Source organism: Pinus tabuliformis, chromosome 8, assembly GCF_031772625.1.
Source record: "Pinus tabuliformis cultivar Carrire ecotype Pingquan chromosome 8, CPIR1, whole genome shotgun sequence".
Lineage (NCBI taxonomy): Eukaryota > Viridiplantae > Streptophyta > Pinopsida > Pinales > Pinaceae > Pinus > Pinus tabuliformis.
Window position 1 is genome coordinate 1,802,352,933 of NC_142294.1, and position 288,358 is coordinate 1,802,641,290.

The 288,358-nt window shown below is 39.0% G+C and overlaps 2 protein-coding genes across 2 annotated transcripts; both read left to right on the plus strand.

The window, feature by feature from the left end:
- Positions 1-70,902: 70,902 nt before the first annotated feature.
- On the plus strand, positions 70,903-73,059 carry LOC149243436 (uncharacterized). The gene has a single exon (XM_089367807.1). The coding sequence runs from the start codon at positions 71,068-71,070 to the stop codon at positions 72,778-72,780; it is 1,713 nt and encodes a 570-aa protein (XP_089223933.1). The 5' UTR covers positions 70,903-71,067; the 3' UTR covers positions 72,781-73,059.
- Positions 73,060-168,184: 95,125 nt separating this feature from the next.
- Positions 168,185-170,192, plus strand: LOC149243437 (uncharacterized). Its single transcript, XM_089367808.1, has one exon. The coding sequence runs from the start codon at positions 168,261-168,263 to the stop codon at positions 169,971-169,973; it is 1,713 nt and encodes a 570-aa protein (XP_089223934.1). The 5' UTR covers positions 168,185-168,260; the 3' UTR covers positions 169,974-170,192.
- The last annotated feature ends 118,166 nt before the right edge of the window (positions 170,193-288,358 follow it).

Consider the following 288,358-nt stretch of genomic DNA (forward strand, 5'->3'; position numbering starts at 1 on the left):
AGATGATCTCTGATGCTGAGAAGATGGAGATATTATGATCTTCGATGATCACGGAGGAAGGGTTGCGGAAGATGGATGAGTGATCTGGGGTGAAGATGTGGGTGGCTGACTTCGCGGTGAGGGAGTTGAAATGGGCGAGGTAGATGAAAGAGTCTCTCTGTCAGACTCTGGAAGTGCTTTCCTTGCTCTTTTCCTAGTGGGGAGAGGGATTTCAGTTGGCTGGATGCCAAACTTTTCACTCTTCAATCTGGTCAGGGGATGAGCAGGATTGTACTGGGAAGTCACGCTACCTTTAGATTTATCAGACCTCTGAGTAAAAATAGAGAATCCCTGGAGTTTACGAATCAAAGTTTGAAGTTCAGGGGGATCAATGATAAGTTGGTCTGATATATTAGGGTGTGTAGCAGTGGTGGATGCCCGAGCGACTTCTAGCTCTGAGTTTAATCGTACCGGAGAAGTCGGGGGAGTTGGTGAGGGTGATTTGCTCTCAGAATGGTATTTAGATTTTGATTTATGCGCCATTCATAGCTCGTGCCCTCCTTCTAGCGCCAAATATGTTGAGGGCCCCGAAATCGGGTCAACAACAAGGGGGATACCCACCCGGTCCGGAACCTGGTTGGCGGCTCCTTGCCCGTTTGGAGTAGCGGGTCCGACTGGGGGTAATGGGACCAGTTTCCCAATGTGAGGGGTGTGTGTGTGTGTAGAGTTTGATGGTATTGATCTAGGGGTATTTTAAGCTAATTTAATTCTAACTTCTAAACTAACTCTATGCTATTGTAATCTAATGAAAAACAATACATCTAATCTACGCTAACCCGGGGTATTTTTCTTCTATTATGCGATCTAAAAAGATTTCGAACAATAGCTGGTAATAAAGATCATTCAACTATCATAAGAATAGAAATCCATTAAGATAAACCATTCTGCATAAAAAGTTAGGCAAAACAGTTGTGAACAGCATATCGCATAATTAGTTATTCATATGTCAAGCACAAATAAATGACTCCACCGTACAGAAGTGCCAAATGGTAATACACACATTCATACATTAACATATAAAGAACTCAGCTGCATATCACTTTAGGAATATAAGCAGAAATTAATCAAGAGATAAAAGTACCATTTATGACTGATTTCACTAATAAACTTCAAGCAATAATGATTTATTTCTACTTGTTCTAATATCTGCTAAGAGTACAGAAGTGCAACATCAGTAACAGACATTAAAATGCAAACATAAATAAATCTCGATCCATCCATTCATCAAAAACCCCCTCTGAGGGTGCAAAAGTGCATGTTCTGAGGACAAGTTTTTTGACAGATTTCCGGACCCCTCTCCAAATGCCATGAGAAGGGTTAAATACTACTAACTAATTAATCTTAATTACACAAATTTAGGGAACGGCTTCAAATGACCGCCCTTTTACTAAAAGCAAATTTATTTCTAAAAATCAAATCTAATTTCTAACCGTTTCTGTATCTGCTCCTTAGTGCTGTAAGCAATGCAACGTTTGCCTGGGAAGAGTCGGCTGGCTGTCTTCTTCTTTCGTTTGAGTGATAAAAGTGGAAACAACAAGAGCTGGCACCTCTTTCTGACAGACTAGAAGATATTTTCGAAAACCTTTCTCTAGCTGGGTGTATTCGCTGTGCGTATACTTAGTACAACCCAGGTTCCTTTCGAACTGATTTTGCTGTTGCTATTTCGGTTTCCGGTCGTGCGAATGAATCAATGAGTTAGGAGTCGCGTTGTCTGGACAATCCCCTGTATCGAGAATTGCTTCCGTTCTTTGTTCCAGGCTTTTCTGGAGCGTCCTCCTTCTTTTGCATTTCTCTTTTTGCTTTACCCAGTCTGAGCTTCAAGATCTTTTGCAAACACGCTGCTTTTGTGCGCCTTTGACTCTGAGTCTTAGATAGTCTATTTTCATCAGCGCCTGTTGGGTGATACTCTGGAATCCGCGGTCCTGCTGCATGCGGCATCCATTTGCGGAGGCATCTTCTCTCTGTTACCCCATTGGCGCTTTCCTCTTTTCCTTAGATGTTTCCTGCATATAGATTTATATCAGTTACATGTCTTGCAGTTTACGCAAAGAAGAAGAGAAATGACGAAAAGATTGACATGAAAGCATTAAGTTCTAATGAATGCGTAATTCTGACACTCATGATTTGACTCTTCGTAAAACGCGATACAATCATTCTTGGATACTCAAGCATGCGATCATTAATTTCCCTTAAGGTGCGCGCTCAATTTTGGGTTTACCATTTATGTCGGAGAATTCTTGCGATGAGTCCTTTCTGCGATTGGAATCGCAATATCGAGGACTGCGATGTCATTAAGTGTTATCGCAAATTGCCAATATCGCAGATTGCAGATCGTTGATATCGCAAATCGCAGATTTTCATTCAGTTACTTATGCTGTTTCAAGCGACGTTGCGATATGCGACGTCGCATATCGGCGATCGGCGATTCCTTAAGATTTTCTTTTTTAAGAGCGCTTTGAATGTATGCGACGCGATGAACTTCGCGTCACTTCTTCGTAGCTTGTTTTTTGCGCTTAGGAAATGCTTCACTCTCTCTTTGCGATGCGATCAAGCCTTAGGGAGTCTAAAACACAAAAACTTTAACAAAAATATTTTTTGGATTTTTTATTTAGGGTCCCCCCTTTGCTTGGTGTTATTGCTAATATCAAACAAAAAGGGGGGGGTTGTTGGTGACCACAAAAATGGCGATTCACTGTGAAGAACCAGTTATCTCTGCTTTTCTATTGCATTTTCACTTCCAAAACAGAAAAATTTTCGTATGTCTAAATTTTGTTATGGACAGATAGAGTATATTACCCCTTATCCTGTCAATGATATTTCGTCACAACCTTTTTATTCCGATTGTCTGCTTCCTCTGGGTTAGTTCTTGAATTCATACCAGACATTACTCGGTCCTTTTTAAAGATAAAATAAGGTCTTCTCTGCGTACTGGCTTTCTAAAATATGCTCATTTGTCGTAGGTAGAGCCTCTGCTGCCCGCAAGCGTCCATAGCCTCGACAGGGTTACCATGTTATCCAACAATGATCCTTTTTCCTGCTTGAGGTTATTTACAACATTTCAGAGAAAAATCCTTTTGACACTTTTTCTTTTTTTTATTCTCTAAAGAACAATGTCTTGGTTTGGTGGCCAAATTATGACACAGTCATTCACTTGATTTACACTTCTGCTGAACAAGCTGGCTCGTGATGAGACCCCTTGTCTTTTGATTGCAACAATCTTGAGTCGTTGCCCTGTTTTGATAGACAGTATTGGCAAAGTCAGCAAGTTATAATATCTGTGATCATGATAAGCCGGCTCGTGATGAGACCTCTTATTCTTTGAGATATAGTGTTTTCTCGGATTGTTTCTCTGGATGCTGTGATTTCCCTCAGCAGGGAGGAAGTCATTGTTTTTCCTTAAGAAAGCTCTGGATGACAATAATAGAGTTTGAAAACAACAGTTTTACAGAGAATATTTATTTTATTATTGATGATACCTTTCATTGTGTTGGCATAAAACAATATTTTACCAAAAGTTGCTTTCATCCAAGATTTTCGAAGTTGAAACTAACATCATATTCAGGTTAAAGTTAACTTTATTTGTCAATAATAAGAGTCAGATTTTTCGAAAAGTTTTGCTATTTATACAAGTGAAAATAAAATCTGATAGAGAAATGGTGTGCTCTTTCATGAATACTATTTATGATCATTCACAACTAGTCTTATTTATAAGAAAAGAAAAACAAAAATAAAACTAAAACTATCCTACAAAAAATAGAAGAATGATCTTCTATGGAAAATACATTTTGAGAATTTGTCCATTCACAGGCAGAGAATCTCTCCTGCCTGTTAAATCCTGCAACACAAAAGTCGATGGGCCTATGACCTCTACAATCTGAAAAGGACCAAGCCACAGCTTCTGGAATTTCGTATGTTTGCCCTTTTCTTCATGAGCCTTATCCCATTTTAAAACTAAATCTCCCATCTGAAATTTTTTTTTGGTCATTATGTTTGAGTCAAAAGAGGATTTTATTAGCGCTTGGTGGTGAGCATGGGTTTTCTTAGCTTGTTCTCGTCGTTCTTCTAGTTTGGTTATTTCCATTTGTCTTAATTGTAAGGAGGAAGTAGGTACTTCATCGATGTATTGAACTAAGGACAAAGAGGGGATGACTAAGTGAGTAGGAAGAACCGCTTCTCTCCCATAAACTAAATTAAAGGGAGAAGTGCCGATAGAAGCTTTCTTTGTAATTCTATCTGCCCATAAGGCATTTACCAGCGCTTTGTGCCAATTCTTTTGGTTTTGGTCGACTGTCTTTTTAATAATCCTGATTAGGTTCTTGTTTGTTGATTTGGCCAACCTGTTACCTTGCGGATAGTAGTTGGCAGAATACTTCAGTTTGAACCCTCTTTTGAGCGCAAACTCAGTCACTGCATTTCCAGAAAAATATGATGCATTATCAAACATTAAGGCCGTTGGCAATCCAAACCTAGTGATGATAAACTGATCTATGAATTCAATAATGTTTTCAGAATTAGCTGTCTTGAGAGGAACTGCTTCTACCCATTTGGTAAAATAGTCAGTTGCCATGAGGATATACCTATGCTGTTTAGAAGAGTGAGGAACGATCTCACCTATTATGTCCAGGCCCCATTGACTGAACGGTTGCTCAATGTTAATCGGCTGCAGTGGCATGGACGACTTCTTTTGTTTCCCTACAGCAGTCTGGTAGACTTGGCATTTCCTTACGTAATTGTATGAGTCTTTGAACAGCGTGGGCCAGTAATATCCTGCACGCAAGATTTTATGTGCGGTGGCTTCTCCAGCATAGTGTCCACCTGCTGGTCCATCGTGAAGTTCCTGCAAAACCTTTTCGGCTTCAGTTTTCTCAAGACATCTAAGAAGCACAGAATCGTAATTTCTTTTAAACAGAACATCATTTATGAGCTGGTATTGTTTAGCTTTCAATCTCAGGGCTCTCTTCTTGGTGTGATCCAGGTGAAATGGAGCATACCCATTCTTAAGAAAATAAATGGTGTCAGCATATAATGATTCTGCGTCGTTTAGGCTTACCTCACACGTGTGTACCTCTTCAGACGAGTTCTCAGGAATTTGCGATGCTCCAGCTAACATCTTGCAGAAGCCTTGACCTCTCACGATGTGTGCTGGCTTGATCTCAAGATCGTATTCTTGTAAGGCAGTGATCCAATTCGCTCTCTTTTCGCCCACATCCTTCTGTATCAGGAGGTTTCTTACTGCTGGGAACGGTACTATGACTTTGGTATGGGCTTTTAGCAAGAAAGGTCTGAAATATTTTATTGCTTTGAAAACAGCATATGCCTGTTTCTCCACGTCTGAATAATTGAGTTCAGCACCTTGTAAGTTCGAGCTAAAAAATGAGATTGGAGCTTTTGCCTTTTCTTGATTCGCTTGAGTTAAAATCGTAGCATAAGATTTCTCTGAGGCAAACGTGTATAAGATAAAAGGTTCTGAAAAATTTGGGGTTGCTAAAGATGGAGCGTTGATGATGGCTTGTTTGATCAAGTTGAATGCTTCATGCTCGTCTAGACCCCATTTAAAGTTTGAATTCTTTTTTATCATTTTTTGTAAAGGAGAAATAATACGTGAAAAATCCGGGACAAACCTTTTTACAAAATTGATCTGTCCCAGGAAAGATTGCATGGTATTTTTGTTATGGGGCATGGATATCTCGGAAATTTCTTTGATTCTGTCAGGTTCAATGTGAATACCAGATTTTGACACTATGAATCCTAGCAATTTCCCTTCACTTAATGCGAAAAAAGATTTCTTCGGGTTAAGTGAGATCCCATACCTTAAACATCTTTGAAAGATTTGTTTCAAATCTTTGAGGTGGTCGCTTCGGTTCTTGGAGTACACTGTTATATCGTCCAGGTAAATCACTACCGATTTATTGACTAAACCTTTAAATGCAATGTCCATGGCTCTTTGAAAGGTGGCGCCGGCATTGATCAGACCAAATGGCATCTTACGATACGCGTAGGTACCCCATTTGGTTCGGAAGGTGGTTTTTAACTGATCATCGGGATGTACCAGCACTTGATTGTATCCTGAAAATCCATCCAGAAAAGACATTAACTCTGAGCCTGCTACTGCCTGTAATATTTGCTCCATAGGTGGGAGGGGAAAATTGTCTTTCTAGCAGGCTTTGTTGAGATTCCAGAAGTCGATACAGATCCTAATATCTCCGTTTTTCTTTCTAACGGGTACCATATTGGATACCCATTTGGAATGTCTAACCGGGAAAATTATTCTGGCTGTCAACAACTTGTTCAGCTCAGTCTTTATCTGATTTTCCAAGTTGGGGTGGATTTTCCTGAGCTTTTGTTGGACAGGTTTTTCATTGTCAATCATAGGGATAGTGTGTTGAATGATAGAAGTGTTGTAAGTCTTCAGCTCATCGTAATTCCAGGCGAAAACGTTTTTGTATTGTCTCAGAAGACGGATATATGCTGATTTTTCTTCAGGGGCTAGGCCCTAGCCTAGATTAACGTTTTGTGGCTTCTCATCGGTTCCTAGGTTCACCGATTCATAGTTCAGAGTTAAACTGTAGAGTTTGGCATTAGCTGACCTTTTGAACCGACTTTTCAAATCATATAGGTCTTCTAACTTGACCACCGATTTGGGTATAGCATTATCAGTGCTACTTTGTTGTATTTGGTGATCATGACAGTCTTCGTCGATTATCTGGTTTGAGTAGGATCCTTCAGAGGTGAGGAAACTTACGATGTCCGGATCATCATTGAATACTCTCCAGTTGGTGATGTTGTCAGGGATGGACGGTCTAAAGATTAATTCTATTGAGAATCTATCTGGACTGAAATCTTCAGAGGGAATAAGTCTAGAGGCTACGTTAGCTAACAGGTCTGCGCTTGCATTTTGGAGTCTCGGGATTGACGAAATATTGAATGCTATGAAATGTGCAGTCAGATCTCGTACTAAAGATTGATAGTGCTTCAAATGACTTGACAGGCAGTGTATGGTGTTACGTACCTGTTTGACGACAATCTCAGAATCTCCAAAGACTTGAAGATACTTAACGTTCAATCCGATTGCTTTGTATAGGCCTTGCACCAAGGCCTCGTATTCCGCTGTATTGTTTGTACAATCGAACTCAAGTCTGCATGTAAGCATGGTCTTATTTCCGTCTGGGCTAATCAGAACGCATCCTGCTCCTGCTCCCTCGTTGGAATTAGAGCCATCAAAATATAATTTCCAAAATAAAGATGTATTTGCAGGGTTATCTAAAAAACTAACAAATTTTGAATCATCAGTTTGGGAAAAGTTTTCTACTTGGGACAAAACTGAATTTTCCAAATAAGGTGATATATGAGCATTGAAATTTCCGAGGAAAGAATCTACCGAGTAGTTGCCTATGATGTTGCTGTTGTATGCTATTGCTTCATTCTCTCCTTCCAATTCCGTCACTATGCATTTTTGGTGCAACTCTCGTTCAATCTTTATTTGATTTGGTTTACCGTTGTAGGGTAACCACATGTGCGACCAGTCGGTTGAAAAGTATCCGTGGAGTTTTTCGGACCAGTCCCTGCTAAGAATCAAACCATAGAATTCAGGGATATCAGCTACTAGAATGTCGATAACCTGGCATACCTTGGGGTTAGACGACAGTCTTATGGTCACTTGATTAAGTTCACCTATCACTTCGACTTGCGATCGATCAAGTTGAACTATGCGCACTGCGGATTTTTGCGGTTGAACATTCAATTTGGCACATATTGACCTGGGTAAAATATTGGTTGAAGCACCAGAATCAACCAAGCAATTGTGCACGTTTTTATTGAAAATTTCATAAGTGAGGAGAAAAGGAGGAGTATGAGATCTAGATCTTCCTCCAATTAAGGCGATGTCGTTTGGATCAATCTTATTGATCGTGTTGATTGGAGGTCTTCCCACATTGTGGGAAGCTACAGCCGTAGGTAAAGGTGTAGTAGGCACGACATGTAATTCTTTCATCATTATTTTCTGTTGATGTTTCAATTTTCTCAACTCGTAAAGGGTGATATTAGCCCTAGCCTTTTTCATGTCATCGATGATGTTATACTCCATTTCATCCGACACTATCAGTGTTCTTGATGGAGGCGATTGGTCTGATTGGACTGGGCTAAATTGGGTCGCTCTGGAGATCATTTTCTTTGTTGCGACCTTATCTTTTGCTGCAGGGCTTGCGCCCTTCTGTTTAGGGGTAGTTTGGGGAGGATCAATTTGATTTTTGCTTCGTGTGCTAACCGGAAATGCTTCTTGATCCTCTTCTTGTGGGAGGATGAAATCCCACATTCCTTGTAGTTCCACCACTTCTTCATCGTCGGTCTGTGCTTCGATGGTATTCTCTTCTTCTTCTTCTTCAGATTCAACGTTTGAGACAGCGTTGGGTGGCTTCGTCTCCATGGGAGGGTTTCTTTTAAAAGTCCTGAAAAGCTTTTTTGAAGACGTTTCTGCTACTTGTTTTCTTATATCAATCATCTCATTGGACATGGCCTTTAATACTTTTTGTAATCCTTCCATATCGAAAGGATCTTTCGTTTGTTTCTTCTTGGTGTCTTCTTTGAAAGAGATTTTCTTAGATTTACGTTCTTCAATTGCAGATCTCTTTTCAAGGGCTACTACGCGTTTTTCAACTGCTAACGCCTCTGTTAAGTTTTCAACTAAGGTTGTCTTGTTTGCCCTATCTACGAAGATGGCCAAGTTTGATGGTAAGGCCGTAATATACCATTCATATCTTACTTCCTCGCTAGGTTGAGAAGCAGCGGGGATTTTGTTGAGGATCTTATTGAACCGTAAATTGAAATCTTTAATGGGTTCTCTAGCCTCAGCTTTAAGATTGGATAAGTCGTTGATCAATGTCGCTGTTGATCTATCATCACCGAACTTGGTTAGAAATTGACTTTAAAAAATGTCCCAGCTCGTGATAGATCTGGAAGGTAACGAAAAGTACCATGACTCGACTGTTCCTTGCATTGTATAGGGAAAAAGCCGGACAACAGCATCTTCGTCGGTAACTCCGTTGAGATTAACAAAAAGCATGAAATTATTGATATGTTCTTCAGCTAGCATGCCTGTTTCTGGATTGAATTTAGGTAGCCATTTCTCAGGATGGGCCGGTATTGGACTCAGGGGTGGAGGCATTAAAACGGCCCAGGGTTGTTCCATGGAGACTGGGCCATCATTGAGCTGCTAGTTAATAGAAGTGCAGAAGATGATCTCTGATGCTGAGAAGATGGAGATATTATGATCTTCGATGATTGCGGAGGAAGGGTTTCGAAAGATGGATGAGTGATCTGGGGTGAAGATGTGGGTGGCTAACTTCGCGGTGAGGGAGTTGAAATGGACGAGGTAGATGAAAGAGTCTCTCTGTCAAACTCTGGAAGTGCTTTCCTTGCTCTTTTCCTAGTGGGGAGAGGGATTTCAGTTGGCTGGATGCCAAACTTTTCACTCTTCAATCTAGTCAGGGGATGAGTAGTATTGTACTGCGAAGTCACGCTGCCTTTAGATTTATCAGACCTCTGAGTAAAAATAGAGAATCCCTGGAGTTTACGAATCAAAGTTTGAAGTTCAAGGGGATCAATGATAAGTTGGTCTGATATATTAGGGTGTGTAGCAGTGGTGGATGCCCGAGCGACTTCTAGCTCCGAGTTTAATCGTACCGGAGAAGTCGAGGGAGTTGGTGAGGGTGATTTGCTCTCAGAATGGTATGTAGATTTTGATTTATGCGCCATTCATAGCTCGTGCCCTCCTTCTAGCGCCAAATATGTTGAGGGCCCCGAAATCGGGTCAACAACAAGGGGGATACCCACCCGGTCCGGAACCTGGTTGGCGGCTCCTTGCCCGTTTGGAGTAGCGGGTCCGACTGGGGGTAATGGGACCAGTTTCCCAATGTGAGGGGTGTGTGTGTGTGTAGAGTTTGATGGTATTGATCTAGGGGTATTTTAAGCTAATTTAATTCTAACTTCTAAACTAACTCTATGCTATTGTAATCTAATGAAAAAAAATACATCTAATCTATGCTAACCCAGGGTATTTTTCTTCTATTATGCGATCTAAAAAAGATTTCGAACAATAGCTGGTAATAAAGATCATTCAACTATCATAAGAATAGAAATCCATTAAGATAAACCATTCTGCATAAAAAGTTAGGCAAAACAGTTGTGAACAACATATCGCATAATTAGTTATTCATATGTCAAGCACAAATAAATGACTCCACCGTACAGAAGTGCCAAATGGTAATACACACATTCATACATTAACATATAAAGAACTCAGCTGCATATCACTTTAGGAATATAAGCAGAAATTAATCAAGAGATAAAAGTACCATTTATGACTGATTTCACTAATAAACTTCAAGCAATAACGATTTATTTCTACTTGTTCTAATATCTGCTAAGAGTACAGAAGTGCAACATCAGTAACAGACATTAAAATGCAAACATAAATAAATCTCGATCCATCCATTCATCAAAAACCCCCTCCGAGGGTGCAAAAGTGCATGTTCTGAGGACAAGTTTTTTGACAGATTTCCAGACCCCTCTCCAAATGCCATGAGAAGGGTTAAATACTACTAACTAATTAATCTTAATTACACAAATTTAGGGAATGACTTCAAATGACCGCCCTTTTACTAAAAGCAAATTTATTTCTAAAAATCAAATCTAATTTCTAACCGTTTCTCTATCTGCTCCTTAGTGTTGTAAGCAATGCAACGTTTGCCTGGGAAGAGTCGGCTGGCTGTCTTCTTCTTTCGTTTGAGTGATAAAAGTGGAAACAACAAGAGCTGGCACCTCTTTCTGACAGAATAGAAGATATTTTCGAAAACCTTTCTCTAGCTGGGTGTATTCGCTGTGCGTATACTTAGTACAACCCAGGTTCCTTTCGAACTAATTTTGCTGTTGCTATTTCGGTTTCCGGTCGTGCGAATGACTCAATGAGTTAGGAGTCGCGTTGTCTGGACAATCCCCTGTATCGAGAGTTGCTTCCATTCTTTGTTCCAGGATTTTCTGGAGCGTCCTCCTTCTTTTGCGTTTCTCTTTTTGCTTTACCCAGTCTGAGTTTCAAGATCTTTTGCAAACACGCTGCTTTTGTGCACCTTTGACTCTGAGTCTTAGATAGTCTATTTTCATCAGCGCCTGTTGGGTGATACTTTGGAATCCGTGGTCCTGCTGCATGTGGCATCCATTTGTGGAGGCATCTTCTCTCTGTTACCCCATTGGCACTTTCCTCTTTTCCTTAGATGTTTCCTGCATATAGATTTATATCAGTTACATGTCTTACAGTTTACGCAAAGAAGAAGAGAAATGACGAAAAGATTGACATGAAAGCATTAAGTTCTAATGAATGCATAATTCTGACACTCATCATGATTTGACTCTTCGAAAAACGCGATACAATCATTCTTGGATACTCAAGCATGCGATCATTAATTTCCCTTAAGGTGCGCGCTCAATTTTGGGTTTACCGTTTATGTCGGAGAATTCTTGCGATGAGTCCTTTCTGCGATTGGAATCGAAGTATCGAGGACTGCGACGTCATTAAGTGTTATCGCAAATTGCCAATATCGCAGATCGCAGATCTTTGATATCGCAGATCGCAGATTTTCATTCAGTTACTTATGCTGTTTCAAGCGACGTTGCGATATTCGACGTCGCATATCGGCGATCGGCGATTCCTTAAGATTTTCTTTTTTAAGAGCGCTTTGAATGTATGCGACGCGATGAACTTCGCGTCGCTTCTTCGTAGCTTGTTTTTTGCGCTTAGGAAACACTTCACTCTCTCTTTGCGATGCGATCAAGCCTTAGGGAGTCTAAAACACAAAAACTTTAACAAAAATATTTTTGGATTTTTTATTCAGGGTCCCCCCTTTGCTTGGTGTTATTGCTAATATCAAACAAAAAGGGGGGGTTGTTGGTGACCACAACAGGTCCTTACAAAATTGCAGCATACCGTGGTCCAAATGCCTTTCTTCTCAAAGAAATGAATGGTGATGATTGTCTTGGAGGGTCGGTCAATGGCCGGCTGCTTAAAAGGTACCATGTCTGAGCATTTTCTGCTCTAGCCATTATCATTGTAATTACCATTTTACTTTTATTTCACTGCAAGTGTGCACTGATCTTTCATCTTTAGTCTGGGGCCCGCGGTGAAGGCTATAATTCTGAAGATGGAGATTAGTTGGTGTGAGTTTTTCATGTTGTTTTTATCAGTCCATTTTCTGTCCAAAAGTTGAGTTAGTTTGGGTCAAAGTTAGTCCAATTTTCAGTCAGTTGTTAAAGTCAATAAAGCTGTCCCGGTTTGGGTCACATATGTAAATAATGACTCCATTGCCCAATGATTGAAAAGCACTGGTCTGCTCTCCCAGAGGTCTAAGGTTCTTGGTACCTCCAAGGAGCTACCATCCCCATTGGAGCCAATGTTAGAGTCGGTCTAGTAGCCCTCCATCAGTGATCAAAGCTCTTTTCATTTGCATAAGTAGGTGTCTCATAAGTGTCATCTCATTGCATTCCATTAGGCATGCCATAACCTTGATGGAGGAGTTGGTGTCTTTATTCCCCTCTTGGCACTGCTAGATCAAGTTGTTTCAGTCAATAAACTCTTTCAAGGTTAGTTGTCTTGTCTTGAGGTCAAAAGTCCTAGGTCTAGGGTTTAGGTCCAATTTGTCTTTGAGGTCATGTCTTTAAAAGTCAATAAATGCCCAGCAGGCCAGAGGGATGACTATCAAAGTATTTCTTCAAAAGATTTCATCTTGTACAGCTAATTTTTACCTTGGATTTAAAAACCCTGTTTTTAAAGACAAGGTCATTTTCTCATTTTTGTAAAAAGTTGTAAAAATTCAAAATTCTTCGAAAGTCAGCATGCAGCCCTGGTCCCCTTTGCCAAGATTCCTCAGAAGCTATCCCTGCAAAAATTTTCAATAAAAAGCATCAGTTCAACCAATTTCAGGACAAAAGGAAACCATAAAGTCAGCAGCATTTAAATTTTGAAAAAGTGTCATGTTATAAACATTAGAAAGAGGGTTTGAGGGGAAATTAATTTAAATCAAGCTTATAAAGCCCCTCTCTCCCTCCATTTGGTCATCATTTGCCTCAAAGCAAGAGTGAAAGGCGATTTGAAGAGAAACTGGGCGAAATTGCAGACAGAGCCGGCGCGCGACCCGTTCAGACCTGCACGCGACGTGTTGGGCAGGCGCGACGCATCAAGGGAGTCATCGCAGTTGGAAAAAAGCACTGGCGCAACGCGTTGAGCGCGCGCGACCCATCCAGACCCGCGCGCTACATGTTGGGGATTCATCCACAGAAAATTGCCTATAAACTGCAAAACGACCCCAAATTTCTTCAAGGTTGCAGGTAGGCCTCCAATCATCAAAATGTATTGTTTGCTAAAGCTTGAAAGAGCATGAGAATGTATTTAAAAGCCATTATTTTCAAATGAGGAGTTCGTGTGTATTTTCTTAAGAATGTCAAAGTGCTAGTAAAGCTAGGGTTTGTTTTGCTGTTTTCAAGGTCATCCTTTTCACCCCCACTTTTTCCCCACATCCCTTTACCACCTCCCATATCATTTCTACCTAATATCCCTACCAAAAATACCAAAAGCCCTAAAACCCTACCCCTATTCCTAAAAATCAATAATATAACCCTAAACCCTACCTCCCATAAAACCCTTGCAAATTATAATTGTATATGTCATGATTCATTCCCTTAATTCCCTATTTCATATATTTTCCCTAATTTCCCTTAAAAGTCTCCCCTCCCTAACATCTCCCTTGTGTTATTTGTCCCCTTGAAACAACATTTCAACAATTAAAACAACATATTTTTGAGTAGAAGCAGCGGTACATTTCAGCCACTTTGCTCTTGAAACCATGTCAGAAACCGAAACCGACTATGAGCAAAGTGATGACTGTGAGTCAACACTAGAGGTTGAGGTACAAAGGAGGCCTCACAAGGGTGGTAAGAGTGGTCACCATGTGAGAGAGGAGCCCACCTCTTTGACCTATTTGCAGGCTTGTCCACTTGCAGTCACATGTTTTCGCCACCTGTCATGTTATGAGTTTTGCGAGAGGATCTCTCAAATTCAGCATCACAGGGAATTGGTCCGCTTGTTTGTTTTGCATTTGCATGACGGGCATGTGAACCTTGCAGGGGTGGATTTTACATTGACACCTAAGATGGTTGCTTAAGCAATAGGGATACCTAATGTTGGAGAAGAGTGGAACAAGCACAAACTATTGGACAGATTTCAGTATGAGCCCTACATTAAACCTGCATATATGAGGCACATGACTGGTGTATTTCCTTTCAGATTTTTGAGGGATGAGTATGCTCCCTTGATGAGGCTCATCATGCGCTATTTCACCTGTGAGGGCAGATTTTCATGTTTGTATTCGTACCATATTCGCTTGTTGATGCATTTCACACGGGTACGGATGATGAACATACCATTTTTCATGTGCCAGAATATTGAGAAGATGGTGCCCTTGATGCAGAGAAAGAGCCTAGCACAGCAACACAGGATCATCTATCATTATGGTTTGATCCAGCTTGTGGTCATACATCAGTTGGCTCAGCAGGGTATCCCATGGGAGGATTTTATCTCTCGTGATTTTTTCACAGCGCCACCACCACCTCCTGAGGTTGTTCATGAGGAGGGAGGACCATCACAGCAGCATGATATCCCTGAGACCAGACATGTCAGCTCTCCTCCATTGGTCACATATCAGAGAGGCCACAGGGCCTTATTTGCATCAGCTCGGCGAGTATTTTCTCCACATCAGGTGGAAGGGGTCTCGCCTTCTTCATCAGCTCAGCGAGTTTTATCTCCACATCAGGTGGAAGGGGCCTCGCTTCTGACAGAAGCACAGGTATCAAAGAGGGGCAAGCAGCCCATGATTGAGGAGGGACCGTCAGGTGATCCAGATATCGACATCATTGATCTTGACATCCATTCTCCTAGCACGGAGCTTCACAAGATCATTCAGCAAAAGGAAACTGAGAACCGCTTGTTGCAGCAAAGTTAGAGATGGCACAATGGACAACTACATATTTGGAGCAGCGCAACAAGCAATTGGAAGATGAGCACACTCTTGATGAGTTGCGGAGGATTCATGAGGACCGCAACTTGGCTCGCAAGAGACCCGGTGATTTGGTAGCCGTTGAGCGAGAGGCTATGCTTCTCCGGGTCAATGCTCATTTGGAGAGGTTGCTGGCCAAGGCCAACCAAGATAAGGACCTGCTCCGTAACATGAAGAACCACTATTGGGCCCGAATGCACGTATGCAATGCAAGAATGAAGGTGCTCCAAAGACGGTTGGCCAAAGCACTAAAACGAAGGAAAAGGTCCGATCCCCTCCACATCTTGGCTGAGGCTTCCTTGAAGGAGCATGATGCTAAATGACTTAACTCCAGCACAAATTTCAAAAAATTTTGAGCATTTTTGGTCACTTGTGAATTTTTGGGCAAAAAACAGGTTTTCTCCACCAACACGTCGCGCACCGCGCGCGACCCTTTCGATGGGCAAATCATTTTCAAGAAAACTCAGCATTTTTGGATTTTTCATGCAGAGATACACTTGCTCAGCAATTTCCAAGAAATTTCACTAAGTTTTGGGCCTCCAGAAAGTCAAAAAACAAGAAAAAAATGACTTTCTGCCACCTTTTTGACACACAGGAAGCAGTCTTGGGAGATTGTAATTTTGGAGGGGAAAATGGTGACCAAATTCAGAAATTCCACTTGGGTTGGAAAGTAGACATCCCGACCTTTCCAACAAGCCCACTTTTGCCTCATTTGGACACCTGGAAGTGCCTCAAAATCATCTCCAAAGGTGCGCGATGCGTTCAGGATCAGGGCGCGACGTGTTGGGCAGTTTTCACAGAAATTCACCTACAGCTCAGCAAAACGCAGTTTTGACTGAATTTGACTTTTTGGAGTAGATTTTGATATTCCTTGTTGTAAATGATGTAATTTTATGATATTTTGACACTTATTTATCTCTTCTAGAAGATTCATTCATGAGATAGGCAAAAATTTAATGAATGAATTGGTTTCCTAACTTATAGAGGCAAGTTGTTTTGATTGCCTAGTTTTCAGTGCTCAGTTTAGAATTGGTTGAAACAGCTCCTAGGATAGTGAGATCGATCCCTAGAGGCAAGGAAAGATGTTAGATTGCCTATATTATGTACTTTCTTGGTCATTTTCATGGTTGGACTCTTGAGGGAGAAAGCTCTATTGTATTACTCATTGTATCTCTGCAATTTTGGCAAAGGAAGAAAGACCAGGGTTTTGTAGTACTTTTTGGGATTCCTGTGGTTACATGTATTAATGGCGTGTTTCTCTTTGTACTTGTAAGTTTTTTATGTGATTCATCTTCTTACTTTTCCTTCTGCAAATTAGGCAAATGAAGTGTTAAAGTAGAATTCATGATTGTCATGCTCTGCTTTTAAGTTTGCTTAATATCAATGTTTTCATCTGTTTAAGGAGAACTCAAGGTGTTTACTTGCTCTCCTTAGCTCCTCACCAGTCATTCTTTCCCATCTGACTCTTTCAAAGGCATCAATACAGTCTCCTATCTTGCCCCAAAGAGCTCCCTGCGAAAACTGTGTCCAATCCCCGCACCCAAATTTGCCTTTCCCCGATTTTCCACCAAAATCCTAAAAATCTCAAATAAAAACTTTTATCAGTTTACTAGCCTAAAATCAGTGTTCTTTATTGGTTATCTCTGCCCTTTGAATATCTTTGCCGAGATATACCGGAGAGAGCCCTCTCCTGCCCGTAGGGCTAGCTACGGGGCTAAGTGGTTTGATGTTGCCTTGGAGTTTGCCTTTCTCAGCCTGAGGTGAAATTTCAAGCGCTAACACACACTTTTCATTCATATCCTAAAAATGAGAATTCGAATTATGCAAGTGTGATCTATGCAAGAGAATTCTCAAACACACGATGATTCTAATGTAGTCTAAGAACCAATCAAGTGCAAATCAAGAAAAACGGGTGTGAGTTCCAAAGATCATAAACTAAAAACACTCAAAGGCGATTAACACTCATACACAATTTAGAAAAAACAAAAGCAAAAAGATGCAAAATTGTGAAAAGACCGAGACAAACCTCCAAGTAATGATCAAAGGAAATCAAATTAATAATTTGCCAAAAAAACTCAAAACCAGTCAAACAAGACTCTGACACACTCAAGTGATTGAAAAAGGTGTAGCTAGACACAAAACCCAAGCTTGGAAGGCTGCAAACAAGCAAACTGGAAAATTTCACAGGCCTGGCGCGACTGTCAGGCGGAAAACTAGCGCCAATTGAGGATTGGCGCGGGCTATACACTGGCAAGTGGCGCCAATTGGCGCGACTGTCATGCAAAAAAGAGCGCCAATCAAGTTTGCTAGCTTAAAAATAAAAACAAGCAGTCCAAGGCTTGGTCGACAGTATCCAGACAGACCAGGCAGCAAGAGACAACAGAGCATCCAACCCAGAAAGTTATCTAAGCAATCAAAATAAGAGAAACCAAAGAGACAAGACAAACTCCAAGTTGTTTAGTTCGTAAAGCAAACCGGAGATTGACTGAAGTGGCGTTGATCTACTTCGCTAATGCAAAGTAATAGCGTTTCGAAGACTATTTGGCCGTACTTCAGGCTCCGTCTAAAGTTTACAAATCAAACAACAAGCTAACGTCCCCAGTGGAGTCGCCAAATCGTTGTGGAGGTAAATCCCCTCTATGGATAGAGGCGATCCCTACTAGCCCAGACCGGGTCTAGCAACAATCAAACATGGCTATCGCGCAAGTTACTAATTGCAAATTAAAGGTGGATGATGAGAACCTACTTGGATTCCAACGCTAATATTCATAGAAAAGACGTCGCTCTCGTTCTTTTGCTTCGGCCAGTCACAATCCCCACGATCTCTGTGATTGAACACCTGCACATGCAAAGAACAACACAAATACAAGCATAAAATCCAACAGATGCAACTATATATCAGTCAGAAAGATATAACTCAACATCAATCATTACAAAGGACAATGAGAGTGGAACCATAATGATAGTCATCTATTATTGATAAATAACAAAGAAGAACACAACCATAGTTCTGACGTCAAATCCTCCTTTGGCTGGGTGATCAGCTACACAAGTCTTGCAAAGCTTGTTGGGATGGGAAACAAGCCTCTCTCTCCTTGGTGACAAGAATCTCCTCACTTAGATTTGGCCTTATGGATGCAAAGAAGGCTCTTGCAACTTCAATCTCTTGAACTCCTGGAACTCTTACTATCACTAGCACTATGCTAGAACTAGCTTGCTCAAGGCAAAAGAACAAGCTTTTATAGATAGAGGGGAAGGAGATAGGATCAACCGCAATTTCCATGCGATTGGCTTTATCACTTAGAAGCTTCCATGAAAGGTGGCAAACCACTTCCCTTCTATGGAGATTCGAAGCCAAACCATCCTAACTCAACATGGATTCAGTTGGTGAATGGGTTAAGGAGAACCTTCGGAAGTTTTTTCATTAAAAACTTTACCCAACTGGGTTGGCGCGAGTGCGACTCTGAGACAGAGCGCCAACTGGCATGCCCTCTTTAGAGAATTTCCTCCATTGGTGCGGGAAGTACACTTCGGACCCGCGCTAATGCAAAAAGGGTTGTTTTTATGGGTATACTGCAGGAGATGTCTTCAGGGCATATGAAGCTCACACTTAGAGGAATATAATGCAAGTGGTTTCAGGTCATGCCACTTCTCACAGGTCCCGGAATGAGTCCTCCGGCGTGCGGGAGAGGGGTAACAGGGACGGTGACAAACGGTGACAAATTACTGTGTAACAACCATCCCCATAGTTACAACAGATGTTCCTTCCACAATGGCAACATCATTGGCACATATAGCTCCACCTGCCATAGCACTGCCAATTGCAACTGAGTCCAATACAATAGTGGGTACTTCAACTGAGAAAATATCAGAGCTGGTAAAAGCCATGGAGGAGATGTCCATCCAAGCTACAAAGCTCAAAAGGTTAAAGGAGAAAGTGGCAAGTTTAGAAACTGACTGTAAACTTGCCCAAATTCAGCAAAAAGAAGAAACACAGAAAGCCCTAAGGATGGGTGAGAAAATTAAAGTCCTAGAGAAATATTTGACACTGCAGAAACCACTAGGACAGACTAAAGAAATGCTTTGGGCCAATATTAATGAATCTGTCAATGATATTTGGCCATCAATTCAAGTTATATTTGAGCAGACAAAATTAGTGAAGGTAGCCACTGAAGCTATCCAGAGAGTTAAGGAAGAATTAGGAGATACACCTGAGGATGCAAATCAACTCATCCACTTCCTGAATAGTAAGAACCGATATGAGCTCCATGAACTTGGCATAGAGGATAGGACTGAAGCCATCCTAGAGATTAAAAATGTTCTTTCCAAAAGAAACCTCATGCTCAACTTAGAAGAAAAGTGTCAAAACATGCAGGTAGCCACTAACAAGTTTATGGCTAAATTTCAAATTTTGAGGGACAAAGGCCTTCCCAGTCCTATGGTCATCCATGATAAACTCATGACCCAATTTGACTATAGTGATAGACTTAGGAGCTCAGCCAAGGAACAAGTCATCTCTTCAGGTATTAAAACCCTGCCAACTGGAAAAGTATTGTATGATACTTTGGAGAACTTATTTTTCCTAGAACATGAGGTGAAACATTTGTTTGTCACCAAGCCCAATTTTGCAAAATACACAGAGGCAAATGAAATTTACAGAAGAATATTGAAAGTAAAGTTACCTGAGAATGAATGGTGGAAAAAAATGACATATTTACTATGAAAAAGTTTTACATTAGAAATTAACCACACTAAATCTGAAGGCAGCCAGGTGAAACAGGTAAAAGACAGATCATTAGGGTCAAAGAGTAACAAATTTAAAGAGTATCAATAAAAGATCAAAGTAAAGAAGGTTCCAGCATACAAATATTAGCCAGCTTAAAGAGCTCCAACTCAACAGAAACAACTAGCAGCACCATAATAAGAGGGACAGCAAGAAACCGTTCTCCATCTGTCTCTATCTTCATGCAAGAAGATATTTAATTCCGTAGACTAAATCTCAAACTGTTTTGAGATATTTTGTAATTATTTTTTGCATAAATACTTCACATTTCGAAGTATGTAGGGTGGATTCCAAGAAATTTCTATAAACATTTTCTCTCAAACCAAAGTTCTATTGTATCAATGACTGGATTGGCTTGTTGGATCAAGGAATAAAGCTCATATATTTCACAAGATTCTTGTGTAAAGCATAAAACAAATAAGTATCTCTCATGTTTGTTGTTGTCCTTTCTTATGTCCTTCAAAATCATGTTTTTTTTCTAAAAAATCTAAATGTATAACAAGGAATGACATTTCAGAAATTGCTTGAATGCACTCTATCTTGACTGTTTTACATTCTGAATGTTTTCTCCTAAACTATCTTAGCTAGGGAATTCTTAACTGCTCCTTAGCTTCCATAGTTTCCCCTTGGTCTATAGTAAAGGATTCTTAATTTCTCTTTGCTCATGATCACCCTCTGTTCTTAATTATGATCCTGGTCCAAGGATTCTTAAGTGCCCTTTCACCCTGGTTAGAATCACTTCACCCATTAGACCTGAATATTTGCCTTTTGCTTTGGTAGCCTTCCCTGTGAACATTCCCTTTAATGATCTAGTCTGGTTATGCTATCCATTTGTTGACTACATAGCCCAATGGTTTGAAGACCTAGCTCTATCCATCTGTTCCAAGAATTCCACCACCCTATTTTCAATCCAAAATCAAAACCCCACGAACACTAAGAACTAGCATAAAATCCCATAAAAACAAAGCTAAATTATAAAGAGAGAGCCCTCTCTAGACTTAGGTTGGCTAGAACCTGAGCCTAAAAGATTGGTTTGTGGTTACCTCAGATTATTCCTTCTTTTGATAACTTCTAGGGAAAACTTCTAAGTGATAACACTCATCACATGGATAGTGACGGGGTCTTGAGGCTTTCTTCTAGGTTTTTCAACACAGGTCCCTTACTATTTTCGCATAGATGGGAATGTCCTTGATAGCTTGCAGTAGGGGAATCATGATATGTAGAGTTTTCAACTCTCTGAGAAAATCAGATTCAGGCTATGAAGTCATCCTAGTTTCTGATAATATTTGCAAATATGGGGGGGATTTAGTTATCGTAACAGTTGGATCAACTGATACATATGTACCAACATTATTTGGGTTAGTTGTTATAGATGTAGAAACATCACCTTGACCTGTTGTAGTAGTCTCGTGAGAGTCCACAGGACCACCCTTAGGATATTCACATTCTTCCTTAGTGATGATAAGAGAGGTTTTTACTACTTTTCCTGATTGTAGATGGATTTCATTACATTCAATGAGAGTGATGTAGTAAGTTTGGAAGGAAGCGAGAGATTCTAAAGCCTGTGCTGACTTATTATTTTGGTTAGGATTAGGTTGTACAGGTAACTGGGGTCGTATGGGAGGTGTAGCAGTAGGTGTTGAGAGAGGTGGCAGTTGTAATTGTTGTTGCATTGGTAACACAGAAGGGGATGGACCTAAGAATTTCCTCTCCAATTTTGGAGTAAAGAATATGGCTGAGATGGAGGGTATTGAAAAGGTGGAGAGGGAGACCATTAGTTCCATGGTGAGGAAAACTGAGTTGGAGGAGGTGAGGAATATTTCCATGGAAATTGTTGTGCATTATATACATTATTCCATGGATTAAAAGAAAAATATTGAGGCATACTTGGTGGTCGTGGATGCTAGGGTTTCCTAGACCAAATGAAGTAGGAGGAGTAGGCTTCCTCACTTGATTCTTTAAGCATTGATTTTAGTCTAGGAAGCTCTAGAAAATATCATGCAGAATGCTCCAAATAAAAAGTGTTACACAAGTTGATGTTGTTGACTTTACAATCCCTCAAGGAATGCGTATCCTTACATTTCAGGTAAAATATAGCCAAAGCTTTCTCTGATTCATTATGTGCCTTGTTTACTTGTGCAGTTGTCACTTGGGAAGATAAAGTACTGAGGAGGTTAGTTTTAAGATTCTCGAACAAGTTCCTGATCTCGACTCTGGTCACACCTCCCTTTGTAGATTTTTGTATTCGAACGAAGGCGTCTCGTGTTGTGCTTATTCCTCATGATGATCCTCTCGAGCATCTTAAGCAGAGTTTTATTATCTCATCAAATGAATCTTGAGATATATCTCCCTTCCCCGGTAGATTCAATGTATCTAAGAAGTCATCTCTCATTCCCCGTATGAATACAGTTTTTATGATCTCTGGATCCAAATCACTATGTTTTGATCTCTGTAGATTATAGTGGAATTTCTCCACACAATCCTCCAAGATTTATTCTTCTTTTTGTGTCACCTTGAATATTTCTTCCCTCAAGTCCTTGGTCCGACAATAGTCCTAATATTTGGACAAAAGGGTAATTTTCATTTCTCCCCATGTCCAAATAGTAGCAGAGACCAGTCCCATAAACCACTCAATGCTTCTCCCTTTATAGCAGGGAAAAATTTCATCTTAGGACCATCTGAAGTGTAATCATATCACTTGCACATGACATCAAATTAAAACAAGAATGTATCAGGATCTTCTACAGTCATTCCTTGAAAAGATGGAAGAGTTGATAAGGGAATGTTTTTGATGGGAGCTTCACCCCTTATATCACTTATTGGGAATTCAAAGGCGGCAACAGTGGCATCAGTCCTTGTATTATCATTGTTATTATTTTTATTTCCCCTGTTTCTTATTTTGATGAGTCCTCTCCCAAAGATGATGATTGTATAGGTTGCCCTGGGATTGTTTGTTTCACAACACTACCTAAATATCGATATTGATAAGCAAAAGAGTGGTTTTCCATTTATGGCTCTAAGTGCTACCCATTGGTCTCCCCTTGGCCTTCAGACCCAAAGTCCTGGCCACTAGTTTTATCGTGTTGTTCTTGAATTGTTGGGTGTGTGTTATATTCCTTCCAGGACTACCCAACACGCGGGGTGTTATATACATTTTTGGGCCCTACAACCCCAAGCATAAAATGTCCATAAACCAAGGGCTACTAAGTCCCTAAAAGTGTTGTTCTAACCCCTAAAGGAACAAGGTCAACATATTACAGCTTCTCCCAGATGTTCTCCATGAGAAACTGCTCAGAATTGGTCAAAACAGGATCATTGCAGCTGCTCCACTGGCTAAGTGCATTGCATCTCACCCAAATACACTGTGAGGGTGCGTTGCATTTCAAAAGTCCCTTCTGTCGGGTGCGATGGGTGAGAAATGACAAATGGAAGTGTCATTCCACGAGGTGGAGAGGCAATGGAAACTTCCAGAATCTTCTCCTGTGACACTTGTCTCACTGAATTCGACCAAGGATGAGTAAGAGGCCCTCAGTCTCCAAGTGGAAGCAAGAACTATCAGAGAGAAGACACTAATCAAATCACAAGCTGACTCATCCCCCTTATAGATATCTATATATGGATCCCTCATCCCAGAGATCCGGAGGCTGGAATTTTGCATATTGTAAGGAATTGCTGTTGGTTTCCTGAGACAAACATCAGATTGTTGGGTGATCTAAGCTTTGTTTGAGGTGAAGAGGGGCTTCTTTGCTGGGAGGTTGATGCTGGGTCAGAACAATCGGTTGTAACTCCTCTTGGCTCTTTTCTTGTTTATCAATAAAAGCTATTTGAGCTTTCCTCCATGCTTTTGTGTCATTGATGCTTGTTACATTTGTATGGTCAATTTACATCTGACCCTAGATTGTTTATGATTATAGATCCATGTCTTTGTATAGTGCAATGCTTCTGTGATCTTACAGGTACTTTGTGAAGCTGGGCGTGCAAAGGAGCAGGTAGCTGAGGACTATTCCTCTCTATCTATAATTCATAAAGGAAAAACAAAAGTAGCTTTTCTATGTTTGTTTCTAAGGCAGCTGTCACACCTTAGTGGGACACAACAGTTCTAAATAGACACTTTTCCCTGTAACAAAATGGCGACTCCATTGGGGAAGTAATTAGTTAGTTTGTTTATCATTCTCTGTTGTTTGTTTCATAAACTTACAAGTAGAATTCGAACTGCATTTGCCATAACAAATGCAAAGTAGACAACTGCTACTTCAATCCATCTATTGGATCTGTTTATGATTTAAACAACTGATTCACAAACTATTTGATTGCCCTTGTGATAGCTCTTAGATCCTCCTTAGATATACCCTGATTGTTGCATTATTGATTGCTTTTTTCTCGGCCAAAACCCAAGAACTGAACTACAAACTGTGACCCGAAACCCGAAAAAAGTCTCGTTTCTGGCCCAGCGCAGGTATTGTTCAGAGATTCTAAATTTCAGCGCACTTCCCGAGTGGACAACCTGCGCTGCATTTCAGATTCTCTGTGTTATAGGTGCGCTGATCAGACTAGCTCTGTGCAGTTGTGGCTTCTGTGGTTCATTCTTTCCAGTTCTATTATTGAATTTTGCTGCCTGTGATCAGTATATGTCTGTTTGAAACCCCTTTTCCTTACTATTATTCCACCTCCTTTGTACAAAAGAACTGTAGATGTTTTTGTGTGTTTGTTGAGTCGTTTACAGTTCTCCTTTGCAAAAGTAGCGTAATCGTACTGTCGTCCTTTGATTTGAATCTGTCGCAAGTGTCGATTTCAATTGTAGGAAAAAGCTTGATTGTTGTTGATGGTCGATTACCCTGTTACTATTGCTTTTGGTCTGAATTTGTAATTTTCTAGTGTCAAGAACAAGTATTCAGTTCAAAATCGTAAAGTGTTGTGATCGTCTCCATTTTTTATTTTGAAAAGAAACTTGTAGATATTTGTCGCTTGAAAAGAAATTCAGATTTGTGCATCAACTTTCTTTTTAGCATTCATATACTAAGAAAGTCGAAAACAAGCACATGCATGTGCATTTGCATATAGACACTCTGATTGGCTTGATTTAGGAAAGTGCATTTAGAGTGTGCTCTTTGCTCTTTGTGAAAAGATTCTGTCTTTCTTTCCCCTAGTAGCTAGGATTTTCATTGCATAAAGGAGATAAAAGTTTGTTTATCATCTTAGATTTCATTTTAGGAATTACATCTACATCTCGTGGTGAACCCGAAAGGCAAACTTCATAAACAAGATCAACTTAAAATAAATTCAATGAATCTAAAAATGCTTTGGAACTTAACGCACAACATTTAGAAGTCTAGGCTAGAGACGTATTCCGGCGTCGTAAAGCCTGGTAACTGTTGTTATCACTGATGGTTGGGTGATTCCTCCACTTTGAGACGATAAGTGCCAGTACAGACTTGTGCTCCCACGTACCGTCGAGTATATTTTGGGAGACCCCAATAGGCTTAATCCTTTATCCATAGGAAGCCGTGTTTGCCACCCTATCGATCAAAATGCACTGAACACAACATTTGGGAAGATTGACTGCCGTACCGTAAAAAGTATTCTGCAGTTTTGCGATTGGTTTGGTAATCCCTCTACCTAGATTTCCAGAGCAGTCCCTTTCGTTCCTTTTCAGACTCCTTAACGGAAAAGGTCCATCTGAGCACTTGTCACTTCAGGCTCATTAAAAATCGAAGGAGACTAGAGTCATCTTTTGTTTTTTCTCGACTCTTAAAAACTGAAAAAACAAGTTGTGTCAAAGCATCTAAAATTTATTTTAAACGGAATATTCATTACCCTTTCCTACGTTGATCTTGGGTTGAGAAAATGGAATCCACCAACCAAGGAATTCCCCTTGGAGGAAATCCTAGTCCCTTCTCCTCTTGGGGAGATGTTGGTGCACCCCATATGGCCACATTGTCGCTTCCAGGACTGACAATTGGTTTGCCTGTATGGCTCTTCTCAACCTCTGTCGTTCAGAACACCACAATTCCTGAACAATCGAATCAGCAATTAGACGAGTCCAGAGTTATCCACCAAACTTCTACTTCCTCTAATTCTTCCTCTCCTCCTTCCTCTTCCCTTGATGGGGCTGGTAAAGCCAAAAGTCAAGTACCTAAGGAGAAGAAGGAAAAGAAGAAGAAAGAGAAGAAGAAGAAGGAGCCAAAAGCGAATGGGGGCAAACGAGTGTTGTCTAGCGAAAAACCACACACCGCACCGACCAGGCCTAAATCGCCATGTGTCATTTGCAAAGGAGACCACTATCACAGAGATTGTCCTTGCATCCCTCGGATCTTAAGGGACTGGTCTCCTCGTTTGCACAACCTGGTGTCGTCAACCTCTGATGATCATGTTGAAAACACACCGTCAACTAGTGAAAGTGAAGCCCCAGGACAAAAAGGAAAATATAGATTTCCTTGCAAATTGTGCGAAGGCGATCATGCCGTCCACCGTTGTCCCTTCTTAGACGAAGCTAAAAGAGTTTTGGATGATCGTCTGGTTTCACCGTTACGACTTCCTCCTGGATATAAAAAAACTCTTGCCGAGTCCGTCACTAGTTGAAAATCCGGCTGGCCCGCTCAGGTGGTCGGCCGAAGCATCTATCATTGAAGATAAACCATCTGAATCCATACCAGACGAAAGTCAAAAGGTCGAGGCAGCAGTTGACCCGGTCTTGCCTTCAGAGGTTCCATCTTCAGATGATACAGTCACTGAAGAGAACAAGGATGACACCGTCCAAATTCTTTTCATAAGCACAGACTCCAACGAACATGGGGGAAATTTACCCGTTCCTTTACCGCAGGAAGTAAGTTCGTCAGAGTCGTACCCGTCCATCTATTCAGTCCCACCTCCAAGCAACCTAGTTGTCTCCTTCGACTATAATCAACTAGGCAGACCCCGTTTACCAGCTAGTATACCATTCCGAATCATTGTTCAAATATATAGAATGGTTATGACTGGTACCATCATAGATGAGGGGGATTCTGTGAGTATCCTTTCCTCAACTGCTTGGAAAGCGCTTGGTTCGCCATCGCTTTTGCCTAAGATGAGAAATCTAACAGGCTTTGATAAAGGAACCAGTCGACCATTAGGGATCCTTCCTGATGTGCCCATAACATTGAGAGGGAAAACCGTTCACATGAACGTTATGGTAGTTCAAGGACCCCTAGATTACAATCTACTCCTTGGACGAGACTATATTTATTGCATGAGAGCCATTGTCTCATCACTCTTTAGAGTGATGTGTTTTCCGCACGAAGGAAGAGTAGTCAAGCTCGTAGACCAGCTTTCATTTCCCGGATCACGCATAGCAAATAGTCATATACCATCCCTGAATGGTCTTTTCACGCAAGAAATGTCTCAATCTCCAGTCCGTCCACCCGATGAGCGCGAGTGATTCGAGGGGACATGACTGAATCCCAGGGGGCATGCACCCTGGTCTACTTCGGCAGGAAAACTTCAAGTATAGGGTAGGTTTTCGTGAGAGAATATGACCTCCGTACTCCCGTCCGTGATTGGAAGAGGGAGTTGGACTGGAATAAGATCCTCTTGTCAAAGTTATGTGAGTTGGCGGGCATCGCCGCTCACCTCTGTTTATTTCGGTAGACATCGCCGAAGAAGTGTTTTGTTTGCGCTGTGAATAAAACAATCTTTGGGTAACCTGTAAGAGGTAGGCCTCTCTCGGTAAAACAAATGTTTTAACGGAATAAAGAAGGGGTAACCTTGAAACTCTGTTTTATACCTGGGGGCATGCAAGCCTTTTGGCGTGCAAGCGAAGAGCGACTATTTACTTTTTTAAATTTGTAGGACCTCTAACCCTTTAAACTCGTAGGATCGGTCGTCTCCTAACTTGCATAAAGAAAGGATGTGGGGCAAAACTCTAAAAGTTTCCGTTTTATATGAGACATTCTTATCACACGACTGGATTAATCGAGTAGTTTTAGCACATAGTTCAAGCTCGTTAAAAAATAAACATAAGACATGAGCAAATGTTTCCCCCCGTGTTTAAGCTCGTTAAAAAATGAACTATTCCCCGGTAAATAACCATCGTGAATGTAGTACTTCAGCCGTTAAAGCCTTGGTCGTGTTTGCACCGTCACCTCCACTTTTTCATTGGCCGATCATTCACCTCCATTTGATTGTTTACCCATTTTGAGGAACAGCTGCGAAGAGTGATTTCACTAGCCATCCTTGTGACACTGCCGTGATTGGAAAATTCCAAACCTTACCTGGAATCAGCTGCTACCCGTTTTATCACTCGTTCCTCAAAAGACGAGTCTCCTTTAAGCTCTTTTCAACTGACTCGTAAAATATGAAAAGATTGCCGAGCCATTGGCCTCTCCAGCTCGTTAAAGGGACAGGAAGTGATATCCCTCCTCTAGATTTTAATCTTTTTGGACCTGAGGGATTATTACACAAAAAGATTGAGCGCTTGTTTTGTTCGGCTCGTTAAAAGTATCGAAAATTCATCCCTTCTGTATTGTTTTATACTTTTTCGGACTTAAGGGATTAGATGACGAAAAAGGAATTTTGGAATTACCTTTACGTCCCTTTTCAGACTCTCTAAAATTGAAAAGGACCGAGTTATCTTTGTCGTTAAACTCGTTAAAAAGATTAATAGCGACAAACTTGTCTATAGACGAGAACGAGTTTCGCTATCGCCAGGCTCGTTAAAACATAGCGATGGGTTTGCTCGAAGGGAAAATTATAGAACAAGCATATGCTATCCTCCTCAAGCTTGACAAAAATAAAGAGGTACTGGTCAGCAATGACTGGGGAAAATTGGGAAGAAAACTTAAAGAAACTTTGTTGGTAGCAAGTCGCTCTTGAACATGACACTTCCACTCCGTGTCCGAGTCGGGTTGGGTTGTTTCATTCACCGGTCACATCACCATGGTCACGCCATACCATCCACATTTGGGGTTAATGCTAGCAATCCATCACATCAGTGTCACCGATATGTTCAAGAGAAGTCATTCAGAGAATTCACCTGTGTCTCACCCACTACCATACATTATACTCCATTCTTTCATGACCGCCACCCTGAACCTTATATCACCAGATCGTTTTCACCTCCATTAATATCATTTGCTCCGTTCCGTGTCATTGATGTGGGATTCATTAAGGCCCTCCTGTGACAGATCACTTCTTGTCGACATCAGCTCATTATCCAAGAATTTGATCTAGGAACACCCCATTCAGTAATTTGAAGCTTGCATGCCTCAATGGCAAGTTTCTCACTTCCGGCGACAGGTTTACATCAATGGCCTTCGACCGAAAGATTTTGCATGGTGTTCGACGCCAAGTCCTTTATTCACACCACGTGAATTGTACTGCAGTACCTTGAGGGTCATTATCATTATCGATGATTCCTCTCGCGCTTGTTAACAGTTTACATCATTGACTGGTAATCAAGCGATGTCTTTCCATGTTTGACTTCAGAACATTTCTCACATGGATCGACTTGTACTTTGAGTGAAGATCGGACGAGATTGAAGACCCAAGATCTAGTTTCATCCATCCGGGCCGTGATATATATTCAAGGAAATAAAGACATTAAATGTACATCATTGCTGCACAGGTAATCATCCACTCAAAAGGATGATGGCTCTATCAGAATCATCAGTCTACACTCACACGATTTTCTGTCCTATGTACATGAAAATGAATTTATAAAGTTGAGCATGGGAATGCCCGCCTCAGCTAGATCATGAAAATAGTATGAAGATAATGTATTGTATTGTATCTTATTACAGGTCTCCTCCCAGCATTGAAAGAACTTCGGATCCTCATAATAAAGCATTTCACCCGACACTAAAAGATTAACGGCCTCATACTTTAGGGGGCAACTGTTATAGACATTTTTGGGCCCTACAACCCCAAGCATAAAATTTCCATAAACCAAGGGCTCCTAAGCCCTAAAAGTGTTGTTCTAACCCCTAAAGGAACAAGGTCAACAAATTACAGCTTCTCCCAGAAGTTCTCCATGAGAAACTGCTCAGAATTGGTCAAAACAGGATCATTGCAGCTGCTCCACTGGCTAAGTGCATTGCATCTCACCCAAATACACTGTGAGGGTGCGTTTCATTTCAAAAGTCCCTTCTGTGGGGTGTGATGGGCGAGAAATGACAAATGGCAGTGTCATTCCGCGAGGTGGAGAGGCAATGGAAGCTTCCAGAATCTTCTCCTGTGACACTTTCCTCACTGAATTCGACCAAGGATGAGTAAGAGGCCCTCAGTCTCCAAGTGGAAGCAAGAACTATCAGAGAGAAGACACTAATCAAATCACAAGCTGACTCATCCCCCTTACAGATATCTATATATGGATCCCTCATCCCAGAGATCCGGAGGCTGGAATTTTGCATATTGTAAGGAATTGTTGTTGGTTTCCTGAGACAAACATCAAATTGTTGGGTGATCTAAGCTTTGTTTGAGGTGAAGAGGGGCTTCTTTGTTGGGAGGTTGATGCTGGGTCAGAACAATAGGTTGTAACTCCTCTTGGCTTTTTTCTTGTTTATCAATAAAAGCTATTTGAGTTTTCCTCCATGCTTTTGTGTCATTGATGCTTGTTACATTTGTATGGTCAATTTACATCTAACCCTAGATTGTTTATGATTATAGATCCATGTCTTTGTATAGTGCTATGCTTCTATGATCTTACAGGTACTTTGTGAAGCTGGGCGTGCAAGGGAGCAGGTAGTTGAGGACTATCAAAGAAGAGAGGGATCAAATCAGGAGATTGGCGCAAGATAGAGGTTGGTCTTTCTGTTCCTCTCTATCTATAATTCATAAAGGAAAAACAAAAGCAGCTTTTCTCTATTTGTTTCTAAGGCAGCTGTCACACCTTAGTGGGATAGAGCAGTTCTAAATAGACACTTTTCCCTGTAACATGGGGGGGTCACAGGGGGGGGCGGTAGCCCTCCCTGTACATTGCGCTAGGCACGGTAGGGGGGTGGGTAGCCCACCCTGTACATTTCACCAACTGCAGTAGGGGGGTTGCAGGGGGGGTGGTAGCCCCCCTGTACATTGTGACAAGTGAAGCAACGAGGTCACAGGGGAGTGACATCCCCCCTGTTGGGGCGTATGTAGGGGGGGTGATAGACCCCTATAAAGGGTCTGGGGTAGCACCCTGGGAAAATGTTTTTGGACCCTACATTGGGTGGGTGGACCAACCTATAGTTTTGTGCATGGATTTCACACATGGTTTTGGGCTTGATGGTTTTCTGTCCAAGGTATTTTGTAGATCTGGTCAAGAGAAATATAGTTATGTTCTAATCCATGGTTAATGGATTGGAGTTTATGGATGCTTCGACATGTACATATATGTATTGTAACATTGAAAGCAATATAATGAAAAATCAATCTAGTAGTCTCAGTTTTGGGATCCAGGGGAAGTCTCTGTGTATATATCTTTTATGTTTTATGCTCTTACCATTGTTTATTTTCTATTTTAGTATTCTTATGCAGGTAGTTTTTGTATGGGGTTAAAACCTACATTTGGTATCAAATCTATTTCGGCTTCAAGGGGACACCTTTGTTGCTGAGGGGTTTTTCCTCACACTTGTGGTATACCCTATTTAGTGGGAGATTTGCGGGATTGATTCTTATGGTGAAAGAAGATGGTGAGCAGTGGAAAGATAGAGATCGAGAAATTTAATGGTCAGAGTTTGAGCTGTGGAAACTCAATATGGAGGATCTAATGGTGGATAAATATCAGTGGATTGTGGTAGATATGGGTACTAAACCAACAATAATATCAGCAGAAGACTAGGCAAAGTTGGATCAGAAGGAAAAGAGCACAATACGATTGTGTGTCTCAAATTCAGTATTGTTGAATGTATCAGGGAAAGATGTTGTGAAGGCTTTGTGGGATAAGTTAGGGACTTTGTACCAATCTAAGTCTCTGGTGAATAAACTATTCCTACAGAAAAATCTATATAACATGAAGATGAAGGATGGAGACTTGGTGAAAAATCATCTGAACGCCTTTAATACTGTGGTAAGCCAATTATTATCTGTTGATATTAAAATTTCAAATGAAGAAAAGTGCATCAGTTTGTTGTGATCTCTACCAAATTCGTGGGATAGTCTAGTTGTTGCAATAGGTAGAAATGCAACTGCCTTGTAGTTTGATGAAATAGTCTCATCCTTGTTGTCGAAGGAGATGAGACAGAAAAATACGGAAGTTTAGAATGGTGATGCCTTGTCTATATGAGGACAGTCCCAGAATAGGAACAAAAATTAGTCCTCGAGTGGGAGATCTAAATCTCTAGGAAAACCTATAAAGGTGAGATAGAAATGTGGAAAGGAAGGGCACTTCAAAAGGGATTGTAAATCTAAAATTCCAGAGAAAGGAAAGGGATCTGATGATGCTCCTTCTGCAGAGGTGAAAACCACCTCAGATGAAGGTGGGGATGTGTACTTGGCTACTTATTCAAGTAAAAATTTAGATCATGAAACATGGTTGATTGACTCAGGTGCATCCTTTCACTTCACTCCCCATGGAGAGTGGTTCTGCGAGTATGAGAAATATGATGGTGGTGATATCTTCTTAAGGGATGATAGGAAATATAGAATCATTGGTCTTGGAAAAGTCAAGTTGAAGTTGCAAGGTGGAAAGATTTGAACTCTTCTAGGTGTTCTACATATTCCTCCATTGGCCAGAAATCTGATTTATTTAAGAAATCTGGATGATGTAGGTGTAAAAACAATGTTCGAGAAAGATACCTGTAAGATGGTTCAGGGAGCACTTGTATTGATGCAGGGAGTTCGAATTGGAACTTTGTACAAGCTTCAAGGCAGAACTATTATTGATGGGTGCAACAGTTCTATGGTTCCTGAAAGTGGAGCAAAAAATCTAGTGGTCTATGAAGAAAAGACCATGATATGGCATCAAAGGCTTGGACATACTAGAGAGAAGGGACTTTGAATACTTCATGGTAATGGTATGGTAGAAGGTATATCTAATTTCTCTCTGGATTTTGATTTTTGTGAAAATTGTGTATATGGGAAGCAAAATCGGGTGAGTTTCCCCTCTCGTGCTAAGATGGTGAAATGGATATTGGAGCTTGTGCACAGTGATGTGTTTGGACCTGCATCAGTTCCATCACTGGGTAAGCCTATGTACTATGTATGATTTATATATGACTTCTCAAGGAATACATGGATATATTTCCTCGGGAAAAAATATGAAGTATTTGATAGTTTCAAAGAATTTAAGGCTTTGGTGGAAAACCAGACATAGAGGAAGATAAAGGTGTCGAGGACAGATGACGGTGGAGAGTTTTGCAAGACAAAATTTGAAGAGTAATGTAAGAAGTGTGGTATAGCACAACATAAGACTACTCCATACACACCTCAGCAAAATGGAGTTGCGGAAAGAATGAATAGGAAGTTGATGGAAAAGGCAAGAAGCATGCTCAATGGTGCTGGGTTAGGACAAGAATTTTGGGCAGATGTGGTAGAGACTACATGTTACCTGGTCAACAGATCACCTTCATCAGCGTTGGAAGATATGACTCCACAAGAGGTATGGACTGGTAAGAAACCCTCTCCTTCACATCTGAGGGTATTTGGATGTGATTCATATGTGCCTGTTCCAAAGGAGAAAAGAACCAAGTTGCATAGTAAATTTAAAAGGTGCATCTTTATTGGATATAAGGATGGTTTAAAAGGTTATAGGCTTTGGAACCCAGAAACAAGGAATGTTGTGTACAGCCAGGATGTGGTGTTTATAGAGGTGAAATATGTTATTAAAAATGAAGTCCTACCAAAGGAACCTGAGAAGATAGAGTTTGAGCTAAAGGAGGAAGAATCAGAATCTATAGCAGAAGAGGAATCAGAAGATGAGGAGCCACAAACACCAATTATGAGAAGATCAGTTTGAGAAAGAAGGAAACCAAAAAGGTATAGTCCATCTGATTTCTGTTCAATTTTTTCTTTATCTGTTACTAATGATGACCCCAAAACTATGAGGGAAGAAGTAGATTCAGAGGATGGAAAAATATGGAAAGAAGCCATGGTTGATGAAATGGAATCTTTGCACAAAAATGAGGCTTAGGATCTAGTGGAATTATCGGTAGGAAGGAAACCCATTGGCAGCAAATGGGTGTTTAAGAAGAAGATGAATGCAAAAGGCAAGATGGAGAAACAAAATGCTCCATTGGTAGAAAAAGGTTATTCCCAAATGTCGGGAATTTATTTTGGTGATATTTTTCTCTTGTTGCCAAGGTAGTTTCTATTAAATTACTTTTATCTGTTGCTTCTTCTTTTGATTTTGGGGTAGAACAGATGGATGTGAAAACAACATCTCTTCATAGGGACCTGGAAGAAGAGATATACATGAAGCAACCTGAAGGCTTTGCAGTGAAGGGTAAGAAAGAACTGGTATGCAAGTTAAAAAAGTCTTTGTATGGGTTAAAATAGTCACCAAGGATGTGGTATTAGAAATTGGATACATTTATACGGGGACTTGGCTTCACCAGAAGCAAAGCAGATCACTGTGGGTATTTTAAATTAATTGGTGACTGTGTTATTTATTTGGTCTTGTATGTGGATGATATGTTTCTAGTTGGGAATGACAAAGAAATTATCGAGGATTTGAAGACCCAATTGTCCTCCAAATTCAAGATGAAAGATCTTGGTGCTGCAAACTATATTTTGGGCATGGAAATTAAACAAGATCGGGGAAAGAGGAAGCTCTGGTTAAACTAGAGGAAGTATGTCAAGGCAATATTGCAGAGGTTTAACATGCAGGATAGTAAACCGGTGAAGGTTCCGATTCCTATAGGTGTAAAGTTATCTACTAAACAGTGTCCCAAGACAAAAAAAGAGGTAGAGGACATGTCCCGTGTTCCATATGCAAGTGCAGTCGGTAGCCTGATGTATGAAATGGTCTATACTAGACTAGACATTACACATGTAGTGGGAGTATTGAGCAGGTTTATGTCAAAACTAGGAAAGGAGCATTGGAAAACAATGAAGCAGGTTTTGCTTGGCACTAGTGATTATGGTTTGTGTTATCAAGGAAGATCAGGATTGGACAAAGTTTTGGACATCTATGGCTTTGTTGATGTAGACTGGGCTAGATATCTGGATCTGAGAATATATACAAGTGGCTATGTTTTTAACCTATTTGGAGGTGGAGTTAGTTGGATGAGCAAGAGATAGTATGTGGCACTTTCAACCACAAAGGCAGAATACATGGAAGCCACTCATGCAAGCAAGGAAGCAGTTTGGTTACAAATATTGTGTTCAAGTATGCGATTAGTACAGGGAGCTATAAGGATAGAATGTGACAACCAAAGTGCAATTTTCTTGGTAGAGAACCCTACTTATCATTCAAAGACAAAGAACATTGATGTTTAGTATCACTTGGTGAGGGATATGGTTGAGAATAAAAAGGTGTTGCTGGTAAATGTGGACACTTTGAAGAATACTTCATATGAATTTACAAAGTCTATGAGCACTAAGAAGTTCTCTTGGTGTAGAGGAACAATGGGCGTTGCAGGGCTGGACCAATGAATAAGCTCTTTTGTGGCCCCCTATGGAAAGAAAACAACAAGTGGGAGAATGTTGGGTGTGTGTTATATTCTTTCCATGACTACCCCATATTAGGTGAGTGGGCCTACCTATGGTTTTGTGCATGGATTTCACACATGGTTTTGGGCATGATGGTTTTCTGTCCATGGTATTTTGTAGATCTAGTCAAGGAAACTATGATTATGTTCTAATCCAGGGTTAATGGATTGGGGTTTATGGATGCTTCGACATGTATATATATGTATTGTAAAATTGAAAGGAATATAATGAAAAATCAATCTAGTAGTCCCGGTTTTGGGATCCAGGGGAAAGTCTCTGTGTATATCTATTTTATGTTTTATGCTCTTTCTATTGTTTATTTCTGTTCTAGAATTTGTATGTAGGTAATTTCTGTATGAGGTTAAAACCTACACAAATTGAATCTATCTCGAGAGTATATATACTAGTTTTAGGGTGATGAGGTCCTAAGACAAAGGAACCAAATTTATATGACCTTAATATGGGAGTAACAACTTTCTGTGGTCCAGTTTTTCTTGTATCCTTCTGTGATTTGGACTATTTTCTCTCTTCTTTTGAAATTAATCCCTGAATGAATGTTTTCCTCCCTAAATTTGTGCTTTTCTTGTTCCTTTTATGACCCATTTTTCCTGTAGGTTTATTAGAGTTATTATGTTCTATGTCTCTTCTATTCATACACTCTACACATGGACCCTATGTGTAATTATTTCACACTCTAAGTTCCTCAGTCATTACAGTGGTGAGCCCGCTCAAGTATGTTAGAGCGATGTGCAGGTTCTTACCTCTCGTCTTACCACCCAGCGTTTGTAAGACTGAGGACATTTCTAAAAAAAAAAAAGAAATTCAAAAGTTAACACACCCTAAGTGTTCTAATGATCACAGTGGTGAGCCTACTCAGGTATGTTAGATCGATACGTAGGTTCTTACCTCTCATCTTACCACCCAGCACCTATGCACTAGAAACACTATACTAACAAAATACATTGGCTGACTGTATCGTCAACTTCCTTCCCTAGCTACAGAGCCAAAATGTTGTGCCAGTTTAATCACTGTTTAATTTCACTAAACCGCAAGAATTTAATTGTCAACCAGGGTAGGTTTGTTTATTTCAAATGTTTATGCACTATCTGTGCTGATAGATAACAACCAAGGAAAGAAATGAAAGAAAATGCCATTGAACACAATTGCAGAACTTAAAGCACTCATGCAAAAATTAAAAAGACATTCTACAAGAATGAAATTCACTCATCACACTCCATGTTTTTCTCAAGGAACAAGCATGCCACACATCATTAGTAAAATTGTTTTAGCTAATTAAATACTATAGTTCTAACCAATCTTGTGTAACAACATATAATGAATCTTAAAAATAGAAGTGCATCAGTACTACAATTCATACAACAACATTAATGAATCACACTTAAAAGGAAGATAAACCAAACAACTAATTTACTACTACTGCAATTCCCTACTAAAGAGGAGGGCCCTTCGTCCCTAGCGGGGTGTAGGAATGAAATGGAAACTAGTTAAAAACTCGAAATGAAATTTGTATGAACATCAACTGAAGTGTTATGTATTAAAAATAACTGGAAATTACAAGATTAAAATGTTGGTGTTGTTCTTGTGTTTCCGTTACCTTTTCATGGAACTAAACCTTTTTATAAAGTTTACAAGCCTTGAAAATTAGGGAACAGATCAGTCATGAGAATCTCACGATTCTCATGTTGATCAATATTAAGAGAAAAATAGAAAGCATTAGTCAGAGTGGAAAAGGTTGAGGAATTATCTCTCAAGACCATTTTTACTAGTGGGACGTAGTTTGGTGAAATAGGGCCTGAAACCTTTTAGGAGAATTTTGAGGCATCAAATGATGTTTGTTGGGAGTAAAAAAAAATCTCTTTAGTTCGATACCTTTTTTTCTTATTCTAAAACAATGCAAGAATCACGTCAATCGAATTCTGTATGTGAAAGTTATGCCAATCAAAAGTTGGCCTTCTTGTTTTCACCACAATAATTTGAGTGGATGCCACATACGCCTTCATTATTTATGGAAAAGGGGCTAGTTGAGCAAAGCAGATTTTGAAGGAATAAATTGTATAGATTTTGAAGTTTAAAGGAGTGGGTCTAGTTTGAAAATGGATGAAAGGAGGTCCATGTTAACTTTGGGGGTCTATTACTCAGTTGGTTGGTTCCAACAAACTAATTTGAGGGATTATGTGTTTCCTTTTGGTGGGTGCTAGCAAAACAGTGAAGGGAGTGGATGCTTCATGTTGTTGGGTGCCATCAAATAGTGAAGGGAGTGGGTGATTCTTACTGGTGGGTGATAGAGAAACAAATAAGGAAGTGGGTGCTTCCTAATAGTGAGTTGATATGGATTACATCATTATATTTTTTTTCATCCATATCAATGCTTTCGGAGTGGAAAAGGTTGAGGAATTAGCTCTTAAGACCATTTTTACTAGTGGGACCCAGTTTGGTGAAATGGAGCCTGAAACCTTTCAGGAGCATTTTGAGGCATCAAATGATGTTTGTTTGGAGTAAAAAAAATTATTTTTAGTTCAATACCTTTTTTTCCTATTCTAAAGCGATGCAAGAATCACATCAATCGAATTCTGTATGTGAAAGTTATGCCAATAAAAAGTTGACCTTCTTGTTTTCACCATAATAATTTGAGTGGATGCCACATAAACCTTCATTATTTATGGAAAAGGGGCTAGCACATGATTATGATGAAGAAGACTCTAGAAGAGTCTATATTTTAACTAGGTTTAAGAGTTGAGGCAGTCAAACCTAACCACTAGGAGGTTGTTGGGTTGTGTTATAACAAGATCACTAAGAGGAAAAGGGGTTCTATTCTGTCAAGTGTATTTGTTCCATAGCTGAGAAAAATTGGTTGAGAGTAATAGGAGATAGAACAAATAGAGAGGAATTGTGCATTGTAGTAGCCCACAGGCCATAGACAATACTTATTTGTACTAAGGAATTTTCTATTTAGAGAAAGAGATTAGAGCGGACTCATCTTCCACCTGATTTTTTTCCCAAAATAGTTTCCTAGGTCATATCTTGTGTCAAATGTGTGTGTGATCTTTGATTTCACTTTTCTCTTATTTTTGCATAATTTTTAATTTGCATGCGTGCATTATTAATAGTATTCTACATATCCATATATATAAAAAGAAATAAAAGTATGAGAATGTAGAATTTCATATTTTAAATATAATTTTATCAGATATATTGTGACAAACTACCTAGTGGAATATCCGCGGCAGTTTATGGATCATGGATTCCATAGAATTAGAGAAGGGAGTGGGTGCTTCTTGCTAGTGGGTTCTGAAAAAAAAAAAAGTGCAATAAGTGGGTGCTTCCTACTAGTCAGTGCTAATGAACATAGGAAAATAAATATAGAAGAAGAGGAGAAGAAAAACAATGGTTGTTTTCTCCCTTTATGGGTTTCCACCTTAAAAAATATTTGTCTTATGTGCTTCTCATATGATTTTTCTTATGGTTCTTGATCTATTGATTTGTTGTTGATGATTTATTAAGTATTTTTTTTAAAGAGGATGTGTTAAATTTAATCGGTAATCAAAGTGGCTTTATATTGATTCACCCCCCACCAATATAAACAACATTTCTACATTGTCTATATGTTTGTGCCACATGATGAGTTGACCATATATTTTACCTCATTATAGTGATGACTCAATCGCTTCTTTGATGTGCCATATGGGTGGATCACCATATTGTAGTATTCTGCCACGTATTTAGGTGTTTTGTTTGACTTTAGTTCTTTAGGAGTTGTGTTAACCTTAGATTTCGTAATAATTTGATAGAGAAGCAACATAAATTGTTAATTTCTGCAATACTTACATATTAGTATAGTTTTAAAAATAAAAATATATAAAACCATTGAAAATTGAGTTTATTAGCTTTGTGTAACCTTTTGTAGCTCATATGGCAAATGGACATACAGAATGTGACAAAATGATAGAGAAACGATGATTATGAAGGTTTCTATAAGATAAAAGTGGTCAAAACTAAAGTAAAAAATTAACAAAATGATGTTAATTCCCGAGTCCATCAATATTTAGAAATAAGTGGAAAAAATCAATTTCCTATAATAATAATAGGATCTCAATATTTTAAAAATATAGATTTCATATCAAACATTTAATATATAATTAAATCTTGAAAACAGAAACAAATTTTATCTAAAATGAAATTTAATTTATTCAAAATATGTAATTGATCATATTAAATTATATTTATAAAGATGATAAATAAATATCATTTTCCTATACTATAAAAGAATATATATATATTATTTTATCTATATTATTCCTTGATGGGGTTGGAGAATGAGGGAGAGAAAGTTTTGGGGGGTAAGCCTGCCACGCCACTACCTCATAAAACATTTAATAGGGGGTGGTGTGGTCTGCCCCACACATACAAATTTATGTGAATTCCTCTCCCTGCAATTATAAATATGGCAAGCTTCTCCTCTGAAACACATTCTCTTTTTAAACTTTTGTTGCATCAAGTTAAATAGTGTGAATCAATTCCCTCCTCAATGAAGGTGGGATTTTGTTTGGAGTCTTATTGTGTTGAGGGGGTACTTAAGGGTAATTGTCTTTCTTTTCTAGAGTTTTTCCCTCAAATTTTTTTGGACCTCGACCAATTTACTCTAGAAAAAGTTGTGAGGGTCTTTCTTTGTGCACTATTTGACCTTAGAATTATCTATCCCATGGTTGGACACTTACGACAAGAGTGAGTTTGAGATCTCAGGAGTACTTTTGGCGTCACTAGTGGAACTCTATTTGTTGGTTGTGTCATTGGACCATTGTTTTTTCTTCTTGTTCTATAAATTGAGCCTTCAGTCATCTGCCTCCTATTGACCCCTTGGCCTTTTCCCATTGCTTTATTGGTGTAACCATCTATAACTTTTGACTTTGTTCCTGTTTCATTTGGTAGCATAATTATTGGATTCAACTCATATAAGTGGTCTATAGCTATTGAATGTTGGCTCCAAGATTTGTGGTATGATGAATAGGGTTTGAACTCTTCTACTATTAGTATTTTCTTGCATACCCTATTAACTTGTTTCCTTCACTCTGTTGTTAGACCTCTCATCAGATCTCTTCTTCATTGTTTGCAAGTTATGCTTTTCCTCCATTTATTTTCCCCTATTATTTTGGTTCTTGACCTCTACTCCTGACATCATTTTATTATGAGCTCCATGCCTCGAGACTGCATACAAAACTATCGAGGAGTAGATGGTGGTTGTCAAATTCAGGGTATAACCTATGCCCAAGCATATGCACAGAAGGTTGTAGAAATTTATCAATTTGTTCTTCCCTTTGACATCCATCACCTGTGATTTGTTTCCTTAAGTCTCTTTTTGTTTATGTTGGAAGAGTTTCTTCTGATTTGGACTTCCTTGAAGAAATTTTTTATTAGATTCTTAACTGTGGATATACTAGGGGAAGATGTAAACAATATCTTAATTCAATTACCCTTCACTTGCAATTAAAAACTCTCCTTGTCTGAGTTTTGAAGGAGAAGCAAGAGGAGAAGTATGACATCTTTTATATCCTTAATGATATCAATCATGCCCATAGGTTCCATATTTCATGCTTGGAGAACCTAGATGCTTGACAAGCTCATTTGGATAGCCATCTCTAGTGTGAGATTAAACCTCAAACTCCTCCGTGTTCTAGTGCCAAATATCTTGCTCTAATGACTTCCTTCGACTCCTATTTTTCTATTATGCACTCCAATGATATTTTTCTCTATATTTTATAGTTGGTAGGCTAGTTTACTTTCAACAATTGTTTTTGTATTGGTGAGTTTATTTGCTCAAAAGGTGGTGAATTTAGTTGGTTTCCCTTATGGCAAATTGAGACCACTTTTGGTGAACTCGGAAAAAACATGGACAACTAGTAGATGTATTTTTGTTTTTTGATAATCTAAGGTAATACAAACTCAAATATACACACACTCCTCACTGCTATATATATATATATATATATATATATATATATATATATATATATATATATATATATATATATATATATATATATCGCAATATGGATGTCATAGTATATGTAAATGGGTGCTCAATATGAGAGAGATGTTACAATGTCTACTAATAATAATAATAATAAAACATAATGTTGACTAAATTAAAAAATAATAAATTGATTCAGTTCAATTTGTTATATTATTATTTTGTTTTTATTAGTAAACTTATAGACAACTCCTAGCAAAAATCATAATATGCATATCACATTAAATAATAATAATACTAATGCATATTCATAACCATGATATTTTAAAACATATAATTAATAAACACATAAAAAATTAATTAATGTATAATTAAAATTAAAAATATTTTTAAATAGACCACATAAATTAAAATAATGATTTATAGTTATAACTATTATATTTCATAATTTTATATTTTAATTTAATTAATGTGTATATATAAATTCAATACATCTTTCTCTTCAAAATCAAATTTTAAAAATTATCAAGCATGGGAAAGAAAGGTGCAACACACACACATATATATATATATATATATATATATATATATATATATATATATATATAATTATAAATTTCAAATCTTGTGAGGTGGAAACATTTTCTCAAGTTTTATGGACAAATTAAACAACATAAACTCAAGTTTTAAAGAATCTTAGTTTGGGTCACAACAAAGGGGATTTGAACTTGAGTCTTCCAAAATTTATAAATTTCACATCTCTCAAATTAATCGATCTAGCAACCCACCAAGACTTAAATTTAATTTGTTTTGTTTTTGTGTTGAAAATTCACAAGGATTTGAACTTGAATTTCACAATTTACATAATACTTCATAATATGGCTATTGCCAATTGATCTGTCCCATAAAATTAAAAGACATAATTAATAAACACATAAAAACTTAAAAAATTAATTAATTAATGCATAATTAAAATTAAAAATGTTGTTAAATAAACCATATAAATTAAAATAATGATTTATAATCATAACTATTATGATTCATAATTTTATATCTAAATTTAATTAATAGGCATATATAATTTCAATAAATATTTTTCTTCAAAATTATATTTAAAAAATTATAAAATATGTGAAAGATGCCATATATGTAATTATATTATTATTAGAGTTTTAATAAAATTAAAAACAAGGATGTGTAATTTATATAAATATAAATAATACCCTTAAGAACCATTATAGATTTATTTTGCTTTTGGATCTATGACACATTCATGGAATCAAATCTTGTGAGGTGGATCCAAAATTAAAATGGATCTGGATTTTGTACTAGTATATTTATATCCTTTATAAAATAAACCCTATACATATACAACTTTTATCTTAAAAATAAAATAAAATTCAAAATTATATATATATATATATATTACTTTTGTAGTTATTACAACATAAATCCATCTTATCCATATTATATATTTATATATATATATATATATATATATATATATATATATATATATATATATATATATATATATATATATATATATAATGCACTATGAATGTTATAATATATGTAAATGAGTGTAAATATCTAAGTGTCAAATAATAATAATAATAATAACAAAACATAACCTTGACTAAATTAAAAAAATAATAAATTGATTCAATTCAATTTGTTATATTATATTTTTTTATTAATAAACTTATAAACAACTTTATCTAAAAAATATCATAATATGCATATCACATAAAAAAATAAAATAACAATAATAATAATAATGCATATTCATAATAGTAGGTAGATTCTTGGCATCGTGAAGATTCTGTCGCATAGCCCTCAATAGGGAAAAGAGAGATGAGAATGAGTTATGCTAGGGTTGTGGTCTACTGTTTCTAAATACTTTCTACAATTTCAGTCCCTCAAACCCTAGACGTCTTCCACTACACAATGAATCCTGATAGGTCAAATGAGCAATCTAGCTAGGAGGGGAGAGATCTTCTCCTACTACAATGTTGTAGTTGGTGAATAAAGCAGTTAGGGAGGGGTTTTGGCAAAAACTGGAAATGAAGGAGGTCTCAAATGGAACCCAATGATGGGGGCACAGTGCCAAGCCTGAATCAGGGTTTAATGTATGTCGCAAGCAGTGAAAAAACCCAGATTTGTGATTCCAAACAATAAACTAGAAAGTTACTACAAGTTCATGAAGGATCATGCCTTTATTTATAAATCGATTGGAATTTGGCCCTCTGAGCAAGAACTTGTCAAATGGATCTAGCTAAAATGGCAGCCGAAGGGCATATTGACTTGAAACTGGGGGCTCGAGGTTTTTTTACAGTAATCTTCACTAGTTTGGAGGATAAGGAGACGATTTTTGAAAATGGGACATACTTATTTTATAATGTCGGTCTCTTCATGCGTTATTGGGAAGAATGCTACAACCCTGATCGGGAAAAATTCATGGCAACCCTAGTGTGGGTAAGATTATTTTCCCTTCTAGTTGATATATGGGATCCAAAAATATTGGAAGGAAATGGAAATTCTATTGGAAGATTCAATAAGGTATCTAAATCCACTTGTCAAGGGCACTTCATATGCTTGAATTTGTGTATACATGAATATAACTGAACCTCTCCCCAAATTCATCGTGCTTGAATATCAAGGCAAGGTGTGGCAATAGCCCCTGGACTATGAGAACATTTCGTTCTGCTACCAAAAATGCCATGAATATGGCCATTTGTTTTGAGAATACCCCTTGAATCAAGTGGGAACAATGGAATTGGAAAACCCCAAAGAATCCTCCAAACCACAAGAAGATCATAAGGGCTTTCAAGAGGTTTTAAACAAAAAGAGGAATGAAAAACCAACCCAAGCAAATACACAAATAGAAAACTCCAGTCAATAAAAACTACTATGAAGTATCAATGGAATAAGGAGAAAATATAAGGGAGTCAAGTCAGTGGATCAATAATGAAAATTCTAGGGTTCTGCCCAAGGGGACCAATAAGCCCAAAAGGAAAGCCCATGATGAGCCATCAGATAAGAATGACAATGAACAAACCAAGGACTAGGAAAATATGGAGATTGATGAGTCGAAGAAGGAGTTCAGTACGGAAGAACAAGTCCTTAAGAGACTTCTAAATGAATGGCAACATATGGATGAAATATTTATTCCAGAAGATTGGAAAGAGCTTTATTGATATACTTTTCAACAATATCAAGTTAGGCAAAGGCAAATTTCTTCGGATCAACTACTGCATCTTGGATCTTATCAAGGTAATGAGCAAGATCAAGGTGCACAAGGAAAATGGGGGAAGAAACGAGGTCAAAATAACCTGTAGGAATCGATCCAGATGGTCAAGGATCTGCTGGTAAATTATAGAAGGGTGGTACCACTTTTAGTGGTATTCCACCAAATAAACAAATCTTCTCAATGATTATTATCTACTAGAATGTGAGAGGCCTCAACAACAGAGGCAAGTAGAGATATCTAAAGGAAAGAGTTAAAAATGAAATACCAATCGTTATGTTGCTTCAAGAAACTAAAGTATTGGAGGATCTACTAAAAGAATCTATCTGAGGAATAAAACCCTAGTATGAGGTGATGGCCCAAGATGCCATGGGAATCACAGGGGGATAGCCATCCTTTGGAACCTAGTAGATATTAGTTTTGAAAATTAGGTTAAATTTCCTCGGATCATCTCGAGGAAATTCAGACATATAGGAACCCGAGTCTGGGTGCTATTATCAGCAGTTTATGGTCCCCATATTCCAGGAGAAAAATATCCTTTCCTCTAGAATATAGGAAAGTTTAGAAGTATATGCCTAGAGGAGCTTTGGATAATTGGTGGATATTTTAACATAATATCCCCGGTTGAGGAGAAAAGGGGCGGATAAGCTGAATTAATGCAGAGAAGGAAGTGTTCATAGATTTAATTATGGAGCTGAAACTGGTAGATATTCAAACCATTAATGGAGTTTATACCTAGAATAATCGACGAGGGTTCTCTCATCAGGTTGCCTCATGCCTAGACATATTTCTAGTATCGGAACACTTGGTAAGTAGGGACATTTTTTCTGAAGCTTCAATTCTTCCTTGTTCGGGGTCAGATCATTGACTGATCAGGTTGGAAATGGACCTAAAAATAGCACCTAGAAATAGGTCTTTCATATTCAAATATTTCTAGCTTAGGGATCCCTCTTTCTTGAGTAAAATGGAGAGTTCGTGGAAATCAAGAATGGTGCAAGGTAGAAATTATATGCATACTTTCTAGCTCAAATTAAAATATATCAAAAAACAGATAAAACTTTGGAACCAATTGGAATTTAATAATATTATGAAGGAACAAAGGCATCTTCAAGAACGTCTGCAAGGTATACAACAAACAATAATTAACGAAGGCCGATCACAGGATCTAGTGGTGGAAGAAGGATAGCTCACGAATCAGCTTAAGGAAAGGAGGAAATAGGAGGAGATCCTCTGGAAGCAGAAAACACAAATCCAATGGCTTAGGGATGGTGAGAGGAATACTTGATACTTTCACAAGGCCATGATTCAACATTGACACCATAATAGGATATTTTCATTGAAGGATGCCTCTGGAAATCACCTTACTCAATAGGAGGAGATGGAAAACCTTCTGGTGGACCACTTCCACTCCCTCCTTTCGGAAGCTTCCACTGATCAATCAGAGGTTATCTAGAGAATAACCCTCCATATACCACATATGGTCAGGAGGGCCAGAACCTTGCATTGATGAGGGCAGTAACTCTAGAGGAAATATAGGATTTTGTCAAGGGGATGGAAAAAAATAAAGCACCAGGACAGGACAGATTCACGACATAAATCTTTCAAGCAGACTGGAGCTTCATAGGGAAAGATTTCTTAGATGTGGTGGAAGAATCTCGAAGAACTCAAAAGGTATATCCTAGTCATAACTCTACGTTTATTTTGTTAATTCCTAAATCTGTTCATTTTGAGGATCAACAGGGTTTCAACCCATTTCCCTTTGCAATGTTATTTATAAAGTTACCTCCATTATTGTGGTAAAAATGTTAAAACCACATTTGCACAATCTCATTTTCCTAGAACAAATTGGATTTGTTGAGGGTCATCAAATTCTGGATGAAATAATCACCTCCCAATAAGTTGTCCACTCTCTTAAATAGCTCAAAATTCCTGCTATGTTGATCAAGTTTGACTTATTGAAAGCCTATGATCGCCTTAGTTGGTCTTATCTCCTCACTATTATCAAGGCTTTTGGTTTAGACCACAGATGGATCAGTTGGGTCTCTTCTCTCATCTCTTCCCCAATATTCTTAATCTTTCTCTACAATTCCCCTTCCAAAACCTTCAATCCTTCTAGAGGTATTCGACAAGGAGATACCCTATCTCCCTTTCTCTTCATTCTGGATGCTAAAGGATTGGGTAGATATTTCAGATCAACAAATCAATATTCCCATATCAAAGTCCTTTTCCTTTGGGAGTAATGACCTCCCCATCGCTCAACAATAATTCATGGATGATATTATGCTCTTTTGTCAAGTATCCCTCTAGGAAATTAGAAAGGTAAAATATATTCTTACTAATTTTATGTATGCCTTTGAAACTTTGATAAACAATGATATATTCAAAATTCTCTTTTTCAACACTCTTGTTTCCATCCAATCTTTCCTAGCTTGGTCCCTAGGTTTTGGTATAGGTTCCTTTCCAATCAAATATCTGGGCATGCCTGTGGTGGTCAATTCATTAAAAACCTTCTGTTGGAAAGATATTCTCCAAAAAATCCAATCGAAGGTCAATGGTTGGGCCTTCAAGGCTCTAAATCTAGCAAGTAGGGTAGTCCTTCTAAAGGTTGTTTTACAATCCATACTGATATACCAACTCTCAGGTAGGGTAGCGCTGAAATATTCGTGTATCACCATGACAAATATTTTCAAAAATTTCCTTTGGAGAGGAACCCAGAAGGATAAGAAATGGGGCCTTGGTATCCTAGACTAATTTTATCAAACCCAAGATGGCAGGAGATTTGGGTCTTAGAAACCCATACATCCTAAATCAAGTCATGGGGTCCAAGTTGTGATGGAGATGGTTAAAGTGTGGCCTTGACCTTTGGGAAAATAGATGGACCAAAAAATACAGAGTGTTGGACTATCTGGAAGAAAAATTAAGAGATACTCCAAAGGGATATTCAATCTGGAATTTGGCGTCTATCAACAAATACCTCATCAACCAACACATATTTTGGGAAATCGGAGATGGGAGAAGCGCCTTATTTTAGTAAGATTCATGGTAGCAGAGAGAAAATTTGTTCAAAAAACAAGATCTGGGTGATATATTCCTTCTCACACATAGCCAAAATTTCTCCTCAGTGGATCAATTATGGCATTCTTCTCATATGGATCAGGTGTGGAGACAGTGGAAAGGTCAATAAGACTGGGTAAACCCTCCAACATCTAACCAATGGAAAATTATAGAAAAAGAGCTTCAATCCAAGAAAATTGTAAAACAAGAAGGCCATGGCATCCTTAGATGGGGCTACTCCAACAAAGGAATGTTCAACATCAAAGAATCATACAAATTAACAACATAAGAAAATCAGGAACATTTCGGCCCTTTATGGAGGAAGATATGGAGAGAACATTTCTAGCCTAAGGTCGTATATTTCTTGTGGTTAGTATGCCGAAGAGGAATCCTCACTTGGGATCAACTCAATAAAAGAGGAATCCAAGGCCCCCCTTCTGTATCCTATGTGGCCTCCAAAGTGAAGATCTGGAACATCTTCTGAATACATGCTCCTTTGCAGACCAACTATGGAGAAAACTAGGCCACCTTTTTAGTTACCTATACCGAGATCAAAACAACATCAAGGAATCCATAGAAATTTGGAGAAAAGGAATTTTTTCAATCCCAGACCTGAATCGTGCTTTGGGAGTAGCAATTGGTTTTCTTCTCTAGAGCATATGTAAAGAAAGGAACAAACATATTTTTAAGGACCAAAAACACACTTAGGAAGGAGTTTGGAATGGGATCATCTAGAATATAAGAGTGACAATCCTAGCAGATCATTAGATTCTGGATCACTGCCAGGTTGCCCCTGATGGGGCTCACATCCTTAATATCCCGAATCTATTACCGCAAATGATTGTCCCTTCTTCTTGGAAACTCATGGTGTCCCCCAGATCCTCCCCTTCCCGTTTGTCTGCCCCCCCCCCCGACTGGTTTCTTAAAGCTAAACTTTGATGGGGCTTCCAAAGGAAACGTAGGGGATGATGAGTTTGGTGGTCTATTTAGAGACTCGCAACGTCAGACTAGATTCATATATTTAGTAGACTATGGCTATGTTAGCAACAACGAGGCAAAATTTAACACAGTAAAGCAAGGACTTTTTATCACTAAAAGAGCAGGTTATAGAAAATTGGTGGTAGAAGGGGACTCCAACTTGGTGATTGAGACTATTAAAAAAATGCTCAAACTGGGAGAAGCTCGGCCACAGCTGGAGAACGACCCATTTAGTGCAAGACATAGGTGATCTCCTACCTTGTTTTGATTATATTATCCCTTCCCATTTTAGGAGAGAAGGAAATTAAGCGATTGACTTTTTAACAAACTAGGGTTGTTCAAACATGGGTAGGACTTTGGAGTCTTCGTGGCCCTTACAAAACCTTAATGATGAGATGAATAATCTGAGGCATATCATGGAATAGGATGTTGTAGATAATAATAATCATAACCAAACTATGAACCAACAACTCTCGATCGGGGTGCGAGCTGTCAGAATGGCCTCATTGGGATCAAAGCCATGATTAAAGTAACAAAAGGAAAGGATGGAGGGTGGTCTCATTACAACCCTCGTACACTTGATTTGTATTGCAAGGTGGCATTGCATATGCAAATCAATAATGGCTTAGGGGAAGGTCGAAGGGTCACCTTCACGCCAGGGTTTTATGAAGGAAATTCTCAAGTATCAAACAACAGTTTTCTAGTTTACAGGTTTCTCGGTAAGCCAACAACTGAACGTGAAGGAGTTCCACGTGGTCCGCCACCCTGGTGCAGACGACTCCCTTCCTCCTATGGTTCACATCAGTGAGTATGTTATTTTTCTAAGTCTCCCTTATATCCCTTCCCCTATGAGCTAAATTATTTTGATTTATCATCGGGGAAGTGTTTATAATTCGATGCCTGGAGTCAGGTGGAAGCTCATCCCTGAATTTTGGAAGGAAAAAGTCGGTTTTCATGATGGATAGACTGAATATTGTACTATTGTTTCTATTTATTTTGGAATATTTTTATCTCACATGGGAATGTACTTGAGTTTTCTAGTCTGGAATTCAATATATATCTCATGCATGGATGCCTGTGTTTATTGCCTTGCTTGTTCATTGTTTTTGCTGGTTGATAAGAATTAGGATTTCCTGGGTATGGTCCCTCCTAGTTTGATTTTGTATCCTACCCTAACATGGCTCAAGGAGCCTTGGGTTTTTTGTGGGGAAAAATGCCTATGCAGGACGATCCTATCCACCTAAGGTGTGACAATGCCTTAGCAACAAACAGAGACAGCTATTCTAGTATTCTTCCTTTATGAATTAAGAATGAAGAGAGAGATAGATGGACTAACCGGTGTCTTCCGTTTGTCCCTCGATCCAGCTTCTCTTCTCTTGGAGAGTTCCCAGCTACTTGCCTTCTCGCTCGCCCAACTTCAAGAGGTTTCTGCAAGATCACAAGAAGAGAACACTACACAAGACATGGATTCATATTCATAACTAGTTCAGGATTAGAAGTAAACTAAACATACTAATGCAATCATACATCAAAGATACATCAGTATATAGGAGAAAACAAGATAGCTTTATTGATGAATAACAAGGTTCAGGAAGAGATACAACCCAGAGGGCTCCAATCCAGCATCTCCTTCCCAGCAAATGGAATTCCTATCTTCACCCCCTTCAAAGCATTAAGCACCCAATGATTCCAATCTCAAACCAACAACAATTCTTTGCAATAACAAAATTCCAGCCTCCAGATCTCATGGAGGAGAGATCCATATATAGATGTTTGGAGAGAGGATGAGTCAGCTTGAGATCTGACTAGTGCCCTCTCCCTCTGTTAGTTCTTGATTCCACTTGGAGATTTGGAACCTCTTACTCATCACCAGTCGAATTCCCTGAGGCAAGTGTCATTTTGGAAGCTTCCTGGGTTCTGACACCTTGAGAAATGAACTTGGCACATGTCCACTCTCGCTCAGCGCAGGTAGCCAGTGTTGCCTTTGACATTCAGCGCAGGTAGCTAGTGTTGGCTTTGACATTCAGCGCAAACAGCTAGTGGAGCCACTGAAATGATCCTGAATTGACTTGTTTTTGAGCAGTTTCTGGTGGAGAACTTTCGTGAATTGCTGTGGTTTGTTAGCCTTGTTCCTCTAGGGGTAGGAACAACATGTTTAGGGACTTTGGATCTCTTAGATTATGGAAATTTCATGCTCAATGCTGTAAGGCACAAAAATTTCTATAACAATTGCCCCCTAAAGTATGAGGATGTTTATCGGGTGAAATGCTTTATCAGGGGGATCCGAAGTTCATCCAATGCTGGGAGGAGACCTGTAATAAGATACAATACAATACATTATTTTTCATACTGCTTTCATGATCTAGCTGAGGCGGGCATTCCCATGCTCAGCTTTATAAATTCATTTTTCTGTACATAGAACAGACAATCGTCTGATGGTAGACTGATAATTTTGATGAAATTATCATCCTTTGAGTAGGATGATTATCTACTGCAATGATGTACATGTCAATGTCTTTATCTTTCCTGAATATATATCGCAGCCCGGATGGATGAAACTAGATCCGGGGTCTTCAAACGCGTTCGATCTTCACTCTAAGTACAAGTCAATCCATGTGAGAAATGTTCTGAAGTCGAACATGGAAAGACATCGCTTGATTACCGGTCAATGAGGTAAACCGTTAACAAGCGCGAGAGGAATCACCGATAATGATAATGACCCTCAAGGTACTGCAGTAAAATTCACGTGGTGTGAATAAAGGACTTGACGTCGAACACCACGCAAAATCTTTCGGTCGAAGGTCATTGATGTATACCTGTCGCCGGAAGTGAGAAACTTGCCATTGAGGCATGCAAGCTTCAAAGTACTGAAGGGTTTGTTCCTAGATCAACTTCTTGGATAATGAGCTGATGTTGACAAGAAGCAATCCGTCAAAGGAGGGCCTTAATGAATCCCACATCAGTGACACAGAATGGAGCTAATGATTTTCATGGAGGTGAAAACGATCTGTGACATATGATTCAGGGTGGCGGTCATGAAAGGATGAAGGATAATGTATGGCAGTGGATGGGACACGGTTGACTCTTCTGAACGACTTCTCTTGAACATATGGTGACACTGATGTGATGGATTGGTAGCATTACCCCAAATATGGATGGTATGGCGAGACCATGGATGTGACCGGTGAATGAAACAACCCAACCCGATTGTGGTACGGAGGAAAAGTGTCATGTTCAAGAGCGACTTGCTACCATCAAAGTTTTCTTGAGTTTCTCCCAATTTTTCCCCAGTCATTGCTGACCAGCACCTCTTTATTTTTGTCAAGCTTGAGGAGGATAACATATGCTTGTTCTATAACCTGCCCTTCGGGCAAGCCCATCACTATGTTTTAACGAGCCTAGCGATAGTGAAACTCGTTCTCTTCTAAAGACAAGTTTGTCGCTATTTAATGATTTTAACGAGTCTAACGACAAGGATAACTCGGTCCTTTTCATTTTTAGAGAGTCTGAAAAGGTACATAAAGTTAACTCCAAAAGTCCTTTTTCGTCATCTAATCCCTTAGGTCTGAAAAAGTATAAAACAATACAGAAGGGATGAGTTTTCGATAGTTTTAACGAGCCGAATAAAACAAGCGCTCGATCTTTTTGTGCAATAATTCCTCAGGTCCAAAAAGATTAAAATCTAGAGGAGGGATAGCTCTTCCTGTCCCTTTAACGAGCTGGAAGGCCAAGGACTCGGCAATCTTTTCATATTTTACGAGTCAGATGAAAAGAGCTTAAAGAAGACTCGTCTTTTGAGGAACGAGTGATAAACAGGGTTAGCAGTTGATTCCAGGTACAGGTTGGAATTTTCCAATCACGGCAGTGTCACAAGGATGGCTAGGTGAAATCACTCTTCGCAGCTGTTCCTCAAAATGGGTAAACAATCATATGGAGGTGAACGATCGGCCAATGGAAAAGTGGAGGTGACGGGCAAACACGGCCAAGGCTTTAATGTCTGATAAGGTTACATTCACAGTGGTTATTTACCGGGTAGGTTCATTTTTTATTTTAAAATGAGCTTAAGCGCTGGAGGAAACACTTGCTCATTGCTTATGTTTATTTTTTAGCGAGCATGAAGTCCGTGTTAAAACTGCTCGAATCTTGCGTTTATTTTTTAACGAGCATGAACTGTATGCTAAAACTGCTCGATATTATATGGTCAAATTTTGATTTTTACCATAACTAGCTTTGCCCTTTTCAAAGATAGTACTGTATCCTTAATTGCTGCATCAAACTAGTTAGAAATGAATAACATTTGCTTGAAAATGAGATTAGAACCCTAATATTTCGCTTTGAACTACATAAAAAGCAATTAAAAGGTGTTTTTACCTCTCATTTTACCATTTCATTTGAACTTGGTTTGTTGGAGCTTTGGAGGTGCCTCTTCCCCCTTGATTTTCATCAGTTGATTCCGGGAGATTCTGCGGATGATTTTCGGCGCCGTCTGGACCAGGTAGGAGCTAAACCCTAGCTCTTTCTTTTCATGGTTTCCTTTTTCCATTCTGTGCCTGTTTTCCTGTTCCCCTGAGCCCCTGGGGTTTTGTTAGGGCGCTCTGCCATCAGCGCAGGTAGTTCACTCAAAACCTGCGTTGAATGTCAAGCTGCATGAAGGCAGTTTGACCTTCAACGCAGGTGGAACACTAGCCAGTTGCGTTGAGCATAGAAAAACAGTCCTGTTGCACAGTTTTTGATGAAAATTTTGCCAGTTTCTCATCAAATTCAGGATCTTACTCTTTCTCTTGTTTGTTTTGCAGGGACTTTTTAGCAAAATGACCCTTACATGGTGAGAATGAGAACATGAAGAAGAGGACATGATTGCCCTCCATGACCCTGTCACGGTGAACGCACTGCAGAACTGTGGCCTGCTGAAGTTCTTCCGTATCTCTAGTATGAGAGCACAGATCTCCTTACTGCAGTATATGCTTGATGCTTGGGATCCTATCAACCAAGTATTTCAGATCAGGAGCAAATCCATCCCTTTGACCGTGGTAGACATTTACTTCTTGACTGGTTTGTCGAGGCGGGGTGCCCCCATTTCTTTGTCAGGTTCGGCCCGAGGGAATGACTTCGTGAGAGATTATGTCCGCCAGTATTGCAGGGAAGGATCCCAACCAAGTAGAGACGGCAAGGTTGTTATCCGTGAGATTACTGACAGGTCTCTCAGGTCCATTCTGTATACTATTGGTAGGATGGCCGGTAGCGCATCTCTTCATGTTGCCAACAGATCCTATGTGCAGCACGCCTTGGAGTGCCTCCAACCGAAAATATTCAACTGGTGTGATGCAGTACTTCTTTAGATGAAAAGTCAGTTGACCAAGGTAAAGGACGGGAAGCTGAAGAACTTTGGATTTGGTTCTATTCTGACTGCCTTTGCCTTGGAGAAAATACCACTGATGCAGCTTCAGTATATCGCACTCGACTTGCCTTCTCCTACCGAGCCACACATGCAGAGATGGGTTGATCACATGTCTAGGCATGCTGGTCAATCTCAGATTTCTTTCACTGATACCTTCTTCAGGTGGTTCGAGCGTCAGGAGATGGTCTATTCCGAGTATCCATATGTTGGTATGGATTTCCGAGGTGATCCGGACTTGGTACTGCCGGATGGCGAACAGTGGGGCGCTATTGGTAAAATATTCGACCATATTACTGTTTACTGTTCTTATTTATAATGTCCTTGTGCTTTATTCTATCAAGACTTTAATCAAACTCGTGTGTGCATGCAGATGTTGGTCCTGTTCGTCCAGCAGTTCGCCTGAGAGCGCCAGTCGCTGCCCCAGCAGGGGAGACTGCTGGGAGGGTTATTCTCCGTGACCTTGACGTGTCCGAGACCCTTACAGCTATGCAGGAGCAGGTTGAGAGCCTTACTCTTGGCATTCCCGATGTGAGGATTGATGAGTTACCTTTACAGTTGCAGCGGCATACTACTGGTGTGCCTAGACGATGGACTCGTCTCTTGCGCATGATTGCACAGGCTGTGACGTGCTATCATGAGCATCACTAGGCTAGGGTGCCCCCTAGCATTTTTGAGTTTTTGGGTCATACGACCGATTTTTGTCTTGGTTACAGAACATTATGTATAAATGATAAACAGCTTATATATATATATATATATATTGATTTTCAGGGTTTATTTTGGTTGAGTTATATGATCCATATGTACAACATTGATGATGTGTCTCTTTTTATAAATGTCCAAATGTCTATCTAACACATAGTTTGCTAATGAGTCGGTTAATGTGTTTAAGTTTCTGGAAATATGCTGATATTGAATTAAATCAAATTGTCTTTCCAAAATCTTAACCCTTAGAAACATGCGATAAATAGCTGGGTTGCGGACGGAATATATACCATTGAGTTGTAGTATTACGAGTTGTGAGTCTAGCCTTACGACTAGTCGGCATATACCATGGGTAATGGCATCAGAGAGTAGTTCTATCAACGCGCTATACTCAGCGATGTTATTCGTTGATTGCTCGATACATACTCCTCTGAAACTTACTAACTCGCCGCTTGGATCAAAAATGGCCCAGGCTGCAGAGGACAGGTTCCGCGAACTACGACTCGCTCCGTCGGCATATCCAACACATGTCTCCAGAAGGTTTGACATCTGCAATAAATGTAAAAAGGTGGATTACTCGACCAAAACAAACACTTTAGCGAAAACAAAATACAACAAAAGCATACAGGTTACTATTTAAGCATAGTAACGCTTGAGATACAACCCATTACGGGGTTGCGCCAGTGGATTTCCGTCATAATCCATTAACTCGTAGGCTCCTTTTGCTAACACTCGTTTAACAATATAGGGGCCCATCCATAAAGAATTAAATTTACCTGCTCCCAATTTATCGGATTCTTGGTCATAAAGCAAGACCAAGTCACCTTCTGAGAAGACACGGGGTTTGACATTTTTGTCGAACTGCACCTTGACTCGTTTCTTATGGGCTTCGTTAGCCAAAGCGGCATCACGACGGGTTTCATCCAATTGGATTAATTCCAAGAAACGGGCCTCTTCTTCCGAAGTTCCGGGGAGGAGATCAATTGCGAGTTTAAGAGACGAGATTTCACACTGGATTGGCAAGACTGCTTCCAGGCCATACACCAGTTGGAAAGGTGTGAACCCGGTTGCCTTTCTTACTGATGTTCGGTAAGCCCACAAGGCTGAGTACAGGATTAGGTGCCACCTTCTTTTGTGAACTCCGATCATCCTTTGCAACATACGCTTCAAGACCTTGTTGATTGCTTCAACTTGTCCGTTGGCTTGCGGATAATACGGGGTAGAGCTGTCGTGAGATAGCCCTAGCTTGGCAGCTAATTCAACCATCATGTGATTGCGAAAATGCGATCCATGATCTGTAACTATAGCCTGTGGTACGCCGAACCTAGTGACTACATGATTGAAAAAGAAAAGGGCAGCTGTTTCACCAGTGTTATCTAATGTAGGCATCGCCTCGGCCCATTTGGTAAAATAGTCAATGGCGACTATAATATACCCATGCCCCCCAGTCGAGGTGGGGTTACATGTCATGAAATCGATGCCCCATTTGGTGAAAGGCCCAACAGCAACTATTGGCTGTAAAGGTGCAGGTGGTCTTCTGGTTTTGCTATCAAAAATTTGACAAGCATGGCAACTTCTGACTGTGGTTATGCAGTCTTTGAACATGGTTGGCCAGAAGTATCCTGCTCGTAAGATTTTTTGTGCTGTAGCATATCCAGATTGATGCCCCCCACACGCTCCTGAATGACACTCATTCAGGGCTTTTTCGGCCTCTTCATGGGTGAGGCACCTCCTCAGACCTGTATCGATACCACGACGGTAAAGCGTATCACCGACGATCATGTAGTCTTTTGCTTGGTATCGTATACGTTTCTGTTCTGAGTGAGAGGTGTCAGGCCTGAATTTTTTGGTTTGGAGATAAATTATTATATCTCCATACCACTCATTGCTTGTCGATATCAGAAACAAACTTTCGTCCACGATTGATTCTTCGGATGTTTCATCGTTGGACGATGATGGGAGATCGCACAATAATTCTGCGAAAACTAGAGCTTTCTTTGATTTGTATTTTACAAATTCCAGATCAAACTCTTGAAGGATCGCTATCCATTTTGAATATTTGCCCCCCAGCAACTGTCGCGACAATATATAAGTCATGGGGTTGCAATCTGATAAAATGGTAGTTTTCCGAAAGAGGACATAATGTCGAAATCTTTGAATCGCTTGAACAGCTGCGAGTGCTAGCTTTTCAACATAAGAATATTTGCTTTCTGTATCATTCAAGTTTTTACTTAAATAATATATAGGATGTTCAATTCCATCGACTTCTTGAACTAAAACCATCGCAATGGTTGTATCTGCTGCAGCCAGATACAGGTTAAAATCTCTTTGATAGTCCGGGGCATACATTAATGATGCTTTTACTAGAGAATCTTTCAGAGCATCAAAGGACGCTTGCACCACCTGATCCCAGACAAAAGGTGCATCCTTTTTCAAAAGACGAGTATAACCTTTAGCAAGTTCTGCATAATTTGGAATGAACCTCCTCAGAAAGTTTGCTTTCCCTTGGAGTTTCTGAATCTGAAGCAAATTTGAAGGTGGAGGCAAATTAATGATTGCCTGAACCTTGCAAGGGTCGAGACGAATCCCATCCTTAGAGACTACAAAGCCAAGTAAACGACCAGAACCGACGCAAAACACACATTTGTGTGGATTGAGTCTTATCTTGTAGTGTTGGCAACGTAGAAATATCGCTCTTAAATGTTGCGGATGATTAGTCCGCTTTCGCGAATGAGCCAGAAGGTCATCGAGATATGGTTGAACGATGTTCTTGATGTCATGGAAGGCATAATTCATTGCCCTCTGAAACGTCGCCCCTGCGTTCTTTAAACCAAAGGGTAATTTTCGATAAGCGAATGTGCCCCACGGAAAAATGAATGCAGTCTTTGACTGGTCCTGTGGGTGGATATTTATTTGATTATACCCGGAAAATCCATCCATGAATGAAAAGATTTCACATCCGGTGCATTCATCAATTATCTGGTCGATGAAGGGTGTAGGATAGTTGTATTTCGGACAAGCTTGGTTTACATCCCTATAATTGACACACACTCTAATTGTCCCTTGTTTCTTCATAACAGGGACAATATTCGATACCCAATCGGTTAGAGGAACCGGGTAGATGAAACCAGCATGGAGAAGCTTTTCAACTTCCGCTTTTATGGCAGCGGCTTTCTTGGGGTGCACCTGCCGAAGCCGTTGTCTTACTGGTTTGACATCAGGATACATCTTAATTTCATGTTCAACGATACTCGAGTCAATGCCTGGCATTTCATCATATGACCAAGCAAAGACATCTCTGAACTCGCGAAAAAGAGCGTTATATATTTCCGGTTCTGAAGGAGAACATCCTTTGCCGACATAAATATTCTCTACAACATTTGTTTTAGTCGAGATATTTATGGCTATAGTCTCTTCAATATTGGATAAGTTTCGCTCGGAATCCACCGTGTTTACAGTGTTTGATAGGAATTCAAAAACTGAAGGGTGATAAAGGTCATGTTGAGTATCTTCTTCATAATCTAGAAGAAGGGAACGATGGTGGCAATCATTCCATGGTGCCCCCTCAATCAACATTGATTGTAGGATTCCTTCGTCAGTCCCATGTACTTTCGACCAAGGATCTAATGGGGTACCATATTCTCTAGATCTATCTACCCAAACGCTTGATGAGCGTTGATTTGGGTTCGCCTCCCATGCCCGAAACATTGATTGCTACAATATTTCTATAGGGCTTGGGGGAAAAACCATTTCATGATCCATGTCGATATCGTTTTCTGAGATCTTCGTGGAAGATATCATGTTGCAGGCTCCTACCAATGCTACTTCTCCTATATAGATTGGAGGTGGAAGTGCGAAAGTTCCCATTAATGTGGGGTCTTTCAGTAGGCCTACTCCGATATCTTGAAGCGAATGGTTGCTTCCATGGATCATGGGAATGCTTCCTGTAACTTGTGAACCATTAGGGAGGAAGTCTTGTTGGTCGACGATCGTAATCCCTCCTTGAAAAGGGAATGCGATCTTCCTAAAATAAGTCGACACAACAGCTGCCATGGCATAGATCCACGGTCTTCCTAGTAGGATGTTGTAGTCAAGATTCCCATCAATGACTTCAACATCTATTTCTACTGTTTTTCCCCCCAGTTCAACCTTCAAGTTATTAAGGATATCGCACGGGGTATAGGTCCTTCCGTCGAATGCTTTCAATGTCGTCGAAGATCGCAACAAGGTTGGAGACCCTAAAATTTTCCAGCAACTCATCGACATAATACATGTAGATGCCCCCTCATCAATAATTGTTCGGTGAACAGTTTTGTTGAGGGCTTTCACTTGGATAAGGAAAGCTAGTTGAGCTGGCAACTGAGGATCGTATCCTTTGTGGTCGAAGGATACAAGATTGGAATCCTTAGGATCAACCCCACCAATAGCCGATAACAAAGCCTGCCTTTGGGATGGGCAATTTTGTAGTACTTCAAGAGTCGACATAGCGGATGGCGATTGGGCCAAATCTTCCACTATGTTATAATGCTGCGCCGCTCTGGTGCGAGGATTAAATGTCGACTTGTGTACTACTCCCTTTGGCGGTTTTATCGTTAATTCAAGAATGATGGGCGGTACAACTTCTGTCGAAGTTGTTGTCGAACTACTTGGTTGATCTTTACCTTTGTCGTTCGACAACTGCGGATTCCCGTAATCTTTGTTCCTTGTCGAAATCAAAGCATCATTCTGCTATTTTGAAACCAACAACATGAGCACTTGCGACGGGGAAGCATTTCCACTGTCAACCAGATTTTGACCTGGATTGGGAAATGGATCAGTTAACACAGCTGAGGTTTGCGAACTTTTGAAGAACCTTCTAAGCTCAGCTTTGTATGGACAATCGGTTGTCCAATGATCCTCGTCACATATCATGCATGGAGTTTTTGGTTTCCCTTTCCTAGGAGGGTTTGAAGAAGTTTTTTAAAAAGAGACCAAGGCTTTAATGGCTGATAAGGTTACATTCACAGTGGTTATTTACCGGGTAGGTTCATTTTTTATTTTAAAATGAGCTTAAACGCTGGTGGAAACACTTGCTCATTGCTTATGTTTATTTTTTAACGAGCATGAAGTCTGCGTTAAAACTGCTCGGATCTTGCGTTTATTTTTTAACGAGCATGAACTGTGTGCTAAAACTGCTCGAATCTTGCGTTTATTTTTTAACGAGCATGAACTGTGTGCTAAAACTGCTCGATATTATATGGTCAAATTTTTTATTTTTTACCATAACTAGCTTTGCCCTTTTCAAAGATAGTACTGTATCCTCAATTGTTGCATCAAACTAGTTAGAAATGAATAATATTTGCTTGAAAATGAGATTAGAACCCTGATATTTCGCTTTGAACTACGTAAAAAGAAATTAAAAGGTGTTTTTACCTCTCATTTTACCATTTCATTTGAACTTGGTTTGTTGGAGCTTTGGAGGTGCCTCTTCCCCCTTGATTTTCATCAGCTGATTCTGGGAGATTCTGTGGACGATTTTCGGCGCCGTCTGGACCAGGTAGGAGCTAAACCCTAGCTATTTCTTTTCATGGTTTCCTTTTTCATTCTGTACCTGTTTTCCTGTTCCCCTGAGCCCCTGGGGTTTATCAGCGCAGGTAGTTCACTCGAAACCTGCGTTGAATGTCAAGCTGTATGAAGGCAGTTTGACCTTCAACGCAAGTGGAACACTAGCCAGTTGCGTTGGGCACAGAAAAACAGTTCTGTTGCACAGTTTTTGATGAAAATTTTGCCAGTTTCTCATCAAATCCAGGATCTTACTCTTTCTCTTGTTTGTAATTTTGAGCAAAATGACCCTTACATGGCGAGAACGAGAACATGAAGAAGAGGACATGATTACCCTCCATGACCCTGTCACGGTGAATGCGCCGCGGAACTGTGGCCTGCTGAAGTTCTTCTGTATCTCTAGTATGAGAGCACAAATTTCCTTACTGCAGTATATGCTTGATGCTTGGGATCCTATCAACCAAGTATTTCAGGTCAGGAGCAAATCCATCCCTTTGACCGTGGTAGACATTTACTTCTTGACTGGCTTGTCGAGGCGGGGTGCTCCCATTTCTTTGTCAGGTTCGGCCCGAGGGAATGACTCCGTGAGAGATTATGTCCGCCAGTATTGCAGGGAAGGATCCCAGCCGAGTAGAGACGGCAAGGTTGTTATGGATGACTCGCCCTGTTTCTTCTTCTTCCCTTTGTTTTGCTTCTTCTTGCTTCCTGGTTGATTGGTTTCTTTGCCATTATCTGCTGATACGACATTTACTTCCAAAGCAAGAATTTCTTCTTTTGCATTTTGATCTGAAGTCTTACGGGCTTTCTTAGATGAAGCCTTTGTCGATTTCGTGTTTGCCGTGCCAATCACACCATCACCGGCGTGAGAGTCACTATTCGATTTAGGAGGAGGAGGAATTGAGAATTCCGGTCTAGGGGCGTCAGGTATTTTGTCGTAGAGCGTGCCAGACTGAGTATAGACTAAGTCTAGATATTGTGCATGAGCAATAACTTGCTCTTCCGTTACGACTCCCCCCTTGGCCACATCTTCTGTTATAGCAGGAAGTAACGACTTTATAAACCATTCAGCTAACAGCTGATCGGGAACGTACGTTTTCACCATCCTACGACGACGACGCCACTCATGTATATGATCGGATATATGAGTGGCCGTTGTCTGCTTGAAGTTGGTTAAGATTTCTGTTCCCGTTTCATACCTTATTGGTAATTGAAAATGGGTTAAGAAAGTCGTGGCTAGGGAGCTGAAATTGTCGAACGAGGCTCTAGGTAATTCAATATACCATTTAGCCGCTGGACCCGTTAACGTCCTCTGAAAAAGGCGAAACCTTATTGAATCATCGTTCAGGGTGTTTGATGAACACCACAGATGAAAAGTCATCACGTGATTCGATGGGTCTTCACCTGGATTTCCATTAAATTTAGGAATGTCTGATGGAAGTTTGTGAGGAATCGCTGGCCACCAAGGGGCGTAAGCAATCGGATCGTTGGTTAACCAGTGTAAATCGGGTAACTCTAAAGTTGCCACGAATGATAACTGTTGATTCAGGTTAGGTGAAGCATACCCAGGGTACGATGGAATCGCCTGAGCAGTGGGCCTTTGCATACCAGCATAATGTAATTGATGTTGGTATGACTGATACGGTTGGTGGACTTGACCACTGTAAAGCGGTTGGTTTTGACTGTTTTGAATATACGGTTGTCCACTGTTCGCAAAGATCTGCTGCTCAGAACCTTGGTACACTTGCTGGAATTGTGGTTGTTGATATTGCACCAGCCATGGTTGTGAAGCCATGTTCTGTTGCGCTATACTAACTATTGGACCAAGGTGTGGGGTAATTGTACCCGTTTGGACCTGTGTCGCCCCACCAGTTGGCGATTGTGGTTGTGTAACAGAGTCAAGGGGCTGTTGCATTACAACCTGAGAAATCTGAGGTTGACATACAACAGGCAACGTTTGAACTTGTGACACTGTCACAATAGCCAGTGTGGTCGGGATGTTCGACATAGGTACACACTGTTGCATAGAATATACAACCCTTGGTTGTTGAGGTAGCATAGGTACCCAACCACTTGATGTAATTCCAGTATAACCTGAATACTGTTGTGAACTCCCGTATGGATACCCTCCCGGAGGGGGTAGTGAAAGGGCATACTGCCCCCCATACGGTAGCAATCCGGAACTCAAGGGATTGTTTGTCCTTGGGGACTGGATTGCCCAAATTGACCTCCAAATGGATCAATCTGGCGAGTCTCAACATAAGAGTTGCCGGATATTATTCCGGAGGAACAAACTGGAACGGACCACACTGTCGAAATAGTCCCTTGGTGGACTCCTTCTAGCGGTTGTGAGCTAGTCGGGACAGATGTTATGCCGTCAAACATTGTCGGAGTGACAGCAGGGGCTTCCGCTGTCGCTGTGTCATTTGACACAGTCCTAGATGTTGACGGTTGTTCAGACATTTTGAGTCTATCCAATAGATTGCCTAGCGATTCTACAGGAACTTCCATTGGTGATGGACTAACTTCTGATGTCGAAGGAAATAGAGTGACCCCGACCCCAAAATGAGTTGGAGTGCTTGCTTGCGGATCTTCTACAATTTCCTCTATCGCAAATGAGACCAGGTGGAAGGGGAAGACCGTCAGGTCTGTAAAATATTTCTGGTGCCGAAGAAGGGGTTGAATCGACAGCGACAGTTGTTTGAGGAGCAAGACTCTCTGAACCGGTTAGAGATGGAACTGGTTCAATAACACAAGTATTTGCTCCCAGACTAGGATCAGTGTTACTGTCCCTCTGTGGCTGTTGAACTTCTTCCATAGAGGCAGGGTTTCCAGAAATGTTTGGAGTAACCGGAATCTCAGATGTCGTTGGAACACTTGTTCTAACTTTGATAGGAGATTTCGAACCGGTTAAACGAGTTCGCTTTGTCCGTACTGTTTTCGATTCCGGAGACAAAGATGGTTGACTCGTAAGCCTCCGCGAACGACGGGGTTTCAATTGACTTTCTTCCACGATTGCGGATTACTCGATCAACCAAAATACAAAAGGGGAAAGTGTGTTTCTGAATTAAATGAATTTTTTAGACGCTTTTAGACACAACTTGCTTTTTCACTTTTAAAGAGTCGAGAAAAAGCTAAAGATGACTCTAGTCTCCTTCGATGTTTTAACGAGCCCGAAGTGACAAATGCTCGGATGGACTTTTTCTGTTATAGAGTCTGAAAAAGGCCAAAAGAAACTGCTCTGGAGTTCTAGGCAGAGGGTGTGCCGAACTTTTCGCAAAACCGCAGAATACTTTTTAGGGTACGGGCGGTCGATCTTCCTGAATGCTGTGTTCAGTGCATTGTGATCAGTAGGGCGGCCGACACGGCTTCCTAAGGATAAAGGTTTTATGCCTATAGGGGTCTCCCAATATATACGCGACGGTACGTGGGAGCACAATCCGTACTGGCGCTATCGTCCCTCAGGAGGAATCACCCACCATCCACGAGATCAACAGTCACCAAGCTTTACGACGCCGGAACACGTCTCTAGCCTAGACCTCTATGTTGTGCGTTATGTTGCAAAGCGTTGTTAAGTTCATTCAATTTATTTTAGGTTGATCTTTTTAGAAGTTTGCCTTTCAAGGTTCAACACGAGATGTATGATACAATTCCTAAATGCAGTCTAAAGATGATAAGCAAGCTTTATATCTTTTCAACTTTGAAAATCCTAGCTACTAAGGGAAAAGAAAGACACCATCTTTTCTCAAAGAGCAATCAGCACACTCTAATGCACTTTTCCTAAATCAGACATGCAAACTATCAAAATGCAAATGCACAATGCAGGTGTTTGTTTTCCGCTTTCTTAGTATTGATGCCTACACAGAAAGCTTTTTGTACAACTTTGAATTTGCTTTTAAATGACAAATACAAACAAGTTTACTTTTTCGAAATCAGAGAGGGTAGAAGAGATTACAACACTTAACGATTTTCGAAATGAAGACTTGTTTCGACACTTAAAAGAGACAAACTCAAACCAATGCAAAAGTAAATGTATAATCAACTGCAAACAGCCAATGAACTCTCTTCTAAGATCACAATCAATCAGATCTGAATCAAGGGCTACAGGATGACTATTTCACTCTTGCAAAGGAAAACTGTAAATGACGCCACAAACACATAAAAACACTCACAGTCTTTTTGTACAAAAGGAGGCGGAATTTAAGCAGAGAAAAGGAGTTATCAGACTGGTACCTATGCTGGTTACAGGCTGCAAAAAATCAGAGATCAAAACAAGGCAAAACAGAGCAGAGAACCCCAGCTGCACAAGGGCAAACTGGTTCAGCGCAACCTCAACACAGGGGTTTTGACATTTAGCGCAGGTAGCCTTCACGGGACCTGCGTTGAAATGCAGAATCCCTTCACTGGGTCTGCGCTGAAGGAGAAACTCTCATTTCTCACTGGGTTCTGGGTCACAGATTGCTATTTAATTCACTGTTTCAGGCCAAATCAAAGCAACAAGCAAGGTGCAATCAAAGGGATGCTTTGAGGGAGTACTAAGATCTATCACAAAGGATCATCAAATCATTTGTGAGTCCATTGTTCAGATCATAGACAAGTCCAGTGATTGGATCAAAGCAGCAACTGTCTACTTTGCATCCGGGAAAAGCAGATGCAGTTCGATTGTTGCTGTCGAGTCTATGAAACAAACAATGATGGAAACACAAATAAAATGACTAAACAAATATCCCCAGCGGAGTCGCCAATTTGTTGTGGGGAAAAATGCCTATGCAGGACGATCCTATCCACCTAAGGTGTGACAGTGCCTTAGCAACAAACAGAGACAGCTATTCTAGTATTCTTCCTTTATGAATTAAGAATGAAGAGAGAGATAGATGGACTAACCGGTGTCTTCCGTTTGTCCCTCGATCCAGCTTCTCTTCTCTTGGAGAGTTCCCAGCTACTTGCCTTCTCGCTCACCCAACTTCAAGAGGTTTCTGCAAGATCACAAGAAGAGAACACTACACAAGACATGGATTCATATTCATAACTAGTTCAGGATTAGAAATAAACTAAACATACTAATGCAATCATACATCAAAGATACATCAGTATATAGGAGAAAACAAGATAGCTTTATTGCTGAATAACAAGGTTCAGGAAGAGATACAACCCAGAGGGCTCCAATCCAGCATCTCCTTCCCAGCAAATGGAATTCCTATCTTCACCCCCTTCAAAGCATTAAGCACCCAATGATTCCAATCTCAAACCAACAACAATTCTTTGCAATAACAAAATTCCAGCCTCCAGATCTCATGGAGGAGAGATCCATATATAGATGTTTGGAGAGAGGATGAGTCAGCTTGAGATCTGACTAGTGTCCTCTCCCTCTGTCAGTTCTTGATTCCACTTGGAGGTTCTTTCTTCCACTTGGAGATTTGGAACCTCTTACTCATCACCAGTCGAATTCCCTGAGGCAAGTGTCATTTTGGAAGCTTCCTGGGTTCTGACACCTTGAGAAATGAACTTGCCACATGTCCACTCTCGCTCAGCCCAGGTAGCCAGTGTTGCCTTTGACATTCAGCACAGGTAGCCAGTGTTGGCTTTGACATTCAGCGCAAACAGCTAGTGGAGCCACTGAAATGATCCTGAATTGACTTGTTTTTGAACAGTTTCTGGTGGAGAAATTTCGTGAATTGCTGTGGTTTGTTAGCCTTGTTCCTCTAGGGGTAGGAACAACATGTTTAGGGACTTTGGATCCCTTAGATTATGGACATTTCATGCTCAATGCTCTAAGGCACAAAAATGTCTATAACAGGGTTGTTGTTTATGGCCTCCCTCCACAAACCCAAATCATACCCAAAGAAAATTCTTAGGTATCTAGCCCTCATACTCATTGTTATATGCATTTACGTTTTGGTATACTTACTAGTTTACTTTTACGGTGTGTGTATCGGGACGTTAAGCTTGCTATCCACTGCGAGCTCGAGGTCTTGGTGTCTTGTCTCAAGGTTTCTTATCACCGCAGTGTTTGTTTGAGTAGAAATATGGTTTGCCCCTCCTCTGTCAAAGGCTCCCCAACTGGTGGAGGTCGTGGGCATAGTAGAAAGGTAAGGAACAGTCACAGAGGTAGCCAAACCTAACCTTGCTAAGCGAGGGGTAGAGGCCGCAAAACCACTTCAAGACTCATTCGAGATGTAGTACAGTCATTCTAGACAAGTATCCTGATGCAGGTTTGTCAGTTAATTTCAGGTTGGGAAGCAGAGTTAAATCATTGGGCAGTATATGCAGAGATAGATTTGGAAGAATGGCATGACTTGGTGTCGGACCCTGGTCACTCCAGAGACATGTCCTCCCAAAATAAGAAGACAATCTATCTTTACTAGATAATGAAGAATATAGTAGCCAAAGCCTTCGCAAACCCTCCAACTGATTCTTCCAAGACTAATCATGGACTCCCAAAAATTCTAAGGAATTTCAATTGATTCACTTCCAGATCCAGCAACAGAATGCTTGTCTCAATCACATTGAGAAACATATTCCATTTCTCCCTCAGACACAATTACCTGGTTCAAGTGTGAAAGACCCAACTCATGTGGATTCATCTGATGACTAGTAGTTTGTTTATATTAGTTTTGGCCTTAAATTTTGTCATATGAAGAATTTGAAAATTATGCTATCTGGTTTTAGTTATTTAGAATATAGAGGGTTTAAAGATACTCAGACATATATAGCTTTGTTAGACAATCTTAAACTTTTTTGTTTTTGGATGGCTTATAATGTAGTTAGGTGGCCAATAGATATGGTTTCCCACTAGGCAGGTTAAGGCCACCTAACCATTTGAATTTTGGTTGTAACCTACTTTTTTTTTTAAGGAATTGAATGAAAAAGGTCTTGTCAAGCTTACAAAAAAAATAATGCATATTCATCACCATAATATTTCAAAACTTATAATTAATAAACACATAAAAACTTAATAAATTTAATTAATTAACATATAATTAAAATTAAAAATATTTTTAAATAGACCATATAAATTAAAATAATGATTTATAATGATGATGATGATGGTGGTGGTTAACGTCCGCTGAGACCAAACAATGGTCTATCGGACCTAAATAAACAAATTATTTATTTTGATTTAAGATTTTATTCCTATGCTCAAAAAGCTTGGAGAGAAGCCTCCCGAGCTCACTATAATTTTGACATTGTAAAAGGCTAGGAAGGTCAGTATTGTAACAAAGATTGTGAAATTGAGATCTAATGTGGTTGTACGCAGGGCACTCTAAGAGGAAGTGGTTTTCATCCTCGATGCTCCTATTCTCACAAATATGGCAGATCCTTTCCATCCATGGCGTTTTAGGAACTGCCCAACGACCTGTTTCACTATGGAGCTCATGAGAATTCGTTCTAATCTTTGCTATATTAATTTTCTTCTTTGAGCTAGTTAAAATAGAGAGATACTTTTGATCTTCAAGGGTGGGGTTGATGACCTTCTTATAATAACTTAATTTTCTTTTAGACGCTAAATCTTTCTCACACCACAATTTTTCTTTGAACTTAGAAGTAACAATATCTTTAATGTTATTTATGTTTTGCAATGCATCATTCTCGTTGATCTCCCAATAGTTTAACCAGACTCTTATGTCTTTATGCCATCCTCGATTGAGCCTTAGGTGGTTTTGGCTGGAATTTAAAGCTAGCTTAGGAAGTCTATGATCGTCTATGTTGTTGAGCTTGTGCTTGTACAACAGAAACCTAAGCATAGCTAGGCTCTCAATAGGGGAAAGACCTACTTCTATAAGGAGAATAGGATAGGGTGTATTACTTTCAATTTTCAAGTTATAAGTTATAAAACGCTTCTGGATTTGCTCAATCTTTCTCCATGATTCTCTGGAGATGCTACAACCCCAAACCTCATAGCCATATAAGATAACAGGAGTGACTAAAGTTTCAAAGAGGAACTTCTTTTTATCCCACATTACGAGGTTTGGTGTTTTACAATTATTTCCAAGACCAAAATAAGCTTTCCACCCCCCATTAATCCTTTTCTCAATGCTATGGTTCTAGTTGAGCTTGTGATGAATATCAATTCCTAGGTACTTGTAAGAATACACTTCCTCCAAGTTATTATTGTCATACATAAAATTAGCGTAAGTGTCCTTCTTGGATTTGATAATCATAACTTTTGTTTTGTCAGTGTTAACAGTCATACCCATGGTAGAGCAGAAATCCTTAAGAAGCTTGAGTTGCTTATATTTCATAATTTTATATTTAAATTTAATTAATATGCATATACAAATTCAATATATCTTTCTCTTCAAAATTAAATTTAAAAAATTATAAAACATGTCAAAGAAAGATGCATATATATGTAATTATATTATTATTAGAGTTCTAATAAAATTAAAAACAAGGATGTGTAATTTATATAAATATAAATAACACTATTAAGAGCTATTATAGATTTATCTTGATTTCGGATCTACCAAATTACATAGGAATCAAATCTTGTGACGTGGAAATATTTCCTCAAGTTTTACACTAAAAAAAAGCTCGGTAGATCCAAAATTAAAATGGATCTATATTAGTATATTTATATCTTTTATAAAAATAAAACCTAAACATATACAACTTTTATCTTAAAAATGAAATTCAATTGAGAATACAACAAACATATATACACATTGCTCCATCTTAAATCCAAATCTAACAAGCCCCTAGAGGGACCAAATCTCTTTTCACTCTAGAGGAGGTTTGCATCTCAAGTTATTTGATCCCTCTCATTGCCGCAGTTAAGATGGATGATCTAGGTTGGTTTAATTTCTCCTTTTAAATAGGCTATATTCCACATGAATACCATGGGTCAATAACATGGGTTCTCATAAACCTGGAGTTCAAAAACCACTATTAATTTGACCAAGTCAAGTTTACCTTAATTACCCAACAAAAATCAGTAAAAATAATAAAATAACATAGAAACTTTATTTTTATTATTTTAGTTTAAAGTTATTTTATTTTAACATGAGGTTATTTTTATTTTATTTCGACCAAGTCAAAATGGTTACATGACATAGACATTTCATTACATTATAACATCATCTCTATCATATATATAAAATAATTAAGTAATTAAATATTAAAAATACAAAATTATATGAAATAAAATGGGAATAAATAATTTATATTTTAGGAATAAACTTAAAAGTAATTTTGCTAGCTATATACATCATTTTGGAAGCAAACCATCTTATGTCATTTTATTATAATTCTTTTTAAATTTTTATCACGTAATAAAATTAAAATGGAGTTAGATAATAGAAAAAAACTTTATAGTGGATTAATCAAAGAATTTAAAATTTTTATTTTAAGATAAAATTAGATATCAAAAAAAATTATAATGGAAATTTATTAAATTAAAACTATTTATATAAAATATAATAAGAATAAAATATTTAATAATAAAATTTATTTTTAAAATATTTCTCATGTTAAAATAATTAAATCGAAAACTAAAAATCTAATATTAAAATTTTAATATTAAAATTATATTCATATTAATAGAATATAAAAAATCAAAACCCATAATTTTAATATTAAAAGTTTATTCATATCAATAAAATATAAAAAACAAATTTGCGAAACATATCAATAAAATTATTATTAAAATTATATTCATCTCAATAAAATATAGGAATCTAATGTTTATGGCTATAAAATATAAAAATAATATTCCAAAGATGGAATTAGATGGGAATGTGTAACCTTTATTTTCAGAATGGAATTATGTGTCAAGGAAAAAGCTTTATAATGGACCAACAATATACTTTGTTGAGGAAGAAAAACATCTTATATTCCACTTTGTTACAATTAAATGGGAATGTGTAGCTTTTATTTTAAGAATGGAGAAAAACATCTTATATTTCGCTTTGTTACAATTAAATGGAAATGTGTAGCTTTTATTTTAAAAATGGAATTATATATCAAAAATAAATTTTATAATAGGTTAACTATATACTTTATTGGGGAAGGAAACTAAGAAAACTATCTTATTTGTCTAACTTTGTTATGTGAATTTAAATTCTTTATTTTATTTAATAAAATTGGAAACTAAGAAAACTATCTTATTTGTCTAACTTTATTATGTGAATTTAAATTTTTTATTTTATTTAATAAAGTTAGATATTCAATTTTATTATATATATATATATATATATATATATATATATAAATAAAATTAACTAATTTAAAAATGAAATTAATTATTATAAAAAAATTTAATTATAAATAATAACAAGCAAAATAATAAACTAATTAAAAAATTTAAAACTTTTACCTCAAGACTAAATTCTATGCCAAAAACTAAAAGCAAATCATATCACCTATCCCACCTTGCTATAAAAGTTGAAGCTCAATTTAAATAAAGCAGAGAACATATTTTTTTTGGGTTACCATCCATCCGTTGATCAACTTTAAATCATATCATCTGTTCCACCTTGCTATAAAAACTGAAGATCAATAATTCAGCAGAGAAGATAATTTCTATGTTGTCATCTGTTGATCAGCTTTTCTCTCTTGAAGTTTGTGAGCACAATCTCAATCACAATCAAGTGAAGTTATAGGAGCTTCTGTAAGGGTAAGTACAGAAAATTTTCACTGATTCAAATGGGTGTGTTCAAATGCTGGCTGGGAAGTATATATGTGATAATGCAGTTGCTAATGATAAAGTTAGCTGTTTCATTGGTGTGGTTATCTGCTATTGCTTTAGCACAACTCGAATTAAGTGACTCTGTGACAGGATCAGTTAATTTAACAGATGTGGGACTTGCCTGCTTAGGCAATCTAGCACTCTTTATTACAAGCTTGTTAAGAGGAAGACTCTATTTGGAGATGGGTGCCAGGGATCTCATGGCCACACTAACAGGTTCCAAACTCCGGGACATAAATGGGTATGGTGTGAGGACACGTGAATTTGGACAAACCTCTGTTGTAATATTGTCAATGGATCCATCCAATTCTTCAATCAAGCAATTTATGAAATATATTAACAATGCCCATGATGTGGGCTCCATAATGCTGCAATGCGCCCCTTTAAAAGATGCATTGCGATCTCGTTCAATCCAAATTCCATCAGAAGGTAAAATTGTCATTGAAGAGATTTGTCCATGCAACATCCATGAATGCAACTGTAATTGCATTGTATTCAGGACAGTGAAAGATATCACAGACTTACTTCATAGGAGGATGCCTGGCACCCTAAAAGAACTGCCTGATTCCCTGTGCATACTGCCATCTCTGCAATGCATGAGAAATGGCTGCCATGGGTTCAACCCGGGGATTTCTGAAGTCCCTGCAGTCTGTGAAGTGCTTGATTTTGAACTGAAGCCATCCATCCAAGAAGTCCCTGTATGCATCTGCATTCCACTGCATCCTGCACCCACTGATGATTGGACAAGCCTGCTGATGAGATCTTTCAAGTCTAATGACCAGGAAGACAGAGGAGCCATAGTCATGGCTTCGGATGCCCTGCAGGACTACTTGGATCAGAGCAGAGGAGGTAGAATGGAGGAAGTAATCTACAGAACTACCTCATTAATAGTGCCCAGGCTTGCAGAAGTATTAATCAATACTGTCCTCACTATTTGGTTCAAAGTAGATGGCTTCTCTAGTGCTCTATTAGCGAGAAGGGCAATAAGCCATTACATCGTGGACAGTAAAGGAAATGGGTTTTGTGCCAATTCCTTTCTAACCAGTGCTGTGGTCAAGAGTGCTGCCGATAATACCAATGTTTGCCAAGTGCTGAGGTTTAGAGGTGTTACTCTTCTGAGCCTCAGAAGCTTATCGTTTATATCGGGTTGTATCAACTTGATTTGCTCTGTTACTTGGATTGTGCTTGCTGCATCAGACAGCAGCACTGGAAAATGGTATAAAATAAACTCCATTCGACCCTCTAAACCTAGAGTTGTTGTGATAATAACAGTCATCTGTATTGGCTTGGTCATGGACTTTTTGGAAATGCTTTCCAAGAAAATTAAAGGGAGAAAAAGGTTTCTGCTCAGGGCAGTGATAGTTTTAGAGATCTGTTGCATTGCAACAGCCAGCACAATTTTAGGAGCTTTGGGTAGAAAGGGCTTTGGGAGATGGCACTATAGCGCTCTGCAAACCCTAGTTTGGGCGAAATGGGGAATTGGGTGTTATTTGCTGGGAGAGTATTCGCCCGAATATGTTCACAGACCTTCTAGGACAACCAGGAGAAGCAGCGGACGTGAAGCTCTATCATACTCCTCAGCCAGGTGGATTGACAATGGAATTATGGTATATTCTTCTGCATTCTTGTTCAATGGTGTCTTGGCTGCAATTCGGGGGATGCAGGGATAATATCCATGGAAGGATTAAGCCGGTGAGATCATTCTGCTGTACTTTTCTTCATTCTTGTTCGATGTTGTCTTTAGTTGCATTTCGGGGCATGAAATCTGCCAGACCGTTTCTACCATGCAGCAAGTTTCTTTTTTCTTAATTTAATGTTGCAAGATCTTTTCGCTGTATCTTCTGCATTCTTATTCAATGTTGTCTTAGCTGTAGCTTTGGGCATAGGGGAGTAATGTCCATGGAAGAATAGGTGATAAAAATTGTCTGATTCTTCCTGCTCTGTAACATGTTTTTTATCCTTTTTAATGTATGTAAATTTAAGGATAGATGATAAAGTTTGTCTGATTTTTCCTACTCTGTATAACAGGTTTATATATATATATATATATAATATTGTGAGATTTTTTTCCTGTACTCTTCTGCATTCTTGTACAATACTGGCTTAGCTGTAGCTTGGGTATGTGAGAGTAATGTCCATAGAAGGATTGATGAAGAAGTTTTGTATGCAAGATTTTTTTTTGTTGCACTCTGCATTCTTGTGCAAAGTTGTCTTAATTTCCATGGGAAGATAGATGATGAAATTTGTTTGACTTTTACTACTGTGTAACAGGTGCCTTTTTTGTATTTTTTAAATGCATGCAATGTTTTAAATTAGTGTATATATTTAGTGTATAATAATATGACAAAAGTGCAGGGTACCCTGCCAGAACATTGACTTTATTTTTCCGTTAAGAATCCAAGGTTTCCAACTTCGAAAATCATGCTACATACATGTTATGAATCTTTACTGGAGATTAGTATAACCAATGAACTGTTTAATCCAACTTAGAATGCATTATTTTGTTGAATAATCTTGTCATGTTTAATTAAATTGTATTAATTTAATTATAGTAAGGCATTGTTTTAACTATAGTAATTTTCGTTTTTAAAATTAAATTTAAGTTCTTTTTTAATTATATATATATTTTTTCTCAGGTTACATATAAAATTATTATAAGCCAGCGATAATGTAAATGGAGATTTTGATGTGAATGGAGATGTTTAAGTCACCTTCAGGTTACATATAAAATCATTATAAGCTAGTCATTTATGTGAATGGAGATTTTTAAGTCACTTTATTTAAGATTTGTTGATTTGAATGAAACCTTTCAAATGCTTAAATGCAAATGGATTATATTAATTAGAATACAAAAATAAAATAAGTATTTAAAGTTGTTTAAATGGAAAAATATTTTTGATTAAGATGTGCACAATTTTTTTATATAAAATGTAAATAAGAAAAATAATTTTGATTAAAATATGTATTCTGCAAAGATAATTCTCTTATAAAATGTGAATGGTGATATCTACTATATACATATAATTTGAGATTACTCAAAATAGACTTTATTAAGTTATTTTAGAAAAATTACTCAATAGAAATGAAAAATAAAAGATAAAAAATAATCAATTTCAAAATATATAATTCAAATCTTTAACACTCTAAACTTGGCATATTTGGTGTTACAATAACAAATAATCTATTTGAAAATGGTGTTTAAGGACTTTCCAATCACATTTGATTTCATAATTTTCAACCTATAAATCTCAATATTTAATTGCCATATTTTAAAAATGTCATTGGTGTTCAAACATGTAAAGCACTCATCATACATAAATGGTATGCCAACAAATGCATTCCATTTTGTTGTTTCCCAGTATCGTGCAAAGATTTGATTTAAGAAGTTTGTTGCACAATGCTTTTATCTCTTTTATACTAGGTGAAGTTTATAATCTTCGCTTAGAAAAACACACTATTGTCTAGGATCATTTGATGATTCAGGTGGCTCCAGAGACACACAGAGGGCAAAGAGGGCTTATGGAAGCTCAAAAATCCAAGTGATCGGAATGCTTTTGAACTAGGAGTTTAAGGGGCGGGCTGCCCAATGCGGACCTACCCCCAAAAATGTTAAATGTAGTTTTTTCAAAAAAACTAATTGAGTGTTAATATGGAGGGGTTAGGGTTTGACCACCAGACCTCTTCTTCATAACTCGACTCTTATTACCAATCCATCTACAACAAAATTCGTTGTTAAATCTGCCCCAAAGTTTGTATATAAACCTAATTCCGCAGTGTGCCCAAGGGAAGGAAGGCAGAATGTGGCACAGAAACCGAGACATGTAATTTTTTATTAATTTTTGCAGGTGGAACCATGATCTTGGAGAAACACAGGCAGAGTCATGATTGAGCCAAATTCTCAAGATGATGGAATTTTGCAAGTGTCCAACTTAGACTAATTTTATGTCGATCTTATACTTCTCAGTGACACGAACTTGATGGTGTAGTCAATTTCCTTATCTGAGTAGCAGATCTTCAGAGGACCTGGAGGAGGGAATCTTTGAGGAATCTAGGGGAATCTAAAAGATTCCTTAAGCCCCACATTTTCACTTTCTCAAAACTCAGAAATTTGACAGTCGATTTACACAATTCGACACCACAAATCTGATGGTGCATTCAGATTTCCCATTTGATCATTCTATATTTTGGCCACTTTTCAAAGTGGAGAGCAGGTGTCAACATTCAACATGCGAGCAGTCATTCGATGAGATTCGACGCCACGATATTGATGGTACAACCAGCTTCAATAGTTTGACATCCTTTTTTTCAGATGGCCCCAGGATGTGAGGTATATGGAGTGTGTTCATGTACTTCTTTTTGCTATGAGATGCATTGTGCTACATAGATCCATGTTCGTTGTTTGATGTGGGATCTTGTTTTCTTACTTGTTTCATGATTCGTGCTTGATGTGATGTGAAATCATCTGTGGGATGTACTTGTTGTCATGATTCATCATGTTTTGTTTGAGATCCCTTTGTTGTTATGTTTATGGGATACTCATGTGTCGCCAGGTATGTTTGCATTGAGATCCCTTTTACGCCACGTTGGCAGGATGCTCATTATCATCATGCATGAGTTTAGGTCATACTGATAGGAGTCCTTTTTGAATGAGAGTTCCTGCAGCAGAAAATATCTTGGAGCCACTCCTGCGTGAGGGAATTTTCCTTGTATGATAGCGACGTCACCACCTATGTACATCATCACTATTGACAACACTTAATGCAATGGCCTACACCATCTTGACACCGAGGCCCGGAGACGTAGTCCCTCCTGGACGAACTTTGTTATCAACGTCTTGTGTATTATGTTGCTGATTATTGTCATGTTCCTTCTTCTTTACAACATGCATATATGTTCACTTATGCTATTTTAAATTCAATTCTAATCACATCACGAAAGCAAAAGATCTTGGTTAAATCTGGGAGTCGAGTCAACTCGGATCAAGTTTGGTATCATAGTGGTCTTTACGTGGATGTGAATTTCAAGCATGAACAATGGAACATGTAGCGACAGACAATGAAAAATTGATATACGAGACCATGATCAAAATTTCCCAAAGGGTGGAAATAATGTATGAATCTCTACAAAAAGAGACAGAGGAAAAGGAACGGCTGCAGCTTCAGTTGCGAGCCACAGAAAAGACCCTAGAAGAACTGAAGCACAACAAACAGAATCTTCAAACAGAGAACGTTGAATTGAAGATGCTTCTACATGAAGAGAAAGAGGAAAAACAAAGTTTGATACAACAACTGCAAGCTAAGGACGAGGCCTTGGAAAAGCTGCAGCGTGACCCATGTGAGGTAAAAAGTAATTCTCTAAATTCATGTATGTGTCCTGATGATGATTTTGTTGTTTTTGAAAATCATACCACAGGAATTGGCTCCAAACTGTTGAAGAGAATGGGGTATGAAGGAAAAGTCTTGGGCATTAATGGCCAAGGCATTGTCAATCCCATCAAAGTAGAGGAATTACCTCGTCGAACAGGACTTGGGTATGTCAGAAAGGAAGTTGGGGAATGCGCCAAGATAGACAACGAACCACCAACAACAGATGAAGAGTAACCCTCATCAGTTCTTTCCAAATTGACAGAGGAGGTAAAAGATGTTGATTTCGTTTCAGTTTCGTCTTCACATAGTATGATTTCTGTTGGGGATTTGGAGATCCCAATTACATGGACAAACATGAGGCTCCTTACCAGGATGAGGTACAAGGAAGGAGAAGAACTTAGTGTTAATAACCAAGGCATAACTCAACAAATGGAGGTTGTGCAGAGACCTTGATTTGTAGGCTTGGGATACACCAAAGGAGAATGCTCGAAGGAGTCAAGTTCTTCCGAGACATCGTCGAAATCGTCGAGGAAAGAGAATGACGGGAACGCATCCCCATCATCCCATGGCGGTGCCCATTGCAAGGAGAGAGCTGAGGCAAGTTCTTATCACCATAATGACACCAGAGCCATCAAGGAAAGGTATAACTAGTCTCGATCTTTGAATGTTCATTTTGATTATAATCATGTTGTTAAAGATGAATGTAAATCATGGAATCGAAGAACATCTACCTTTTGTGGATTACATAACCATACATTTTCTAAGTGTTGGAAAAGAATAACAGCACACAAAAGGAGGAGGCATGAAATACCCTCTCAACAGCAGGCAAAGAAACATGTTAAGTAGATCCGGAGGAAGAAGATGTATCGTAGTTATTGCAACAGAGGTGGCAATTAAAGAGCCACTTGTTGGAGGCTCCATCCAGAGGAACGCCTTAAAGACAAAGTTTCGGTACATGAACCAGGTGATGCAATTATTTGACAAGAAAAACCACCACAGGGGGATGACCCATTCACATCGATATGTGAAAAATGGTTTCTAGATATGTTCGCTTGTCATGGTCATGCTTTTGTAAATCATTTGTTGCATTTTAAAATGTAAAAGTGATGGTGTGTTTTCCATCACTTGTTAAGCAACAATGATGTCTGGTCTTATTTTGTGTTGCACTTTAAATTACGAAAGTGATGTTGTGTTTCTATCATTTGTCAAAGCAAAAATAGTGTTTGGCCTTATATTTGTAAATCATTTATTGCAGTGATGATGTCTTTTCCATCACTTGTTGGAGCAACAATGATATTTTGGCCTTGTTTTCGTAGCTGGGGTATTGTTTCCATTTTGATGTAAACTTGACCACCAAGTATGTGTTATAAACTCGTGGCAAGTATGGGATGCTTGGGTCATTAGTTGGTCATGAAATTCAAGTATGTAATGTGCAAAACAAATGTACTACAGTTTGCAGAGGTTACAGGTGTCAGATCATCGCTTAAGGCTTTGAAGAACAAAGATGAAAGAGATGGAAGCAATATCTTTTCAGGACACTTGTGATGCAGACAAGGTACATAGAAGTTGCAGATTATTTTTCATGCTTTTGGAGGAACAAAAGCTCCTTAGTGGGGAGGATTGATCCAGGTGGCTCCAGAGACACACACAGGACAAAGAGGGCTTATGGAAGCTCAAAAATCAAAGTGATCAGAATGCTTTTAAACTAGGACCAGAGCGTATATCTTATCGTCCTGATCGCAATGGTGTGAACGGTTCGTCAATCCGAGCTCGTATGAGGGAGAACGAGCCAGTCAAAGTTTTGGTCAAAGTTGGGTTGTGGGCTAGGTTTAAGTGTCTTACAATTTGATCGACCTTGGGGTATGAAGCCAAGGTCCTGAAAGCGGACAAATTTGTTGGATCGTTAATTTGTCTAATATCCCTTATATTAGACAAAATTGAAAAAATGCCTTATTTAATGATATATATATATATATATATATATATATATATATATATATATATATATATATATATATATATATAGATATATAGCTATATCTATATATATATATATACATATATATAGATATATATATATATATATATATATATATATATATATTATATATATATATATATATATATATATCTATATATATATAAATGAGGTGGCGGGCCACCACCCCCGCCACCCCCAAACTATATTACACAAAAAACAAATTTTAATTATTAACGGGCCGACGGGCCATGACCCCCGCCGGCCCAACTGCATCACATAACGACAGTTATGTTTAAAATGGGCCAGTGGCCATGACCCCACTGGACCCCTAACCAACCACCATTACAAACATATTTGGGGTGGGTGGGCCACCTTCGGTGGACTCGACCTATACCCTCCCACAATACACCAAAAATAATGTATTATTTTGGGCCAGCAGGAATCGAACCCGCTTGGCCACGTGGCTGGCCCGCTCCTCGGGCGCCCCAACCAACCCACACATAACATTTAATATGCAACCAAACAAATGCGCCACCAACCACGTCATTCCCAAAAATGAAACCGGACCCTAAGGGGTGGGTCGCCTAGTGTGGATCCGAACCCCAAAAATGTTAAATGCGGTTTTTCAAGAAAACTAATTGAGTGTTAATATGGAGGGGTTGGGGTTTGACCACCGGACCTCCTCCTCATAACTCGACTCTTATTACCAATCCATCTATAACGGAATTCATTGTTAAATTTGCCCCAAAGTTTGTATATAAACCCAATTCCGCACTGCGCCCAAGGGAAGGAAGGCAGAGCATGACACAGAAATCGAGACATGTAATTTTTTTTTAATTTTTGCAAGTGGAACCATGATCCTGGAGAAACACAGGCAGAACCATGATTGAGCCAAATTCTCAAGAGGGTGAAATTTTGTCAGTGTCCAAAGTGGACAAATTTTATGTCGATCTTACACTTCTCAGTGACACAAACCTAATCGCAGAGTCAGTTTCCTAATCTAAGCAATAGACCTTCAGATGACCTGTAGGAGGGAATCATTGAGGAATCTAGGGGGAATCTAAAATATTCCGTAAGCCCCAAATTTTCACTTTCTCAGAATTCAAAAATTTGGCATTCGATTTTACGCTATTCGATGCTACAAATCGATGGTGCATTCAAATTTCCCATTTGATCATTCTATTTTTCGACCACTTTTCAAAGTGGAGTGTAGGTGTTAACATTCAACGTGCAAGCAATCATTCCATGAGATTTGATGCCGCGAGATTGATGGTATGACTAGCTTTAGTAGTTTGACATTCTTTTCTTCAGATGGCCCTAGGATGTGAGGTATATGCAGTGTGTTCATGTACTTCTTTTTTCTATGAGATGCATTGTGCTGCATAGATCCCTGTTTGTTATTTGATGTGAGATCCTGTTTTCTTACTGGTTTCATGATTCCTGCTTGATGTGATGCGGAATCATCTGTGGGATGTACTTGTTGTTATGATTCATCATGTTTTGTTTGAGATCCCTTAGTTGTTAAGTTGATGGGATACTCATGTGTCACCATGTATGTTTGGATTGAGATCCTTTTATGCCATGTTGGCGGGATGCTCATTATCATCATGCATGAATTTAGGTCATACTGATAGGAGTCCTTTTTGAATGAGATTTCCTGTAGTGGAACATCTCTTGGAGCCACTCCCGTGTGAGGGAATTTTCCTTGTATGATAGCGACATCACCACCTATGTACATCATCACTACCAAAAACACTTAATGCAGTGGCCTACACCATCTTGACACCGGGGCTCGGAGACATAGTCCCTCTTGGACTTACTCCGTTATCAACATCTTCTGTATTATGTTGTTGATTATTGTCATGTTCATTTTTCTTTACAACATTCATATATGTTCACTTATGTTATTTTAAATGCAATTCTAATCACATCACGAAAGCAAAAGATCTTGGTTAAATCCGGGAGTTGAGTCAACTCGGATCATTTGACGAAGCTTGTGAATGTTTTAAATGGTATGGGTAAAACTGTATTTATGATGTAATTCAAGGGTTAAAATTTGATAAGGTTATTCTAAATGAGTATTAATAGTAGTTTTTATGGATCATGCCTTAGTTTTTAGAATTAAAAATGAATAGAATTGAAAATGAAAAGGAAATTGTAATTTTTTTTAAAAAGCGAGATATGTTGAAGTTAATATATCCATTACATTGATTATCAGGAAACCTTCTCATTATTAGATGGTTTGAACAATATATATATATTTTTTGTTTGCTAACAAATTTTCGCATAAAACTATATTGTTGGGCATAATGTTCGAAGAACTTGTTGCACTACAAAAATGATGTCTCCCACAAGTTGACCTACCATGTTGACTACCATGGTGGAGTGGATTCCACTACAGGTTACTCATGCATATGGAGCTAGCCATGTGTGGGCTTTCAAGAAGACTCCATAAGGTCCAAAATTGTAACTCTAGTCAAGGGTTGAGGGGGTCAAATCTACCCCTAGTTGGCCGTCGGGCTATCTCAAATATCGGGCCACTAGGAATAGTAGGGATCCCATTCTATCTTCATACATTTTTTGCTCCATAATGGAGCAAATAAAATGTGAGTGGGAACTTAAAGAGCATAATAGAGGGGTTTAAAGTTCTTTAGTATCCTTACAAGCTACATCTCTCAGGTTGCTCCATAAAGAGTACCTCTTCTTTTGTAGTTGCATGTTTCCATACCATATAAAAGAGAGAAGCACCCTCAACTTCTGGATGGGTTTTCTCTTGTAAGGTTTCCCAAGGAAAAAATTGTGTATATTGTGGGTGGTGGTGTGTGTTTCTTTCTATTTTCTATTTCTTGCATTTCCACTATTTTGTTTAATTAAAAATAGAATTAGCTATTAAAATAATATGAAATATGAAAGAAAAGTTAACCTTCATAGCATAACTTTTAATAGTTTATCATATTTTCTTGACAAACTATTCCAATGGAATATCCATGGTAGTTTACGGTTCAATAGGAACCATCCTCTCATACTAAATCTACCTACATCTCATGGTAGCTAGGGATAGCTTTTGCTAGTCATTGAAGAATGTGGGCCTGTGGTCCTAGAATTCATATGACATTTTCTTGTCAATATAGAAGATCTTGACATATTGCATGGGGGGAATGCTAAGAAATCAAAATGGATGGAGTTACTTGGTGAGTACGACTTTGATATTAAACATATTAGATGAAAGGATAACAAGGCTATTAATGCATGTAGTAGAAGAGTACATGCAATGCATGCTACAATGGTTAGTATGTGCAAATTTGATTTCAGGAACAAAATTATTAAGGCCATTATGTTTGATGAGCATTGTCTTGAGATAAAAAAATACTTACATTAACATAATGCACAATAGAAGTATGAAGGCTATAAGTTCTAAGAGAATGTCATTATGCATAAACATAGAGAACATGCTCCTAATCCCTATAAATTAAGAAAACTTGTATTAAAAGAAATGAATAGTGGTCCATACATTTGACATCCTAGTTATTAGAAGACAATTGTAGTAGCAAGAAGTTAATATTTTTTTCCAAGAATGAAGAATGATATGGTCAACTATATAGCTAGGTGAATGGGATGCCAAAGAGTAAAGGAGGAGAATAAACATCCAACAAAATTTGTATAATCATTTTCAATGCTACTATGGAAATGGTAAGTAGTAACTATGGAATTCATCACCAAGTTACCAAAGACAACAGGGATACATGATCGACTCTTTATTCATTGGGCTAACACTCGAGAACATTGGAGGGGAGTCAGATCTATGATTCGCATCGATATCAGAGAGCATATAATTAGGGAGCACATACTGATAGGAGTCCTTTTTGAATGAGATTTCCTGTAGTGGAACATCTCTTGGAGCCACTCCCGTGTGAGGGAATTTTCCTTGTATGATAGCGACATCACCACCTATGTACATCATCACTACCAAAAACACTTAATGCAGTGGCCTACACCATCTTGACACCGGGGCTCGGAGACATAGTCCCTCTTGGACTTACTCCGTTATCAACATCTTCTGTATTATGTTGTTGATTATTGTCATGTTCATTTTTCTTTACAACATTCATATATGTTCACTTATGTTATTTTAAATGCAATTCTAATCACATCACGAAAGCAAAAGATCTTGGTTAAATCCAGGAGTTGAGTCAACTCGGATCATTTGACGAAGCTTGTGAATGTTTTAAATGGTATGGGTAAAACTGTATTTATGAGGTAATTCAAGGGTTAAAATTTGATAAGGTTATTCTAAATGAGTATTAATAGTAGTTTTTATGGATCATGCCTTAGTTTTTAGAATTAAAAATGAATAGAATTGAAAATGAAAAGGAAATTGTAATTTTTTTAAAAAGCGAGATATGTTGAAGTTAATATATCCATTACATTGATTATCAGGAAACCTTCTCATTATTAGATGGTTTGAACAATATATATATATTTTTTTGTTTGCTAACAAATTTTCGCATAAAACTATATTGTTGGGCATAATGTTCGAAGAACTTGTTGCACTACAAAAATGATGTCTCCCACAAGTTGACCTACCATGTTGACTACCATGGTGGAGTGGATTCCACTACAGGTTACTCATGCATATGGAGCTAGCCATGTGTGGGCTTTCAAGAAGACTCCATAAGGTCCAAAATTGTAACTCTAGTCAAGGGTTGAGGGGGTCAAATCTACCCCTAGTTGGCCGTCGGGCTATCTCAAATATCGGGCCACTAGGAATAGTAGGGATCCCATTCTATCTTCATACATTTTTTGCTCCATAATGGAGCAAATAAAATGTGAGTGGGAAGTTGAAGAGCATAATAGAGGGGTTTAAAGTTCTTTAGTATCCTTACAAGCTACATCTCTCAGGTTGCTCCATAAAGAGTACCTCTTCTTTCGTAGTTGCATGTTTCCATACCATATAAAAGAGAGAAGCACCCTCAACTTCTGGATGGGTTTTCTCTTGTAAGGTTTCCCAAGGAAAAAATTGTGTATATTGTGGGTGGTGGTGTGTGTTTCTTTCTATTTTCTATTTCTTGCATTTCCACTATTTTGTTTAATTAAAAATAGAATTAGCTATTAAAATAATATGAAATATGAAAGAAAAGTTAACCTTCATAGCATAACTTTTAATAGTTTATCATATTTTCTTGACAAACTATTCCAATGGAATATCCATGGTAGTTTACGGTTCAATAGGAACCATCCTCTCATACTAAATCTACCTACATCTCATGGTAGCTAGGGATAGCTTTTGCTAGTCATTGAAGAATGTGGGCCTGTGGTCCTAGAATTCATATGACATTTTCTTGTCAATATAGAAGATCTTGACATATTGCATGGGGGGAATGCTAAGAAATCAAAATGGATGGAGTTACTTGGTGAGTACGACTTTGATATTAAACATATTAGATGAAAGGATAACAAGGCTATTAATGCATGTAGTAGAAGAGTACATGCAATGCATGCTACAATGGTTAGTATGTGCAAATTTGATTTCAGGAACAAAATTATTAAGGCCATTATGTTTGATGAGCATTGTCTTGAGATAAAAAAATACTTACATTAACATAATGCACAATAGAAGTATGAAGGCTATAAGTTTGAAGAGAATGTCATTATGCATAAACATAGAGAACATGCTCCTAATCCCTATAAATTAAGAAAACTTGTATTAAAAGAAATGAATAGTGGTCCATACATTTGACATCCTAGTTATTAGAAGACAATTGTAGTAGCAAGAAGTTAATATTTTTTTCCAAGAATGAAGAATGATATGGTCAACTATATAGCTAGGTGAATGGGATGCCAAAGAGTAAAGGAGGAGAATAAACATCCAACAAAATTTGTATAATCATTTTCAATGCTACTATGGAAATGGTAAGTAGTAACTATGGAATTCATCACCAAGTTACCAAAGACAACAGGGATACATGATCGACTCTTTATTCATTGGGCTAACACTCGAGAACATTGGAGGGGAGTCAGATTTATGATTCGCATCGATATCAGAGAGCATATAATTAGGGAGCACATACTGATAGGAGTCCTTTTTGAATGAGATTTCCTGTAGTGGAACATCTCTTGGAGCCACTCCCGTGTGAGGGAATTTTCCTTGTATGATAGCGACATCACCACCTATGTACATCATCACTACCAAAAACACTTAATGCAGTGGCCTACACCATCTTGACACCGGGGCTCGGAGACATAGTCCCTCTTGGACTTACTCCGTTATCAACATCTTCTGTATTATGTTGTTGATTATTGTCATGTTCATTTTTCTTTACAACATTCATATATGTTCACTTATGTTATTTTAAATGCAATTCTAATCACATCACGAAAGCAAAAGATCTTGGTTAAATCCAGGAGTTGAGTCAACTCGGATCATTTGACGAAGCTTGTGAATGTTTTAAATGGTATGGGTAAAACTGTATTTATGAGGTAATTCAAGGGTTAAAATTTGATAAGGTTATTCTAAATGAGTATTAATAGTAGTTTTTATGGATCATGCCTTAGTTTTTAGAATTAAAAATGAATAGAATTGAAAATGAAAAGGAAATTGTAATTTTTTTTAAAAAGCGAGATATGTTGAAGTTAATATATCCATTACATTGATTATCAGGAAACCTTCTCATTATTAGATAGTTTGAACAATATATATATATTTTTTTGTTTGCTAACAAATTTTCGCATAAAACTATATTGTTGGGCATAATGTTCGAAGAACTTGTTGCACTACAAAAATGATGTCTCCCACAAGTTGACCTACCATGTTGACTACCATGGTGGAGTGGATTCCACTACAGGTTACTCATGCATATGGAGCTAGCCATGTGTGGGCTTTCAAGAAGACTCCATAAGGTCCAAAATTGTAACTCTAGTCAAGGGTTGAGGGGGTCAAATCTACCCCTAGTTGGCCGTCGGGCTATCTCAAATATCGGGCCACTAGGAATAGTAGGGATCCCATTCTATCTTCATACATTTTTTGCTCCATAATGGAGCAAATAAAATGTGAGTGGGAAGTTGAAGAGCATAATAGAGGGGTTTAAAGTTCTTTAGTATCCTTACAAGCTACATCTCTCAGGTTGCTCCATAAAGAGTACCTCTTCTTTCGTAGTTGCATGTTTCCATACCATATAAAAGAGAGAAGCACCCTCAACTTCTGGATGGGTTTTCTCTTGTAAGGTTTCCCAAGGAAAAAATTGTGTATATTGTGGGTGGTGGTGTGTGTTTCTTTCTATTTTCTATTTCTTGCATTTCCACTATTTTGTTTAATTAAAAATAGAATTAGCTATTAAAATAATATGAAATATGAAAGAAAAGTTAACCTTCATAGCATAACTTTTAATAGTTTATCATATTTTCTTGACAAACTATTCCAATGGAATATCCATGGTAGTTTACGGTTCAATAGGAACCATCCTCTCATACTAAATCTACCTACATCTCATGGTAGCTAGGGATAGCTTTTGCTAGTCATTGAAGAATGTGGGCCTGTGGTCCTAGAATTCATATGACATTTTCTTGTCAATATAGAAGATCTTGACATATTGCATGGGGGGAATGCTAAGAAATCAAAATGGATGGAGTTACTTGGTGAGTACGACTTTGATATTAAACATATTAGATGAAAGGATAACAAGGCTATTAATGCATGTAGTAGAAGAGTACATGCAATGCATGCTACAATGGTTAGTATGTGCAAATTTGATTTCAGGAACAAAATTATTAAGGCCATTATGTTTGATGAGCATTGTCTTGAGATAAAAAAATACTTACATTAACATAATGCACAATAGAAGTATGAAGGCTATAAGTTTGAAGAGAATGTCATTATGCATAAACATAGAGAACATGCTCCTAATCCCTATAAATTAAGAAAACTTGTATTAAAAGAAATGAATAGTGGTCCATACATTTGACATCCTAGTTATTAGAAGACAATTGTAGTAGCAAGAAGTTAATATTTTTTTCCAAGAATGAAGAATGATATGGTCAACTATATAGCTAGGTGAATGGGATGCCAAAGAGTAAAGGAGGAGAATAAACATCCAACAAAATTTGTATAATCATTTTCAATGCTACTATGGAAATGGTAAGTAGTAACTATGGAATTCATCACCAAGTTACCAAAGACAACAGGGATACATGATCGACTCTTTATTCATTGGGCTAACACTCGAGAACATTGGAGGGGAGTCAGATCTATGATTCGCATCGATATCAGAGAGCATATAATTAGGGAGCACATCTCAACCTGGAACTATATTGGGGAGTATATCTCAGTCTGAAATCTCATGGGGGAGCTACTAATACGAACTCATATTAAGAAATAGGTGATGTAGGGGAGCTACTACTCAACCCATCATATTGCCTACCATTCTTTCAATAAATGACCCTCAATAGTCATGTGGTAGAACAACTTCATCATAATCCGAGATTGGGAGAGATAATCTACCTGCCAAAGGTAAGGATCACACACCCCCAAACCTCCTTAATCTGTTGGCCAAATAGGGAGGTACAATCCCAACAAGTCCACCTTGTGGTTATGATGCCAACTAGGGTATACTCTACAAAGACCAAGTTAGGGTGAGCTACTACTCCAACCTTATGGTTAACATATAGGGGTGATACCTTATTTTCCATAGTTCCCTCAATGCCAAGAGCCCTCTATCTCAATTCCACACCTTGTGATCTCAAACAGGGGAGGAAGAGTTGGCTTAGTGTCCTCGATCAACGATGATCCCTATAGATCAACAACATATCATCGTGCTCATATCTAGTAATCATCATGTTTTAATAGTAGTTGTCTCATGTTCATACAAGAAATCAAATCAAATATCATATATATATATATATATATATATCAAAAAAGGATACCATAGTCATCCTCCCTCTCAAGGAGGTACCAACCACAAGCCTAAGCTTGTCTCGTACATCAACACTGTCTCAATATATGAAGGTATTTTAGTCCCAGCTATATATGGGATTCTCTGCCAATCAGATCCCACTCTTTATCATCACAATGTATCCATGTCATATATAGAAGTTTCTCAAACATCTCTTTAAAAAGCTTCTTCATCCTACCTCATAGCTAGCCATGCTAGCAACCTCATAATTAGCCTCGATCGTGTTTAAAGCTACGAATCTCTCATCCAAAAAAATCATGGAATATCTCATACTAAGGGAGCACACAGATGTGCTTATCTCGTCAGTAACGATCCCAATCATCATTAGTACATCCAAGTAGTCACATATCACAGGAAGAATGTCTCAAACCAAAAATGGATCATCCCATGCAAATATCTTGAAGGGTTCTTGGCAGCAACACAATGTGTAGACTATCTCAGAGGCTCATAATTCAATATTTTGAGCTTTAGAAGCCATCTCCCTCTTACTTTAATTATCAAAGGCTCATTACCTGTCAAGAGTAGACTATCAATATATAAAATCAAAATCAAAGTCATACCTTGGAAAATTTTTGAAGTAGAGGTTTGGATCGACATCATCCTAGATTCACTAGATAACTACCAATGCGGACATATCAGTATTGGGGAGCTTGCTCCATACAATTCTTTCTGCAATCATAACACTTGACCAAAGAAATATGTTTAGCCTTACACAAATCAATACTATGGAATCAAATCAACTACGTCAGCTTATCAAGGTTTAGATGTTAGGTTAGAACTAATATCAAAATCATCAATATCACAATATCAATTCTTTAGACTAGCTGACTGATAGAGATTTGATACAAATATCAAGTTATGACTTGATCTATTATCATGTCAACAAGTTGTTGTTTACCAAGCAATATCAAACCAAACTTTATCATGCCATCCTCATGATAATCGTATAAGTCACTAGTTGCAAATGCATATACCAAGGATAAGTCATGCATGTTCCATCCATTTATTGTGAGATTACTTCACACTCAATCACACATGTTTATGCTTCAACCATTGTGCGAAGGACAATGAGTCCAATACAAAACCATTATTAATATTAATAACTAAAAGATAATATGCCCATTTAGCATTGTTATCAAGGCAAATTATTAGTCATGAAATCAATAATTACTCATAAGGTCAATTCCAAATTTGTTATCACATAGAGATATATAGCTCAAAACATATCAAAACATCAAGTCAAAGTTCTAAATCATTATCAATCATCAAGTCAAATATTTCTTATCTATATCAATCATCCAAAATAAAAATGAAATGCTGATATGCATATCCTGGTCACCTTCACACACAAGTTTAGTCAACAAATTGACATCAAAACTTCCTTGCTCGTAGAACTCCCTATTTTGTGCTCCATGTATGTAGGACTATAATATTTCATGCACAAAACTTCACTATTGTGTCCTATAAGCATAATCACACCCATAGGCCTTCCTCTGAGTGGTTGGGAGGTTACAATAGCACCCTTGAGCTTACTTCCATGCGGCTGAGAGACTACAATCGCACCAATAAGCTTGCATCCGTGTGACTGAAGCTTAGAGTAAGGGAAAACTCTCTCTTCTTAGATCAGAACTTTTCCACATATCAACAATGTCTGATATTTTTCTATTCATGTCTATAAATCTTATTTCAACAGTAAAGAATATACATATAATGCCAATGGTAATAGGGGCAAGGATCTTATGCAGAGATTCTCCCTCTGAATGGGAATCCACTTCAATCATCTTTATTCAAGAATTCATCAACTTGTGTATAATATTTTCATGCATCAACAAATATGTTAGATCATAAAGTCAAACTATATCATATATTATCATGGCTATATTATGTTATCATCAGCTACTTCATCATGACATCAATATGTCATGAAGGGCTAGTGTCAAATAACTAATATGAGTAAACTTCAAGAATAATGATCACAACATTACTTCTTTGTCACGTAACTCAATCCATCAAGTCAAGGCATTCCATTTTACCATATGCCTTGAAAATACTCACAACCAAACAATACCTACTACCTATGTCTCAAATAGCGAAATTGTAGAAATAGAGCCAGGAAAAACTTTAAACATCAATGCTAACCTGACTACTGAACAAGAATACAAGCTAATCCAACTACTAAGGAAATACAAAGAAGCATTTGCATGGGACTACCTTGACATGAAAGGAATTGATCCCCAGTTATGTACACACCACATTTACATAGAGAAGGATGCAAGACCCGTTCGCCAACCACAAAGGAGACTTAACCCTCATCTAAAAGACATTGTAAAAGCTAAACTTCAAAAAAATTTAGATGTGAACTTCATCTACCCTATCTCCGATAGTAAATGGGTCTCTCCACTTGTTGTGGTGCCAAAGAAGAATGGAAAGTGGAGGATTTGTGTGGATTATAGAGAGCTAAATAAAGCAACACAAAAAGACCACTTTCCCATTCCATTCATTCACCAAGTATTAGACACTTTGGCAAGAAAGAAATTCTTTTCTTTCTTAGACGGCTTCAGTGGATACAATCAGATTCAGATTGCCCCTGAAGACCAAGACAAAACCACTTTTACTTGTCCTTGGGGAACATTTGCCTACAGAGTTTTACCTTTTGGCCTATGCAATGCCCCTGCCACATTTCAAAGGGCTATCCTCAGCATCTTTTCAGATTTAATAAATGAAGGGCTCGAAAATGATTTACAGAGTTTTACCTTTTGGCCTATGCAATGCTGGATGATTTCGACCCAGCATTGGACACACTAGAAAAAGTGTTGTAGCGATGCATTGCCACCAGGCTCTGTCTGAGCCATGAAAAATGCTATATGATGATGACTGAAGGACTTATTCTAGGCCATTATATTTCAGCAGTTGGAATACAGGTAGATCCGGCCAAAATTCAAATAATTTTGTTAATACCTACTCCTACCACTCAAACAGAGGTACACAGTTTTCTTGGATTCTCTGGTTATTATAGAAGATTTATAGAACATTTTTCTCATATTGCTACACCTTTATATGCACTGACAGGGAATGTTGACTTTGTTTGGATAGAAAAATGCGACCGTGCTTTCGAGAATCTAAAAAAACTAGTATCAACAGCCCCAATACTCCGAGGACCAAATTGGGACTTGCCATTTCAAATTTCATCAGATGCTTCAGACACAGCTATTGGAGCAGTCCTTGGGCAGGAAGAAGATAAAAAACCATATGCAATTTATTATATTAGCAAAAAAATTTCGCCTGCTGAATTGAACTATACTGTGACTGAAAAGGAATTTTTAGCTGTAATACATGCCATCAACAAATTTAGGCATTATATCATTGGATATCCTGTCATTTTATATACAGATCACTCTGCCATAAAATATTTAGCAAATAAACCAATCAAAAATGGTAGAGTAACCAGATGGCTGATTTTATTGCAAGAATTCGATATCACAATAAAGGACCGATCGGGAAAAGAAAATCCTGTAGCTGATTTTCTCTCGCGAATGCCAAAACCAGTGGATGCAACAGCGGTCGAGGATCAATTCCCATATGAACATTTGTTCGCTATTACTGTTAAAACACCTTGGTATGCTGATGTTGCAAATTATTTAGCAGTAGGAAAATTACCAAAACATCTGACCCCTAATGAACAAAAGAAGATTGTTCAGCGTAGTACTCGATTTTCTTGGATTGGGGGCTACCTGTTTCATACAGGGGTAGATATGCACATCAGAAGATGCATCTGTGAAGACGAAATTTTTGAAATTTTGAAAGCTTGTCATGATGGACCGTGTGGCGGACATTTCGCCGATCGAAGAACTGGACACAAGGTGCTACAAACAGGGTATTATTGGCCCACGATCTTCAAAGATGCAAAGAAGTTCATTCAAGCTTGTGACAGCTGCCAAAGAGCAGGACGCCCTGGAAAGGCTGATGAAATGCCCCTGAACCCATAGCTAGTTATTAAACCATTTGAACGATGGGCGCTTGATTTTGTTGGTCCAATCAACCCATCGTCAAATCAGAAAACATACATTTTGGTAGCAACAGAATATGTCACCAAATGGGTTGAAGCAGAGGCATTACCGAGAGCTACAGAGGATTCTGTCATTCAATTCCTGTTCCACATATTTGTGCAATATGGCCTCCCAAGAGATATAATTACAGATGGTGGACCACAATTTGCTGGTAACAAGATTGCTGCAACACTAAAAAACTATCATATCCATCATAAAGTTACTACTCCATACCACCCACTGGCAAATGGTCAAGTAGAAAGCACAAACAAAATAATACAAGCAATACTGAAAAAAACCATTGCGTCACACAAACGCGATTGGGCTGCAATACTACCAAAAGCACTGTGGGAATACAGAACAACATGGAGAAGTACTACTGGTTATTCACCATATCAGCTAGTCTTTGGAAAGGAACCCATCTTTCCGATAGAATTTGAAATATAGACATTACGAACAACACAAGAGGTTGGTCTAGATTTAGACGAGGCTCAGACTAATAGATTATAGCAGATCAATGAGCTAGATGAAATCAGGCTCTCTGCCCTTCAACATACTACGTTAATACAACAACAACGAGCCAAATGGCACGACACCCTCATTAAAAAGAAAGTCTTCCGCGAAGGAGATTGGGTGCTCCTATATGACTCTAGGTTCTAGGATTTCCTCGGGAAACTTCAGACTCGCTGGCTAGGACCATACGAAATCCAGAAGGTACATGATAATGGCACCATTACTCTAACCACCATTGATGGATCTGGACATACCTTTAAGGTAAACGGCCACCGAGTTCGATTATACTGCAAACCACTTACTCAGGAATCCTTCTGCCAACAACTCCGTGAAGAATCTGACATGCAGATTCTGGTTGAGGAAGAAAAATCTTCCTTACCTTTGGTTAAGTAATTTGACTACTCTTACACATTGTACATAATTCTTTTGTTTTGTATATATTTTCTTGCAGTTGTATAACATTTGCACTTTGTTGTTCCTTCCGAAAGGAACAACATTTTCACCATTTTGCTATTTATTTTTCAAGGAATGGCACTTCTGCACTTTGCTGTTCCTTCCGAAAGGAACAACATTTTCACCATTTTGTTGTTCCTTTTTCAAGGACTGGCACTTCTGCACTTTGCTGTTCCTTTCGCAAGGAACAACATTTTCACCATTCTGCTGTTCCTTTTCCCAAAGGAACAACATTTTCGTTTTCTGCTGTTCCTTTTAAAAGGAATAGCGTTTCTGTCATTTTTCTTTTCCTCTTCGGAAGGAACAACACTTGCATTTTTTTTGTTGTTCCTTTTTCTGAAGGAATAGCATTTTCGTCTCTGCTATTCCTTTTTCCGAAGGAATGACACATTTTTGTTTCTGTTGTTCCTTTTTCTGAAGGAACAACATTTTCATTTTTGCTGTTCCTTTTTCCAAAGGAACGACACATTCTTGTTTCTGTTGTTCCTTTTTCCAAAGGAACAACATTTTCATCTCTGCTGTTCCTTTTCCCGAAGGAACGACACATTTTTGTTCTGCTGTTCCTTTTTCTGAAGGAACAACATTCTTATTTTCTGTTGTTCCTTTTCCCGAAAGAACAACATTTTTGTTCTGAACAACGTGTTTTGTTTTTTGTTGTTCCTTTTTGTGGAGGAACAACACTTGCAATTTCCGCTGTTCCTTTTTCGAAAAACACAGAATTTTTGCATTATTTCGCTTGCGCTTGTTTTCTTTGCTGATATTCTTCTTAGTGCACAACAGTTAAGAGTTTTTCTTCCTTTTTGCTTGTGATTTTGTACATAGGACTTGTTTTATCTTTTTCTTTTTGTGTGTGTGTGTGTGTGTTCTATCATTCAGATCACGTCTGAAACACAGCTATACACTTATGCAATGAATATGAGAACTAAAAGATGCTGAAATCACCAAATTACATAAAAAGTCACTATCTTTACAAGAATTTGCTCTGAATTGATAAGAGAAAAGAGGAAAGGACACAACTATTGATTATCTTGCTGTCACTATTCTACTAATACCGATATGGTTGGTTATCTTTATCATGATGGTTCCTTCTAAAATCTCATAATCCTCTTTGATCACTATTAAGAATAAGAATGAAGGGCATATTTTTCTATTGAGATGTTAAGACTTCTTCCACCATCCCTACTCTTAAGAAGTGCTGAACCACCCTTTGTGTATAAATAGAGAAAGTCCTATATAAAAAGAAAAAGTAATGAAAAGAAAAATGTTTATATAGTTTGCTAACATGGTTTGTCAATGAAGGATAAGGGGTCTCATTGGGAGCCAGCCTACCATGATCATAAGGAAGAAAGTGAAGTGGCATTCCCACTATGGCCACCAAACCAGGGATATGATCCAAGAGGCACATTAGCAAAATAAAAAAAGTCCTTGGAACAAGAGGTCTCATCATGAGCCGGCCTGCCCACCTTTCACTCCTTCCTAGTGAATGGCATTATGATTTATCTGGTTACCAAGCCAGCATAATGGCCTCCATTCTGACATTCCACAACACTTTCCTAAGCATACACAAAGGATCATGGTTCCATGGGTGAAATAAAAAACTCTGTCAAGGTTATGGACACCTGGAGGCAATAGAGCTATGTTGATGGTATTGAGGTCACATTATTTATGCACCAATAGCACTTATGAATCACCTCTTCTACCTTTGTAATGGGTCAAAAAAGATTATGAACATAATTCTTTCGAACCGCTAATACATGAAATCTATTATAATCAATAATGACAGAAAAAGTTGATCGTGACTGCACTGAACTTTTTGCACACGTCAGCTGTCCTATCCTCCAAATCTCATATCATATCATGTTATTCTCTTATTTATTAAGTGATTCTATGATATACCTCAATTTTGGTAATCCCCTTGTTCTTGTAAACATGGCATCTCGGTATACGCTGTTCCTTTCCAACTCTATATTATGTCAGTCTAGCACGCTGCTCCCTCATTTGACGGCCGAGGACGGCCTATCACATTGCAGGGGGGAGCAGGTGACCTCATAATTCACTAGCATACGTGTCAGTTTTTCATTTGGAGAACTTTTACTTGGGAATAGCAAGGCCTAACGGTATATCGTTTTCCAACTTGCATGGCTTGCTGTTTCAAAATTATTTCTGTGTTATGCTCTGCAACAATTAGCAATAATTTGAACTCTAAACGAGCTTGTTGTTCCATCATTTTCTCTATGGTTGCTAACAGCTTGAATAGCCTGCTGTTCCATTGCAGTCTCTGTGTTTTTACAGTTTGCTAAGCATGGGAGGAAGATCAATTCGTAGAGAACCACAAGTGTTGACAATCTCTGATGCCGCACGGGAAATTCTAACAAGGGCAGGATGGATAACTTATCTCGATCATCTGCAACAATCCAACGAGACCGTGGCAATTGAATTTTTGCAGAACCTACAAGAATATCACTCCACGGTAAGGGGGAGACAGATAGTAGTCATCGACGACATAATTGTAGAAGTTTCGGGACTACCAACCACTGGATCTATGTGGGCTCTGAAGAAAGTAAGGCTGCGAGACGCCATCAAAATCTTCCAAGATAAAGGTCAGAAATTGACTCGAAGTGGAAAAGGAGTTCTACCAGCAGCCTTGGGAGAACTGTGGGCAGAATTGGTAAGAGTCATCCAGAGCTACATCACCTGTGAAGGCAGGAAAGACGTGGTAAGACCACGACACCTTAAACTTTTAGTCATATTAAAACAGAAATGCTCTGTGAATTTGCCTACATTTTTAAATTCTCTACTACATGATGTTGCCCGAAGCATGAAAAAATCACGACACGTAGAATCGGTAGTAAGTCACCATGGGTTGATACGACTAATAGTTAGCCACAGTCTTGCTCAGCAACAGAGCAGCTGGGAAGAACTAATTTTTACAATAGACGGGGGACTGGCTTTACCAGCCCCCAAATGAAAGCATACTGTAAGCACATCAAATAGACCTTTGAAATGGAGGAAATCCATCAGATTGGCATGGATCAGAGGGAGGCTGGAAAATTCCCAAGGGAACACCAGTCAACCGGTGGAAATAGTTGATTCAGGGGATGAGCAACCCCCGCAATTGGAAGGAGAAGAGAACGAAAGAGAATTGAATGATGAGGGAGAAACAGAGGAAGAGACCAAACAATCTGGTCAGGCTGAAGAAGAAACAGAGCAATGTGAGGAAAGCCCGTTGCAAAATCCGTTGCGAGAGGATGAATTGGCCCAGATTTTGGCCAACATGGGAGAATATACTCAACCTCTCAGCCCACTAAATATCCACATGGATGAAGAGCTACAAGAGCACTCTATTCGTGATAAGAGTGCATCCGAAGAGTTATGCAATGAAGAAGAAGAAGAAGAAAATCACTCCAGCCATGATGAAAGTGCATCTGGATAGGAAAATGATGAAGATGAAGAAGAGGAAAAATTTATTCCAAGTCAGAATACACCGAAAGAAGTCTATGAAGAAGAGAGGGGGAAGAAGAGGTTACCCAGGAAATTTCAGAGCAAGCTAGGGTTTCTACCCCCGAACAACCTGATCAACAGAATAATGAGGAAGTAACCCAAGAGAAAAATCAAGAAATTGGTCAAGAAGAAAGTCTAGGCCCGAGTGCGCGAACGGCCATTCCTTCCGATAAAATGGAAGAAATCAAAAAATTATGGAAGGAACAACAAAGACTGCTTAATGTAATTGTGCGACTTCGACAACAAATCAGGATTTTGAAGATGGGGAAGAGATCACAGAGGACTTCGGTGGTAATACATGCAACCACCTTAGTGAAACCTCTCAAGAAAAATATCAGGAGGACTCAAGTCTAGCCTGCTGTTCAAAGCCAAAAGGAACAACATTCAACTGTTGCCCATGTTGAAGTACAAACAGATGACATAATGGCCTGTGACAAAGAAATTCAGACAGAGGCACAGTCCTCTGAGGAAATTCGAACCATAATTACAGGATGACGCAATAAGAAGATTCAGGTGAACCTCCCACTTACAACTACTATGTGGGATAGTGATTCGAGGACAGTAACCCTATGAGAGGGTTTGATGCAAGCCCAACAAGCAGTAGAAAAACTTACAGAACAAACTGTCTCTCGCGAAAAGTATGAAGAATTACAACAACAGCTAAGGAATGTCAATTTATCTGAAAGCCAGGCTTTTGAAGGATGGCGAAAGGAAGAAGAAAGAGTCGCAAAGGTAACTCATAGGCTAGATGTAGTTATCAAACAAATGGATACCTTATGCTCTTTATACACTGACGTCCTAGCATGTAGAGTGCCTGCTAAGAATTATGCCTTGTTTTTAATGGAACGATATTTGCAATTGAAAATTAAAGCTGTTAAAGCAGGAGCCCTGATAGAAATAAATACTATTGACGATTTCATAAATTGTTGTAAGCACTATGGGGTAAAGGTTCAGAGATTATTATGCGAGTTCTATTTGCACAACCTTGTGTTAGACCAAGAAACAGAGTAGAACCCTGGCCCTTTCGTTGGGGATATCCAATTGCAGGCATTCATTTCGTTTGGAGTTAATCAAATAAAATGGCTTAAGGCCTATAATGCCTTCCAAAGACAAGAAAACGGATTAGACTTATGGGTAAGAGCTAAGCCTAGAGATCCATTGCAGTTATGGAATAAGCATAGGAACCTCATGAGGACTCTGGGCGTGATTGAAGCATTAGGACCCATTCATACAACAATCAATCGACAAGGGATAGAATACTTTTTTACCATCAAAGACCTTGCCATTGTAGCTGCTAAATTTCGATATCAGACTTCTAATCCAAATATCCAACTCAGGGAACCGTTTAATTATGAGAACTTTAAGTTAGCTACTGATCGCTTAAGCCTCTACGGTGATCTTATTTTTAGGGAAGGGCCATCCTGGTTAGGTTATAGATTCCATAGTCCGGTTATCTAGCACCCTGCACCTGGATACCAAGCCTTGTATGAAATGCCTGAGGGTCAGACAGGGCATCTTTTTGAACACCTAGCTAGGCATCATGGCTGTAGACCACCTCATGAGATCCCATCTCTGGCCTACTCTCTCACCGCCTTGCATGTCAACTACAATGTTTTCATTAGGACATGAAAAAGGGTAAGCAGGGGGGTGTGTTGGACAATGGAGAAGGTATGTTATTTTCATCTACTTTGTTATCTTTTCTTCAAATCTGGCAACCTTTTCACATCATGAGCTAGGCATATGACACAAGAATATGATAGAATCTAGAAGATTTATATGTAATATGAAATAGCTAATAATTACCGGAAGACCATCATCCCAAAAGAAAGAACAAGACCAAGTTAATTGATGTCCCTTCGGTAGGGAACACATTCAAACAAGGCGATCTAAATTGGAGCGTAACAGCCAGAAAAAGGAAAAGGAAATCTCCAATCGGCGCAACAGAACAGAAGGATAACTGCAAATTAATATTTTGGTGAATCCCTCAAGATCCTTTGATCCTGAGGGATCGCTATCTTAACAATTCTCTATATTTTTGGTATTGCTGCTCGGCTATTATAAGAAGAGGCAACACTGCTAGCCAGAGGGGGACTGGTTGTTATTTTATGTAACTTTTATTTGTATTTGAAACTTTGATCATCGATTCTCGTTGAAGATCGATCCACTGTAACTCTGTTTTGATGTTTTAATATAAATCTGGTTGTCGTTCCATCTTTGATTCTGGAGTAATTTCAAGCGGTGTGTCCCTGGAGGCTAAGGGCCTGGCCCTGGTGGATCACTCGCTCCTGTATCATATTTCTGATTCATGTGTGGTTTGATTTCTTTCATTTACTCTATTCAATAATCTGATGTTCTTTACTGTCTTACATATCAGATCTGTTATATATATACTTGGTTAAATACTATTGTTATCTGTAACAGGAATTCTATGTTATCGTTCTAACATTGTATCACATTGTTGTTCCTTTTGACAATTGATATAACACTTATGTTCGTTATAGATTGCCATTCAATTATAGTTCAATTGCACTGTATGTTCCTAAATTGGTACTACCGTATGATTTATTCTTAAATTGTGATTGTTGTTCATTCGGAATTGCTGTTTCGTTACAACTGTTGTTCCATTATAATTGTTGTTACTTTATAACTATTATTCATGTGTATTGTATCGAAGCTCAGATTACTGTTCCTTTCTATGATAAGTGTGTTGCGTGTTTGACTTGAATTGTTGTACATTCAGATCCAAGTTGTTATTCCATACTTTATTTCTAACAGTCTGTTGTTCCATTTCTGTTTGTTGTTCAATTCGAAAGCTGTTACTTAATTTCTGTAGATTATAATTATTGTTGCATTCATTTCCGTAGATTAAGGGTTTGTTGTTCAATCCGGTTAAATAGAGATAGTTGTTGTTCTATTTCCTGTCAATTGAAGATTATCATTGCTTTGGTGTGCAAAAGGTCTGAGACTGTAGTGAACATCGACATACATTGTCTAGTTCCCAGTTTGATGATCCTTCCTTTGAGTGCCTTTTTTATTGTATCAGTTTACAAAGGGAAGAGTTACTGTTACTATACCCTTGACTGATGAATTTTCTGAATGCATGATTTGAATCCTAGGTTTCTTTTTGCAAATAAGTTTCATTCCAAGCATCTGTTTACTCTTGTATTGAGAGCACTATACTACTAGCATTACTCTGACAAATGACCGCCTCAAACTGAGTACACTCTTTGAAATAACAAATCGTTCCTGGATTGACAATTAATGTAGGGTAAATAGAGGTAAAAACAACCCTTTTTACTACTCGACAACTGCCTGGTGGAATATCCGCGATAGTTTATGGATCATGGATTCCATAGAATTAGAGAAGGGAGTGGGTGCTTCTTGCTAATGGGTTCCGACAAAAAAAAGGTGCAATGAGTGGGTGCTTCCTACTGGTCAATGCTAATGTACATAGGAAAATAAAAATAGAAGAAGAGGAGAAGAAGAAAAATGGTTGTTTTCTCCCTTTCTGGGTTTCCACCTTAAAAAATATCTATGTCTTATGTGTCTTATGTGTTGCTCGTATGATTTTTCTTATGGTTCTTGATCTATTGATTTATCGTTGATGATTTATTAAGTATTGTTTCTAAAGAGGATGTGTTAAATTTAATCGGTAATCAAAGTGGCTTTATATTGATTCACCCCCCGCCTCATAGTATAAACAACATTTCTACATTGTTTCTATGTTTGTGCCACGCGATGAGTTGACCATATATTTTACTTCACAAATGTGATGACTCAATCGCTTCTTTGATGTGCCATATGGGTGGATCACCATATTGTAGCATTCTGCCATGTATTTAGGTGTTTTGTTTGACTTCAGCTCTTTAGGAGTTGTGTTAACCTTAGATTTCACTATAATTTGACAAAGAAGCAAAATAAATTGTTAGTTTATGCAATAACTACATATTAGTATAGTTTTAAAAAGAAAAATATATAAAACCATTGATAATTGGGTTTATTACCTTTGTGTAACCTTTTGTAGCTCATATGGAAAATGGACATGTGGAATGTGACAAAATGATAGAGAAAGGATGATTATGAAGGTTTCTATAAGATAAAAGTGGTCAAAACTAAAGTAAAAAAATTAACAAAATGATGTTAATTCCTGAGCCCATCAATATTTAGAAATAAGTGGAAAAAAATCAATTTCCTATAATAATAATAGGATCTCGCTATTTTAAAAATATAGATTTCATATCAAACATTTTATATATAACGAAATCTTGAAAACAAAAACAAATTTGATCTAAAACAAAATTTAATTTATTCAAAATATGTAATTGATCATATTAAATTATATTTATAAAGATAATAAATAAATATAATTTTCCTATACTATAAAAGAATATATATATATATTTTTAATTTTATTTATATTATTACTTGATGGGGGTGGATAATGAGGGAGAGAAAGTTGTTGGGGGGTAAGCCTACCATGCTACTGCCTCATGCAACATTTAATAGGGGATGGTGTGTTCCACCCCCACATACAAATGTATGTGAATTCCTCTCCATGTAATTATAAATATGGCAAGCTTCTCCTCTGAAACACATTCTCCTTTTAGACTATTGTTTCATCAAGTTAAATGGTGTGAATCAATTCCCTCCTCAATCAAGGTGGGATTTTGTTTGGAGTCTTATTGTGTTGAGGGGGTATTGAAGGGTAATTGTCTTGCTTTTCTAGAGTTTTTCTCTCAAATTTTTTTGGACCTAGACCAATTCACTCTAGGAAAAGTTGTGAGGGTCTTTCTTTGTGCATTATTTGACATTGGAATTATCTATTCCATGGTTGGATACTTATGGCAAGAGTGGATTTGAGATTTCAGGAGTACTGTTGGTGTCACTAGTGGAACTCTATTTGTTGGTTGTGTCATTGGACCATTGTTTTTTCTTCTTGTTGTATAAATTGAGCCTTCATTCATCTGCCTCCTATTGACCCCTTGGCCTTTTCCCATTGCTTTATTGGTGTAACCCTCTATGACTTCTAGCTTTGTTCCTATTTCATTTGGTAGCATAATTATTGGCTTCAACTGATATAAGTGGTATGTAGCTATTGAATGTTGGCTCAAAGATTTGTGGTATGATGAATAGGGTTTGAACTCTTCTATTATTAGTATTTTCTTACATACCCTATTAACTTGTTTCCTTCAGTTTGTTGTCATACCTCTCATCATATCTCTTCTTCATTGTTTGCAAGTTATGATTTGCCTCCATTTATTTTCCCCTAGTATTTTGGTTCTTGACCTCTACTCCTAACATCATTTTATTATGATCTCGATGCCTCGAGAGTGCATACAAAACTATCAAGGAGCAGATGGTGGTTGTGGGGTTCAGGGTAGAACCAATGCCCAAGCACATGCATAGAAGGTTGCAAAGACTTATCAATTTGTTCTTCCCTCTGACATCCATCACCTGTGATTTGTTTCCTTGAGTCTCTTTTTGTTGATGATCGAAGAGTTTCCTCTAATTTGGACTTCCTTGAAGACATTTCTTATTATATTCTTAACTGTGGATATACTAGGGGAAGATGTAAACAATATCTTAATTCAAATACCCTTCACTTGCAATTAAAAACTCTCCTTGTTCGAGTTTTGAAGGAGAAGCAAGAGGAGAAGTATGACATCTTTTATATCCTTAATGTTATCAATTGTGCCCATAGGTTCCATATTTCATGCTTGGAGAATCTATATGCTTGACTAGCTCATTTGGAGAGCCATCTCTAATGTGAGATTAAACCTCCAACTCCTCCAGGTTCTAGTGCCAAAGATCCTGCTCTAATGACTTCCTTGGACTCCTGTTTTTCTATTATGCACTCCAATGATATTTTTCTCTATATTTTAATAGTTGGTAGGCTAGTTTACTTTCAACAATCGTTTTTGTATTGGTGAGTTTATCTACTCAAAAGGTGGTGAATTTAGTTGGTTTCCCTTATGGTAATTTGAGACCATTTTTGGTGAACTCAGAAAAACATGGACAACTGGCAGACTTATTTTGTTTTTTGATAATCTAAGGTAATACAAACTTAAATACACACACTACTCATTACTATGATATATATATATATATATATATATATATATATATATATATATATATATATATATATATCTATATATATATATATATATATATATATATATATCTATATATATATATATATATATATATATATATATCTATATATATATATATATATATATATATATATATATATATCACAATACGGATGTCATAGTATATGTAAATGAACACATATATATATATATATATATATATATATATATATATATATATATATATCACAATATGTAAATGAGTGTTCAATATGAGAGAGATGTTATAATATCTAATAATAATAATAATAAAACATAATGTTGACTAAATTAAAAAATAATAAATTGATTCAAATCAATTTGCTATATTATTATTTTGTTTCTATTAATAAATTTATAAACAACTTTACTCCTAGCAAAAAATCATAATATGCATCTCCCATTAAATAATAATAATGCATATTCATAACCATAATATTTTAAAACATATAATTAATAAACACATAAAAACTTAATAAATTTAATTAATTAATGTATAATTAAAATTAAAAATATTTTTAAGTATACCATATAAATTAAAATAATGATTTATAGTTATAACTATTATATTTCATAATTTTATGTTTTAATTTAATTAATAGGTATATATAAATTCAATACAATTTTATCTTCAAAATTAAATTTTTAAAAATTAGAAAACATGGGAAAGAAAGATGCAACATATATATGTAATTATAAATTTGTCTTGATTTCAGATCCACTAAATGTTCACAGGAATCAAATCTTGTGAGGTGGAAACATTTCCTCAAGTTTTAAGGACAAATTAAACAACTTAAACTCAAGTTTTAAAGAATCTTAGTTTGGGTCACAACAAAGGGGATTTGAACTTGGGTCTTCCAAATTTCATCAATTTCACATATCTCAAATTAAACAATCTAGCAACCCACCAAGACTTAATTTTAATTTGTTTTGTTTTTGTGTTGAAAATTAATTAATTCATAATTAAAATTAAAAATGTTTTTAAATAAACCATATAAATTAAAATAATGTTTTATAATCATAACTATTATGTTTCATAATTTTATATCTAACTTTAATTAATAGGCATATATAAATTCAATATATATTTTTCTTCAAAATTATATTTAAAAAATTATAAAATATGTGAAAGATACAATATATGTAATTATATTATTATTAGAGTTTTAATAAAATTAAAAACAAGGATGTGTAATTTATATAAATATAAATAATACTCTTAAAAACCATTATAGATTTATTTTTCTTTTAAATCTACGAAATATTCCTGGAATGAAATCTTGTCAGGTGGATCCAAAGTATTAGTATATTTATATCCTTTATAAAATAAAACCTAAACATATACCACTTTTATCTTAAAAATAAAATAAAATTGAAAATTATATATATATATATATATATATATATATATATATATATATATATATATATATATATAACTTTTGTAGTTATTATTATTATTATTACCAACATAAATCCATCTATATAATTCACTATAAATGTTATAGTATATGTAAATGAGTGTAAATATCTAAATGCCCAAAAATAATAATAATAACAAAACATAACCTTGACTAAATTATGATTCAATTCAATTTGTTATATTATAATTTTCTTTATTAATAAACTTATAAACAACTTTATTCCTAACAAAAATCATAATATGCATGTCACATTAAAAATAATAATAACAATAATAATAGTAATAATGCATATTCATAATAGTAGGTAAATTCTTGGCATCGTGAAGACTCTGTCACATAGCCCTCAACAGGGGAAAAAAGATGAGAATGAGCTATGCTAGGGTTTTGGTCTATTGTTTCTGAATACTTTCTATGGTGTCAGTCCCTCAAACCCTAGACGTCTTCCACTACACAATGAATCTTTACAGATAAAATGAGAAATCTAGATAGGAGGGGAGACATCCCCTCCTCCTGCAATGTTATAGTTGGTGAATAAAGCAGTAAGGGAAGGGTTGTGGCGGAAACTAACTATGAAGGGTTCAAAATGGAAGTCAGTGATGGGGGCACAATGCCAAGCCTGAATCAGGGGCTAATGTATGTCGCAAGCAGTGAAAAAACTAGATTTGTGATTCCAAACAATAAACTAGAAAATTACTGCAAGTTCATGAACGATCATGCCTTGATTTATAAATTGATCGGCATTTGGCCCTCCAAGCAAGATCATGTCAAATGGATCTAGCTACAATGGCAGCCAAAGGGAATATTGACTTGAAACTGGGGGCTCAAGGTTTTTTTACAGTAATCTTCACCAGTCTGGAGGATAAGGAGAGGGTTTTTGAAAATGGGCCATACTTCTTTTATAATTTCGGTCTCTTCATGCGTTATTGGGAAGAATGCTACAACCCAGATCAGGAAAAATTCATGGCATCCCTAGTGTGGGTAATATTATTTTCCCTTCCAGTTGATTTATGGGATCCAAAAATATTGGAAGGAATTGGAAATTATATTGGCAGATTCGTTAAGGTAGTTAACTCCACCTTTCGAGGGCGATACACTTCATATGCTCAAATTTGTGTATACATGAATATAAACAAACCTCTCCCTGAATTCATCATGCTTGAAAATCAAGGCGAGGTGTGGCAATAGGCCTTGGACTATGAGCATATTTTGTTATGCTACCAAAAATCCATGAATATGTCCATTTGTTTTGAGAATACCCCTTGAATTAAGTGGGAACAATGGAACTAGAAAACTCCAAAGAATCCTCCAAACCACAAGAAGATCATAAGGGTTTTCAAGAGGTTTCAAACAAAAAGAGGAACAAAAAACCAACCCAGGCCAATACACAAACAACACAACAGAAAACTCTGGTCAATAACAACTACTATGAAGTATTGATGGAAGAAGGAGAAAATATAAGGGAGTCAGGTCAACAGATCAATAATGAAAATGCTAGGGTTCTACCCAAGGGGACCAATAAGCCCAAAAGGAAATCCCATGATGAACCATCGAGTAGGAATGAAAATGAACAAACCAAGGACCAAGAAAATATGGAGATTGATGGGTCGAGGGAGGAGTTGAGTACAGAAGAACAAGTCCTTAAGAGACTTCTAAATGAATGGTGACATATGGACAAAAGATTTATTCCAGAAGATTAGAAAGAGCTTTATCAAGATAATTTTCAGTAATATCAAGCTAAGAAAAGCCAAATTTATTCGGATCAACTAGAGCATCTTGGATCTCAGCAAGGTAATGGGCAAGATAAAGGTGCACAAGGAAAATGGGGGAAGAAATGAGGTCAAAAGAACCTGCAAGAATCGATCCAGATGGTTGGGGATCTGCTGGTAAATTCGAGAAGGGTGGTACCACTTTCGACAGTATTCCACCAAATAAACAAATCTTCTCAATGATTATTATCTCTTGGAATGTGAGAGGCCTCAACAATAGAGGCAAGTAGAGATATCTGAAGGAAAGAGTTAAAAAGGAAAGACCAAGCATTATGTTGCTTCAGGAAACTAAATTATTGGAGGATCGACTAAAAGAAATTGTCTGAGGAATAAAACCCAGTATGAGGTGATGGCCCTAGATGCCAAAGGAAGCACGGGGGGGCTAGCTATCCTCTGGAATCTAGTAGATATTAGTTTTGACAATTAGGTTAACTTTCCTGGGATCATCTAGAGGAACTTCAGACATATAGGAACCTGATACTGGGTGCTATTATCAGAAATTTATGGTCCACACATTCCAGGAGAAAAATATCCTTTCCTCCAGAATATAGGAAATCTTAGAAGTATATGCCCGGAGGAGCTTTGGATAATTGGCGGATATTTTAACCTAATCTCCTCGGTTGAGGAGAAAAAGGGTGGGATAAGTTGAATGGATGCAGAGATGGAGGCGTTCAGAGATCTGATTATGGAGTTGAAATTGGTAGATATTCAAACCATTAATGGAGTTTATACCTGGAATAATCGACGAGGGGACTCTCATCAAGTTTCCTTGCACCTAGACATATTTCTGGTATCGGAACACTTGGTAAGCAGGGACATTTTTTTCTAAAGCTTCAATTCTTCCTTGTTCGGGGTCAGATCACTAGCCGATCGGGTTGGAAATGGACCTAAAATTGGCGCCTAGAAATAGGTCTTTCATATTCAAATATTTATGGCTTAGGGACCCCTCTTTCCTAAGTAAAATGCAGAGTTGGTGGAAATCAAGCACGGTGCAAGGTAGAAATTATATGCATACTTTCCAGCTTGTCAGGCCAAGAGGTAACTCCTCAAAAATGAGATTGTATATTAATTTAGGTAATTCATTATTATATACATGAGGGAGTGACTGTTGAGTTCATCTCTCGATGACTCTCCATTTTCTCTATTATTTATTTACATTATTTACAGTTGTTCACCCAATCCCTATGATTAGGTGTCAACATTCCCCCTCTTAATCTGAAAGGGTGTTGGTGAGTCCAAGCATTGTTCTGAATCTTTCAAGCTTTTCTCTTCCAAGCGCTTGGGTGAAGATGTCTGCAATCTGCTCATTAGTGGAACAATGGCGAAGATGGATTGATTTGGCCTCAACATGATGTCAAATCAGATGATATTTTGTATTGATGTGCTTCGTTCGATCATGGAACTTTGGGTTCTTGGCCAACTTTATTGCTGAGGTATTGTTAATCATGAGTGGAGTCAAATGTAGTTGTTTTACCTGCAAATATTCTAGAATTTTCCCGAGCCACACAATTTCTTTTGTTGCCTCAGCTGCTACCACATATTTTGCCTCTGTTGTGGAATCTGCTGGAACAGATTGTTTGCATGATCTCCAGGAGACAACTCCTGATCCAAGACTCATAACATAACTTGAAATAGATACCCTAGTTTCTTTGTCTCCATCGAAGTCTAAATCAGAGTATCCAATCAAGCTGAAGTCGCCCACCTGTGTATACTTGAGTCCAAAGTCTTGAGTTCCCTTCAAGTACTTTAGAACTCTTTTTGCAGCAAACCAATGTCCCTCACAAGGCTTTTGCATAAATCTAGAGAGGATTCCAACATCAAACGAAATGTTTGGTCTTGTAGTAGTTAGGTAGTTGAGACTTCCTACAAGCTATCTATACTTTGTTGCATCCTCAAATTCTTTTCCTTCAATGGATGTGAGATTTAAATTTTGTTCCATTGGAGTAGTCAGAGGATTGCATTCAACCATGCTAAACCTATTCAACAGATCTCCAATGTACTTCTTTTGAGAAAGGAATATGGACTTCGGATGTTGAGATACTTCAGTACCAAGATAGTAATGAACATAGACCAAATCAGTCATTTCAAAACCTTTCCTCAATTCCTTCTTTATGGATGCAATGTAGCTCTCATTGTTCCCTGTCATCAAAAGATCATCTACATATACCACAATATATATCAAATTTTTTTCCAACTTTCTTAACAAACAAAGTTGCATCATCAAGATCATAATGTTTGAAATTGAGTTTTAGAAGATGCTCAGTTAGTTTCTCATACCAGGGTCGCGGTGCTTGTTTGAGGCCGTACAAGGATTTCACAAGTTTGTATACTTTATGTTCATGTCCTTTCATAGAAATTCCTTTAGGCTGGGACATAAAAACATTTTCTTTTAGATCTCCATTCAAGAAAGAAGTTTTTACATCCATTTGATGGACTTTACGACCATTCTGAGCTGTTAGGGCAAAGAGTGTCCAGCTGGTAGCCCATTTTGTTGTGGGGGCAAAAGTCTCCTCATAATCGACCCCTTCCTTCTATGCAAAACCTTTTGCCACAAGCCTGGTTGTGTGCTTGTCAACTGAGCCATCAGCTTTATACTTGTTCCTGTAGACCCACTTGCAACCAATTGGTTTGGTTCCCAATGGAGGATCAAACAGCTTCCAAGTGCCATTCTTTATTAAGGCATCATACTCCTTTTGCATTTGCTTCTTTCCATTCATCATGAGAAGCAGCGTCTTTGAAGGAAGTTGGTTCAAAATCTGTAGACAAATTCAATTCACAATCATAAGAAACATCCATATCAACAGGTGAATTAGAGTCATCTACATCACCTCCATTTTTCCAGGTTGAATTTCTAGTTCCTGTCTTTCCAACCTCATTAGGATGAACACTTTCAAGTGTCTTTGTCAGCCACTTTGGGGGACCTTTCTGAGATGTTCCAGGCTGCTCCGTTGATTGAGTTGGGACTGAATAAAGATTGAGTCTCCCAATTCTGTCAATCACATCACTCAAAGTATCATCCGTTGTTGGAGTTTCATGTGGGGGATAGAGTTCTTTAGAAGAAGATTCCACAGGTTGATCTATTATAGGAATCCCCACTTCAAGATGTGGAATCTGATTATCAAATTCTTGAAATGATTTTTCATTTGTGAATCTATCCAAGTGATCAAGTTGTTGCTCAACAACATTGTCAGTTTTGGATGATTTAAGAAAGATTACATCTCTAGATACAACAAAATTTTTATTGACTTCATCATAGAGACGGTATGCTTTGGAGGTGTTTGAATACCCTAGGAAGACACACTTACGACTTCTTGCACCAAGTTTTGTTTCTATGTACCTTTGGTATCAAGGCATAACATGTGGAATCAAAGACCCTGAGATGCTTTACCAAAGGAATGTGCCCATACCACATTTCATAAGGAGACTTGTTTCTAATAGCATTATATGGACATCTATTCTTTACATATACAACACATAGAACTGCATCAGCCCAAAACATCAATTTTACATTTTTTAAAAACATCATGGAGCACACCATATTTAAGATTGTCCTATTCATTCTTTCAGCTACTCCATTCCGTTGGGGATTATAAGGCACAATTGTTTGATGTTTGATCCTATGTTAGCGAAGATAGTTTTCAAATTCATTTGAGGTGTATTCTTTTCCATTATTAGTGTGAATAGAGCCAATATGATATTGTGCATCATTTTCAATCCATGTATGAAAGTTATTTAATGTTTGAAAAGCATCAGATTTGTTCTTCAATAAATAAACCCAACACATTCTGGTGTAGTCATCAATAAATGTCATCATATATTTATTTCCATTTGCAGAAGGAATAGACATTGGACAACATAAATCTGAATGAATGAGTTCAAGTTTTCTATCTGCTCTGGAATGTGAATCATGAAAAGACTATTTGTTATGATTTCCTATAATGCAAGCATCACATTGCTTAAGTTTCCTAGGAATTGTAGGCAAACCAGTGTTACACTAAAATTTGTCACCATGACTATTTGCAGTCAGTATGGCTCCATCAATTGTCATACTGTCCTCCTTGGCAAGTCTTATACCTATGCTCCTCATATCAAACTCCAAGAAAGAGAGAAAGTCCTTAAAAGTCAATATAACTCTGGTTACGCAGTTTCTCTTACCCTTACCTGCGTGTACACACCTCAAGTTCATAATACCTGCATACTTGTACGCTCTGTCTGTAAAGGGGTGGGTGCGTACTCCTGTAAAGGTCAAAAGGCGCAAGTTTTACTTCAAAAAAGTTACTTGTGGTCGAATCTAGAGCATTCTAGAAGATGGTTTGACGTGGATTGAGCGCCTCCAGATGGTTCATGCATCCCAAAGAAAGAGGAACTTATCCCATCAAGAGGGGAGCTATCCCATTGAAAGAGGGGCTTATCCCATTGATGGTGGACCTGATTAACTTCCTCCAAAGCATTATAAATACAGGCATTGGGCCAGAGGAAGAGGAGGTTGAAAGCTGAACATTCCTAAGGGTAGATGTTGCTGAAATTAGGACTCCCTTATAGAGCTTGAGAGGAGAGATTCCCATCCTTTCTTAGCTTCATTTGGAAGTGGGTGAGCTGATCAAAGTAAAGGAGAACTCTTGCTGGACCCTGGGAGGGACCTGCACAACACCAAGGCACTGGTTGTAATGGTTTCTTTTGTTTCCAATTAATACAATTAAGTTCATTTTTCTCAACAAGTTGTTATATATAATTTGTTTCATAAACTCCTTGGTCTTTATGATGAATATGTTTTATTATATGAGTTATTCAGGTGCTATGTAATCGTTTGCTTGTTAGTGAATGCAGGCTTCAAGGAGAAGGAGGAGCTCATCTGGATCGGAGAGGCTTGGCTGCTACAAACAGCGTTGGACTAAAGGTAAGACTTAAACACCTGGTTGCTTTTATTTTAAATGCATATTTAGGGAAAGATAGTGCTTGATTGTTTTGTTTGTCACTAGAAAGCCTTAGCTTCTAGGGAGGTCGGTTTTGTCTGCAAAATTGACTCTTTCCGCATGACAAAATGGCGACCATACTGAGGAATCCATGGATTTGATTGATTTCTCTTTTGATTGATACTTTGATTTGAGAAAATCTGATTTGTTTCTAGTTTTTGACTGATTGACTGTGAATTTGGGTGGAATAGCCTAGGGTTGAGTTAGTTTTTATTTTTCTTGATTTTGAGAGCAGTACGCACCCTCTGCGTTAAGCACAGTGCGTACTTGTACGCACTTCTGCTTTGTACACAGAGCGTGGCCGCACCTGTGCAAACAGGCTGCCTGCGTACCCTGTCAAAAGTTTAGAAAATTCCATTTTTTCCTTTTTTACCTTTTAGATTTTGTTTATAGTTTGTTTATTGCTGCCCAGATCCACTGGTTACCTATCAGAAGTTTTCATCTAAGCTTGTTTCATTAGCATCAAGGGTTTTAGTGAAGTTCATAGAAGTTCTAGCCCTAGGTTTGATTTTTGTATTGGTCTTGTAGTGACTTTGGCTTTAGAAGTTGTAAAAACCTTGGATATCCCTGGTCTTTTCAGTCTTCTTAGGAGTCAGACCTTTCGTAAAATCCACCTTTGTGAGAAACCTACCTTTGTGTTGTCTCTTTGCAGAATTTCGAGAAGGCTTGATTGTTAAGCTGTGAATTTCATTCTTAAGAAAAAGAACAAAAGATTTTTGTTTTTGTTTTTGACTAGTTTATGATTCTGCATGAATTAGTCCTTGGTTGAATTGTAACTGAGTAAAACATCTTGGAATTATATTTTGTAGGCTTTTACCTCATTAGGTTTGCTTTTAGGTAAATTTCTCTTAGATTTGCTTTTAGGTAAATTTCTCTTAGATTTTCATAGATCTTAAAATTGATTTTTTGTTAAGTAGTTTTACATGCTTTGTTAAAATAGGAAAAATACAAAAATCTCTTTTGAGGAAAGTTTGTTTTTGTAGCGTTTGAAGTCTTTGAAAAGAGAAAGGAAGTTTTCGTGAAATAATTAGTGGTCATGTGTTGTGTGCTTTGGAAAAGATAAAGAGATTGTTTCTTTGATTTTCATTGTTAAGAAAGTTGTCTTTATAAATTTTGCATTCTTCAGCTCTCTTAGCTAGGGAATTCATTGAAAAGGAAAGATAGTTTAAATCATCCTAGGTGCATCTTTTTAGTGGATTTGAGTCGATTCTACACACCGTCAGTTTCATCTCCGCTACCTTTTGTCCTAAAGAAAAGCCATAAAAATTAACGCTTAAAGTAAAATTAACTTAGTAAATTTTTATTTACTAGGGCTCTGAAACACCAACATAGAGCAGGCTAGTGTCTTGGAGTAGGAGAGTAATTAACTCTCCAAGACAGTAAAAACAAACAAGTAGCTTATCTTGTGGTAGGATAAATCCAGTTGTTACATTTATGCTCTGGGAAAGCTCCTCTTAAAGGAGAAGCACGAGATCGTTTCCGAACCAGTGAGGGGATCAATCCTCCTTCATTGGGAACGACGCCAGATACGCACGTACTACAAACGGTAAACCTCGGATTGACCATTGTCGAGGAGCCTGGGGTCACTTGTCGGTAAACCTTGGATTATTGTCAAGCAGCCGGCAAGGGGATTGAGCTTGTTACTCTGCCCTTGCGTGCTATCGGATCATAGACTGTTCCCCCAGGTATATTTGTTGCTATTGGTGACCTTAGTGACCATTATCTTTAGGGTTCTACCCAAGGTGACGGTGGAGGGAAGATCCCACTATACCTGGAGCAGACATCGGCTAGACTCACTTGGATTTTCTGGGGGGTTCACTTCACTCGAGACGGTTAAAGTGGAGGAACTTGTGCCAGTCTATTCATTAAGCAGGTTGCCGGGGTAACTGTTCCACCCGCCACTTCTGTACTGAATTCTGCGATGTTGGATTTCATCACCAACTAGTGTTTTCAGTCCGGAAGGTTACTGTTTATGTGTGGTTTGACGCCCTAGATTCTTTAGGCGCGTGATTCGAATTTGTTTGGTTCTTTAGAGACTATAGGTGGTTTGCTTTGAGATTTTACTTTGTTTGCGTGTGCAGTAGTTAAAAGTTTTAACTGTGGCTGAATTACCGAGACAGTCCCGTAGACTTCGGGGCCAGTCTCCTGAGGTTGTAACCGTGGCCGATTTGTTGAGGAAGTCCCGTAGACTTCGGGGCCAACCTCCTGAAGACGTCCTGGGTCATTACGAAGGTTTGAAAGTCCTCGTAACTCCTAGTGGCAGTAAAGTAGGTTCACCTGAAGAAGGAGAGTCTTCGTTGGTAGTTCATCCTAATTACCAAACTATAGAAACAGGTTATAATCCTGAAGCTATTTTAGTTTCCAAACTTGCTGGTAGTTTTTCATCTACTAGTGATATAGGCGAAGAACCTGAGATATTTGAACCTGTTACTCCAACATCGGGGTTAGTCTCTCCAACTTCTAGTGCTCCTGATTCACCTAGGGTAGAAACAGTCATCACCGAAAATCTTCCTTCTGGTTTGATAGCTATTGAAGAACTTGCTCCAGAAGAAGAAATAGGCATCCCTATCCCTGAAAATCAACCTGTTATTGATCTAAGGGAGCGTGAATCCATTTTTTACAGTCCACCTAGAAGTACTACTTGGTATCTTTCTTTAACTAATTATTTGGACAACTCAGGGTTAAGTTTTTCTCCACCTCGTGCTCCTTATCCACCTAGGGGTATTTATACTCCTGTAAATATGTCAGGTCAGTCGTCCATGTTTACTCAATCGCCTGAATCTTTTTTGTACGGCGGTCCTTCTGTTCCCTCTGGGTATCAGTCACTTTCTGGTACTTTTGCGGGAGCATCTCCTCAACCCATTGAACATGGGTTATTAACTGGAAACAATGGTAATAAACCGTTGAGCGTAGGAGACATTTTCATGATGTCAGGTTCTATTCCCAGTTCTCAACCTCAAGGTGGCCAGTTACCGCCTAGGGGGCAGCCTCAATTAACGCCTAGGGGGCAACCTCAAGGTACACAAATTGTGTCTGGGGGGCAACCTCAAGGACAGTATGTGCCTATGGTACAATACATTCCTCAAGGTCAACCCCAGACTCAATATGTACCCCAAGGTCAACCTCAGTATCAATTTATACCTCAAGGTCAACCCCAGTATCAGTACATGCCTCAAGGGTATCTACCCCAAGGTCAGTACTCGAGTCAAGGTTTCCAACCACCCCAAGGTCAATCTTATGTTCAAGGTATGGGAAACGTACCTTTCAATTATCAATCCTACCCTCAATCCGGTTATGGATCTCAATATCCTCAACCTGTTATGGGTCAGTACCCCGGAATGAACATAGTGTGGGATCCATCGCAAATTCAACAGGTATTGCAGCCAAGTGTACAGTTGTCATCTCAAACTGGACAACCCTTAGTTTCTGGTTCACCCCAGCAACCAGTCTAGTCTAATATTCAAACTTCTGTACCTTCGGTAGTTTCTCAGTCTGGGCCTATTTCGCCTCGTACTCCATCTCAAATGACTACTGCAACTACCGCAACATCCATTCAATCTACCCCACTTACTTCTGGAGTATCGACAGCTCCGGTTTCTACTGTCTCTGTATCTACTCCTCATACATCTTTACCATCGTCTGGATCCACGATTCAAACTACGGTTCAGATGCCTGTAGGGCAACCTGGTTTAAGTACGGTTGTCACTAGTCAACCACAATTCATTTATCAACCGTACCAGGGACAGTACCAATACGGTCCTGCTGTCCAGCAGCCAGTTTACCAGTATCAACCGTATCCTGGGTACACTTATCAACAACCACAGCAACCCCAGTATGGTCCGGTTAATCCTGGTTTTCCAGGAGGATACAATATCCCGAATGCGATTCCTATTCCTAGTTATCCTGGATATCCTCCTCCTGGGATTGGTCTCGTGACCCAGAGTTTTAGGGATCCTAATCGGTAATTACCGTTTATCGCAACTTTGGATTTACCAGACTTGTCGTGCCTAATGAACGATCCAATTAATTATCTTCTGTTTTGGCCGCCAATGCCGAATAAGTTGCCCAGTGACATTCCCAAGTTCGAGGGTAAGTCTGGAGAGGACCCGTCGAATCATGTGATGACTTACCACCTCTGGTGTGCCTCTAACTCCATCTCGGATGATTCGATCCGCTTACGTCTTTTCCAGCGTGCTCTCATTGGTCTCGCGGCCAAGTGGTATATTGAGTTACCACGGGCCTCTTTTTATAATTTTAGCCAGTTAGCTACCTCATTTTTAACTCATTTTCAGTTGCCGGTTAGATATGATAATGGCACGGAGTTACTAACTTCATTAAAACAATCGACGTCCACATATATTTCCGATCATATTCATGAATGGAGACGTCGAAGGCTGTTAGTGAAAGTTTTTATCTCGGACCAGATCTTAGCTGAATGGTTTGTTAAATCATTATTACCGAAGATTACTGAAGACGTAGCTAAGGTCGGAGTAGTTACTGAGGAGAAAGTGATTTCTCAAGCGCAGTACCTTGACTTAGTTTATACTCAGTCAGGTACGTTACACGAAAAGATCCCAGATCTTCCTAAGTCAAATCAAATCGCTGCTGCTCCTTCGGGGTCTCATGCCGCTGATGGTATGATTGGTACGGTGAACACTAAAAGTAAGAAGAAGTCTTCCAAGAACTCTTCTCCTATTATAACCTTGCCTGATTCCCCGACAGGAGATTCTTCTGCTGAGGTTTCCGCCGATATTCACGCTGTAGAGTCATCTACGGCTAAATCAAAATCCGGTGGGAAAAAGAAAGGCAAGAAGAAGAATAAAGCAGACAAAACTCCAAAGGAGAAAACTGAAAAGTCAGAAACCAATGACGAAAAGTGCAAACCTCGTTATCCTTGTCTTATTTGTGAAGAAGAACACTTTATGAGAGACTGCCCTCATCGAGTAGAGGTTGTGAAAATCGTCAAAGGTTCCCAAACTCCTGTTGTTTTGAAAGATCCATTTCCAAAGTAGGATAGTAAGATGATAGGTTCTTCCTCGAGTGCCAGTGAAGAACCCATATTGATGATGTCTCATGTAAGGATTGCGACTCGATCGCAAGATTATGGTAGTAAAAGTCCTGTTGATGGCAAAGAAGCAGAATCTTCTCATTCTAATCCATCAACCTCAGCTCCCGGCTCCGATTCGCTACAAATCGAGAAGCCTAACCCAGACTCAGTAATCAAATCGCCGCCAAGGGTGTACTTCGAAGGTCTGCTTTCAATCCACATGCGAGAGCGGCCCAGAATTATAACATTGTCGAGGACTTAGCTGTTACACCCTCAGCAATGTCGGCTTTGGAAGTGCTGCAATCATGCCCAGCACAGTGTAAATTACTTTTGTCGGCTATAGGAGCTGTTGATGTTCAGGACCCGAACCTAATAATCTTCGATCTAGAAAATAGTACACCGCGTTTACCTCATCAAATGGCTTTCCAGATCCCAGTGATAGTAAAAAACAGGTCTATTCATCGGACTGTAATTGATGAGGGAGCTTCCACGTGTATTATGTCGATACAGTGTTGGAGATCGCTTGGTTCTCCTTCACTAAATCAATCCCCGACAATTCTTAAGGCCTTTGATGGCCATGGGTTTCATCCTTTTGGCATTCTACAGGATTTGCCTATAGGGGTTGAAGGAAAAACCGTTAGTCTAGATGTGGAGGTGGTTGATGCCCCTCTAGACTACAACCTTCTCTTGGGTCGAAGTTGGTCTTACGCTATGACAGCGGTCGTTTCATCGGTCTTCCGAGTAATAAAGTTTCCACATAATGGAAAGATCGTAACAATAGATCAGCTGGCTTACTTTTCATCCGACCCATCCTCTTCAGAGAGTATTCAGCATGTCGGTAAAACGACTATCCCATATAAGGATGTTGGAGTAGGATTAGTTAAAGATGCCGGTTTACTGGGAACTTTTCCTTTTCCTCCTGTTACACTAAAATTTGTCACCATGACTATTTGCAGTTAGTATGGCTCCATCAACTGTCATACTATCCTCCTTGGCAAGCCTCATACCTTTGCTCTCCATGTCAAACTCCAAGAAAGAGAGAAAGTCATTAAAAATCTATATATCTCTGGGTACGCAGTTTCTCTTAGCCTTACCTACGTGTACGCACCCCAAGTTCACAATACCTGCGTACTTGTACGCTCTGTCTATAAAGCAATGGGTGCGTACTCCTGTAAAGGTCAAAAGGCGCAAGTTTCACTCCAAAAAAGTTACTTGTGGTCATTTCTAGAGCATTCTAGAAGCTTGTTTGACGTGTATGAAGCGCCTCCAGATGGTTCATGTATCCCTACCAAAGAGGAACTTATCCCATCAAAAGGGGAGCTATCCCATCCAAAGAGGGGCTTATCCCATTGATGGTGGACCTGAATAACTTCCTCTAGAGCACTATAAATACAGGCATTGGGCCAAAGGGAGGAGAGGTTGAAAGCTGAACATTCCTAAGGGTAGATGCTACTGGAATTAGGACTCCCTTATAGAGCTTGAGAGGAGAGATTCCCATCCTTTCCTAGCCTTATTTGAGAGTGGGTGAGCTGATCAAAGTAAAGGAAAACTCTTGCTGGACCCTAGGAGGGACTTGCACAACACCAAGGCTCAGGTTGTAATGGTTCCTTTTGTTTCCACTTAATGCAAATGAACTCATTTTTCTCAACAGATTGTTATTCATGATTTGTTTCATATACTCCTTGGTCTGTATGATGGATATGTATTGTTTTATGAGTTTATCAGGTGCTATTTAATCTTTTGGCTTGTTAGTGAATGCAGGTTTCGAAGAGAAGGAGGAGCTCATCCGGATCGGCGAGGCTGGACTACTACAAAGCGTTGGACTAAAGGTATGTTAAAATCACCTGATTACTTGTATTCTCAATGCATGTTTAGAGAAAGGTAGTGTTTATTTGTCTTGTTTGTCACTAGAAAGCTTTTGCTTCTAGGGAGGTCGGTTGTGTCCGCACTATCGACTCTTTCCGCATGACAAAATGGCGACCATACTGGGGAACTCCATTGATGTGAATGATTTTTCCTTTGTGTGAAACTTTGATTTGAGAAAAGTCGTTTGTTTTCTGGTTTTTGGCTGTTTGACTGTGAATTTGGGTGGAATAGCTTAGGGTTAAATTAGATTTTATTTTTCTTGGTTTTGCTAGAAGTACGCAGCCTCTGCGTTAAGCACAGTGCGTACTTGTACGCACTGCAGCCTTCTGCACAGAGTGTACCCGCACCTATGAAAACAGGCTGCCTGCGTACCCCTGCCAAAAGCCTAGAAAATTTCAATCTTTTTCTTTTTTATCTTTTAGATTTTGTTTATAGCTTGTTTTTGCTGCCCAGATCCACTGGTTACTTGTCAGAAACTTTCCTTGGTTAATTCCATTGGCATTCCTGTTTTAAGCTTTCATCAATTGGGTGTTTTAAGTCTCTTTTTTGAGAAATTCTTAATTTGATTTCCTTTGGTCATTACTTGGAGGTTTGTCTCAGTCTTTTCACAATTTTGCATCTTTTTGCTTTTGTTTTTGCAAAAAATTTCCCCCTCATTCGCCGGGGGGGGGGGCTAAATTGTGTATGAGTGTTAATCGCCTTTGAGTGTTTTTATTTTTGATCTTTGGAACTCTCACCCAATTTTCTCGACTTGCACTTGATTGGTTCTTAGATTACATTAGAATCATCTTGTGTTTGAGAATTCTCTTGCATAGATCACATTTGCATAATTAGAATTCTCATTTTCAGAATATGAATGAAAAATGTGCATAGATTACATTTGCATACTTTTCAAGTGAATTGTGCTTAGATTACTATTGCATAGTTTACATTCTGAAAAATCAATTGTAGATTTAGATCAACTTTCTTTGATTTGAATTTACACAAAAATAAAAATAAAAAAAATGGTTTGGAATTGATATGCATTAGTTTTTCTTGATGAAATTAGTGCATTAGAGAATTTGTTATATTTTCTCTTAGTGATCAATTTTTGCATTGTTGGAAGTGAATGGGAACTCTCTCCTTACTTTAGTTAGGATTCATCGAATTGAAAAGATTACATTATCATATTCGATTGCATTCAGTTGAGTCGGGTCATAACACCATTGGTTTCATCTCCATTTACCCATTTGAGTAATAACAGCCTAAATAACACAGCGCTTAATTAAAATTCATCTAGTAATTTTTACATTTCTAGGGCTCTGAAACACCAACATAGATCAGGTTAGTGTCTTGGAGTAGGAGAGTAATTAACTCTCCAAGACAGCAAAACCAAACAAGTAGATCATCTTGTGGTAGGATAAATCCAGCTGTTACATTTATGCTCTGGGAAAGCTCCTCTTAAAGGAGAAGCACAAGACCATGTCCGAACCAGTGAGGGGATCAATCCTCCTTCATTGGGAAATACGCCAGATACGCACGTACTACAAACGATAAACCTCGGATTATTGTCGAGGAGCCTGGGGTCACTTGTCGGTAAACCTTGGATTATTGTCAAGGAGCCGGCAAGGGGATTGAGCTTGTTACTCTGCCCTTGCGTGCTATCGGGTCGTAGACTGTTCCCCCAGGTGTATTTGTTGCTGTTGGTGACCTTAGTGACCATTATCTTTAGGGTTCTACCCAAGGTGATGGTGGAGGGAAGATCCCACTGTACCTGGAGCAGACGTCGGCTAGACTCACTTGGATTTTCTGGGGGGTTCACTTCACTCGAGATGGTTAAAGTGGAGGAACTTGGTCCAGTCTATTCATTAAGCAGGTTTCCAGGGTAACTGTTCCACCCGCCACTTCTGCACTGAATTCTGCGATGTTGGATTTCATCCCCAACTAGTGTTTTCGGTCCAGAAGGTTACTGTTTGTGTATGGTTTGACTCCTACATTTGATAGCGCGTGTTAATTTGTTTGTTTTTACTTTTAGAGACCATAGGTGTGCATTGTGAATTTTAATTGTTAGGTGTGAATTGTGAATTGTTAATTTTAGTTTTAAAAATTGTTAATAAAATTCATTGAAGTTGAATATAATGGCAAATGTTCCGGAATTTACCAACCTAGGAACCCCTCCTAACGAGAATCCTAGTACTTTTCCTTACTTTGGAAATGTTGGTCCTCCTTATATGGCTACTTTGTCATTACCTGGATTTACAATAGGTTTACCGATATGGTTATTTTCAACTTCGTTGGCCCAAAGTACTCCAATTGTTCCACCTCAACCGAATGCTTCACCTCAACAGAGTTCACCATTTCAACATCACCAACCTTCTGTTGACCCTTTACCTTCTTCGCCTAATTTTTCTTCCTCCATTTCTTCCTCTTCGCCTGGTAAAAGCCTTGATGCTAGTAACCAGGAGGCTAAGAAGAAGAAGAAAGGGAAGAAGAAGAAGAAGAAGAAGAAGCAAGATAAGAAAGAAGTCAACCAACCAACCACGACTGTAAGTGTTAGTTGTGTTGAGGAAAACTCCGACATGCATCGTAAACCCAAATACCCTTGCAGGCTTTGTAAGGGTGACCACTTCCTTATCAATTGTCCTGGTATTCCAAAGGTCTTGGAAGTATGGTCAGAAAAATCTCATCAACTTTCCATTGATCCATAAACCAGTGATAGTCAGGTTCCTGGGAAAAAGGGTAAAGTTAGGTTTCCTTGTAAGTTATGCAAAGGGAGTCATCAAACTCACATTTGCCCTCACATGGATGAAGCCTCAAAATTGTTGGAAAACCTTACTGTTCCACAGCAAGAATTTCCAACTGGTTACTGTAAACTTTCTCCCAACCTACCGTCAACTGACGGAGTGATTGATCTAATTTCAAGTATAATCAATCACACTCTTCCATTGGAGAGTGAAACTCATGTCAGTCAGGTTGATAATCCGTTAGTTGATCAAGTGGTCGACTCAATTTCACATTCGGTCGATCCCACTTTCCCTTTAGAGAGTGAACTTCATACCGCTCAGGTTCTTCTTGTTACATCAGATTCTTCTATGCCGGGGGGCATTCCACCTGTTCATACAGAACCCCCTCCAAGTACTGAGGTCTTTTCCTTTGATTGGAATAGACTGACAGAACCTCGTCTTCCTTCCTCCATCCCTTTCCAAATCATTGTCAAGGCTGGTGGTAGGGACATACATCGTACTCAGGTAGATGAAGGTGCTTCTGTTAGTATTTTATCCTCAATTGTTTGGAAAGCTTTGGGTTCCCCTCAGCTTGCACCTATTACGCAGAATCTGAAAGCTTTTAACAGGACCATTAGTGAACCTTTAGGGATCCTTCCTAATTTTTCCATTACCTTGGAAGGTAAAACTGTCTGTATTGATCTTATGGTAGTTCGAGGTCCCTTGGATTTCAATTTACTCCTTGGGCGAGACTATGTTTATGCAATGAAAGCTGTCGTATCGACATCTTTCGCGTGATGTCTTTCCCTCACAATGGCAGTATTGTGACTGTAGATCAGCTTTCATTCCCTAGTCTTGTTTCAACTACCAATAATATGACACCCCTAAATGTTCCTGATTCTAAAGTGGTATCTACCATGCCACGGGTTAATTATGTGGCAACTGGTCCCATGTTTTCAGTTACCGATGTAAGTGAGCCTCTCACTGTTTGCTCATCTTCCTTTGATTTAGATCCGGTAATTGACATGGAAAACTCTATGGGATTACTTGAACACGATGTTCTTATCCCTTTTGAGTCCCTTGACATGTGTTCCTTCCAGAGAAGTATTCTTCCTTCTGATGAAGACCTCTTGGAAGCCATGATCAAGGTGTGTCCATTGACATGTCTTTCTTCCAGTTGGAAGCCATGATCAATGTGGCGAGGATAGTTCATTTTCCTGTGCCAACCTCGTTAAAAAATGAAACAGGTGTTCGTGAGGAAAGTTCCTTTTACTGTGTCAACCTCGTTAAAAAATGAATCAGTTTGAACGAGGATAGTTTTTTCCTGTATCAACCTCGTTAAAAATGAAACAGGCTAGCATGAGGATAGTTCTTTTACTGAGTCAACCTCATTAAAAAATGAATCAGCTAGATTTTAGGATATGTAGGTAGATTGTAGAAAGTAGGATTTTGAGGATAGTTCCTGTTACTGAGTCAACCTCGTTAAAAAATGAATCAGGTATGAGGATAGTTCCTGTTACTGAGTCAACCTCGTTAAAAAATGAATCAGGTATGAGGATAGTTCTTTTCTTGTGTCAACCTCCTTAAAAATGAAACAACTCCCTTTTACAATATTGAAAGTAAACCTTCATTTCATCCATCTGGTTGAATGCAATGAAGCCTAGGGGGCATGTACCTCGCTTTGCATCATTATACTGGGGGCATGCGAACTTTTTGAGCATAGTTCCTTGTCTTGTGTCAAGCTCGTTAAAAAATGAAACAAGGAGTCTTGAGCATAGTTCCTTGTCTTGTGTCAAGCTCGTTAAAAATGAAACAAGGGTAGGTTAAGTAGGTAGATTGTAGAGAGTAGTCATGAGCATAGTTCCTTGTCTTGTGTCAAGCTCATTAAAAAATGAATCAAGGATTTTAGAGCACAGTTCCTTGTCTTGTGTCAAGCTCGTTAAAAAATGAATCAAGGTTTTTTAGAGTATAGTTCCTTGTTAGGTAGATTATAGAGAGTAGTTATGAGCATAGTTCCTTATCTTGTGTCAAGCTCATTTAAAAAATGAAACAAGGGTTTTGAGGATAGTTCTTTTCCTGTGTCAACCTCACTAAAAAATGAAACAACCCCCACAAGTCTTTCCAAGATTTCGAAAGTAAAACTTCATTTCATCCACCTCATTGAATCCAATGAAGCTTGGGGGGCATGTACCTCGTTTTGCGTCATTATGCTGGGGGCATGCGCACTTATAACAAGCATAGTTTTTCGTTTCAAGCTTGCGTAAACATGAAACTGAATCCGAGCATAGTTCTTTTCCTGTGTCAAGCTCGTTAAAAAATGAAACAAATCCTCCTCTACTTGAGTGGAGAGTTTGACTAGATCTCATAAATGTTAAGTTGTATATTTAGGTTAGTTATGTCAGTTTTTTGCATTATTTTCTTACAGTTTAGGTCGAGTCTTCAAATGATCTCGTAACTCAACCTTCATTTCATCCAATTGGTTGAATGAAATGAAGCTGGGGGGCATGAGCTCTAGCAGTTATACTTATGGGGCATCAAGCACAGTTTCCTCTCTGTTTCAAGCTTGCGTAAAAATGAAACTACTTTGAAGCATAGTTTTTCTCTGTTTCAAGCTTTTGTAAAAATGAAACCTATCTCGAGTCAATTCGGTTTATTTTCAAGACTCGTTAAACTCATGAAAATCCCGAGATTATTTTTCTATCTTTCATTCTCGTAAAACAAATGAAAATGTCGAGTTCTTTCCGTCTTTTCCTACTCGTAAATTAAATTGAAAGTCGGCCATATGAGTACATTTTTATCATTTTTTCAAACTCATTAAAATTACGAAAAAGTGAAGACCATGAGTACATTTTTATCCCTTTTTCGAACTCGTTAAAACTTACGAAAAAGTGAAACCTTAGAGTCATCTTTAAGCCCTTTTCTGACTCCTAAAACATGAAAAGATTGCCGAGCGTTTCTTTTACACTCGTTAAAACGGAATTAAAAGACGGTCCCCTTATAGCCCTTTTCTGACCGTAAAAACAGGAAAAGATTGCCGGGTTTTTTTCGTTTCAAACTCGAGACTGGAAATAAAACGACGTGTCCTTGATCGCTTTTTACTTTTTAGGTCAGAGGCACTAATCATGAAAGTACTCCTTGGTCGCAAGACTAAGCGGTTCTCTCAAGTATTATTTTATACTTTTTCGGGCTTGGGAGACACAACTTTACGAAAAATTTCAACCTGGAGTCGTCTTAAGTTTTTTCAGACTCTCTAAAAATGAAAAACACCGAGTTTCTCCTATACTGGACTCGTTAAAATTTCACAGTAAAGGACCTGTTCGATTACAAACAGGAACGGACCACTCCTTCTTAGGGTTCGAATCAAAACTAAGTTGGACTCATCCGAAGGATGAGCTTATAATCAAGCATATGTTATCCTCCTCAAGCTTGTAAAAAATAAAGAGGTACTTGCCAGAAATGGTGGGGGAAAAGAGAGAAAAATGAGCCCATTTGTTATCCTTTGTCTCAGAAGAAGCCTTATTACCACTCTTGAACACGACACTTTGCATTCACCTGGGTTGGGAAATCCTTTGCCTCACAGTTGATCAAACCACATTGAAAGTTTTCAGCCGGGTATTAACTTTGGGTCAAATGTCACCAAGCCATCTGTCGTGTCGTTATGTGTTCAAGAGGTCTCTGCAATAAAACATTCATCTGCAAAATACCTGTCACCCATTTTGACCATCCCTGAGTCAGTCCTTACAGCTACATTTCTTCAACTTGATCTATGATTTCGTGTTGCGGGCTTGCCTGCAACAGGTCGCTTTCTATCGACATCAGCACATTATCTAGAAAGAGGACCTAGGAATCGTCAGTACCTTGAAGTCTGCATGCATCAATGGCAGGTTTCTTGCCTTTGACGACAATTTACATCATTGACTTTCGATCGAAGGATTCCGTGAAATGTTCGACATCAACTCATTCATTCACATCTCATGGATTGTACTAGGTACTTTGAGAACCATTGACATCACTGGTGGTCTCTCTCACGCTTGTTAACAGTTTACATCATTGACTGGTAATCAAGTGGTTTCTACCATGTTCGACATCAACTCATTTATTCGCATGGAGAATCGTACCTGTTCGGGAAGTAGAAATCAAGACCCTGGATCTAGTTTCCACCATCCAGGCTGCGAGGAGTTTTGTATTCATTATATAGTAGACCAGCTATAAACAGATGGTTGCGTCCATATTGTGTCTACAAAAGTCTATGATTATGATGTACTGCGGAATCATTCCTGTATCAGAGCAGTAGATAGTTTGTTAGTTAAAGTTTTCAATCTGAGTATGGGAATGCCTACCTCAGCGATGATATGATCTTATATATGTATTTTGTGTTGAATACTTGCAGGTTCCGACTGGGCTCTCCACAAGATAATCCTTGAAATGATAAAAGTACTTCACCCTTCCTAGATGATATGAAACCCTTATCTACTACAGGCTTCGCACTTTAGGGGGCAATCTGTTACACTAAAATTTGTCACCATGACTATTTGCAGTTAGTATGGCTCCATCAACTGTCATACTATCCTCCTTGGCAAGCCTCATACCTCTGCTCTCCATGTCAAACTCCAAGAAAGAGAGAAAGTCATTAAAAATCTATATATCTCTGGGTACGCAGTTTCTCTTAGCCTTACCTGCGTGTACGCACCCAAGTTCACAATACCTGCGTACTTGTACGCTCTGTCTGTAAAGCAATGGGTGCGTACTCCTGTAAAGGTCAAAAGGCGCAAGTTTCACTCCAAAGAAGTTACTTGTGGTCATTTCTAGAGCATTCTAGAAGCTTGTTTGACGTGTATGAAGCGCCTCCAGATGGTTCATGTATCCCTACCAAAGAGGAACTTATCCCATCAAGAGGGGAGCTATCCCATCCAAAGAGGGGCTTATCCCATTGATGGTGGACCTAAATAACTTCCTCTAGAGCACTATAAATACAGGCATTGGGCCAAAGGGAGGAGAGGTTGAAAGCTGAACATTCCTAAGGGTAGATGCTGCTGGAATTAGGACTCCCTTATAGAGCTTGAGAGGAGAGATTCCCATCCTTTCCTAGCCTTATTTGAGAGTGGGTGAGCTGATCAAAGTAAAGGAAAACTCTTGCTGGACCCTAGGAGGGACTTGCACAACACCAAGGCTCAGGTTGTAATGGTTCCTTTTTTTTCCACTTAATGCAAATGAACTCATTTTTCTCAACAGATTGTTATTCATGATTTGTTTCGTATACTCCTTGGTCTGTATGATGGATATGTATTGTTTTATGAGTTTATCAAATGCTATTTAATCTTTTGGCTTGTTAGTGAATGCAGGTTTTGAAGAGAAGGAGGAGCTCATCCGGATCGGCGAGGCTGGACTGCTACAAAGCGTTGGACTAAAGGTATGTTAAAATCACCTGATTACTTGTATTCTCAATGCATGTTTAGAGAAAGGTAGTGTTTATTTGTCTTGTTTGTCACTAGAAAGCTTTTGCTTCTAGGGAGGTCGGTTGTGTCCGCACTATCGACTCTTTCCGCATGAGAAAATGGCGACCATACCAGGGAACTCCATTGATGTGAATGATTTTTCCTTTGTGTGAAACTTTGATTTGAGAAAAGTCGTTTGTTTTCTTGTTTTTGGCTGTTTGACTGTGAATTTGGGTGGAATAGCTTAGGGTTAAATTAGATTTTATTTTTCTTGGTTTTGCTAGAAGTACGCAGCCTCTGCGTTAAGCACAGTGCGTACTTGTACGCACTGCAGCTTTGTGCACAGAGCGTACCCGCACCTGTGAAAACAGGCTGCCTGCGTACCCCTGTCAAAAGCCTAGAAAATTTCAATTTTTTTATTTTTATCTTTTAGATTTTGTTTATAGCTTGTTTTTGCTGCCCAGATCCACTGGTTACTTGTCAGAAACTTTCCTTGGTTAATTCCATTGGCATTCCTATTTTAATCTTTCATCAATTGGGTGTTTTAAGTATCTTTTTTGAGAAATTCTTAATTTGATTTCCTTTGGTCATTACTTGGAGGTTTGTCTCAGTCTTTTCACAATTTTGCATCTTTTTGCTTTTGTTTTTGCAAAAAATTTCCCCCTCATTCGCCGGGGGGGGGGGGCTAAATTGTGTATGAGTGTTAATCGCCTTTGAGTGTTTTTATTTTTGATGTTTGGAACTCTCACCCAATTTTCTCGACTTGCACTTGATTGGTTCTTAGATTACATTAGAATCATCTTGTGTTTGAGAATTCTCTTGCATAGATCACATTTGCATAATTAGAATTCTCATTTTCAGAATATGAATGAAAAATGTGCATAGATTACATTTGCATACTTTTCAAGTGAATTGTGCTTAGATTACTATTGCATAGTTTACATTCTGAAAAATCAATCGTAGATTTAGATTAGCTTTCTTTGATTTGAATTTACACAAAAATAAAAATAAAAAAAATGGTTTGGAATTGATATGCATTAGTTTTTCTTGATGAAATTAGTGCATTAGAGAATTTGTTATATTTTCTCTTAGTGATCAATTTTTGCATTGTTGGAAGTGAATGGAAACTCTCTCCTTACTTTAGTTAGGATTCATCGAATTGAAAAGATTACATTATCATATTCGATTGCATTCAGTTGAGTCGGGTCATAACACCATTGGTTTCATCTCCATTTACCCATTTGAGTAATAACAGCCTAAATAACACAGCGCTTAATTAAAATTCATCTAGTAATTTTTACATTTCTAGGGCTCTGAAACACCAACATAGATCAGGTTAGTGTCTTGGAGTAGGAGAGTAATTAACTCTCCAAGACAGCAAAACCAAACAAGTAGCTCATCTTGTGGTAGGATAAATCCAGCTGTTACATTTATGCTCTGGGAAAGCTACTCTTAAAGGAGAAGCACGAGACCGTGTCCGAACCAGTGAGGGGATCAATCCTCCTTCATTGGGAAAGACGCCAGATACGCACGTACTACAAACGGTAAACCTCGGATTATTGTCGAGGAGCCTGGGGTCACTTGTCGGTAAACCTTGGATTATTGTCAAGGAGCCGACAAGGGGATTGAGCTTGTTACTCTGCCCTTGCGTGCTATCGGGTCGTAGACTGTTCCCCCAGGTGTATTTGTTGCTGTTGGTGACCTTAGTGACCATTATCTTTAGGGTTCTACCCAAGGTGACGGTGGAGGGAAGATCCCACTGTACCTGGAGCAGACGTCGGCTAGACTCACTTGGATTTTCTGGGGGGTTCACTTCACTCGAGACGGTTAAAGTGGAGGAACTTGGTCCACTCTATTCATTAAGCAAGTTGTCGGGGTAACTGTTCCACCCGCCACTTCTGCACTGAATTCTGCGATGTTGGATTTCATCCCCAACTAGTGTTTTCGGTCCGGAAGGTTACTGTTTGTGTATGGTTTGACTCCTACATTTGATAGCGCGTGTTAATTTGTTTGTTTTTACTTTTAGAGACCATAGGTGTGCATTGTGAATTTTAATTGTTAGGTGTGAATTGTGAATTGTTAATTTTAGTTTTAAAAATTGTTAATAAAATTCACTGAAGTTGAATATAATGGCAAATGTTCCGGAATTTACCAACCTAGGAACCCCTCCTAACGAGAATCCTAGTACTTTTCCTTACTTTGGAAATGTTGGTCCTCCTTATATGGCTACTTTGTCATTACCTGGATTTACAATAGGTTTACCGATATGGTTATTTTCAACTTCGTTGGCCCAAAGTACTCCAATTGTTCCACCTCAACTGAATGCTTCACCTCAACAGAGTTCACCATCTCAACATCACCAACCTTCTGTTGACCCTTTACCTTCTTCGCCTAATTTTTCTTCCTCCATTTCTTCCTCTTCGCCTAGTAAAAGCCTTGATGCTAGTAACCAGGAGGCTAAGAAGAAGAAGAAAGGGAAGAAGAAGAAGAAGAAGAAGCAAGATAAGAAAGAAGTCAACCAACCAACCACGACTGTAAGTGTTAGTTGTGTTGAGGAAAACTCCGACATGCATCATTAACCCAAATACCCTTGCAGGCTTTGTAAGGGTGACCACTTCCTTATCAATTGTCCTGGTATTCCAAAGGTCTTGGAAGTATGATCAGAAAAATCTCATCAACTTTCCATTGATCCATCAACCAGTGATAGTCAGGTTCCTGGGAAAAAGGGTAAAGTTAGGTTTCCTTGTAAGTTATGCAAAGGGAGTCATCAAACTCACATTTGCCCTCACATGGATGAAGCCTCAAAATTGTTGGAAAACCTTACTGTTCCACAACAAGAATTTCCAACTGGTTACCGTAAACTTTCTCCCAACCTACCGTCAACTGACGGAGTGATTGATCTAATTTCAAGTACAATCAATCACACTCTTCCATTGGAGAGTGAAACTCATGTCAGTCAGGTTGATAATCCATTAGTTGATCAAGTGGTCGACTCAATTTCACATTCGGTCGATCCCACTTTCCCTTTAGAGAGTGAACTTCATACCGCTCATGTTCTTCTTGTTACATCAGATTCTTCTATGCCGGGGGGCATTCCACCTGTTCATACAGAACCCCCTCCAAGTACTGAGGTCTTTTCCTTTGATTGGAATAGACTGACAGAACCTCATCTTCCTTCCTCCATCCCTTTCCAAATCATTGTCAAGGCTGGTGGTAGGGACATACATCGTACTCAGGTAGATGAAGGTGCTTCTGTTAGTATTTTATCCTCAACTGTTTGGAAAGCTTTGGGTTCCCCTCAGCTTGCACCTATTACGCAGAATCTGAAAGCTTTTAACAGGACCATTAGTGAACCTTTAGGGATCCTTCCTAATTTTTCCATTACATTGGAAGGTAAAACTGTCTGTATTGATCTTATGGTAGTTCGAGGTCCCTTGGATTTCAATTTACTCCTTGGGTGAGACTATGTTTATGCAATGAAAGCTGTCGTATCGACAGTCTTTCGCGTGATGTCTTTCCCTCACAATGGCAGTATTGTGACTGTAGATCAGCTTTCATTCCCTAGTCTTGTTTCAACTACCAATAATATGACACCCCTAAATGTTCCTGATTCTAAAGTGGTATCTACCATGCCACGGGTTAATTATGTGGCAACTGGTCCCATGTTTTCAGTTACCGATGTAAGTGAGCCTCTCACTGTTTGCTCATCTTCCTTTGATTTAGATCCGGTAATTGACATGGAAAACTCTATGGGATTACTTGAACACGATGTTCTTATCCCTTTAGAGTCCCTTGACATGTGTTCCTTCCAGAGAAGTATTCTTCCTTCTGATGAAGACCTCTTGGAAGCCATGATCAAGGTGTGTCCATTGACATGTCTTTCTTCCAGTTGGAAGCCATGATCAATGTGGCGAGGATAGTTCCTTTTCCTGTGCCAACCTCGTTAAAAAATGAAACAGGTGTTTGTGAGGAAAGTTCCTTTTACTGTGTCAACCTCGTTAAAAAATGAATCAGTTTGAACGAGGATAGTTTTTTCCTGTATCAACCACGTTAAAAAATGAAACAGGCTAGCATGAGGATAGTTCTTTTACTAAGTCAACCTCATTAAAAAATGAATCAGCTAGATTTTAGGATATGTAGGTAGTTTGTAGAAAGTAGGATTTTGAGGATAGTTCCTGTTACTGAGTCAACCTCCTTAAAAAATGAATCAGGTATGAGGATAGTTCCTGTTACTGAGTCAACCTCGTTAAAAAATGAATCAGGTATGAGGATAGTTCTTTTCTTGTGTCAACCTCCTTAAAAATGAAACAACTCCCTTTTACAATATTGAAAGTAAACCTTCATTTCATCCATCTGGTTGAATGCAATGAAGCCTGGGGGGCATGTACCTCGCTTTGCATCATTATACTGGGGGAATGCGAACTTTTTGAGCATAGTTCCTTGTCTTGTGTCAAGCTCGTTAAAAAATGAAACAAGGAGTCTTGAGCATTGTTCCTTGTCTTGTGTCAAGCTCGTTAAAAAATGAAACAAGGGTAGGTTAAGTAGGTAGATTGTAGAGAGTAGTCATGAGCATAGTTCCTTGTCTTGTGTCAAGCTCATTAAAAAATGAATCAAGGATTTTAGAGCACAGTTCATTGTCTTGTGTCAAGCTCGTTAAAAAATGAATCAAGGTTTTTTAGAGTATAGTTCCTTGTTAGGTAGATTATAGAGAGTAGTTATGAGCATAGTTCCTTATCTTGTGTCAAGCTCGTTTAAAAAATGAAACAAGGGTTTTGAGGATAGTTCTTTTCTTGTGTCAACCTCACTAAAAAATGAAACAACCCCCACAAGTCTTTCCAAGATTTCGAAAGTAAAACTTCATTTCATCCACCTCATTGAATCCAATGAAGCTTGGGGGGCATGTACCTCATTTTGCGTCATTATGCTGGGGGCATGCGCACTTATAACAAGCATAGTTTTTCATTTCAAGCTTGCGTAAACATGAAACTGAATCCGAGCATAGTTCTTTTCCTGTGTCAAGCTCGTTAAAAAATGAAACAAATCCTCCTCTACTTGAGTGGAGAGTTTGACTAGATCTCATAAATGTTAAGTTGTATATTTAGGTTAGTTATTTCAGTTTTTTGCATTATTTTCTTACAGTTTAGGTCGAGTCTTTCAAATGATCTCGTAACTCAACCTTCATTTCATCCAACTGGTTGAATGAAATGAAGCTGGGGGGCATGCACTCTAGCAGTTATGCTTAGTGGGCATCAAGCACAGTTTCCTCTCTGTTTCAAGCTTGCGTAAAAATGAAACTACTTTGAAGCATAGTTTTTCTCTGTTTCAAGCTTTTGTAAAAATGAAACCTATCTCGAGTCAATTTCGGTTATTTTCAAGACTCGTTAAACTCATGAAAATCCCGAGATTATTTTTCTATCTTTCAATCTCGTAAAACAAATGAAAATGTCGAGTTCTTTCCGTCTTTTCCTACTCGTAAATTAAATTGAAAGTCGGCCATATGAGTACATTTTTATCATTTTTTCGAACTCATTAAAACTTACGAAAAAGTGAAGACCATGAGTACATTTTTATCCCTTTTTTGAACTCGTTAAAACTTACGAAAAAGTGAAACCTTAGAGTCATCTTTAAGCCCTTTTCTGACTCCTAAAACATGAAAAGATTTCCGAGCGTTTCTTTTACACTCGTTAAAACAGAATTAAAAGACGGTCCCCTTATAGCCCTTTTCTGACCGTAAAAACAGGAAAAGATTGCCGGGTTTTTGTCGTTTCAAACTCGAGACTGGAAATAAAACGACGTGTCCTTGATCGCTTTTTACTTTTCAGGTCAGAGGCACTAATCATGAAAGTACTCCTTGGTCGCAAGACTAAGCGGTTCTCTCAAGTATTATTTTATACTTTTTTGGGCTTGGGAGACACAACTTTACGAAAAAGTTCAACCTGGAGTCGTCTTAAGTTTTTTCAGACTCTCTAAAAATGAAAAACACCGAGTTTCTCCTATACTGGACTCGTTAAAATTTCACAGTAAAGGACCTGTTCGATTACAAACAGGAACGGACCACTCCTTCTTAGGGTTCGAATCAAAACTAAGTTGGACTCATCCGAAGGATGAGCTTATAATCAAGCATATGTTATCCTCCTCAAGCGTGTAAAAAATAAAGAGGTACTTGCCAGAAATGGTGGGGGAAAAGAGAGAAAAATGAGCCCATTTTTTATCCTTTGTCTCAGAAGAAGCCTTATTACCACTCTTGAACACGACACTTTGCATTCACCTGGGTTGGGAAATCCTTTGCCTCACAGTTGATCAAACCACATTGAAAGTTTTCAGCCGGGTATTAACTTTGGGTCAAATGTCACCAAGCCATCTGTCGTGTCGTTATGTGTTCAAGAGGTCTCTGCAATAAAACATTCATCTGCAAAATACCCGTCACCCATTTTGACCATCCCTGAGTCAGTCCTTACAGCTACATTTCTTCAACTTGATCTATGATTTCGTGTTGCGGGCTTGCCTGCAACAGGTCGCTTTCTATCGACATCAGCACATTATCTAGAAAGAGGACCTAGGAATCGTCAGTACCTTGAAGTCTGCACGCATCAATGGCAGGTTTCTCGCCTTTGACGACAGTTTACATCATTGACTTTCGATCGAAGGATTTCGTGAAATGTTCGACATCAACTCATTCATTCACATCTCATGGATTGTACTAGGTACTTTGAGAACCATTGACATCACTGGTGGTCTCTCTCACGCTTGTTAACAGTTTACATCATTGACTGGTAATCAAGTGGTTTCTACCATGTTCGACATCAACTCATTTATTCGCATGGATAGAATCGTACGTGTTCGGGAAGTAGAAATCAAGACCCTGGATCTAGTTTCCACCATCCAGGCTGCGAGGAGTTTTGTATTCATTATATAGTAGACCAGCTATAAACAGATGGTTGCGTCCATATTGTGTCTACAAAAGTCTATGATTATGATGTACTGCGGAATCATTCCTGTATCAGAGCAGTAGATAGTTTGTTAGTTAAAGTTTTCAATCTGAGTATGGGAATGCCTACCTCAGCGATGATATGATCTTATATATGTATTTTGTGTTGAATACTTGCAGGTTCCGACTGGGCTCTCCACAAGATAATCCTTGAAATGATAAAGTACTTCACCCTTCCTAGATGATATGAAACCCTTATCTACTACAGGCTTCGCACTTTAGGGGGCAATCTGTTACACTAAAATTTGTCACCATGACTATTTGCAGTTAGTATGGCTCCATCAACTGTCATACTATCCTCCTTGGCAAGCCTCATACCTCTGCTCTCCATGTCAAACTCCAAGAAAGAGAGAAAGTCATTAAAAATCTATATATCTCTGGGTACGCAGTTTCTCTTAGCCTTACCTGCGTGTACGCACCCCAAGTTCACAATACCTGCGTACTTGTACGCTCTGTCTGTAAAGCAATGGGTGCGTACTCCTGTAAAGGTCAAAAGGCGCAAGTTTCACTCCAAAGAAGTTACTTGTGGTCATTTCTAGAGCATTCTAGAAGCTTGTTTGACGTGTATGAAGTGCCTCCAGATGGTTCATGTATCCCTACCAAAGAGGAACTTATCCCATCAAGAGGGGAGCTATCCCATCCAAAGAGGGGCTTATCCCATTGATGGTGGACCTAAATAACTTCCTCTAGAGCACTATAAATACAGGCATTGGGCCAAAGGGAGGAGAGGTTGAAAGCTGAACATTCCTAAGGGTAGATGCTGCTGGAATTAGGACTCCCTTATAGAGCTTGAGAGGAGAGATTCCCATCCTTTCCTAGCCTTATTTGAGAGTGGGTGAGCTGATCAAAGTAAAGGAAAACTCTTGCTGGACCCTAGAAGGGACTTGCACAACACCAAGGCTCAGGTTGTAATGGTTCCTTTTGTTTCCACTTAATGCAAATGAACTCATTTTTCTCAACAGATTGTTATTCATGATTTGTTTCATATACTCCTTGGTCTGTATGATGGATATGTATTGTTTTATGAGTTTATCAGGTGCTATTTAATCTTTTGGCTTGTTAGTGAATGCAAGTTTCGAAGAGAAGGAGGAGCTCATCCGGATTGGCGAGGCTGGACTGCTACAAAGCATTGGACTAAAGGTATGTTAAAATCACCTGATTACTTGTATTCTCAATGCATGTTTAGAGAAAGGTAGTGTTTATTTGTTTTGTCACTAGAAAGCTTTTGCTTCTAGGGAGGTCGATTGTGTCCGCACTATCGACTCTTTCCGCATGACACCTCCAATCAACGCATTGTCTTCATTTGCATCCATTCATATGATTACATCAGACACCATTATTTATGATGATCCTTGGATCGTTCCTTCTGAATCTGAGATAGACTCATTTGGTGATGCTATGCCTTTGAGTCCATATGAAATTGCCTATGAAGCCGTGCAGTCTTTTACCGACCTGTGTTCAACCAAAATCGACCAAATGAATGTGGTCCGTGAGGAATCACTTTTCACGTCAACCTCGGAGTTAATAGTGTTTCCCGAAGTTGTGTCATCTGACGAGCAACTTTGTGAAATCTTGTGTGTAGACAATTTACCATGGGAAGATCTCCATCACAGATCTTCGTTTTTACCTGAGGATGATCGTTTTGAAAATGATTTCTCATCAATATTTATAGCTGAATATGTCAAAGAATCTCAGAATCCAATGAAACATCCTGATTCAGAGCTGAATTTGGGAAACATTTCTCGAACTATTCCCATTGACATTTCAGTCAAGCCCGGAATTGTTGAGAACATTCATATAGGTGCCTCGTGTACAGATGACGAAATTCAGACATACAAGGCCCTATTTCAAGAATTCCGCGACGTGTTTGCCTGGTCCTATGAGGAAATGCCAGGAATTGATCCCACGATTGTTGTCCATGAGATTAAGACTTACCCGGACGCTAAACCCGTCCGGCAACGTTTGCGTCAGATTCACCCACGAAAAGCGGCTGCAATTAAAGCAGAAGTTGAAAAACTGTTGAAAGCAGGTTTCATTTATCCAATCCTGTTAACGGATTGGGTATCGAATATTGTTCCGGTTAACAAAAAACAGGGAACAATAATAATATGCATCGATTATAGGGACATTAATCGAGCTTGTCCAAAGGACAACTACCCAACACCCTATATCGATCAAATAATTGATGATTGTGCCGGCAGCGAAATATTTTCCTTTATGGACGGTTTTTCCAGTTATAGTCAAATCAATATTCTACCTGCCGATCAACCAAAAACGGCTTTCATTTGTCCATGGGGGACATTTGCTTATTGCAAATTACCTTTTGGGCTCAAGAATGCCAGAGAAACTTTTCAAAGGGCGATGTCTTATGCGTTTCATGACATCAAACACATTGTGCAACCGTATCTCGATGATTTGCCCGCTCATTCATTACATCGAGCTGACCACCTTGTCCATTTACGAGCAATCTTCATGAGGTGAAGGCATTATCGTATTCAGTTGAACCCACACAAATGTGTCTTCTGTATAGAAGTGGGACGATTGCTAGGATTTGTAGTTTCGAAAGCCGGCATTCGCGTCGATCCCTCGAAGGTAGAAGCTATCATCAAATTGTCTCCTCCTTCGAGTCTTCGCCAACTCCAAATTTTGCAGGGGAAAGCAAACTTTTTATGACGATTCATTCCTAACTACGCCGAGGTTACAAAGGGTTTTACCCGGTTGTTGAAACAAAACGCTCAATTCACTTGGGATGAGATAGCTCAGAAATATTTTGATGCACTCAAGCACACGTTGACCCATGCACCGTTGCTGCATCCTCCCAACTACAACCAGGATTACTTTTTGTACCTCGCCGCCACTCATTCCACCATTGGGATGGTCTTAGTTCAGGAAGACGAATTCGAAAAGGAACATGTGATATATTACCTTAGTCGAACTTTAAATCCAACTGAGCTAAAATACTCACATGTGGAGAAATTGGCATTGGCAGCCGTTCAAGCTGTCGAACGTTTTCGTCACTACATTTTACTCCGTAAAACTACAGTCATTTCGGATTGAAACCCTATGATCTACATTTTGACTAAACAATTGCTAGGGGGCAAGTACTCTAAATGGATTGTTATCCTGCAAGAGTTCGACTTGGAGTTTGAGAAATCTAAGTCTAAGAAATCTTTAGTTTTTGCGGAGTTAATGTGTGACTTCCCGCGTGCTGACATGGAAACTGTGGCAGAGGATCCCATTGCGGACGAATCTTTGTTTCTAATCAGCACTTTAGATCCGTGGTATGGGGATATCATCGTCTATCTCCAGACCAAATCCTTTCGGCCCGAAGTTTCAAAGTCGGAACGTCGAAAAATTCGATTCCAGTCCCAACAGTACAAAATTATTGGAGATACTCTTTATTGCCGTGGGGCAGACTTGGTTTTTCGACGTTGCTTAACTCACGAAGAAGTTGAAAGGGTTCTGAATGACTGTCACTCTGGAGCGTGTGGCGGTCATATGTCTGGGTATGCCACAACCCAAAAGATATTGCGCGCTGGCTACTTCTGGCCGTCCTTGTTTAAAGACTGTATTACTACGGTCAGAAAATGCCACAAATGTCAAGTGTTTGATCGAAAGATGCGCGCTCCACCTGCTCCTCTCCACCCTATAATTGTCGTTGGTCCTTTTTCCAAATGGGGTATCGATTTTCTTACATGTAACCCTCACTCAGCCGGGGGCATGCGTATATCATCCTTGCGGTAGATTATTTTACTAAGTGGGCTGAGGCGATGCCTACATTCGAGGCAGACGACAAGACAACTGCAATTTTCGTATTCAATCATATAATTGCTACGTTTGGTGTCCCACAAGCGATAATCACTGACCATGGACGCCATTTTCGAAACGTTATGATGACAGAACTTACAGGCCAGCTTGGTTTGCGTCACGATAGTTCAACTCCTTATTATCCACAAGCGAATGGTCTGGTTGAGTCCATCAACAAAGTTTTAGTTATCATGATCTGACGAATCATTGGTATTCATCGATCGAATTGGCACAACATGTTATTTTCAGCGCTTTGGGCGTACCGAACCTCAGTGAAAACATCAACAGGGTTCACTCCTTTCCAACTAGTTTATGGTTTGGAAGCTGTGCTACCCATTGAATGCGAAATCCCGTCACTGCAAATGGCCATCGAATTACTTCCAACTACTTCTGAAGAGGAGAGGCGTTTATTATACTTAGCTCAATTAGAAGAGAATCGACGTGATGTTGCATTGGCGATCGAGACTCACGCAAAACGTATGAAAGCTCAGTATGATCGAAATGTGACTCGAATTTTTTCGGAAGGAGACCTAGTGTTATTATATGATCAAGCTAATGATAAATTAGGTGCTGGAAAATTCGTTCCTATGTGGCATGGGCCCTATATTGTCAAGCGAAAGCTAGCAAAAGGGGCCTATGAGTTGGTAGACTTTGATGGGGACTCTTTGGGTAAACCCAGAAATGGACTTTACCTAAAGAGGTATTATGCTTAAAAGATGGGTATGGAGAATTTTTAGTTAGGTTAGTTTTTCTTTCTAGCTGGTGTGTTTGTTAGTTTAGACAGTGTGCTTAGCTTAGAGAGTGTGTTTTTCATCGTTATTCTGCTTATCTTGGTTTTACTCTTGATGTTGCAGATGTCGATGCCTCTCCAAACATACATTGGTTTCGCTGATGGTGCATGTCGTAGTACACGGAATATCTCTTCCGCAGCTTGGGTTATCTATTCGCCCTCTGACGAGTTAGTTTCTATGCATGGGGTGAGCCTCGGTCAAAAAACAAACAACATTGCCGAATACAGTGCGGTGATTGAGTTATTGTCTAAATCTATTTCATTTGGGATTCGGAGTTTGATAGTGAGGTTAGATTCTGAACTCGTTGTATTACAACTTAATAGAGTATATGCCATTATAAATCCAGTGTTATTAAGGTTATTTTTGAGAGTGCGTCTCTTGGAACGTGAATTTGATTACATTGAATATCAACATATTCTAAGGTCTTTAAATACATTAGCAGATGCAATTGCTTCTCGAATGTTAAATAGACATTTGCAATAATCATACATGTAAATTTAAAAACATTTCATCACACATGTTCAACAAGATAAGCTGGTAATAATGATATATATAGATAGGAGTGTGTCAAAAAATACATCGTCTTCGATCATAGGTTGAAAAACACCTTATGATCGACAAAAATGATAAGTACAAAAAACCAAAATGTCACATGTGTCTACAAAATGACCATCCAATCACTGGTGATGATCTCTATATGACACCATTGCACGGGCTACCCTACACAAGAACCTTCTAAAAGGTCCTGGGACCCCGACTACATAGCGCTGAAGTCTGATAGGAATATCATCTATGGTAGTCTCTGGTATATCTGCTGTAAGATGCTCTAGGTCATGTTCCAACTTAGCTAAAGTCTCTGTGGCCTCGTCCTGTGGGGCCGGTGCCGCTGCAACTGGTAGTCTCCTCTCGAAAGGCCAGAGATTGGCTGGATGACGTGGGCCTACATCTGAATTTTGAAAATTATTACTATCAGTTTTGAGATGATATAAAAACAAACAAAAAAATAGACAGTTTAAAAAACTTGTGGAAAATGAATTACCTGTATCATCCCATTGTTCTCCCGGTGGAAGAACCATGTCCGGATCTCCACGAAAATCAACTCCGGCATAAGGAAAATCCTGCATAGAAAAGACCTGGTCCTCTAACCAGTGAAAGTACTCCGGAATAAATCGGACAACCTTCGTGCCCTCATCAGGATGACGGGCCATAACTGCAACCCATCGCATCAATTTGGGCTCTCGGGGAAGCCCAGCCTCAACAGTGAGCTGCTGTGGGATCAGCATCGGAACCCTCTCTAAGCCAAAACTCACAACTAAAGGCCCATAACCAAAAGTCTTTAGCTGTCCGTTTTTGGCTCTAGTCAGTTGGCCCTTTAAATTGGCCAACACAGCATCACACCAGTTGAAAATGGTACCTCGATAACAATCAATTGCCATCCGCATCTGGGATCCAGTGGCAATGTGTAAAGTGGCAGCCCCGCAAAGTCTGCTAACTGTAAAAGCAATCACCATAAGTTCAGGGCGGGATATAGTTTTGATCTCTATCCCATTCTCCTGAGTCTGAGTGTTACACCACTCTAGTCGGAGACTAGTGATGGACTGGCCACTTGGCCTAGTCCCGAACAGAGTCAAGTGTTCGCCTCTCTTGGGCAAACCAGTGAGAAAGTAGATATCTATGGGCTCCATCTTGAGCTGGTGCCCTCCAATATAAAAACACTGGTCCTGAACGTTCCATCTTTCTACCAGCCACTCTAGAAATCTCACTTGGGCCCTCATGCCAGGTATGGCCCAGTATTTATAAAGGTCGCATGCCTTCAAAGCATCAATTGACGGTTGATGATTAATGGTGGCCAAATCAACATCTTCGTGCTCTCTCTTGCGCCAATCAAGCATGGTGAACAATCTACACACCAGAAAACATCCATTAGAATCCATGAAATCAAAAAATTTTGGTCCAATTTAGAGAATTTGGGGTTTGAAAACTCTTTACGCGGAGTACGCACCCCGCCTTTAGGAACAGAGCATGGGTACACAGGTTCCCTTAAGGAAAGGTGCGTATGCTCGACATTTTCCCAACTGAGAAAATGTCGGGGTACGCAGGTCCCTAGTGTGGTGCCTGCGTACGCCGAGAGGCGGTCTTTGAAACCCCAAAGCCTCCAAAAAATGAAATCTAGGGCCTAAAAAAGAATTCTAAACAAATGAAAATGAAGAGGAGTATGTTGTAGAATAACTGAAAGAGACGGCGTTCGATTTCGACGGTCGGATTCTCCGCAGTGTCCACGGGAAGTTTGTTGCTAAAAGCCCTTTTTTCTCTCCTCAACAGTAAAATGGTAAAAATGAATTGGTAAAAGCCCTTTTTATAGGTTTTTTGGGTAAATAAATGATAAATTTGTTTATTTTTCACCATGAAAAGGTATTTTTCAAAGTATTTTTATCTATCTTCAACAGGTATGAGTAATGTGTTGGTTTTTGTGCAGGATAAAGGATTTTCAGGGAAAATTGTCATTTTTTACAAACAAAAACATCAGAGTCATCTTTAAGCCCTTTTCTGACTCCTAAAACATGAAAATATTGCCGAGCGTTTCTTTTACACTCGTTAAAACGGAATTAAAAGACTGTCCTCTTATAGCCCTTTTCTGACTGTAAAAACATGAAAAGATTACCGGATTTTTGTCGTTTCAAATTCGATATTGGAAATAAAACGACGTGTCCTTGGTCGCTTTTCACTTTTCAGATCAGAGACACTAATTATGAAAGTACTCCTTGGTCATAAAGATCAAGCGGTTCTCTCAAGTATTATTTTATACTTTTTCGGGCTTGGGAGACACAAATTTACGAAAGAGGTCAACCCTGGAGTCTTCTTAAGTTTTTTCAGACTCTCTAAAATTGAAAAACGCCGAGTTTCTCCTATACTGGACTCGTTAAAATTTCACAGTAAAGGACCTGTTCGATTACAAACAAGAACGGACCACTCCTTCTTAAGGTTCGAATCTAAACTAAGTTGGACTCATCCGAAGGATGAGCTTATAATCAAGCATATGTTATCCTCCTCAAGCTTGTAAAAAATAAAGAGGTACTTGCCAGAAATGGTGGGGGAAAAGAGAGAAAAATGAGCCTATTTGTTATCCTTTGTCTCAAAAAAACCTTATTACCACTCTTGAACACGACACTTTTCATTCACCTGGGTTGGGAAATCCTTTGCCTAATAGTTGATCAAACCACATTGAAAGTCTTCAGCCGTTTTCTGGGTATTAACTTTGGGTCAATTGTCACCAAGCCATCTGTTGTGTCGTTATGTGTTCAAGAGGTCACTGCAAATAAACCATTCATCTGCAAAATACCTGTCATCCATCTTGACCATCCCTGAGTCAGTCCTTACAGCTACATTTCTTCAACTTGAACTATGATTTCGTGTTGTGGGCTTGCCTACGACGGATCGCTTTCTATCGACATCAGCACATTATCTAGAAACATGATCTAGAAATCGTTAGTACCTTGAAATCTGCATGCATCAATGGCAGGTTTCTCGCCTTTGACGACGGTTTACATCATTGACTTTCGATCGAAGGATTCCGTGACATGTTAGACATCAACACATCTACTCACATCTCATGGATTTTACTGGGTACTTTGAGAACCATTGACATCACTGGTGGTCTCTCTCACACTTGTTAACAGTTTACATCATTGACTGGTAATCAAGTGGTTTCTACCATGTTCGACATCAACTCATTTATTCGCATGGATAGAATCGTACTATTTCGGGAAGTAGAAATGAAGACCCTGGATCTAGTTTCCGCCATCCAGGCTGCGAGGAGTTTTGTATTCATTATATAGTAGACTAATTTTAAACAGATGGCTGCGTCCATACTGTGTCTACATGAGTCTATGATTATGATGTACTGCGAAATCATTCCTGTATCAGAGCAGTAGTTAGTTTGTTAGTTAAAGTTTTCAATCTGAGTATGGGAATGCCTACCTCAGCGATGATATGATCTCATATATGTATTTTGTGTTGAATATTTGTAGGTTCCGACTGGGCTCTCCACAAGATAATCCTTGAAATGATAAAGTACTTCACCCTTCCTAGATGATATGAAACCCTAATCTACTACAGGCTTCGCACTTTAGGGGGCAAGCTGTTACACTAAAATTTGTCACCATGACTATTTGCAGTCAGTATGGCTCCATCAATTGTCATACTGTCCTCCTTGGCAAGTCTTATACCTTTGCTCCTCATATCAAACTCCAAGAAAGAGAGAAAGTCCTTAAAAGTCAATATAACTCTGGTTACACAGTTTCTCTTACCCTTACCTGCGTGTACGCACCTCAAGTTCATAATACCTGCGTACTTGTACGCTCTGTCTGTAAAGGGGTGGGTGTGTACTCCTGTAAAGGTCAAAAGGCGCAAGTTTTACTTCAAAAAAGTTACTTGTGGTCGAATCTAGAGCATTCTAGAAGATGGTTTGACGTGGATTGAGCGCCTCCAGATGGTTCATGCATCCCAAAGAAAGAGAAACTTATCCCATCAAGAGGGGAGCTATCCCATTGAAAGAGGGGCTTATCCCATTGATGGTGGACCTGATTAACTTCCTCCAAAGCATTATAAATACAGGCATTGGGCCAGAGGGAGAGGAGGTTGAAAGCTGAACATTCCTAAGGGTAGATGCTGCTGAAATTAGGACTACCTTATAGAGCTTGAGAGGAGAGATTCCCATCCTTTCTTAGCTTCATTTGGAAGTGGGTGAGCTGATCAAAGTGAAGGATAACTCTTGTTGGACCCTGGGAGGGACCTGCACAACACCAAGGCACTGGTTGTAATGGTTTCTTTTGTTTCCAATTAATACAATTAAGTTCATTTTTCTCAACAAGTTGTTATATATAATTTGTTTCATAAACTCCTTGGTCTTTATGATGAATATGTTTTATTATATGAGTTATTCAGGTGCTATGTAATCGTTTGCTTGTTGGTGAATGCAGGCTTCAAGGAGAAGGAGGAGCTCATCTGGATCGGAGAGGCTTGGCTGCTACAAACATCGTTGGACTAAAGGTAAGACTTAAACACCTGGTTGCTTTTATTTTAAATGCATATTTAGGGAAAGATAGTGCTTGATTGTTTTGTTTGTCACTAGAAAGCCTTAGCTTCTAGGGAGGTCGGTTTTGTCCACAAAATTGACTCTTTCCGCATGACAACCAGTAACACCATTTTTCTTCAACAAGCGAAGGCTGTCATAGTTCAAGTGTCCAAATCTAGCATGCCATAATAAACTTGATGGAAATGTACCTTCCTCATAATGATAATTGTATGAGAAATTTTTTCCACGAGCAGAGGTTCCCTGCAGCTTGAGAAGCCTTTCTTCTTCTATCCTCGTCATGACAAGTGAGTGGTCTGATGCTTTTCTCACCTCAACCTTGCCATCAAACATATGAATCGAGTGTCCTTACTGGTGGATGTGTACCAAGGAAATCAAGTTTCTCCTTAGCTGTGGGAGATATAAAACAAGATGCAGAAGAAAGTCTGGAAGACTAGGCAATTTAAGTCTGATTGTGCCAAGCCCTGATGGCTTGAGTTTTGATTTTTCTGCAAAGTATACTGCTCCATCAACATTGTCAGTAAATTCTTCAAAAAGTATCTTCTAAAAGTCATGTGGCAAGTTTCTCCTGAATCAAGCAACCAATAATTTTTCCAAGAAGCAAGTGAAGCATTAAATAAGTCTTCATTTACTCCAATATTACAATGTGCCACAACATAGTGAGCGGATTCAGGTGCTTTACCTTTCTCTTTATCATTAATTTTACCTTTGGGTTGGTTTCTTTCATACTCAATTCTATCCCAAGGTAACTTGCATGTGGGTGCATCATGTGATCCATCTCTTTTGCAGTGTATGCAATGCAAATCTGACTTTTCTCCTTGAGAGTGTTTGCCCACCCTGCCTCTGAAATTTCTTCCTCTTCCTCTTTGACCACCTCTTCCTCTGGAAGAATATTGAGCAAGATTCTTCTCTCTATGTGCAAGACACACAACGTCTTCAGAAGAGTGAGGATCTGTCTTCTTCCCAAAAGCTCTCTCTTTCAAAAAAAAAATCACAAGGGAGTCAAAGGTAATATCTTTGAGGTTTCCATTTGCTTGCAATGACTCAAGATAATTTAAGTAAGTGGGATAAAGTGCCTTGAAAAAAGCTATTAGAGGAATGTTTAGTTCAACATTATTGACTTTGATATCATGCATAATAGATTTTACTTCTAATGCAAGAGCAGGAGGATCATCATTTTGTAATTCAAGGATGAACAATTTAGCCATGAGTTGAACAACTTCAAGTGCAGAGTGTGAGTCACAGAGTTCCTTCAGTTTTTGTAAGGCTTCAAAAGAATTTGAAAATGGCGAAATATGGCGACTCACTTCTTCATTTACTGATGTTGCAATCAATGCATAAGCCTTGTTGTTCCTATTTTCCCAAATTGTGAATTCGTTGTCTGAGGTAGGCTTTTCTGGCTCTTTGTCTCCATCTCCAACACACACTCCTTTCCAAAACTCATTAAAAATGAGAGTGTGTTTGATTTGCTAAGACCATTTAGGATAATTTTCCTTCCCATTAAGGACCACTATCACAATAGATATTAATGAGTGCATTTTAAAACACTGTGAACTGTAAAATTATATACTTCTACTTCCAATATATAAAATATTTTCACTTCTACACTGTAATAGTAATATCTTTAAGAAAAAAAAGTGCAATTCTGATCAAGAATGCATTTTTGGTAAAAAATGCATTATTGATAAAGATGTAGTTCTAGTAAAAAAAAACCATCTTCTAGCATGGCTTTAAAGGGCTCCATCTTTTGTGGCTTTAAAGGACTCCTGTGGCTAGGAGGTTCTGTTCAAAACCCCATAAAACTAGAATGGATATGCCTGAGCGGTTTGATCATCTGTTTGCGGGGGCAGTAGGGTCTTGAGCTATTTCAATCAACATGGTGAAGGGACACCAAGGAGAGTGTATCAGGTTGTATGTTTGAGGGATCATCCTAGGCTATAAAAGGTCAAAATCAGATCAGTACCCAAATACTTCTCTGGTTCAAATCGAAGGAGTCAATACCCCAGAGGAAGTGAACTAGACGTTGGTGGACCAATGTATGGACAGAGTCTAGCTTATGGTAGTGGCATCATTCAAAAAATGACATGAGGAAGGTCATGTGTGTGGAGGTCGTGAGGAAGCAAGTGAGAGAGCGCGTGGAGTATACAACATTCAGAAAAAAAACACAGAGACGATGGTATGCAGGTGGTATGGTGCTAAGTCGAAAGCAACAGCAGTAACCACGGTTATATGTTATGGGACAATGTTACATATTTAAAAAAATACATGAGACAACGGTGGTATATGGGATGTATCACAGTCACCAAATCGATGCCAATATGCCAATAATGTGAGGTGTGTGCTGCAAACAAATACCAGGTGAGAAATAACAAACTGCTATGTATGGGAACACAACATTCTAGTTTTGAACGCTTTTCGAAAATTGCCCTCTACAATGGAACGTTGCTACCAGGTGAGAAATAACTTGAGCAGCATTAACTTATGTAATATCACCAAATATGCACTCATCGCACCATAGTACCATGTCAGGGGTGTTAGTTCTACAATATGGGCAGAATAGGAAAAATAGGCAGAAAAGGGAGTTACAAGGGCAAGAATACTAAAAGTAAAGTTGGCTCTGATACCATGTCAGGCCAGGAGGTAACTCCTCAAAAATGAGATTGTATATTCATTTAGGTTGTTCATTATTATGTACATGAGGGAGTGACTGTTGAGTTCCATCTCTCGATGACTCTCCATTTTATCTATTATTTATTTACATTATTTACAGTTGTTCACCTAATCCCTACGATTAGGTGTTAACACTGCTCAAATTAAAAGATATCAAACAACAAATAAAACTTTGGAACCAATTGGAATTTAACAATATTATGAAGGAACAAAGGCATCTTCAAGAACGTCTGCAAGGTATACAACAAACAATAATTAACAAAGGTCGATCAGAGGATTTGGTGGTGGAAGAAGGATAGCTCACGAATCAACTTGAGGAAAGGAGGAAATAGGAGGAGATCCTCTAGAAGAAGAAATCAAAATTCCAATGGCTTAGTGATCTGATATGATCATATACTAAAACTGATGTAGAATTGATTAGCCATTAGTGAGTTTTAATGAAAACCAAAAGCATGGAAAACGAGGTAGACAGCTAGAGCATAACACTTTACAACAACTGATAAACCATAAGAAAGATGCAAAACAGAACTGTAAATAGCGAAAACATAGATATACCAGACTGTGATATTGATTACAGAGTTCGTCCCTGATGGACTATGTCTCCGAGTCCACTTTCAAGATAGGCAACCATTTTATTAGGAATGAGAAGAAGAAGAGGATTACACAGTGAAAATAGCAGACTGAATGTGCACACAGGAACTTCTGGTCACTGTCATAAGATAGCTCTCTAAACCAGCTTTCCAATGCTTCTTATGGTTTCCAAATCCGACTCCCGATGCTCCTGAAACTCAGAAAAAAAAATCCACCTCTAACCTCCAAAACCTGCACATGAAAACTAAAAACACTCCTCCCTATCTTCAAAGGATAAATCCACCTCTTAAAGGCCTGGAAATGCATATTAACATCCTCTGACTGATTTAGGGATGAACAAGCTAACTTCTAGGGTTGAATAGGTTTGTTTTTCCACCTTAGGAACACCTTAGAGTGTAGTCATGGTATTTGAATTAATTTAAAAATCAATTTACAAACAAAACCCAAAAATAACATTAGGTTAACCCGAAAACCAGTAACATTTAGCCTAACCAAGCGGAGGTGCTAACGGTCCATGCGACTGGTGCTATTTTCCGTGGTTCTGCTGCAGTTTAGAACTAGCAATGCAATTGTTCACATGTTGAGTGCTCACTTAACTTCCCATGCGGTTTGAGCTGGCAGTTCCCACTATGGTTTCCCGATGTTGTCAACTCCTTGCTGATCTCATGGCAGCTACCTCGATGTGGTTTCCACACAGTTAATGCCTGCGGCTTAAGCGCTCAACTGTCTACTTGCTCACATGTAAGTAATTCCATTGCGGTCACAGTGACGGTCTAAACCCACGGTTTAACTGTGTTATGTTATTGTTTTTTAATGTATTACATAGGAATAGGCCGAGAGTTGGTTTAGGTATAGTTGTAATGTTTTTCAATGTATTTTAATACATAGATATAGGACTTAGGATTAAAGTGTTGTGATAGGTTAGGAGTAGGGTTTATGGTTAGGCTTTTGAAATGTAGCTTAGGTTTAATACATGGATGTAATGTATTAGGGTTGGCACTTAGGTTTAGCATAGGAAAAAATGCATTAGGATTCTTAGGGTAACAAGGATGAATAGGATAGCTTAGGAGTTAGGGCTTAGGTCTAGGCTTAGGTTTAGATTTTCGTTTAGTTGTTCAAGACCCATGTCACTCTACACAACGACATCGGTGAAATTAAAACCTTTACCGGATGATTGACCCTTGTACTTCATTGTGGTCTCCATGCGACATTCATCAACATTGCACGACGACGACCGTCACATCTTTGAAACTAACACTGGTGGTGACGACGACAAGACTATGTCATTGGCAAGGTACTTTAACTCGAACCCTTTTACACAATCAACTATAGCAACCATAAATCCTACAAAGTCGAACGACAAAACACATGTCATCAACCAAACCCTGGTGGAACTGTCGATGACATAAGTCGACAACCAGGTACAACATCACATCAGCTGAACGACATGAAACCATAACATTACCAACATTGTCGATCTGTCGAAGCTGAACTAAAGCGATGACGACATTGAATGACACCCATGAATACTGATGACAACACTTCAAACACATGTGCAATTGGATCGACGGATCCTCATGGATCATTCCTCTCCACTTGAAAGCTTTTGGACCACAAAAGTTTGACTTATTAAATAGTCGATGAGGGTAGAACTCCCTCTCTTTCCATATTGATCTGACGATGTACCAATACATTCGATCAATCATTTGCATGCGATGGCCCTGATGATGTTGACCATGATATATCTTGATTTGGTGACCTGTTTCTTCCATCCGCAGTATGTACAATTTGTGACAATGGGTAAACAACTTGTTATCAACATGGCAATTGAATTCTTTCCACGAAGAATCATGAGTTAGTGATTCAAAAACATCTTTGAAAACAACATTTGTAGAAATTTGTTCAATACATCTGATGGGTATTAACAATCTACTTTCCGAAATAACTGAAATATTCAAAGACTCCTTTTATTTTGATTTTGTATCAATTACTTGACTTGATTTACTTTCCTTTTGACTGATTACTAAGGGAATTTACTACCCATAACTCATCCAGCTGTGATGAAAATACTACTGCAACTTAGTTTGATTCTGAAAGTATCTAAGTAATTGTTGATTTACTTGAATCACTATGTCTATTAACTGATATTTCCATTGACTAACACTTTCACTTATTGCATTAGTTTTCAAACCATGGTAAGGAAACTTTAGATCTACTTTCGAAAATGCTTTGTCATGAAAACTTATAGACTTCCTCTCCACTTGAAGAGAGCTTTCATTACTTCTAAAAGCATGAAATGACGATGCAATACTAAAGAAATGTGACACTGACTTTCCCCAATATTGACCTGTACCCCTGAAACTGAAAATAAACATACCATCAGAAACAAGTCTCTGATTAGACTCACATGTACCATTCCCTACGATACACTGCTGATGATGATAACTTCTATAATTCAGTTAAATGAATGAATTGAGATTCATTCTGTCTTTAAGAAGATGTTCGTAAGACATTAAATGTATCTCATGTTTCTTATCCTGTTCATGAATAAGACTTCTTGGAAAAGAATTAACCACCTTGACCAATTGATCTATGAATTGAATCTCACATCTTGAACAATCAACCTGATGTTGTTCCTTAATAACCATGAGTACATATTTACTTGAACTTATAAACTGCTTAACTTGATTTGAAACAATTAAATCCAAGTTTGATTTGACTTTATGTGCCCTAAAAATAAATTCGACCCCTTCTTTCTTTAGGTGATATTTATGTTCTCTTCTGTAAAAGACTGCATCTATATCATAAAGAAAAGGACTCCCTAAGACAACTCCACAAATGTTTACTGGGACCACATCTAATTCCATTTCATCGATGTACTTAGATGTAATTGAAAAATTTAACCGACACTACTTTGTGACATGTATCTGAGTTGATTTATTAATCCAACCTAATGGGTATGGTCTTGGATGATTCCGTGTTTCTAATCCCAATTGATTAACTATATGTTCAGATATTAAATTTTCTTGCAATCCAATGTCAAACATTGTGTCAATCTTTGTATGCTTAGAATTTATCCTTATGTGGAAGAGTTCAACTCATTTATCCTCATGTGAAGGATTTATGTCTGAAGAACATACATTATATTTCGAACTTGAACCAGTATCAGAAGTTTTACCTTTCGTAACCATGGCGGTTATCCTCATTTCATCACCTGAATCTGAACCTAGATCCTGCTGGATCACTGCAATGGCCTTCTTTTCATCCTTCGCCTTAAGGAACTTTTTGGGCTTAAGTTCTAGATGACGTTTCCAACACTTCTATTCATCATGACTGATTCTCTGGCAATGAGAACAGGTAGGTCTTTCCTTCTGAATGTATATTTTAACCCCGTACAGAAATTACCTGCATACGAATTCTAAATCACAGAAAAATAAACAATGCAAGAGCATAACACATAAAACACATATACAGAGATTTTCCCCTGGATCCCAGAACCGGGACTACCAGCTTGATTTTTCATTATATTCCTTTCAATGTTACAATACATATTTATACATGCCGAAGCATCCAATATCATGGACCGAAAACCATCGCGTCCAAAACCAAGGACCGAAAAACCATAGGTAGGTTCGCCCAACCTAATATAGGGTCCAAAAAAAAATTTCTCGGGGTGCTGCCCCGGACCCCGTAGAGGGGGGCTACTGCCCCCCCTGTGACCCCCCTGCTGCGCAATCGATGCAACGAAGGGGGGGCTCCGCCCCCCCTCTAACCCACCAGTTCACTACGTGGGTTAGTCGTGGAAAGAATATAACACAACCCAACAATCTCCCACTTGTTGTTTTCCTTCCACACGGGGCCACAGGAGAGCTTAGTCATTTTTCCAGCCCTAAAATTCCCATTGTTTCTCTACACCAAGAGAACTTCTCAGAGCTCACAGATTTTGTCAATGCATCTGCAGTATTCTTCAAAGTTTCCACCTTTACCAGCAACACCTTTTTGTCTTCTATCATATCCCTCACAAAGTGATATTGGACATCAATGTGCTTTGTCTTTGAATGATAAGTAGGGTTCTTTGCCAAGAAAATTGCACTTTGGCTGTCATAGTCTATTCTTATAGCTCCCTGTACTAACCCCATACTTGAACACAATCTTTGCAACCAAACTGCTTCCTTGTTTGCATGAGTGGCTGCCATGTATTCTACCTCTGTAGTCGATAGTGCCACTACAGATTGTTTCTTACTCATCCAACTGATTGCAACTCCAAATAGGTTAAACACATACCCACTTGTAGATCTTCTCTGATCCAGATCTCCAGCCCAGTCTGCATCAACAAAGCCACGAATATCCAACACTCTATCCAATCTTGGTATTCCTTGGTAACACAAACCATAATCACTAGTGCCACGCAAATACCTGAAAACCCGCTTCACTGTTGTCCAGTGCTCCTTCCCTGGTTTTGACATAAACCTACTCAATACTCCCACTGCATGTGCAATGTCTGGTCTAGTACAGACCATTGCATACATCAGGCTACCGACTGCACTCGCATATGGAACACGAGACATGTCCTCTTCCTCTTCTTGTGTCTTGGGACACTGTTCAGCAGATAACCTCACACCTACAGGAATATGAACCTTCACCGATTTACTATCCTGCATATTAAACCTCTGCAGTATTGTCTCGACATACTTCCTCTGGTTTAACCATAGCTTCCTCTTTGCCCGATCTCTTTTAATTTCCATGCCCAAAATATAGTTTGTAGCACCAAGATCTTTCATGTCGAATTTGGAGGACAATTGGGTCTTCAAGTCGTGGATAATTTCTTTGTCATTTCCAACCAGCAACATATCATCCACATACAAGACCAGATAAATAACGCGGTTACCAATTAATTTAAAATACACATAGTGATCTGCTTTGCTTCTGGTGAAGCCAAGTCCCCATATAAATGTATCAAATTTCTGATACCACATCCTTGGTGACTATTTTAACCCATACAGAGACTTCTTTAACTTGCATACCAATTCTTTCTTACCCTTCACCGCAAAGCCTTCAGGTTGCTTCATGTAGATTTCCTCTTCCAAATCCCCGTGAAGAAATGTTGTCTTCACATCCATCTGTTCTACCTCAAAATCAAAAGCAACAGAAACAGATAAAAGTAACCTAATAGAAGTTACCTTGGCAACAGGAGAAAAAATATCACCAAAATCAATTCCCAGCACCTGGGAATAACCTTTTGCTACCAACCGAGCTTTGTATTTCTCCACCTTCCCTTCTGCATTTGTCTTCTTTTTAAACACCCATTTGCTACCAATGGGTTTCCTTCCAGCCGGCAACTCCACCAGATCCCAAGCCTCATTTTTGTGCAAAGATGCCATTTCATCAACCATGGCCTCTTTCCAGAGTTTTCCATCCTCTGAATCTACTGCTTCCTTCACAGTTTTGGGATCATCATCAGTAACAGACAAAGAAAAAATTGAACAGAAAGCAGAAGGACTATACCTTTTTGGCTGCCTTCTTTCTCGAACTGATCTTCTCACAGCCAGAGTTTGTGGCTCTTCATCTTCTGATTCCTCCTCTGCTGTAGAGTCTGATTCTTCCTCCTTTAGCTCAAACTCTATCTTCTCAGGTTCCTTTGGTTGGACGTCCTGTTTAATAACATCTTTTACCTCTCTGAAGACCACATCTCAGCTGTACACAACCTTCCATGTGACTGGGCTCCAAAGCTTATAACCCTTTAAACCATCCTTATACCCAATAAAGATGCACTTTTCAGATTTACTATCCAACTTGGTTCATTTCTCCTTTGGAACATGTACATATGCATCACATCCAAATACCCTCAGATGTGAAAGAGAGGGTTTCTTACCATTCCATACTTCTTGTGGAGTCTTATCCTCCAACGCTGATGAAGGTGACCTGTTGACCAAGTAACATGCAGTATCCACCGCCTCTGCCTAGAATTCCTGTCCTAACCCAGCACCACTGAGCATGCTTCTTGCCCTTTCCATCAACGTCTTTTTCATCCTTTCTGCGACTCCATTTTGCTGAGGTGTATATGGAGTAGTCTTATGTCGTGCTATAACACACTTCTTACAGAATTCTTCAAATTCCTTGCTGCAAAACTCTCCACCATTATCTATCCTCAACACATTTATCTTCTTCTCTGTCTGATTTTCCACCAGAGCCTTAAATTCTTTAAACCTATCAAAGACTTCAGATTTCTTCTTAAGGAAATATATCCATGTATTTCTTGAGAAGTCATCTATAAATGATACATAGTACATAGAATTACCCAGTGATGGAACCTTCACAGGTCCAAACACATCACTGTGCACAAGCTCTAATATCTGTTTCGCCCTCTTACCACCAGAGTGGAAACTCACCCGATTCTGCTTCCCATATACACAATTTTCACAGAAATCAAAATCCAGAGAGCTATTACTCATAGCTTCTACCATACCTTTACCATGAAGTATTCGAAGGCCCTTCTCTCCAATATGTCCAAGCCTTTGATGCCACAGCATGGTCTTCCCTCCAGAGACCACTAGATTTTCAGCTCCACTTTCAGGAACCACAGAACTGTTGCATCCATCAACAACAGTGCTACCTTGCAGCTTGTACATAGTTCCAGTCCGAACTCCCCGCATCAATACCACTGCTCCCTGAACCATCTTGTAGGTATCCTTCTCGAACATTGTTTTTACACCTGCATCATCCAACTTGCTTACAGAAATCAGATTTCTGGCCAATGCAGGAATATGCAGAACACCCGGAAGTGTTCTAACCCTTCCACCTTGCAACTTCAACTTTACTTTTCTGCGACCAATGATTCTAGCCTTCCTATCATCTACTAAGAAGACATCACCACCATCATATTTCTCATACTCGCAGAACCACTCTCTATGGGGAGTGAAGTGAAAGGATGCACCTAAGTCAATCAACCATGCCTCATGATCTACATGTGTACTTGAAAAAGCCAAGTACACATCCCCACCTTCATCTGAGGTGGTTTTCACCTTTGTAGAAGAAGCATCATCAGATCCCTTTCCTTTTTCAGGAGCTTTAGATTTACAGTCCCTTTTGAAGTGCCCTTCCTTTCCGCATTTCCAGCACACCACCTTTATAGGTTTTCCTGGAGATTTAGATCTCCCTCTAGATTTAGATCTCCCACTCGATGACTTATTTTTGTTTCTATTTTGGGACCGTCCTCGTATAGACAAGGCATCACCATTCTGGCTCTCCATATTTTTCCATCTCATCTCCTCCGTCAGCAAGGCTGAGACTATTTCCTCAAACTGTAAAGTAGTTGCATTGCTACCTATTGCAATAACCAGACTATCCCACGAATCTGGTAGAGAACACAACAAACTGATGCACTTATCTTCATCTAAAATTTTAATATCAACAGACGCTAACTGAATTACCACAGTATTAAATGTGTTCTGATGCTCTGTCACCGAGTCTCCATCTTTCATCCTCAGGTTATATAGCTTTTTCCACAGGAACAATTTATTCACCAGAGACTTAGATTGGTACAAAGTCCCTAACTTGTCCCACAAAGCCTTCGCCATAGCTTCCCCTGATACATTCAGCAATACTGAATCTGAGGCACACAATCGTATTGTGCTCTTTGCCTTCCGATCCAACTTCTTCTTCATCGGTCACTCCCGTTGGTTTAGTAACTGGATCTACCATGATCCACTAATCTTTATCTACCAACAGATCCTCCATCTTGAGTTTCCACAACTCAAAACTCTGACCATTGAACTTCTCGATCTCTATCTTTCCGCTGCTCGCCATCTTCTTTCACCACCAGAATCGATCTCGCAGATCTCCCACTGAACAGGGTCTACCACATGCCCGAGTGAAACCCCTCAGCAACAAAGGCGTCCCCTTGAAGCCAAAACAACTCTGATACTAAATGTAGGTTTTAACCCCGTACAGAAATTACCTGCATACGAATTCTAAATCACAAGAAAATAAACAATGCGAGAGCATAACACATAAAACACATATACAGAAATTTTCCCATGGATCCCAGAACCGGGACTACCAGCGTGATTTTTCATTATATTCCTTTCAATGTTACAATACATATTTATACATGCCGAAGCATCCAATACCATGGACCAAAAACCATCGCGTCCAAAACCAAGGACCGAAAAACCATAGGTAGGTTCGCCCAACCTAATATAGGGTCCAAAATTTTTTTTCCCGGGGCGTTGCCCCAAACCCCATAGAAGGGTGCTACCCACCCCCCTCAAACCCCCCGGACAAGGGGGGCTGCCGCCCCCCCACTGTGCAATCGGCGCAACGAAGGGGGGACTCCGCCCCCCCTCTAACCCACCGGTTCACTATGTGGGTTAGTCGTGGAAAGAATATAACACAACCCAACACTGAATGATCACTGATTTCTTTCTCTTCGAAATGTTCCCCTTACTGTCTCTAGATTCTCTGTTTTCCATCTCTTTGGATGACTGAGATGACAACTTGAATGGTCTACCACCTGATTCAATATGTATGGCCTGAACACACACCTCGTCAAAATCATCAGGATTAAACATTAATAAAGTATGTTGCAAATATGAATGTAAATTGCTGATGTATTTTAACAAAGTTTCACGTGTATCCAATGAAATACCAAGTGCCAATGCTTTCTTCCTGAATTCCTGAGTAAACTCCTGAACATTCTTCCCTTTACCTTGCCTCAGATGCTGCCAATCAATAACAGCTTGCTGCATGTATCCTAAAGGATAGAACTGTTTCCTAAGAGCTTTCAAAAACTTAGACCATGAAGAGATGACTTTTCCTGTTTGCTTTACATCTAACTTAGTTTTTCTTTCCCACTAGATTAAAGATGTTCCCCCCATTCTAAGTGTAATTAACTGAATTTTAGTTTTATCTTTAGAAATGTTCTGAAATCTCTGACTTCTTCACATATCTAATCCTGATGATGAACCACAGAGGATGGTTCGAAACGTCGATACACAAAACAGTAAAATGCGATGACTCCGGAAGACATAAACACACAATACACTTCTAACTTCTTTATCTAGTTGTCTAACTTTTCAGGATTCATTTCACCATCATAAACAGGTAACTCAAATTTAACATCAAGTTTCAAAAGAGATGACTTCTTAGGTTTCTTTCCCATTTCAATTCTTGCATTGGAAGAAGAAGAAGAAGAAGAAGAGGATGATGGAGATGATGGAGGTGAAGGAGGTTTATCTTCCTTTCCTTTACCTTTGTCCTTCTTCAATGCCTTCGAAGAAGAAGCTGCATCTCTCACCTTCTTGTCTTCGTATAATTCTCCCAGAATCTGTTGCATGGTTAAGAACACCTGCTAAAACTGTTCCTCGTTCATCTTAGTCTCAGTGTTTTCACTTGCATCAGGTCCTAACATGGTCGATTTCTGAACGACTCATCGCTTTCCAATCTCTGGATCGATCTGCTCAAGGATTCCTTCTCCTCATTGTGACTTAGACCTAGTTAACATTCAATGGCACATTCTACAAACAAAACCTGCTCTGATACCAAATTATATGATCTGATATGATCATATACTAAAAATGATGTAGAATTGATTAGCCATTAGTGAGTTTGAATGATAACCGAAAGCACAGAAAACGAGGTAAACTGCTAGAGCATAACACTTTACGACAGCTGATAAACCATAAGAAAGATGCAAAACAGAAGTGTAAACAGTGAAAAAATAGATATACCAAACAGAAATATTGATTACGGAGTTCCTCCTTGATGGACTACGTCTCCAGGTCTGCTTTCAAGATGGGGGACCGTTTTATTAGGAATGAGAATAAGAAGTGGATTACATAGTGAAAAGACCAGACTGAATGTGCACACAAACACTTCTGATCGCTGTCATCAGATATCTCTATGAACCAGATTTCCAACGCCACTTACAGTTTCCAAATCCGACTCCCGATGTTCCCGAAACTTAGAAGACAAAATCCGCCTCTAACCTCCAGAACCTGCACATGAAAACTAAAAACACTCCTCCCTATCTTCAAAGGACAAATCTACCTCTTAAAGGCCTGAAAATGCATAATAACATCCTCTAACTGATTTAGGGATGAACAAGCTAACTTCTGGGGTTGAATAGGTTTGTTTTTCCATGTTAAGAACACCTTAGAGCCTAGTCATGGTATTCGAATTATTTTAAAAATAAATTTACAAACAAAACCCAAAAATAACATTGGGTTAACCCGAAAATCGCTAACAGTTAGCCTAACCGAGCGGAGGTGCTAACGGTCCATGTGACTGGCGCTGTTTTCCGCGGTTTATGTGCCGGCGGTTCCGTTGCGGTTTAGAACTAGCGGTGCAACTGTTCACATGTTGACTGCCTGGTTAACTTCCCGTGTGGTTTGAGCTGGCGGTTCCCGCTATGGTTTCCTGCTGCAGTCAATGCCTTGTTGCTCTCATGGCAGCTATCCCAACGCGTTTTCCACACGGTTAATGCCTGCGACTTAAGCGCCCGACTGTCTGCCTGCTCACATGTAAATAATTCCGCTGCAGTCACAGTCACAGTCTAAGCCCGCGGTTTAACTATGTTATGTTATTGTTTTGTAGTGTATTACATACAAATAGGCCGAGAGTTGGTTTAGGTCTAGTTTTAATTTTTTTCAATGTATTTTAATACATAGTGATAGGGCTTAGGATTAAAGTGTTATGATAGATTGGGACTAGGGTTTATGGTTAGGATTTTGAAATGTAGCTTGGGTTTAATACATGGATGTAATGTATGATGGTTGGCACTTAGGTTTAGCATAGGAAAAAATGCATTAGGATTCTTAGGGTAACAAAGATGAATAAGATAGCTTAGGAGTTAGGGTTTAGGTCTAGGATTAGTTTTAGAGTTTCTTTTAACTATTCAAGACCCATGTCGGCTCTGCACAGCGACATCGGCGAAACTGAAACCTTTACCGGATGATTGACCCTTGTATTTCCTTGTGGTCTCCGTGCGACATTCATCAACATTGCACGACAACGACCATCACATCTTTGAAAATGACATTGGTGGTGATGACGATAAGACTATGTCATTGACCAGGTACTTTAACTCAAACCCTTTTACACAATCAATGTGCAAAGTCGAACGACAAAACACATGTCGTCGACCAAACCTTGGCGAAACTATCAATGACATAAGTCGATAGCCAGGTACAACATTACATCAGCTAAACGCCGTGAAACCATAACATTACCAACACTGTCGATCTGTCGAAGTTGAACTGAAGTGATGATGACACTGAATGACACCCATGAATACTGATGACAACACTTCGAACACATGTGCAATTGGATCAACGGATCCTCTTGGATCACTTAGGGAAGGTGAGAGGAATACTTGATTCTTTCACAAGGCCATGATTCAACATTGACAACATAATAGGATATTTTCATTGAAGGATGCATCTGGAAATCACCTTACTCAACAGGACGAGATGGAAAACCTTATGGTGGACCACTTCCACTCCCTCCTTTCGAAACCTTCCCGTGATCGATTAGAGGTTATCCTAAGAATAACCCGCCATATACCACATATGGTCAGTAGGGATCAGAACCTTGCACTGATGAGGGCAGTACCTCTAGAGGAAATAGAGGATGTTGTCAAGGGGATGGCCAAAAATAAAGCACAGGGATGGGACAGATTCACGGCATAGCTCTTCCAAGCAGCCTAGAGCTTCATAGGGAAAGATATCTTGGATGTGGTGGAAGAATCTCGAAGAACACAAAAGGTGTATCCTAGTCATAACTCTAAGTTTATTTCTTTAATTCCTAAATCTGTTCATTTTGAGGATCCACACGATTTCAAACCCATTTCCCTTTGTAATGTTATTTATAAAATTATCTACACTATTATGGTAAAAATGTTAAAACCACATTTTCACAATCTCATTTCCCTAGAACAAACTAGATTTGTTGAAGGTCGTCAAATTCTTGATGGAATAATCACCTCCCAGGAAGTTGTCCACTCTCTTAAACAACTCAAAATTCCTGGTATGTTGATCAAGCTTGACTTATCTAAAGCCTATGATTGTCTTAGTTGGTCCTATCTCCTCACTATTCTCAAGGCTTTTGGTTTTGACCATAGATGGATCAGTTGGGTCTCTGCTCTCATCTCTTCCCCAATATTCTTGATCTTGCTCTACAGTTCCCCTTCCAAAACCTTCAATCCTTCCAGAGGTATTTGGAAAGGAGATCCCCTATCTCCCTTTATCTTCATTCTCGATGTTGAAGGATTGGGTAGATATTTCAGATCAATAGATCAATCTTCCCATATCAAAGGCCTTTTCCTTTGGGGTAATGTCCTCCCCATCACTCAACAATAATTTTTGGATGATATTATGCTCTTTTGTCAAGTATCCCTCTCGGAAATTAGAAAGGTAAAAGATATTCTTACTAATTTTATGCACGCCTTTGGAATTTTGATAAACAATGATATATTCAACATTTTCTTCTTCAACACTCTTGTTTCCATAAAAACTTTCTTAGCTCGGTCCCTAGGTTTTGGTATAAGTTCCTTTCCAATCAAATATTTGGGCATGCCTGTGGTAGTCAATTCATTAAAAACCTCTTGCTGGAAATATCTTCTCCAAAAAATCCAATCGAAGCTCAATGGATGGGCCTTCAAGGCTCTAAATCTAGCAGGTAGGGTAGTCCTTCTAAAGGTTTTACAATCCATACCGATATACCAACTCTCAGGTAGGGTAGCGCCCAAATATTCATGTATTGCAATGACAAATATTTTCAAAAATTTCCTTTGGAGAGAAGCCCAGAAGGATAAGAAATGGGGCCTTGGTATCCTAGACTAATTTTATCAAACCCAAGATGGCGGGAGGTTTGGGTCTCAGAAATCCATACATCCTAAATCAAGTCATGGGGGCCAAGCTATGATGGAGATGGTTAAAGGGTGGCCCTGACCTGTGGAAAAATATATGGACCAAAAAATACAAAATGTTGGACTATATGGAAGAAAAATTAAGATATCTAGATACTCCAAAGGGATCTCCAATCTGGAATTTGGTGTCTATCAAAAAAGACCTCATAAACCAACACATATTTTGGGAAATTGGAGATGGGAGAAGTGCCTTCTTTTGGTAAGATTCATGGTAGTAGAGACAAAAGTTGTTCAACAAACAAGATCTGGGTGATATATTCCTTCTCACACATAGCCAAAATTGCTCCTCGGTGGATCAATTCTGGCATCCTTCTCAGATGGATTAGGTGTGGAGACAGTGGAAAGGTCAACAAGACTGGGTAAACCCTCCAACATCTTGTTGGAAATAATACTGAGAGGGGGGGTGAATCAGTATTATCTAATCAATAAAAAATTTTAATTTTCATACTCAGATTCATATACGCTACTTCAATTAAGTATACCCGCGTATATACGCGACTGTGTCTATTGAAACTAGCGTATAACCATTAAACTCATGATTCAGTTATGTGATCTTCAATGGGTGCATCAGAACATTATTAGCCATATTAACTGTTAACAGTAGCAGTAAAATAGATAGATCAACACACATAAGCAACACACATGAACACCATGATATAAGGTGGAAACCCAATGTGGGTGAAAACCACCTGCTGCAATTCGTTTCTATCTTCCTTTATTAAGAAACTTCTTTTACAATGTACTGGTGCAGTCCTTTACCAGTACGCAGGCTACAACCTGTAGAAGGTTACAAACTTCTCTCGTTCTCCAGACTCCCCTGGAAGGGAGCTCCAACCCCCTTTGCTCTTGTACTAGCTAAGATACTAGTACGTAGGCGTCGGCCTACAATATTCTCTCCTCCAGGTACCACGTTTCATGCATTTTCAGACTGGATAATCCTGAAGCACAACACATAATCTGAAGGCCACGTTTCATCCAATTTTCATACTAGACCCATAAATATCATTGAAGCACAAAACAATCAATACTAGCATCATCAATCTCTGAATCACTGAAACATTGAAACCCTGTCAACAACACAGTCACCAGAACATAGAGCAGAACTCTGCAATAATAATCAGAACCAACTGTACCATCAAAATCATGCATCAGAGTGCATACGCTACTTGGAAGTGCCGAACCTGCGTGTATACGCAACTTCATCAAGATGAACCAGCGTATATGTCATTAATCACTTATTCATAACTTTGCTGCACTTCCTGACTTCAGACATAACCAAATCATGACATATACAAGGATAATATATGCGTTAGCACCCAGATCTAGTCCATCAGATCTCATAAATATGAGTCATTATGATCCTGATCCAATATTAGTTCTCATCCATCAATACTGAAGCTATACACAATCAGTCAAACAAGATATGCAGAATAGTGACCCTTTAAACTGTCATCAGAACCCTTTAACAACCAGAACCACCTATAACTTCAAATATCATAGCTTAAAAGGTATACGCTACTACAATGAACTCAACCTGCGTACATACGCGCTTACACCAAAGTCAACCCACGTATAGATCTATGAATATTCAATCATGACTTGCAAGGATTACAAATTTAAGTTATACCCAGTTCAGATCATTGCATGCGTCAGTATATAGATCTAGAATAAACATAATCAATCATATAGAGATAGTTCATTTCAAACCATTTGATCTCGATCTATCCTTAGATCTTTTTCTCCATCCACCGGTGAGATCCCTCCTTGGCTCAGATCAAGCAATGCATCATCAACCCATAACCTGCATACTGGATCTCATACTTCCTTAGATATTCAAGACTTTTTGGATGCACTTGCCTAATGATCTTCTTCTCCTTTTATAGTCTTAGGCCTTGCTCAATACCACGGTCCAAAACCATAATAAATCAATACCAAAAGCCCAATACTTGGGATCAACACACTTGTCGAGATACCATGGTCCAAAACCATAGGTTCAAATACCGAGGACTAACTACCACGGACCAAAAGTAAGCTTTCCGACATGTACGTGCTTTTCCGTGCATGAAACTGCGTGTATACCCTACTTGGTATATGGCGAACCTGCGTATACGCGACTTGGTATATAGTGAACCTGCGTGTATACCCTACTTGGTATATAGTGAACCTGCGTATATGCTCTTCTTTCTTCATTCTTTGTAGTCTGATCATCAATTCTTTGCTATTGACCTGCTGCACTCTAATCTGTCATCTGTGTGATTTTCCATCAAGGACAACACTTGTCTCATAATCCCAACAATCTCCCCCCTTGGACTTGATGGCAAAGCTAACTTGTCACACTTAGAACTATCATCTGATTCCTTTGAGCTGTCCTCCATCAGTCACATCTGATATCTCTTTTGAAGATTCATCCAATTATAAATAAGTGAGATGTTCTTCTATGAGTGGGTTGCCATCAAGTACAACACATGCATCATAATGCCAACAATATCCCCCTTTGGACTTGATGGCAACAAGACCAAATCACTCTCCCCCTTTGACATAAAGGGCAAAAGGCGGACCAAGGTATTCTCTTCCTTTGCTGAATATTCCGCTGTCCATACTCCCCATGAGTATCTGTTGAAATCTCTGAATGAGCTCCCCCTTTGTATATGCCAAGGTGTACCAATCTGTCCATGCTCCCCCTGAGTACATGCCAAGTCTCTGTACTGCTGAAGTGTGCTGTTCATGCTCTTCCTGACTGTAGGCAAGATCTGCAAAAAGGTGTTCTTCAAGAAGAACCATGACTTAAAAGACCTTCCTATCACAAAAAGACTCAATACATACATCCATTTCCCAACCAAGTGAGGATATACTAGAATTGACTTATACACCCAACCAAGTGGGAATACATCAAAAGTTTACACATGATAAAACAAGAAAATTTCATCTTCATCCCAAGCATAGTGGGGAAACCAATATAGGTCGTTACATGACCTTGACACTATGAAAGAGATACCACAAAAGAGATATATGACATAGAGACGAAATATCTAGAGAAAGACTTTATGAAAGTCACCAATAACTGATATCGCCAGCATCTGTCAATCACCATTCAGATTAGTAACCAAGAGATCCTTCTATTCTCCCTCTGACTTTGTTTCACCTGAAACCAACAACAACTGTGAACTAGAACCAAAAGCTTCTAAGATAATGCCAACAATGCATCATTGGAAGATTATCTGCTTCCCCTGAACCTGTGCTAGATGGACTCTGACAGACCCATATCAGACTCTCTACAACCAGAGTCTGTCCCTGCTGATTTCCTCCAAAATTCCATATACGCGTCTGTAACTGCATAAATCGGCGTATGTACGTGGATACCCCTCATCCAACTCGCGTACACCAATTTCCATATCAACAACCTGTAAATGTCCTGTAACAAGATATGTCTGAACATAGATGGCAACTCATCCTTTTAAACATCATCATGAAATCATTCACATTATATGTGAAACCACCATAGCCATTACATCAACGTCAAGATCTACATGATCCAAGTATCATTACTTGGGAACATCTGCATCAATCAACATATGTAAGTATCAACCTATCATCATATAGATAAGAACTCATCATAATGTCTCCAACAATCCATGTATCAGCACTATGTATCTTGAGCTCAAGCTCATTTGACAAAACTTCTTGATATCATCAACAGCAACAATCCTTATCCACAAGAGTGCTTGCATCATAACTGTATGATCTTTATGCATATGATGACAGCAGCATATGAGTGAATCATCATCAAGTGAGGAAGATGTGTATTCAAGCTTTGTACTTCTCCTTATCCTTATGAAGATCATCATGTAAGCACCATGTATGCATCATCAAAGAATCAACCATAAATCTGATCTGAACATCAACTATGTAACCCCAAGAATCATATGAGATTTTATCATAGCAAGATATATCATTTATCCATATAAGCATCATCACCAAGGACTATTAACCATAATTCCAACAATGAATTATTAAAGGCATATGCTCCCCCTCAACTTGTGCCATCTATTAGATCTGATCATGCATATATCAGCAATAAGCATCAAGACATCATCATCATCAAGTTAGGATCAAAACACTTCTAAGCATCTTACAAGTATCAAAAACATTTCCACACATCCTCAGCAGATTGTGACTATTAACCAATAGAGCAAATAATGGACTGAATCATACCAGACACTTTTTCTGAGCCTGTCCCCACTGCTTTTCCTCAGACTGACATATATGCGACTTTTCAGTGACTAACTCGCGTATATATGCGACTTCCCTTTATGGAACTTGCGTATGAGATTCAGGATACTGAAGTTTTATACTTTCAGCTCCCTCTGAGTCTGTTATGTCTGTGCTGTGCTATATCTGAGTACATTGTGTTGTGCCACATCTGTCTGACTATACTTCCTTCTTCTTCCATATCTTCAAGTGTGATGATGTTTTCTCCTTTTGGTGTGATGTCCGTCCTTTGTTCCTGCATTCCTTTGCTATATGTCCAAGCTTGTTACATGCATAACATCTTACACTTGTCTCAAGTACAACACATGCATCATAATGCCAACACATCTAACCAATGGAAAATTCTAGAAAAAGAGATTCAATCCAAGAAAATTGTAAAAAGGGAAGGCAATGGCATCCTTAGATGGGGCTACTCCAACAAAGGAATGTTGAACATCAAAGAAGCATACATATTAACAACAGAAGAAAATCAGGAACCTTTCGGCCCTTTATGGAGGAAGACATGGAGAGAACATTTCTGGCCTAAGTTCGCATATTTCTTGTGGCTAGTCTGTCGAAGATGAATCCTCACTTGGGATCAACTCCATAAAAGAGGAATCCAAGGCCCCCTTCTGTATCCTATATGGCCTCCAAAGTGAAGACCTGGAACATCTTCTGAATACATGCTCCTTTGCAGATCAACTATGGAGACAACTAGGCCACCATTTTGGTTACCTATACCGAGATCAAAACAGCATCAAGGAATCCATAGAAATCTGGAGAAAGGGATTTTTTCCAATACCAAACCTGAATCATGCTTGGGTAGTAGCAATTGGTTTTCTTCCTAAAGTATATGCAAAGAAAGTAACAAACAGATTTTTAAGGACAACGCACTGAGGAGGGAGTTTGGAATGGGATCATCTAGAATATAAGAGAGACAATCTTAGCAGATCATTGGCTTCTGGATGACTGCCAGGTTGCCCCTGATGGGGCTCATATCCTTAGTATCCCAAATCTATTACCGCAAATGATTGTCCCTTCTTCTTGGAAACTCATGGTATCCCCCAGATCCTCCCATTCCCATTTGTCTGCTCCCTTGGTTGGTTTCTTAAAGCTAAACTTTGATGGGGCTTCCAAAGGAAACCTGTTGAGTTTGGTGGTCCATTTAGAGACTCACAAGATCAGACTAGATTCATATATGCAACAAACTATGGCTATGTTAGCAACAATGAGGCAGCATTTAACACAATAAAGCAAGGCCTTTTTATCACTGAAAGAGCAGGCTATAGAAAATTGGTGGTAGAAGGGGACTCCAACTTGGTGATTGAGACTATTAAAAAAATGAACCATGGCTCAAACTGGGAGAAGCTTGGCCACAATTGGAGAACGACCCATTTAGTGCAAGACATAAGCGATATCCTATCTTGTTTTGATTATATTATCCCTTCCCATGTTAAGAGAGAAGGAAATTAAGTGACTGAATTTTTAGCAAACTAGGGTTGTTCAAACATGGGCAGCACTTTGGAGTCTTCGTGGCCCTTACAAAACCTTAGTGATGAGATGAATAATTTGAGGCATACCATGGAATAGGATGTTGTAGATAATAATAATCCTAACCAAGTTATGAACCAACAACCCTCAATCGGGGTGCGAGCTGTCATAATGGCCTCATTGGGATCAATGCCATGATTAATGTAACAAAAGGAAAGGATGGAGGATGGTCTCATTACAACCCTCACACACTTGATCTGTATTGCAAGGTGGCATTATGGAGGCAGCTCAATAATGGCTCAGGGGAAGATCGAAGGGTCACCTTCATGCTAGGGTTTTATGAAGGAAATTCTTAAGTATCAAATAACAATTTTCCACTTCTGGTAGATGGCATGGTTACAGGTTTCTCAATAAGCCGACGACTGAACGTGAAGGAGTTCCACATGGGCCACCACCTTGGTGCAGACAGATCCCTTCCTCCTATGGTTCACATCAACGAGTATGTTATTTTTCTAAGTCTCCCTTATATCCCTTCCCCTATGAGCTCAATTATTTTGATTTATTGACGGGGAAGTGTCTATAATTCAATGGCTGGAGTTAGGTGGAAGCTCATCCATGAATTTTAGAATGCAAAAGTTGGTTTTCATGATGGATAGACTAAATATTGTACTATTGTTTCTATTTGTTTTGGAATATTGTTATCTCACATGGGCATGCACTTGAGTTTTCTGGTCTAGAATTCATTATATACCTCATGCATGGATGACTGTGTTTATTGCCTTTCTTGCTTGTTGTTTTTACTAGTTGATAAGAATCAAGATTTCTTGGGTATGGTCCCTCCTAATTTGATTTTGTATCCTTCCCTAAGATGGCTCAGGGAGCCTTGGGTTGTTGTTTATGGCCTCCCACAACAAACCCAAATCATTCCCAGAGGAAATTATTAGGTATATAGCCCTAGTACTCATTGTTATATGCATTTACGTTGTGGTATCATTACCAGTTTACTTTTATAGTGTGTGTATCGGGACCTCACGCTTGTTATCCACCAAAAGCTCGAGGTCTTGGCGTCTTGTCTCAAGATTTCTTACCACCGTAGTGATTGTTTGAGTAGAAATATGGTTCACCCCTCCGCTGTCAAAGGCTCCCCGGTTGGTGGAGGTCGTGGGCATAGTAGAAAGGTAAGGAAGAGTTGCGGAGGTAGCCAACCCCAGCCTCACCAAGCGAGGGGTAGAGTCCAGAAAACCACTTCAAGACTCATTCGAGATGTATTTCAGTCATTCTAGACAGGTACCCTAATGTAAGTTTGTTAATTAATTTCAGGCTGGGAAGCAGAGTTAAATCATCAGGCAACAGATGATGAGATAGATTTGGAAGAATGGCATGACTTGGCGTCAGACCCAGGTCACTCCAGAGGTAGGCCATCCCAATATAAGAAAACAATCTATCTTTACTAGATAATGAATAATATAGTAGCCAAAGCCTTAGAAAACCCTCCAACTGATTCTTCCAAGATTGATCATGGACTCCCAAAAATTCATAAGGAATTTCAATTGATTCAGTTCGAGATCCAACAACATAATGCTTGTCTCAATCACATTAAGAAACATAGTTCATCTCTCCCTTAGACATAATTACCTGGTTCAAGTGCGAAAGACCCAGCTCCAGTGGATTCATCCGATGACTAGTAGTTTGTCTGGATTAGTTTTGGCCTTAAATTTTGTCATATGAAGAATTTGCAAATTATGCTATCTGGTTTTAGTTATTTAGAATTTAGAGGGCTTAAAGATACTTAGACATATATAGCTTTGCTAGACAATCTTAAACTTTTTTGTTTTTGGATGGCTTATAATGCAGTTAGGTGGCCAATAGATTTGGTTTCCCACTAGGCAGGTTGAGGCCACCTAACCATTTGAATTTTGGTTGTAACCTGCGTTTTTTTTAAGAAAATGAATGAAAAAGGTCTTGTCAAGGTTACAAAAAAAATAATCCATAGTCATAACCATAATATTTCAAAACTTATAATTAATAAACACATAAAAACTTAATAAATTTAATTAATTAACGTATAATAAAATTAAAAATATTTTTAAATAGACCATATAAATTAAAATAATGATTTATAGTCATAACTATTATATTTCATAATTTTATATTTTTATTTAATTAATACGCATATATAAATTCAATATATCTTTCTCTTCAAAATTAAATTTAAAAAATTATAAAACATGTCAAAGAAAGATGCATATATATGTAATTATATTATTATTAGAGTTCTAATAAAATTAAAAACAAGGATGTGTAATTTATATAAATATAAATAACACTATTAAGAGCTATTATAGATTTAGCTTGATTTCGGATCTACCAAATGTACATAGGAATCAAATCTTGTGAGGTGGAAATATTTCCTCAAGTTTTACACTAACAAAAAGCTTAGTAGATCCAAAGAGAAAATGGATCTATACTAGTATACTTGTATACTTCATAAAATAAAACCTCAACATATGCAATTTTATATTAAACAGGAAATTAAAATGAAAATATAACAAACATTTATATTCATTTTTTTTTAACTTTTGTAATTATTATTATTATTATTATCATTCTAGATCCATCTTAACTCTGGATCTGCCAAGCACACGTTAAATCTCTTTTCACTCTAAGAGAGGTTTGCATCTCAAGTTATTTGATCCCTCTCATTGCCGCAATTAAGATGAATGATCTAGGTTGGTTTAATTTCTCCTTTTAAATAGGTTATATTCCACATGAATACCATGGGTCAATAACATGGGTTCTCATAAACCTGGAGCTCAAAAACCACCACTAATTTGACCAAGTCAAGTTACCTTAACTACCCAACAAAAATCAGTAAGAATAATAAAATAACATAGAAATTTTATTTTTATTATTTTAGTTTAAAGTTATTTTATTTTAATATAGGGTTATTTTTATTTTGTTTTAACTAAGTCAAAATGGTTACATGACATATACATTTCATTATATTATAACATGATCTCTATCATACACAATTCATTACATTATAACATGACATTATAACATGATCTCTATCATATTGAAAATTATATATATATATATAAAATAATTAAATATTAAAAGTACAAAACTATATGAAATAAGATAGGAATAAATAATTTATATTTTAGGAATAAATTTAAAAGTAATTTTGCTAACTATATATATTAAAATGGAGTTAGATAATAGAGGAAAACTTTATAATGGATTAATTAAATAATTTAAATTTATATTTTAAGATAAAATTAAATATTAAAGAAAAAATTATAATAGAAATTTATTAATTTTAATTTTAATTAAAATTATTTTTATAAAATAAAATATTTAATAACAAAGTATATTTTTAAAATATTTCTAATGTTAAAATAATTAAATCAAAATCTATAAATTTAATATTAAATTTTTATTATTAAAATTATATTGATATTAATAAAATATAAAAAAATCAAAATCCATAAATTTAACATTAAAATTTTATTATTAAAATTATATTCATATCAATAAAATATAAAAAATAAATTTGTCACACATATCAATAAAATTATTATTAAAATTATATTCATCCCAATAAAATATAAGAATCTAATGCTTATTTCTATGAAATATAAAAATAAAACCTAAAAAATATAAAAATAATATTCTAAAGATGGAATTAGATAAGAATGTGTAGTTTTTATTTTGAAAATGGAATTATGTGTCAAGGAAAAAGTTTTATAATGAGCTAACAATATACTTTGTTGAGGAAGAAAAACATTTTATATTCCACTTTGTTACAATTAAATGGAAATGTGTAGCTTTTATTTTAAGAATGGAATTATATATTAGAAATAAATTTTATAATAGGTTAACTATATACTTTATTAGGGAAGGAAACTAAAGAAACTATCTTATTTGTCTAACTTTATTATATGAATTTAAAATTTTTATTTAATTTAATAAAGTGTGATATTCAATAAAAACATTATCATTAATCAATTTAAAAATGAAATTAATTATTATAATTTTTTTTATAATTATCAATACTAACCAACAAAACAATAAACTAATTAAAAATTTTAAAACTTTTAGGTCAAGACTAAATTCTATGCCAAACACTAAAAGCGATCACCTGTCCCACTTTGCTATAAAAATTAAAGCTCAACCTAAATTAAGCCAAGAACATATTTTTTTTGGGTACCATCCATCCGTTGATCAACTTTAAATCATATCATCTCTTCCACCATGCTATAAAAACTGAAGATCAACAATTCAGCAGAGAAGATAATCTTTTTGTTATCATCAGTTGATCAGCTTTTCAATCAAGTGAAGTTATAGGAGCTTCTGTAAAGGTAAGTACAGAAAATTTACACTTTGATTCAAATGGGTGTGTTCAAATACTGGCCGGGAAGTATATATGTGATAATGCAGTTGCTAATGATAAAGTTAGCTGTTTCATTGGTGTGGTTATCTGCTATTGCTTTAGCACAACTCGAATTAAGTGACACTGTGACAGGATCAGTAAATTTAACAGATGTGGGAATTGCCTGCCTAGGCAATCTAGCACTCTTTATTTCAAGCTTGTTAAGAGGAAGACTCTATTTGGAGATGGGTACCAGGGATCTCATGGCCACACTAACAGGTCCCAAACTCCAGGACATAAATAGGTATGGTGTGATGACACGTGAATTTGGACAAAACTCTGTTGTAATATTGTCAATGGATCCATCCAATTCTTCAATCAAGCAATTTATGAAATATATTAACAATGCCCATGATGTGGGCTCCATAATGCTGCAATGCGCCCCTTTAAAAGATGCATTGAACTCTCGTTCAATCCAAATTCCATCAGAAGGTAAATTTGTCATTGCAGAGATTTGTCCATGTAACATCCCTGAATGCAACTGTAATTGCATTGTATTCAGGACAGTGAAAGATATCACAGACTTACTTAATAGGAGGATGCCTGGCACCCTAAAACAACTGTCTGATTCCCTGTGCATACTGCCATCTCTGCAATGCATTAGAAATGGCTGCCATGGGTTCAACAAGGGCATTTCTGAAGTCCCTGCAGTCTGTGAAGTGCTTAAATTTGAACTGAAGCCACCCATCCAAGAAGTCCCTGTGTGCATCTGCATTCCACTGCATCCTGCATCCACTGATGACTGGACAAGCCTGCTGATGAGATCTTTCAAGTCTAATGACCAGGAAGACAGAGGAGCCATAGTCATGGCTTCGGATGCCCTGCAGGACTACTTGGATCAGAGCAGAGGAGGTAGAATGGAGGAAGTAATCTACAGAACTACCTCATTAATAGTGCCGAGGCTTGCAGAAGTATTAATCAATATTGTCCTCACCATTTGGTTCAAAGTAGATGGCTTCTCTAGTGCTCTATTAGCGAGAAGGGCAATAAGCCATTACATCGTGGACAGTAAAGGAAATGGGTTTTGTGCCAATTCGTTTCTAACCAGTGCTGTGGTCAAGAGTGCTGCCGATAATACCAATGTTTGCCAAGTGCTGAGGTTTAGAGGTGTTACTCTTCTGAGCCTCAGAAGCTTATCGTTTATATCGGGTTGTATCAACTTGATTTGCTCTGTTACTTGGATTGTGCTTGCTGCATCAGAAAGCGGCATTGGAAAATGGTATAAAATAAACTCCATTCGACCCTCTAAACCTAGAGTTGTTGTGATAATAACAGTCATCTGTATTGGCTTGGTCATGGACATTTTGGAAATGTTTTCCAAGAAAATTAGAGGGAGAAAAAGGTTTCTGCTTAGGGCAGTGATAGTTTTAGAGATCTGTTGCATTGCAACAGCCAGCACAATTTTAGGAGCTTTGGGTAGAAAGGGCTTTGGGAGATGGCACTATAGTGCTCTGCAAACCCTAGTTTGGGCGAAATGGGGAATTGGGTGTTATTTGCTGGGAGAGTATTCGCCCGAATATGTTCACAGACCTTCTAGGACAACCAGGAGACGCAGCGGACGTGAAGCTCTATCATACTCCTCAGCCAGGTGGATTGACAATGGAATTATGGTGTATTCTTCTGCATTCTTGTTCAATGGTGTCTTGGCTGCAATTCGGGCGATGCAGGGATAATATCCATGGAAGGATTAAGCCGGTGAGATCATTCTGCTGTACTTTTCTTCATTCTTGTTCGATGTTGTCTTTAGTTGCATTTCGGGGCATGAAATCTGCCAGATCGTTTCTACCATGCAGCAAGTTTCTTTTTTCTTAATTTAATGTTGCAAGATCTTTTCGCTGTATCTTCTGCATTCTTATTCAATGTTGTCTTAGCTGCAGCTTTGGGCATAGGGGAGTAATGTCCATGGAAGAATATGTGATAAAAATTGTCTGATTCTTCCTGCTCTGTAACATGTTTTTTATCCTTTTTAATGTATGTAAATTTAAGGATAGATGATCAAGTTTGTCTGATTTTTCCTACTCTGTATAACAGGTTTCTATATATATTTATTGTGAGATTTTTTTCCTGTACTCTTCTGCATTCTTGTACAATACTGGCTTAGCTGTAACTTGGGTATGTGAGAGTAATGTCCATAGAAGGATTGATGAAGAAGTCTTGTATAAGTTTAATGTTGTTAGATTTTTTTTTGTTGCACTCTGCATTCTTGTGCAAAGTTGTCTTAATTTCCATGGGAAGATAGATGATGAAATTTGTTTGACTTTTACTACTGTGCAACAGGTGCCTTTTTTGTATTCTTTAAATGCATGCAATGTTTTAAATTAGTGTATATATTTAGTGTATAATAATATGACAAAAGTGCAGGGTACCCTGCCAGAACATTGACTTTATTTTTCCGTTAAGAATCCAAGGTTTCCAAGTTCGAAAATCAGGCTACATACATGTTATGAATCTCCAATGAACTGTTTAATCCAACTTAGAATGCATTATTTTGTTGAATAATCTTGTCATGTTTAATTAAATTGTATTAATTTAGTTATAATAAGACATTGTTTTAATGGTAGTATTTTGGTTTTTTAAATTAAATTTAACTTCTTTTTTAATTATATATATATTTTTCTCAGGTTACATATAAAATTATTATAAGCTAGCGATAATGTAAATGGAGATTTTGATGTGAATGGAGATGTTTAAGTCACCTTCAGGTTACATATAAAATCATTATAAGCTAGCCATTTATGTGAATGGAGATTTTTAAGTCACCTTATTTAAGATTTGTTGATTTGAATGAAACGTTTCAAATGCTTAAATGCAAATGGATTATATTAATTAGAATACAAAAATAAAATAAGTATTTAAAGTTGTTTAAATGGAAAAATATTTTTGATTAAGATGTGCACAATTTTTTTTTTTATAAAATGTAAAGAGGAAAAATAACTTTGATTAAAATATGTATTGTGCTAAGATAATTCTTTTATAAAATGTGAATGGTGATATCTACCATATACATATAATTTAATTTGAGATTACTCAAAATAGATTTTATTAAGTTATTTTAGAAAAATTACTCAATAGAAATGGAAAATAAAAGATAAAAAATAATCAATTTCAAAATATATAATTCAAATCTTTAACACTCTAAATTTGGTATATTTGGTGTTACAATAACAATAATCTATTTGAAAATGGTGTTTAAGGACTTTCCAATCACATTTGATTTCATAATTTTCAACCTATAAATCTCAGTATTTAATTGCCATATTTTTAAACATGTCATTGGTGTTCAAACATGTAAAGCACTCATTGTGCATAAATGGTATGCCAACAAATGCATTCCATTTTGTTGTTTCCAAGTACCCTGCAAAGATTTGATTTAAGAAGTTTGTTGCACATTGCTTTTATTTCTTTTATACTAGGTGAAGTTTATAATCTTGGCTTAGAAAAACACACTATTGTCTAGGATCATTTGATGATTCAAGTGGCTCCAGAGACACACAGAGGGCAAAGAGGGCTTATGGAAGCTTAAAAATCAAAGTGATCGGAATGCTTTTGAACTAGGAGGTTAAGGGGCGGGATGCCCAATGCGGACCTGACCCCCAAAAATGTTAAATGTAGTTTTTTCAAAAAAACTAATTGAGTGTTAATATGGAGGGGTTAGGGTTTGACCACCAGACCTCTTCCTCATAACTCGACTCTTATTACCAATCCGTCTACAACAGAATTCGTTGTTAAATTTGCCCCAAAGTTTGTATATAAACCTAATTCCACAGTGCGCCCAGGGGAAGGAAGGCAGAATGCGGCACAAAAACCGAGACATGTAATTTTTTATTAATTTTTGCTTGTGGGACCATGATCCTAAAGAAACACAGGCAGAATCATGATTGAGCCAAGTTCTCAAGATAATGAAATTTTGCAAGTGTCCAAATTAGACCAATTTTATGTCGATCTTACACATCTCAGCGACACCAACCTGATGGTGTAGTCAGTTTCCTTATCTGAGTAGCAGATCTTCAGATGACCCAGAGGAGGGAACCTTTGAGGAATCTAGGGGGAATCTAAAAGATTCCTTAAGCCCCACATTTTCACTTTCTCAAAATTCAGAAATTTGACAGTCGATTTTACACTATTCGACGCCACAAATATGATGGTGCATTCAGATTTCCCATTTGATCATTCTATATTTTGGCCATTTTCGAAGTGGAGAGCAGGTGTCAACATTCAACATGCGAGCAGTCATTCCATGAGATTCAACGCCACGATATTTATGGTACGACCTGCTTCAATAGTTTGACATCCTTTTCTTTAGATGGCCCCAGGATGTGAGGTATATGGAGTGTGTTCATGTACTTATTTTTGCTGTGAGATGCATTGTGCTGCATAGATCCCTGTTCACTGTTTGATGTGGGATCTTGTTTTCTTACTTGTTTCATGATTCATGCTTGATGTGATGCGAAATCATCTGTGGGATGTACTTGTTGTCATGATTCGTTATGTTTTGTTTGAGATCCCTTTGTTGTTATGTTGATGGGATACTCATGTGTCACCATGTATGTTTGTATTGAGATCCCTTTTACACCATGTTGGAAGGATGCTCATTATCATCATGCATGAGTTTAGGTCATAGCGATAGGAGTCCTTTTTGAATGAGAGTTCCTGCAACGGAACATATCTTGGAGCCACTCCTGCGTGAGGTAATTTTTCTTGTATGATAGCGACATCACCACCTATGTACATCGTCACTATTGACAACACTTAATGCAGTGGCCTACACCATCTTGACACCGGGGCCCGGAGACGTAGTCCCTCCTGGACGAACTCCGTTATCAACGTCTTGTGTATTATGTTGCTGATTATTGTCATGTTCCTTCTTCTTTACAACATGCATATATGTTCAATTATGCTATTTTAAATGCAATTCTAATCACATCACGAAAGAAAAAGATCTTGGTTAAATCTGGGAGTCAAGTCAACTCGGATCAAGTTTCGTATCAGAGCGGTCTTTACATGGATGTGAATTTCAAGTGTGAACAATGGAACGTGCAATGACAGAGAATGAAAAAGCGATATACGAGACCATGATCAAAATTTCCCAAAGGGTGGAAATAATGTATGAATCTCTACAAAAAGAGACAGAGGAAAAGGAGCGATTGCAGCTTCAGTTGCGAGCCACGGAAGAGACTAGAAGAGTTGAAGCACAACAAACAGAATCTTCAAACAGAGAATGTTGAATTGAAGATGCTTCTACATGAAGAGAAAGAGGAAAAACAGAGTTTGATACAACAACTGCAAGCTAAGGACGAGGTCTTGGAAAAGCTGCAGCGTGACCCATGTGAGGTAAAAAGTAATTCTCTAAATTCATGTATGTGTCCTAATGATGATTTTGTTGTTTTTGAAAATCATACCACAGGAATTGACTCCAAACTGTTGAAGAGAATGGGGTATGAAGGAAAAGGCTTGGGCATTAATGGCCAATGCATTGTCAATCCCATCAAAGTAGAGGAATTACCCCATCGAACAGGACTTGGGTATGTCAGAAAGGATGTTGGGGAATGCGCCAAGACAGACAGTGAACCACCAACAATAGATGATGAGCAACCCTCATCAGTTCTTTCCAAATTGAGAGAGGAGGTAAAGAATGTTGATTTCCTTTCAGTTTCATCTTCACATAGTATGATTTCTGTTGGGGATTTGGAGATCCCAATTACATGGACAAACATGAGGCTCCTTACTAGGATGAGGTACAAGGAAAAAGAAGAACTTGGTGTTAATAACCAAGGCATAACTCAACGATTGGAGGTTGTGCAGAGTCCTCGATTTGTAGGCTTGGGATACACCAAAGGAGAATGCTCGAAGGTGTCAAGTTCTTCCGAGACATCGTCGAAATTGTCGAGGAAAGAGAATGACGGGAACACATCCCCATCATCCCATGGCAGTGCCCATTGCAGGGAGAGAGCTGAGGCAAGCTCTTATCACCATAATGACACCAGAGGCATCAAGGAAATGTATAACCACTCTCGATCTTTGAATGTTCATTTTGATTATAATCATGTTGTTAAAGATGAATGTAAATCATGGAATCGAAGAACATGTACCTTTTGTGGATTACATAACCATACATTTTCTAAGTGTTGGAAAAGAATAACAACACACAAAAGGAGGAGGCATGAAATACCCTCTCAACAGCAGGCAAAGAAACATGTTAAGCAGATCTGGAGGAAGAAAATGTATTGCAGTCATTGCAACAGAGGTGGCCATCAAAGAGCCACTTGTTGGAGGCTCCATCCAGAGCAACGCCTTAAAGACAAAGTGTCGGTACATGAACCAGATGAAGCAATTATTTGACAAGAAAAACCACCACAGGGGGATGACCCATTCACATCAATAAGTGAAAAATGGTTTCTAGATATGTTAGCTTGTCATGGTCGTGCTTTTGTAAATCATTTGTTGCATTTTAAAATGTAAAAGTGATGATGTGTTTTCCATCACTTGTTAAGCAACAATGATGTCTGGTCTTATTTTATGTTGCACTTTAAACTGCGAAAGTGATGTTGTGTTTCTATCACTTGTCAAAGCAAAAATAGTGTTTGGCCTTATCTTTGTAAATCATGTGTTGCAATTATGATGTGTTTTCCATCACTTGTTGGAGCAACAATGATATGTTGGCCTTGTTTTCGTAGCAGGGGTATTGTTTCCATTTTGATGTAAACTTGACCATCGAGTATGTGTTATAAACTCATGGAAAGTATGGGATGCTTGGGTCATTAGTTGGTCATGAAAGTCAAGTATGTAATGTGCAAAAACAATGTACTATAGTTTGCAGAGGTTACAAGTGTCAACTCATTGCTTAAGGCTTCGAAGAACAAAGATGAAGGAGATGGAAGCAAGATCTTTTCAGGACACTTGTGATGCAAATAAGGGACATAGAAGTTGCAGATTATTTTTCATGCTTTTGGAGGACCAAAAGCACCTTAGTGGAGAGGATTGATACAGGTGTCTCCAGAGACACACATAGGACAAAGAGGGCTTATGGAAGCTCAAAAATCAAAGTGATCAGAATGCTTTCGAACTAGGACCAGAGCGTAGATCTTGTCGTCCTGATCGCAACGGTGTGAACGATTCGTCAATCCGAGCTCGTATGAGGGAGAATGAGCCAGTCAAAGTTTTGGTCAAAGTTGGGTTATGGGCCAGGTTTAAGTGTCCTACAATTTGACTGACCTTGGGGCATGAAACCTAGGTCCCGAAAGTGGGCAAATTTGTTGGATCGTTAATTTGTCTAATATCCCTTATATTAGACAAAATTGAAAAAATGCCTTATTTAATAATATATATATATATATATATATATATATACATATATTATTAAATAAGGCATTTTTTCAATTTTGTCTAATATAAGGGATATATATATATATATATATATATATATATATATATATATATATATATATATATATATATATATATATATATATATATGAGGTGGCAGGCCACCCCCCCCACCCCCAAACTATATTACACAAAAAACAAATTTTAATTATTAACAGGCCACGAGCCATGACCCCCACCGGCCCAACTGCATCACATAAGGAATGTTATGTTTAAAATGGGCCGGTGGCCATGACCCCGTTGGACTCCCAACCAACCACCATTATAAACATATTTGGGGTGGGCAGGCCACCTCCAGTGGACTTGAACCATACCCTTCCACAATACACCAAAAATAATGTATTATTTTGGGCCAGCAGGAATTGAACCTGCTTGGCCACGTGGCTGGCCCGCTCCTCAGGCGGCCCAACCAACCCACACATAACATTTAATATGCAACCAAACAAATGCACCACTAACCACGTCATTCCCAAAAATGAAACGGGACCCTAAGGGGCGGGTCACCTAGTGCGGATCCGACCCCCAAAAATGTTAAATGCGGTTTTTCAAAAAAACTAATTGAGTATTAATATGGAGGGGTTGGGGATTGACCACCTACCCTCCTCCTCATACCTCGACTCTTATTACCAATCTGTTTATAACAAAATTCATTGTTAAATTTGCCCCAAAATTTGTATATAAACCCAATTCCGCAGTGCGCCCAGGGGAAGGAAGGCAGAGCACGACACAAAAATCGAGACATGTAATTTTTTTTAATTTTTTCAAGTGGAACCATGATCTTGGAGAAACACAGGAAGAACCATGATTGAGCCAAATTCTCAAGAGGGTGAAATTTTGTCAGTGTCCAAAGTGGACAAATTTTATGTCGATCTTACACTTCTTAGCAACACAAACCTGATGGTAGATTCAGTTTCCTGATCTGAGCAAAAGACCTTCAGATGACCCATAGGAGGGAATTGTTGAGGAATCTAGGGGGAATCTAAAAGATTCCTTAAGCCCCAGATTTTCACTTTCTCAAAATTCAAAAATTTGACAATCGATTTTACACTATTCGATGCTACAAATTGATGGTGCATTCATATTTCCCATTTGATCATTCTATTTTTCGACCACTTTTCAAAGTGGAGTGTAGGTGTCAACATTCAACGTGCAAGCAATCATTCCATGATATTTGACACCGCGAGATTGATGGTATGACTAGCTTCAGTAGTTTGACATTATTTTCTTCAGATGACCCTAGGATGTGAGGTATATGCAGTGTGTTCATGTACTTCTTTTTGCTATGAGATGCATTGTGCTGCATAGATCCATGTTTTTTATTTGATGTTAGATCCTGTTTTCTTACTGGTTTCATGATTCCTGCTTGATGTGATGCAGAATCATCTGTGGGATGTACTTGTTGTCATGATTCATCATGTTTTGTTTGAGATCCCTTTGTTGTTATATTGATGGGATACTCATGTGTCGCCATGTATGTTTGCATTGAGATCCCTTTTATGCCATGTTGGCAGGATGCTCATTATCATCATGCATGAGTTTAGGTCATACTGATAGGAGTCCTTTTTGAATGAGAGTTTCTGTAGCAGAACATCTCTTGGAGCCACTCCCGTGTGAGGGAATTTTCCTTGTATGATAGCGACATCACCACCTATGTACATCATCACTACCAAAAACACTTAATGCAGTAGCCTACACCATCTTGACACCTGGGCTCGGAGACATAGTCCCTCTTGGACGAACTCCGTTATTAACGTCTTGTGTATTATGTTGTTGATTATTGTCATGTTCATTTTTCTTTACAACATTCATATATGTTCACTTATGCTATTTTAAATGCAATTCTAATCACATCACGGAAGCAAAAGATCTTGGTTAAATCTGGGAGTTGAGTCAACTCGAATCATTTGACGAAGCTTGTGAATGTTTTAAATGGTATGGGTAAAACTGTATTTATGATTTAATTCAAGGGTTAAAAGTTGATAAGGTTATTCTAAATGAGTATTAATAGTAGTTTTTATGGATCATGCCTTAGTTTTTAGAAGTAAAAATGAATAGAATTGAAAATGAAAGGAAAATTGTATTTTTTTTTTAAAAAGCGAGATATGTTGAAGTTAATATATATCCATTACATTGCTTATCAGGAGACCTTCTCATTATTAGATGGTTTGAACAATATATCTAAGTTATTGTTTGTTAACAAATTTTCGTATAAAACTATATTGTTGGGCATAATGTTCAAAGAACTTGTTGCACTACAAAAATGATGTCTCCCACAAGTTGACCTACCATGTTGACTACCATGGTGGAGTGGATTCCACTACAGGTTACTCATGCATATGGAGCTAGCGATGTGTGGGCTTTCAAGAAGACTCCATAAGGTCCAAAATTGTAACTCCAGTCAAGGGTTGAGGGGGTCAAATCTACCCCTAGTTGGCCGTCGGGCTATCTCAAATATCGGGCCACTGGGAATAGTAGGGATCCCATTCTATCTTCTACATGTTTTGCTCCATAATGGAGAAAATAAAATGTGAGTGGGAAGTTAAAGAGCATAATAGAGGGGTTTAAAGTTCTTTAGTATCCTTACAAGCTACAACTCTCAGGTTGCTCCATAAAGAGTACCTCTTCTTTTGTACTTGCATATTTCCATACCAAAGAAAAGAGAGAAGCATCCTCAACTTCTGGATTGGTTTTCTCTTGTAAGGTTTCCCAAGGAAAATATTGTGTCTATTGTGGGTGGTGGTGTGTGTTTCTTTCTATTTTCTTTTTCTTGCATTTCCACTAAGAATTAAAAATAGAATTAGCTATTAAAAGAATATGAAGTATAAAAGAAAAGTTAGCCTTCATAGTATAACTTTTAATAGTTGATCATATTTTCTTGACGAACTATTCCAATGGAATATCCACGGTAATTTACGGTTCAATAGGAACCATCCTCTCATACTAAATCTACCTACATCTCATGGTAGCTAGGGATAGTTGTTGCTAGTCATTGAAGAATGTGGGCCTGTGGTCCTAGAATTCATATGACATTTTCTTGTCAATATAGAAGACCTTGACATATTGCATGGGGGGGATGATAAGAAATCAAAATGGATGGAGTTCCTTGGTGAGTATGACTTTGATATTAAACATATTAGATGAAAGGATAACAAGGCTATTAATGCATGTAGTAGAAGAGTACATGCAATGCATGCTACAATGGTTAGTATGTGCAAATTTGATTTGAGGAACAAAATTATTAAGGCCATTATGTTTGATGAGCATTGTCTTGAGATAAAAAAATACTTACATTAACATAATGCAAAATAGAAGTATGAAGGCTATAAGTTGGAAGAGAATATCATTATGCATAAACATAGAGCACATGTTCCTAATCCTTATAAATTAAAAAAACTTGTATTAAAATAAATGAATAGTGGTCCATACATTTGACATCCTAGTTATTAGAAGACAATTGTAGTAGCAAGAAGTTAAATTTTTTTTCCAAGAATGAAGAATAATATGGTCAACTATATAGCTAGGTGAATGGGATGCCAAAGAGTAAAGGAGGAGAATAAACATCCAACAAAATTTGTATAATCATTTCCAATGCTACTATGGAAATGGTAAGTAGTAATTATGGAATTCATCACCAAGTTACCAAAGACAACAGGGATACATGATCCACTCTTTATTCATTGGGCTAACACCCAAGAACATTAGAGGGGAGTCAGATCTATGATTCGATCGATATCAGAGAGCATATAATTAGGGAGCACATCTCAGCCTGGAACTATATTGGGGAGTATATCTCAGCCCGAAATCTCTTGGGGGAGCTACTAATATGAACCCATATTAAGAAATAGGTGATATAGGGGAGCTACTAATCAACCCATCATATTGCCCACCGATATTTCAAGAAATGACCCTCAATAGTCATGTGGTAGAACAACTGCATCATAATCCAAGATTGGGAGAGATGCTCGACTTGCCAAAGGTAAGGCTCACACACCGCCAAGCCTCCTTAATCTGTTGGCCAAATAGGGAGGGACAATCCCAACAAGTCCAACTTGTGATTATGATGCCAACTGGGGTATACTCTGCAAAGACCAAGTTAGGGTGAGCTACTACTCCAACCTTATGGGTAACATATAGGGGTGATACCCTATTTTCCAGAGTTCCCTCAATGCCAAGAGCCCTCTATCTCAATTCCACACCTTGTGATCTCAAACAGGGGAGGAAGAGTTGGCTCATTGTCCTCGATCAACGATGATCCCTATAGATCAACAACATATCATCGTGCTCATATCTGGTAATCATCATGTCTCAATAGTAGTTGTCTCATGTTCATACAAGAAATCAAATGAAATATCATATATATATATATATATATATATATATATATATATATATATATAGATATATATATATATATATATATATATATATATATATATATATATATCAAAAAAGGATACCATAATTATCCTCCCTCTCATGGAGGTACCAACCACAAGCCTAAGCTTATCTCGTACACCTACACTGTCTCAATATATGAAGGTATTTTAGTCCCTGCTATATATGGGATTCTCTTCCAATCAGAACCCACTCTTTATCATCACAATGTATCCATGTCATATATAGAAGTTTCTCAAACATCTCTTTAAAAATCTTCTTCATCCTACCTCATAGCTAGCCATGCTAGCAACCTCATAATTAGCCTCGATCATGTTTAAAGCTACAAATCTCTTATCCAAAAAAATCATGGAATATCTCATACTAAGGGAGCACACAGATGTGCTTATATCGTCAATAATGATCCCAATCATCATTAGTACATCCAAGTAGTCACATATCATAGGAAGAATGTCTCAAACCAAAAATGGATCATCCCATGCAAATATCTCGAAGGGTTCTTGGCAGCAACACAATGTGTATGAAGTGGCACAACCATGAATTCATTCCAGTTATATATATATATATATATATATACACACACACATACACACGGGTGTTCAAAATGAAACATCAATGCTTCAATCAACTGTCGGGTGCTAAGTCAAGTTCACCAATATCTCTTCACAATTGCTTGAAATTAAATCAAAGTGTCCAAGGATTTGCATTTCCATTTTCCAAAAAATCTTCAATATCTTCGCAATATATATATTTTTTCCAAACTTTAGAAATCGATTCAGCATGTCATAATTCAATATTTCGAGCTTTAGAAGCCATCTCCCTCTTACTTTAATTATCAGAGGCTCATTACCTGTCAAGAGTAGACTATCAATATATAAAATCAAAATCAAATTCATACCTTGGACCACTTTTTAAGTAGAGGTTTGGATTGACACATCATCCTAGATTCACTAGATAACTACCAATGCAGACATATCAGTATCGGGGAGCTTGATCCATAAAATTCTTTCTGCAATCATAACACTTGACCAAAGAAATATGTTTAGCCTTACACGAATCAATACTATGGAATCAAATCAACTACGCCAGCTTATCAAGGTTTAGATGTTAGGTCATAACTAATATCAAAATCATAAATATCACAATATCAATTCTTTAGACCAGCCGACTGATAGAGATCTCATCCAAGTATGAAGTTATGAATTTATCTATTATCATGTCAACAAGTTGTTGTTTACCAAGCAATATCAAACCAAACTTTATCATGCCATCCTCGTGATAATAGTATAAGACTTCACTAGATGAAAATTCATATACCAAGGATAATTCATGCATGTTCCATCCATTTATTGTGAGATTACTTCACACTCAATCACACATGTTTATGCTTCAACCATTGTGCGAAGGACAATGAGTCCAATACAAAACCATTATTAATATTAATCACTAAAAGATAATATGCCCATTTAGCATTATTATCAAGGCAAATTATTAGTCATGAAATCAATCATTACTCATGAGGTCGAATCCAAATTTGTTATCACATAGAGATATATAGCCCAAAACATATCAAAACATCAAGTCAAAGTTCTAAATCATTATCATTCATCAAGTCAAATATTTCTTATCTATATCAATCATCCAAAATAATAATGAAATACTGATATGCATATCCTGGTCACTTGCAAACACAAGTTTAGTCAACACATTCACATCAAAACTTCCCTGCTCATAGAACTCCCTATTTTGTGCTCCATGTATGTAGGACTATAATATTTCATGCACAAAACTTCACTATTGTGTCCTATAAGCATAATCACACCCATAGGCCTTCCTCTATGTGGTTGGGAGGTTACAATAGCACCTTTGAGCTTAATTCCATGCGGCTGAGAGACTACAGTCACACCTGTAAGCTTGCATCAGTGTGACTGAGGCTTAGAGTAAGGGAAAACTCTCTCTTCTTAGATCAAACTTTTCCACAAATCAACAATGTCTGATATTTTTCTATTCATGTCTATAAATCTTATTTCAACAGTAAAGAATATACATATAATGCCAATGGTAATAGGAGCAAGGATCTTATGTAGAGATTCTCCCTCTGAATGGGAATCCACTTCAATCATCTTTATTCAAGAATTCATCAACCTGTGTATAATACTGTCATGCATCAACAAATATGTTAGATCATAAAGTTAAACTATATCACATATTCATCATGGCTATATTATGTTATCATCAGCTACTTCATCATGACATCAATATGTCATGAAGGGCTAGTGTCAATTAACTAATATGAGTAAACTTCAAGAATAATGATCACAACATTACTTCTTTGTCACGTAACTTAATCCATCAAGTCGAGGCATTCCATTTTACCATATGCCATAATTACTAAACACATCAAAACATAAACATAGTCAACAAAATATCATGAATATCAATATCATTGTTATACTTCTATCATCATGGCTAGCATGATTTTTACAAACATTATAAATAGTATCAAGGTACTATATATTATAATTAAGGTGTGTTAAAGAAATTTTTGGGCCCTCCAACCCCAAGCAAGAAATGTCCATAAACCAAGGGCTCCTAAGTCCCTAAAAGTGTTTTTCTAACCCCTAAAGGAACAAGGTCAACAGATTACAGCTTCTCCCAGAAGTTCTCAATGAAAAACTGCTCAGAATTGGTCAAAACAGGATCATTTCAGCTGCTCCACTAGCCAAGTGCGTTGCATCTCACCTAAATACACTGTGTGGGTGCGTTGCATTTCAAAAATCCCTTCTGTGGGGTGCGATGGGCGAGAAATGACAAATGGCAGTGTCATTCCGCGAGGTGGAGAGGCAATGGAAGCTTCCAGAATCTTCTCCTGTGACACTTGCCTCACTGAATTCGACCAAGGATGAGTAAGAGACCATCAATCTCCAAGTGGAAGCAAGAACTATCAGAGGGAAGACACTAATCAAATCATGAGTTGACTCATCTCCATTACAGATATCTATATATGGATCCCTCATCCCAGAGATCTAGAGGCTGGAATTTTGCATATTGTAAGGAATTGCTGTTGGTTTCTTGAGACAAACATCAGATTGTTGGGTGATCTAAGCTTTGTTTGAGGTGAAGAGGGGCTTCTTTGCTGGGAGGTTGATGCTGGGTCAGAACAACTGGTTGTAACTCCTCTTGGCTCTTTCTTGTTTTATCAATAAAATCTATTCAAGTTTTCCTCCATGCTCTTGTGTCATTGATGCTTGTTACATTTGTATGGTCAATTTATATCTGATCCTAGATTGTTTATGATTATAGATCCATGTCTTTGTATAGTGTTATGCTTCTGTGATCTTACAGGTACTTTGTGAAGCTGGGCATGCAAGGGAGCAGGTAGCTAAAGACTATCAAAGAAGAGGGGAATCAAATCAGGAGATTAGCGCAAGACAGAGGTTGGTCTTTCTGTTCCTCTCTATCTATAATTCATAAAGGAAAAACAAAATTAGCTTTTCTCTGTTTGTTTCTAAGGCAACTGTCACACCTTAGTGGGATAGAGCAGTTCTATATAAACACTTTTCCCTGTAACAAAATGGCGACTCCACTGGGGAGATAATTAGTTTGTTTGTTTATCATTCTTTATTGTTTGTTTCATAAACTTACAAGTAGCAATCGAACTGCATTTTCCATAAAAAATGCAAAGTAGATAACTGCTATTCCAATCCATCTACTGGATCTGTTTATGAGTTAAACAACTTATTCACAAACTATCTGATTTCCCTTGTGATAGCTCTTAGATCCTCCTTAGATCTACCCCTGATTGTTGCATTACTGATTGCCTTTTGCTCGGCCAAAACCCAAGAACTGAACTGCAAACTGTGACCAGGAACCCAAACAGAGTCTCGTTTCTGGCCCAACGCAGGTACTATTCAGAGAATCTGAACTTCAGCGCACTTCCCGAGTGGACAAGCTGCGCTGCATTTCAAATTCTCTGTGTTACAGGTGCGCTGATCAGATTAGGCCTTGTGCAGTTTTGGTTTCTGTGATTCATTCTTTCCAGTTCTATTCTTGAATTTTGCTGCCTGTGATCAGTATATGTCTGTTTGGAACCCCTTTTCCTTGCTGATATTCCACCCCCTTTGTACAAAAGAACTGTAGATGTTTTTGTGTGTTTGTTGAGTCATTTACAGTTCTCCTTTGAAAAAGTAGCATAATCGTACTGTCGTCCTTTGATTTGAAATTGTCGCAAGTGTCGATTTCAATCGTAGGAAAGAGTTTGATTGCTGTTGATGGTCGATTATCCTGTTACTATTGCTTTTGGTCTGAATTTGTAATTTTCTAGTGTCAAGAACAAGTATTCATTTCAAAATCGTAAGGTGTTGTGATCGTCTCCATTTTTTATTTCGAAAAGAAACTTGTTGATATTTGTCGCTTGAAAAGAAATTCAGATTTGTGCATCAAATTTCTTCTTAGCATTCATATACTAAGAAAGTCAAAAACAAATACATGCATGTGCATTTGCATATAGACAGTCTGATTGGCTTGATTTAGGAAAGTGCATTTAGAGTGTGCTCTTTGCTCTTTGTGAAAAGATTCTGTCTTTCTTTTCCTTAGTAGCTAGGATTTTCATTGCACAAAGAAGATAAAAAGTTTGTTTATCATCTTAGATTGCATTTTAGGAATTACATCTACATCTCGCGGTGAACCTGAAAGGTAAACTTCATAAACAAGATCAACTTAAAATAAATTCAATGAATCTAACAACGCTTTGGAACTTAACGTACAACATTTAGAAGTCTAGGCTAGAGACGTATTCCGGCGTCGTAAAGCCTGGTAACTGTTGTTCTCACTGATGGTTGGGTGATTCCTCCACTTTGAGACGATAAGTGCCAGTACGGACTTGTGCTCCCACGTACCGTCGAGTATATTTTGGGAGACCCAATAGGCTTAATCCTTTATCCATAGGAAGCCGTGTCTGCCGCCCTATCGATCGCAATGCACTGAACACAACATTCGGGAAGATTGACTGTCGTACCGTAAAAAGTATTCTGTAGTTTTGCGATTGGTTTGGTAATCCCTCTACCTAGATTTCCAGAGCAGTCCCTTTCGTTCCTTTTCAGACTCCTTAACGGAAAAGGTCCATCTGAGCACTTGTCACTTCAGGCTCATTAAAAATCGAAGGAGACTAGAGTCATCTTTTGTTTTTTCTCGACTCTTAAAAATTGAAAAAACAAGTTGTGTCAAAGCATCTAAAATTTATTTTAAACGGAATACTCATTACCCCTTTCCTACGTTGATCTTGGGTTGAGAAAATGGAGTCCACCAACCAAGGAATTCCCCTTGGAGGAAATCCTAGTCCCTTCTCCTCTTAGGGAGATGTTGGTGCACCCCATATGGCCACATTGTTGCTTCCAGGACTGATAATTGATTTTCCTGTATGGCTCTTCTCAACCTCTGTAATTCAGAACACCACAATTCCTGAACAATAGAATCAGCAACTAGACGAGTCCAGAGTTACCCACCAACCTTCTACTTCCTCTAGTTCTTCCTCTCCTCCTTCCTCTTCGCTTGATGGGGCTGGTAAAGCCAAAAGTCAAGTACTTAAGGAGAAGAAGGAAAAGAAGAAGAAAGAGAAGAAGAAGAAGGAGCCAAAAGTGAATGGGGGCATACGAGTGTCGTCTAGCGAAAATCCACACACTGCACCGACCAGGCCTAAATCGCCATGTGTCATTTGCAAAGGAGACCACTATCACAGAGATTGTCCTTGCATCCCTCGGATCTTAAGGGACTGGTCTCCTCATTTGCACAACCCGGTGTCGTCAACCTCTGATGGTCATGTTGAAAACACACTATCAACTAGTGAAAGTGAAGCCCCAGTACAAAAAGGAAAATATAGATTTCCTTGTAAACTGTGCGAAGGCGATCATGCCGTCCACCGTTGTCCCTTCTTAGACGAAGCTAAAAGAGTTTTGGACGATCATCCGGTTTCACCGTTACGACTTCCTCCTGGATATAAAAAACTCTTGCCGAGTCTGTCACCGGTTGAAAATCCGGCTGGCCCGCTCAAGTGGTCGGCTGAAGCATCTATCATTGAAGATAAACCATCTGAACCCATACCAGACGAAATTCAAAAGGTCGAGGCGGCAGTTGACCCGGTCTTGCCTTAAGAGGTTCCATCTTCAGATGATACAGTCACTGAAGAGAACAAGGATGACACCATCCAAATTCTTTTCATAAGCACAGACTCCAACGAACATGGGGCAAATTTACCCGTTCCTTTACCGCAGGAAGGAAGTTCGTCAGAGTCGTACCCGGCTGTCTATTCGGTCCCACCTCCAAGCAACCTAGTTGTCTCCTTCGACTGGAATCAACTAGGCAGACCCCGTTTACCAGCTAGTGTACCATTCCGAATCATTGTTCAAATATATAGAATGGTTATGGCTGGTACCATCATAGATGAAGGGGCTTCTGTGAGTATCCTTTCCTCAACTGCTTGGAAAGCGCTTGGTTCGCCATCGCTTTTGCCTGAGATGAGAAATCTAACAGGTTTTGATAAAGGAACCAGTCGACCGTTAGGGATCCTTCCCAATGTGCCCATAACATTGAGAGGGAAAACAGTTCACATGAACATAATGGTAGTTCAAGGACCCCTGGATTACAATCTACTCCTTGGACGAGACTATATTTATTGCATGGGAGCAATTGTCTCCTCACTCTTTAGAGTAATGTGTTTTCCGCACGAAGGAAGAGTGGTCAAGCTCGTAGACCAGCTTTCATTCCCCGGATCATACAGAGAAAATAGTCATATACCATCCCTAAATGGTCTTTTCACGCAAGAAATGTCTCAATCCCCGGTCCGTCCACCCGATGAGCGCGAGTGATTCGGGGGGACATGACTGAAACCCAGGGGGCATGCACCCTGGTCTGCTTCGGCAGGAAAACTTCGGGTATAGGGTAGGTTTCCGCGAGAAAATATGACTAGTCTGTACTCCCGTCCGTGATTGGAAGAGGGGGTTATTCTAGAACAAGATTCTCTTGTCAAAGTTATGTGAGTGGAGTACCCTCCTTCACTCACCTTTGTCTATTTCGGTAAACATCGCCGAAGAAGTGTTTTGTTTGCGCTGTGAATAGAACAATCTTTGGGTAACCTGTAAGAGGTAGGCCTCTCTCGGTAAAACAAATGTTTTAACGGACTAAAGAAGGGGTAACCTTGAAACTCTGTTTTATACCTGGGGGCATGCAAACCTTTTGGAGTGCAAGCGAAGAACGACTATTTTTTTTTTTAAATTTGTAGGTCCTCTAACCCTTTAAACTCGTAGGATTGGTCGTTTCCTAACTTGCATAAAGAAAGGATGTGGGGCAAAAATCTAAAAGTTGTCGTTTTTATATGAGACATTCTTATCACATGACTGGATTAATCGAGCAATGTTACCGCAAGGTTCAAGCTCGTTAAAAAATAAACCTGCATCGAGCAGTTTTAGCACATAGTTCAAGCTCGTTAAAAAATAAACATAAGCCATGAGCAAATGTTTCCCCCCGCGTTTAAGCTCGTTAAAAAATGAACTATTCCCCGGTAAATAACCATCGTGAATGTAGTACTTCAGCCATTAAAGCCTTGGTTGTGTTTGCACCATCACCTCCACTTTTGCATTGGCCGATCATTCACCTCCATTTGATTGTTTACCCATTTTGAGGAACAACTGCGAAGAGTGATTTCACTAGCCATCCTTGTAACACTGCCGTGATTGGAAAATTCCAAACCTTACCTGGAATCAGTTGCTACCCATTTTATCACTCGTTCCTCAAAAGATGAGTCTCCTTTAAGCTCTTTTCAACTGACTCGTAAAATATGAAAAGATTGCCGAGCCATTGGCCTCTCCAGCTCGTTAAAGGGACAAGAAGTGCTATCCCTCCTCTAAATTTTAATCTTTTTGGACCTGAGGGATTATTACACAAAAAGATCGAGCGCTTGTTTTGTTCGGCTCGTTAAAAGTATAAAAAATTCATCCCTTTTGTATTGTTTTATACTTTTTCGGACTTAAGGGATTAGATGACGAAAAAGGAATTTTGGAGTTACCTTTACGTTCCTTTTCAGACTCTCTAAAATTGAAAAGGACCGAGTTATCTTTGTCGTTAAACTCGTTAAAAATATTAATAGCAACAAACTTGTCTATAGACGAGAACGAGTTTCACTATCGCTAGGCTCGTTAAAACATAGCGATGGGTTTGCCCGAAGGGCAAATTATAGAACAAGCATATGTTATCCTCCTCAAGCTTGACAAAAATAAAGAGGTACTGGTCAACAATGACTGGGGAAAAATTGGGAAGAAAACTTGAGGAAACTTTGTTGGTAGCAAGTTGCTCTTGAACATGACACTTCCACTCCGTGTCCGAGTCGGGTTGGGTTGTTTCATTCACCGGTCACATCACCATGGTCCCATCACCATGGTCCCATCATACCATCCACATTTGGGGTTAATGCTACCAATCCATCACATCAGTGTCACCGATATGTTCAAGAGAAGTCATTCAGAGAATTCACGTGTGTCTCACCCACTACCATACATTTATACTCCATTCTTTCATGACCGCCACCCTAAACCTTATATCACCAGATCGTTTTCACCTCCATTAAAATCATTTGCTCCGTTTCGTGTCATTGATGTGGGATTCATTAAGGCCCTCCTGTGATAGATCACTTCTTGTCGACATCAGCTCATTATCTAAGAAGTTGATCTAGGAACACCCCATTCAGTACTTTGAAGCTTGCATGCCTCAATGGCAAGTTTCTCACTTCCGGTGACAGGTTTACATCAATGGCCTTCGATCGAAAGATTTTGCGTGGTGTTCGACGCCAAGTCCTTTATTCACACCACGTGAATTGTACTGCAGTACCTTGAGGATCATTATCATCATCGGTGATTCCTCTCGCACTTTTTAACAGTTTACATCATTGGATGGTAATCAAGCGATGTCTTTCCATGTTCGACTTCAGAACATTTCTCACATGGATCGACTTGTACTTTGAGTGAAGATTGAACAAGATTGAAGACCCCGGATCTAGTTTCATCCATTCAGGCTGTGATATATATTCAGAGAAATAAAGACATCAAATGTACATCATTGCCGCAAAGATAATCATCTAATCAAAAGGATGATGGCTCTATCAGAATCATCAGTCTACACTCAGACGATTGTCTGTCCTATGTACGTGAAAATGAATTTATAAAGCTGAGCATGGGAATTCCCGCCTCAACTAGATCATGAAAATATTATGAAGATAATGTATTGTATTGTATCTTATTACAGGTCTCCTCCCAGCATTGAAAGAACTTCGGATCCTCATAATAAAGCATTTCACCCGACATCAAAAGATTAACGACCTCATGCTTTAGGGGGCAACTGTTATAGACATTTTTGGGCCCTATAACCCCAAACAAGAAATGTCCATAAACCAAGGGCTCCTAAGTCCCTAAAAGTGTTGTTCTAACCCCTAAAGGAACAAGGTCAACAGATTACAACTTCTCCCAGAAGTTCTCCATGAAAAACTGCTCAGAATTGGGCAAAACAGGATCATTTCAGTTGCTCCACTGGCCAAGTGCGTTGCATATCACCTAAATACACTGTGTGGGTGCGTTGCATTTCAAAAATCCCTTCTGTGGGGTGCGATGGGCGAGAAATGACAAATGGCAGTGTCATTCCGCGAGGTGGAGAGGCAATGGAAGCTTCCAGAATCTTCTCCTGTGACACTTGCCTCACTGAATTCGACCAAGAATGAGTAAGAGACCATCAATATCAAAGTGGAAGCAAGAACTATCAGAGGGAAGACACTAATCAAATCATGAGCTGACTCATCTCCATTACAGATATCTATATATGGATCCCTCATCCCAGAGATCCAGAGGCTGGAATTTTGCATATTGTAAGGAATTGTTGTTGGTTTCTTGAGACAAACATCAGATTGTTGGGTGATCTAAGCTTTGTTTGAGGTGAAGAGGGGCTTCTTTGCTGGGAGGTTGATGCTGGGTCAGAACAACTAGTTGTAACTCCTCTTGGCTCTTTCTTGTTTTATCAATAAAAGCTATTCAAGTTTTCCTCCATGCTCTTGTGTCATTGATGCTTGTTACATTTGTATGGTCAATTTATATCTCATCCTAGATTGTTTATGATTATAGATCCATGTCTTTGTATAGTGTTATGCTTCTGTGATCTTACAGGTACTTTGTGAAGCTGGGCGTGCAAGGGAGCAGGTAGCTAAAGACTATCAAAGAAGAGGGGAATCAAATCAGGAGATTAGCACAAGACAGAGGTTGGTCTTTCTATTCCTCTCTATCTATAATTCATAAAGGAAAAACGAAAGTAGCTTTTCTCTATTTTTTTCTAAGGTAGCTGTCACACCTTAGTGGGATAGAGCAGTTCTATATAGACACTTTTCCCTGTAACAAGGTGTTAGCCTTCTTCATGGGATTAAGATATCCAAAATTATAGATGTTAGACAAAAATAAAGTATATTAATATATCAAAGATCAATATTAAGAATCTTCATAAAATTAATAAGTTCATCATGTCTAAAGGATAAAATAATTGCTTACTACTAAGTGAATCATTTCATCATAGGAACCATGAATCCAAATCAATTTCATATGCATGCATGGGCCATTTGAGAAGGTTTCATTCTCATCATACCTTGGGACTTACCTTGCCATCAATATTGTAGCTGAAACATAACTTTGAAACAGTATACCATGCATTCCTTTTAGTATTCAAATACTTGTGCACCTTCTTATTTTACATAGGCATCTTGTAGCGCTTTGTAGCCTTTTCATCATATGCCTCTTCTTACACTAGCCATGATCGTCAAGAAGGATCCACTTATCATATCTCATCGAGAAGTTATAAGCATCCAAATACTCAAATATATATGTAGGGAGCATAATTAATAATCAAAACAATAATCAGATCCATAAGTCTAAACAAAAGTAAAGACATAAAGAAGTATCATAAATCAAAAAGTACTTATATTCAATGAGAGGTGATCATCTCCCTCTTGAACCAAATTTCAAGATCCATCATTGTCCATTGTCCATATAACAATGTTTCCTTCAATATTTCAACCAAATCTATAAGTAATGAGGTCTAATAGATACTATCCCATCTAGGGCTTCATCAAATTTGACACAAGTGCTTGAACATCTTCACTTTGACCATGCTAGGGTTTCTAGATTTCATATCTCAAATATTTGCCATAAACCAGGGTTTCTCTCAAACCCTAACCTCATAATATCCATCAAACCCTAATAACCAAATTTCATTGGGTTTCCTTCAAACCCTATAATTATTTTAGGTCTCATCCATCCTTTCTTGCATCCTTCAATGGTGTCATTCAAGGGTTGATCTCAATGAATTTTCTTCAACCTGGTTCTGATTCCATGTTAATTTTTCTGAGGCTATATTATTCTTTTCTTTGATAATTGCATTTCTTCATTAAAACATTACATTCACCCCATAAGAGCATAGCATTATTTAGATTGACATCATTATTCAGCACCATATGCAACTATATAGAAACAACAATATCATCATCATCAATGCAGAGAAACATAAAGGAATAATAGAAGAAAATAATTCACACATAGAGACACCAAGATTGGTTGAAGACCAGGGAAAAACCCACTATGGGAAAAACCCTTTCAAAGCCTTCTTCTTATTAGATCATCATAAATTGATTCAGAAAAAGGGAGCACAATGATCCATATCTTCATTCATACAACTATTCATCAAAAGCAACTACAATGTCCATGAAATGAACCCAACAATGCTTATACTCAAAATCTTGATTTTGAAGCCAAAAATGAATTGTCATTATCTGTGGTCACTGATGAACACTGCAGTCACTGAGAGAAATATTTGGACAACTTAAATTCCATCATTTCGGTCTCGGTCACATGGAGGAGGAGTCATGCATGCAACTAGGAATATTCAAGTCACTCTCTGGAGCTTACAAGTGAGCGAATGCAGTTTGCAACCGAGATTCTGAAATACTATATGTCGATCATGTAAAGGATGATCTGTGAGTGCAACTGAGATGATTAGGTCACACAAATGAGCCTAGTAGCGAGCGACTGTAATCAAGATATCTCTTTCCTATGCCTGAAACTGAGGCCTAAAACCCTAAAACATAAATGTGAGCTTCAGACCCTGAAGTTTTATCTTAAAGCGAATTTGTTCCTCCATGGATGAGCCTTAGGCCTACGTGATCCAAAAACCAAGATAGAAACGTGTCTCATGATGATGTCCAAATGAGGTAGAGGTCACTTGTATTTATAGCCTTCTAAGGGTGTCAACTTTTCTTGAGGTTCTTCCTTATTAAATATGCACATGTGGGATTTCTTCGTAAGTACACTTTCCCTTATCCGTTTTGAGTGATCTTTAGGTTGATTTTGGTCCTCTCGAAAAGAGGAATTCAATGAAATAATAATATAAATAAAATGAGCTGCCAAAAGTGGAATTTTAACGAAGTTTCATATTTTCACACAATGTGCCACTATCTTTGCCACATTAGCCAACCATATGCCCCCTCATCCATATATTATGATCGTATGTTTGAAGGTGGGCCTTCCAAACCCAAAAGTATGGATTTTAATTATGTAATTAGGTATTATTTTTACTTATCATGGATACTTTTGGGCATGGATTAGTGGGGTGATTCAGCAGAAAGAGCGGGCTTGGTTTGTACTCTTGTCTCCTTTGTCCAACTTGATGGTTAACTTTGTATCCTAGTCCCATGGGATCTCATTTATTGGATGCTTTTAGGGGTGGCACTAAATGGGAAACCTAGATTTTGGTTATGTTTTCCTTCTTCTCGACACCATATACATCACTCCCCTCTCCTCATTATATCCCCTTTCCACATATTCCCCACCCGTGTCCACATTTTCAATTGGGTCCATAAGGAGTAAGCCTCCCCCTCCCCTTATCCACACTTTGGGTCAGACCTAGAACAATGCCCTGAAGGTTGATGCATCTAAAAAGGAAATAAAAAGCATAATTTGGCCACTCAACAGGAAATGTACCACGAGATGCAAAATATGGCTAGGACATACAAATTTAGCATGTGGTAAAAATCCAAACATGAGCTCTACCCCTATCATCATGGCCATCACCTTGGTTCCTAGCGCCCCTCATATTGGTACCTTACATCATTAAGGAATCCGTGATTGTCCCAAGCCCTAGTAGGTAATGAATTTCTTGACATTAAGGATGTATTCACTGCTATATCTTGCATATCATGCTCTCATCCCTTGGAACCCTGCGTAGATTCAAAAGAAAAAATGGGTACGGTAACTCATGTACCGCGATTACTCTATCCCACATTCATATACTCAAGTGTGGGATTCCCTTATTTTAGCTACCCTTGTGCTATGGCATGTGGCTTGGATTATTCCCCTGATGCTTGATGAGGCTCATTAATAGGTAAATTATATGGGTCTTAATGCCACTCTCCAACTTATTAAAATCAAATTTTCTCACATTTATTTACATATTTTATTATATTTTTCTTAGTGAGAAGGGTAAAGGTGAGATGTTATGTCATGTGGCCTAATGTGCATTAATTGCAGGATTTGGAGCAGTTTTGGGCTAATTTAAGTGCAGGAACTCGAAGTAGACAAGCAAGAGGGATTTTAGGAGATTGGGTCTCCCTCCTTAACTCCTCAATCACTTGAAGATTCCTCCACCAGATCTCATTAGCTCGGAGTTACAAGCAGTCAAGCCCACCGAGTTCATTGGCAGCCAAGCCAGTGATAGTTGAAGACAAGTCAATCTTGATTTTGGGAGCCAAGCCTCCATAATTTTAAGGAGGTTGTTGGTATCTTTAGTTGTATAAATGAGAAGGCCTAGGGCCTCATTAGGATTCGATATTTTATTGTAGCCAAGAGGCAATTTCGAGCTTAATATATTGTGGCTGTTATTCTCATGTTATTTTTGACGTTTTGCTGATAATGAAAAGAGTTTCTTTGGTCCAACATTGAGTTGAATTAGAGGGCTGAAGCTCTTGGGTTAGGGCCCAAACCTAGTAGCAAAGGTTCCTCTTCTTTTTGTACATGTATCCTAAGATTAGAATCATATATTAGCTGTTGAAGTTATTTCTGTTTTGTTTAATTTATAAGTCTTTGAATGATTGGTTAGTTTTGCTTCCATTAGTTGGAGAAGTAGATCAATGCTACAGTAGTGAAAGAAAAGACTTCATAAAATCTTGTGACAGTGGCCTCATCCTCATCTCCCTCATGGGATCATGATTTGAGGGCCCCACTCTCATAGCACCAAAAACAGAGTTATCTTTTGATTATTACATAGATTAGTATTTCCTGTTACAGTAGATCATTATTAACGATTTCTTAGAAGCACTTGCAATTGTCATTTTTCTTCCTTAAGTTTTTTGTAGATTAGAAAGCATTCCATTCCATAGATTTGATCCACTAGCCATCAATAAATTAGTTTCTCAAATTCAAATCATATTTTCCACATTTACAAATCATTGTGCATAAATGAAGAAATGAATATGTGTTGTTACAGGAGTTTTTGATTTGTAGGGAGGAACTCATTCTACTAGCCTCATCTAAGTCTTATCCACCTCTCGCCAAACCCTACTAACCACCAATTCAGATTTCTATTTTGTAGCCACCGTGGATAGCCACCATGAGAAAATCTAACCATTCTTAAGAGTTGGGTTGATCCTTGGGTAATTTGCACCTTCCCCATACCTTATTCCACCATCGTACACCTCCCCAACACTTCCTTTCACATTCCCTACCTTCCTACAACTTCCAGCTGAGTTTCCTATAGTAAACTAGGACATCCTGTAGTAACTACATGAAATCATGCAGCAACTATAGGAAACCTTGTAGGAGCCTGTTTTAGACTATTTTGGATAGAAATGATGATCAGAGCCTAGGTTAGGCCTTCAACTTGAATTCCATACCCCTCAATTCCATTTTTGACTAGTTTTCCCATACTTTCCTCCCTTGCAAAATATCAACTTGTTTAGCTTAACATTTACATTTCTAAATTGAAAACCAAAAGACTCTTTTCTCCAATATTTAGCTAGTGAATTCATACATCAGTCTTAGTAATGTTAGGGTCATCTCCATTCTTACTTAGTCCAGATAACTAGATGATAGATTGTAAGGTTAAATTAGTTCTCTTCTGCAAGTAATGTGTGTTAATTCCTAGCTAGGTGATTTCATGTCATTTCATAGCACTTTCTATTCAACACTTTCATTTTCTTAACATAGACAAGCATTTAATTTATGAATTAAATATATTTTTACATCCATTTTTAGTAGTCAACCTCCTCCTTGTCAACAGAAGACTGGTTTGAAAAACCCTAGAGGTCTATCGCCCTAGTTGAGAAGTGACAATAGTAGATTTTTGCATCTGATGTGCATATAGTACTGTCACCTCCAAGTTTGTATGAACATCGGGTTGATAAAGTAAAGTTGGTTGCCCTAGGAGTTGAAGCATCCTTGCTGTAATAATCGGGCTCATCACTTTTTCACGTTGTTGTCAGGGAGTTGTCTAGGTAGATGTGATTTATGCTTTCCTTTCTATTTGACATTCAGTAAATAGATGTAATTCCTTCTTTTCTTTTGTTTTGCATTCAATAGATAGTTGCAATTTCTGCATTCTTTCCATTATGCAAGTAGTTCCATTCAAAAAATAGTTGAAATTTATGCTTTCTTTCCATTCTGCAAGTAGTTATGAAAAAAAGGCTAAAAGAAAAAAACAAATTTCTTTCATGCCTCATAGGAGTAGAGACAACTTAGGAAAAGTTTTTCCAAATACCCCCACACCATCAAATAGCCAATCTTCCTCTTCTTTGGTGGTTATTGTTGGGTGTGGAGCATGATTATCTTCTTTATTTAGAGGTATCGCCACATTGGACCCCAGTTCGTAATGTGGCGGCAACGCCACCTATAATATTTGTGCTGCAAGGGGGGTCTAGGGGGGCGACTACGATCTTTGGGAGCCCCCCCTGGTGGGGGATCGGGGGCAGCGCCATCGAAGATAAAATATATGTAAAATTGTTTTATAAATGTTGTAATTTCATAGTCAATCTAGGTCGTTCATTAGGTGGAGATTTGATAGTAGAAGTTATGTTTAATTTAGGGTTTTTTCCCTAGAAGGCAACCCCTCGCTCTATATGAGGGAATTGTATTGCGTCTATGTAGATCTGTATTCTGAGTGAGGAAGAGAGAGGAGATTGAGAGCAAAGAGGGAATTACATCAGATCTGATGTAGGTTGTATCTCTTCATTTTTCTAGATAATATAAAAGGAAGGACTAGCTATTTCTCTATGGACGTAGCCCAAATTGGGTCAACCACATATATCTGTGTCTCTCTTGTTTTATGTGTTTTCTATGTTTATATTTCTGTAATATATTTTATGTGTTTCATTTCTCTATAATATATAATTTTCTAACGTTTGTGAGCTAGATGACCCATTAGGTGAACAACCAAAGATATTTGAAGAGCCTATTGGGGAAGAAGAAGAAGAAACCATTCCACTAACCTACACCATGGATGAAAATAGAAATGGGATTGAAAATAGAAATGGAGCTGAAAACAGAACCAAGGGTTCTTTTCCTATCAGAGAAACTAATGGTTATGCTAGGATGAAAAACATAAGCTCCTCTGCCCTTCCATGGCTTAACCTCAGAGGACCCTGATACCTTTTTGTTTGAGTTTACTGTCATCTGTAGAACTTATAATTATACCTCTGACGACCAAAAATTGAAGTTGTTCCCATCCACCCTTAAGGATGCAACCTTGCGCTGGTTCATGGGTTTACCTAGGGACAACATCAGTACTTGGGCTCAAATGCAACAAGCCTTGAACAACAAGTATAGGGATTATTTTAGGTCCAAAGACACCAAAGAAGAAATATTTAGAATGACCTTGGGACATGATGAATCTTTGGAAGATTATGAGGAAAGGTTCCAACTCAGCTACAAAAGGGCTAGATGCACCCTCGATCCTAAATCACTCAATCTAGTCCTTGTTAGAGGGATCAGGGAATATCTCCTACAAACCCTAAACAAGTTGTTAAGATGGGACATCTATCCATTATCTTATGATGATATCAAGATAGTTTTCAAAAATCATTCTAGGGTAGCTAGAAAGAAGGGTAGGGCTAGTCAAGCTTTGGCCAGCTCATCCTCCTCCAACACGTCCATCAAAAGTGAAATTGGCAACATGTTGGAAGACTTTAAGAGTGAAATGATGCATACCCTTTCTCTGCAAATGGACACCATGCAGATCAAGAGAAATTAGGAGGAATAAAAAAGAGCCCTAGATATCTTTTGCTTTAGATGCACCAGGAGGCACCCTAGAAATGTCTGTCCATTGAATCTTATAGAGATCTACTCGGTCTGTGAGGAGAACCACTCCACCGATAAGTACCCTTCTTTGCCTAGATTGAAAATTGTGTATCAAGGAACTGAATATGTGATTGAAAAACTCTGCTATATCAACCAAAGGAGGCCTCAAGGACCTCGACCATACTAGCAAGGCATGCAAGGGGTGTCCTATTCATATTACAACCTAATGAGAATGCATCCATTCCCCCTTGGTGTTATCTTTCCCATCCTTCATGGTCTACACCTTATCCCTAGTCGGTTGCAGCTCAATACCATTCCCAGCCTACCAATCAATAATTTCATCCATATGCTCCCCCAAAACCTCAGTGGAATACACCATCATAGGGGTGGAGGCCCCCACACAACCAATCTCTAGCCTTACTGCCTCCACCTCCATCTCAACCACAACTCCTTCACCCTACTCCACATAAGCAACCTCAGGTTCCTGCTCAGCCAAATCCAAACCCGAACAAGAAGAAGACACAATAGGTCTATAGTGGAGAGACATCTTACCCTGCCTATGTTGTGGAAAATCAAGAAATCAACCTCAGGTTTGGAAGAGTGCTTCCTGATAATCAACCTCCATCTCCACCTGAGAAGCTTGAAGAGGAAAAGGAAGAGAGTGTTCATCAAGCCAATCCACCTCCTTTTCCTGAGAGATTAATCCATCCTAGCCATCACACCCCAGAAGAGATTGAATGTCTCGGTGAATTGAAAAACTTGTGTGTTAAAATCCCACTCCTCCAAGCTATCAAGTATGTCCCAATCTATAACAATTTAATTAATGAGAAATAATTCAAACATCATGGGAGGAGAAAGAAATAAACCCCTACCTTTAATTTCATTGGACAAATGTCTGACTTAATGTTGGGGAGAGTGATTTTCCCGAAGTATCTAGACCCTGGAATTCATGTGGTAGATGTTCACATCGATGGTATCATTGTCCCCCATACCTTGATTGATATTGGGGATTCCATCAATGTGATGACTAAGGAGACTATGCTTAAACTGAATCTCCAAGGATCATTAAGGAAGACCACAACAATCCTGCAGCTTGTAGACAGATCCTTAGTAGCTCCTGAGGGAGTTTTTGAGGATGTGATGGTCTCCATTAATTCAAAGGAATACCATGTTGAATTCTTATTTCTCCAACCTAAGACCAAGTTTAATGGTTATACTCACTTCCTTGGAATGACATGGCTAGTCACTACTGATTCTTACATAAGTTAGAGGGATGGGAATATGACCATTAAAAATGGGCATTTGTCCAAACAATTGGTCCTGTACCCTCATACTCAACCATCTCTAGAGCATGAATTACCTTTATGGTTGGAAGAGGAGGAGGAAGATGAAGTCTACTCTACCACATCTTACACAATATGTACCCTATATTATACTTGGGGGGGGGGTGGGGGCGTGCAACCTGATGAAGATGATCTGATTGATAAAATCCTCTAGAATCAACCCCCCAACACCATGTCTCTTAACGAGTTAGTAAAGGAGTTATGTGACAAGGTAAGAGAGCATCTAGATGCCTTTGCCTAGAGTTATAAGGAAATGAAGGGAGTGAAACATTCTGTGTGTACTCATCACATTTACATCAAGAAGGCTACAATCCAGTGTGCCAACCTTAGAGGAGAATGAACCCAACCCTCAAAGACATAGTTAAAGAAGAACTGCAAATTTTTTTGGATGCAAGGTTGATTTACCCCATCTCAAATAGTGAGTGGGTGTTTCCTTTGGTTCTCGTACCAAAGAAGAATGGAAAATGGAGGATCTATGTGGACTACAGAGAGTTAAACAAGGCCACCAAAAAAGACTATTTCCCTCTACCTTTCATTGATCAAGTCTTGGATGGTCTTGTAGGAAATAAGTTCTTCTCTTTCCTAGATGGATTTAGTGGTTACAATCAGATCCATATCAGCCCAAAGGACCAAGATAAAACCACCTTCACTTGTCCTTGGTGTACCTTTTCTTATACAATCCTTCCTTTTGGATTATGTAATGCCCCTCCCACTTTTCAGAGGGAAGTTCTAAGCATATTTACAGTGCTAGTCCATGACTGCGTAGATGATTATATGGATGATTTCACTCCCTATGGGTGTGATTGTTGGGAATAATACTGAGAGGGAGGGTGAATCAGTATTTACAATTCAATAACTTTTAATTTCATAACCATATTTATATTCACTACTTTAGTGAAGTAAACTCACGTGTGCATGCAACTGTTATTAAGGCAACCAACATATATCCAGTGAACTTATGATTCAATTAATTTGTCATTTGTTGATGTTTAATCAATGTATCAGTACTTTATTAAATAGTAACTATATGCAGTAATAACATAATAAATGATCACACATAAGAAACACACATGAACACCAATATTTAAGGTGTAAACCAAATGTGGGAGAAAAACCACCTGCTGATATCATCTCTGTCTTCTTTGAATATAAAGAAAATCTATTTACAATCTTGTACTAGTGTAGAATCATACCAGTACACAGGCACCCACATGCAGAAGGCTACAACCTTCTCTCATTCTCTAGCTTCTACTGAAAGGGAGCTACAACCCCCTAGCTCTTGTACTAGCTAATATGTTTTACCAGTACGTAGGTATCAGCCTACAGAAGGCTACGACCTTCTCTTCTGAACCATTTCCCTGTTACCTTTGAATTGACCTATTATAATGTGAGTTTCCCTTTATCAAATTTGTACTGACTTGTGAGTGAGTTGCCATCAAGGACAACACCTGTACCATAATGCCAACAATACCCCCTTTTGGACTTGATGGCAACCATATTGGTGTTGATTACTTCAAGCTGTAGAACCTGTTAGATATATCAAGAAACACCAAAATGTAGAATTTTGTAGAATTTTTCTACAAATCAGCTAGCTCTGATACCATGTAGAACTTTTTCTACAAATCAGCTAGCTCCGATACCATGTAGAAATATCCCACCTGTAGATCACCTGGTAATGCAATGTACTAAAGAAAAACACTTGATCTACTTCTACAAACAATTTATTGGAAGCTTAATCGAATTGAGCAAGATCAATAAGAACACATATAACTGATATGGAGAAATCAAACACACATAACACAGAAGATATAACTAGGGGAAAGCACCAGCTTAAAACCCCATCTTTGTATTAGCATACAAGTGGAAATATGTCCGGGTTACACAAAGCCTTAGCTCGGAAGCTATCCAACTCTCAGTACAATCCCTCTGTTACTCATAGACAATCAAAGGCTTTTCACAAACCTTCTTCTTTGCCCTCCAAGTCTCCTATTTCTATGCACAGTTTTTCCTGGGTCCTCCAGCTGCAACCTGTGTGATTCTCAACTCACACACAACACTGACCTCTGAAATAACTGCACAAACATGAAGGAGATAAATCCTCATCATGGATGAGCTTCCTTTATAGGAAAAATATTCATCCAACTGATAGTGCATTGTCCCTTCTCTGATCTCAACTGGGTCTCTGACAGAACTGACATGCATCAGTTATCCATGAGTGAATACACAATTATCTGAAAATAATAGTTGTCATATGCATGCAAGCATCAACAAACTATATCTCATTAATTTAACATCTTGTTAAATTAATCTAACTAAACTTGACTAAGTTAAACTAAGTCAAATGATCCTCTCAATATAGAACTCATCCTTAATGCCTCAATCAGTGGAGCAAATCAAGGACACATTCCCCAATTAGTGGAGAAATAATTGCATGTTCTCACAAAGACTTCAAGTTTGCTTTTCCTTAACTAAATAACTCATGGAGAATTAATTAATTAATATTCCAAATTGCTGGTAAGACCAAATTCGAATTTACTTCCTATAGATAGACCAAGGACCACTATAAATAGTAAGGGACCCAGAAATGCTATTTTTAGAAGATGTTATTTTTAGCAGTTTCACCTCTCACCAATGGTGGCCAAAATGCTCATTGGCCAAACTGCTATTTTTAGAAGTGTTATTTTTAGTAGTTCTATTTTTAGCACTTCCTAAATTTAGCATTTCTTGTTGCACACTTTTCAACACTCCCTCTCAACTAGAAATTCTTCCTCTTGAACCCAATCCTGTAACTCTAGAACGTTATGCATGCAACACATCTACCAAGTGCGGTTGCTCCAACAACACTCGGAACAAAAAAACTCTCAACTGACCACTCTATTGGGCTAGAAACATACTCTGATGTTGAATCTCTACCTACTACTGACAAGTGCTCCCACTCTTACCTCTACGCTACTGCAACATCTCCATGCATTTCGCACCATTGCACCCTTCTCTGTGCTACCCTGCATTGTTCAACACACTTGTGCCTCTCGCATTTCTATAGCCTGCATGCTCTGCATTGTCCTGGGATTCCCTGCACTGTAGCTCTCTCTGCCACTCCATCTGCATCTTTCTCTACCCAATAAGTTAGTTCTTGCTACTCCACATTGGGGCTCCCATAGCAAGGTCTCATCCAAGAGGTTGGGTACCTCAAGGATCCTGCCCCTCTTCCTTGGGACGATCACTCCACATCACCCCACCTCCTACGTGGAGGTATGGCTGCATGTGATCCCTCTGCCTACCTGGCTCAAAGTTTCCCCTTACTAGAGGTCTCTGCATGAGTATATGTCTTTACTTGATCTCCACTCATCTTCCCCTGTTGTGGCTGCTCCACAACCTCCTGAAGTTGCTGCACTAATCGTGGCTCCTCCACAATTATCTGAGACTTCTTCTGGCTCTACATGTTGAGAGGTAATTTACTCTTCCTCTCAACCACCAAGTATCTAACTTTTGCCTTGCTCCTCAAGGCTTTGCATGCATCTTGTATCTCAAGTGCATGTAGGTTCTTGGCTAGCACACCAATCTATTTCCACTTTCCCGCCGATACAAATTTTTTTGGAAAAAAAAGCTGAATTTAAATCAATGATATCTCCCTCATCTGAACTCTGATTCAGCCGATTGTTTTTTTGAATTTGGGTATTTTTCCACAAGGAATCCAAATATTCTATTTTGTTTGAAAATTTTGTATAGAAATTTGCAGATCTGCTCTGCAAGCTCTTGGCCCAAAAACTCAAAACTTTGAAATCTCCTCTTCTTGTATATTGTTCTTCCTTGATCACCTGTGCTCCGATACCATGTATAAATTTCGTAGAATTTTTCTTACAAATCAGCTAGCTCTGATACCATGTAGAACTTTTTCTACAAATCAACTAGCTCTGATACCATGTAGAACTTTCCCACCTGTAGATCAACTTGGTAATGCAATGTACTAAAGCAAAACACTTGATCTACTTCTACAAACAATTTAGTGGAAGCTTAATCAACCATGAGAGTCATCAATAAGAACACATATAACTAATATGGAGAAATCAAACACACATAATATATAAGATATAACCAGGGGAAAGCACTAGCTGAAAACCCCATCTCTGTATTAGAATACATGTGGAAATATGTCCAGATTATAGAAAGCCTTAGCTTGGAAGCTATCCAACTCTCAGTACAATCCCTCTACTACTCATAGACAATCAAAGGCTTCTCACAAACCTTCTTCTCTGCCCTCAAAGCCTCCTATTTTTATGCACAATTTTTCCTAGGTCCTCCAGCTACAACCTGTGTGATTCTCAACTCACACACAACACTAACATCTGAAATAACTGCACAAACCTGAGAGAGATAAATCCTCATCATGGATGAGCTTCCTTTATAGGAAAAATATTCATCCAACTGATAGTGCACTATTGCTTCTCTGATCTCAACTAGGTCTCTGACAGAACTGACATGCATCAGTTATCCATGAGTGAATACAAAGTTATCTGAAAATAATAGTTGTCATATGCATGCAAGCATCAACAAACTATATCTCATTAATTTAACATCTTGTTAAATTAATCTAACTAAACTTGACTAAGTTAAACTAAGTCAAATGATCCTATCAATATAGAACTCATCCTTAATTCCTCAATCAGTGGAGCAAATCAAGGACACATTCCCCAATTAGTGGAGAAATAATTGTATGTTCTCACAAAGACTTCAAGTTTGCTTTTCATTAACTAGTTAACTCATGGAGAATTAATTAATTAATATTCCAAACTGCTAGTAAGAGCAAATTCGAATTTTCTTCCTATAGATAGACTAGGGACTGCTATAAATAGGAAGGGACCCAGAAATGCTATTTTTAGAAGATTTTATTTTTAGCAGTTTCACCTGTCACCCAAGGTGGCCAAAATGCTCATTGGCCAAACTGCTATTTTTAGAAGTGTTATTTTTAGCAGTTCTATTTTTAGCACTTCCTAAATTTAGCATTTCTTGTTGCACACTTTTCAACACAAAATACTCTCCCCCTTTGACTTCAAGGGCAAAGGGAAGACCAAGATATTCTCCCCCTTTGAGATACACTATATTTTCCATGCTCCCCCTGAGTACATGCAAAGTCTATAGAGATAATTTTCAAAAGAATAACATGACTCTATAACTCAACTAAGTGAGTATGACCTTCCTATAACCAATTACTCATACATATATCAATCACCCAACCAAGTGGGGATATACCAAATATTCATACATGACTGAAAAAATTGCAATTATTGCATCATCCTTCCCATGCATAGTGGATTTACAAATTACATCATATGTCCAAAAGGACTCATTAATAGACTATGATAGACAAAGACATATAATTACATCATAGGTCTTTAAATGACCTTTACAACAAATGATATGAATATTTGAGACCATAGATGAATTCAACAAGCATGATGGAAATAATGCATAATATTTTTGAAGGCTAATTCTCCTCCTGAACCTATGCTACCTATGCAATGTCAAGAAATCATTCATAAAGGCATCTTCATCAGACAAATAAACAATAATGAACAAATCATATCAACAGATAGTAACCATCAATAACAGACTGAACAGCCATGTCAGAAACTGATTTTGAATCTAACCCACTGTTTTTCTATCAGAAAAACACATACTCTCATGCATCCATAGAAACTCGCATATATATGTGACTCTGCTTCATGAAACCCATGTATAGAAAACATTCCTTTGAAAATTGGATTTAACAGTAGGATGATGCAGAAACTACTCCCAGATTTTGTCTGAGATATTCAAATGTTTCTCTAGGAAGGGGTTTGGTAAATATATCAGCAACCTGTTCTTTGGAGGGAACATACTCCAATTTAACCTTTTGTTCAAGCACTTGTTCTCATAGAAAATGGTACTTAATGGGTATGTGCTTGGTCTTAGAGTGCATGATTGGATTTTTTGAAATACTAATGGCACTTGTATTATCACATAGAATGGAGATGGGTGGAGAACATGTGATTTGAATATCTTGCAATGTTTGCATCATCAAAAGTAGTCACGTGCAGCAAGATGTAGCAGCCACATATTCTGCTTTCGCTGTAGATAAAGCAATCAAACTTTGTTTCTTGCTGAACCAAGACACTAACCATGATCCCATATAGAATGCACCTCCACTAGTTCTTTTTTGATCATCAACATTTCCTGCCCAATCCACATATGTATATGCATGAAGAGAGATCTGTATCTTTAGGATACCATAGACAAAAGTCTTGAGTTCCTTGGAGATATTTGAATATTCGTTTTACAGACTGAAGATGTGACTCTTTTGGATTTTCTTGGAACCTTCCAACAATTCCTACTGCAACATGATATCTGGTTTGGTACTTGTTAGATAAAGTAGGCTTCCAATCATATATCTGTATGATGGTTGATTCACTATAGGTGATTCATCGTTCGAACTGAGACTACATCCTTTTACCATTGGAGTACATACGGGTTTAGAATATTCAATTCCATACTTCTTCGAAATCTACTTGAGATATTTAGTTTGTTAAAGAAAAACACCATCTTTTGTTTGCTGTACTTGTAGACCAAGAAAATAAGTTGGTTCACCGAGTAAGGGCATTTCAAATTCTTGCTACATAACAAAAGCAAAGTTCTAATTCATAGATTCTTCATTTCTACCAAATATGATATCATAAACATAAACAACAATAATTAACAATTTATCATTCTTAATCTTTGTGTATAAGTTGCTGTCTGCAGATCATTTTGTGAAACCTTGTTGTTGTAGATATTTTTCAAGACGATAATACCAGGCCCTTGGAGCTTGTTTTAGTCCATATAGAGCCTTTTTGAGCTTGCATATAAGTTTTGCATCATTTCCTATAATGAATCCTTCTGGTTTTTCAATATAAACTTCTTCTAAATCTCCATTAAGAATTGCAAATTTTACATCCATTTGATACACTTTGAATTTTCGAAAACTTCAAAGAGAAAGAAACATTCTTATGGCTTCAAGTCTGGCAATAGGTGCAAAATTTTCTTCAAAGTCTATACCTCCTTGTTGAGCATACCCTTTACAAACATGTCTTGCTTTGTTTCTAATAACCTCTCTATTTTCATTCAACTTATTCTTGAATATCCATTTTGTTCTTATAATATTTTTATCATGCGGTCTAGGAACTAATTCCCAAGTATCGTTCTTTTCAATTTGGTCAAGTTATTCATCCATGGCCTTAACCCAACATTAATCTTTGATAGCTTCATTAACATTCTCTGGTTCTATGGAGGATAGTAATGCTAAATAACTGGAAGTTCCTGTAAGAGTTCTTCTTGTCTGTACTCCTGACCCTTTTTCTCCTAGAATTTGAGACTTTGGATGATTCTTTTGAACATACCTGGATGGATACTTTTCCATGTTAGTTGTATATTCTTCTGATACTTCATTGGTTTCTTCCCCTATATCATTTTGATTTGATATGGGAAATCATTCACCGTGTTCCTCATTGTCATCTTCCTTTGTTGATTTCATCTGTTCCGGAATTTTGCATGCTTCATCAATTACTACATCAATGTATTCAACAATTTTTTGAAGTCCCTTATTATAACATTTGTATCCTTTACTTCTAGATGAATGACCAAGAAGAATTCCTTTGTTTTCTCTGGGTTCAAACTTACCAATTTTTTCATCAGTGTTTTTGATGAAACATTTTCTTCCAAAAACTATGAAGTGTTTTACACTAGGAGGCTTACCATACCAAAGTTCATATGGAGTTTGATCACTCCTTACCTGAACATTAGCTTTATTGAGAATATTTATGGCAGTATATGCAACTTCACCCTAGAAGGTCGCAGGAGTTCCAGATTCATCAAGCATAGCTCGAGCCATTTTTTGAACTATTCTGTTCATTCTTTCCACCACGCCATTTTGTTGAGGAGTTCTCATAATAGAGAATTGTCTTTTTATTCCATGTTGTTCACAAAAATAAAAATAAAAAATTCATCTGATATGAATTCTCCTCCTCGATTAGATCTGAGACATTTGATTTTTAGATCTGATTCATTTTCAAGTAAAGCTTTGAAGGCTTTAAACTTTTCAAATGCTTCATATTTATGCTTTAGTAGATCAATCCAGCACATTCTAGAAAAATCATCAATGAATAAAATGAACTATTCTTCTCCACGAGGTGAATTTTTCCTTGTTGATCCACACAAATCAGTATGAATGAGTTCAAGAGGCTTAGTTAGTGATCCTTCTTTGTCATTGAAATGAACTCTGGCTTGCTTGTTTAATTGACATGGTTTTCATATGGTATTTTCTAGGTTGCTGATATTTGCAAGATCATGAACTACCTTGAGCCTGCATGATTTTCTTATTTGAGAAAAGGTTAGATGCCCCAATATTTTGTGCCATAACCATTTCTCTTTTGTTTTTCTTAGATAGAATTGTTTTTTACGTCCTTTTAGTTTATATAGATTGCTTAGAGTTCTTGTACCTTTGATTAGGATCTTTCCTGTATAAGCTCACAAACCAAACATTCGTTTGATCGAAACACAACTTCATTTCCTTGATCACACATTTGACTGACACTCAACAAGTTATGATTTATACCATCAACATACATAACATTTCCAGGTTTAACCTTTTCTTTCAAATAAACAGAACCTTTACACTTAATGACAATTGGTGTGTCATTTCCGAAAGAGACATTCTTTTCCTTTTCTAAAGTATTATATGAAAGGAGTTTATCTTTATCACCTGTCATGTGTTTAGAGCATCCGCTATAAATGTACCAATGATTTTCTTGTCCTTCTTCAAACAGAGCTATGCCACATATTTCTGATTGAAATTCCTTCTTTCTTTATACCTTGGAACTTGATGATGTTTGCTCCTTTTGAATTGTTGGCCAAAATTTGCTCCTGCATTCAGTTTTTTCATGACCAAAATTATTGCAGAATGAACATTCAATTTCATATTTAAGAGGAGAAAAGTTATTATAAGAACTTTTCTTGATTCCTATCGCACTCCTTTGTTTTCATGCTTCTCTAGTCATGATAGTTTAGTAAGAAACACATTGAGTAGCCTTAGGCCCAAAGTTATGGCATGAAAAACATTGTCCATTAAAGAAGTTTTTATGATCATAAAATATTTTGGTATTGTTTACCTTTTGGTTGATTATTCTGTTTATGTTCACCCTTGGAGTAAAATGAGCATGATTTACATGAGGAGTACTTTTAGGATTTTTCTGAAGATTGACACACTCTTCACTGGTCTTTGCTACACCAAGATAGCTTATGGTGATGGCTGACGGATTTTGTGATTGGGATGTTTCTCCAATATATCTAAGGCCTGTCTTTATAAGAGGAGAGGGCTAAACCTTTATGATTTCATCTAAAGTTTATAATGCTTTAGCAAATCTAAGATTAAGAGATTTTGTCTTCTCAAGTTCTTTTCTTAGACCCACTATTTCATATTCTAATTTTTCATTGTTCTTTTCTCTTTCATTGAGTTGATGTGTCAAAGTGTCTATGACCATATTCTTTTCTTCCAAACAGATTTTTGAGTTTAGTGGTTTCTTCAAGGAAATATTCCTCTTCTAAGGAATCTATAAAATCACCATTGTCATAAGCCATGAGTAGTTTAAAATCTTGTTCAAATTCATCTTCATCACTCTTAGACAAGTCATCACTATTTTCATAATTATACTAACTTCTTCTATTAACAAACTTCTTTCTATTACATTTTCCAGACTCCTTTCCTTTTTCATGATTGTCTTTATGAGGACATTTAGCAGCATAATGGCCAACTCTACACCACAAGCAAAACATTTGAATGAAAGCTTACCTCTGAATCTTTTGGAACCCCATTGAAGCTTCTTTACAAAGTTTACCTCATCTTATGAAATATATCCCGATTATTTGAGATCTTCCTTTTCTTTTCCCTTTGCTAAATCTTTCAAAGCAGCTTCTCTAATATCTAATGGACCTCCTTTCCTCATTTCAAAGGTAGTTAAAATTCTATGAAGCTGAACAATAGTAATAGATTGAAGATCCTTCTTTTCTTCCATGGTAGATACTTTTGAATCAAATTTAGAAGACAAAAATCTCAAAGTTTTCTTTACTAAAGTAGACTCCTTTATTTCTCCACTTAGATTCTTCATACAATTTACAATCTCATCTACTCGTAGAAAGTAGCTAGCAATACTTTCATCACTATGCATCTTGAGAGTTTCATATTGAATTCTGAGAGTTTGGAGCTTAGCATGTTTTACCTGGGAGTCTCCTTCATAGCTCTGAATGATTTTGTCCCATATTTCCTTGGATGTCTTGAGCTGCATGACTTTCACGAATTCTAATTCTGATAGACTTTGCAATAAAGTATTGATGGCTTTGGCATTTGTTTCATATAACTTCTTTTCTTCTGTATCTCTAGGTATTGCTACTGGAAATTGGTAGCCTCTTTCCACAATTTCCCAAACATAAGCTCCAAGCGACTGAATATAGGCTCTGGTTCTTATCTTCCAATATAATAAGTTGTTTCCATTGAAGATTTGTGGTCTGATAGATCCCATGCCTTTGTGATTGTTCATGTTGAGAGATATACCTTCAAGCGATCAAGCTTCTTCTGAAGGACTTGCTCTGATACTAATTGTTGGGAATAATACTAAGAGGGGGGGTGAATCAATATTTACAATTCAATAACTTTTCATTTAATAACCAGATTTATATACGATATTTTAGTGACGAGAACTCACGTGTGCACACAACTATTATTAAGGAAACCAACATATATCTAGTGAACTTATGATTAAGTTAATTCATCATGTGTTGATCTTTAGTCAGTACGTCAGTACTTTATTAAACAATAACTATGTGTAGTAATAACAAAATAAACCATCACACATAACCAACACACATGAAAACCAAGATTTAAGGTGGAAACCCAGTGTAGGAGAAAAGCCACCTGGTGATGTCGTTTCTATCTTATTTTAATATAAAGAAAATCTGTTTACAATCTTGTACTGGTGCAGACTCATACCAGTACACATGTACCCACCTGTAGAAGGCTAGAAACTTCTCTCATTCTCTAGCTTCTGCTAGAAGGAAGCTACAACCCCCTATCTCTTGTAGTAACCGAAATGTTTACTAGTACGTAGGCGCTGACCTACAAAAGGCTACGACCTTTTCTATTCCTCTAGGGATCACGTTTCATACATTTTGACACTTGACCCATCATTAAAATTAAAGCTCAAACTCAATAATAACCGCATCAACCAACAATCAGTCAATCTGAATAGTCAGATCACTATCACCAAAACACTATGCTGAATCCAAAAACTGCATCATCAACCAGAACCAACTACAACCTCAAAAATCATATGTCAGAATGTATACACTACTTCAGTGAAGCCAACCTGCGTGTATACACTACTTCCTTTAACCAAACATGCGCATACCTCCAGAATTACTGAATCATAAAAACCTCTGAATCAAAACTATACCAACCAGTAAAATTCTAAAGATCTACTGTCAAATTACATAGATATAAGCAAACAATAGCAAAGATCACCCTTCTCACTTAAGCAATCAATCAATCAGACTCAATCTCATTATGAATTCAGTTCTACTTTCATATCTAAGAAGACATCATTGACAGACAATAGTAAAACAACAACACAGGTCAGATAGATTAGTCATTTCTAAACAACATGATTTTCTTTTGCATACACTACTTGGTAGTGCCGAACAAGCGTGTATACGCAGCTTCACCAAGGTGAACCAGCATATAGATATGAAAATACTAAATTAAAACTTCCCAACTATTCCAGACTTCAGTTATACCCAGATCATAACATTTACAGAATAAAACATGTGTTAGCATTCAGATCTAGCCCATCCATTATCAGATCATACAATGATAAGTCATTTCAGGTCTCGTGATCATGAACCAACATTTTATGCAAAGGTGCACATGATATTTCAGATCATATAATTACCATAGCCCTTACAACAATATAAAATATAATTCTGATGGAAGTATTCATGAAAAACCCTTTCACTTGCATACATAGACCTTTGATCTTCTCCTTCTTATATAGTTTTAGCCTTTCACAATACCTCGGACCAAAACAACACTTAGGACATGTTGTATTCTTGGACGGGATCAAATAATTGTTACTCCGCTCAATATTTTGGGCTAATACCATGGTATTGACCCTTGGTATTCTTTTACTTTATTTTTCCTTGATTTTCCATACCATATGCGCTTTTCCTTCTATGAAAGTGCGTGCATACATATATGCTCTTTTTGTTCTGTGAACTTTCTTGTATGCACTACTTGGACAAGGTGAACTTGCGTATACAACTTAAAATAGCTTAAAACATCCTTTTTCTTTAACTTCTTGATTCTGATATGTAGTCCTTTGTTCCAACATCCTTTTCTTCTGAGCCATTTCCCTGTTACGTCTGAATTGACCAGTTACAATGTGAGTTTCCCTTTATCAAATTTGTATTGACATATGAGCGAGTTGCAATCAAGGACAACACCTGTACCATAATTCTAGTAGTGGTTTCTTGGAGGATCTCTCTAATTTGGGGAAAGTATTAAATAAATGCATTGAAATGAACCTATCCCTTAGTCCTAAAAAGTGTGAGTTCTTGATGAATGTAGGTGTTGTTCTAGGTCACTCAATATCCTAGGAAGGACTGCAAGTGGATCCAAATAAAATTGCTATCATAAAGAGGGTCCCTACTCTTCAAAAGTAGAGGGATGTCAGAAGTTTCTTAGGCTTAGGTGGATACTATAGGAGATTCATAAAGGAATTCAACAAAGTATTCTCATCTTTTTTTGGGATATTGGCCAAGGACTTTGATTTGTTTTTGGTCAGAAAGATGCCAAGAGGCCCAAGAAACCTTGAAGGAAAATTTTGTTACTGCAACCATAATTCAAGGCCCAAATTGGGATCTTCCTTTCCACATCCATGCTGATTCATATGAAAAATATATAGCAGCATCTTTAGGCTAGATAGATGAAAATTTTCCTTATATCATTTATTTCATCAACAAAAATTTGTCCAAGGTTGAATTGAACTATACTGTGACTGAAAAAGAGCTCCTAGCTGTTGTCCATTCCTTGAATAAATTTAGACATTACACCACTAGTTACCAGACCTTTGTACATACTGACCATGTTGCTATTAAATATTTGATGAACAAGCCTGATGTGAATGCCAAAATTATTATATGGTTGATTTTATTACAACAATTTGATCTAACTATCATTGATAAGCTTGGTAGAGAAAATGTAGTTGAAGATTTTTTGTCTAGACTTGATTTGCTTATAGGTGAGGAAGGAATGGTTGATGATCAAATGCCACATGAATATTTATTGTTATTTCAGTTCTATTTCCATGGTTTGTTGACATAGCCAACTAGTGGTCGCACAGTTCCCTCCAAATCTGTCCTCCAAGGAAAAGAGAGGAATTATAAGAAACAACTCCCATTCACTTGGATTAGGGGAAATCTCTTCAAGCTAGGCCTAGATCAAATTTTGAGGAGATGTGTTAGGGAGGAGGAAGTCTTTGACATCCTTCTGGCCTATCATGATGGGCCTTGTGGAGGTCACTTTGCAGCCAAGATGACAACTTTCAAGGCACTGCAAGCTGGCTACTACTGGCCCACTCTCCACCAAGATGAAAGAAGATACACCGGTCGATGTGACCAATGGCAAAGAATGGGGAAACCTACTCCCAAGGATGAAATGCCTATAAAATACCTCTGTTAAGGGAAGAGTTCATCAGTACCATCGTAAAGAAGTGAATGTGCTTGGAAGTGTCTCAGCTTCCAACTCACTAAATTCTTGAAGGCTGTTTTTATTTTTGAAAAATGAAAAAAAAAACAATAAGGGACCTAGGTGAAAACCTCTATGAGGCACCTGAGGCCAAATTTTGGGTTGAAAACCTCCTTGAGGCAACCCAAGAGTGAAAAAAGGAAAATAAAAAGATCCTTGGGTGAAAACCTCCCTTGAGGTGCCTAGGGCAGGAAGACAGGTTGAAAACCTCCTTTGAGGTGACCTATGTGTGTTTCAAAAAAAAGGGAAGAAAAGAGACAAAAAAATGACATGGTAGGGACCCCAAACCTGCCCAATAATAAAATTATATGATTTTTGTAGGTTTTAAAGGAAATAAAGGACTCAGAGTTCATAGGACAACAAGACAAGAACCACCCCATTCTTCCCCCATTCAATTCATAACTCCCATGACTACTATGTCTCCATCATCCATCCTCACTTCCAAGCATCAAAAAATAGTTTTTATGTAGTTTTATGACTTCTACACGATTTCCTGTAGTACTACAAGATGTCCCGAAACACTACGTGAATGAAATTCCTATTGGTAAATGATGATGCATGCATGTTCTAGGTTGAAAGAGGGGACCATATACCTCACCACCTCTCACCCAACACCAGCTCATGACCATACCACCATCTGTGTCCATCAAAAACCCCTCAAATATCTATATCTATATATATATATATATATATATATATAGATATAAAGAGAGTGTAAGGGCCATGCCATCATTGGCCTCACTCACCTACCACTCCATATCCTCCATTTACATCCTTCAACTCCTACATAATCACCCATTCCTCCTCCAAGTGAAAAAAAGAAAAGAAAAGAAAATGATGAAAAAGGAAGCTACAGGATTTCCTATAGTAACTCAGGAAACCCTGTAGCAACCGATGCTCTCACAATGACAATTTATCCATGCATTCTCCTTCAACACCCATGCAAGCAAAGAGCTCCTACACCCTTGTAGACACTATGATTCATATCTAGAGATCAGCAATAGCAACATAGATTGAGCACCTACACACAACAACAAAGAAGAAAACCACAACAACAGGGAGAAATATACAGAACAATGACCAAGGAAAAGCACTTACTTGAATAAAAAGAGCACAACAGAGTCACTCTCCTAGATGCATCAATGTTATAGACATTTTTGTGCCTTATATCTCCGAGCATGAAATGTCCATAAACCAAGGGCTCCTAAGTCCCTAAAAGTGTTGTTCTAACCCCTAAAGGAACAAGGTCAACAAATTACATCTTCTCCCAGAAGTTCTCCACTAGAAATTGCTCAGAATAAGTCAAAACAGGATCATTTCAGCTGCTCCACTGGCCAGGTGCGTTGCATAGCACCTAAACACACTAGCTAGGTGCGTTGCAACGCACCTAAATGCACTATGAGGGTGCGTTGGGCGAGAAATGACAAATGGCAGTGTCATTCCGCGAGGTGGAGAGACAATGGAAGCTTCCAGAATCTTCTCCTATGACACTTGCCTCACTGAATTCGACCAAGGATGAGTAAGAGGCCTTCAGTCTCCAAGTGGAAGCAAGAACTGACAGAGAGAAGACACTAATCAAATCACAAGCTGACTCATCCTCCTTACACACATCTATATATGGATCCCTCATCCCAGAGATCTAGAGGCTGGAATTTTGCACATTGTAAGGAATTGCTGTTGGTTTTGAGACAAATATCAGAGTATTGGGTGATTTATGCTTTGTTGGAGGTGAAGAGGGGCTTCTTTGCTGGGAGGTTGATGCTGGGTCAGGAATCATCGGTTGTAACTCCTCCTGGATCTTCTTGTTTATCAATAAAAACTATTTGAGTTTTTCCTCCATGCTTTTGTATCATTGATGCTTGTTACATTTGTATGGTTAACTTAAATCTGATCCTAAGTTGTTTATGAATATAGATCCATGTCTTTGTATAGTGTTCTTCTTCTGTGATCTTACAGGTACTTGGTGAAGCTGGGCAAGTAAGGGAGCAGGTAGCTGGAAGCTGTCAAAGAAGAGAGGGATTGGATCAAAGGATTAGCGCAAGACACAGGTTGGTTCTTTCTATTCCTCTCTATCTATAGTTCATAAAGGAAATACAAAAGTAGTTTTTCTCTGTTTGTTTCTAAGGTAGCTGTCACACCTTAGTGGGATAGAGCAGTTCTAAATAGACACTTTTCCCGGTAACAAAATGGCGACTCCACTGGGGAAGAATGTCTAATTAGTTTGTTTGTGTATCTATTTGTTGTTTGTTTCATAAACTTATAAGTAGCATTCGAACTGCATTTGCCATAACAAATGCAAAGTAGACATCTGCTGCTTCAATCCATTCACTGGATTTGTTTATGATTTGAACAGCTAATTCACAAATGATCTGATTGCCCTTGTGATAGCTCCCTCCTTAGATCTATTGCTGATTGTGCATTACTGATTGCTTTTACTCGGCCAAAAACCAAAGATTGAACTGCAAACCGTGACCCAGAACTCGGACAGATTCTCGTTTCTGGCCTAGCGCAGGTACTGTTAAGAGATCCTGCATTTCAACGCACTTCCCGAAAGGGAAACCTATGCTGCAATCCAGTTTCTCTGTGTTATAGATGCGCTGATCAGACTAGCCCTGTGCAGCTGAGGTTCTTGTGCTCCATTCTTTCCAGTTTTGTCTCTGAATTTTGCAGCCTGTGATCAGTATATGTCTGTTTAAAACCCCTTTTCCTTGCTGTTATTCCGCCTCCTTTGTACAAAAGAATTGTAGATGTTTTTGTGTGTTTGTTGAGTCGTTTACAGTTCTCCATTGCAAAAGTAGAATAGTCGTACTGTCGTCCTTTGGTTTAGATCTGTCGCAAGTGTCGATTTCTATCATAGGAGAAAGTTTGATTGCTTTTGATGGTCGATTATACTTTTACTATTGCCTTTGGTCTGAATTTGTGATTTTCTAGTGTCAAGAACAAGTGTTCATTTCAAAATCGCAAGGTGTCGTAATCGTCTCTATCTTTTGATTTCGAAAAGAAGCTTGTTTGTGTTTGTCGCTTGAAAGCAAATTCAGATTTGTACATCAACTTTCTTTTTAGCATCAATACTAAGAAAGTCGAAAACAAATACATGCATGTGCATTTGCATATAGACAGTATGTTTGGCTTGATTTAGGAAAGTGCATTTACAGTGTGCTCTTTGCTCTTTGTGAAAAGATTGTGTCTTTCTTTTCCTCTAGTAGCTAGGATTTTCATTGCGCAAAAGAGATAAAAGTTTGTTTATCATCTTTAGATTGCATTTTAGGAATTACATCTACATCTCGTGGTGAACCCAAAAGGAAAACTTCATAAGCAAGATCAACTTAAAATAAATTCAATGAATCTAACAACGCTTTGGAACTTAACGCACAACATTTATAGGTCTAGGCTAGAGATGTATTTCGGCGTCGTAAAGCCTGGTAACTGTTGTCCTCACTGATGGTTGGGTGATTCCTCCACTTTGAGACGATAAGTGCCAGTACGGACTTGTGCTCCCACGTACCGTCGAGTATATTTTGGGAGACCCCTATAGGCTTAAATCCTTTATCCATAGGAAGCCGTGTCTGCCGCCCTATCGATTGCAATGCACTGAACACAGCATTCAGGAAGATTGACTGCCGTACCGTAAAAAGTATTCTGCAGTTTTGCGATTGGTTTGGTACTCCCTCTACCTAGATCTCCAGAGCAGTCCCTTTTGTTCCTTTTCAGACTCCTTAATGGAAAAGGTCCATCTGAGCACTTGTCACTTCAGGCTCATTAAAAATTGAAGGAGACTAGAGTCATCTTTTATTTTTTCTCGACTCTTAAAAACTGAAAAAACAAGTTGTGTCAAAGCGTTTAAAATTCATTTAATTCGGAACATACCTTCCCTTTATTTTAGTTGATCGAGTAATCCGCAATCGTGGAAGAAAGTCAATTGAAACCCCATCGTTCGTAAAGGCTTACGAGTCAACTGTCTTTGTCTCCGGAATCGAAACCAGTACGGACAAAGCGAACTCGTTTAACTGGTTCCAAATCTCCTATCAAAGTTAGAACAAGTGTTCCAACGACATCAGAGACTCCGGTTACTCCAAACATTTTTGGAATCCCTGCCTCTACAGAAGAAGTTCAACAGCCACAGAAGGACAGTGATACTGATCCTAGTTTGAGAATAAACACTTGTGTTACTGAACCAGTTCCATCTAAAACCAGTTCGGAGAGTCTTACTCTTCAAACATCTGTCGCTGCGGATTTCACACCTTCTTCGGCATCAGAAATATTTTACGGACCTGACGGTCTTCCCCTTCCACCTGGTCTGATTGCAATAGAAGAAATTGTAGAAGATCCTCAAACAAGTACTCCAACGCACTTTGGAGTCGGGGTCACTCTATATCCTTCTTCATCAGAAGTTAGTCTACCACCAGTGGAAGCTCCTGTAGAATCGCTAGGTAATCTTTTGGATAGACTACAAATGTCTGAACAACCATCAACAACTAGGACTGTGTCATCTGACACAGCGACGGCAGAACCCCTTGCTATCACTCCGACAATGTTCGCCGGCATACCATCTGTCCCGACTAGCTCTCAGCCGCTAGAAGGAGCCCACTCAGGGCTATTACGACAGTATGGTCCGTTCCTGTTTGTTCATCCGGAATAATATCCGAAAACTCTTTTGTTGAGTCTCAACAAATTGATCCATTTGGAGGTCAATTTGGGTAGTCCGGTCCCCAAGGGCAAACAATTCCCTTGAGTTCCGGATTACCACCGTATGGGGGGCAGTATACGCTTTCATTATCCCCTCCGGGAGGATATCCATACGGGAGTTCACAACAACATTCAGGTTATACTGGAATTACCTCAAGTGGTTGGGTACCTATACTACCTCAACAACCAAGAGTTGTGTATTCGATGCAACAATGCGTACCTATGTCGAATATCCTGACTACGCCAGCTATTGTGACGGTGTCGCAAGTTCAAACGCTGCCTGTTGTATGCCAACCTCAGGTTTCTCAGGTTGTATTGCAACAGCCCTTTGACCCTGCGACTCAACCACAATCGCCGACTAGTGGAGTGACACAGGTCCAGATGGGTACACTTACCCCTCACCTTGGTCAAACGATTAGTATCGCGCAACAGCACATGGCTTCACAACCATGGCTGGTGCAATACCAACAACCGCAATTCCAACAAGTATACCAAGGTTCTGAGCAGCAAATCTTTGCGAACAGTGGACAACCATACATTCAAAACGGTCAAAATCAACCATTCTACAATGGTCATGTCCACCAACCTTACCAAACATACCAGCATCAAATGCATTATGATGGTATGCAAAGACCAACATATCAGGCAATCCCATCTTATCCTGGGTATGCTTCACCTAACCTGAATCAACAGTTACCCTTTGTGGCAACCTTAGAGTTACCTAATTTAAATCGGTTAACAAACGATCCAATTGCTTACGCCCCTTGGTGGCCAGCGATTCCGCATAAACTTCCATCAGATATTCCTAAATTTAATGGAAATCCGGGTGAAGATCCATCGAATCACATGATGACCTTTCATCTATGGTGTTCATCAAACACCCTAAATGATGATTCGATAAGACTTCGCCTCTTTCAGAGGACGTTGACGGGTCCGGCGACAAAATGGTACATTGAATTGCCTAGAGCTTCGTTCGGCAACTTCAGTGCCTTAGCCACAACCTTTTTAACCCATTTTCAATTACCAATAAGGTATGAAACGGGAACAGAACTTCTTACCAACTTCAAACAGACAACGGCCACTCACATATCTGATCATATACATGAGTGGCGATGTCATCGTAGGATGGTAAAAACGTACGTCCCCGATCAGCTCCTAGCTGAATGGTTTATCAAGTCATTACTGCCTTCCATCACGGAAGATGTGGCGAAGGGGGGAGTCGTAACAGAGGAGCAAGTTATTGCTCGTGCAAAATATCTGGACTTGATTTACACTCAGTCCGGCACGCTCTACGACAAAATACCTTACGCCCCTAGACCGGAATTCTCAATTCCTCCTCCTCCTAAATCAAACAATGACTCTCATGCCGGCGATGGCGTGATTGGCACGACAGACACGAAATCGACAAAGGCTACATCCAAAAAGGCCCGTAAGATTTCAAGTCAAAATGCAAAAGACGAACTTCTTGCTTCGGAAGTAAATGCCATATCGACAGATAAAGGCAAAGAAACCAAACAACCAGGAAGCAAGAAGAAAGGCAAAGGGAAGAAGAAGAAATAGGAGGAATCATCACCTGAAAAATCTTCTTCAAACCCTCCTGGAAATAGGAAACCAAAAACTCCATGCTTTATATGCGATGAGGATCATTGGACTTCAGATTGTCCACACAGAGCTGAGCTTAAGAAATTCTTCAAGAATTCAAAAACCTCCGCAGTGTTAACTGATCCGTTTCCAAATCCAGGAACAAATCTGGTTGAAAGTGGAAATGCTTCCCCGTCTCAAGTGCTAATGTTGTCGGTTTCAAAACAGCAAAATGATGCTTTGATATCGACAAGGAACAAATATTATGGGAATCCACAGCTGTCGAACAACAAGGATAAAGATCAACCAAGTAGTTCGACAACGACTTCGACAAAAGTTGTGCCACCCACCATCCCTGAACTAACGATAAAACCGCCAAAGGGAGTAGTACACAAGTCGACATTTAATCCCCGCGCTAGAGCGGCACAACATTATAACATAGTGGAAGATTTGGCCCAATCGCCATCCGCTATGTCGACTCTTGAAGTACTACAAAATTGCCCATCCCAAAGGCAGGCTTTATTATCGGCCATTGGTGGGATTGACCCAAAGGATTCCAATCTTGTATCCTTCGATCATAAAGGATACGATCCTCAATTACCAGCTCAACTAGCTTTCCTTGTTCAAGTGAAAGCCCTCAACAAAACTGTTCATCGAACAATTATTGATGAGGGGGCATCTACATGCATTATGTCGATGAGTTTCTGGAAAACTTTAGGATCTCCAACCTTGTCGCAATCTTCGATGACATTAAAAGCATTCGACGGAAGGGCATATACCCCATATGGTATCCTAAATAACTTGAAAGTTGAACTAGGAGGGAAAACAGTAGAAATAGATGTTGAAGTCATCGATGGGAATCTTGATTACAACATCCTACTAGGAAGACCGTGGATATATGCCATGGCAGCTGTTGTGTCGACCTATTTTAGAAAGATTGTATTTCCCTTTCAAGGGGGGATTACAATCGTCGATCAACAAAACTTCCTCTCCAATGGTTCTCAAGTTACTGGGAGCATTCCCATGATCTATGGAAGCCCCCATTCGCTTCAGAATATCGGAGTAGGCCTACTAAAAGATCCTATACTAATGGGAACTTTCGCTCTTCCACCTCCAATCAATTTGGCGGAAGTAGCGTCGATAGGAACCTGCAACATGATATCTTCTACAAAGATCTCAGAAAACGATATCGACATGGATCATGCAGTGGTTTTTCCCCCAAGCCCAACGGAAATATTATAGCAATCAATGTTCCTAGCATGGGAGGCAAACCCAAATCAACGCTCATCAAGCGTTTGGATAGATAGGTCTAGAGAATATGGTACTCCTTCAGATCCTTGGTCGCGAGTGCATGTCACCGACGAAGGAATTGTCCAATCAATGGTAATTGAAGGAGCACCATGGAATGATTCCCACCATCGTTCTCTTCTTCCGGATTGTGGAGAAGATACTCAAAATGACCTTTATCATCCTTCAGTCTTTGATTTTCTGTCAAATACTATAAATACGGTGGATTCCGAGCGAAACTTGTCCAACATTGAAGAGACTATAGCCATAAATATCTCGACCAAAACAGATGTTGTAGAGAATATTTATGTTGGCAAATGTTGTTCTCCATCAGAACTGGAAATATATAACGCTCTTTTTTGCGAATTCAGAGATGTCTTTGCTTGGTCATACAGTGAATTGCCAGGCATTGACTCGAGTATCGTTGAACACGAAATTAAGATGTATCCAGATGTCAAACCCATACGATAATGGCTAAGGCAGGTGCACCCTAAGAAAGCCGCCGCCATTAAGGCAGAAGTTGAAAAACATCTCCATGCTGGTTTCATCTACCCGGTTCCTCTAACCGATTGGGTATCAAATATTGTCCCTGTTATGGAAAAGCAAGGGACAATTAGAGTGTGCGTCGATTATAGGGATGTAAATCAAGCTTGTCCAAAAGACAACTACCCTACACCCTTCATTGACCAGATAATTGATGAATGCGCTGGATGCAAAATCTTTTCATTCATGGATGGATTCTCCGGGTATAATCAAATAAATATCCGCCCACAGGACCAGTCAAAGACTGAATTTATTTGTCCGTGGGGCACATTCGCATATCGAAAATTACCCTTTGGTTTAAAGAACGTAGGGGTGACGTTTCAGAGGGCAATGAATTATGCCTTCCATGACATCAAAAACATCGTTCAACCATACCTCGATGACCGTCCGACTCATTCGCGAAAGCAGACTGATCATCCGCAGCATTTAAGAGCGCTATTTCTACGTTGCCGACACTACAAGATACGACTCAATCCGCACAAATGTGTATTTTGCGTCAGTTCTGGTCGTTTACTTGGCTTTGTAGTCTCCAAGGATGGGATTCGTCTCGAACCATGTAAGGTCCAGGCAATCATAAATTTGCCTCCACCTTCGAATTTTCTTCAGATTCAGAAACCCCAAGGGAAAGCAAACTTTCTGAGGAGGTTCATTCCAAATTATGCTGAACTTGCTAAAGGTTATACACGTCTTTTGAAAAAGGAGGTACCCTTTGTCTGGGATCAGGTTGTGCAAGCTTCCTTTGATGCTTTAAAATATTCCCTGATGAAAGCATCATTAATGTACGCCCCCGATTATCAAAGAGATTTTAACCTGTATCTGGCTGCAGCAGATACGACCATCGCAATGGTTTTAGTTCAAGAAGTCGATGGAATTGAGCATCCTATATATTATTTAAGTAAAAACTTAAATGATACAGAAAGAAAATATTCTTACGTTGAAAAGCTAGCGCTTGCAGCTGTTCAAGCGATACAAAGATTTCGACACTATGTCCTCTTTCGGAAAACTACCATTCTGTCAGATTGCAACCCCATGACTTACATATTGTCGCGACAGTTACTGGGGGGAAAATACTCAAAATGGATAGCAATCCTACAAGAGTTTGATCTGGAATTTGTAAAATCCGAGTCAAAGAAAGCCCTAGTTTTCGCAGAATTATTGTGCGATCTCCCATCATCGTCCAACGATGAAACATCCGAAGAATCAATCGTGGATGAGAGTTTGTTTCTGATATCTACAAGCAATGAGTGGTATGGAGATATAATCATTTATCTCCAAACCCAAAAATTTAGGCCAAACACCTCCCACTACGAACAAAAACATATTCGATACCAAGCAAAAGACTACATGATCGTCGGTGATACACTTTACCGTCGTGGTATCGATACAATTCTGAGAAGGTGCCTCACCCATGAGGAGGCCGAAAAAGTCCTAAATGAGTGTCATTCAGGCGCGTGTGGGGGGCATCAATCTGGATATGCTACAACACAAAAAAATTTACGAGCAGGATACTTCTGGCCAACAATGTTCAAAGATTGCATAACCGCAGTCAGAAGTTGCCATGCTTGTCAAATTTTTGATAGCAAAACCAGAAGACCACCCGCACCTCTACAGCCAATAGTTGCTGTTGGGCCATTCGCCAAATGGGGCATCGATTTCATGACATGTAACCCCACCTCGACTGGGGGGCATGGGTATATCATAGTCGCAGTTGACTATTTTACCAAATGGGCTGAGGCGATGCCTACATTAGATAATACTGGTGAAACAGTTGCCCTATTCTTTTTCAATCATGTAGTCGCCAGATTCGGCGTACCACAGGCTATAGTCACAGATCATGGATCGCATTTTCACAATCACATGATGGTCGAATTAACTGCCAAACTAGGGTTGTCTCACGACAGCTCTACTCCATATTATCCGTAAGCCAACGGACAAGTTGAAGCGATCAACAAGGTCCTGAAACGCATGTTGCAAAGGATGATTGGAGTTCACAAAAGAAGATGGCACCTAATCCTGTATTCAGCCTTGTGGGCTTACTGAACATCGGTAAGGAATGCAACCGGGTTCACACCCTTCCAACTATTATATGGCCTGGAAGCAGTCTTACCAGTCCAGTGTGAAATCTCGTCTCTCAAGCTCGCAATTGATCTCCTCCTCGGAACTTCAGAAGAAGAGGCTCGTTTCTTGGAATTAATCCAATTGGATGAAACCTGTCGTGACGCCGCTTTGGCTAACGAAGCCCATAAGAAACGAGTCAAGGCACAGTTCGACAAAAATGTCAAACCCCGTGTCTTCTCAGAAGGTGACTTGGTCTTGCTTTACGACCAAGAATCCGATAAATTGGGAGCAGGTAAATTTAAGTCTTTATGGATGGGCCCCTATATTGTTAAACGAGTGTTAGCAAAAGGAGCCTACGAGTTAATGGATTATTACGGAATTCCACTGGCGCAACCCCGTAATGGGTTGTACCTCAAGCATTACTATGCGTAATGGTAACCAGTAGGCTTTTGTTATATTTTTGTTTTCGCTAAAGTGTTTGTTTTGGTCGAGTAATCCACTTTTTACATTTATTGCAGATGTCAAACCTATTGGAGCCATGTGTTGAATATGCCGATGAAGCGAGTCGTAGTTCGCAGAACCTGTCCTCCACGGCCTGGGCCATTTTTGATCCAAGCAGCGAGTTAGTAAGTTTCAGAGGTGTATGTATTGGTCGATCAACGAATAACATCGCTGAGTATAGCGCGTTGATAGAGCTTCTCTCTGATGCCATCACTCATGGTATATGCCGACTAATTGTCAGGCTAGACTCACAACTCGTAATACTACAACTCAATGGTATATATTCCGTCCGAAACCCAGCTATTTATCGCATGTTCCTAAGGGTTAAGATTTTGGAAAGACAATTTGATCTTATTCAATATCAACATATTTCCAGAAACTTAAACACATTAACTGACTCATTAGAAAAATATGTGTTAGATAGACATTTGCAACATTTATAAAAAGAAACACATCATCAATGTTTTGCATGTGGATCATGTAGCTCAACCAAAATAAAACTCCGAAAATCAAAAATACATATAACTGTTTATGGTTTACACATAATGTTCTGTAACCAAGACAAAATCGGTCAAACGACCCAAAAAATCAAAATGCTAGGGGGCACCCTAGTCTAATGATGCTCGTGATAGCAAGTCACAGCCTGTGCGATCATGCGTAGGAGACGAGTCCATCGTCCGGGCACACCAGTAGTATTCTGCTGTAACCGCAAAGGTAACTCGTCGGTCCTCACATCTGGAATACCGAGAGTGAGGCCCTCAACCTGCTCCTGCAAAGCTGTGAGAGTCTCGGCCACATCGAGGTCACAGAGAATAGCCCTTCCGACGGCCTCTCCTGCTGGGGCAGCAGCTGGTACTCTTAGGCGAACTACTGGACGAACGGGACCAACATCTGCATGTACACATGAGTTTGATTAAAGTCTTGATAGAATAAAGCACAAGGACATTATAAACAAAAAACGATAAACAACAATATGGTCAAAGATTTTACCAATGTCACCTCCACTTTTTCATTGGCCGACCATTCACCTCCATTTGATTGTTTACCCATTTTGAGCAATAGCTGCGAAGAGTGATTTCACTAGCCATCCTTGTGACATTGCCGTGATTGGAAAATTCCAAACCTTACCTGGAATCAGCTACTACCCATTTTATCACTCGTTCCTCAAAAGATGAGTCTTCTTTAAGCTCTTTTCAACTGACTCGTAAAATATGAAAAGATTCCCGAGCCATTGGCCTCTCCAGCTCGTTAAAGGGACAAGAAGTGCTATCCCTCCTCTAGATTTTAATCTTTTTGGACCTGAGGGATTATTGCACAAAAAGATCGAGCGCTTTTTTTGTTCGGCTCGTTAAAAGGGGGTGCATAGGGTCCAACTGCTAAGTAATTCTCCTCATCTAAAGCATCATAGTGAAAGGTAGTTGGCCCATATCTCCTATGCTTTGAATTGGTAGCTAGGAACAAAAAAATATGAGTTTTTAAGTGATTATAGTGGGCCTAGGAGTTTTAAAAGAATGGTGAATAGTTTAAAAGCTATGTGAGAAATTGCATCCATCCACCACTATTGTAAAATCTAAGTCACCCTAAAAACTAAGGCTAGCCTACCAAACTCCCTACAGTCAACCAACCAAAAAAGAGACATGAAAGGAAGGTTTAATAGAAGGAAACCCACAGAGACATCCAGGATACACCTCCATCCCCCTGTGGTATAAATATTTAAAAGGAATAATTGGTTGGGATTATTTGAGCTGCTCAGAGGGTATGATGATGATGTAGCTCAAGAATTTTCCATGGAACTTAACCCTCAGGCTAGAATCAATGCTATTACTACGGTAAGAGGTCTCTCAATTACAATCAATCTTGAAGTAAATAACATGATCACTACACTTCCTTAAGTGATGCCATGGAGAAAGGAGGATAAGGATGCAAGCACTTTTGGAAAGAAAAAATTCTTCTTAAGGGATAAAGAGCCAATTGAGGAAAAAAATGGGATAACAAGGGAAAGCCTTCCCTACCCTTGGAATGAGGTGAGCTATCATATTCTCAAATATATCTCTTGTGAAGGGAGGCTCAGTATAATCTATGGCTATCAATTTAGACTCCTTTTATGAGTTGAGATTTGGAGAGGAGATACGCATTGACAAAAGACTTAGTATACCCTACTTCTTGCTGCAATCAATAATCAACATGAGCCTAAAGGTAAAAGGGGGAAAACATCAACAATTGGCACACCATGGACTTATTAATCTAATACTGGAGTATGTCTTGAGCTAGCTAAGAATACCCATTCAATGGTCCAAATTTAGAGACATGGAGAGAGAGGTTGTGATTGAAATACAAGCCCTAGAATATGATAGGGACAATACCTCTAGTGGTGAAGAGGAGACATAATAATATGAAGAAAAACCTGAAGAGGAGGTGGAAACAGAGAAAATAGAGGAAGAAGAAGCAAAAGAAGAAGGAGAAGAGGAGAAAAGTGAAGAGAAATAATAGAAGGATGAAGCAAGCTCTGGGGAACACACCAAGGATAGGGAGGAATATCCAATGTTGTCCCCTGAACCTACTGAGAGGGAGGTATATACTACCTTGACTGCCCTAAGCACACCTATCAAGTCAAAAGGGAAAAGATAGAGGTAGACCCCTTTATTTAAAAACAAGGAGGAGCACTAGGATCAAACAAGGGAAACCAAAAACACCCACTAGGACTCCATTCATAATTGAGGACTCACCAAAAGAGCAAGAAAAGCTAGTTTCCTTGGAAATAAAAGGCAAAGAGGGGACATACAAAAATGCTTCCCAAAAGTATCCCATCACCTATGTTAGGAGGCATGTCACCATGTTAGAATCAACAAAACAAGACAAGGCACCTTTGACCCCATTTCATAAAGGAAAAAGCCTTCTACAGGATCCTCAGACAATCCTACAGGAAACTCTGTCAGCACTACAAGAAACACATAAAATGTAGCAGGAAGGAAAAAAAGGACAGAGGGAAGGAAAGGAAGCAACAACATAAGTGCAGGAGGGGGAAACTTCTCCAAAGACATCTAAGGGAGAGTCCCAAGAGTTGCAGGAACTTAGCCCACAACCCAATCTGAGCTCTTATTACAGATTCATTGAGGGAGGCAGAGTAATAAGATAGAAATTTTCCAGCCCTCTCTTCTTTGAGCTTGAGAAGGATACATGAAGGACACATCGCTAGATGAAATTTTCCAAATCAAAGAAGGTAGAGCATGTGGGCCATATGGAAGAGAAGATACTAGAGATGGGAAGAGAGTTTAGTAGGATAATAGACAAGGAATGAATTATGAGATCTCAACTAGAGGCAAAAAACACATGGCTAAGGAGGAAGTTACAAGAAAATAGAGCCAATTGGACACCATGGCAAGCCTCTCCATGGAGGCACTCCAGTGCAGGATCCACCAAAATCATATGCCTTGTATGTCAAAGATAAATGGCTGCAATTCCAGATAAAGGCACTAGCACAACAAGGGACTATGCATTTCCAAGACTATAGGTAGTTCGTTGAACTATGTGACAGAAGAACCCTAGAGGATAATGCCAACGTATGTGAAGTCTAGTTGCACAACTTGGCCTTAACAGACTTGAATGTGTGGGACCCTAATGAAAAGTTGGGGGACTTACAACTAATGGCCCTTGCACCATGGATGAGTCATGAGGAGGCCAGGGATATGGAGGTAAAGAGGGTGTTGGAAAGAGAAGTAAAAGAGCCCCTTTACATTAGAGTAGAATAGATAAATTCGATGGCTGTCATTAGCACCCACAAAATCATCTCCAGTGATCCCCAACTTGCAGCAAGATACCTAGCTACACAAGGGAAATAAATCACATATTTTGAGAACACATTTAGATTGCTAGGGAATGAAAGCCAACAAGCATGCCAAAGGAGATGGGGCACCCTACCATACAACCTAAGGATCAAGGAGTATCATTCCCTTGAAAGGATGAGAGATGCAAGAGAAAGGAACCCACTATATAAGAATGCACTACAGAGACTCAAAATCAATTGGATTGTTTTCCAACTCAGTCCACCTTTTCTATTGGGTATGCTAGAAGGTAGAAAGGAGGAAGAGGAAAGAAAGCAGTGAGGTGAAATAGAAAAACATGTAGGGCTTTATCCACAAGAGGAAACTCCATCAATAGAGGCCTGGGATATTAGAGAGGCCGCAAGAGATTATATGAAATATATGGACATATACTAAGTTTCTCAGAGGATGAGCAACACTTTCATTAGGGGGTGATGATGAGGTTCATCAATAGGTAAATGATATGGGCATTAATTCTAGTCTCCAACTTATTAAAATCATTTTTTCTCACATATCTTTGCATATTTTATTATATTTAATTATTTAGGTGGTGCGTTAGGTCAAAGGAGCAGGTTGACCAAATAATATCCCTATATTCACTCATATGTCAGCACATAAAGTAGGGAAACATCTAGATTCGACTTGTTTGAGGAATTACTATTCTAATAGAGTCTACAAACAGAGAAAGAGAAATAAAGCATGGAAACATCTCAGATTTTTCCCAAAAGAACTCATGCAAAAATTGGAAAGGCTTATCCTCTCATGCTATATATTTGAGGCTAGGGCCATTGTGAAAGAGGTCGAAATTATTGAAAGGATTGCCTATTAATTGTCAAAGCTTGTATTAGACATTGGCTCATCAAGAGGTTAAGAAGAGAGAGAGAGAGAGGAGCTAGAGGAGTAAGGGAAGCTTGATGCAACTGATGGTTGTAATCACTCTTTCCTATCATTAATATAGACCTGCAGTTGTGTTTTCCACTCCATGGCGTAGGTATTGTTATTTATTTACATGTTTATGCAATGCTAATGATTATGAGTAGCTTAGATATATTGTTATAGACATTTTTGTGCCTTACAGCATTAAGCATGAAATTTCCATAATCTAAGGGATCCAAAGTCCTTAAACATGTTGTTCCTACCCCTAGAGGAACAAGGCTAACAAACCACAACAATTCACAGAAGTTCTCCACCAGAAACTGCTAAAAAACAAGTCAATTCAGGATCATTTCAGTGGCTACACTAGCTGTTTGCATTGAATGTCAAAGCCAACACTGGCTACCTACGTTGAATGTCAAAGGGAACACTGGCTACCTGCGCTGAACGAGAGTGGACATGTGGCAAGCTCATTTCTCAAGGTGTCAAAACCCAGGAAGCTTCCAAAATGACACTTGCCTCAGGGAATTCGACTGGTGATGAGTAAGAGGTTCCAAATCTCCAAGTGGAAGCAAGAACCTCCAAGTGGAATCAAGAACTGATAGAGGGAGAGGACACTAGTCAGATCTCAAGCTGACTCATCCTCTCTCCAAACATCTATATATGGATCTCTCCTCCATGAGATCTAGAGGCTGGAATTTTGTTATTGCAAAGAATTGATGTTGGTTTGAGATTGGAATCATTGGGTGCTTAATGCTTTGAAGGGGGTGAAGATAGGAATTCCATTTGCTGGGAAGGAGATGCTGGATTGGAGCCCTCTGGGTTGTATCTCTTCTTGAACCTTGTTATTCATCAATAAAGCTATCTTGGTTTCTCCTATATACTGATGTATCTTTGATGTATGATTACATTAGTATGTTTAGTTTATTTCTAATCCTGAACTAGTTATGAATGTGAATATCTGTCTTTGTGTAATGTTCTTCTCTTGTCGCAAGTAGTTGTTCTCTTGTGATCTTGCAGGAATCTGTTGAAGCTGGGCTAGCGAGAAGGCAAGTAGCTGTTCTCTTGTGATCTCGTATGAACCCGTTGAAGCTGGGCGAGCAAGAAGGCAAGTAGTTGTGAACACCCAAAGAGAAGAGAGACCGGATCGAGGGACAAACGGAAGACACCGGTTAGTCCATCCATCTCTTTTCATTCTCAATTCATAAAGGAAGAATACTAGAATAGCTGTCTCTGTTTGTTGCTAAGGCACTGTCACACCTTAGGTGGATAGGATCGTCCTGCATAGGCATTTTTTCCCGCCAACAAATTGGCGACTCCACTGGGGACATTTGTTTATTCATTTTATTTGTGTTTCTATCATTGTTTGTTTCATAGACTCGACAGCAACAATCGAACTGCATCTGCTTTTCCCGGATGCAAAGTAGACAGTTGTTGCTTTGATCCAACCACTGGACTTGTCTATGATCTGAACAATGGACTCACAAATGATTTGATGATCCTTTGTGATAGATCTTAGTACTCCCTCAAAGCATCCCTTTGATTGTACCTTGCTTGTTGCTTTTATTTGGCCTGAAACAGTAGATTAAATAGCAATCTGTGACCCAGAACTAGTGGGAAACGAGAGTTTCTCCTTCAGCGCAGACCCAGTGAAGGGATTCTGCATTTCAACGCAGGTCCCGTGAAGGCTACCTGCGCTGAATGTCAAAACCCCTGTGTTGAGGTTGCGCTGAACTAGTTTGTCCTAGTGCAGTTGGGGTTCTCTGCTCTGTTTTGCCTTGTTTTGATCTTTGATTTTTGCAGCCTGTAACCAGCATAGGTACCAGTCTGATAACTCCTTTTCTCTGCTTAGATTCCGCCTCCTTTTGTACAAAAATACTGTGAGTGTTTTTATGTGTTTGTGGCGTCATTTACAGTTTTCCTTTGCATGAGTGAAATAATCATCCTGTAGCCCTTGATTCAGATCTGTTGATTGTGATCTTAGGAGAGAGTTCATTGGCTGTTTGCAATTGATTATACATTTGCTTTTGCTTATTGGTTTGAGTTTGTCTCTTTTAAGTGTCGAAACAAGTATTCATTTCGGAAATTGTTAAGTGTTTTAATCTCTTCTACCCTCTCTGATTTCGAAAAAGTAAACTTGTTTGTATTTGTCATTTAAAAGCAAATTCAAAGTTGTACAAAAAGCTTTCTTTTATAGGCATCAATACTAAGAAAGCGGAAAACAAACACCTACATTGTGCATTTGCATCTTGATAGTTTGCATGTTTGATTTAGGAAAAGTGCATTAGAGTGTGCTGATTTCTCTTTGAGAAAAGATGGTGTCTTTCTTTTCCCTTAGTAGCTAGGATTTTCAAAGTTGAAAAGATATAAAGCTTGCTTATCATCTTTAGGCTGCATTTAGGAATTTGTATCATACATCGCGTGGTGAACCTTGAAAGGCAAACTTCTAAAAAGATCAACCTAAAATAAATTGAATGAACTTAACAACGCTTTGCAACATAACGCAAACATAGAGGTCTAGGCTAGAGACGTGTTCCGGCGTCGTAAAGCCTGGTGACTGTCGATCTCGTGGATGGTGGGTGATTCCTCCTGAGGGACGATAGCGCTAGTACGGATTGTGTTCCCACATACCGTCGTGTATATATTGGGAGACCCCTATAGGCATAAAACCTTTATCCTTAGGAAGCCGTGTCGGCCACCCTACTGATCGCAATGCACTGAACACAGCATTCAGGAAGATCGACCGCCCGTACCCTAAAAAGTATTCTGCGGTTTTGCGAAAATTTTGGCACACCCTCTGCCTAGAACTCCAGAGCAGTTCCTTTTGGCCTTTTTCAGACTCTATAATAGAAAAAGTCCATCCGAGCATTTGTCACTTCGGGCTTGTTAAAACATCGAAGGAGACTAGAGTCATCTTTAGCTTTTTCTCGACTCTTTAAAATTGAAAAAGCAAGTTGTGTCTAAAGCGTTGTTAAAATTTATTTTAAATGGAAAAATCACCCTTATTCCTGCGTTGATCTTTAGGTTGAAAAAATGGAGCACACCAACCAAGGAATTCCCCTTGGTGGAAATCCTAGTCCCTTCTCCTCTTGGGGAGATGTTGGTGTGCCCCATATGGCCACATTGTCGCTTCCAGGACTGACGATTGGCCTGCCAGTCTGGCTCTTTTCAACCAATGTCGTTCATAACACCACCATTCTTGAACAGTCGAGTCAACAGTTAAACCAGACCAGAGTTGCCAACCAGCCTTCTACTTCATCTAACTCTTCCTCTCCTCCTTCCTCTTCGCTTGACGGAACTTATAAAACAAAAAACCAAGTTCCTAAGGAGAAGAAGGAAAAGAAGAAGAAGGAGCCAAAAGCGACTGGGGGCAAACAAGTGTCGTCTGACAAAAATCCACACACAGCACTGACAAGGCCTAAATCACCATGTGTCATATGCAAGGGAGACCACTTCCACAGAGATTGTCCCTGCATCCCTCGGATACTAAGGGACTGGTCTCCCCGTTTGCACAATTCGGTAGCATCAACCTCTGATAGCCATGTTGACTGCTCACCGTCAACTAGTGAAAGTGAAGCCACAGGACAGAGAGGGAAAGCTAGATTTCCCTGCAAACTGTGTGAAGGCGACCACGCCATCCACCGTTGTCCCTTCTTAGACGAGGCTAAAAGAGTTCTGGAAGATCGCTTGATTTTACGAGCGCAACTTCCTCCTGGATATCAAAAACTCCTACCAAGTCCTTCACTAGTTGAGAACCCGGCTGGCCCGCCCAGGTGGTCAGCCGAATCACCTATCATTGAAGATGAACCGTCTGGATCCATGCCTGACGAAAGTCAAAAGGTTGAGGTGGCAGTTGACCCGGTTTTGCCTTCAGAGGCTCTATCTTCGAATGATACCGTCACAGAGGAGAATAAAGACGACACCGTTGAAATTCTCTTCATCAACACAGACTCCGACGAACAAGGGGGCAATTTGCCCATTCCTTTATCGCAGGAAGGAACTTCGTCAGAGTCATACCCGGCCATCTATTTGGTCCCACCGCCAAGCAACCTGGTTGTGTCCTTTTACTGGAACCAACTAGGCAGACCCCGGTTGCCAACAAGCATACCATTCAGAATTATCGTTCAAATATACATAATGGTAATGGCTGGCACTATCATTGATGAGGGGGCATCTGTGAGTATCCTTTCCTCTATTTCTTGGAAAGCGCTTGGTTCGCCAGCGCTTTTTCCTGAAATGAGAAATCTATCAGGCTTTGATAAAGGAACCAGTCGACCTTTAGGGATCCTCCCCAATGTGCCCATTACATTGAAAGGGAAGACCGTTCAAATGAACGTGATGGTCATTCAAGGAACCTTGGATTATAACCTACTCCTTGGACGAGACTATATATATTGCATGGGAGCCATCGTCTCCTCACTCTTTAGAGTAATGTGTTTTCCGCATGAAGGAAGAGTGGTCAAGCTCGTGGACCAACTTTCGTTTCCCGGATCACGCATCGCAAATAGTCATATACCATCCCTAAATGGTCTATTCACGCGAGAAGTGTCTCAACCCACGGTCCGTCCTCCTAATGAGCGCAAGTAATCTGGGAGGATATGACTGGAACCCAGGGGGCATGCATCCTGGTCTGCTTCGGCAGGAAAAATTTGGGTATAGGGTAGGTTTCCGCGGGAGAATATGACTAGTCCGTACCCCGTCCGTGAGTGGAAGAGGGGTTGTTCTAGAATAAGATTCTTTTGTCAAATTTATGTGAGTTGGCGGGCATCGTCGCTCACCTTTGTCTATTTCGGTAGATATTGCCGAGGAAGTGTTTTGTTTGAAAGATTAACGAGACAATCTTTGGGTAACCTGAAAGAGGTAAGCCTCTCTCGTTAAAACAAATGTTTTGACAGAAGAGAAGTAGAGGTAACCTTGAAACTCTATTTTATGCCTGGGGGCATGCAAACCTTTTGGAGTGCAAGCAAGGGGCAGCTATTTATTTTTTAAATTTTTAGGTCCTTCCCTTTAAACCTGTAGGTCTAACCCTTTAAACTCGTAGGATTAGTCGTTTCCGAACTTGCATAACGAAAGGATGTGGGGCATAGCTTCGTGGGGTGAAGCTCCATAAAAAATAGAATCTCAATGAGACACTCTTATCATATCACTGGGTTAATCGAGCAGTTTTAGCACAAAGTTCATGCTCGTTAAAAAATAAACGCAAGATCCGAGCAGTTTTAGCACATAGTTCATGCTCGTTAAAAAATAAACATAAGATCGAGAAAATGTTTCCACCCGTGTTTAAGCTCGTTAAAAAATGAACTATCCCGGTAAATAACCACTGTGAATGTAATATCATCAGCCATTAAAACCTTGGTCGTGTTTGCACCGTCACCTCCACTTTTCATTTGGCCGATCGTTCACCTCCATATGATTGTTTACCCATTTTGAGGAACAGCTGTGAAGAGTGATTTCACCTAGCCATCCTTGTGACACTGCCGTGATTGGAAAATTCCAACCTGTACCTGGAATCAGCTGCTAACCTTGTTTATCACTCGTTCCTCAAAAGACGAGTCTTCTTTAAGCTCTTTTCAACTGACTCGTAAAATATGAAAAGATTGCCGAGTCCTTGGCCTTCCAGCTCGTTAAAGGGATAGGAAGTGCTATCCCTCCTCTAGATTTTAATCTTTTTGGACCTGAGGGATTATTGCACAAAAATATCGAGCGCTTGTTTTATTCGGCTCGTTAAAACTATCGAAAACTCATCCCTTCTGTATTGTTTTATACTTTTTCGGACCTAAGGGATTAGATGACGAAAAATGACTTTTGGAGTTAACTTTATGTACCTTTTCAGACTCTCTAAAAATGAAAAGGACCGAGTTATCCTTGTCGTTAGACTCGTTAAAATCATTAAATAGCGACAAACTTGTCTTTAGACGAGAACGAGTTTCACTATCGCTAGGCTCGTTAAAACATAGCGATGGGCTTGCCCGAAGGGCAGGTTATAGAACAAGCATATGTTATCCTCCTCAAGCTTGACAAAAATAAAGAGGTACTGGTCAGCAATGACTGGGGAAAAATTGGGAGAAACTAAAGAAAACTTTGATGGTAGCAAGTCGCTCTTGAACATGACACTTTTCCTCCGTACCACAATCGGGTTGGGTTGTTTCATTCACTGGTCACATCCATGGTCTCGCCATACCATCCATATTTGGGGTAATGCTACCGATCCATCGCATCAGTGTCGCCACATGTTCAAGAGAAGTCGTTCAGAAAAGTCAACCGTGTCCCATCCACTGCCATACATTATCCTTCATCCTTTCATGACCGCCACCCTGAATCATATGTCACAGATCGTTTTCACCTCCATTAAAATCATTAGCTCCGTTCCGTGTCACTGATGTGGGATTCATTAAGGCCCTCCTTTGATGGATCGCTTCTTGTCGACATCAGCTCATTATCCAAGAAGTTGATCTAGGAACAACCCCTTCAGTACTTTGAAGCTTGCATGCCTCAATGGCAAGTTTCTCACTTCCGGCGACAGGTATACATCAATGACCTTCGACCGAAAGATTTTGCGTGGTGTTTGACGCCAAGTCCTTTATTCACACCATGTGAATTGTACTGCAGTACCTTGAGGGTCATTATCATTATCGGTGATTCCTCTCGTGCTTGTTAACGGTTTACATCATTGACCGGTAATCAAGCGATGTCTTTCCATGTTCGACTCCAGAACATTTCTCACATGGATCGACTTGTACTTAGAGTGAAGATCGAACGAGTTTGAAGACCCCGGATCTAGTTTCATCCATCCGGGCTGCGATATATATTCAGGAAAGATAAAGACATTGACATGTACATCATTGCAGCAGATAATCATCCTACTCAAAGGATGATAATTTCATCAAAATTATCAGTCTACCATCAGACGATTGTCTGTTCTATGTATAGAAAAATGAATTTATAAAGCTGAGCATGGGAATGCCCACCTCAGCTAGATCATGAAAGCAATATGAAAAATAATGTATTGTATTGTATCTTATTACAGGTCTCCTCCCAGCATTGGATGAACTTCGGATCCCCCTGATAAAGCATTTCACCCGATAAACAGCCTCATACTTTAGGGGGCAACTGTTATAGACATTTTTGTGCCTTATAGCATTAAGCATGAAATGTCCATAATCTAAGGGATCCAAAGTCCCTAAACATGTTTTTCCTACACCTAGAGGAACAAGGCTAACAAACCACAGCAATTCACAGAAGTTCTCCACCAGAAACTGCTCAAAAACAAGTCAATTCAGGATCATTTCAGTGGCTACACTAGCTGTTTGCGCTGAATGTCAAAGCCAACACTGGCTACTTGCGTTGAATGTCAAAGGGAACACTGGCTACCTGCGCTGAACAAGAGTGGACATGTGGCAAGCTCATTTCTCAAGGTGTCAAAACCCAGGAAGCTTCCAAAATGACACTTGCCTCAGGAATTCGACTGGTGATGAGTAAGAGGTTCCAAATCTCCAAGTGGAAGCAAGAACCTCCAAGTGGAATCAAGAACTGATAGAGGGAGAGGAAACTAGTCAGATCTCGAGCTGACTCATCCTCTCTCCAAACATCTATATATGGATCTCTCCTCCATGAGATCTAGAGGCTGGAATTTTGTTATTGCAAAGAATTGCTGTTGGTTTGAGATTGGAATCATTGGGTGCTTAATGCTTTGAAGGGGGTGAAGATAGGAATTCCATTTGCTGGGAAGGAGATGCTGGATTGGAGCCCTCTGGGTTGTATCTCTTCCTGAACCTTGTTATTCATCAATAAAGCTATCTTGGTTTCTCCTATATACTGATGTATCTTTGATGTATGATTACATTAGTATGTTTAGTTTATTTCTAATCCTGAACTAGTTATGAATGTGAATATCTATCTTTGTGTAATGTTCTTCTCTTGTCGCAAGTAGCTGTTCTCTTGTGATCTTGCAGGAATCTGTTGAAGCTGGGCTAGCGAGAAGGCAAGTAGCTATTCTCTTGTGATCTCGTATGAACCTGTTGAAGCTGGGCGAGCAAGAAGGCAAGTAGCTGTGAACACCCAAAGAGAAGAGAGACCGGATCGAGGGACAAACAGAAGACACTGGTTAGTCCATCCATCTATTTTCATTCTCAATTCATAAAGGAAGAATACTAGAATAGCTGTCTCTGTTTGTTGCTAAGGCACTGTCACACCTTAGGTGGATAGGATCGTCCTGCATAGGCATTTTTCCCCACAACATATATGTAGTTAGATATCCCTATGTATTCTTATATTGATTATCAAAGTTATATGATGTGATATTATGCCTCATCTTGTTTATGTGCAAGTACTGATGTAGGAGCTAGCTAAGGGGTCTTCCACTCCGCTACTTTGTGTTCTCCAACAACACCTCACCAAGATATGAGGTAACAATCTTCCTTCGTACTTTGATTATCCTTTCACTAATATGGATATGTTCATGTATCTCTAGGCCAGCTGCATCTAATATGACTGTCTGCCAAGGATCCTGGGAAGATCCTTGAGGGTATCTCCACCACAATCACCTGTGCATTAATCCCTATAGAAGAATTGGTGACTTCGATGGGGACTATACTTAGTTCCTAGTTTTCTCCCAGAAAGTTCCTAGATCTCTCTTTCTTCCAGGCCCTCATGTACTTCTTGATCCCCTTTTTGACCAATAAGGACTATACAACACCCTTCTCACAGTGCTCAACCTTTGATATGATCCCAAAAACCTTGTTTTAGAGCCTATTCCACACTAATGCACCCTACTAGTGAAACTAGTGCTTTATAAATCATTGTTGTCTTGCAAACAGAGCGTTAGTGTAGCCACTAAATTTTTGTGTCCTCTGTTAAAGTGCGTTAGCCAGCCAAGCCTTGATAAATAGCCTGTTCTGTGAACTCATGGGTTGGGAAAGTTGCTTGAGGCTGATCAGGGATCTACAGCTGTGCATGTTTTATTTGCTGTTTGTTTCCTGAATAATATTTTTCTTTTTAGGAAAATATCTTTACTGCTTAAGTTTTTCATAAAAAAGAAAATACAATTTTTATTTTTTAAATTGTTTTTCTGCTTAGTTGGTTAGATCCTGCATTTATTTGGTTTTAAAAGTTGTTAGAGAGCATTGTATTTCTTTTGGTTGTGCTTGTGTTTTACTGTACTAGATGCATGGTATATATTGATGTATAAATGACCCTTTCCTTGTAGAAGCAACTCATTCATTGAAGTGAAATTTAAAGAATTTTTCTGCATGGTTTGTGTCAGAGTCCCACATAACTCCATACATCAACACCCCCACCGAAGACATTAACAAAGTACATTTAAAATTTACATCATAATAAAATCAATCAACAACTCTTTTATGAGTAAACACACATATTAGTCTAGGCTAGGATCTTGGGTTAGGCAGTTGTGAGTTAATTGCCCAATATCATACATCGAGACTAGTTTCATTAATAAGGGAAATCCTTCTGCACTCATACTATCCAGTACCACTCCAGTCAAAGCGAAGCTAAATGCGAGACAACATTGAACTGTAAATGAAGGTAGCCCACCTTTGATTACATCTCCTTTGGGTATTATGTGTATTGGGGATCCCTTCGGGGATATCGGAGCTGAGTTGGGGACTCAGGTATCCTGCCCACACAACGTACTTTCTACGACCATGTACCCCATGGCAGTGTCTGTGATTTGAGGTAACCATAGTGGCCATACCTTTTGGGGATGAACATAAGGTGACTGGCGCAATCTGCCCTGGTACTTAAACAGATGAACCTACCTTGTCTTTGGTTTTTGGGAGGGTTCTCGTCTTCACGAGAGTACTTGGCCCCTTAATCTGAGCTTCGGGTGAAGCTCAAGAGTAATCGTAACTGTACATTTGGCCAACTCTCTCTTTTATCCATTGTGATACTAGGTTTCATCTCTAGCAAATGGTGGTTATCAGATAGGGTCATACCCTCTGCTTGCTGATTGATTTGTTTAGAGTATTTTTTATTTTTTAGGTGCCAGTTTGTTATCACTGAGACTATAATAAATATCACTGTAAAGTGTTTTGATAAAACTTATCGGTCACTATGGCTACATATGGCCCTCTTCATCAATCTAGATGGCTACAAGGTCTTCCTCCACTAACTGTGGAGGATCCACCGAGCCTCAATGAGCCGGATTACCCATCTTCAAGTAATCAGTCTCCAAGATCTAACATTGAATCAGTCTATACATCCCACGACTCAAGTTTACTGGAAGATTTCTTTATTGAAGGTTTCATCCCTCCTTATAATCCTCCGATCACAACTCCATTGGGACCACTACTGATTCAAGTTGCACCTATACTTCTTATGTCTTCCATTTTACCTATACCCACCATCCCATCGATGACTAATGGGTCATGGTATTTTGTTGAAACTTCTGGTCCACCCCCACTTCCCATTTGACAGTCAGTACCACACTGCTGATGGCAAACCCCTCTATCCCAACTATGCCAGGTCTGAGCACCATAGTTACACCCAACACAAGTGGAACCCCGTATATACCGGTTTCCACCCCTTTTGTGTTAGCTCCTGAACCTTCAGCAAGTACTCCATATAGTGCTCCTTATAGTGCTCCATATAATGTGGTTAGCACGGGTCCCTTCAACAACCCTTTTGGTTGGAATACTTTGTTTAGTTCCAACCCCCAAGTTCAAATGCCTGGGGGAAATATTCCCAACAAGCACATACCGGTAGGGAACATTACAGTTCCTCCTCCGTTTATAGGACAAATAGGACAATCATTGATTGGCATGAATGCTCCATATGTCAGTCAAGGGCTGATAACTAATTATGTGGCTAGTGTGATCCTTCAACAAGGTATCGTTCAATCCATATGGGCACCACAATCTCAACCTAAAATGAGTCAAGGGGTCACTCCTTATCCTCGGGGCACACCACCAGCCTAACAACCCCTATGGATAGGCACAATATACGACTGTTCCCCAAGGAAATTATTATTCCACAAATCCCGTGTATAATGTTGGAAACAATATGATGGGAGTACTGCAAGGACCCTCAAGTCATTTGCCATCACTGGTGAGCACTAGTATTGCAGCAATAATGCTGCAACTCCTGGGTTTCCTACTTTACTCTTATCAACCTGGTAGTTCGTAACAAACTTGGAAGCGACGGTGTTGTATGCACAAGTACTAGTTCTTACTATAGGCTATCACTTGGTCAGCTGGCACAAGATCACTAGGAGCTCAAGCCAACTTCTGTGGATTCTATAAGAAGCTTTATGTGTGATGAAATAAAGAAAATCTTACTCTACAGAGGCTACTCTAATTGTAGAAAGGAAAAAGACTGAAATGCAAAGTAAACCTAGCAAACCCTACTTAACCAACTAATCCTACTTTTGCAGAAAGTAGTGTGAAAACCATGAAATGAATGCCATTACCTACTCAAGGAAGTAAACAACATCTACTCAAGCTATTTCTAGAAGTAAATGAGCAAAAAAGATCATTTTGGATTTTTATGTATTTTTATGTGTATTTGACATGCATGTATTTTATTTCGTGTGAAGGTGGAAGCGAATAGGTGGTGTTGAAGGGCGACTTTGGGGTTTGAGGAGATGTAGGATGGTGTAGATGGGTCTTAGGAGGTCTTGGGTGGCCTTCTGGAGGCTTTTCCCACACTCGACCTTCAAAAGAAAGCCTACAGGAAATTCTACAGGAGGACATGGGGGATCTACAGGATGTCTACAGGAGGTCTACAGGAGGATGCCGAGAGTAGTTTTGAAGGTTTTGAAGGTGTGAGAGTGGGTGGAAAGGGTAGATGAAGGCTAGGGTGATGTGTTAGGGTGCTTAGGTTTCACCAAGGATCACTAGGAGAGGGAAAGATGGTCGAAAGAGAGGAAGAAATCCTATGGAAAAACACAAAAAACTAAGGCAGATTTGAGGTGAACTTTGGGCGACCTGTAGGGCATAGATCAGGGACAGAATGGGATGGTTGATAGGCTGACCTACTGTGAGAAGAAATCTGCTGCAAAAGAACTAACAATCAAACAATGAAATCAAGCAAGCAAGGAAATTAAGTACATCAGAAAAACAAAATTTTGCATCAAGTTAATCTACATTATGAGCGATGGAAAGAAATGCTGAAAAATGATATAATGAGAGAAAGCATGGAATAAGACTTACTGTAAAGACATAAATGAGCTTGGTGAAAGAGATATAAAGAAAAGCATTAACCTTCTAACAAACTGCAACACTAGAAATCCTATGGAGAAGTAAAATCTGTGTTTTTGTGGTAGCAAGAGGGTCTTGGCCTCAGTTCATGGTCCCAAAAGGAGGAAAGGAGGCCAAGCAATTGTTGCTAGCATTTTTTATCTTCTTTCTATCACTGCTTAACCTACTATGGAAACAAAAATGGAAACAACCTTCTGAATCACTAAAAGCAACCTATTCTTAACCAAGAAAGAGATTCATCTAACAACAACTAATCCATAAATTGAAACAAAGCATATAATACAAACAAGAGGAGCTTGGCTACTTGGATTGGGCCATAACCCAAGAGCTTCAGCCCTCTAAGGTAACTCAGTGCTAGCTCAAGAAGGATCTCATCTTTATTATCAAAATAGTAATAGGATTACATAAAACTGTCACCACAAGTAAGCTCGAAGTTGAGCAGAGCAAAACTGCAACAAAAATTCAACAAAAATCTGACCCTAGTGAGGCCCTAGGCCTTTCTACTTATACAAATGAAGCTCCCAATATCTTCCTTAAAATCAGGGAGGCTTGGCTCCCAAAACTCGAGATAAACATAAGATATCCTCCACTTGCTCGGCTGCCTCCTAGTGCATTGATTTCGTTGTTTGTGCTCCGAGCTGCATGAAGGAGAATTAGAAGTGGGGAGTAATGAATGAGGGGGATTCCCTCCTATAAATCCTCTCCTTTTTCCACTTCGAAGTATTGCTGCCAATTGTCCATTGAATCTTTGACTTTGTCTTCAAAATTCAACAAAAATTTGCATTAAACACATATTAGACTTCATGGCATCATAACTAACCCAACTCACTCCATAAGCATAAATATAATAAAAAAACATGTAATAACCTAAGAGAATGGTTGATTTAACTATGTTAGGAGGAAAAATGAGCCCATATAACTACCCATTTATGGGGCTCATCATCACCCCCTACTGAAGGTGTTGCTCATCCTCTGAGCAACTTAGTCCATCTCCTCATCTTTGATGGCCCTGGTGGCCTCCCTAACATCCCATGCTTCTGATGTGATCTCCTCTTCTTTGTCATGGAATCCTACCTTTATGTCTACCTCTTCCCACTGTTGTTGCTCTTCTTCCTCTTTTCTACCCTCTAGCATGCCTAGCAGTAGTGGGGGACTCAATTTGAGGCCAATCCAATTGACCTTCAAACTTTGCATGGAGCGCTTGTATAGTGGCACTCTCCTTAATGCCTCTTTCATCCTTGTTGGGGAGAGATACTCCCTGATATGAAAACTGTGTGATAGGGTGCTCCACCTCCTCCTACAAGCATGAATACAGTCATCCCCAAGTAACCTTTCCATATCCTCAAAATGTGCAATGGCTTGAGCCTAATCATTGATATATTTAGGGGCAATTTGGGGATTATTTGCAAAGAGCTGGTGTGTGCTGATGAGAGCCATGGGATCTAATGGCTCATCCATGATTCATCCATGAGGCCATGGCCATTAGTTGCAGGTCCCCTATCCTAGCATTGGGGTCCCACACATTCATGTCTATGAGGGCCATGTTATGCAGACAGAATTCTCCTATTTTTGCCTTGTCTTTTGATGAGCTTTGGTCACACAGTTCCATAAACTATCTGTAATCTTGAAAAGGAATTGTGCCTCTCTGTGCCAAAGTCTTTATCTAAAACTGTAGCCATTGGTCCATGAGGTATAGTCCATAGGATTTTGCTGGTGTTCTACATTGTAGTGCCTCCATGGACCAACTAGCCATGTATGCTAATTGTGTATCTTTTTCTTGCAGCTGTCTTCTTAGCAATTCATTTTCTATTTCAAAGTGAGTTCTTGTGATTGCTTCTCTATGTCTAACAACACTTGATTCTCTACCCATTTCTCTGAGTTGATTCTCCATATGTCCAATATCCTCAACTCCCTTGGATTTGGCTATTTGCATACACCTATGGGTCCTTATTCTTTCTTCGTCCAACTCAAAGAAAAGTGGAATTGCAAATTTTTGTGGAATGATTCTCCCCCCCTCAAGAAGATTGTAGTAAGAGATAAGACTAGACTAAGGGTCGGGTTCTTGTGCCTCTGCTGCTTCCTCCTTCCCCTGTGGCTGTCCTTCTATCCCTTTTTCAAGTTTTTTGGTCTCTTGTAGTCTTAACAGGGTCTCCTGTAGAATAGTCTGTGCCTCCTAGAGAACTGTTTTTGAGTCCTGTAGTTTTACTTTTTCCTTCCATGTGGGAGATCTAGGAGTCCCCCTTTCATAAGTGATAGGTTCCTTGGAAGGGGATTCCTTTCCTTGGGCAAAAGATGAATCTTTAATAACAATAGGCACTTTATAAGAAGGCTAGGGTTTCCCTATTTTGATCCTTTTGCTCTTCCTAGCCCTAAAATACATTGAGGTCTGCCTCTTCCTCCTTTTTTTTGGTTTAGTTGAGGTGCTAAGGGCAGTGAGAGTAGCTGCTACCTCTCTTTCTAGGGTCTCAGTAGACACTTCTGTCTTTTCTGCCCCCTTTTCTCCTCCTTCTGTCTTTTCCTCTATCTTTGTTTGTTTTTTTCTCCCTGCTTTGCTTTGGTTTCTTTATTCTACCCTTCTTGTTCCTCAGTTTCTTCTCCTTCTCCCCCTTGCTACTCTTCCTCCTCAGTATCAGAAGGACTAATACCATAGGTGAGTGCCTTTATGTCATCTTCTGCTGTCATGTTTCAGAAAATTTCCTATGCTATGGGGATTGTGAATGTATGGAGGGCTTTTTCCACTAAAATTCTAATTAACCCATGGTGAGCCAGCTGATCTGGACTCCCTACCTTGAACTTAATGCTAGATTCTATGAGGGATTGCAGGAGGAAATAGGGGATGTTGAGTTTCTGGGGTGTTGGAGTGTCCATGCCATATCTCAGCTCATGAAGGATTCTAAAATGGTAGCCATAGACTATGCTATACTTCCCTTCACAGGAAACATACTTGATGATTTGGTAACTAACCTCATCCCAAGGGTAGGGTATGCTTGTCCTTCTAATTCCATTTTTATCTTCTACATAATGTTCATTATTTTGGAAGAAATTTTTCTTGGCAACCTCTCCAATTGGTTTTTCATCTTTGCTCCAAGGCAATCCAAGAGGAAGGTAGTAACCTTACTTATAAATTCTGGGGTGATTTCCATGGAAAGACCTCTAAGAGTGATAGTGGCATGGGTTCTTGAGTGAGGGACTAAAGAAAGGGCAAGTTCCTGAGCAACTTCCTCATCAAACCCTCAGAATTTCTCAAAAAATGTCATCCAATTTGCCCTGGTGAATATGGCTACTACTTGGGGATGTTCATGGAGGCTAGTTGAATTAGTGGGATCCTTCCTCGTGAATCCTCCTGTCATTGTGCTTATACCCCTTTTGAACACCTAATGTAGAGATGAAGACAAGAATTTTGAAGAAAACAGGAAAATAGAGGAAACCTGTGTTTTTTGTTTTTAAGAAAATAGGTAGATTTTTTTTTTTTTTTTTTTTTATGTAATTCCTCTTCTTCTATGGACTCAATTCCTCCTTAAAATGATACCATTCCTTGCACATATTGATAATAAAAGTGGGTATGCATGGAAACTACCTCCTCAAGCTAGAAATCGAGAAAAAAATCTGTGTGTTATTCTTAAAAACAGCTCACTACCCCTCTTGTAGAACTGCCTGTAGGTGCTCTTGTAGAACCTGTAAGTGCTCCTATAGAATGTCGATAGCAGGAGGATGGATGAAAGTGATGGAGAAAGATGGTTTTGAGGCTGTGGGGTGATCAGGAGCTTGCTGCAGCTAAGTGGACAAGGATAGAATGAAAGAAAAGGTGGTGAGAGTGTTTCGAGGAGTACTTATTCCTTCTTTTAGATATTTCTGGTGATGGGGTGAGCTAGCAAAAGGGTACGTTGGCCATATTTGGACCATTGGTCCTGAACTGCCTTGTCATCATGTTTTCTTCTTGCAATCACCTCTCATCATTGCATCAGAGTTTGAAAACCTCCACTACCTGTCCTTGGGATCTTTCTCTGAGTTGACTATGCACACGTGCGGTGACATCTTCGGATGAGTGCAGTCAACTGGATAAAGGTAGCCAAGTTAACTAGCCACCTTTTCTTGTTCAACCCAAACCATCTCATTCACTTATGCATATATTTCAATTACACAACTGCAACAGAGGAACGGGTTAGTCACTTACCTGTTAGTCGAATGTATGTGCTATGAGGTATTTTGGCTCCTTTTATTGATGCATGCTTGTATTTCCTTTGTTGCATGTTCTCTGCTTTCTAATGTGTGGCTATTTTTCTTGTGTAGGTATCCTCTGGCTGGATCTAAGATTCATATGTCTCCTTCAATACCATGATTGTACTTCTTTTGCTGCTGTGGCTTGATTTTAATGGGATCAGCTGCTACAGGAATTCCTATAGGAGCTCCTGTAGCTGCTTCTCCCTTTAAAATTTTAGCTTATTTCTATACTAGAAGCTATGAGGATGATAACGGAGATGCTAATGGAGATGGAGAGGTACTAGGTAAGCTACAAGTGAGATTTGAGGTGCTGCTTCCTTTATTTTTTTGTTTTTTTTGTTTTCTAAGAACTGGTTTTCTGTGTTTTTCTATGACAGGAAGGGAAAAATGATGATGATGATGTGATGCAGGTGTGGAATGGATGGAAAGGAGGGTTGATAGCTATAGGAGGGTTTACATGTTCTTCATAAAGCTTCCCAGCCCCTCAAACTACTTTTTGGAACCATTTCTGGCTCTCTGTGATTCCTATAAGAGCCTCCTGTAGAAAACACAGGGCCTCCTGTAGAACACACAATTTCCGGGAAAAAACACAGTGGGGTGGAAGAAAGATCAGGAATGATGGAGAAGAGTGTGGGAGGTGAAATAGGCTCTTTGGTATCTTCTCTTGCTCCCTGTGGTCCTCCTGCAGCCTGCAACGCAAATTAAAATTCAATTTTCCTTTTCTTCTTTTCTCTCTCTCCCTTTTTTTTGAAAACAACTAGGGTGCCTCAAGGAGGTTTTTACCCTAACTGCCTGCCCTGGGCGCCTCCAGGGGAGGTTTTCCTTAGGGATCTTATTCTCTTTTTCTTTTCTTTTCTTTTGTTTTTGGCATCACTGAGCTGCCTCAGAAGAAGTTTTCAACTCAATGATGGGACTCAAGCGCCTCATGGAGGTTTTCACTTGATTCCTTATTTTTTTATTTCTCTTTTCTGTTTCTTTAGTTAGTGGGTGAAGTGGAGGCTAAGCCATGCTCCACTACCATCACTATCTTATTCAGATTTTCAATGAACTCTCTCTTGGAGAGGGGCTTCTTGTAAATTTTCAACCTATTTCCATTGACAAGCATGGGGATGGATTCCTAATCAATGGTTCTGATCAAAACTGAACCATTGTCATTGCATTTTTTCATAGTGTAGGGTCCTAGCCATCCTGTCCTCAGCTTTCCCTTGAAGTCTTTATACCTTGAATCATAGAGTAGTGCCCAATCTCCCACTTGGAGCTGCTTCTCCTTGATATTTTTGTCATGCCATATATTCCTCTGAAGCTGAACTACCTCAATGTGGAGAAGGGCTTGCAATCTTTGTTCATCCAATCCATTGAGCTAGAGTAGTCTTTCCTTCTGTGCATGGCTGAGGTCTAGGTCCAGTTGAGATGCCATCCTTAGTTTATTGAATTCAAATTCTATTGATAGCAAAGCCTTCTTCCCATTGACCAGTTCATAGGGTGTGAACCTTGTGGTGGTCTTCCATGTTGTGTTGTAGGCCCAAGTGGCCTCAGCTAATCTGTCCACCCAATCTTTTCTACTGCTGCTCACTACCTTGGTTAGAATTCCTTCTGAAGCTCTGTTAGTGACTTCCACCTACCCATTGGCTTGTGGATGGTAAGGGGTGGAGGTCCTGTGGTTGATTTTATGATGTGTGAGCAGGTCTTCAATCAAATTGGAAGTGAACTAACTGCCTTGATTTGTGACCAATTCTCTTGGATACCCAAACTTGTAGAATATGTTTTCTCTCAAAAACTCAGCTACTTTTTCCTCTGTTTCTTCTTTGATTGCTTTGTTTCTGCCACTTTGTTAGGTAACCGGTGCACACAATGACGTATTGTTTCTGTCTTGAAGGAGGGCTGATAGAATCCACAAAGTCCATGCCCCACTTCTCAAATGGCTTAAAGGTCACTTGAGGTTGCATGGGCATCTCATCCTTTGGAGTAGGTTTCCCCATCCTTTGACACCGATCACATTGGTTGGTGTATCTCCTCACATCTTGATGAAGAGTGGGCCAATAGTAGCCTGCTTGCAAGATTTTGAGGGAAATTCTCTTTGCTGCAAAATGACCTCCACAAGGCTTGTCATGGCAAGTCAGGAGAATTTCAAAGAATTCCTCCTCCCTAACACATCTTCTCAAGATATAATCTGGGCCGAGTTTGAAGAGATTACCCCCAATCTAGGTGAATGGGGTGCTTTTCCTTACTATCTTGCTCTTCTCTTTTGAGGACAGGTGTGGTGGAAACTGTGCTGAAAGCAAGTAGTTTGCTATATCAGCAAACCATGGAGAGAGTACTGAGATAGAAAACAGGTGTTCATCTAGCATTTGATCATCCACCATTCCTTCTTCACTTGCAGGCAAATTTACTCTAGACAAAAAATCAGCAACAACATTTTCTTTACCAAGCTTATCAACAATGGTCAAATCAAATTGCTGCAATCAAAGAAACCATCTAATAATGCGAGCATTTACATCCGGTTTGTTCATTAAATATCTAATTGTAGCATGAGCAGTGTGCACGAAGGTCTGATAGCCTGTAATATAATGTCTGAATTTTTTTAAAGAATTCACTACAGCTAGGAGCTCCTTCTCGGTCACTGTATAGTTTAACTTTGCCTTTGACAAATTTTTGCTTATAAAGTATATGGCATAAGGTAACGTTTCATCAATTTGTCTTAAGGCTGCTCCTATTGCTTTGTTCGAGGCATCTATGTGAATGTGGAAAGGTAGGGCCCAGTTTGGGTGTCTCAGAATTGGGGTAGTCACAAGATTACTCTTCAAGGTATCTAAGGCTTCTAAACAATGTTTCGACCATACAAATTCGACATCTTTGCCTAGCAAGCCAAACAACGGAGAGGCTAGCTTTCTGAAATATTTAATGAATCTTCGGTAATACCTAGCTAAGCTTAGGAAACTTCTGACATCTCTCACATTTTGAGGAGGTGGGACCCTTTAGATGATGGCAATTTTGTTGGGGTCCACCTACAATCCTTGTTGAGATATTACATGACCTATCACAGTCCCTTCAGTCATCAAAAATTCACATTTTTCCGGACTGAGGGATAGATTCATCTCAATGCACTTGTCCAAAACTTTTCCCAGGTTAGATAAAGCTTCCTAAAGTTAGAACCATAGAAGTAAAATCATCCATATATATTTCCACTACATCATGAACTAGTTCAAAAAATATACTCAATACAACTCTCTGGAAAGTGGCTAGAACATTGCACAAACCAAAAGGAAGGACTTGATATGCAAAGGTACCCCAAGGACAAGTGAAAGTGGTCTTATCTTAGTCTTCCAGGCTGATTTGAATCTGATTGTACACGCTAAACCCATCTAGGAAGGAGAAAAACTTTTTCTCCGCCAGACCATCTAACACTTGATCTATGAAAGGTAAAGGAAAATGGTCCTCTTTAGTGGCTTTGTTCAATTCTCGATAGTCGACATAGATTCTCCACTTACCATTTTTCTTTGGCACTAGCACCAAAGGAGAGACCCATTCACTATCAGAGATGGGGTAGATAAATCCTGCATCAAGTAATTTTTGCAACTCTTCCTTAAAAATGTCTTTAAGTGTTGGATTCATCCTCCTTTGAGGCTACCTGACTGGTTTGTAATCTTACTTAATGTATATATGATGGTTACATACTGAAGGGTGCACTCCCTTCATCTCCTTATAACTCCAGGCGAAGGCATCTAAATGTTTTCTCAATAAGCTGCACAACTCCTTCTCCTGGGAAGGGGATAGGGATGGATTGATTTTCAAGGTTCTTCCTAGGCTGAACTCTATATTCTTAACATGGAGGGAGGTCAGGTCGGCCACACAGAGATCAGTTAAGGGGTTATCTTGGGTTTCTTTCACTAGGTCCTCTAATACTAAGATAATAAGGGGTGGATTCTGACTACATTTTCAATGATATCATCCTCATCTTGTGGTTTGCCCCCCATGGCGATTTCTAGTGTACAAAGTGGTGCAGAATAGACCTCATCCTCATCCTCCTCCTCCAACCAGAGAGGTAGATCATGTTATAGCAAGGGTTGGGTAGGAAGGTAGAGGGTTAACTGTTTGGACATCTTCCCATTCTCTATGGTCATGTTCCCAGCTCGATAGCTGATGTAGACATTGGCAGTAGCCAACCAGGGTCATCCCAGGATGAGAGGATACCCAGTGAGCTTTGTCTTCGACTGGAGAACTAAGAAATCAGTAGGGTACTCCTAGGAATCAATGGAGACCATCACATCTTCCACAATCCCTTCAGGGGTCATAGTGCAGTCTACTAGCTGCAGTATTGTTGTGGTCTTCCTCAAGGATCCCTGGAGGTTAAGTTTGAGCATTGTTTCCTTTGTCATTACATTAATGGAAGATCCCAGATCAATCAAGGTATGTGGGATCATGGTGCCATTGATGTGGACATCAACTACTGGGCTTCCAGGGTCTAGATATCTTAGACAGATTACCTTCCCCAACATTAGGTCGGACAGTTGTCCTATGACATTGATGGTTGGGGCATCTCTCTTGCACCTTCCTAGATGCCTAAAACACTTCTCTTTGATCAACCTGTTGTAGATAGGAACATCTTTTATGGCTTGGAGAAGTGGTATCTTCACACATAACTATTTCAATTCTCCTAGAAGTTCAATTTCTTCTGGGGTAGGCTGTGTTGTCCCGGATAGTCTCTCAGGAAAGGGTGGAATTGCTTTAGGTTTACTTTCCTCTTTATCTTCCTCAACCTCCCTAGGTGGAGGCTGGATATCTGGGAGAATCTTCCCAGGTTAGAAGTTAATCTCCTGAATCTCCACAGCATAAGTTGGGCATGATGGTTCCCCACGATATACTTGTTGAGCCTATCTGTTGTTTGAGTTCAGGTTCGGCTAGGCAAGCATTTGGGGTTGCCTTGGTGGAGTAGGAGGCAATGGTTGTGGTTGAGCAGGTGGTGGAGGCAAAAGAGCAGGAGGAGAGTTGTACTGGGGCCTCCACCCCTGATGAGATGCATTCCACTAAGGTTGCGGTTGAGCATAGGATTGAAATGAATGAGCAAATGGTTGGGCATGATATTGAGATGGAAAGGACCAAGGAGGAGGCGTGGACCAGGAAGGATGAGCAGGGGGTCCCCAAGAAGGTATGGAAGTGACTTGGTTGGGGTTGTAGTATGCCTGAGATGTCCCTTGCATCCCCTGTTGGTATGGTCTAGGTCCATGCGGTCTCCTTTGGTTCATGGAATAGAGTGGTTCAGTGGCTCCTTCGGCCCCCTGGTATACAACTTTAAGTCTGGGCAAGGAAAGGCACTTATCTATAGAATGATCTTCTTCACAGACTGAGAAAACCTCTATAGAGTTCAATGGACATTCATTCCTAGTATGCCTCCTAGTGCATCTAGGACAAAAGATGGCCAAAGACCTCTCTGCTTCCTCTTGTTTCCTTTTGATATTCAAGGTATTTATTTGCATGGCAAGAGTCTATAGCATCTCACTCTTGAGGTCTTTTAGCATGTTTCCAATTTCACCTTTAATGGATGAATTGGAAGAAGAGGTACTACCCCTAGCATTTCATTTTTTAGCCATTGGCTCCAGAGGAATGTTTTCTTCTTCTTCTCCCCTATAGGTTCTTCAAATATGTCTTGTTGTTCACCTAAGGGTATTTCTTGATCATAGCCACTGAAGAAGAGAGAAGGTTGGTTGTGTGAGGCAGTGGGGGTGTTGGGAAATTTTTTTCTTGAATTATCTCTATTCCTAAGAGGCGTGAAAGGAAATATTTTTGGTTGGTTTTTATTTCTTTTTCCCCACACTGATAGTATTTGCAAAACTGAAATTGGTTGAACAAAACAAATTGCGACTAATTGAAATGAACTTGCTAAAATGAAATTTGCAGAATTGAAAAGGAAAATAAGGAAATGCAGAACTTGAAGGAAAAAAAATGACTAGTCTACTTATGCTGAAATGAAATTTTCAGAATTGAAAGGGAAAGTAAGGAAATGCAAAACTTGAAGGAAAAGAAATGACTAGTCTACTTTTGTTGAAATAAACTATTAGCATAATGTTGCAATAGAAAATAGGAGAAAGTAGTAATCATAGAATACTCTGACGCTTCCCTCGCAACGGCGCCAAAAATATGGTGAGCACCAGTGTTGTAGCAATAATTTTGCAATTCCTGGGCTGCCTACTTTACTCTTATCAACTTGGTAGTTCGTAGCAAACTTGAAAGTGACGGTGCTGTATGCACAAGTACTAGTTCTTATTGCAGGCTGTCACTTGGTCAGCTGGCACAAGATTACAAGGAGCTCAAGCCAACTTCTATGGATTCCAGAAGAAGCTTTATGTGTGATGAAATAAAGGAAAGCTTACTCTACAAAGGCTACTCTAATTACAGAAAGGAAAAAGACTGAAATGTAAAGTAAACCTAGCAAACCCTACTTAACCAACTAATCCTACTTTTACAGAAAGCACTATGAACACCATGAAATGAAGGCACTACCTACTCAAGGAAGTAAACAACATCTACTCAAGCTATTTCTAGAAGTAAATGAACAAAAAACATCTTTTTGTATTTTTATGTGTAATTGACATGCATGTATTTTATTGTGTGTGAAGGTGGAAGTGAATAGGTGGTGTTGAAGGGAGACTTTGGGGTTTGAGGATATGTAGGATGGTGTAGATGGGTCCTAGGAGGTCTCGGGTTGCCTTTTGGAGGCTTTTCCCACACTCGGCCTTCAAAAGAAAGCCTACAGGGAAATCTACAGGAGGACACAGGGGATCTACAGGAGGTCTACAAGAGGATGTCGAGTGCAGTTTTGAAGGTTTTGAAGGTGTGAGAGTGGGTGGAAAGCGTAGATGAAGGCTGGGGTGATGTGTTAGAGTGCCTAGGGTTCATCAAGGATCATTAGGAGAGGGAAATATGGTCGGGAGAGAGGAAGAAATCCTATGGAAAAACGCAGAAAACTAAGGTAGATTTGAGGTGAACTTTGGACGACTTGTAGGGCATAGATCACGGAGAGAATGTGATGGCTGATAGGCTGACCTACTGTGAGAAGAAATCTATTGCTAAGGAATTGACAGTCAAACAATGAAATCAAGCAAGCAAGGAAATTAAGTACATAAAAAAAAAAAAGAATTTTGCATCAATCTAATCTACATTGTGAGCTATGGAAAGAAATGCTGAAAAATGCTATAATGAGAGAAAGAATGGAAGAAGAATTATTGTAAAGACAAAAATGAGCTTGTTGAAAGAGATCTAAAGCAAAGCATTAACCTTCTAACAAACTACAACACTAGAAATCCTACGGAGAAGGAAAATCTGTGTTTTTGTGGCAGCAAGAGGGTCTTGGCCTTAGTTCATGGTCCCAAAGGGAGGAAAGGAGGCCAAGGAACTATTGCTGGCCTTTTGTATCTTCTTTCTATCACTTCTTAACCTGCTATGGAAACACAAATGGAAACAACCTTTTAAATCACCAAAAGCAACCTATTCTTAACCGAGAAAGAAATTCATCTAACAACAACTAATCCATAAACTGAAACAAAGCATATAAATACAAATAAGAGGAGCTTGGCTGCTTGGATTGGGCCCTAACCCAAGAACTTCATCCCTCTGAGGTAACTCAATGCTAGCTCAAGAAGAATCTCATCTTTATTATCGAAATCGTAATAGGATTACATGAAACTATCACCAAAAGTAAGCTCGAAGTTGGGCAGAGCAAAACTACAACAAAAATTCAGAAAAAATTCGACCCTAGTGAGGCCCTAGGCCTCTCTACTTATGTAACTGAAGTTCCAAATAGCTTCCTTAAAATCAGGGAGGCTTGGCTCCCAAAACTTGAGATAAACATAAGTTATCCTCCACTTGCTTGGCTGCCTCCTAGTGCATTGATTTGGCTATTTGTGCTCCAAGCTGCATGAAGGAGAATTTGAAGTGGGGAGTAATGAATGAGGGGGATTCCCTCCTATATATCCTCTCCTTTGTCCACTTCGAAGTATTTCTGCCAATTTTCCATTGAATTTTTCAATTTATCTTCGAAATTCAACAAAAATTTGCATTAAACACATATTAGACCTCATGGCATCATAACTAACCCAACTCACTCCATAAGCATAAATATAATAAAAAAACATGTATTAAGCTAAGAGAATGGTTGATTTAACTATGTTAGGAGGCAAAATGAGCCCATATAATTACCAATTTATGGGGCTCATCAATCACCGTGGTTCAAATTGGGGGCATCAAATACTTTGCCTTTCTTGGCAACACTTGACATCCTCGATTTGAAAAAACTCACCAATGACCCCATCTTTCACAACTTACTTTGGCCTCCAATCCCGCAGAAAATTCCCATTGACATCCTGAAGTTCAAAGGGAAACAACTGGAGGATCCGAGTACACACAGTTTGGGATGGGGTCCCCTGGGTCACTTTTGGGGTTAAAAACCCAAGTTTTGATGTAAATTTTGTAAAACAATGTAAAGTCTCCATGATTTATGGATGAGGAGCACGTAGGTGGTTAGGAGTCAAAAAGGGTTCTAACCCTTGTTTATGTAAAGTTGAATAAATTTTGAGATCCACCCATGGTCCACGGACCATGGGATTGTATGTAAAAGACTATAAATAGGTGTGTCTTAGATAGTCTAAGAGAGGCCTATGGGTAAGAACAGATGGAGTCCTAGAGATATAGCACAAATAAGTGAGTGTTAAAGGAGGAAAAGGCTCTACAACTGAGTGCGCAGAGGCCTAGAGTAGTGTTTGCAACTAAGTGTGCAGACCCCTGCAGTGGAGTGCACAACAAATTTTTGAGTCTATAACCTCATATTGAAGATAAATAAAGAAGAATGCTAAATAAATTCATGTTTTATCTATTTACTGTTGTTATTTATGTTCACGATAGATGTTGTGATAGAAATACTATCTTTATGAAATAATGATGTATTGATGTGTGAATATATGGGATAAGTCTTATTACTGTATGTAATACATGTTAAGCACTTACGCGAAGATTATAATATATTCTATCTTGTTTATTAAGTACTTAAGTAGATTTGTGTGAACTCAGATCTGGGGTTCATTTATGGTGCATGTAAATAGATGGTTCATTTGTTAAAGGTCCTCAAAAGCCAATCATAGATCTTTGCGGAGGTCTAGAGGCCGTTTAAAGGAAGTTACAGTATCGAGCTGTAGGGGATTATAAATTTTCATGAAGGTAGATATAGGGCATAAAAGGACATTACACTAATCTATGGATGCAGAAACTTGGTTCCAGCATCCCCCCATACTACTTCAGGTGAGACTTCAGTCCACGCTATGTGGGTTGATGCTGGAAGGGCCAGTAGTGTAGGGTTTTGTTTGGCACAATTAACTTTGAACCTAGGTTAGGACTCACTAAGCCAACAAATGGTTTCATTGCCGGGACGGGGATCTACATAAGGAGATGTGTGATGTTGCATCACTGGAATTCGACCAAGAAGGAAATTGAGAAGTGGTTGCATAGAAAGATTCACAAATACGCAGTGCAAGAGAATAGGAATCCACACCTATCAAAGGAGTAGTGGTTGGACATATATTTGTATATAGAAATACACGAAATTTTCTTCTGCACCTTCCTGATCAAGCTATACAAGTGGATAGTTAACTTGGTAGACGACCAAGGAAGGTGGAGGCTTAACGGTTCGAAAGTGTGGACTCTGGAGCTAGTGTGGAGGTTGGAAGATTCTGAAGATAAGATTGTGTGTGCTGCTGATCATTGGCTTGATTGAGTCATAGGAGGATTTGTGACGGAGTTCACATTTGATACCTTAGTCATCTACAATGAAGCAGAGAGACGCTTCTTCAATGGACCATGAGGTAAGTATCTAATATCTTTGAATACTTGGATTAAGATTTTTTGGTGTGAAAAATAGGTTATGCCATTGCCTTGATGTTCGGAGCTACGTGAAGTGGAAAGCTCTTCAAAGATTGAGGAAAAACAAGTACTGAATATAACCCATTGATTGGGCCTCCTTCGAGTGATGACGAGGGAGCGGTACAGGCCTCACCACGGAGTGATGTTTAGCTGATAAGGCAGGGTTTTCTGCGAACTCATCATCCATCCACTCCACCTCCACCTTCACCTCCACATCATGCAACTTTGCCCACACCGCCACCACCACCACTGCCATTCAACATGTCAAACTCGATAAAGTAGTCAAATTTCAAGGGTATAGGGGGTAAGGATATAGACTAGTTCTGGTTTGTTGTGAATGATGTGTGGAACACACATCAGATCACTGATAATAACATAAAGAATGTGCATTTAGTTACTGCCTTATAGGATGACGTGGTATATTAAGTATTACGTCAATCATCCTTTAGCAATGCTAGCAAAAACTAAGGATTCTTCAAACAAAGAGTTTAGTAAGCCTAAGTCTGACTCGCAGTCAGTGGTTGGATTCAAGGAAATCACGATGAGGGCTGGTGAAACACCTTGGGAGTTATATCAAAGATTGAAGTGAGTGATCCATGACGCTAATATGAAGCTCACAGGTGGTCAGCACCACGAGTGGTTTATAGCCTCAAAACTGCCCCACCTGAGGATTACTTTATCACAACAGAAGATAGGGACTCAGGCAGAAGCCCTGGAAATCGCCATGAGATTGTGATGCAAGGTTACCCCTGCTTTACCCAAAATATACATGGATTATGCACATATCTGATCTGTCCCAGGAATTTTAACTCTCCTCCGAGTTAAATCTTCATTAACTAAGGTTTAAGGCCCATACATCAATTCCTATGCTGAATGGTTTATTAACACTCAACATAGTCTAACCCTTCTCTTAATATGCATGTATCAGAACTTTTCATCACCCCTTATCCTTCAATTAGGACTTTATTAAAACCTTTCCTTTAAACCTTCTTATCAGGACTATCGGACTTTATAAACCCTTATAACCTTCATCCATTTATAATTGGGACTTGTTCGACCCTTCTAAGCCCTCATTAGTCCTTGGCCGCATATATATAAACTCTCCCTTCCTTATGCATTGGTTATATACCATTTAACACATAAAACCTTATATCCGCGTTATAATCCTTTATAACCATTTATAAAGGAAATTAACCATAAACATACCTTTTCACCTTTGGTACAGCCTCTGCACGTTTCTCGAGGCTACACCTTTATCGTAATTGGTAATTGCTCCTCCGTGGGTTCCACTAACATATGTTCCCCCGTCTCCTCTGATATGCGATAATGTATAACCTTTCGGACTTCAAATATCATTAACTGTGCTTCATCTCCCTATCGGGTCCACTCCTATCGACCCTTTGCATAATCACATATTGCATGTATTAAGGCCAAGGTCTATTTTCATTTAATATTGCGATCCGATCACATCTCCACCGTTGATCCACCTTCCGATCCAACGGTCTTTAACTCTCCCGATCTCCAAAGCTGTTCCGATGGTTCTCTACCGTTGATCTGCGCTTAGCGGATCCAACGGTCCACAATAATTTCAGGTTGATAACAAGCTCGACAATTAACACCTCTTTCGAACTCGATGGGAATTATAAACTCCCAACCTAATGAAGTTTGGGTCTGGCTTCTCAATTAAAATTCGATTACTTTGGTGCCTGATTTCTATCCGATGGTGAGATCTCTCGATCGCCGATGCGATATAATCCCAACCGTTGATCATAAAGATCCAACGGCTATGATTTTCCCATGCTCCATTTCTTCACTATTCTCATTTACTTAGATTTTTGGGCATTTCTTCAGGGATTTTGTGGTTTCCGGGTTTTCTAAAGGTTTTCCTTTTGCCCTCAATTCACTTCCACTTGAGCTCTAACTTCGTGACTCCTTTTATCACTGTCCCTTTTGGCCTCTGATTGGTCCTTCAAATGGTTCAAGGATCCATACGATCCTCTGTCACGCTCTCCTATTCTCTCTATGTTTCGCTGAACTCCGCCTCTTTGTGTTCACTGCACTTCGCCTGCATAAATATATCTATATCTATATCTATATCTCTCTCTCTCTCTCTCTCTCTCTCTCTATATATATATATATATATATATGTATGTATGTATCTATGTATATGTATATATATATATATATATATATATATATATATATATATATATATATATATATATATATATGTATATAGATATGTATATATATATATATATATATATATATATATATATATATATATATATATATATATATGTATATAGATATGTATATATATCTATATATATATAGATATGTATCTATGTATATGTATATATATATGTATATATATATATCTATATATATATATATATATATATATATATATATATATATATATATATATATATATATATATATATCACTCAATCTATCATTCAACACTCAATCACACATTTATACAGATTCTAATCACTCTCTGTATATATAAACACAACAGATAATTACAGATCAATACTCTGTCTCTCACCCTGATTTTCTAATATCAGTGGCCTCTATTTACATTCTGCCTATAGGCTCAAAACCACACTCTAGCTTAACCAACTAATTATTTGACTTTCTAACCTATTTAACTTCTGACTTTTCCTTTTAGGCTTACATTTATACATCAAGACCTAAAACCAATTCCTGTTTTAGATCCATGAATTCCTTAACAAAATTCCTAAATCTCTTCCTTGTTCCTAAAACTCTTCTCTAATCCCTAAATTCATGAACTGACTCCTAATCTAGGATTTACAATCAATTCTTAATCCCTCCATGTCTCAACTATCCTAAATCTCTCATCTTCTCCTATATTCGAGAACATTTAAAAATATGCCTCAACATATTCAATTAATTCCATACTCTAGCTTCTTTCATTGAAATCACTCAAAACATTAATAATTACATTTAATTCACTCTTAGGAACCTAGCTTCCTTGAAAACACAATACCCATATGTCTACCAGAATACAATGAGTCTTTTTGGCCTGAATGCTCCTGCATCAGACTCCCCAAGTAGAAAATTTCCATGATCTCCTGATCATGTGTCTTCATAAGTTGATTAAAAAACCTCCAAGGTCCCAAATTTTAGTTTGTAGCTGCCCAAATGCTTTGCTCCTTTGTTGTTGCTGCATGTTTGCTGTTTTTTGCTCTATCTTCCTCTCCTTGTCAATCAGGTTCATACTCTGATTGATCATCCTTCCTGCTGCTATCATTTTCCTCCCTATGGCCTGTTTCATCATTAGCTGCCATAATTCTTCAATCTCCATCTCCAACACATCCTTGGACTGGTCTATACTTTGCCACTTACTGCTATTTGTTTCCTTCTGCTTCAGGTTGTTGCTGTTGTCCACCAATTCTTTAAACTGTTGTAGGTTACTTTTTCTTACTTTTTCTTCTACTTTCGCTCTTGCTCCAACTTTTTCTTTGCTTGCTTCTATTTCTACTCTTGCTTTGAGTCCTACGCTTACCTTGACTCCTACACTAACTGCCTTCCTTTCATCCTTACCATCTGTCAAGATTATCTCTTTCTGCATTGAATCATGACTGCCCATCATTCTCTCCAGCAATTGAACACCTCTATTCCATGGATTGAATTCTTCCATAGAATCTTCTTCTTCCATTTTTATTTGGCTGTCCATATGTACCAAATTTTCTCCAGCATCTGCAACTAAACCGGCACTCATAAAACACTTGTTAAAATAAAAATCATAAGACTTATGTGCCTTTTCCTTCTTTGGCAACAATTCAGCTTGCTGCTCTATTTTCTCCTTCTCCATCAGCACATCAGTATGCTGATTTGAATTCTCAAAAGAATTCATGAGATTGTCAGCTAGTCTCTCCTCCACACCATCTATTCTGATGATGTCTTTCTGTCCCTGTCCACTATAGTGAACTTCTTCATTCTTGTTCAATTATGACTTTACAACCTGAACACTTACTTTTTGGTCTTATAGACTTTTCTCCAAAAGACTTAACTCCCGCCACAAATTTGCCATCTCGCTTGGAATTTCTCCCAAAAGTTCTGTACAATCCTCACTATCTTCTTCTTTGTCACAAGCATAAATTATTGACACTATTTCTTCATTCTTGATTAGAATAAAATTCTGATCCTCCATCTCTTTGATAGTTTTAGATGTCTGTCCATCACTCTCCCTTTGATCATTTAAGAAAATCAATTCCTCGTCTTTCTCTTCAATAGCAAACTTCTTATCATAGGACATAATTGTCTCATGCCCACTAAATATATTTCCTCCATTAAGCATGGAATTTATGAACTCCTTTTGCTATAATAACTCAACTTCATCTTCATTTGAAAGACAATCATCATCATACTTTACCTGGAAATTTTCAGCTTCATTCAAGACATTTCCATAAAATGGTTTGTCTTCTACAATACTTGCATTCATACATAACCTGTCAGTTGTAAAACCACAAGACATGATGACCTCACTTGATGATTCAATCACCAATTCCTCCTACTGTTCCAAGTCATTTACATGACTTAGAAATATTTCAATGGTATTCTCCTCAATCTCATCAAGTCCTTTACTTGATTGCTTGATATCCTTTCCTACTTCCTCTTTTAAAACATAATTTAGATTATGCCTGTCTTCTTCCCTCTTTATGACAATATCAGCAAATTGTCCTTCTTTACATGTTTCACCTACAAACATAAACAAATTGTCAGATTTAAAATCTTGTGATCCTTTGATCTCACTTGAAGTTTCAGTCTTCAAGTCTTCATCTTCACCCAGAACTTCACCCTACTCTGGTTCACAAATGGATACTTCCATTTCCAATTCAGCTTCTCTGAGTTCTTCAGATCTCAATTGAACACCCAGTACCTATTCAAGCTTCATCAGCTCTTCTGCTAATTGCATATTCACCTGTTGACTTCTCTTCTTTTGTAGCCTCCTTTGTAGTTTATGCCACCTCACTGGCTTCTTCCTCAAGACCCAACCTTGTCTCTAGTTTTCCTCAAGTATCATCATCAATACATTGAGTTGTTCTTTCATTTCTGCCATCTCTTTGTCAAGCTCCTCTTGACTCATCCTCATGTCATTTTCCTTGGCATCCTCTTCCTTCATCTTTCCTCTGCTGTGGTCTTCTTCAGAACCTCTGCTATGACTATCAGTAGCCATCTTCTTCTCTATCTTTGTGAGATCCTTACTCACTTACTATGAGCTGCATTAAAGCCTCTACAACAACAAGTCTTCCTTGTTGCCACTTACCTCACCAAGCTCTCCTCACTCAGTATTTTGGCAAGCAATTGGTTCTTTATCTCTGGAACCTCCTTTGAGCACTCTTCTCTGCTCCTTTAGGCTTCCTTCATTGCCTTGGCAATTCTACCCACAATTTTTTGTGGAATTTCTTTTGTGATCTGCAACAATATCTCTATAGTAATAAGTCTCCTTCTTGCTACATATGTCTTACTAAGCTTTTGTCCTTTGAGCTCAGTCTTTCAACATCTCTCTGGTTATTTCCATTGGAACCAATTGGGCACTCCTTGCTCTTAGGCTATTGCTGCAATCTTCTCACCTGCTTATTTTGTTACCTGTGCATCAATATAAAATCCACACATTCTCCAATATTCAAATCAAATCAAACAAAACATGTCATCTCACCTTCAAGATCTTCGCATGATCCTATTCCATCATTTACCTGTACTTTGAATGGATTGTCCTCCTTTTCTTGCATTTGCAAATTCTACTACACTTTATCTCTATGTGCCTATTATCTATCAGATTAAAATCTGATCTCCCTTGCCTGCATATACATCTTAAAACACAACTCTGTTCTAAGTCCTTTTCTATAGAATTCCCTTATTCTGTTGTGCTATCAACTGTTCCAATAAAAACTATCCTTTGATACCAAATGACGTAGGGTTACCCCTGCTTTACCCAAAGTATACATGGATTATGCACATATCTAATCTGTCCCTGGAATTTTAACTCTCTACTGAGTTAAATATTCATTAACTAAGGATTAAGGCCCATACATCAATTCCTATGCTAAATGGTTTATTAACACTCAACATAGTCTAACCCTTATCTTAATATGCATGTATCAAAACTTTTAATCAACCCTTATCCTTGAATTAAGACTTTATTAAAACCTTTCCTTTAAACCTTCTTATCAGGACTATCGAGACTTTATAAACCCTTATAACCTTCATCCATTTATAATCGGGACTTGTTCGACCCTTCTAAGCCCCCATTAGTCATTGGCCACATATATAAAAACTTTCCCTTCCTTATGCATTGGTTATATACCATTTAACACATAAAACCTTATATCCACATTATAATCCTTTATAACCATTTACAAAGGAAATTAACCATTAACATGCCTTTCTGCCTTTGGTACGGCCTCTGCACATTTCCCGAGGCTACACCTTCTAAGCCCCTTCTAATCCCCCATTAGTCATTGGCCACACATATAAAAACTTTCCCTTCCTTATGCATTGGTTATATACCATTTAACACATAAAACCTTATATCCACATTATAATCCTTTATAACCATTTACAAAGGAAATTAACCATTAACATTCCTTTCTGCCTTTGGTACGGCCTCTGCACATTTCCCGAGGCTACACCTTTATCTCAATCAGCAATTGCTCCTCTACGAGTTCCAATAACATATGTTCCCCCATCTCCTCTAATATATGATAATGTATAACCTTTCATTCTTCAGATATCATTAACTGCGCTTCATCTCCCTATCAGGTCCACTCCTATAGGCCCTTTTCATAATCTCATATTGCATGTATTAAGGCCAAGGTCTATTCTCATTTAATATTGCGATCTGATCACATCTCCCCCATTGATCCACCTTCCAATACAATGGTCTTTAGTTCTCCCAATCTCCAAAGTTGTTCCGGTGGTTCTCTACCATTGATCTACGCTTAGCGAATCCAATGGTCCACAATAATTTCGGGTTGATAACAAGCCCAACAATTAACACCTCTTTTGGACCCGATGGGAATTATAAACTCCCAACCTAATAAAGTTCGGGTCCAGATTCTCAATTAAACTTTGATTACTTTGGTGCCCGATGTCTGTCCGATGGTGAGATCTCTCGATCACCGATGTGATTTAATCCCGACCATTGATCATAAAGATCCAACGGCTACGATTCGCCCATACTCCATTTCTTCACTCTTCTCCTTTACTTAGATTTTTGTGCATTTCCTCAGGGTTTCTGTGGTTTTCGAGTTTTATAAAGTTTCCCCTTTCGTCCTCAATTCACTTCCACTTGAGCTCTAACTTCATGACTTATTTTATCACTATCCCTTTTGGCCTCTGATTGGTCCTTTGAATGGTTCAAGGATCCATACGATCCTCTGTCATGCTCTCCTCTTCTCTCTGTGCTTCATTGAAATCCGCCTCTTTGTGTTCACTGCACATCGCCTGCATAAATATATATATGCAATTCTCTATTGCACTCAATCTATCATTCAACACTACATCACGCATTTATACAGATTCTAATCACTCTCTGTATATATAAACACAATAGATAATTATAGATTGAGACTTTGTCTCTTGGCCTAATATTCTAATATCAGTGGTCTCTGTTTACATTCTACCTGTAGGCTCAAAACCACACTCTAGCTTAACCAACTAATTATCTGACTTTCTAACCTATCTAACCTCTGTCTTTGCCTTTTAGGCTTACATTTATACATCAGGACTCTAAAACCAATTCCTGGTTTAGATCCATGAATTCCTTAACAAAATTCTTAAATCTCTTCCTTGTTCCTAAAACTCCTCTCTAATCCCTAAATTCATGAACTGACTCCTAATCTAGGATTTACAATCAATTCTTAATCCCTCAATCTCTCAACTATCCTAAATCTCTCATGTTCTCCTATATTCGAGAACATTTACAAATATGTGTCACCATATTCAATTAATTCCCTACACTAGCTTCTCTCATTAAAATCACTCAAAACATCAATAATTACATTTAATTCACTCTTACGAACCCAACTTCCTTGAAAACACAATACCCTTATGTCTTCTAGAATACAATGAGTCTTCTTGGCCTAAATGCTCTTGCATCAGATTGCATGAGATGCCTATTCAGGATGCAACTTTAGGGGTCCAAAGAATTCACCCACAGTAGCAGAACCTCTACATGGAATTGTAGAGCTTGAAAAAAGAAAAGGATGCTAGGCTAGAGGTGTGCGAGGAAGTCTAGTGCCTCGAGTGTAAGAGTCAAGGGTATGACAAAGACCACTGCCTTGTCTTCACGAATTATATTACTGGGGGGGGACTGATTCCCCTGAGGTAGGAAGCTCCAATAGGATCGAGTGCGAGGCCCGTGCTATGGTGCACTATTTGTCAGGTGGCTAGAAAACATGTCACAGATAATTGTCATTTGCTGCAAAAATTTGTTCAGACACCACAATAGTTGTTCTACAACTTCTACAAATCAGTGGGGCATGATGAGTGCTATTGTCGCAACTATGAATTGATGATGGAAAGAATGCCTACTTATTGAATGCAAGCGGAAACTTAGCCTCTAGATTAGGGCACTAGGGAGTGTGCCGAGGATATCAGGGTCAAGGACAAGGCTGAGGAGGAGGAGGACCTGGTAGGGGTTGCAGACATGTAATTTGTTACAATTGTGGGATGGTGGGACACTACGTGTGGGAGTGTCAAAATCAAACACATTGTCATGTAAATACTACACTTAGTTTGACCACATAATAGAAGAATGCCCTATGTTGATCTAAGATGCAGGAGAAAAATGCACAACCTCAGCAACCTACACAAAACTTATAGATGATGAGAGTTGAGCCCGGCGAAGAGGATCCAAATGTGTATATAGTGCTGAGAAGCAGAGTAATGACTGGGGATGATAAGGGAAAATAACCTGAAGAAGATGGATGGGTCTAAAAGGCCCCAAAAAAGGAGGTTGGATTTGATCTGGAGTACGTGAAGGAAAATTTTATGGAAGCTAGGAAAAGCTTCGCTGAGACTTCCACCTCAGGAAGTAAAAACAGAGTCCAAGAGACTTGTGCGCCCGTAGAGGTTGACCCCTATGTGGTTACCACATTCTTGGAGACTTGTATGAAACTTCTATGTGATATCAAAGCTATGAAGGGGATAAAGGAGTTAATAAACAAGTATGTTGGCAAGGAAAATTCCCCTGATGGACAGTGGGTGGTAAGAAAAATTTGCAAACATAAGGTGAGAATAAGATGCGAGATGAGGTTCATGGCACAAATAGGAGAATATGATATCGACCAGGTCATTCTGGAGTTGGGGTCTGATGCAAAATTTTTTCCTAAACAACCATGGGAGAGAATGGGGAGACCTACGTTGCTGTGGTCTCCAATCTAGCTTAGAATGGAAAACCAATAGAAGATCATCCCTATGGGGTGACTACATGGAGTAATAGTGGATATTGAAGGTGCAAGTGCGTTGGATGATTTTGAGGTAATAAAGATCGTTGATGATAGTAATATATATCCCGTTCTCCTCAGAATTGATTAGGCCATTGACATGAATGGGTTGATCAACTTGAAGAAGCGGACCATGTCATTTGAAAGGAAATCACTTCAGGTAGTAGTACCGTTGGACCCTGTAGAAGGACATCGCCATACTGAATGGGTTCGTGACTATGAAGAAAGTGATGGTGACTTGGATCAGATATACAAAATAATAGTGTGAGACCAAGACTGGATTAATCCAACAACTGATGGATAGATTGCATGGGACCGAGAAAGTTCTTGTACCATGGATTCAGATGAAGAGTTGGAGCATTGGTAGAATAGGCTGCATGAAGTATCTACACTGTGCTGCAACATGATGACTAAATAATTGCACTGTGTGTTATCAGAATTAAGAAATTTATCCTACTATGATGGTTTAACTGATGTGGATAAATTTTTGGATGCCTTTGGATGAGAAGTACCTAAGGATCATCTCTTCCAAGCATCAAATTTGGTGTTGTGTGCTATGTTCGCAAGATGGTGGAGTACGCACAAGGACAAATTTGGTGAACGAATAAATTACAGGAGGATGATGAGGTTGCAATTCGGTCATCCTAAAGTTCAAGTAATTGAGAAATAAGATGGGAGAAATGATCCATGTGATCATTTAGCCAAGTGGACTAAATATTATGGAACAAACCGTGGCCAGAGTGGGTACACTTATTCTGTCATACTTTGGACACAATTCCTATGAATTGGTATTTAGAGACAGAGCTCCACCATGGCACCGTAGAGTGGGATATATTAAGGGAAGGATTCTTAATGAACTTTAGTTTCAAAGATAGGTTTGAGAGCATTGATGAAGCTCTACAGGAGATGAAGGCAGTGATCTTCAGAATTTTGTAGGATCCTTTGGAGTTGGTTCAAGCAGACTAGAGCACCCAGCTGCACCATGCACTGGAATGCTATAATGTGACTTATGAGGGGGAGGATGAAGATCCAAGAAATATTAATATTCCAGAGGCAAAAGGGCATCACAACGTCAAAGGTCCGCAAATAGAAAACTCAGACATCACCATTCGATTGAAAACCAGGAAAGTGAACATTGGTACTAAAGCAAAGCCAAAATTTGCAAATAGTGGGGATTACTAGGATGATGCCATAGTGGATAAAGTTGCTAAGCTACTTTGCAAGTACCAAGATATTTTTCCAACCAAATTTTCAAAACTTGAAAGGCATCATAGGTGACTTGGGTGTGATGAAAATTACTTTGAAACTGGACGCAAAGCCTATTAAACAGAGACCATATAGCCTTAATCCCAAATACAAGGAAAAGGTTTGCTTGGAGTTGGATAAGATGCTAGAAGTGGGCATCATCGAACATGTCGAAGAGTCTGATTGGGTGAGCCCGATGGTGGTTCAGGAAAAGAAACATAAGTGATAAATAAGGATTTTTGTAGATCAAAGGAAGGCTAATGATGCCTGTGTCCATGATCCTTGTCCGACACCGTTTATAGACAAAGTATTGGACAACGTTGGAGGGCAGGAGGCCTACTCGTTCACTCATGGGTTCTCTAGGTACCATTAGGTCAAAATCACACCAGAGGATATGAGAAAAACAACCTTCGCGACAGAATGGGGTTGTTTCCAATATACTGTGATGCCATTTGGACTCAAGAATGCGCTGGAGATATTCTCTTGCCTAGTCATCGCGACGTTCAAGGAATTTATTCACAAATTGATGGAGGTGTATTTTAATGATTGGATAGTGTTTCGGTTAGTAAATCACCATTTAGAAAGTCTATACTTAATGTTGGATATGTGCTGAAGGTATAAGATCGCACTGAAATTGAATAAGTGTCTATTTTGCGTCACCTTTGGGATCTTGCTGGGTCATGTTGTGTGCAAGCAAGGATTGATGGTGGACCATGCCAAGATCATGATGATAGTGAGCTTGGAGGCCCCAAGGAGTGTGAAACAGCTGTGTGCAATGCTCAGATATATAAGATATTACAGAAAGTTCATCAAGGCTTATGCTCAAATTACTGCACCTATGAAGAAACTATTGAACAAGGACGCTACATTCTATTGCAATGAAGACTGTGTTGACGGTACTAGAACCGCCAACATGTAAGGGGATCTCCCTAGTAAGAAATCCTAGTTAGACCTCAGACCATTTGGCGTAGGAGTACCAGCAATGGGTCGTACGGTAATTCCTTGACCACATTTTGCACACAGGAAATTAAGATGTATCTGTTGGTATCAAGGGTGTGACAACTGCAGGAAGCCAAGGAAGGTGCATGAGAGGTTATAACACATCAAGGGTGAGGTGAGTGCACCCCTTGGAAACATGTAATATTATGCGGCTTGGAAGGGAACACACGAGTGAAGATGCATCGCAAGTTGGAAAGAAAGTTAGCGAGAAATCCAAGTGATGGTTAAACCAACAACAAATTTCAGAAAGATTCATACATTCTTAGACAAAATAGTCCATACATGCATGCGTAAGCAAAAAAATACATATATCATTTAGAGTAAACAAAATAGCATAAAATACAATACAACATATGCATGAAATGTGTTGGCTCTATTATATTAAGTGTAAGTTCCAGTCATACAATACATCCATGTCCAACCACTAGTTCCAATAGTGGAACGTTACAACCACAACCATCTGCTCCTCCAAAGAGATATACTAGCTCTGTGCAGTGGAGAAGCCAAGGCTTGTTACAATATTGTCCAAGCTCTCCCCAAGATAGTCTTATCGAAAGATTGGTTGACCAAAATCCTTTACAATGAGTTATGAGGTTCTATTTATAGCAAAGGGTGGGGTGACCCTTGACATTCCCCTTTGTGACAGTTCATCTACCTCATGACTCTTCATCTACTCTATGACTGTTACATCCAAATATCAACACTTGAACTTCCACTTGACAAGATGTTACATTACAATGAACACGTGCTCATGTGACACAAAATGGCTTAAGCAAGCCATGCAAGACATCACTGACACTCGGTCTATTGTGGTGAGACCAAATCTTTGACATGCTTGTGATGGTGAAGGTGATGAGCTGATGCCAAGCTTGGTCGACTGTGATGGTGTGGATGCACCCTGTTAGCACTTGAAATTTCACCTCAGGCTGAAAAGGCAAATCTCAAAGCTACATCAAACCATTCAGCCTCGTAGCTAGCCCTACGGGGCAGGAGAAGGCTCTCTCCGGTCAATCTCGGTAAATTTTCAATAGGAAGAGATGACCAATCAAGGTAACACTGATATTAGGCTAGTAAACTGATTTGAAGGTTGATTTGGGGGTTTTTGGTGGCAAATTGAGGAACTGCAATTTAGGGTGCGGGGATGGGACACAGTTTCTGCAGGGGGGTCTTTGGGGCAAGGTAGGAACCTGTATTGATGTCTTTAGCTGAAAGGGATGATTAAGAAGAAAGATGAGAGGGCTAAAGAGAGAAAACAATGGATTTGAATTCTCTTTAGACAACAGAAAACATAGAAATCAAACAAATTTAAAAGCAGAGCATGGCTAGCATGAATTCTAACTTTATCACTTCATTTGTTTAATATGCAGCAGTATAGAAAGGAAATGAATCACATAACAAAGCTTACAATAACATGTATAAACACACCATCAACACATGAGTCCACAAGAATCCCAAAGATGACTGCAAAACCCTGGTCTTCGTTAGCCAAAAATTGCAGAGATACAAGTGAAATATACAATGATAGCTCCTCCCTCAAGAGTCCAACCATGAAAATGAGAAAAAGAGTGCATAATATAGATGATATAACTTCTTTCCCCACCTCCAGGGGTCAAGCTCCCTTTCCTAGGAGCTGTTTCAACTACTTCTAAACTGAGCACTAGATAATAGGCAGTCATAACAACTTGCCTCTATAAGTTAGGAAACCTATCCATACATTAATATTTACCATTTACATTCAAGAAACTTCTAGAAGTGTTAAAGAAGAGTAAAAGTGTCTTTGAGTCATGATAGTTACATAAAAATCCATCATCTAGAACCCCAAAAAGTCAAACTAGGTGAAAACAGTGATTTTCTGGCCGAACTGGTAAAATTTGGCACAAATTCCTCAACGGGTCGCGCACACTTTCTCAAAAGGTTGCGCACTTTGGAGCTCTGTTTGGAGGCCTTCCTGATGTCAGAATTGAGTGTAGGATAGCTCGTTGGAAAGGTCTCTGAGTCTACTTGCCAACCCAACCAGAATTGTTGGATTTGGAGGTCATTTTCCCAGTCAAAAGTCAATTCTCCCAAGACTACTTCTGCAGCTCAAAAAAGGGGCAGAAAGTCAAAATTTGGCTGTATTTTGACCTTTTGGAGGCCCAAAACTCCATAAAAACTCAAGTCCATCCATAGGCATGTGTAACTTTGCATGAAAAATCCAAAAATGTTGAGTTTTTGCAAAACGGAGCTACGATGACAAAGGGTCTCACCGGGGGTGAGACCCGTTGAGAAGCCAAAACCTGTAAATTTCCCAAAAATGCCAAAAATGAGCCAAAACTTCCAAAATTTTTTGTGCTTGGTGCTGTGAAGAGGCTAGTGGGTGTCATGATCCTTGAGGGATGCCTTAGCCAAGATACGGAGTGGGTTGGTCTTCTCCTTCCGCCTAAGAGCCTCGGACAACCTCCTTTGGAACATTTTCATCTTGGCCTTGCAAACATGCATCCTCGCCCAATAGTGATTCTTCATGTTCCTTAGCAGCCTTTTCTCTTGGTTGGCCTTAGCCAACAGCCTCTCCAAGTGGGCATTCTCCTGAATGAGCAATGACTCCCGGTCAGCAGGCAATGGATCACCGGGCCTCCTACGGTTTAGGACTCGGTCACTACGAATCCTCCAAAGCTCATCAAGCGCCTTCTCCTCCTCAAGATGTGTGTTCCGCTGCTCTAGATAGGTTATGGTCCATTGGGCACCCTCAAGTCTCCGCTGCAAAACATCATTCTCGACCCTGAGTTGCTGAATGATCTCCTTTGCCTCTTGGCTAGGAGAACTGACCTCGAGATCAATCACCGGATCCTCATGAACCATGGGCTCTTTGCCCCTCTGCAATACCTGTGCTGGTGAAGAAAGCGAGGCCCCTTCCACCTGGTGTGGAGATAACACTCGCTGATCTGAAGATGAAGGCGAGACCCCTTCCACCTGCTGTGGAGATAGTACTCGCCTAGCTGCTGCAAATAAGGCCCTTGGGCCTTTCTGATAGGTGACCAAAGGAGTGGAGCTGACATGTCGGGTGATGGGAGCATCAGGCTGCTGAGATGGTCCTCCCTCCTCATGAATGGCCTCCTGATGTGGCTGAGGTGGCACTGTGAAAAACTCACGGGAGATGAACTCCTCCCATGAGATACCCTGCTGAGTCAACTGATGAGAGACTATGAGCTGGATCAAACCATAATGGAAAAGGCTCCTGTACTGCTGGGCCGGGGTCTTCCTCTGCAACATGGGCACCATCCTCTGAATGTTATGAAACAGGAAGACCGGGAGGTTCATCATCCTCACTCGGGTGAAATGCATCAACAGGTGAATGTGATATGAATACACCTGTGAAAATCTGCCCTCACATGTAAAATAATGCATGATAAGTCTCATGAGGGGAGCATACTCACTCCGAAGAAATCTGAATGGGAAAACACCCGTCAACAGTCTCACAAATGATGGCCGGACATAAGGCTCAAAGTGAAAAAAATCAAGTAATCTGCGCTTAGGCCACACCTCACCCACATTTGGTATCCCTGTAGCCTCTGAGATCACCTCGGGTGTCAATATGAAATTCACCCCTGCAAGAGTGACATGTCCATCATGGAGGTGTAAGACAAACAAGCGGGCCAACTCTCTATGATGCTGAATCTGAGAGATCCTCTCACAAAACTGATAGCAAGACATGTACCGGAAGCAATTTACTGCCAAAGGACAAGCCTGTAACTGTGCCAAAGAAGTGGGCTCTTCCCACTTATGATGTCCTCCCTTACCTCCTCTACGAGGCCTCCTCTGTTCCTCAACCTCTGTAGATGATGAATGGTCATCACTTTGCTCATAAGTTTCGGTATCTGACATGGTTTTGGAGCAAAGTGGACAAACTGAAGGACAAATTGAAGTGCTGCCTCTGCCTGCAAAAGTGCTGAACTCTATGCTGTTTCAAGGGGAAAAAACATGAGGGGAATGTTAGGGGAGGGAACTTCTTAACGAGGAATGGGAATATATGAAAATAACAGGGAATTTCAAGGGAAAATTTACAAATTGTCGTGCATATAGGAACACCTTTTAACATTGGGAAATCATTTGCAAAGAACATCTCATATGGGACAAGAACATGTATGATAGTGAACATGGAAGGGGCATACATGTATCAATAGGGACATAGGGACACCATACACCAAATTTACTTATAGGAGTTCATGTGTGTCATAAGGCAGATTTTTGTTTTTAAGGAGTACATGTACATTGTTTTAACATAGAGGGAAGGTTTTCATGTACAAGGGGATGTCAAGGGCATGTAGGGGTTATGTACATGACTCTAGATATACAGCAACATTTATTTTCACATGACTCTTTTCTTTATTTGAAAATTTATCTTTTCTTTTTGCTTTTATTTTTACATGTGTATGGTAGAGGGAATTAGGGTTTTGTGTGCTTGGGAGAGGGGTAGGGTTTATAGTTTAGGGATGGGGGAAAAAGTCTACATTTTATGTACAAATAATATGGGACAGAGATGAAAGCATGACTGTGAATGAAAGGGAAAAAGAGGGGAGGGACCAAATGGGACAAAATCACTTGAAACAGTCACAAAACCCTAGCATTTTACAAACATTAACAAGCAGCCATATAAGTCTTTTCATTAGCTTGATGTGAGGTTAGAATCATAGCATACAAGCTTATTTTCATCATCCATCTCCAAAACAATGAGTAAAGACCCTACCTCGAGCGTTTGAGAAGATTTGAAGGGAGATGAAGGAATTTGGTTGAAGTTTGATTGCAGACAGCTGAACGGGTCGCGCAGGCTCCCCAACGGTTCGCGCACAGCCCAACGGGTCGCGCCTGTATTAAATTTACACTGCTGGAGTGCCCTGGACGGGTCGCGCACCGCCCAACAGGTCGCGCACAGGCTTGAACGGGTCGCGCACCTGCTAACTGCCCGAAATCACTGTGTTTTCGCCTCTTTTGCCTATCACTCTCTCACAACCTCTCTTGCAAGCTTATAAATGTACAATGAGAGTGAAAGGAGGGAATATTACCTTTTATAGTCTTCATTTGAAAAAATTTCATCCATAAACCCACTTTATAAAGTCTATTTTGACACTTTTTTAAAACACTGATTTTCTTGGTTTCCTTTATCCTGAAGTTGACTTTTTGAGTGCTTTGACTTGCTTCTTCTTGCAGGTAGATCATCTGAAGGACTGTGGCAAGGGGACCAGGGTTGTTGCTGCCTTTTTGAAATCTTTTTGGAAATTTATTCTTTTTACAAAAAATTATCATGACCTTGGCTTTAAAAACAGAGTTTTTAAATCCAAGTTTAAAAATGAACTGTACATAATCAGAATATCAAAGAAACATGTTTACCATCCTCCCTCTGGCTTGCTGGTCACTCAAGGACTTTCAGAGACATGACCTTGTAGAGACAAATGACCAAAACCCTAGACCTAGAATTTTGACATTAAGACACATCAAGACAAGCTTAAAAAACTCAATGACTGATATGACCTGATCCAGCAAAGCCAAGAGGGGTATGAATAGACCAGCTCCTCCATCAGGGTTATGGCATGCCTAACGGGATGCAAACTTTGACACTGATGAGACACCTACTAATGCAAATGCAAAGAGCTTTGATCACTGATGGAGGGCTTTAAAGATCGACACTAACACACCCCATGGTGACATCTTGCTAAAGCAAACTCTTGCCTCCGTTGCATCCAGGTGCATTGGTGTGGCTCCTTCATCCAACTCATCTGCTCACATGCACATGGTATTCTTGGTGCAACCGAGCCAGCAACACATTGATGCATATTGTTCATGTTGATCTTCCAATATGTGTTGGTGGTCATGTGCATCAACTTTCAACTACATGTTCAGCTATAGTTGGAATTGCTTCTTGTCTTCACCTTGGTGAGCGTGCTGAATGGGTTAGATCGCATGCATGTGCACAATGACATGCATGTTGTTGAATCCCTTACATGAAATCAACAACACTTCTCACCATGTCTACTCCATGCAAGCTACTGGGATGGATCTATAACTTGTACAGGCATAGTTTCATCCACGAGTGCATGTTGTGCCCCTTGCTATTCTTGTTCCTGCTGAAACACATTCGCTTGTTTGTGTAGCTGATGTTCTTCCTCAAGTTGCTACTTCAACACATGCAACTCCTTCTTTGCTCCATTCTCTGTCTTTGCATGCTTGTGCTATCACCACATAGCCTGAGTCTCCAAAGTTTCTTTCATCATCAGTGGATCTGCTTGAGCTTGCAAATTTGTTCCACCTCCATGTTGTCAAAAACCTTCCTCTTGCATTCGTTGCATCCGGTATGCTACCTTAAGCTACTATTCATGATGCTGCTTGCTGTGATGCTGCTACCGTCATATCTTGATGTCCTTGCCTATGAAAAACTTGATATCTTCATGAGTAGGCAAGCTCATAGACACTTGATTGACTACATCCCCAAGTGTGCTCTAAATGGTGTCTTCGACTCTGCTCTCCTGGAAACCATTGCACCTATGATGTTGAGAGGCAGATGAACACTTGTGATATCCAGAGACATGGTAACACTCATGGCAAGAAATATACCAGTCAAAAACCAAAATGAACTTGAGAACTGACTTGCAACATACCTGTGTGACTGATCTTGAAGGTCGTGCAATTTTGGCTGTGAGGTCAGGAAGTTGAGTTCCAAAACTATGCAAGGCATAGTTTGTACGACTGGGAGGCCGGTTAACTACTAGAAATGTGCAATGCACAGTCTAGCCTAGCTGCTGACTACTAGAATTGCACAATGCACAATCTCAGTTGGCAATGGTTGCAGGCTCAGTGACTACATTGCGTAATTCTTTGGGCCAACAGTCAATGTCCCTTAGATTTGCACAAAGCAAGCCTAGAGAATAGCTCCTGGGTGGAAATGTGCATTTCTAGAGAGGAAGACAAAGCCTCCCCTCCCAGGATTGTGCAATGCTATCTTGGTGAGGAAGAGTCCGAGCTGAGGTTGCCCAGACTCGCCGATGGGAAACTGAAAGAGAATGTAAATGTGAATGCATGGTGATACTAAGTGTAAGCATAAATGAATGATCATGCATGCAAACATTGAATGATAGATTCAGAAAACAGAACAACATGCATGTGGGTGAGGTGAATCGCCAAATCGATGACTGTTTGTGAAAAACAGTTTCATGCATGCGACAACAGTGAGATGTTAACGAAAACTAAAACGTTGCTAGTACAAGCTAGTATGTATCAAAACAACAACAAAAACTCACTAAAATCAAGCAGAAAACGTTCAAAGTGAAACACAAAAAGTGCCAAAAATGCAACACAAGACATAGAAAGCAGGCTTACCCCAAAATAGCTAAGCGAAATGTGCCAACAACTCCTAGATGCGGTGTGGGATGTTAGCGCTGCAAGGTTGATGTAAGGAATGAGATCTATAGCGTCCAGTTGATGATTTTTGATAAAATAGAGGTTGTGACACGCATGCTAAAATCTATTGAAAGCTACACTTGGTGGGAGGTTTCTAAAATGATCCTTGCATGTAACCTCCAACTACCAAAAATAGATCCCTGAAACAAGGGATGCCTTTGCATGCTTCCTTGGGAGAAACAATGAATTTTTGGCTGGGAGTTGGGCTGGTTGCTCAGAAGATTTGCATAATTTCTGGGTAGAGTAGCTGACTGCTACCCATATTTTCACAAATTATGGGCTGAGCAGCCCAACTAGGAAGGATTGCGTAATTTTCTGGGTGAAGCTTGCTCATACGCGATTTTGGGGCCCAGCAGGCTACTAGTTAGGATTGTGTAGTTTCTGGAGGGAAGGCTTATTGCTCTCCAAATTTACGCAAATTCTTGAAGGAGATACTTAGCCTGCTGCTAGACCAAGTTTGGATGAACAACCTTTGAGGGGAATGCATGAAGGTTTGATCAACATGTTGTCTTTATGCAAGAAAATAATCGGCGCTTGTGTACTTGATGAATCAAGACAAGGTGTTATGAAAGGTTGGTAGGGAGGGTCCAAAATGAAGCTAAGGCAAAATTTTGGAGGGTGGTTGTGGTCGCTACAACAAAATTTCAGTGCAGTTTCGATGTATTGAAAGAAAATATGGTCAACAAGCTGATCTTAATCTTCCCAGATTGGAAAAATGAATTCCATGTGCATGTTGATGCCTTGTGTATTGCATTGGGGGCAGTGCTGACACAGGATGGTGAAGGAGAGATGGACCACCCTATAGCCTTCACGAGCAGGAAATTGTCAAAGGCCAAGAAGAATTACTCAATGACAGAGCACGAAGGATTGGCTATGGTGTACGCACTTCAAAAGTTCAGGCACTATCTGTTGGGAGGACATTTCAAGATGTACATAGATCACTCTACCTTGAAGTACCTAGTCAATAAGCCTGTGTTTGGGGGGAAGTTATGAAGATGGTTGTTTCTATTTCAAGAGTATGACTTTGAAGTGATTGTGAAGCCAGGTAGGTTAAATGCAGGACCTGACCATCTGTCGCAGATCAAAATAGGAGAGGAGCCTACCAATTTTGAGGAAGGGTTGCTCGACATGTATCTATTCACATTGCGCATAGAGGATAATCATTTTGTAGATATTATCCACTTTTTTACTACATGAATGGCTCCAGAAGGGAATACAGGTCAGCAAAAGAAGGAACTAGTGGTGCGCATGGTATATTTTTCAGTGATCGTTGGAAAATTGTATAAGATGGATGCAGACAAGATCTTGCAATGGTATGTGCCTGATTTTTAGAGAAATAGAATCCTTGCAGAAGCTCATGGAGGGGCTGCAAGGGGACATTTTGCAAGAAAGGCAACAATTCAGAAGATTTTGCGTGTAGTTTTACGGTGGCCTACGTTGCATAAAGATTCTAAACCGTATTGTAGGACATGCGACACATGTCATATAATGGGTAGACCATCATGGAGGGCTAAGTTTCTATTGAATCCTCAAGTATCATTGCAACCATTTGAAAAATGGGTCATTTATTTCGTTGGGCCAATTCAGCCCCCAGGAAAGAAAATAGGTGCGCGCTATATCATCATCGTGATGAAGTATCTAACTAGATGGGCAGAGGCACAACCTATGAAGGATTTTACAGGGGCCACAACAATGAAGTTCCTATCTGAATATGTGTTAATCAAGTTTGGCTTCCCAAAAGTGTTGATGAGTGATCGAGGTACACACTTTCTCAATGAAATGATCAACGTGCTGATTGAAGAATTCCAGGTTTATCATTAGAAGAGCACACCTTATCATCCTTAGGATAATGGAATAGTTGAGGCCTTTAATAAGGCCTTGGAGAATGCGCTGACAAATATTTGCAATGCATAGCGAAATGAATGGGATGTGTGCGTATTGGCAGTACTATGGGTGTACAGGACTACTTGCAAAAAGCTAACAGGTCAGACACATTTTCGATTGGTCTATGGCATAGAAGATGTGATGCTTATGGAATATATTGTGCATATTCTACGCATAGCAGCCTTCACAGGGATGGCAGATCATAGATCCTTGGAAGAGCAACTCGAGCAACTGATGGAACTTGAAGAAGATAGATGCTTGGCTGAATTCCATCAGCAAGTATGGAAGGAATGTGAAAAGGCATGGCACAATCGACACATCAAGTTGTGCATGTTCAAGGTGAATGATTTAGCTTTATTACATGATATTAAATTTGCTAAGTTTTTGGGGAAGTTTCAGATGCACTAGCTTGGGCCATATGTTATCAAAGAGATTACAGATGGAGGTGCAGTTCAACTTGTGAAGCTGAATGGAGAACCTTTTCCAGGAAGGGTGAATGGAAGCCGATTAAAGCCATATACAAGGGATCTGACTCAATGACTATATGGTAGCAGGACAGTCCTAGTTCTCCAGACAGTTGTAGGGGAGTGTAGGACTATAAATTACATTGCCAGGATTGGAGGACTCCATGGCAGACGGGATGCGTGGAAAAGGGTGAAGTTATAGTATAAGAAGTTGCGCTATGACAGAAGGTGCCACGCAGCACAATAAGATAGTGACCGTTGGAGTCATTGTTAACGATTTGATAGCCAGAAGGTGGTTAAGAGGAGCAGGTTGGAAGCATTTAAGGCCAAAATATTTGAAGATCTGCAGCCAAAATAACATTAATGGGTGAATTTTGGGGGGAATAGTCGGATTTGAATTCAAAATCCCCTATAAATTATGCATGCCAGTCCAATAGAGAACACTTTTCACCCTTATATTTTTTTGAGTTGTGCTATCTATTGCTTATGAACCTTTCATTCTTTGATGATTTGGTCATGAGCCCTGCTTTCAACAATTTTCTAGAGTTAACTCGTAAATTCATCTGTGACACCATGTTAGGACTAGGCCTTGCTGAGACTACAAGCACTAGGGGGACTGTCACATTCGAAGGAGCTGCTCTAGAGGTAGCGAGCATGGAAGCTTTGGCTCCTATGCATACGGAGACATGGTCGCCTAGGCTGAAACCTACCCCGGTTAAAGAGACCTAGAAACCAAAGAAATATAAGCAAAGAAGCCGGTGCCAGTGCATAAGTCGCCCATAAAACACACTGTGGATCAAAAACAGAAGAAAGATAAACAACCTGAAGAGTTTATGGATTTGGAGGCTAAACAAGGCACCGAGGACATAGATGCTAAGGGAGTGGAGCCCCTCACCAATTTTCCTAAATATATCCCTCTGCAAAAAGGGAAGGAGAAGGTCACCAAGGATGCAAACTAGGATAAATTTGTCATTAATACGCCCCTGCTACCAGAGCAGATGACCTTCGAAGGTCTGTTCTTGATGCGGATCCCCCTGCTAAAGATGGAAGACTTGGACCTGGAAGACCATGAGCGATTCCCTCAACTCGTGACAACAAATTATATGTGGCGCATGTAATACCCAGACTCAGGTGTCATTGAGTTGGAAATAGTGGAATGGATCTGCGAAGTGGAGAACTCCGGGTTGTTGAACCTGTTGTGGGTGCCCCACTATCACCGCACAACTATCAACACGACCTATGTGTGGTAATTGCTTACTCTGGTTCATGATGGGTGATTATGGCTAGGAGGGCCTATGCCCATCATTGACATGCTTATACATAGAATCACACACCTTCCCCTTGAGGGTTTGAATCCAACCAAGGAGTTTGGTGGAAAAGCTAGAGAGAAGGACTTCGCGGAGAAGATGAAGAAAGAATTTTCCCTGCTGAAAAATTCACATGGATATTCAATCATGCCTAACAACGACCTTGTGTGCATATTCCCACCCAAATCATGGTAGGAAACGTAATTAGGAAGTGCCACGTGGAGGAGGTTCCAACACTGGTGGTATCATTAGCTACATAGTGCGTGAAGGTTGTGTAGTTTAATTGGTCAAGGTACCTATGCAGTGAATTCCTCACGAATTTCCGTGAGGTCCAGGATGAGAAGAAGCCCTTGCACTATGCTTGGTTGCTGCTCTCCATCATGTTGGTTGCATGGGAGCTGCTGGAGGACAACCAGTTTCCTTTGTTGAAGGAAGGATTGTCGGAGGTTGCATAGCTCGTCTCCATTTGGGCCACAAAGGACCCTACTTGAGTCAATGAAAAAAAAATTCTGGGTTTTGATGGAAGCAAGCATCCACACGGCCATCAACCAGTGCTCGAGGTTTTCCCCGACCTTGTACGAGTAGTTTTCGATGGATTTTGCATTCAAGGCATATTTCCACCATGTTTACATTCAGGCGCAGAAGGAACCACAACAGAAATGGTTCGATTTAACATATTTGGTCATGGAAAATGACATCCAGGAGGTTATCAAGCACTGGCCAACAAAGTGGCACACCCCCTCAGACTTGGATGCAAGTACCAGCAAGGGTGCGGGGAGCACAGCCAAAAAGAAGAGGAAAGATGCAGCCAAGCAGGCTGCGGAAAATTTGGTCACATAACGAGAGCAGGAAGCCACAGAAAAGGCTCAGATGGAGTAGGAGATCGCTGCTAAGGAACTGATTGAGCAGGAGCAGCGTGACTCATAGAGAAGCGATAAGTCCCTTTCACTGAGGACAGAGGAGGAAGAACAATCTCAACAGGGCGTCAGAGGAGATGAGGGGCAAAGAACCCCATTTTAGATAATAAAGCATGGATAGGAACAACAGGAGGGTCCCCGCAAGAAGCAAAAGTCAGACAAAACACAGGTTGATACCTTGATCTTGACAGAGGGTGATCTCGATGAGATTGGCAACAAAGTTTGAGATACTACAACCAAAATGTTGCAACAATTCGAGAAACAGTACATGCATACACTGGGGAGCGTCCAGAAGGATCTGCGTGAGCTACAGATCCAGACTAGTAGGATACAGGTGGGCGCAGGTCAAGCAAGCACTGCACAAGTGGGCCTGCCACCAGGGACAAGTCAGGCTGCAGAATTTGTCAGGGGATTAGACCTTCACATAGTCACTTTACCATAAGGGTCCCTACGAGTAGAATTGGCCGATGACTGAATTATTTTAAGTACCCTAAAGGACATCGCAGTGAACATTATAGCGCTCCCCAATGAGCTGCTTTATGGATTGAAAACAGGGGTGGCAGAAGAATTGAGAGCCCAGGAGCAGTGCACTCTCAATTTAATAAGAAAATTTAGGGTGAACAATGAGAAAATTTTCGCTGAGAAAACCTAGGCCTTGAAGGAAAAGGAAACTCTACAGGAAAGGAGTTCCAAGTTGGAGGCCGCAGTAGTAGAAGCATGCATAACAGTGTCAGAGCTACAAATTCTAGAGGATGCACAACCAAAATCCATGATCTGGAAATTAGCTGCAGGTATCCACGAGACAAAGGAAAAGGTTGGCAAAGTTCAATTGAACCCAACATGAAGATCATGGAGCTACAACTCAAATTACAACCTTTGAATCCTCCTGATGTCAGGGAGCAGTGTAGAGCTGCCATTAAGGAAGGAATGACAACTTTGGATGCCGTAGTCCCTGACTGCTCAGAATTATTTGAGAAGGGGATGGAATTAGTGACAACTCTACAAGAATACCCAAACCTATAGATCCTAAACGCAGAGGTTTATGAGCTGCAGAAGAAGTATGATGAGGTTAGGGTGACGACATGCTCAATTGCTACAACACATCACCTCGCCAAGTTGCAGGAGTGGAAGCAGCTCTTCTCACAGTCATCTTAGAAGAAGGAGGCCGTGCTTAAGGCCAAGTTGGGACCTTGGTTAGATGAGGCTTACCAAATAACAACCAACATTCAGAAGAAGCTGACGGGCTTGCAACAAACACAACAGAAGATCAAGCTGACCATGGAAGGACCGGCTACAGAGCAACTCGTAGAGGAGGTTAAGCAGGAAGCTACATAGAGTGTTGTCGTGGTTGCGGTTGTGCAGGTGGATCTGGGGGATCTTCACAACAAGATTGTCGCACCAGCTAAGGGACTCGAGGGTGAGTCACAACCTTTGTATTGGGGGCCTATTGGGATGGGGTTCCCTGGGTCAGTTTTGGGGTTAAAAAACCCAAGTTTTGATGTAAATTTTGTAAAAAGATGTAAAATCTCTACGATTTGTGGATGCGGATGTATAGGTAGTTAAGAGTCAAAAAGGGTTTTAACCCTCGTTTATGTAAATTTGAGTCAGTTTTGAGATCCACCCATGGTCCATGGACCATGGGATTATATGTAAAAGTCTATAAATAGGTGTGTCTTAGAGAGTCTAAGAGAGGCCTATGGGTGAGAACAGATGGAGTCTTAGAGAGATAACACAAAGAAGTGAGTCTTAGAGGAGGAAAAGGCTCTACATATGAGTGTGTAGAGGCCTGGAGTAGTGTCTGCAGTTGAGTTCGCGGACCCCTACAGCTGAGTGGGCAGGGAAGTTTTGAGTCTGTAAACTCATATTGAATATCAAGACAAAAGATTGTTGAAGAAATTCATGTGTTTATCTGTTTACTATTGTTATTATGTTCACGATATATGCTGTGATGGAAATAATGTCTTTATGAAATAATGGTGTATTGATGCGTGACTCTATCGGATAAGTCTTATTACTGCATGCAATGCATGTTAAGCACTTACGCGAAGATTATAATATATTATGTCTTGTTCATTAAGTACTTAAGTAGATCTTCGTGAACTCAGAACTAGGGTTCATTTATGGTGCGTGTAAATAGATGGTTCATTTGTTAAAGGTCCGCAAAAGGCAATCATACACCTTTGTGGAGGTCTAGGGGCCGTTTAAAAGAAGTTACAATACTGAGCCCTAGGGGATTATAGATCTGTGCGAAGGAAGATCTAGGGCATAAAAGGACATCAAATTGATATTTGGATGTGGAAACTTGGTTCCAACATCCACCCATACTGCTTTAGGTGAGGCTTCAATCTGTGCTACGCGAGATGATGCCGAAAGGGCCAATAGTGTAGGGGTTTGGTTGACACAATTAACTCTGAACCTGGGTCAGGACCCACTAAGCCAATAACACATCACCACCTATCATTTATGGTGTGTCTCTAACTCCATGGTGGATGATAGTATTTGGCTTCAACTCTTCCCCCGCACCCTTACTGGCAATGTAGCCAAGTGGTACATTGAGTTACCATGTGTGTTAGTCAATACCTATGGTCCTTTAGCGATGGAATTTTTAAAGCACTTTCAGCTATCCATCCTCTATGAAACTGGGACGAAACTCCTTACTACTTTATGCCAAGACACCTCCACCCACATTTCTAATCACATCCATGAATGGAGACGTAGGTGGACGCTAGTCAAAGTGCCCCTCCCAGATTACCTATTAGCGAATTGGTTCTATAAATATCTTCTCCCTAAAATTGCTAAGGATGTCACCTTAGTTGGTGCAGTCACAGAAGATCAATCCATTCGTCATGCCCAACACTTAGATTTAATTTATTCACAGTCTAGTACATTATACGATGTCATTCCCAATGCCCCGAAAACTTCCAATGCTCCTGCTACCCAGCAACCCGGCATGCACACTGATGGTATTATCGATTCTACCTTTGGGGCTATTGTAGAAAAACTTACCGGAAACATTTCCCAGTTGTAAGTTGACCTCGCTACCCAATCGACTTCTCTTCTTACCACTACGATAAACTCTGTGCAGTCTACACAAAAACCTAGCGGTAATAATAAGAAGAACAAGAAAAATATTGCTCCTTCTGAAGAGCAGTTAGCCAAGCAGTCCAAACCAAAGCAGAAAGTTGTGTCACCTGACAATGGAAAATACAAAGCTATCAAGTTCCCTTGGAATATCTATGTGGAAGACCATATGGCACATCGATGTCTCTGCTTCCAAGAATGCATAGATCTCCTTGCTCAAAAAGATATTGGTCGGACCCCTGTGGTCCTAAACAAACCTTTTCTGCCTAGCAGCAACAACATCTTATTGTGAACCAACCTCAACCCCACAAGGGGGTAGTGACGATTCACATTATCCTTTAGCTGGTGAAGGACCATCCACCATTTACACTTTTGAAACGGTTGATCTTCAAATGAGAGCAAAAAATTATGGAGCTCCAGTTGCTAATGCTGAGGAAGCTTCCTTGAGTCCAAACCCAACATTGCCCAACGATCTTCATGTCGAACGATCGGTTGCTAATCTTGTGATTAGTCCCCAAAAAGGGGCACTTTGTCGCACAACACCCAATACATCTACACGTGCTTCCCAGAACTACAATATTGTGGAAGATTTGGCACAAGAAATGTTAGCTATGTTGGTGCTCGAAGTATTTCAAACTTGTCCAGCACAGAGGAAAGATCTTATTTCAGAAAAATTGATGGGGTCGACCCTCACGATTCCATGCTAGCAATATTCGACATGGACACTTGTAAACCTCCCCTTTCACACCAGCTTTCATTTTAGGTGAAATTTTTTTCGAAAGGCCATGGGGTACATATAACTATCATTGACGAAGGTGCTTCAACCTGCGTCATGTCAGCTTCATGTTGGCTTGTTTTGGGTTCTCCAACCCTCTCACTATCGTCGAAATCTCTTAAAGATTTTGACAACCACACTTTCATCCCAAAAGGTTACCTTCCTAGCTACCCCATCACTTTGAGTGGGAAAATGGTAATGGTGGACATCGAAGTCGTGGATAGAAAACTCGACTATAATCTGTTGTTGGGTCGCAGTTGGACTTATGCCATGAATTCCATTGTGTCTACTATCATTCGTATCATCCTATTTCCATTGGGTGGAAGGATAGTCACAATAGACTAGCTATCCTTTTGCACCTCAGATTACTCCCCATTAACTAGTAGCTCTATACCTTTAGGGGGGATATACCTGAATCTTATGTCAGTATTGGTACCCGTCTTTTGAAGGGTTCTTCCCTGATGGGTTTTTTTCCTATCCTGCCGCTCGCGGTTCCACAAACGGTTTCTATGGTCTTGTCTATTCCTTATGAACCAACCGATACTTGGATCCTCCCGGCCCCTTCAAACATTGACTCTTACGGAGAACAAATTCCACTGTCACCCACTGAATTGGCCTAACGAGCCATTCAATCTACATTTGATTCTTGATCACTTTGGTCACGACCAACAGTACTGCCTCCTCTCCCATAATTTCTCCCTCTAACGATATCCTCAATCAAGTCCCAACTTCAGACGAAGCTATACAAGAGATCATTTTTTTAGAGGAGCGACCTTGGGAAAACTCTAACCATCATGTTTCGATATCTGATTCAGACATGATACCTATACAAATCCTATCCTTTGGAAAACTGGAGATCATTCCCTCAAGTTGTACAATCGTCCAGAGTTTGGATTCAGAAGGGAACATGGGAAATATTTCCAAGACACTACTGATCGGTATTTCAATGAAGACAGGCATTGTGGAAAATATACAAATTGGAGCCAATCAAAATCCTGAGGAAATTGAGAGCTTCACCTACCCTTTTAAGGACTTCTACGATGTTTTCCCTTGGTCTTATGAGGAAATTCATGGCATAGACCCTTCTATTTTCAAGCATGAGATCAAGAAGTATCGAGCATTCATTTTATGGTATTTTTATTTCTCGTTAATCCAAAAAAACCTCGAGTCTCCTTCTTTGGGCTTGTTAAACTACCACAGAGAAGATCAAGCATTTATTTTATGGTATTTTTCTTGCTCATTAATCTGAAAAACCTCGAGTCTCCTTCTTTGGGCTCGTTAAACTAGTACAAAGAAGATATGGGCGTGTTCTTTTTCGAGACTTTTTCTTGCTCTTGAACTAAAAAATCCCTGAGTTACTTCTTCAGACTCATTAAAATTTTATGAAGACCTCAGTAACTCTTTTTTTCTCTTTTTCTAGCTCATTAAATTGAAAAAGATAGTTTGAGAATTACATTTAGGGATTTTTTCTTGCTTGTAAACTTATAAAAACCCTGAGTTGTTTCTTCAGGCTCGTTAAAAACTTATGAAGAATCTCTGAGCATTCATTTTAAGAACTTTTTCTTGCTTGTAAAATTGAAAAAATACCAAGTTTTAATCATTGAGCTCGTAAAACTCCTACGATGATGATATGAGCACTTTCTTTTTTGGGACACTTTCTCACTCTTAAATTGAAAAATGCCTGAGTTTTTCCCTTCTTTGGGCTTGTTAAATCTAAAAATAAGGCATGAGCATTTCTTTTCTCTATTTTTCCTCGCTCATTAAACTAAAAAGATACCTCGACTTTTCTTCATTTGACTCGTTAAAATTTGATGAAGATCGATTGAGTTTGTCGTCGCATGACTCATTAAAATTTCATGACAAAAATTGAGTTTATTCCGTCCCCTCGTACTCATAACAAAATGAGCCAAACGTCCATTGAGCATATGTTTATCGCTTTATCTGGACTTAGTAGAATATCTTATGGAAAAGGAATCATATCGGGTATACTATTAAACCTTTGTCACACCTGGTTAACAACTATGACAAAGGGACCCTCCTCGAGTCACTCTTTATGATCTTTTCAGACTCTTGAAATATGAAAAGACCTCCAAGTTTACCCGTCTGGACTCATTAAATTAATCAAATGGGGAAAATTGGACAATACAATTTCTTTACGTCAATATTTTGGAAAGAGTTTTTTGGTAGAATTCGTTCCCTTTAACATGGAATTCCCTCAGAAAAACCTTCTTTGTGATGACCTCTCAAAATGAACCTTACCTCTTATGAGTTTAGCTTATATACCCCGATGTTCTTGCATCTTTGTATCACAACATTCTTTGGTGTTCATGGCTCTAGTGATGCATGGTTAAAACCTTTGTGTCATGCCTCCTATTGTTCAAGGGATCCATTTATCTTCTGTTTCCTCCATCAAACATATTCTTCCATCATGCCCTCGGTCGATTTGACCCAATGCTAAAACTATTCTTCAAAAAACAATCATTCTTGTCCTATTTCGTGTCGACTGATATAGGACACAATATTTCCTACCATGCAACAATTCTTCTCATCTCACTCTTGATATTTGTGATGTTGCATTTATGGCCTAGGGCAACCCCTCCTTCCAGACTTGGTCCAAATACATAAAAAATTGTGTTTAACTCCTTGTACGTGACATTGCCCTGAGTTAAATGCGTGTGTATGCGGGCCAGTGTATACCCAACCCACGTATATGTCTTAAAACACTTAAAAAAATTAAATCTCCTTAATTTCGAGTGAGATCATGCATTTTACCTGTTGATTACTTATTAGTGCCCATGGCCCAACTGTTCGCAATGAATTCCCAACTAAAAAACTACTTTGGGAGAAGTATAAAAAGGCTTCAATGGGAATGCCTAAAGGAGGAGAGAAGAGAGAAGAATTACTCTGCTGAGATTATCCCTGATCAATTCTAAAGATCCCTGTGCTTCCAACACTTCCCCCACTATAGGAAACCCTTGTTTCCTTGGGTTATGATGTCAATTCACTAGTTGAGATATCCTTGTGTGAGTCATGGAAGGAGCCTTTTGAAGACTTGGGATTGGATGGACCCAGAGGATGGTTTCGCTTGGAGCTAGCAAGAGGAATATTGAGGTGATATCATTCCTTATTCTATTTTAGTTATCTGCAATAAAGAAACATTTGTATTTTTCCTTAAATCAATCTTCTTTATGCATATGATGTTATTGTTATGGTTTACATATGAGTACTTGTTTCAATGTATAACTAACCATCTTTAAATAAGTTATGAAGTTGATTTCTATATGATACTTTGTCCATATACTGCTATGCTTTTTTGAAATGGTTGTTTTTCAGATTCAAGGATCGAGAGGAACTCCAAGAGGGTTTGGACCCTGGCTGGATCTACCCAAACAAAGGACCCCCAAGTGCACCTCTCTTTGTGTAGTTTGCTTATTTAAGTATCATGTTTGTGTGAAATGCTTGTCTTTTACTGTAGATAACCCTCCGCTCTGCTAGGGTGTTGACCCAAAACCCTAGGGGACATAGTCCCTCAACATAATTGGCGACTCTGCTGGGGACAACAGTATTGTTGTTCCTAGTTTGGGTTAATTTAAGCCAATCAGGGCTCAGCCATTGATTTTCCTGCTGTAACCGATTTATCTGTTCCTGTAGGAACTCAGAGTTTAATTCTGAGTAGTTTCTTTAGACCTCTTTTTGTTTTTTCTTGTGAACTGTCATATATGCATCTTTGTCAGGTTACAGTAGCGTATGTATGCAAGTTTCCCCATATGAACCTGTGTATACGTAGGTTTCTTTGGGCTGAATTGCTTATACATGCAACTGTGTATTGAAACAGTCACGTATACCCTAAAGTTCCAAGATTTTTTCAAGTCTTTCTATCTTAGAGGATTTGTTTTCTGGTCTGAGTGTTTCCTGAGCAATCAAGTTTTGGTATCAGTCTTTGGTTTTGCAGCAAGTCTACGGTTTCAAATTCTCTCCTCTTGTGGAAAGTTTTGGTCTTGTTTTGTTTTGTTGCAAGTGTCATCATTTGTGTTTGAGCACACAAGATTTTTTTCTGGGAATCTTGGCTATTCTGGTTTTCCAGAGCAGAAGGATTGGTTTCAATCTTTGTGACAAACTTTATCTTTGTGATCTTCTTACTTTGTGTCAAAACTGCATCTTGTGGTCATTTGCTTTTCTCACTTTTTGAAAGTTATTGATTGATGATTTGAAAGTTGTCTTTATTGGTATTTTTATCATCGTCTCCAAGCTTTTTTTTGCTACTTTTTGGTCATTCAAGGCATCTTGAAACACCTATTTTGTTGAGTTCTTGCCCATTTGGATTTGATAACTTGCAAAGTGTTTTGTTGCCTATTTTTCGGTCTCAAAGTCTTCAATAGTATTTGGAGCACTTTTGAAAAGTTGTTTTTTTTTGCTTTTATGAAAAAGAAAACTTCTTGAAAAACTTGGTTTTTGCTTTCTTTTTCCTTTTTTTGATTTGATTTCTTTTTGCGAGTGAAAGTGCATTTTGTTTATCTTAAGATTTGCTTTTAGTGTTTGGACAAAAATGAGCATTAGGAACTTATATTCTATCTGAACATCTAAGGTGGCTAATTAGAAGAGATAAACAATTTGCTTTCATTCTTTGTTTTAGAGTAATCTTAAGTTTTTTGCATCAACACATACTCATTGCAATTGGATAGTTTGTGCATCTTTTAGGGAATTCAATAGTTTTTGTTAGTTTTTGTGAGTGTGAAGCTTGTTTTTTTTCTGAATAAAGACTAATTCTATTAAGAAAAGAAAAGTATAGTACAATCAAGCTTGCAAGCAAGCGAAGCAGAAAAGCAAGGGAGCCATCAGTGAAAGGCTAACCACCTCGCGCTAAAAGACATTCCATGAAAGGACTAAGTAGACAAAGGAGAACAAAAAGAAAGAACTCGGCTCAGAGAACTACCCCGAGGAGTCATTTCCAGCCACACGACATTTTTTGCCTTTTTTCTTGTTTACTTTGACCCACCCAGTGGAGTTTGGCTGAGCCATGACAATCTGAAGACTATTCTGCATTGGCGGCAGAATCTCCTTGTCAGAATCTGAGGAAGAAGACAAATGAGTACGTTTCTGAGAAAGCTGTGGGTCAGAGGATGCTGCTGGAGCACCCGAGGGAGTGTCCATCGGAATCACATCATTCTTCACATCTGCTACTGTAGCCTCATCATTCTGCAAAACATCTTCAGTTTCCTCCTCCCCCGAGCTAGAGAAATCTAGATCGTACATTGAACGGGGAGGCTCACAAGGATTCCAGCGCTTGGATTTGGGTTTGCGATTTAGATTCTTCTTTTTTTGGAGGAACTGAGAACATGTATTTTGGAGGTGCCCCGTTTGATGGCAATGGCGGCATCTGAAGGCTGTGTTCTCGTAATCTAAGGTTTGAGTCCAATGGAAATCTCCAATCTTGAGATTAATCTGATCCGGTAGTCCTTTACTGATGTCTATTTCTGCACAAAGTCTGCCGTAGGTGTAAAGACCATTTTCCTTTCATGAGCTGTCTACAACCAGGTACCGTCCCAAAGATTCTGCAATGGCTATGAAAACAGATGCATGCCATAGATGAGCTGGAAGATTCGGGAGCCTGACCCAAATGGGAAGCTTGGTGATGACTGCTGTAGAAGGGTCAAAATCTGGAAACCAGGGGGTGAGAAAGAGCCCAGCCGCACCCCAGAACCAAGGGCCTTCCATTAAGGCCTTCTGGTAATCTTCATTTGAGTCAAAAACCACAATGAAGAATCCTTTTGAACATAAGTAAATCTTGCTTTTTTTGGTCCAAGTGGAGTGGATCCATTGGTAAAGATCTGTTGTGCGTGGCCAAAGCCCATTAAATCTGCAGATGAGTGCCGATTCTGCGAAAATCTGTAAACGATTTTCAATCTCAGGATGAGTGAAATTGAGGGAGGGAATTTCCTCTGATTTATCTACCAAAAAGGCTTTGGAGCCCCGTTTGGATGGGCTGTTTTCGAAGAAGACTGAGGTTGGGCAGCGTCTTTGCTAGCTGCATCTTTGTAAGAGAAAAAAGGGGCAGAGGAGGTCTGCCCAAGAGAACCACCTCTTAAACGAAAAGAAGCCTCGATGGAGGCGTCCTTATGAATGCTGTAAAAAGAGAGAGGTTGGGGATTCAATAGTTGCTTACCCTTATATAACAATCTGATGAGGGAGGAGGGGATCCCCAGCTGGCATTCCAGTTTTTGTAGTAGATCCTGGACTAGATCTGTTGCTCGAACCCAATGCATCCTTGTCTTTCCCAGTAGTTTGACTTGGATTTGAAATTCCTGAGATTCTTCCAACAGATCTGGCTGAATCAAAAGAGGAATCTCTGCAAGCAAGTCTGGCGAGAGTGAGGAGCAGATTCGCTGCTTGCTTCCGGCCAGAAGTGCCTTGTCCATACAGTCCTTCTGCGCATGTCCTG

What these genes read in the sequence shown, in the direction of transcription:
- LOC149243436 (XM_089367807.1), top strand. Translation starts at nt 71,068, where the DNA reads ATGGGTGTGTTCAAATGCTGGCTGGGAAGTATATATGTGATAATGCAG.
- LOC149243437 (XM_089367808.1), top strand. Translation starts at nt 168,261, where the DNA reads ATGGGTGTGTTCAAATACTGGCCGGGAAGTATATATGTGATAATGCAG.